General features: G+C 37.9%; 2 protein-coding genes across 8 annotated transcripts; one reads left to right on the plus strand and one right to left on the minus strand.

Annotated features, from left to right (window-relative positions):
- Positions 1-9109: 9109 nt before the first annotated feature.
- On the minus strand, positions 9110-66820 carry FRRS1 (ferric chelate reductase 1). 3 transcript variants are annotated; one of them, XM_055403027.2, is made up of 16 exons: positions 66712-66820; positions 52695-52890; positions 50497-50633; positions 49142-49236; positions 47263-47410; positions 43800-43982; positions 37940-38038; positions 36667-36814; positions 23750-23863; positions 22098-22210; positions 18952-19038; positions 14398-14495; positions 12926-12984; positions 11651-11794; positions 10068-10129; positions 9110-9986 (listed from the first exon to the last, which is right to left on the minus strand). In XM_055403027.2, the coding sequence occupies exons 2-16, from the start codon at positions 52888-52890 to the stop codon at positions 9894-9896; spliced, it is 1776 nt and encodes a 591-aa protein (XP_055259002.2). In that variant the 5' UTR covers positions 66712-66820; the 3' UTR covers positions 9110-9893. The 3 variants fall into 3 exon arrangements, with proteins under 3 accessions (XP_055259002.2, XP_055259000.2, XP_055259003.2); XM_055403025.2 differs by lacking the exon at positions 66712-66820 and adding an exon at positions 66474-66653; XM_055403028.2 differs by lacking the exon at positions 66712-66820 and adding an exon at positions 53128-53203.
- A 14746-nt stretch (positions 66821-81566) lies between these two features.
- Positions 81567-187251, plus strand: AGL (amylo-alpha-1,6-glucosidase and 4-alpha-glucanotransferase). 5 transcript variants are annotated; one of them, XM_055401347.2, is made up of 35 exons: positions 81592-81700; positions 99044-99102; positions 105177-105326; positions 116514-116724; positions 118012-118178; positions 119732-119935; positions 126240-126421; positions 126580-126691; positions 133542-133665; positions 133978-134080; positions 134160-134257; positions 134916-135055; positions 136205-136392; positions 138165-138288; positions 138876-139039; positions 139323-139424; positions 139537-139692; positions 139785-139935; positions 142612-142736; positions 142825-142937; positions 143043-143177; positions 147606-147736; positions 150635-150771; positions 151021-151154; positions 152140-152315; positions 156795-156897; positions 159092-159317; positions 160510-160621; positions 169583-169718; positions 170746-170858; positions 171680-171891; positions 173998-174095; positions 176120-176207; positions 176307-176440; positions 184224-187251. In XM_055401347.2, exons 3-35 carry the CDS (start codon positions 105245-105247, stop codon positions 184339-184341), a joined length of 4599 nt encoding a protein of 1532 aa, XP_055257322.2. In that variant the 5' UTR covers positions 81592-81700; positions 99044-99102; positions 105177-105244; the 3' UTR covers positions 184342-187251. The 5 variants fall into 5 exon arrangements, with proteins under 5 accessions (XP_055257321.2, XP_055257322.2, XP_055257323.2 ...); XM_055401346.2 differs by lacking the exon at positions 99044-99102 and having other exon boundaries at positions 81567-81700; XM_055401348.2 differs by lacking the exons at positions 81592-81700; positions 99044-99102 and adding an exon at positions 81705-81722.
- Positions 187252-226684: the final 39433 nt, after the last annotated feature.

Below are 226684 nucleotides of genomic sequence, written 5' to 3' on the forward strand. Positions count from 1 at the left end.
TAACACCAGTTGGTCTCAGGCAACATGAGCCAGAATCTGACCGGTAGATCATCTAGCCACTTACCATGAGTCATGGACCAGGGTTTGTATGTAGAAGTGGCCCAGCATAGCCAGAAGATGTGGGAGGCAGGAGCTGGCCTTTTGCCTGGGGATGAGGCTGGAGTTGCTGTGAAACTGGCTGCCAGGGGGGCAGGATGGGGCTTCAGTGCAAAGCTAGAGCTGCTCAGTCAGAGCTGCTGAGGTGAGACTGGGCCATCCACACACCAATCCACTGGTCCCTGTACTCAGTGAAAAGGAAGGAAAGCTGGAAAATGGAAGCGAGGTGCTCTCTTGCCCTTGCAGCATCCCTCCAGTACTCTCTATTAACAGTGTAACATTGGGCTGCCCTGGTGGCTCAGATGGCAAAGAATCTGCCTGCAACGCAGGAGACTCAAGTTCAATCCCTGGGTTGGTAAGACCGAAGGGAACGGCAACCCACTCCATTGCTCTTGCCTAGAGAATCCCTTGGACAGGAGAGCCTGGGGGGCTAGAGTCCATAGCGTAGCAACGCGTCAGACACGACTGAGCGACTAACACTTTCACACCTTCTATAATTGCTTCAGCTGGCAAAGGAGAAATGCTTACCTAACAAAACGGGACAAAGAAGGTGGATATGGTGATGAGGCATTAAATGGTGAAGATAAACATGAGGCATTAAACTGGCACCGTCCAGACATTTTTCTACTCAGCTTCCATATTTATCCTTCTACATATATTCGACCATTCAAGCAACTAAAAAGACAACTGTTTCCATCTAATAAGAGGCAGTTATCCTTTATACAAAGAACTCACCTTCTCCCCAAGATGAGGAGACACATGCTCCAGAGCTGTTTTATCTACAGTCAACTATATTCAACATTATTTCAAAGAACAGCTTTAGATTAAGAGAAAATTCAGAGGATAATATAAAGTTCCAATATACTCCTCACCCAGTTTCCCCTATTATTAACATCCTACATTAATATGGTACATTTGTTATAATTAATGAATTAAAAATGATACATTATTATTAGTTAAGTTCTCATAGTTTATTCCGGAGGAGGCAATGGCAACCCACTCCAGTGTTCTTGCCTGGAGAATCCCAGGGATGGGGGAGCCTGGGTGGGCTGCCGTCTATGGGGTCGCACAGAGTTGGGACATGACTGAATCGACTTAGCAGCAGCAGCAGCAGCAGCATAGTTTATTCAGATTTCCATAGTTTTTACCTAATGTACTTTCTCAATTCCAGAATCGTATATGGAAAACCACATTACTTTTAGGTGTCATGTCTCCTTAGGCTCCACTTGGCTGTGACTGTTTTTCAGACTTTCCTTGATGTTTGACAATTCTGAAAATTACCATGCAGGTGTTGTATAAGATGTCTCTCTACTGCAAATTGTCTGATGTTACTTTCCTAATTAAACTGAGGTCATAAGTTTGTGAAAGGAAGACTAAAGAGGTAAAGTGCTATTTTTATCAGATCATATCAATGATACATACTTTCAACATGATTTATCACTGTTAATGTTGACCTTGATAAACCAGCTGATATAATTTAGTCAGATTGATTCACTGTAAAATCATTCTTTTTTGCTGTCTGCATTGGCAGGAAGTCACTACGCACAGCCCACACTTAGGTATAGGAAGTTAGGCTCACTCTCCTTGAGGACAGAGTGTCTGTATCAATTATTTCAAATTCTTCTGTACAGGTTTGTCTATTCTCCTTCATTTGTTGATTTATTAAATCATTAATTTAAATCAGTATGGGCTCATGGATGTTTACAGTACTCTTGAGTTACTTATTGAGTTCTCAATATATTACTGCTGTAATCAATTAAGAAGAGTATCTCAAAAAAAAAAAAAAAAAGTAGAGTCTATCTCTGATGATACTCTTTGGCTGGAAACAGACATTTTTCCTTCTCAAACTTATTATTTCATGCTATGCTTTTTTCCATTTATTTACTTTTAACCTATCCATCCCTTTATATTTTAATAAATTATATCATGGGTTTTACTTTTTTATCCATCTGACCTTCTCTGCTTTTAATTGGAGTTTTTAGTCCATTAACATTTAATGTAATTATTAATGTGGTTGAGTTTTGGCCTACAATATTATTATTTGTTCTCTCTTTATCCCCACTGTGTTTTTTTGTTGTGTTTTGTTTTTGCTTTTTTGCTCCTGCATTTTTCTTTTCTAGCCTTTAAATTATCTAAATAATTTTAAGATTTTATATCATTTTTTCCTCTGGCTTCTTATATATACCTTATTTTTTATTTCTGTAAGAATTACAATATACATCTTGAACTTTTGACTTTGAACTAACATTGTATAACTTCATATAAAATGCAGACACCTTTCAACTGTATGAGTGCATTATCTCTTGCCATCCTTTATGCTAACTTGTTATATGCATTATATCTGCATACATTATAAACCCCACAAAACAATGTAGACTCTGTTTTTTGCTTTAATCAGACATATTTATTATAAAGAACTTAGGTCGTAAAAGTCCAAAAGGAATTTTTTATTTACTAATTGTTTATCATTTTGAGTTTTCTTCATTTCTTTCTCAAGATCCAGCTGTCATTTCTCTTCAGTCTGAAGAACTCCATTTTGCATCTCGTAGTGCATACATGCTAACAAATTCTCTTAAATGTCCTTTCATTTCTGTTTCATTCTTGAAGGATATTTTTTCTGCAACTAGAATTCTTATTGACTTTTTTCTCTTTTGGATGTTATTCCACTCTGTCTGGGCTCCATAAGATCCCTGTGCTGTGCTTGTGCTTAGTTGCTCAGTTGTGTCCAGCTCTTTGTGACCCCACGGACTGTAGTCCAACAGGCACTTCTGTCCATGGATTCTCTAGGCAAGAATACTGGAGTGGGTTGCCATGCTCTCCTCCAGGGGATCTTCCCAACCCAGGGATTGAACCCAGGTCTCCTGCATTGCAGGAAGATTCTTTACCATCTGAACCCCAGGGAAGTCAAATGTTAACCAAATCATTGTTCCCCTGTCTGGAATGCTTAATTTTTCTCTTTCTGCTTTCAAGACTTGCTCTGTAATTTTTGCTGTCAAGAGTTTGACGATGATTTGTATAAGCAAGACTGTCGATATTCTCTTGCTTGAGTTGTTTTCCTGCATCATGAGTCAGTAAAGGCCTTTAGTAAATTTGGGGATTTTCCAGTCATTATTAACTTAGATTCTCCTCTCCTTCTGAGATAATACTAAAGATGCTGTCATTAACAGGCCTTGGGATTTTGATCATTTCTCTTTCAAAAATTTTTCCTTATTCTGTTAATTTCCATTGATCTATCTTCAAGTTCATTGGCTCTTATTTCCTGTCATCTTCATTCTGGACATTCTCTCCTGAACTATTTCAAATACTTATATTTTTAGCTTCTCTATTTTCATATGGTCCTCTTGTATTGTTTCTATTTCTATGCATTTTTATTTATAGCAAACAAGTTTCTTTTTAGATAGTTAAGAGTAATTATAATACATACTTTAAAATTCTTATATCCTGACACTAATCATGTAAGGAATATCAAAAATTGGTCTCTAATGATTGTTCTTTCTTTAGAGCAAGGGTTGACAAACTATGGTCCAAAGGCCAAATTCATCCCACAACTTGTTTTTGTATGGCCCAGGAAAAAAAAAATGATTTCTCACATTTTTTGAAGGACTGTTTAAAAAAAAAAAAGTGCTTATGCTACAGAGACCATAGGTGGCCCACAAAATCCAGAATATTTTCTATCAATCCCCTTAAAGAAAAAGTTAGCAAACCCTTTCTTTGGAGAATGGGCCAGAGTTTCTTGATTCTTCTTATGTCAGGTAATTTTGGATTGTCATCTGTATATCATAAAGTAAAATACCAGATCCTCATTTATTTTTCCCCAATGAAAGTTGCTTCTTTTGTTTTATCAGGCAATAGCTGGGTTGGACTGCACATTCTTGTTACTTACCTTACAGCTTCAATCTCAAGTCAACTTTTTTCATCTGGTCTAGCTGCTTTGCCGGAGAAGGCAATGGCAAGCCACTCCAGTACTCTTGCCTAGAAAATCCCATGGATGGAAGAGCCTGGTAGGCTGCAGTCCATGGGGTCGCTAAGGGTCAGACACGACTGAGCGACTTCGCTTTCACTTTTCACTTTCCACTTTCACACATTGGAGAAGGAAATGGCAACCCACTCCAGTGTTCTTGCCTGGAGAATCCCAGGGACAGGGGAGCCTGGTGGGCTTCCGTCTATGGGGTCACACAGAGTCGGACACGACTGAAGTGACTTAGCAGCAGCAGCAGCAGCAGCTGCTTTGCATCTGCTTTATGCATGTGAACATATTCAAGGATGCATCAGAGCTGTGGGCAAACAGGATTGGGGATTCCCTCTCTAGTGTTTTCCTTTTCAGGAAAGGAACCCTCCTCCTCTCACCCCACTCCCTGACAGCTACAACTGGTCCAGCCATCAGTTCTCTGGATTTCTATGCCAGGGACTCTCTAGTTTCCCCTGCCACTCAACACCACACACACAATTGACTTCAACTGTTCTGAGGCTAAAAACAGTGAAAACAGAGTACTCCAGACAATTATCCTTCTCCGAGTGTGGACACCTCATCCAAGTCTTCCTACCTCTCACCACTCCCTGGGGCTTTTAGATAGCTACTTTTTGGAGTTTACCCTAGTTTTCTGAAGGAGAGTCTATTTTTCAGAATCTTAGCCATTACTGGCAGTAGAAATCACATATTTAGAATGCATGGGTTCAGGAAAATCTTATTCCCAGAACTTGATTACTATTTCTTAGCATCTGACTGGAAATCAAAAAATTTCTTTAGATTCTTATAAGAAATCCAGTTCAGTTCAGTTCAGTTGCTCAGTCATGTCCAATTCTTTGCAACCCCATGGACTGCAGCCCGCCAGGCCTCCCTGTCCATTACCAACTCAGAAACCCAGAGTACAGTACAATTTCTTTTACATGTGAATAAGACATATTAATGTGAATTCTTTTACATGTGAATATAATGTGAATTTCTTTTACATGTGAATAAGAATATCATATGAAGACAATATACTTCTAAAGATATGTTCTAGGAACTACTTCGCCTTTAAACTAAAGCTATATAACCAGGCACAATATAAAATTACATTAACTTATTTGATAATGAAACAAGAAATTAAGCTGATACCAAATTTAAGGCCAGCAAAAGGTATAATCCAAGAGTTGTAATTAGATAAATATTTGTTTTACTGGGGAGTAATTCACAAAACATAGAGTAAGCACTTAGCATTTCTTATATTCACAATGTTGTACAACCACCACCTCTATCTCCAAAACATTTTCCTCACCCCAAAATAAAACCTTATAGCCATTAGGCATTTACTCCCCATTCCCTACTCTATTCCTCCCCTCAAGGCCCTGGCAATCACTACTCTGCTGTCTCCATGTATTTACCTATTTTGGATATTTCATATACTCATAATATGTGACATTTTATGTCTGATTCACTTAGCATAATAGTTTTTTGTTTGTTTGTTTGTTGTTCCTCTTATTCTAGTTCGATGTCTCTGGTAGCCACGGAGAAGCATATGTTTTGAAGGTTCATCCATGTGACATCACATATCAATATTTCATATCTTTTTTATGGCTGAATATTATTTCATTGAATGAATGTATCACAACTTCCTTAATCTGCAGATGGGTTGTTTCTATCATTTGACTATTGTGAATAGTATTCCTATAAACATCATATTTTTATTGTGATAAAATATATATGTAACACAAAATTTTCCATTTTAACTACTTGCATGGATACTATTCACAACGTAATCATCACAAGTAAGCATCACCACCGTAAATCTCCAAAACAATTTCATCATCAACAGAAAATCTGTATCCATTAAACGATAAGTCCCCTTTCCTCCCTCCCCACAACCCAGCCCCTGGCAGTCACCATTCTACTTTATATCTCTATGAATATGATTAGCCTAGACACTCCAAGTAAATAAATTACATAATAGCTGTCTTTTCTTGTCTGGCTATTTCACTTAGCATTATGCTTTCAAGGTAAACATCAAATCTTTTACCAAATAAAAACTACACATTTCATAGCTTAAAAGCTACCAAAGTTTAACACTGCAATCAAAAGCAATGACATCATCAACAATCTGTTCAAAGTATCTTTTGCGGGCACCACTTCATTCCTCCCTCACAACTTCCCTGTGAGATGGGACTTACAGATGAAGGCATGAGGCTCAGAGATGAGAGACTTGCTCAACGACATGAGTCTCATAAACCAAACGTGTATATTCAGGTCTTCCAATTCCACTCCCAAACTCCCAGTCCTTTGTAGTTACAGGATTAGCTGCCTTCCAACGACCCTTTATAAGGATGGTCAGGAGAGACCTATGTAGAAGAAACAGTCAAGAAGCCTCCAAAAACAAGAAAGATTTTGAGCCAGAACTTAATAAATTAGTTTTCTCTAGGAAGAGGGGAACAGAAGGGGCATTCCAGGCAGGTGACCATCTGACCTGGGTGCAGAGATGAGCCTGGTGGGTACTGGGCAAGGAGGAAAGAAACAGGATGTGCAGAATGACAGGATGCAACCTAATCTGATTTGAAAAGAGTTTAGAAGAAATCTTTCTTTCATTCCCATCTACAATGAATTAAACAAGGGCCTTTGTTTTGTTTCGCTTTTTTCTTGCTTCACCAGAATATACAGATGAATAGAACTTTAGTCAAAAATTACACATCCCCCTAGGGCTTCCTAGTTGGCATCTGCTGCATCTATCTTCTCCCACTGCAGCCTGTACTGGGGCAGGATGTGGGTGGGATGAATATCATTTAACACACATTTGAGCCAATATCCTGATAACCAAGTAGGAATTAAAGTGACTTTGAATCATTTATTCAATAACTTATGCCATAGTCTACCTATGCCCTCAAGAATGATTTCCAAAAGATAGGAAAACAATAAAAACAAAAATAGCATCAGTTATGAATGTTACCCCAACCACAACATTCCAGAATTTGTTTCTTAAAAAAAACAAAACTTATTTTTATTTTATAGAAGACTCCATTTTGAAGAACAAAATTCATTGCTTTGCTAATAGGGGCAACCTGGTTTAAGATATAAAGGCATTTAGTTTGATAATCACTCCTATAAAAAGATATCTTTTTTAAAAAAACAGATTGTTTATTACAAAAACATGAAGGAAAATTGAGAAGAGTAAAGATTAGGCATTTTGGAGACTTCCTTGGTGGCTAAGACTTTATGCTCCTGAAGCAGGGGCCCCAGGTTCAATCCCTGGTCAGGGAGCTATATCCCTCATGCCACAACTAAAAAAAAAAAGTCTCTCATTCCACAATGAAGATAGAAAATCCTATGTGCTACAACAAAGACCCTGTGCAGCCAAATAAATAAAAATAACATGCATTAGACTATTAGAGCACAGAGATGCCATACTTACTTAAAAAAAAAAGAATAGGAATTTCCAATTTGTAGATATCAACCATTCATAAGCAGAAGAATCATAAATTTGATATTAATGAAAAAGTGTGTTGGTCTACTAAAATTAAATGGTAAAGACTTCTTTGGACAACTCTGTATATCAATTGATATATCCAGTGTCAACAGATTAAATTAGTGAAAAAGAAAAGTAAAACAGGTTAGCCTCAGCAATCGAAATCACGTAAGATTATGTATTTGAAAACCAAACACACCAAGGTTCATCTTTTCTTTAAACAAATCTGTCCTTGTCAAATGTAATTTATTAACATTTAAGCCCCTCATAACTGAAAATTAGAGGAAAATATTTTAGTATACATTTAACTTTCTATGTGTGTGTGCTCAGTTGCTCAGTTGTGTCCAACTCTGTGATCTATATATATATATTTTTTAATGCTTTAAATGTGTATGCATGCCTGTTCAGTCACGTTAGTCATGTCCAACTCTGAAACCATATGGACAGTGTCCACCAGGCTCTTTTGTCCATGGCATTTCCCAAACAAGAATACTGGAGTGGGTTGCCATACCTCCTCCTGGGGATCTTCCTGACCCAGGAATCAAACCCAAGTCTCCTGCATTGCAGGTGGATTCTTTACCACTGAGCCAATAAAAAGGGATGCTTGCTCAGTCGTGTCCAACTCTTTGCGGTCCCATGGACTGTAGCCCACCAGGCTCCTCTGCCCATGGAAGTCTCTAGGCAAGAATACTGGAGTGGATTGCCGTTTTCTTAACTCCGGGGATCTTCCAACCCAGGGGTCAGATGCAAGTCTCTTGCACCTCCTGCACTGCATGCAGATTCTTTACCACTGAGCCACCTGGGAAGCCCTATGCTTTTATATAAAGACATTCAAAAAGAAAGCTTAGACTGTAAGTAGCCTGGAACTTATAGAATATGAACACACAAACATCACATCTCAAACCCTAAGCTACTTATGATAAACACCTACATAAAGGACAAAACATATCATTTTACCCAGAAAAAGGTATAAGATACACCACTGAGGCTATTACTTATACCAGATAGAATTTAGGTCCTTGGACCAATCGTATTATTTTTAACATAAAAAAGTTTAAACTACGCTTCCCTAAACTTTGTATTTTAAGAATATAGTTTTGCTTGATTTATCTATATAAGATAGTTGGGTTCATTTGTTACCAGGTCACAGAAATGTAAACAGAAGTATCAAACAATAGTTATTAAATAACATGGTTAGAAAACAGAATTAGAACCAGAAAATAACAACATTGGTCCCTAACTTCAGCTCTAACCTATAACTGTGATCATTCCCTCAAAGGCAGAAATTTTTCAAATAAATATTAAGAGTTTGTGAATTTTAAGGGGTATGCCACCCCAAGATATTAAGTACTGAAGATGAGTCAGCACAAGGAAACAGGAACAAAGTAGTAGTGTTACGGCACCACCCACTGGCTAGAAATCCCCATAGCAAATATGAGAGTCAATCATAAAAGAAATTATTGAAATAGGAAGGAAAATAATATTGATGATTCTAATTCATTGTAGTATCAGAAACTTCTAACAAAACAAAATCATCCATATTATTTTATTAGCACAAAGAAAGAGAGTAACTCTTAAAATGCTCACAAGAATGAATTTTATTAATTTTGAAATGCAGTCTACAATCTCCAAAGACTAAGACTTTATCTCATAGTCAAAACAATTAACATATAAAATGTCATTTTAGCTCTGTAGCTAAATGTATGAAGACATTCAATCAAAAGATGCACACGTGCATTTCACTGCTAAGAAAGTAATTATAATATTAATAATATATTCAAATGTTAATGAAATGGTGTTAACCCCACTTTTACCTTTATCAGGGAAGTAACAAAATACATGAAACAAAGGACATGTCTAAAAAACTGGACTGAAAAATATGTTTCTCAAAAATTCTTAAGGGGAAAGGGAAAAAGTCCTAAGAAAGACCATTCATAGAAACTAGTAAAAAATAAATGTTTTCTTTAAAGTACAACAGCACCTTTAAGTCCAAAAGATATTTACCTTAATACAGTCTTCATTTTATCCTAATGACATCCTTTTGTTTTTCTAAAACATTTATTTTCTTAAATGCTAACATTCTTAAAATTTCAGCATAAAAAATATTTGAGTTATTTCTCCTCAAACACAACCTTCCCATTAAGACTCAGAATAATATATAAACCTTGACATCAGTTTATAGTCCATAGGACCTTACTGAATGTTGATCTCTAAAGACCAGATTTCAGAATTTCTCTACAGACATGATCTGATCTTCCCTAATTAGAATTCATGAATACATTCCAGGCAGTCAGGACAGGCACCATGTTTTTTGGTTTGATGGTGATTATCACCTGGTCGGCAAAAGCCAAGGTCTTCACTCGCTCATAGACGGTTGATTGCAGATAAGAACATAGTGAGAAAAGTCAAATTCCCACAAACATAAATTGCTAACACCACCTTTTTAAAAACATAACCCTAAAAGAAAAAAAGAGAGAGAGATGAAAAAAGGAAACTCCAATCACTGTTTGTGCCAATTAATAAGAAGAAAGAACTTACTTCTGCTTCAGCTGCGGTAAACGACTGGAGGATCTGAATTCTATCATCATCCAGTATTTCAACTATCAAGAACAAGAACAAAAGTTTGTAAGGCCAGTGGGTATGCAGGTAAACTCATTCTCAAAGAAAGCCCTGATTTTGTGCATTGGCGGATTTCCAAGATGTACATTCTCGCATTTCAAATGACCAAAGGTTGCAAACTTCTTGCATATTTAAGGCTCTTACAAATCAGGTCAAGCTGGCTACAGCATACATGTGAAAGGACTTTCTTCTAGTAAGAGTTCTAACAATCCAAGTGTCAAATACATATATATTTTTTAAATAGCAAGCCATAATCTCAGTTCAGTTCAGTTCAGTCGCTCAGTCATGTCCAACTCTTTGCGACCCCGTGAATCACAGCACGCCAGGCCTCCCTGTCCATCACCAACTCCCGGAGTTCACTCAGACTCATGTCCATTGAGTTGGTAATGCCATCCAGCCATCTCATTCTCTGTCGTCCCCTTCTCCTCCTGCCCCCAATCCCTCCCAGCATCAGAGTCTTTTCCAGTGAGTCAACTCCTCGCATGAGGTGGCCAAAGTATTGGAGTTTCAGCTTTAGCATCAGTCCTTCCAATGAACACCCAGGACTGATCTCCTTTAGGATGGACTGGTTCGATCTTCTTGCAGTCCAAGGCACTCTCAAGAGTCTCCTCCAACACCACAGTTCAAAAGCATCAATTCTTCTGTGATCAGCTTTCTTCACAGTCCAACTCTCACGTCCATACATGACCACTGTGGTTATCAAAAGTCCCTTTAGGACTCAAACCCCATACAACATTGTAAATCAACTATACCAATCAAAAAAAAAAAAAGACTCAAATCCTATGTATGTTACCCTATAAAGAGCCAGAAAATGGTAGGACAGTTTTTACTACTCAGTTTCAAAAAAGCTGCTGAGCACACACACTAGACAACAAAGAGGTTTTGTTTTTAGAAGGCCACCTTAGGACACAAAGGACAGTTAGCCTAGAAACCAGGCTACATGTCAGTGATTCTCTACTAATCTCTCCACTCCTAATGGCTATAGGCATCTTACCCTACCTGGCACTGGGGCCAAAATGGACCTTGCCACTAGAGAGCACTGGCAAAATATTAAGTCCTTATGTAGCATGCTGGTTAGCTAGTTATATATAATGCAGATGGCAACTTAAGTGATAGCACACAGGAAGTCTGTTTAATAGGTAAAATTCATCTGAAGCTTTTCCCTGTATTGACTATGGATGAGCATCTCTTCTTCCGTCTCAGGGAGCTCTCAGCTCCAGTCATTCAGGGCTCTCAGTTCATTCTAGCCCCACGTCAGATCAGCATGCAAAGTAAAAAATACTTACAAAGAAGCCATCTTCCCTAAAAGCTTCCAACTTTCCCTTGCAATTTACTCACAAATTCTAATACTAATGAATATAAAAAACAAAGGCAGAAAAATTCCACTACTTTTATCATAGACTGAGTGATGGAAACAAATTTTTAGTAAGGTACTATGTAAGAGTCAACTCCAACAGTTTGTATAAAAGTGATTCTACAACACTGTTCTTTGAGCAGGTTACCTTTTCTAGAGAGTCGGTAAGCATGTATCTCCAGAATAATCTCTGTCCCAACGTGCCAAGCTACAAATCCAGTCATTGCATAGGTTTTCCATGGGCCAGGAAGATTCAGTCCTGGCAAATCCATTCCCAGGAACATTGCTGCCACTACATTTATAAGAAAATAAACATATTCAAATACAATTCAAGAGGTAACTATGTATGTGTGTGCATACATGTGTGAATTATATCACGTAAAATATACTAAGAGTTTAAGAGATGAATTAGATTAATAATTAAGACCAAGTAGTTAATTTAGTTTTTATTGTAAGACTAGAAAGACTAAGATGGGAAATTATAATTACAATCTACCAATTGTTAAGAAAGAGGTGCCCAAACTTTTAAAAATGTTTTAAGTCTGCAATATAGGAGGGGAAAAAAGTATGAAAGCCATTTCTGACTATACCTCCTCTTCCACGGTTTCTATAGAACGTAGAAATGTGAGGTCAGAAGATCAGCTTAGGTATTTATCACATAAAGCATGAAAAGAAGACACAGATGTAAAGAACAGACTTTTGGACTCAGTGGGAGAAGGGGAGGGTGGGATGATTTGACAGAATAGCATTAAAACATATATATTACCATATGTAAAATAGATGGCCAGTGCAAGTTTGATGCATGAAGCAGGGCACCCAAAGCCACTGCTCTGCGACAACCCAGAAGAACAGAATGGGGAGGGACCTGGGAGAGGGGTTTCAGGATGGGGGGAGGGGAACACACATATATCAATGGCCAATTCATGTGGATGTATGGTAAAAACCATCATAATATTATAAATTATCCTCCATTAAAATTAATTAATTTAAAAAATACTACAGAATCATACTTGACGTTTGAAAAACACCTTGCCCTGGAAGGTACCATTCCCAAGGAGAAAACCTGGAGACAGAGGGCTGGGTCCCCAAAGCCCATTTCAGCCCAATCCATGACAGACCCTCAAGCTGAGTTGCTTATATGTTTGGTCATCAGCATAGCTTATCCTACTGGCAAAGGCAAATGCTAAAAAGAAGTCTTAAAAGGAGGGTTTTAAAGTCCTTTTTAAAACCTTGAAACTGAAATAATAGCTTAAATAGTTACCTCTAGAAATTACTTTCTGGATTTCAATGCTTAAGACTGATTTCTCCTCAACAACCAATTACTCCAGTTATTAATGCACTAAAAATCATTTAAGCCAAACTACAACTTGCAGTATACACAACTTTCAATTATATATGAATAAGTAGCATCACAATTTCTTACCTGCTATTATTCTAGCAGCTGTTCCCATACTCCAATGAGTCCAGTTAAACATTTTCCTTCTACCAAATAAAGAACCAGTCAGTATTCTTTATTTTTTTTGCTTTTTTTAACCTTTTTTATTTTTTTTTTACCTACTAATTCTTTATTTTTATTTATATATATATATATATATTTTTTTTTTTTGGAAGCTACTTTACAATAATATATTGGTTGGCTTTGCCATACACTGACATGAATCCGCCCCGGGTATACATGTGTTCCCCTTCTTGAACCCCCCTCCCACCTCCCTCCTCCCCATATCCTCCCTCCAGGTCATCCCCGTGCACCAGCCCCGAGCATCCTATATCATGTGTCAAACCTGGACTGGTGATTCATTTCACATATGATAATATACATGCTTCAATGTCATTCTCCCAAATCATCCCCCTTTCACCCTCTCCCACAGAGTCCCAAAGACTGTTCTATACACCTATGTCTCTTTTGCTGTCTCGTATACAGGGTTAAGGTTACCATCTTTCTAAATTCCATATACATGTGTTAGTATACTGTATTGATGCTTTTCTTTCTGGCTTACTTCACTCTGTATAATAGGCTCCAGTTTCATCCACCTCATTAGAACTGATTCAAATGCATTCTTTTTGATGGCTGAAAAATACTCCATTGTGAATATGTACCAAAGCTTTCTTATCCATTCGTCTGCAGATGGACATCTAGGTTGCTTCCATGTCCTGGCTATTATAAACAGTGCTGCGATGAACATTGGAGTACATGTGTTTCTTTCAATTCTGGTTTCCTCGGTGTGTATGCCCAGGAGTGCGATTGCTGGATCATATGTCAGTTCTATTTCCAGTTTTTTGAGAAATCTCCACACTGTTCTCCATAGTGGCTGTACTAGTTTGCATTCCCACCAACAGTGTAAGAGGGTTCCCTTTTCTCCACACCCTCTCCAGCATTTATTGCATGTAGACTTTTGGATAGCAGCCATTCTGACTGTAAAGAACCAGTCAGTATTCTTTAAAGTGATGGAACTACAATAAATTCCCAAGAGAATAAAAAGTATATGTGAAACGAATCGCCAGTCCATGTTAGATGCATGATGCAAGATGCTCGGGGCTGGTGTACTAGGATGAACCAGGGGGATGGGATGGGGACGGAGGTGGGAGGAGGGTTCAAGATGGGGAACATACGTACACCCGGGGCAGATTCATGTCAGTGTATGACAAAACCAATACAATAATGTAAAGCAATCATCCTCCAATTAAAATAAATAACTTTAAAAAAAATAAAAATAAACATTTCAAAAAAAAAAGCATATAATTTCCCTTATTGCTTAGGCATCAGCTATCTGAAGTACATTTTAAAACCTTTATAATTTATCACTGAATTTTATAAAATGCAAAAAAAAAAAAGAATTGGCTTGACAATTAATGATATCTACCTTGAGAACATTTATAAATAAAGACTACAAGTACCTTGGGTCATGTAAAGGTGGTCTGAAAGCTGCCAAAAGAAGCTGAAGAACTGCCAAAACCATCACTATGAAACCAAGGTATGGGTGATAACCTGCACGCTGAACAAAGTTACATAATTTTAATGGTATTAATCCTGTCCATCAAATCCGCAAATTAAAAATAACACACACAGAAGCAGTTTCTTGGGGCTTTTCTCTAGCCGTAAACATTTAATAATAATAATAAACACTGTTCACTGAGTGTGTATGCCAGGCACATACTTTATACACATTGTCACTAATGCTCACTCTGATGCCCAATGGTTAGTTATCAATATCCCACTTCCATGAACGAGGGAACTGAGGCTCAGAGATGGTGAGTAATGCACCCAGGTCCACACAGTGCATAAATGGTTGTGATGGGATCCAATCGCAGAATGCTGCCCCCTTCCACCAGTATGTTAGATGACCACTGACACCAGCACAGCCATCTGAAGCCCACCAAAGACTAATTTTCATTCCAATCCCAAAGAAAGGCAATGCCAAAGAATGCTCAAACTACCGCACAATTGCACTCATCTCACATGCTAGTAAAGTCATGCTCAAAATTCTCCAAGCCAGGCTTCAGCAATATGTGAACCATGAACTTCCAGATGTTCAAGCTGGTTTTAGAAAAGGCAGAGGAACCAGAGATCAAATTGCCAACATCCGCTGGATCATCAAAAAAGTGAGAGAGTTCCAGAAAAATGTCTATTTTTGTTTTATTGACTACACCAAAGCCTTTGACTGTGTGGATCACAACAAACTGTGAAAAATTCTGAAAGAGATGGGAATACCAGACCACCTGACCTGCCTCTTGAGAAACCTGTATGCAGGTGAGGAAGCAACAGATAGAACTGGACATGGAACAGACTGGTCCCAAATAGGAAAAGGAGTATGTCAAGGCTGTATATTGTCACCCTGCTTATTTAACTTATATGCAGAGTACATCATGAGAAACACTGGGCCAGATGAAGCACAAGCTGGAATCAAGATTGCCAGGAGAAGTATCAATAACCTCAGATATGCAGATGACACCACCCTTATGGCAGAAAGTGAAGAGTAACTAAAGAGCCTCTTGATGAAAGTGAAAGAGGAGAGTGAGAAAGTTGACTTGAAGCTCAACATTCAGAAAACTAAAATTATGGCATATGGTCTCATCACTTCATGGCGAATAGATGGGGAAACAGAGGAAACAGTGTCAGACTTTATTTTTGGGGGCTCCAAAATCACTGCAGATGGTGATTGCAGCCATGAAATTAAAAGATGCTTACTCCTTGGAAGGAAAGTTATGACCAACCTAGATAGCATATTAAAAAGCAGAGACATTACTTTGCCAACAAAGGTACACCTAGTCAAGGCTATGGTTTTTCCAGTAGGTCATGTATGGGTGTGACAGTTGAACTATAAAGAAAGCTGAGCAATGAAGAATTGATGCTTTTGCACTGTGGTGTTGGAGAAGACTCTTGAGAGTCCCTTGGACTGCAAGGAGATCCAACCAGTCCATCCTAAAAATCAGTCCTGGGTGTTCGTTGAAAGGACTGACGTTGAAGCTGAATACTTTGTCCACCTGATGCGAAGAGCTGACTCATTTGGAAAGAACCTGATGACGGGAAAAACTAAGGGCAGGAGGAGAAGGGGACGACAGAGGATGAGATAGTTGGATGGCATCACTAACTCAATGGACATGAGTTTGGGTAAACTCTGGGAGTTGGTGATGGACAGGGAGGCCTGGCATGCTGCAGATCATGGGGTCACAAAGAGTCAGACACGACTGAGTGACTGAACTGAAGACTAGTTAGTATCTGCATTTAAGGAACAATCAACTCAGTGTATTGTAATTATTTGTTCAGACCTCTGTTTCCCAGGGCCAAAGGTTCTATGTGATTTCTTGTAACCCATGTCGCTTGGGCTTCCCAGGTGGCACTAGTGGTAAAGAACACACCTGCCAATGCAGACGACATAAGAGATGCAGGTTCTATCCCTGGGTCAGGAATATCCCCCTGGAGGAGGGCATGGTAACCCCCTCCAGTATTCTTGCCTAGAGAATCCCATGAACAGAGGAGCCTGGTGGGCTACAATCTATGAGGTCACAAAGAGTCAGACACAACTGAAGCAACTTAGCAGCAGGAACAACCCATGTGGCTTAACAGAGCCTAGCCACTCACAGGTCTCAGCCAAGAAAAATCATCAACTCGGCATCTTGATAGTTTCAGCTATACTCCTCCCTCAGTGATGTGTGTCGGCTCAAATCAACAGAGAGTGGGATTGGACCACTTTGCACAGTCATGGCATTTAAAAACTTAAGAGAAGGATTACAAAGATGCTCTAATCTATGATACATTTAGATAGAGGGATATCTCAGTCTGTTGTCCCCGACTACCATGCTTGGGTAGGCTCTAAAACCTGTGACCTAGAACAAGGCCATATGGTTTCTAAGCCAAGATATGAAGCTTCTGCAAATTAGGAACTAAAAGTTGACAGACAAGCACTATAAAACTTTCAAACTGTGGACCCAGTTATGCAGATAAGTTACAACCTGGACTCTGGAGACGGAAATTGTCCCTATCTAATAAAATATAGTAATAGCAGCAACAAAATTCTTTTATGTTGAGAATGTGCCAGGAACTATTTTAAGTGCATTCAGTTAATTAACTATCAACCCTTAGAAAGCCCATGAGATAGATCCTCTACTATCTTCATTTGAGTAAACTGAGGGACAGAGAAGCTAAGCAACTTGCCCAAGGTGTCCCAGGTAATCAGTGATGACATGAGGATTCAAATCCAAGGGTCCAGCTATAGAATTATGCTTTTTACCTTTTTACCACCCTTGTCACAACTCCAAAGACTACAAGCTATGAAGTTTATAAAGTAAGCATTACACTTGTTGCAAGTACCTGGAGAAAATAAAGTCCCAATGTCTCAAGTCATATCAGAAAATCTTCATAATTTCCTTTAAAAAATAGGTTGACCAGTCTCAAGATACTTAAAAAGCAGAAATGAGGTTTCCTAGTAATATCTGTGACCCAAGTTTCATCCATATTTGCCTTTATAGCAACAGCCCAAATTGAAATGTTAAATTTTGATATCAAATTCTGACTGGCTGTTGAACTAGAAGAGTATACTGGAAACTCAGACTCTGACCTTAGGTGCACCTCTGATTCTCAGTAAGCCTCACTCATTCATTTGATAAATATTTACTGACATGTCACATACCAGAATCTGATCTGAGTGTTATAGATACACTAGCAAACATACCCATAAATATCCCATCTCTCATAGAGTTCACACACTAGTGTGAGAAGACAAAAGAAAAAATACATTATTTAAGTAAATTATATTAAATGACATAAGGTAAACATTTCTTTAGGAAAAAAAAATAGAGCAGAGCAGGGCTCTTTGAGAAACTATCATTTAAGAAAAGACTTGCAGAAGGTAAGGGAATAGAGGACACATGACCAAGCAAAAAGAAAGAATCTTTGTAAAGACTGTAAATCAGTAACATGCTGAGAATTAGCCAAATGTGAAATTAAATTAGCTATGGGTTAGGAAAGGAAGAGAAGCCCAATCCAGAGAGTAGCTGGGAACCAGTCATAGAGGACTTTGGCTTTAACTTGGGGTATAATTGAGACATTAGAGAAACCAGTTTGGGGCACAGGAATGATATAATCTGATTTACATTTCTTAAAAATCACTCTGCTTCTTGATTGAAAACAGATTGTAGATGGGCAAGGGTTGAAATAGAGAGACCAATTAGGTACCTATTGTAACAGTTCAGGCAAAAAGATGATGTTGGCTCAAATCCACCAAGCAGTACCAGTGATGGTTAAAGTGCTGTTATTTGACATGTATTGACAGTGGGATTCCCTGATGGAATTGACAGGGTGTGCAAGAGAGCAGAGTTGAGAATAATTCCAAGGTTTTGGCCCAAGAAGGGAACTGCTTGAGATGTCTTGGACACACAAGTTGGGTTTCTGAGTAGCCAGCTGAATGTGTGAGTCTCCAAGTCAGGTAAAGGTCTAAACTTGAGATCCACATTTGAGAATAAGCCTCCATTTCTTCTTTAATGACACGGGATTATCATCGGTAATGACTTTATTTGAGGTTTAAATTTGATAGCACATGTAAAGCACTTAGCACAGCTGCTCACATAGTAGGAATACAACTAATGTTAACAGTGATAGTCACAGTGTTAGAGAAAACCACTTAAAGTGTCCATGTTCCTTAGATATCAGGCTTTCAACTTTCACCATTCTATAATGAGAAAACTCATTAGAGCTATATAGTATATAGTTAAAATTTAAGACTATCTAAAAATACATTCCACTACCAAGTAATCTGCACTAATATTCTAACTCCATCCCTGACACCATGAAACATTCATCAGATGATTCAAAAAGGAGAGAAAGAGGGACATGAAGATATATCTTCTTATGCATCAATTGAGAAAAAAAATAGCAATCTCCTTTGGCATCAAAATGAATTTTAAACACATGAATATAATTTTAAAAAACCATTGTGTTTAAGATCGACTTACCCAGTTCCAGCCTCCTCTGTAAATAAAAGGCAGAAGAAAAGCAATAAAGGTGAGGGCAGCAGTAGTGAGCATGAGAGTTCGATGCACCTGTAAGAGTGAAATGACAAATGAGAAGAGAGAGAACCACAAAAGAAAAGAGGCTGGTGTAACCAGGAAGGTCACGGGGTGAGATCCACATAAGGTATCCATTCAATTGACATCTAACCACAATTTGTTGTCAGTTAAAAAAAATCTTACTATACCACTGAACTTTAAAGAAAAGTCTAAGCTGCCAACCTCATCACTCAAAAGCATCTGCCAAGACTTCACCTGCACAGAACAGCGCGAATGGATATTTTCACACAGAGAGAGCACTTACTTGCCAAACTCATTTCCTTCCAAACACATTTATTAAGTTCTACCACCAAGCACACTGGTTACCTACAATGAAACGGCAAGGAAACAGAAAGTACTGTTTCCTGGGGAGCTTTGGATTTAATTGAGCAGATAAGAGAAACATATTTGAAATGTATAATTCATTATTCAAACAAGAAGAATACTCAGAGTGAAAATGGGCACTGACAGTGGATTATTTCAGGGTAACTGGTGCAAACCAAAACTACCCCAGAGAATGTAGGACCTATGGTCACTAAATATAGTATAGATATACACACTTAAAAACCACTTAAAGTGTTTTTTAACACTTTATAGTCACCAGAAAGTCACCAGAAAGTGGGACCTATAGTCAGGCAATATGTGCAGATATTATAGCTTTGAAGACAGTGGAGGACTTGAATTGGTTGAAAGGGAGACTAAGAGTTTTCCAGTTGGGAAAATCCACATGAGAAGAGAAAAAAGAGAGAGACAACAATCAAAGGCAGAGACAGACAGGAGCAAGACATACGACAATCAGTAGTGAGAACAAATAAAACAGATTAACACTGCCGGCCAAAACTGAGAAATGATATTAGACAAGGCAAATCTAAAAAGCTACAAATTTATATGAAGTTTCAAGAATACCTTCTTCTAAAGTCAAAACTGTTACAATAAGCAATATTTTTTTTTCTACAAGCAGACATGCACATTCTATCTCAACATATATTTGCTGATCTTTCACTGTATATGCAAATATCCGTACTCCATGCCAAATGAAAGGTAAGGTTTGTTTTATTTTGTTTTGAGGGGTATTTATTGACCCCTGCCCATGTTTCTATTAAAAGACTGCCTCCTCATCCCCCAGGGAAGGGACAGCATGAAAAAGGACACTTTCAGTTTCTCTTCCCACCTACACAGGACACACATGATCTTGACTGATGAGTCAAGGCTGTATATTGTCACCCTGCTTATTTAACTTCTATGCAGAGTACATCATGAGAAACACTGGGCCAGATGAAGCACAAGCTGGCATCAAGATTGCCAGGAGAAATATCAATAACCTCAGATATGCAGATGACACCACCCTTATGGCAGAAAGTGAAGAAGGACTAAAGAGCCTCTTGATGAAAGTGAAAGAGGAGAGTGAAAAAGTTGGCTTAAAACTCAACATTCAGAAAACTAAGATCATGGCATCTGGTCCCATCACTCCATGGCAAATAGAATGGGGAAACAGCAGAAACAGTGACAGACTTTATTTTGGGGGGTCTCCAAAATCACTGCAGATGGTGACGGCAGCTATGAAATTAAAAGACTCTTGCTCCTTGGAAGAAAAGTTATGACCAACCTAGATAGCATATTAAAAAGCAGAGACATTACTTTGCCAACCAAGGCCCATTTAGTCAAGGCTATGGTTTTTCCAGTAGTCAGGTATGGATGTGAGAGTTGGACTATAAAGAAAGCTGAGCGCCGAAGAATTGATGCTTTTGCACTGTGGTGGTGGAGAAGACTCTTGAGAGTCCCTTGGACTGCAAGGAGCTCCAACAAGTCCATCCTAAAGATCAGTCCTGGGTATTCACTGGAAGGACTGATGTTGAAACTGAAACTTCAATACTTTGCCCACCTGATGCAAAGAGCTGACTCATTTGAAAAGACCCTGATCATGGGAAAGATTGAAGGTGGGAGAAGAGGACAACAGAGAATGAGATGGCTGGATGGCATCACCAACCTGATGGACATGAGATTGAATAAACTCCGGGAGTTGGTGATGGACAGGGAGGCCTGGCATGCTACAGTCCATGGGGTCACACAGAGTCGGACATGACTGAAAGACTGAACTGAACTGACTGATGAGCTGCTGCTGCTGCTGCTGCTACATCACTTCAGTCGTGTCCGACTCTGTGTGACCCCATAGACGGCAGCCAACCAGGCTCCCCCATCCCCTGGATTCTCCAGGCAAGAACACTGGAGTGGGCTGCCATTTCCTTCTCCAATGCATGAAAGTGAAAAGTGAAAGTGAAGTCGCTCAGTCGTGTCCGACTCCTAATGACCCCATGGATTGCAGCCTACCAGGCTCCTCCATCCATGGGATTTTCCAGGCAATAGTACACTAGGGATTGCCTAACCTTCACTAGCCCATCAACCAGAGGACAGACCACTGCTTTGCAGCATAGTGAGCAACCACTGCTTCTTTCTTCTGCTTTGTTGCCTTCCTGGGCTTTCCTGATTGCTCAGCTGATAAAGAACCCACCTGTCAATGCAGGAGACACAAGAGATGCAGGTTTGATCCCTGGGTCAGGAAGATCCCCTGGAGAAGGAAATGATAACCCGTTCCAATTTTCTTGCCTGGAGAATCCCCAAGGACAGAAAAGCTTGGTGGGCTACCAGTCTATGGGGTCGCAGAAAGTCAGACATGACTGAGCATGCATGCACTGCCTTCTTGGACCCATCTGTACTCAGTGCAGTAAGTGAATGCTCTTCTAATCTTCTTTTGCAACTAGACACGTAACTCAAGACCATGTTACATGAACTCAAGGTCTGTGTTCCAAAGAAACACACATGGTGATGACACATTCTTCAACTCAGTCTGATCCTTCATAAAGCTGTCTTTATTTTTATCTCCATCAAATATCTTATGTCTATTCTCAGTTGGTTAGGAAACCAAAGGGCAAAAAGAGATTATAAGGATTCCAAAATTACAACTATAACCACCCAAAAATCCACTTAATTCATATGTTTTTAGGTTGCAACATTCAAGTAATATGGAAATTGCATTAGACTATTTCTCCACCTACCTGAAACCAAGCTGCATCACCAAATAAAGCCTTTGACCAAACAGGTTTGAAGAACCGGGCAATCAGTACACCTACACTAACAGTAGTCATCCATGCCACAAACATTAAGGCACCTACAGGTGAGAAAATGCAATGGTTGACAACACAATCTAATTAATCTGTTTCTTAAATGACCAATCCAAATGCTTAGAAAATGTAAGCAATCAACAAAATACATTCAGCTGACATAATAAATGCAACCTAAATATCAATGCTTTTACCATCACTACTAGTTCTAATAGCTAACACTTTCAAGGCTCTTATTTCATGCCAGGTACTGTCTCCAAGTACTTTATGCATATTAATCTAACTGATCCTAACAACAATTCCTATAAAATATTTACAGTTATTATTCCAGTTTTGCTGTATGGGGAAGGAAAGCACAGAGAAGTTAAGTAATTTGCCCAAGGTTATAAGTCAGTCTTTAATTAATTGTGCTCTTAATCATTATATTAATACAGCCTATCTATAGCTATCTCAGAATCATTTCACATTTTACTCCTAAACATAATGGAAAACAAATAGGCACATTATTTCTGAATCCAATTGCTCCTCAACCAGAGCTACTAGTAGAAGTGAAATAACAACAATAAAGATATTTTCAAGTTTTACTGAAACTTCCACTAGAATGGATAATTCTGGAGTATATAAAGGTAATACACCAATTAAGGAAAGTTCCCTGCCAGTATTAATATTTTATAAAAGTATAGACACTTATACTATTCTCCTATTTTTAAACTCATTTTTCAACAATAACTGGACTATTTTTCAAATGGAATCAATTTTTACTTGTACAACCAGAGTACATCAGAGCCTTATTTCTAGGCTGCTGCTCTTCCAACTTGATTCCCTTCCTTTTAAGTATGATACATAATGATAGCACTGAGTTACTTTGGATACCCTCAAATACTTGTACATTGACCAGTTCTTCAACAACAACAACAAAAATTACATCTTTGAAACAAAGTGAAAATGTTAGCTGCTCAGTTGTGTCTGACTCTTTGCAACCCCATGGACAATAATCTATCAGGCTCCTCTGTCCATGGGATTCTCCAGTCAAGAATACTGGAGTGGGTTTCCATTTCCTTCTCCAGGGGATCTTCCCAACCCAGGAATCAAACTCGGGTCTCCAGTATTGCAGGCAGATTATTTACCATATTAGCCACCAAGGAAGCTTTGAAACCAAACTACTGTTATAATTAAACAATCACAATCACAAACTACTAATTTATTACCATTTATTTTAATAAATGGCATAATTAAAGTCTCATAAAAGTTAATTCACCCAATAATACTCAATCCTGGTTGCAATTAGAAACAACTAGTGTACTTTTTAAAAAATTCTATTGATAAATGTCTTAAAAGCTCCACTGGTGATTTTAATATAAGTCAGGGTTAAAACCACTGAAATACCCCTACTCTCTTTTTGTGAAAAAATAGCAAACATTAAGATAGAAAATGCTACCTGCAAATGTTGTTGCCTAAACTTGGAAGATTTATGGATATTTGCTAAATTGTGCCTGTTATCATTCTCAATCTAGCCAGCATTAAATTTATCCCACAAAGTTAAGTTTATTCCACAAAGTAGTAATAATATTATACATGTAACTTACCATGAACCTTCAGAAGGAGTAAAGAACGGGATCCTCCTATGTTCTTTGGATCGCCTGTCACATTGTATTTTTCATATGTAATCAAAGGTTGCTGCGAATGCTTATGAATGTGACCTGAAATTTTTTTAAAAAATGAAGATGAATTACTTCCTCAGGAGAGAAGGAATGGAGAGACAATGACATGGCTTGAAAACAAAATTTCTTAAGGTAATAAAAATTAAATTTCAGTAGAGATGATATATAATATTATATACTGATGTTATATTAATATGCAATGTGTATTAATATAATATTAACATATATAGTCTTAGAGAGTTCCAGAAAAACATCTATTTCTGCTTCATTGACTATGCCAAAGCCTTTGACTGTGTGGATCACAATAAACTGTGGAAAATTCTGAAAGAGATGGGGATACCAGACCACCTGACCTGCCTCTTGAGAAACCTGTATGCAGGTCAGGAAGCAACAGTTAGAACTGGACATGGAACAACAGACTGGTTCCCAATAGGAAAAGGAGTACATCAAGGTTGTATATTGTCACCCTGCTTATTTAACTTATATGCAGAGTACATTATGAGGAACGCTGGGCTGGAAGAAGCACAAGCTGGAATCAAGATTGCCGGGAGAAATGTCAATAACGTCAGATATGCAGATGACACCACCCTTATGGCAGAAAGTGAAGAGGAACTCAAAAGCCTCTTGATGAAAGTGAAAGAGGAGAGTGAAAAGGTTGGCTTGAAGCTCAACATTCAGAAAACAAAGATCATGGCATCTGGTCCCATCACTTCATGGGAAATAGATGGGGAAACAGTGGAAACAGTGTCAGACTTTATTTTTTTGGGCTCCAAAATCACTGCAGATGCTGATTGCAGCCATGAAATTAAAAGACGCTTACTCCTTGGAAGGAAAGTTATGACCAACCTAGATAGTATATTAAAAAGCAGAGACATTGCTTTGCCAACCAAGGTCTGTCTAGTCAAGGCTATGGTTTTTCCCATGGTCATGTATGGACTGTGAAGAAAGCTGATCGCCAAAGAATTGACGCTTTTGAACTGTGGTGCTGGAGAAGACTCTTGAGAGTCCCTTGGACTGCAAGGAGATCCAACCAGTCCATTCTAAAGGAGAGCAATCCTGGGTGTTCATTGGAAGGACTGATGCTAAAGCTGAAGCTGCAATACTTTGGCCACCTCATGTGACGAGTTGACTCACTGGAAAAGAGTCTGATGCTGGGAGGGATTGGGGGCGGGAGGAGACGGGGATGACAGAGAATGAGATGGCTGGATGGCATCACTGACCCAATGGACATGAGTTTGAGTGAACTCCGGGAGTTGGTGATGGACAGGGAGGCCTGGCATGCTGTGATTCATGGCGTCTCAAAGAGTAGGACACACCTGAGCGACTGAACTGAATATATTATAATAATATTCATTATTTATAAAATAAAATCTATAATGTATAGAATTATTCCAGCTAGTTTATGTCACTATAAATGGATGTGTGTCCATTCTGGGAATCTATCCTACAGAAATATTCCCGTTTTAACCAAAGATATATATACAAGTATGTTCATAGAAATATTTCTTTACACTGGCCAAACAAATTCAATCAAGCTAAATGTCCATCATTAGAAGAATGAGTAAACAAATTATGGAACATACATAATTTTTAGAATACAAGTGTCAAAAATAATTAAAATAATTAAGAAATTTGATGTGGTATGAATCTTTGTCTCAAGTAAGTATTAGACCACTGACTACACTTCAATGACTTCAAAAAAGAAATATGTATACAGGTTATTTATCTAACTAAAATTAAGCAAAATAAAAATTAACAAAAGAGAGCTAGGAAAAAGTGATCCAGCTAGATATTTATAAAACTCTTCTAAATAATCCTAGGATACATAGGAAGTCAAATCTAAAATTACAAACCTTTTTAAACAAATAATAATGAAGGCACTTTATATTAGAACACAGGTGATATAATCAAGGTACTATTCAAAAGTTTTTAACTATTCTAAAGCATTTTCTTAAAAAAAATTTAAGAAGATTTTGAAGTAAATAATTTAATTAAAGATGCATTTAAAACTACAAAACATAACCGAGGAAACCAGAAAAGAAGATGGATTAAAAATAAAGGAATGAAATTAACAAACTAGTAAGTCTAAAAATGAGAAAAATTAATTCTGTATAAGCCAATAAAATTGAGTTTTTGATAAATCTGACCACAAGATAAAAAAAAATCACAAACAATATTAGAAATGAAAACAGTGACATAGCTACTGAAATGAAGATATTCCTTAAAATTATATAAAAATGCTATATACAACTTTAAGTCAGTCAAAAACATTTCAAAATCTAACTGAAGTGGATGAATTTCTGAGAAAATCTAGAATTACAAAAATTGATCAAAGTAATAGCAAATCTGGATAATAACAATAAAATTTTATTTAATTAGTCAAATATTTCCATCCCTAAGTCTCAGGCTGTTATGTGAATGAGTTCTATCATACAATTTAAAAATTTTTTTAACTTCAAAAATTCATATTTATTTAAATTCTTCTTGAGTTCTTTCTATCAGATTAGCATAACACTGAAACCAACATGAGGCAGGCACTCACACACACAAAAACACACACAATCCCACAACCATACACCAAAAACATTTATGAATAAAGATGCAAAAAGCTTAATTAAAATATTAGTGAATTATATTAATCTGCATTAAGGGAATAATAAGACATGACCAAGCATTTTCATCCCAGGAAAGAGAATTGTTCACTGTCCAGAAATATACAAAAGTAACGATAAACTATCATCTCAGCTGCTGTCTAGAAGACAGTAGATGAAATTCAGCACACACCCATGACAAGAACTCTTTGCAAAGGCAGGAACAGAATATTTCCTAAACACAATAAAATATATCCCCAAGAAAAATACAATAAACATGACCCAACACTGAATATTAGAAGCAATCCTATAAAAATCAGGGATAAGACAAGAATATTTGCCATATTACACTATCATTCCACACTTTTCTGGGAAAAGTAAGAAATGCAATGAAACAAGAAAAGAAAGAAAATGAGGGTTACTAATGTCATTATTTGCACAAAATACAATGTTTTATCTAGAAAATCCAAGATATTCATTTGGAAAACTAGCTGGCTACTTCCAAGATAAACATTCAAAAATCATAACTTTCCTAAACATCAACAAATTGAGAAAGTGTAAGAAAAAAAATTCCATTCACAATAGTATGTATTAGAAATTTATAAAACACCTAGGAACAAGGTAACAAAAATAAACAAGCCCTATAGGAATACATCGGAGAAGGCAATGGCAAGCCACTCCAGTACTCTTGCCTAGAAAATCCCATGGATGGAGGAGCCTGGTAGGCTGCAGTCTGTGGGGTCGCTGTGGGTCGGACACGACTGGGCGACTTCACTTTCACTATTCACTTTCACACATTGGAGAAGGAAATGGCAACCCACTCCAGTGTTCTTGCCTGGAGAATCCCAGGGACGGGGGAGCCTGGTGGGCTTCCGTCTATGGGGTCACACAGAGTCGGACACGACTGAAGTGACTTAGCATTTTAGCATAGGAATACATGAAGAAAACCTCAGGATCTGAATCAATGCAATTTCCCAATATATTCCTGGATAGGAAGACTCAAAGATGTTGATTATCCCACAAATTAATCTAAAATTTCAAATCCAATCATAAACCCAATAAGATTTTTAATGAAACTTGACAAATCATTTCTAAACTTTATCTAGAAGAGCAGATACACAAAGAGGAGGCAAGAATTCCTGAAAAATGAAGGCTAGGAGGCGAATCATGCTTTATCAAAACTTACAACCTATTATTCAAACAGTACAGTAATAGACAAATAGATCAATGGAAGAATAAATTAGAAATAATGTGATTTACTGACAGATTTTTAGTGTATGATAAAGAGCCTTTAGAAACAGTAGAGAAAAAATAGACTGTTCAAAAACTAGTGTTTGGACACCTGGTTATTCATTTGGTGAATACAATTATATCATGTCTTGTCATACCAGAGAAGATCAGAGATAAAACAGAAAATGAGAAATTTTTTAGTGAATACCTAGAGACTAGTGTCAAGAAAAAAGGAGACAATAGCTATCAGAAGTTACAAAAATGTCAAATAGAAGATAATGGAAAAAAAACTATTGAAAATGACAAGGAAGGCTTTGAAGAATCTAAAAATATTGTATTAGTACAGTTGTAGTGATAAATTTTTGGGGGTGTTAGAAATGCAGAAGAGCGAAATGGCTGTCTGAGGAGGCCTTACAAATAGCTGTGAAAAGAAGAGAGGAGAAAAGCAAAGGAGAAAAGGAAAGATATAAGCATCTGAATGCAGAGTTCCAAAGAATAGCAAGGAGAGATAAGAAAGTCTTCCTTAGTGATCAATGCAAAGAAATAGAGGAAAACAACAGAATAGGAAAAACAAGAGATCTCTTCAAGAAAATTAGAGATTCCAAGGGAACATTTCATGCAAAGATGGGCTCAATAAAGGACAGAAATGGTATGGACCTAACAGAAGCAGAAGATATTAAGAAGAGGTGGCAGGAATACACAGAAGAACTGTACAAAAAAGATCTTCACGACCAAGATAGTCACGATAACGTGATCACTGACCTAGAGCCAGACATCTTGGAATGTGAAGTCAAGTGGGCCTTAGAAAGCATCACTATGAACAAAGCTAGTGGAGGTGATGGAATTCCAGTTGAGCTATTTCAAGTCTTGAAAGATGATGCTGTGAAAGCGCTGCACTCAATATGCCAGCAGATTTGGAAAACTCAGCGCTGGCCACAGGACTGGAAGAGGTCAGTCTTCATTCCAATCCCAAAGAAAGGCAATGCCAAAGAATGCTCAAACTACCGCACAATTGCACTCATCTCACACGCTAGTAAAGTCATGCTCAAAATTCTCCAAGCCAGGCTTCAGCAGTATGTAAACCGTGAACTCCCAGATGTTCAAGCAGGTTTTAGAAAAGGCAGAGGAACCAGAGATCAAATTGCCAACATCCGCTGGATCATGGAGAAAGCAAGAGAGTTCCAGAAAAACATCTATTTCTGCTTCATTGACTATGCCAAAGCCTTTGACTGTGTGGATCACAATAAACTGTGGAAAATTCTGAAAGAGATGGGAATCCCAGACCACCTGACCTGCCTCTTGAGAAACCTGTATGCAGGTCAGGAAGCAACAGTTAGAACTGGACATGGAACAACAGACTGGTTCCAAGTAGGAAAATGTGTACGTCAAGGTTGTATATTGTCACCTTGCTTGTTTAACTTCTATGCAGAGTACATCATGAGGAACGCTGGGCTGGAAGAAGCACAAGCTGGAATCAAGATTGCTGGGAGAAATATCAATAACCTCAGATATGCAGATGACACCACCCTTATGGCAGAAAGTGAAGAGGAACTCAAAAGCCTCTTGATGAAAGTGAAAGAGGAGAGTGAAAAGGTTGGCTTGAAGCTCAACATTCAGAAAACAAAGATCATGGCATCTGGTCCCATCACTTCATGGGAAATAGATGGAAAAACAGTGGAAACAGTGTCAGACTTTATTTTTTTGGGCTCCAAAATCACTGCAGATGCTGATTGCAGCCATGAAATTAAAAGACGCTTGCTCCTTGGAAGGAAAGTTATGACCAACCTTGATAGTATATTAAAAAGCAGAGACATCACTTTGCCAACCAAGGTCCGTCTAGTCAAGGCAATGGTTTTTCCCGTGGTCATGTATGGATGTGAGAGTTGGACTGTGAAGAAAGCTGATCGCCGAAGAATCGATGCTTTTGAACTGTGGTGTTGGAGAAGACTCTTGAGAGTCCCTTGTACTGCAAGGAGATCCAACCAGTCCATTCTAAAGGAGATCAATCCTGGGTGTTCATTGGAGGGACTGATGCTAAAGCTGAAACTGCAATACTTTGGCCACCTTATGCGACGAGTTGACTTACTGGAAAAGACTCTGATGCTGGGAAAGGTTGGGGGCGGGAGGAGAAGGGGACGACGGAGAATGAGATGGCTGGATGGCATCACCGACTCTGTGGACATGAGTTTGAGTGTACTCTGGGAGTTGGTGATGGACAGGGAGGCCTGGCGTGCTGTGATTCATGGGGTCGCAGAGAGTTGGACACGACTGAGCGACTGAACTGAACTGAACTGAGTGATAAATTAGTGATATATTCTTAACAGCCTGAGAGTCAACTTGGAAGAAATGTATTTTTAAACTGAAGTACCATGGAGCCATGGACTAACATGAACTTAACCTTCATTAAAGCAGAAGTCCATATAATTTTGGTGATCTATTGCATGGCTCCATTATAAATTTGGTGTTTTGCCTTAAGGGACATTGAGTTCACGTTTAGGTTAAGAATCTGCCTGCAATGCAGGAGATGCAAGTTCAATCCTTGGGTCATGAAGATCCCCTGGAGAAGGAAATGGCAACTCACTTCAGAATTCTTGCCCAGATAATCCCATGGACAGAGGAGCCTGGCAGTCTACAGTCCATAGGGTCACAAAGAGACTGACACGTGCATACAACGCTTTCACTTCACTTCCTACAGTAGTATTCCTAAATTGCCAAAATAACAGGTCATGTGATAATGGGGTCTCTGCTTCATTAATTATTTAAGTTGGTAGATTTGCTAATTGTGAATAACTTATTCATGCAGATGAGTTCTGTCTTTCAGTTCAGACTCAGCATTTCACATGATGGCTTATTTCACGATAAGACAAAGTTTTCTGAGGGTAAAATAGCAGTTAGAACAAGGTTTTAAATGGGTTTTACTAAATATGACAATCCTTTCAACTCTCAATTATCTTTTGTTTGTTTCTGACCCCTTTTCCTGGGTGATTTCTCCCATTGTGGGTCATTTCTCAAATTTTTCTTCTTAAAGTAAAATATATATATTGTTTCTTTTCATTGATCCAGTCTGTAAATGTGTGCTGAAAAAAATCAGAATATGTTTATATAAATAGAATAATTTATTTACAGAGGTTTTTTCCTCACTGACATTGTGTTATACATTAATTCCATTTGTTAACACTGTGCAAAACAACCTTGTTTACAAGGGAATTGGGTAAACATTTATACCATTTTGTTCACTGCATTTAGTAGATGAATGTTTAATAGCCATGTAATCTTGTACCGCAAGGAGATCCAACCAGTCTATTCTAAGGGAGATCGATCCTGGGTGTTCATTGGAAGGACTGATGCTAAAGCTGAAACTGCAATACTTTGGCCACCTCATGCGACGAGTTGACTTACTGGAAAAGACTCTGATGCTGGGAAAGGTTGGGGGCGGGAGGAGAAGGGGACGACGGAGAATGAGATGGCTGGATGCCATCACCGACTCTGTGGACATGGGTTTGAGTGAACTCCGTGAGTTGGTGATGGGTAGGGAGGCCTGGCGTGCTGTGATTCATGGGGTCGCGGAGAGTGGGACACGACTGAGCGACTGAACTGAACTGTACTGAACTGAACTGAATCATCATGATTTAGTAACTTGGAAGAATAGCTATAACAAACCCAGACAGGGTATTAAAAAGCAAAGACATCACTTGGCCGACAAAGGTCCACATAGTCAAAGCTATGGTTTGACTTAGCGACTGAACAACATGATGTAAAGAAATGTGACAACATGCAGGTATCTGCTTTCTGAATGTTTCAAATTCTAATCTACAAGCCCTGTTGATACCCAGAGAAGAGAATTAAATTCCCTGCGAAAAGGTAAAAAAATAAAACAACTCAGCAGTTAGAAAAAGAACAGAAAGATAGCTATATACCAGCTTAACACCAAATATAAGGATAACAAGAAAAATTAGTAGAAAATGAAAATTTGAAAAGTTATCTGAAATCTGAAAACATTAAGCAATTTCATCTGTATATTAATATTGATCACTTTTGCTGAATCACTTTTGCATATTTGGATGAAGAAACTGGTTAATTTTCCTGTTTTTACTAATAATGTTGTGTCCTTTGGAACTTGGCATAGTCTGTAAGAATCATCAAAAGCTTCTGATTCAGCATCACATTCTCTCTGACATTCATTCTGCATTACTAAACAATGTCTCCAGAACTTGTCAAATTTGTCCAGGACGACCTTGTTCTATTTATGTTTACATGGGTTACAGAGATAAGATTGCTCTGAAAAATGGTTTCAACCTCACAAAGTCTCACTGTTTTTAAGCAAAGTGCTGCATATAAGTGATCCACATACATATGACCAGACAACAAATGGACTGGAACAATGGACTGGTTCAAAATTGGGAAAGGAGGACATCAAGGCTGTATGTTGTCACCCTGCTTATTATTTAATTTATATGCAGAGTACATTACGTGAAATGCCAGGCTGGATGAATCACAAGCTGGAATCAAGATTGCCATCAGAAATATCAACTACCTCCAATATGCAGATGATACGATTCTAATGGCAGAAAGTAAAGAGGAACTAAAGAGCTTCTTGATAAGGGTGAAAGAGGAGAGTGAAAAAGCTGGGTTAAAACTCTTAACATTCAAAAAACTAAGATCATGGCTTCGGACCCATCACTTCATGGCAAGCAGACAGAGAAAAAGTGGAAACAGTAATAGACTTTATTTTCTTGGGCTCCAGAATCACTGAGGACAGTGACTGCAGCCATGAAATTAAAAGACACTTGCTTGTTGGAAGGAAAGCTATGATAAAGCTAGACAGCATATTTAAAAGCAAAAACATCACTTAGCCAACAAAGGTCCACATAGTCAAAGCTATGGTTTTTTCAGTAGTCATGTATGGAGGTTAGAGATGGACCATAAAGAAAGCTGAGCAACGAAGAACTGATGCTTTCAAATTGTGGTGTTGGAGAAGACTCCTGAGAGTCCCCTGACAGCATGGAGATCAAACCAGTCAGTCCTGAAGAAAATCAACCCTGAATATTCATTGGAAGGACCGATACTGAAGATGAAGCTCCAATACTTTGACCACCTGATGCAAAGAGCTGATTCATTGAAAAAGACCCTGATGCTGGGAAAGACTGAGGGCAGGAGAAGGGGGCAACAGAGGATGAGATGGTTGGATGGCATCACTGACTCAATGGACATGAGTTTGAGCAAACTCCAGGAGATGGTGAAGAACAGGGAAGCCTGGCGTGCTACAGTCCATGGGGTCTCAGAGTCGGACACAACTGAGCTACTAAACAACAAAAACAACGAAAGCAACAATGACCTATGAGGCAACTGTATTTTGTTCCCCAATACAAAGGAACTAAAAAATGAATTCCCTGAACTTATAAAGTCCAGGTTGGTTTGTTTTGTTTTGCAGTTTGGTTTGGTTGCTTTGTACTCTACCAGTTAAAAAGAGAAATGTCTGTGATTTATGTATATGTTTGTTAATAAACATATTCATGTACTATTGTTTTAATACATTGTGAACACTATTAAAATAGAAATTTTTAGTGAGATAAAATAAATTTAAATAGAAAGTTCTAGCATTGTTTTCTGTGTCCCCTGAACTATCTTACAATATGTACACCTTTGTTGGAAGAACACTGTCCTAGAGCACTAAGTTCTCAAACCACAGTATACAGAACAATCCCCTGAAATGCTTGTTAAAATGCAGATTCCAAACAAAAACAACAGAGATTCAGTGAGTCTGGGATGAAGCTCAGGAATGTGCATTTCAGCAGTCATTCCAGGTGGTTCTGAAGCAGGTTATTTGATCCCCACACTTTGGAAAATACCACAAAACATGATACAAACTCTCCCTACCATGCCATGAGCATAGCAACACCAGCAGAAGAGGGAGATAAAACAATGCTCTATTCTGCACATGTATCATCCAGGAACTGTTTTTCCAGGAAAATATTAATGAAAATATTGTTTCTATCAGAAAATGCATTCTAATTTCTACACTGCTGGCCTACGAAGAAACAGTTATCATCACTATACACCCAAACACACATAACTTACAGTACAATGGAATTCACCTATTTAAATGACACTGTAGTACATGTACACAACGGAATATTACTCACCTATAAAAAGGAATGCATTTGAGTCAGTTCTAATGAGGTGAATGAACTTAGAACCTATCATTCAGAGTGAATTAAGTCAGAAAGAGAAAAACATATATCATATATTAATGCATATACATGAAATCTGGAAAGATGGTATTGATGAATCTATTCGAAGGGCAACAATAGAGATGCAGACACAGGGAACAGACTTATGGACACAGGGGATGCAGGAAGGAAAGAGAGGGTGGGGCAAATGGAGAGAGTAGCAGGGAAACATACACTGCCATATATAAAATAGCCTGTGAGAATTAGTTGTATGACTCAGGAAGTTCAAAGTGGTGCTCTGTGACAACCTAAAGGGGTGGGAGGTGGGAGGAAGATTCAAGAGGAAGAGGAAATATGTATACCTACGACTGATTCATGCTGATGTATGGCAGAGACCAACACAATATTGTAAAGCAATTACTCTTCAATTAAAAATAAATTTTTTTAAATAAATGACACTTTTTCTTTCAAAGTATGAACTTTTTAAAAGTATAAATGCAAGCTGTTAAATCTCCTAGCAATTTAAGTCATCCATTCAAGTCGATAATCATTTTAGGCGTACCGATGACATTCTAGGCACCAAAGGAAGCAGCTGGATATGAGGAAAAGGGCACAGCACGTGTAACTGGAATCAACTTGGGTTTAACTCCTGAATCTGCTACTTGTGTGATTTTGAACAAGTTGCTTCACCTTTCTAGGCTCTAGTTCTCTCATCTCTACAAACGGGCAATATAATATCTATTCATAAGATCTCTGTGAGGGCTTCCCTGGTGGCTCAGTGGTAAAGAATTCACCTGTCAATGCAGGCTTCAATCCCAGATTTCACATGCTGCAGGGCAATTAAGCCTGTGCAGCACAACTACTGAACCTGTGCTCTAGAGCCCAGGAACCAGAACTACTGAGCCCTTGCGCTGCAACTGCTGAAGCCTTCACACCCTCGAGCCCACGCTCTGCAACACGAGAAGACACCACAGTGAGGAGCCTGCACACCACAACTGGAGAGTAGCCCCCGCTCATCACAGCTAGAGAAAAGCCCACGCAGCAGGGAAGACCCAGCACAGTCAACAAATCAATAAATAAAAATTTTTAAAAAATAACATAGAAACCTTAAAAGAAAATTTTAATAAATTGTATGTCTTAAACTGTATAGTTTTAAAAAAAAACTTTTGCGAGAAATAATGAGAGACATACAATTTATAGTAGGTGACAGCTGTAGATAACAATAATACAATTACCTGCACTTTAGTAATATGTTTTAAAATGCAAATATTAGAGTTTTTCTCATTAAAAATTCATTTCCTACTTTTCCCATGTTAGAAGGTATTGAACACTGAGGCTGTGAGCTCAAAGAGTTTAGGTTCATACTCCAACTCCACTGTTTACTTGTCTGGGCAAATGACCTAACCTCTCAAAGCCTGTCTCCAGGTAAAATAGGGATAATAACAATGCGTATCTTGTGTAGGTTTCTATGAAGATAAAATGAAAACCTTAATGATAGTGCTGAGCCAACAATTGGCCTCATTAAGTACTAAGTAATTTTACCCATTATTATCATTTAACCAAAGTTATTTTCAAGCTACATTTGCTGTTGTTGGTGCAAGTGAGAATACACGATTTGCCTAAGATAACCAAACATATCACCCACAACTAAACCTGCAAATATTCCTAAATTTTCTCTAACACTGAGTAGATATTTCATCCTGCTTTAAAACCGTTTGAACCTCTACTTTACCTATAGTATAAAATCTAAACAACATGATAGACTATACACTACTATATACAAAACAGATAATTAACAAGGTCCAACTGTATAGCACAGGGAACTATATTTAATATCTTATAATAAACTATAGTGGAAAGAACCTAAAAAAGAATATTTTTTTCAGAAATACATATATAGTTTCAAATATATATCTGAATCACTTTGCTGTACACTAGAAACTAACACAACATTCAATCAACTGTACTTCAATTAAAAATAAATAAGCCACATGATAGACTATGCAAGGCTTTTCACAATTTTGCCCACACCACATTTCTGTTCCTCCTCCTCTTTTACCCCCATTCTTCCATTCTATGTGTCCAGTGTCTCACCACTTTCAGAGCAGGCCACATGCTCCAAGTTTGGGGATATTAAGTTTGGGAGATGAGTCACGAACTACAACATTACCTTGGCATTTCCTGCAATTCTTCAGAATATCATTAGCTAAGACCTTAAACAAAATCTACTTATTCTTTTTAATGTCCTTCAGTACCTACCAGGGCTGTATAAAAATAAACTAAACATTCAAACTCATAAAACTACCTTGAGCTATGAGGCATCCTTTTTCAAAGGGAGGTCCTGTAGAAGCTTACTCAGCTGTTAAGGAGTTACTCCCTTTCCCCTCTCTACCACCCTGGAGAAAGCTCAGGTCCAAGGAGATGAGATTCATATCAGACAGGTCATCCACAAGAGCCAATATCTCCTGCAAAAACCCCATATAGTCCTGCCTTTAGGGTCCCTGCAAGGAAACTGCCAAAGTCACTACATCCAAGGAAGCTCAAAGATACAGCTGTTGATCAGGTATTTACAGTTTTTCCTGGTCCAAATGCAGTTTATCCGCCAGAAATCACTTTTATTGTGTTGCCTTAGAACATAGTTGACACTACCTTTACCTAGTTTCCAGGGAAACAAAGCTAGAAGGTCAACCAAAGTCAAACTGTCAAAGATGGAAAAGAGTTTCATAACTCTTTATTCATAAATGCATATCTTAAAAAAAGAGCAATCACCATAGTCTCTCCAAAAAAAGAGGGAAAGGGAAAAAAATGAGAGACATACCTTAAAAAGATAGTTTTTTATCAATATACTTACCATCAGCAGCTGCACCATCTGCTACAAATATGTAGTAGCTTGCATTTAGATCAAATCTATTCTTAACCCCAGGAAGGGTAATGTTTCTTCTGAAAGAACACTGCATAACACCATCCGCCAACCTCCAAGCCATGTCCTCAAGAGGATCCTGCAAACACACACAATGGGTCTTCTCAGCACATTCCAAATATTTACTAAAAATAAGATGTGATCAAAATCCTGGACCTGTTCAATTTCCTTTCTCTAAGATCCTCTGTGCATATTTTGTCTGCAGTGTCATTGTTTTTCCACTTCCTCTTTGAAGAGTACAAGAAACACATTCTCCCAGTTTATTTGTGTTTATCCCACTTGGCAAAAATAGTATTTTTACTACCTAGGCTAGAAACTTTGGCAGATGCTCTAACTCCATCTGGCCCCTACTCAGCAAGTAATACACTAGTAGACAAAATGCAACTTGTGAGAAGTTCTAACCTCACAAGAAAGTTATGCAGAGAACATGTCACTAGGTGGTAGCTACTGCCCCTTCGGAATTCATTTGCTTGTCAATTGCCATGTGAAAATGACACTTCTCTACCAGAAATAGGCCACGCTTGGCACAGACATCAACATCGGGCACTTAAGACAATTGCCCAAGGCACTGAACCAGCACCTACCATATATCCACCTCTTTCTCATCAGTCAAGAAATTCTGTGTCACTAACATAAACCTCTTAAAAATCTGTCTGCAAGCTTTTGAAAAGATGTGGCTGCTTTGACCCTCTTAACAAATCATAAAGTATTTTTAACAGATGCAATAAAAAAGAATTTAAGTGAAACAAACAAGAATTCATTTTTTGCTAAAAAAAGAAAATTTCCCTGTGCTTTCTAAAGCACAGAGAAGGGGCATGGTAACTGTAGTTTATATTACTGGACTGTATACTGGAAATTTGGTAAGAGAGTAGATTTCAGCTGTTCTCATCACAAAAAGAGAAAAAAGTAACTGAGGCGATGGATATATTTATTAGCCTGATTTTAGCAATCATTTCACTATGGAGAGGGATATAAAAACATCATGCTATGTACCTTAAATACATACAATTTACACATATATATAATAAAATGCAGAAAGGTTTCTCCCAGACTATAAGATAGGAACTCTGCTACCAGGACCCTGTTTGGTCTCTGCTGCTAACTGCAGGTTTGGAAGCTATTTTGCACCATAGCCGTGGCACTGTCAGCCACATAGCCAGAAGATGGACCAGCCAGGGGAAAGTTCCAGAATTTTTACCCCTACCCCAGAATCCATTACAGGGTGACTTCGCCCTGTCAAATGGGAAGGTTGTATGTGGACGATCTGATCTTCAAGAATACACACATAAGCATCATCATCACCCTGAAAAACAATGACAAATGAGAAAAAGGTCAACAAGGGAGCATTCTTTGTCAGTCTAATTCTTATCTCTCCTTTAATCTCCAATATTCCTTAGCTCTAAAAATTAAATCTTATTTAAAGTGATTATCAGACAGCAGACTGCATCCTTAAAGCGCATTTAAGTTATAGTACAAATGAATGACTGGGCTTTCCTGGTGATTCAGCGGTTAAGGAATCCATCTCCCAATGCAGGAGATGTAGGTTCAGTCCCTGGGTAGGGAAGATCCCCTGAAGAATGAAATAGCAACCCACTCCAGTATTCTTTCCTGGAGAATCCCATGGATGAGGAGACTACAGTCCATGGGGTCACAAATAGTTGGACATGACTTAGCGATAAACAACACTACCACCACCAAATAAATAATATGGATTTTAAGTTATTGTGTATAGTTTTGGTTCTTTCATCTATTCTAAATTGTTCTCAATGAACTATCTAACCAGGTGTTTAACCAGCTTTTTCACTAAATTCCTTAAACAAGACCCAAGACTAGCAAGCTATAATTAAAGTCTTGTTAAAAATACCAATACAATATTCTAACATTTGTAAAATTTACAAAAAAATTTAAATTTCTTATAAAAATTTCCAGTTTTAACTCTCAAGTACATAACATTAGCAAAGAAATTCCTTGTTACACATCTTATACTCAAATCAGAATTAGTGCAACTCAAGAAATTTGGAGTTGTCATAATTTAAAACACTACACACTATGGCACACAGACCAACTTTAGCCTGATGCCTGTTCTTGTACAGGCCACAGGCTGAGGATGGTGTTTACATATCTAAATGGTTTTTTAAGAATGATATTTCATGATAAGTGAAAATACATTAAATCCAAATTTCAGTGTCTCTAAATAAAGTTTGACTGGAACAACAGCCACACACACTAATTTACAGCAGTCTGTGGCTGCTTTCACCCCACTCCAGTACTCTTGCCTGGAGAATCCCATGGACGGAGGAGCCTGGTAGGCTACAGTCCATGGGGTCGTTAAGAGTCAGACACGACTAAGCGACTTCACTTTCACTTTTCACTTTCATGCACTGGAGAAGGAAATGGCAACCCACTCCAGTATTCTTGCCTGGAGAATCCCAGGGACAGAGGAGCCTGTTGGGCTGCCATCTATGGGGTCGCACAGAGTCAGACACGACTAATGTGACTTAGCAGCAGCAGCAGTGGCTGCGTTAGCACTATAAAAGAGCTGAATAGCTGCAGAGACCATGCGGCCCACAGATTCTGAAGTGGTTCCTATCTAGCCTTCTGCAGAAAAAGTTGGCTGATCTCTGATTTAAACAAACAATGTGTATTTTATAGAACATTTATCATCAATGAAACAATAGAATTTTCTTGTTATTTCAAACTAAATTTAATATAGCAAAATGGTTGATTTTGAGGCAAACTGATGTTAAGTCAACTAAGTCATTAAAGCAAACCTCTCAAGTACTTGTGAGGCGATGAGGATGAAGGAGAGGTAACTCTCAGTTTTCATGGCTCTACAGTGAGGGGAAGAGAAGGTGCTCTGACAACCTTATGCTCCAGGCATCTGTAGGAACCCCAAATTTAGAGCATGGTAGAACACACATGAGAAGTTCCAACCAAACCCCAGAATTAGACAGAACCTCCTACCCCTGTTTGCTCCTCTCAGTTCCAGCATTTAAAATGCAATCAATAAGAAAATATCAAGTGAGAGAAATAAAGATGACAACATAGTTCTTATGATCAAAGACTATGTTTTAATAGAGGAGACAATTAAAATAGTACATGAAATATGATAAAATAGAGATTTAAACAAAGTGCTATAGAAAGACAAATTAGGTAGGGTCAAAGGATTGAAAAAGGCTTATCAGAAAAGATAGCATTAACTACGCTTCAGAAAATAAAAAATACACGTGGATAAGGTAGAGCTGCAATTAAGGGAAAGGTTTTTCAAAGTGGGAAACTTCTAGGACCAAAGATATAGAAATATAAAAAGTGTATGGAAACTAGGAAACAGGCAGCACAAAGCTAAAAAATATACAGGACAAGGCCAGAAATACCAAAAGGACTTTGAAAAGTTTTGAAAATATGTTAAAGAAAAAAATATTTTCCTGTAAGTACTCTTGCCTGGAAAATTCCATGGGTGGAGGAGCCTGATAGGGTACAGTTCATGGGGTCACAAAGAGTCGGACATGACTGAGTGACTTCACTTTCACTTTAATTTTCACTAAAGGTTCACCAATGCTTTGGGGGCTAAGATTGAGGTTACCTCAAATGTGGTCTAAAATCATAACCTGAATCTACTGTAAAAATTGCAGGGTATTGTACAAAACAACCAGCCAGAAAAAAAATCAAGAAAAAAGGTAGGGTAAACACTCTAAAGAAATGGAAATTAAGAGATATAACAATTAAATGCACTAAGTGATAACTGATTAGTCTGGATCAGAGGTTTTATATATATATATATATACATACACGTGACTTTATTTGGACAATTAGGGAAATTTGAATATACACTATACTGAATAAATTATATATTTGATGGTGATATTATGATAATTGTAGGAGAATATCCTTCTTAGGAGATACATGCTGAAAAGGAAACATAAAAGGTCGTGATAGCTGTAACTTAATTTTCAAATAGTGCAGGGGAAAAAAATGTGTGTTAATATATAGTGAAAAAGTTAATCTACACACACACAGGGAAAGACAGAGTGACAAATGCAGGTGAAGGGTTTACTGGTGTTCATTATACTAGTCTCTTAACTTTCACATAGGTTTAAAACTTTTCAAAAAAAAAGTTAGGGTGGGCAAAGTAAGAACCTGAGAAGCGAATTAAAGAGAGGACTCTAAGTCACAAAGAGAAGTGTGTTTTCTTGAACACCAGAGAAGATGGTGGCAGCAATGAATGAGATACTCAGTCCATAAGTTTCCCAGACAGTATCTGAAAAGAAGCAAGAGATCAATAATAGTAGTTACTTTTTTTACTATTGTTGTTGATCACCAAGAATGGGAAACACAAAAGGATGTTAGAAGGGTAGATAATAAATTCAATTTGTAGATGATGGCTGGTGTTGTCCAGAACACTCATCTGGAAGTAACCACCCAGAAGCTGGAAATTTCAAACTGGACACACAAGAGAGGCCAGCACTAGGAGCATTCTGGAATTTGAGTGTTAAGAAAGTATGTACAGAATAAGACAACACTGGGCAGGGGAAGACAGAGAACAGCAGCTCATACAGTGTGTATACTTGAATACTTTATCTCAGAGAACAAAAAAATATCTAAGATGAGGGAGATGTGTATATTCTGAATTTCAGTTAAAATTCAGATATTATCAAATACTGTTAGAAAAAAATATGGAAAGTTGTACTTTCAATATTAGTAATGAGGTCTAATAGCAAAACAGAGCTGCTATCATTAATGTACAAACCAAACTGAAAAAATGTATAATTTAGCTTATCTAATCAGTATTCATAACGTTCAGTATTCATACTGAATAACATCAGTATTCAGATACCTTTGGTATTTGAACTTATATGACATACTGATAAGAAATTGCAGGTCATAAAAATATCCTAAGAATTTTAAAATAACCAAAATAGAAACAACCACTTTATAAATATTTTTGGTGATGATTTATTTCCCCCAATTTAGGCAAACAGGTGTACAGATGATTTTAATCATCAAATAGGCTTGCTCCATAAATTAACTGCACCTGTATAATTAAGTCTTTTTATAAACATGTTTGATGAGTACTATACTAGAAACATAAGATTTCTAAGTAAGATAAATATATCTTGAATTAGAGGTAAACATTTTTGTGTCATCTATGCCTACAGCTCAGAACAGAATTAATTGTTCTACTTGTAGACTCCTCATCACAACACTCTCTGTAACAACAGTGTCTTTTCCTCTGGCTGACAGATTTTAAGTGACCAGAAAAGGAAATATGTCAGTGTACTACTGCAGGGAGTTTGGCTAGAATTCTTTTATTTAAGTGACTAAAATACATATCTAAATGTGTACTCTACCTTACACATGCACCTTAATAAACCTACACTTATTCCAACAAGAATATCATTGTTAACCCCTGCTGGACTCATCTTCAGAGTTTCCTTCATAGCCAGTTCCATTCACATAACAGGCACTACCACCGTCTTTCCTTATGGCTTTACAGTCACATTTATTTTTAACCCAGCCTCCTCATGCACCATATGAATAAGGTTCATTTTTGCCAAAATTGAGAACAAAAGGATATGCTGTAAGTATAATGGTAATCACAAAAGGAAAAATGGGGAAAATGTTATGAAGAATTGCAACATCATTTGATTAACTATAAAATTTCCCATAAAAGCAACTTTAAAAGGGAAAGAGTCACAATTTCTTTTATGGTATTTTTAGAAGCCTATTAAATATCTTCTATCTCATAGGTTTAAGGTATACCCTGTGTTGAATGAAAAAAGATAATGAGTGCATTGTGAAACTACATTTTAAAATATACAGGTCATATCACATATTGCAATGTCATCCACCCAAAAAAGTTACACCTGGCTCCTTGAAACATTTGCAGCCAGCATAACAAGGATTACTGCGATTAGCATGCACTTTGAAGGAAAATATTTGTTCTTCTATCACAGAATCTCAGAGTTCCTTTTCTTTTTAAAAAAATAATGATTTCCTTAAAAAGTGATAAGTTTAAGACCTAACAGGAAGAAAAGTCTCAAGAAAAGACTCCTTGCAAAAAAAAAAAAAAAAAAGATTCCTTGCATTTGTTAATGTGGAAATCAGAGTTCCTTTTTCTTTTTTAAAAAATAATGATTTCCTTAAAAAGTGATGTTAAGTTTAAAACCTAACAGGAAGAAAACTCTCAAGAAAAGACTCCTTGCATTTGTTAACGTGGAAATGAGAGGCTTTCTCCATTTGTAGCCAACCCCCTCCACAGTCAGCTCTGCTGGAACAGGATAGACACATGTCCTGGCCTTTATAGACTTCTTCCTCTCCTGGGAAATCAGAATGCTAATGCAGGACTCTGTTCTTCCACACCACAGCACAAGGCTGCCACCTACAGAATCTCTTAATCCATTCAGCACTACCCAAGGAGAGTGAGAAATTTTGTAGACCCGGTAAAGAAGCCATTTATGCCTGGAGACACTAGGTTTAATTCCCTGTTGGGGAAATGTGCCATGACCATCAAAATGGGGGCAACAAGAGCAGTGATCCAGGCTGTAGTCACTTGAGAAAACTAGGAGTTGAAAAGCATCACAAACAACATGAGATTTTATGAAGAGCAACTTTTTCTTAACTGCACTTCCTGCTTTATCACAGAGACAGAGGTAGACAGCTGCTGTTGCTGCTGCTAAGTCACTTCAGTCGTGTCCGACTCTGTGTGACCCCATAGACGGAAGCCCACCAGGCTCCCCCGTCCCTGGGATTCTCCAGGCAAGAACACTGGAGTGGGTTGCCGTTTCCTTCTCCAGTGTGTGAAAGATAAAGTGGCAAATCCACTGGAAACAAAATGCTTTTCCTAACTCTCCTCAGGACAGCCTTGTTCTTAGAGATATTAATATGGAATGGCTCAACTCAAAGCTGCTTAACTGAGAATCCAAGTTAGTTTCTCTGCCCTCCCTTCCCATTCCTCCCTAAAGTATGAGAATCTGACTCTGGAACAAATGCTAAACTGCTGTTGATTATCACTCACTCCAGTGACTCTCCTTTCATCACCACTGATGTAAGTGAGAGGTACAAACCATCCATCGGTCATGAGAAAACGCCAAGGATAAATAGCCTTTACTGGGACCGCTCATTTCAACCATCACTGATTGGTCATCTCGTGTGAAGGACAAGAAGACGCAGGCAAGCTCCCTCTCTGGGTCACAGTTCAAAGGACTCCTGATACAGAACTTCTTGTTCCCACAGTCTGAAGCATTGAACTAGAAAAATGACAGGGGGGAAAAGACTCTTAATTATCAAACAGGCAATTCATCTCCAATGACAGAAGAGATGCTTCCTTGAAGTATGGGTTTTAACAAGAATACATTTTCATAATAAGGATTCAAACAAGGGGAAAAAGACCACATCCCAAATTAAAAATTATCAAAGCAGTAGTTAGGTTGTAAACTTTTAAATTTAATTAATATTAATTAAAATTTGGAAGACACAACATTAATTGGACTATAATTACACATGAGTATTAAGATCCCTTTAATACACAGAATACTTCACATTAATTATGTTCTGGAGCAAAGTTTCGAGTAAACTTTGAGAAATTTCTTAGGGAATATTTAAGTCCACATTGACATTCTTGCCTAAAGGATATCCTCCAGCTTTCAGAGATGGAATTTTTAAAAGCAAACAAACAAACCCTTAGCAAGTTTTTATATTTAGATCCTGGACTCTGCCTCTAGAATTCAAGTTTGACATTAAAATAATGTAAGAAAAAAAATGGTTACTCCTATATATACCACCGCTCCAAATAATAGTAATAACAATTTAGTGGAGAAGAGGCAAAAACAATCTATGATGATTTAATTCAGAGCTTCTTGGTATGGCAAATAAGAAAGACTATTGAAAAATGTCAGCTCTATAATTTGACAGAGCAAACAAACAGTCATACTGAGTTAGAATGAGCTGTGACACCACATTTCAGAAGAGAGCTAAACATGAGTTTAAGTAACTAGATTTAATGGGAACTGTACAGAAAAACTCTCATTTCTTCTTCTACTCTACCAATAGTTCTGGCCACCAAACAGGTGTGGGCATTTTCCACAATAAGCAATTCTGCAATTCTCTGCAGACATAACTTAGTGTACTACAATTCAACTCTACTGTGACACTATCTACCTGAAATTGGGGTCAGATCCCACAGGCTAAGGGTTCAGTCCCACAAGACCGCACCCACTTCAGATGCTCATCACAGATGCCAATCACAAGCCCCAGGTTGCCACCTGTACTTCTGAATTGTTAGCCATAAACTGGAGGTTCCCAGCACCTCCTCTTTGAGTTAGGTAATTTACAAAGATGGCTCACAGAACTTGGGAAAATAGTTAACTTACTAGATTACCAGTATATTATAAAAGGATAACAACCCACAAACGGCCAGATGGAAGAGATGCGTAAAGTACGCAGGAACGGGCAGGTGCAGAGCTTCCACGGGCAGGTGCAGAGCTTCCATGACCCCTCTGCGGCACCAGCCTCCCCACACCTCCATGTGGTCAGCAACCCAGGAGCTCTCCGAAACCTACACTTTTGGAACTTTTATGGAGGCTCCATCATGTGGGATAGAGAAGGAAATGGCAACCCACTCCAGTATTCTTGCCTGGAGAATCTCATGGACAGAGGATCCTGACAGGTTTACAGTCCATGGGGTCGCAAGAATCAGACACAACTTAGCGACTAAACCACCACCACTCTCATGTGGGATGAAGGATTACTAGCTCAATTTTCAGCCTCTCTCCCTTCTCTGGAGAATGGGGTCAGTGGACTGAAAGCAGCAAGCTTCTAATCATGGCTCAGTGTTTTGGGGGACCAGCCCCCATATAGGAGTCCACCAAGAGTCACCTCATTAGAACAAGATACCCCATCATTCAGGAAATTCCAAGGGACTTAGCAGCTCTGTATCAGGATCTGGGGTCAAAAGGCTAACTATTAACAGAAACCAAGCAGAGGCCTATATATATATATATAATTTTTGCTTTATTATTTCACAGGAACTTAAAGAGAAACTAACTATAGTAGAGTGGAGAGAATAAGCCACTAGAAGCTAGGAAACTTGGTCTTAGTCTGTCTCTGTTCTCCCCTTTACCCCATCATTCCATCATGTTTGGTGAAGAATTTATCTCTCGGGGTCTCTTTAACTATGCAACAGGGACCTTGAGGCCTCCTCTAGCTTTCTACAAGTACCAACATCCTGCGACTCCGGATGAATCTCTCCATAATTGGAGATTATAAACTTTGTACAGAGATACAATAAAAAATCTCCAACAAGAGCTAATGCCTTTTATATGAATATAAGAAAAGATAACAATCTATTTTTAGATTGTTAATAGATTCCTCCTGGGAAGCTCAGATCCAAACTAACTGGGAATCCCCTAAAGCAACTTTAAAATAAATAAACATTGTGACTAAACAAACTGAGAATTACTGCAAACAACAAATCGAATTGTTTGGTCAAACAAAAGTTCATAATAACCTAATTAAATGGCTCATCACGTATTGTATAATGTGGAAAAGAAGGTAAACAAGACACTATATAGGGGCATAGGAGATTTAGTCTTCCCTATAAAGAGACAAGAAAGTGGAAGGAAGAGAAAAAATGAACTTATATTTACTAAATACCTATTAAGTACAAATCAATCAGAAATCTTATGTTCATTCTATTTGGTTCTCACAGTAATACATATGATTCTATAAGAATTAGATATTATTATTTCTCATTTATAGGTGAAGAAACTGAGACTTTAAGATTTAAGTAATTTGTCCAAACTCAAACAGAAATTAGACAAATCAGAATTCAGGCCCAAATTCGTTCTTCTAACTGTAATAACCTTCTTTAAGACATTTTTTGTTGTAGTCACTTCTGAACTGAGAAGTCTAATTCATCAGAATTGCTTTCAGTAAAACCTTTCCAATGTTTGTAACATGAACAACCCTTTCCAAGATGCGTTTTTTTTAACTGTACTTCTTCTGAATCAGAGGGCCTAAATAGAATTCTAGCTGATGAGCTTACAAGAGTTCAACCTGTAGAATTCTGCAGTACTCATTGACCTTCGTTGAAATAAAAGTGAAGAATTATATCACCATTTCAAGATTCTACCCCCCAACCCTCCCAGTTTAGCTGAAACCTAAATTTAGCTTCAGCTTTAAGCTCCCTCTTCAGGTTTGCTATTTGGCTGTATTTTAAAAAAGAAAATAAACCCTGCTGCTTCAGATTTATTTTCAAATGAAAACATATCCACTGCTAGTATAGACTACATGTGAATATTACAACCACACCTTGAACATGAAGGGTCCTTCACTCCTCTTATTCTAACCTACAAGTCATAATGTTGCAGTGAAGACTCCCTCCTGATTTCCTGACAGGCATTCAAAAAACCTGCTACCATAATTCAGGACAGCTACTCCCTTAGAAACATCCTCAAACACAGAACCACAATTTCTAAGGAAGCTGTTCCTTTAGATTGTATTTGATGAAACTATAAAAATTCTACTTACTGATCTTGTTAAATGGGAGACTGAAGGTACCGTTGGCATTGGTGCTATTGTAGCTTCAGGTGTTGTAAAAGGAAGTACATTCGGTTGTGAAATTACAGGACTAGGAATCTTCACCCAGTAGATTTTGTACTTCTCAACAACTGTGGCTCTGAAATGCAGTACCAGCGAGATTAGAAAGAACCATGATTGTGGTTCATCATAAAGCGAACAAAATAAGGTAACTAACTAGGGACATACAACCTAATACAGGTATTTCCTGGATATATTGAGGGTTCAGTTCCAGACTACCACAATAAAGCACATATTATGATAAAGTGAGTCACAGAACTGTGCGGTTTCCAAATGCATATAAAAGTTGTGTTTACACTACACTGTAATCTATTAAGTGTGCAATAGCACTATATCTAAAAAACAATATCTATACCTTAATTTTAAAATTTGTTTTATTTGCTAAGTTGTGTCTCACTCTTTTGTGACCCAATGGACTGTAACCCACCAGGCTCCTCTGTCCATGGCATTTCCTAGACAAGAATACTAGAGTGGGTTGCCATTTCATTCTCCAGGGGATCTTCCTGACCCAGGGATCAAACTCCTGTCTCCTGCATTGACACGCAGATTCTTTACCACGGAGCCACCATGGAAGCCCAATTTTAAAATACCTTCTTGATAAAAAATACTAACCATCATCGAAGACGTCAGCAAATTATGGTAGTCACATCAATGATCACTGACCACTGATCAATGACCACCATAACAAACAATATTGATGGAAAAGCTTGAAATGTTACGACAATTAACAAAATGTGACACAGAGACACAAATTGAGCAAATGTGTTGGGGAAATGGCTCCCATAGACTCATTTAACGCAGGGCTGCCACAAACCAATTTGTACAAAACTATCTGTGAAGTCAAATAAAGCAAGTGCAATAAAACAACAATGCCTATACTACCTGACAGAATTTTGTAGGAGGCAAATCTCTAATGACTCTCTTCAACCTCACTGCTAAATGAACTTTGTTCTCTTTCTCTCTTGTCTTACCTGTTCTTTGGGCATATTCACAGCAGCTATGAGTGCCAGACCCAGGGACTGAAGTGCACAGACTTCTACTCCTGACATATACATGACATACTACTACTACACTTTTCACAGTGGTCATTCAAATTATTCCAAAAGGCATGTATAACAAGCAGCTACAGAGAGAAGCTACACAGAGGCTGCACAAGCAACCATCAGCTCTTACTGGGGTCAAATCTCCTTTTTCACATTCTGCTCAACACAAAGGTGCATAGCTGCATTACTATGTGCTGGTGATCTGTGTACAAAGTGAAGCAGAAAATACAGACATGGCAGGAGAGCAATTCTCCCCTTAAATTACATTCATGACATCCCCCTTTAGGACATTCCATTTCCTCCTTGCGTGTAAGATTAAGAGAGAAGTACTGTTCTAATTCTACTGAATTTCATAATTCTGAGGAACACACAGGATCTTACTTTTCTGACAATCTAATCTGCAAGTAGTAACAATGAAAAAAAAAGTAATTCAAATTTCAGGACTGCTTTTTTTCAGATTCTCATACTAATACAGGAACAAAACTTTAAAAAGTATTCACCCATACACCATACAGACTCAAGTTATTAACTGATGGCTCTTATTAGTTTGAGGGCACTACCACACTTCATTCACTCAACAAATGTCCATTAAGTGTCTATTAAGTCTGAAAAAAAACATACAAAACAACCACTTACATCAGTAAGCTGGTGTCACTACTATACCAAACCTCTGACATACTGGTGAATGTTCAGTAGTTATAAAAAATGATGCAGACTCTCATTATTTCAATTATACTAGTTATAGATTTGCAAACTCTTCTACTCACAGGAAGTTTATGTGATTTGGGGCACTGCTTGGAGCATCCCAATAGACTTTGATTTCGGTTTTTTTTGATGGACTTCTATGACTTACAGCTGATCCCTGAAAGAAAATGGAAAAGAACTACCATTCAGTTACTCGATAGCTCAATATAGCTGGAACTACAATCATTTATCATTGTACAACCCTGGTATTCTGTTAAACACAAGGATGCGGGTGCTCAATAAATACGTGTTGATTGTTGACAGCAAATTAGCAGCTGGCTCTAGAGTCAGCTGAAATGTAAGAACTGAAGAGAGTTACAAATATTGGGTGTGTTGATGCTGTATAGAGTCTGCTCGTTATGTCATTTATATGGGGCTTTCCTGGTGGCTTAGTGTTAAAGAATCTGCCTGCAATGCAGGAGACCTGGGTTCAACCCCTGGGTAGGGAAGATCCCCTGAAGGAGGACATGGCAACCCACTCCAGTACTCTTGCCTAGAGAATCCCATGGACAGAGGAGCCTGGCGAGCTGCAGCCCATAGGGTTGCACAGAGTAGGACATGACTGAAGTGACTAAGCAGCAGCAGAAGCATTATTTCATTTATACTGTAAGTTTATGGTTTTCTATTAATATATACAAATAGAATGCAGAATATTCACCAAAAGAAAAAATTCCTGCCTCCAAATATGTAGTATTATCTTTTAGTAATTCCTTTCTCTTGAACAACCTTGTTTCCCACTTTCGTTTATCTGGATACTCATCCTTTAAGGTCTAGCTTAGATCAGCTCTTCCAAAAAGCACTCATTCAATTCCCTACAGTCAGTGTGGCATTTCTGCCATGCTTCTCACCCCCGTGTATGGTTTTAATCTGAGTCATCATACTATCCTACTAATGTGTCTGTCCTATATCCATATGTTCTGCTTATGTGTCATATAGCATATGTCCATAGGCTTTACTTATGTGTAAGGCTCTGAACTCAACAAACAACAAATCTTGTTCATCACCATATCCCTTGCAGGAAAGTTCCTGGTATAGTAAATGTTCATTTAATTAATTAATTAATTACAAAAGTCAGACCTCTGTTTCACTCTAGAACTCTATCTTCAATATCAACATCCTTCAAAATTCAGTACAGTAAGAAACAATATTTTGATAAAATATCAAAAGCTATAAACTTTTAAAACCATGTGCCTACCTTTTCTAGGATGTTGATGCATAAAAATATATTGCCAGTAGAAAAATTAGGTGGAAATTTTGCTCATTGTGACTCTATTCAGATGTCTGCAATACATAGGTAATGTCATTGTTATCTTGCAAACACCACTCAAGTGAAAAGACCCATGGAAACATAGAAAACAGTTTCAAACTAAACACAAACCTGTACATCTTCACAGGTCAGAAGCTGTGACACGTGACTGTCAATCAATGTGAAGGAGCCAACAGGAGGGCCACTCAAATTCTCAGCGTCACGTGCTTCTAAGAGAAAGCCTTTAAATGGTGGCCCTGACAAAGTAACTGAGAAACAAATAAAATGGTAAGTTAAGAGTTTAGCAACATCCCCCAAAAAGACTGGTAGAGGAAACATGTCACAAAATCAGGTGTACATATACAAAACTACTCTAGGAGAGAAAACAGTAGAAATCATCTCATAGTCAAAGAAATTCTAAATCATGTTCCATAGGACATTATTACATGAGGTGTAATAGCTATTCCACAGGGAAGAAAAGGTTGGTTATGGTCAAAGTGTGGTTCACAGGGCCAAAGTAGCTTGAAAAATGCTGGTTAAAAGTACACTTGTGTCTTGACTGCAGATCCCTCAGGGTTTTAACAACCGATCACAATAAACTGTGGAACATTCTGAAAGAGATGGGAATCCCAGACCACCTGACCTGCCTCTTGAGAAACCTGTATGCAGGTCAGGAAGCAACAGTCAGAACTGTACATGGAACAACAGACTGGTTCCAAATAGGAAAAGGTGTACGTCAAGGTTGTATATTGTCACCCTGCTTATTTAACTTATATGCAGAGTACATCATGAGGAACGCTGGGCTGGAAGAAGCACAAGCTGGAATCAAGATTGGTGGGAGAAATATCAATAACCTCAGATATGCAGATGGCACTACCCTTATGGCAGAAAGTGAAGAGGAACTCAAAAGCCTCTTGATGAAAGTGAAAGAGGAGAGTGAAAAGGTTGGCTTGAAGCTCAACATTCAGAAAACAAAGATCATGGCATCTGGTCCCATCACTTCATGGGAAATAGATGGAAAAACAGTGGAAACAGTGTCAGACTTTATTTTTTGGGGCTCCAAAATCACTGCGGATTCTGATTGCAGCCATGAAATTAAAAGACGCTTGCTCCTTGGAAGGAAAGTTATGACCAACCTTGATAGTCTATTAAAAAGCAGAGACATTACTTTGCCAACCAAGGTTCGTCTAGTCAAGGCTATGGTTTTTCCAGTGGTCATGTATGGATGTGAAAGCTGGACTGTGAAGAAAGCTGATCGCCGAAGAATCGATTGCTTTTGAACTGTGGTGTTGGAGAAGACTCTTGAGAGTCCCTTATACTGCAAGGAGATCCAACCAGACCATTCTAAAGGAGATCAGTCCTGGGTGTTCATTGGAGGGACTGATGCTAAAGCTGAAACTGCAATACTTTGGCCACCTCATGCGACGAGTTGACTCACTGGAAAAGACTCTGATGCTGGGAAAGGTTGGGGGCGGGAGGAGAAGGGGACGACCGAGAATGAGATGGCTGGATGGCATCACCGACTCTGTGGACATGAGTTTGAGTGTACTCTGGGAGTTGGTGATGGACAGGGAGGCCTGGCGTGCTGTGATTCATGGGATCGCGGAGAGTCGGACACGACTGAGCAACTGAACTGAACTGAACTGATATCCTATAAAGCTCTAAGAAATAGAATACATGTAACACATAGAGTGTTCTAAATTTATTTTTTCCATAAACTCTTTTTGTTAGAAAATATCTATTAATATTTTGCATTCCTAACGTTGCAGAAAATAGAGTTTGTAAAATGCTGTTATAAATACATCCTTAAGTTTCAGCCTACTTTGTGCCAGAAGAATTAGGGAAACATAAGAAATTATACATTATTAAGTAGGATAAGGGTTTAATACCTTAAGCCAGATAAAATAAGCTTTATTTTCCTCTTCTACTGAGTAAATAGTACTGTTAATGAAGATATATTAAATAATGACAAAAATATTTTAAAACCTATTCTGCGAAATTCCCCGGAGGTCCAGCGGTTAGCATTCAACACTTTCACCTCAGGGCTGGGTTCAGTTCTTGGTTGGGGAACTAAGACCCTGCAAGCTTCGTAGTGTGGTCAAAATTTAAAAAAAAGGTTAGTCTAAATGGATAGTAAATATACTGCTTATGTAATATAGTCATCAGTAGTAGTTAAACACAAAAATGAGAAGTGTAAGATCATGGTCTTATGAAAGCAAATGAACAGATTACATGAAACTATATAAATCCAACAGCAATAAAGATTCAATGCACAGTAAAAAAAAAAAAAGCAAAATGAAAAATGCAAACAGTTAATACCAGCACAATACCTTTGATTCGATCTCCTGGCCTGAATGTCATCTGACTCACTGAAATGTGGTGAGTGGGATGAGACTGTGGGGTATGACCATGCTCAGGAATCATTCCATGGCATGACTTCGTTATTTTTCCACTGGGATAATTAACCACAAAGCTAACATGCAACAGAAGGATGAAGGCACTGATGGTAAATCCAGGAACTGTCATCTTAAAAAGAAGGTTAAAAGTACATTATTTTCAAAGGTAATTAAAATATAAGAGCTATCATATCACAGGACAGTAAGTTCTAGACAACTATCTGCTTTCGATAATCATTTAACCACATTCTCAAAAGTATGTAACATAAAGAATGTGATGTATGAAGCTTGACCTGGATTTGAATCTCAGCTTTTCTAATTACTAACTGTGAAACTTTAGGCAAATCACTTAAGCCTCCTTTCTTACCTGAAAAATAAGGAAACGAAAACTCTCCTTTCAAAACTATTTTAATAAAGTCTATAATAGATACAACCAAAAGTCTGAAAAGGAAGATAATAAATGTTAGCTTTCATTAGCATGATCAGGAAATAATAAAATAATCCAATAAAAGCAAAAGGTTTTGCTACGTTTCATACTAGAAAATTTAAACAAATAAGAAATGTTTCTTCTGAATTTAAATATCATAATCTGAATAAATCTTTGATATGAATTCTCCTAACTTCCCATTAAACTACTCATAATGACAATTTTATTTGTAGCACTGAAAACTGAGGATAACAACCAATTGCAAGAGACAGTATTTCTATTACCTATAGCTCAAATGGGCTTCCCTGGTGACTCAGTGGGAAAGAATCCACCTGCCAATGCAGGAGACTCAGGTTCAATCCCTGGATTGGGAAGATCCCCCAGAGAAGGAAATGGCAACCCACTCCAGTATTCTTGCCTGGGAAATTCCATGGATAGAGAAGCCTGGCAGGCTACAGTCCATGGGGTCACAAAAGAGCAGTAAACAACTTAGCAACTAAACAATAGTCCAGATAGTTCTGAATTGTTAGCCAACAAAATTTTCTTCTCTCATCCAATTTATCTGCTTCTTACCACCTGCCTAACAGAAAACCAGTCCCACCCTTGTCTAGTCCACATCAACCACTCACTTTGTGCATACATTCAGAACCTGCAAATCACAGTATTTAATAAGACTAGAGGTAGAAAGGTGGGCTTCTCTGGTAGCCCAGCTGGTAAAGGATCCACCTGCAATGCAGGAGACCCTGTTCGATTCCTGAGTCAGGAAGATCCTCTGGAGAAGAGATAGGCTACCCACTCCAGTATTCTTAGGCTTCCCTGGATGGCTCAGTCAGTAAAAGAATCCGCCTGTAATGTGGGAGACCTGGCTTTGATCCCTGGATTAGGAAAATCCCCTGGAGGAGGGCATGGCAACCCACTCCAGTATTCTTACCTGCAGAATCCCCATGGACAAAGGAGCCTGGCAGACTGCAGTCCATGGGATCCCAATGAGTCAGACATGACTGAGCGACTAAGCACAGCACAGCACAACAGAGGTAGATGTGTAGGAACATGTTATAGGGCAGCAAAGTTCACAGAGTAGATAGGCTACAGATGAAAAGAACGCAAGAGGCAGTGCATTCTCCATAGAAATGGGAGCTTTCTATACTGTAACTTTGGTCATAAAATAAAAACACCATTACAATCACTAGAAAAAATTATCCTTTTGTAATCATGTAGATTACAACCACACATTGGACCAGAGCTAAACTACAGAAATTCCTACTAGACACAAGAAATTGTGTTGGAGCTACACTCTTTAACTGGCCCTACATGTTACACTAGTGGCAACCAACTAGGTAACTTGGCAACCAATTCTATACCCCTATCTTTTATCAAACATTGAAGCTAGATAGAATTATTCTCATTTGAAGATAAGCTAAAGGAACAAATGAACCAATCAAAAGCTTCTGAAAAATTCTATATCATAAGAGAAGCATATAACTAGACAGCATATTAAAAAGCAGAGACATCACTTTGCCCACAAAGGTCCAAATAGTCAAAGCTATGGTTTTTCCCATAGGCATGCACAGATGTGAGAGCTGGACCATAAAGAAGGCTGAGTGCTGAAGAATTTATGCTTTCGAATTGTGGCACTGGAGAAGACGCTTGAGAGTTCCTTGGACAGCAAGGAGATCAAACCAGTCAATCTTAAAGGAAATCATCCCTGAATATTCATTGGAAGGACTGATGCTGAAACTCCAATACTTTGGCCACCTGATGTGACAAGCTGACTCACTGGAAAAGACCCTGATGCTGGGAAAGATTGAAGCCAAAAGGAGAAGGGGACAGCAGAGTATGAGATGGTTAGGTAGCATCACTGACTCAATGGATATGAATTTGAGCAAACTCCAGGAGATGATGAAGGACAGAGAAGCCTGACGTGCTGTAGTCCACGGGGTTGCAAAGAGTCAGACACGACTTAGCACCTAAACAACAGCAGCAAAGATTTCTCTGTAGGCTCAGAGGAAAAGCATAACTTGAAAATCAGTTCAGTTCAGTCGCTCAGTCATGTTCAACTCTTTGTGACCCCATGGACTGCAGCACACCAGGCTTTTCTGTCTATCACCAACTCCCAGAGCTTGTTCAAACTCATGTCCATCAAGTCAGTGATGCCATCCAGACATCTCATCTTCTGTCATCCCCTTCTCCTCCTGTCTTCAATCTTTCCCAGCATCAGGGTCTTTTCTAATGAGTCAGTTTTTCCTATCAGGTAGCCAAAGTATTGGAGTTTCAGCTTTAGCGTCAGGCCTTCCAATGAATATTCAGGATTGATTTCCTTTAGAATTGACTGGTTTGATCTCCTTGCAGTCCAAGGGACCCTCAAGAGTCTTCTCCAACACCACAGTTCAAAAGCATCAATTCTTTGGCGCTCAGATTTCTTTATGGTCCAACTCTCACATCCATACATGACTACTGGGAAAACCATAACTTTGACTAGATGGACCTTTGTTGGCAAAGTAATGTCTCTGCTTTTTAATATGCTCTCTAGGTTGATCATAGCTTTCCTTCCAAGGAGCAAGAGTCTGTTAATTTCATGGCTACAGTCATCCTCTGTAGTAACTCTGAAAATAGTTAATTACTATAGGAAACAATATTTAAGAAAATAACTGCTGGAGCAATAGAAAAATTTTCTGTTCAAACATGGCTTCCAGATCCTTTTGTTAGGGCAGACCAGCTTTTTAAGGCCGTACAAAATTTACTGGAGAGGATCAAGGTCATTATTTTAACCATGTGATCTTGGCCAAGTTATTATGAAAATTAAATGCAGAAATGTGCCTCACCTAAAGTATAGTACAGCGAAAAGTTTGTTTGTGAATATAGTGAATATATTCACTATAGTGAATACTTAGTTTGATTTAACTAATATTTATTTGTCACTGATTTTGTGTCAGGTGAAAGTGGAAACAAGATTTTTAGTCTCTGCTATGAATCCACCTGTCAGTGCAGGAGACCCAAGAGACTCAGGTTTGATCTCTTGGTGAAGATCTCCTGGAAGAGGAAATGGCAACCCACTCCAGTATTCTTGCCTGGAAATTTCCATGGACAGAGGAAAGCAAAGTGGAAAAGCACATTAGGAATTATCAGAGCACGCTGTATGAGATGAGAAAGGGAAGTGACAAAGACACCATTCACTACTGTCATTCATTAGGAAAATATTACAAGGTCAGACAGAGAAATAGAAAGCAGCAATTTCTTTGTCCTTGGTCAGATACTGACCATTTAAGGTAAAGTCTATTTTCATTCTGATCGGTAATGACAATTTTTCAATTAATGATTTAAGGAACCACTTTTTAAAAATAATATGTTAATTCATTAACCAACCTATGCTAACAAGACTGCATAGTTAAGAAAAGGTATAAAGACTTATATGTGAAAACATTTAAGCTAAAACTGTGGAAGGTGGATAATGAGCTATTATATTACAAGACCACCCTTCAAGCACTGGAAAAACTCCCACCAATTTTGTATGATTTTTACAGGCTTTTAATATTCACATTCTACCATGACTATGATATAGAGAACAAAAGAAAAGATACCAGAGCTTGGATTTTGTCATCCCAGGACGACAGACCTCTTGGTTTAAAAGGTTAAAAGAGAGATTACCCTGATTTTCTAACTGAAAAATTACCAAACCTGATGAGATTTATACAGTTTTCTTTCTTGCCTGGAAGACAGGTACTTAGTAAAAAGGTAAAATGACTGCCTTTACATGCTCTGGACTTCCCAGGTGGCTCAGCAGTAAAGAATCTGTCTGGAGTGCAGGAAACCTGGGTCTGATCCCTGGGCCAGGAAGATCCCCTGGAGAAGGGACTGGCAACCCACTCTACCATTTCTGCCTGGAGAATTCCATGAACAGAGGAGCCCAGCAGGCTACAGTTCATGGGGTTGCAAAGAGTTGGACATGACTGAGCAACTAACACTTACCACACTCTATGTATGTCTCACATGAAAATAAACTTTGTTATTTAAATACTAAGCTCTTGTACCTGGATGAATACGTAATTATTATTTTGGTGACTGTGAACTACAGAGATTAATCAGGACAACATATTTATTACAACAAAGTAAAATTCAGATAAAATGAGAAGAATTCAATTGAAAATACATGTAAGAAAAAGTATTATGTGTTCATTAAGGATACTTTTAAATAAAGCAGTCATTAAACATCTTTTAATTGTGTTACTCCAAGAACATGTGAGAAAAAAGAAGTACGGAGGAAAGCACATCTTTGAAAACCATGTGAGATGAGTAAGCTAGCAAATAACTAATCAAGCCTAGTTATAGTTCATTAAAGCTCTAGCTTTTATTACCAGTCACTGATTTTAAATGAAAGCATCAAAGGAGTTCAAAAGTTAACACAGACACAAAAAATTGTGGGAAGTCGCCAGTAACACCTACTCCACATCAAACAGGAAATGAGTGTGGGCACTGAGAGTCTTAATTAAAGCACAGGTATGAAGTAAAAAGGTTTTCTCAATTATGAAAAGTCACAAACAAGTAAAAACTTAACCAGAAGAGTTTACTATAAAAAATATAAAAATTTGGCAAAAGATATTTTTTGCTATATCTTGTGGGTATTTTTAATTTTTTTTTTATCACACCCAGAGTTAAGAAATATCTTTATGACCTTACAAACATTTCAAGAGCCATCATTTACTTTTACCACACATGATAAACTCATATATTTTCTATCCTGTTACATTCTTCTTGTTGTTGTTTAGTCACTAAGTCATGTCCGAGTCTTTTGCAACCCCATGTACTATAGCCCTCCATGCTCCTCTGTCCATGAGATTTCCCAGGCAAGAATACTGGAGTGGGTTGCCATTTCTTTCTCCAGGGGATCTTCCTGACCCAGGGATTGAATCCATGTTTCCTCATTGGCAGGCAGGTTCTTTACCACTGAGTCACCAGGGAAGCCCTGGTTACATCCAACTGAATTGTTATTTCATAATCTACCAATGACTCTAACCTGCAATTTGAAAACATTATTTCACGGCACATACAGACCAGACCATTAAAGTTCAGTCTTGAAAGTTCTAATTTAAGAGGATCAGGGATTTCAGTTTAAAAAAAAAAAAAGGAGAGTTCTCAGAACTATAGAAGAGACAAATAAGCCAAGCCACAAGGAGGATTTTGGAGATAGAGATGGACTTATCCAATGGAAAAAAGTCTGATTCTGTATTATATCATTTATAAACCTGAACAAAAACTATAAATATGGCTAGTAAATTAGCTTTCCTTCGGAGAAGGCAATGGCAAGCCACTCCAGTACTGTTGCCTAGAAAATCCCATGGATGGAGGAGCCTGGTGGGCTGCAGTCCGTGGGGTCGCTAGGAGTCGGACACGACTGAGCGACTTCACTTTCACTTTTCACTTTCACACATTGGAGAAGGAAATGGCAACCCACTCCAGTGTTCTTGCCTGGAGAATCCCAGGGACAGGGGAGCCTGGTGGGCTTCCGTCTATGGGGTCACATAGAGTCGGACACGACTGAAGTGACTTAGCAGCAGCAGTAGCAGCAGCAGAGATCTGAAAACTGTTTCAAAGAGGTAAAGGGAGAGATCAGTATTACATGATTTTTAGAGAGGAGGGTCTGTGCAATCAAGTACACATCTTGGTAAAATTTACTGTTTTTCTCAAGGAGGAGACATCTTAGTGAATGGTTTTAGTGCTCCTCTAAGTACAGGAAGATGCAAGAAACTGGGTTCATAAAATTTCCCCTAAAAATGTCTATCTGCAGGCCTGTCCTGCCATTTTTCCCAGACCACAGAGTGCCTCATGCTGTCTTCACTGTGAACTTCTTTCTGGGTATACCACAGGTCAGCGACTGAAGCAGCTGATGACTTGATTCTGAAGTTGGGCAACATTCTTTACAATCCCTTCCCTTTTGGTCTTAACTTCAACCAAGATTTAGTAAGCATTTTGTGACAAATTTGCCCCCCGGTAGTAGGAAGACTCATTCCCAGATCAGCAAAGATTTCACTGATAGGCTCTCAATGTGCTATTACTGAACTAAGCCCAGTTAACAATAGCCAAAAGTCTCCAGACCACCTGTCTTATGGTACAGGAAATGGTTCCTTTTTGTTGTTTCTTCCCACTACTAGAGTTACACTTTACAATCGTTGAGCTTACAGTACTACGTAGTTGGTCAATCATTTCAGGTTTCCTAATCATCACTAAATTTACCTGAGGTCAGTGACACATTTGGTAGTGCAAGAAACAATAATCATGTAAAATAGGCAGAATACAAATAATATAGCTAGTAACATTAATAAGGACATCAGTAAGTATTTAAGCATCTGGTCCCATCACTTCATGGGAAATAGATGGGGAAACGGTGGAAACAGTGTCAGACTTTATTTTGGGGAGCTCCAAAATCACTGCAGATGGTGATTGCAGCCATGAAATTAAAAGACGCTTACTCCTTGGAAGGAAAGTTATGACCAACCTAGATAGTATATTAAAAAGCAGAGACACTACTTTGCCAACAAAGGTCCATCTAGTCAAGGCTATGGTTTTTCCAGTGTCATGTATGGATGTGAGAGTTGGACTGTAGAGAAAGCTGATCACCAAAGAATTGATGCTTTTGAACTGTGGTGTTGGAGAAGACTCTTGAGAGTCCCTTGGACTGCAAGGAGATCCAACCAGTCCATTCTAAAGGAGATCAGTCCTAGGTGTTCACTGGAGGGACTGATGCTGAAGCTGAAACTCCAATACTTTGGCCACCTCATGCAAAGAGTTGACTCACTGGAAAAGACCCTGATGCTGGGAGGGATTGGGGGCAGGAGGAGAAGGGGACGACAGAGGATGAGATGGCTGGATGGCATCACCGACTTGATGGACATGGGTTTGGGTGTACTCCGGGACTTGGTGATGGACAGGGAGGCCTGGTATGCTGCAATTCATGGAGTCACAAAGAGACAGACATGACTGAGCAACTAAACTGAACTGAATTGAAGTATTTAAGCTAAAGACTTTCATCAGGTGTAACCCAGTATTTCTTCAGGTCATCTGACCAGTTTGTTTTACATCAATCGCTGTCTTTAGGAGAAACAATATACTGGCTTCATACACAAAAGTGAAAGTGTTAGTCACTCAGTTGTGTCTTTTTTCACCCCATGGACCATAGTCCACCAGGCTCCTCTGTCCATGGAATTCTCCAGGCAAGAATACTGGAGTGGGGTAGCCATTCCCTTCTCCAGGAGATCTTCCCAACTAAGGGGTTGAACCTGGGTCTCCTGCATTGCAGGTGAATTCTTCACCATCTGAGTTCACCAAAGATGTCTGCGTGTACAAGGTAATCAACCTTGAGTAATCAACCCCTTACTGGATTGAGAAAGGAATCCATGACTATATGACTGGTGCCGGAAGAAAAATCTATCTTTATTGTTGAGGAGGTATTTGTCTGGTTAACCCATAATACAAATGCATAGTGCACACTAGAGGGGAGACAGATGGCCAAAAGCGGCAGAGAAAAAGTTTATGTTTAAATGTTCCTTGTCTGGCAACCCACTCCAGTATTCTTGCCTGGAGAATTCCATGGACAGAGGAGCCTGGCAGGCTAGAGTCCATGGGGTCACAAAGAGTTAGACATGACTGAGTGACTAACATTTTCACTTTCACTTGTCTGGCATAAAACATGAATATTTGTTTCATCGTAACGGTAATATAAAAACATTGCAACCCCTAAAGCACTTGAATGCTACTTTCAGAATTTCTATCAAGCACATTCCATAATGTTTAAAATTAATAACTACTTTTTATTCAATATTGCTTTTATTTTATTAACTAAAATTACAATGGCATCATTTTCTTTCGCTTTGTTATAAGTATAAAATTTTTCAAAATGCTTATAAGTTAAACATACTTTTGTTTATGTTTTGGCCTAGAAACAGAATCACCATTTCTTAATAATGCTTCCATTAAAAAATGAAATTGAAATTCCAAGCTGAATGATAAAGTAATTTTGGGACACAGTACATGTAATTTCAGGATTTCATCTAGGAGCTAGGGCAAAAGCCTATGACCAAAAGCTAGAGGGACTGGGGTTAAAGATACCCATAGGTGTTCACCTTTCAGTGGCAGAGCTAGGCATGAAGAGTTTTAGAAAAGTAGGTAGAACCAGAGAAGGATAAGGAGACTGACAAAATCAGATAAGACTAAGCACAAGAGATATACAGAAAGCAATGAAATTTCTATAGCAATAAGAAAGGAAATGATTAGCTTTACTATAGTGGGGGGAAGAAGGGGAACATAGTAAGAAAAGGAAGAAAAAGGAACATACATTTGGTGATAAACTAGTAGAGACTACATCTAACATAATCCTTACAACAAGCATCATTATAGAGATAAAGAAACTGAGACCAGGAAATGTACACAAAATCCTGCATACTTTTAGGATTAGAACCCAAATCTAACTCCAACATTTGCATTCTCTTCACTTCAAATCTTTGCTCCCTCCTTGGAGAGAGAGGATCTGGAAGGTGCAGTGAGAATCCAAATTTCACAACAAACAATGTGAGTGGGGGCATAGTATGACAAATGAGAAATCAAAATTAGCCTACTTTATTCAGAATGTTGGCTCTACTATATGAGTCTGAGAAGCAAAGTAGAGATTTCTCTCATAAAACGAAAGCCCCTGAAACAATGGATATAAAAACAACTGGTATAATGCTTAAAAACACTGTCAATCAATGGTAATTGCCATCATTTATTATCACTAGTCACTTTCCATATCGTCGTTATGCGCTAAGTTCTTCGGATGAACACCATTGTGGTTAAACAATTGAGATTTCCATGTGTTTCTTTCACCTGCATTTAATTTGTTCAAGCCTTTTGAAATATTTCAGAAAATGTGTTCCCCTTCTTGCCAGTAATTTAACTTCACCTTCATAGAAAGCTTCCATATCAAGAGTTAAACTGACTTTGATAGCTGAATCTCAAATTTTAGAGAAATTGAAAACCAGGTTAAGTATTCACTTCCCCAGATAAAAATGTTTCAGACTCCATTTTCACAGCAGGAAGTACAGAGAAAAATGAATTTTTAAAATTAACAATTGGAGTTATGACATTTTCGGTAAAGGTTCTAAAAAACAAAGAGCATTTTAAAAATGGCACTGCTGCTAACTGCTAAGTCACTTCAGTCGTGTCCAACTCTGTGTGACCCCATAGACGGCAGCCAACCAGGCTCCCCCGTCCCTGGGATTCTCCAGGCAAGAACACTGGAGTGGGTTGCCATTTCCTTCTCCAATGTGTGAAAGCGAAAAGTGAAAGTGAAGTCGCTCAGTCGTGTCCGACTAGTAGTGACCCCATGGACTGCAGCCCACCAGGCTTCCCTGTCCATGCGATTTTCTAGGCAAGAGTACTGGAGCGGCTTGACAGTCAATCTGAGATCTGTCAGGTGTGACAACCTAAAATGGTCAAAAAGAATTTAGAGTTTAAGTAAAAGAAAAGGTAAAGGAAAACCATTGAAGAAGAAGAACCAGAAGCTCTCCAATCTAATTCTGATTCCCCTAATCACAGCATCATCAGAAAGCTTTTTCTCTTACATGAAGATGTCATTGTCATTGGACACACAGTGTGTGACTGCTCAGTCATGTCCGACTCTTTGCGACCCCATGGACTGTAGCCTACCAGGCTCCTCTTTCCATAAAATTTTTCAGGCAAAAATACTGGACTGGGTTGCCATTTCCTTCTCCAGGGGATCTTCCTGACCTAGGGATTGAACACACGTCCTCTGTAGCTCCTGCATTGGCACGCAGATTCTTTACCACTAAGCCACTTGGGAAGATATCCACCCCCAAGACTTTTTTCCTTGACCCCTGCATTTCTCTACAGGCTATCCCTTCCATAGCCTCAGTTATCACCCCTGAATAATATTTCCCAAATCTTTCAATTGCCCCCATCCCACAACTCAATAATGCTTCAACGCAGATTTCCAAGTATCTATAGACTTCTGTTTGGATGACAATAAGCTCATTTTTTTCTGAAATGAAATTCATTATTTTTTTCCTCCAAACTAGCTCTTGCATATGACTTTCCTATTTTTATGGTGGCCTATCAACATTTCTAGTCAACAGATTTGAAACCCCAAATTCTCAAGATTTGACTCCAAACACTCTTTGGGACCCCAATTTCCAAACAAGCTCAGCGGATTCCACCTCTACTCTTCCATTTGCCTACTTATCCCTTCAGCTTCTCTCTTCTACTTTTCATTCTATTATATCTGTCTGCTGCTTTCCATTCCAACAACACCTTCAAGCATAAAGCTTTCATTACCTGTCACCCAGATTAGTGAAATCCTTTCCATTACCTCCTTGTTTTTGCATCTCCATTCTAATCTGTCCTACAAAACACCACAAGATCATTTCCCTAAAGCACAATTCTCATTACATCACTCCTCTCTCCAAAAACCTTCTAGAGCTTCTCAGGACTTACTCAAGGACAAAAGCATTACGCATTTACTGTGTATTCAATCCAATCCATGCTCCAGCAACAATGTACCATTTGTACTTGTTTCTGGAACAAGTACTTCACTTTTTTTCTACCCATGTTCTGTCTTCTAACTGGGACCTCCATTATGCTACACACCAAATTCCTACCCATATAAAAACAGAAATATGTTAAATGGAAAAAAAAAAATAGATACAAAAATATCTGAACATTGTTTAAAAAAAAAAAGGTAAGTTGCCTATCATTTCATGTAAAATGCAAAAGACTGGTAATACCCAATATCAGCAAGGATGTGGAGAAGTAAGTGCTCTCATACAGTGAAGAGTGTAAATCACTGCAATATTTTTAGAGGAAATGTAACAATCTCCTACTGAACTAAAATATGTTTAACCTTTGACTGAGGAATTTCACTTCTAAGAATTTATCCTACAAAAAAAAACCCACACAACAAACAGCACAGGAAATACAGTCAATATTTTTTTAAAAACTTTGTATGGAGTATATTTTATATAAATTCGAATTACTCTGCTGTATACCTGAAACTAATATAATATTGTAGGCCAACTAGACTTTAATTTTTAAAAAAGAAAAAGAAAAGTCCACAGAGTTATGCAAGGATTATTTATAATAATAAAAATTTAAGACAATTTAGGTGTTTACAAGAATATTCTATGCTATGCATGCTCATGCTCAGTCTCTCAGTCATGTCCAACTATTTGCCACCCCATGGACTGTGGCCCATCCTCTATCTACAGGATTTCCCAGGCAAAAATACTGGAGTGGGTTGCCATTTCCTTCTCCAGGGAATCTTCCCAACCCAGGGATTGAAACTGTGTCTTCTGTGTCTCCTGCATTGGCAGGTGGATTCTTTACCACTGAGTCACCTGGGATGCCCCTTATTCTATGCTATCCCCAAACTCTAAAATAATGTGTATCCACCATTATGTATAACTTAAGCAGTCAACAAGGATATATCTATATGGCATAGAGAACTATACTCAATATTTTGTAATAACCTATAAGGGAAAAGAATAGGTACATATAAACATATATATATGTGTGTATAAATATAACTGAATCACTTTCCTGTACACTTAAACTAACACATCATTGTAAATCAACTATACTTTAACAAAATATAAAATAAAATACTGTGTATCCATTTAAAAGAATGAAATAGAGTAAATAATGACAGGAATAACAGCTAATAATTACTGACTGCTTTCTAGGAGGTAATTTCTAGCATTTCTTTTAAATGCTTTGCAAATATAAACTCTTTTCACGAAATCCTAAGACACGAATCTGCACACACTTAGGTGGAGACATGCTCACACCATAGTGAGGAATGAAAATAACACACTGCAAAAGGATACTTAAGTTACATACAAAAGAAAAGAGAAACGAAAAAACACCATCCTTTAACCATTCTCAAGAGCGGTTACCCCCTAGGAAACTGTTTTCAATATGGGAAGGGGAGTGGACTTCTTTTCAATCTTTTTTAAATTGTGTATATTTTTTAAAGCATGCAGTGCTTTGAAATTTTAAAACAGACTACAAACATGCATATGTGAAGACTGTAAAGAAACATTAAATAAACTGTAAGATGTTTAGAATTTTTTTTCAATTTTCAAATATTCTATATTACTTTTACTGTTTGTTTCTTTTTGTTTTCATTAAACCTCTACGACTCTTTTAAGGTCATTTAAAATGCTATCAACCACTCTGTCCTATGAGACAGTGTGTAGTAAGGACTCTGAAATCACATAGACCTAGGTTTGAATCCAGCAGGCACCACCTTAGTGACTGACCTTGGGCAAATTATTTAACCTCACTAGGCAAAATTTCTTATTTTGTTAGACTATGATACCAATATCATGGGCCTTGGTGAAGATTAAATAAAATAACATCTGTGAAACATTTAGCACAGTGTCTACCACAAACCAGATCTTCCATAAAATCCTTTCTTCCTTGGAATATTGCCTAATTCCACCAACCTTTAATAACTGGTCTCTTCTGGGAGGTTCCATAAGCTGTAGTTTTTTGCTAATAAAAAATGTTAATGCATTTTTCTGCCACAACTGACTGACTTGTCTTAAGGAAGCAAAGGCATCCTACTCCTTGATTTCCTTTCACAATGACTAAGCAGACAGCCTTGAAAACAGCACTCAACGCAATGCAATAGTGTGATTTCCAGAGAATCTGACATTACCCAAGTGGACAGGTGTGAAACAGAAGGTACAGTCAGCAAAAAGAATCAAATATTGGCTTATTAAAAGACTTAGTAGAACGCTTCCCCTTAAAAAAAAAAAAAAAAAGTCCTTCAAAAAGTCTAGCTCATGGTTTTCAGTAAATCAACAGACCAAGTTTTAGCCTCCCACCTCTGCACTATCCAAGTAAACATTCAAAGCTTTCTTCCACCTTTTCTCTAATTCAGAGAAAGAAGAAAATATCTGAACTAAAAGTTTAGCTTTATAAAAAATTATTTCTGATAATATATTTACAAACTGAAAGCTCCCGCTTTACCCCTAGGACAGCAGGACAAGATATTAAAAAAAAAATTAAAGGCAAAGGTAACACCTGGTCACCCCAGAACCTCCCTGAAATTCTAAAGGCACACCAGAGCTGGGGGTGGTGGTGCTAAGATTCCTAAATTAAAAGACACTTTAAAAATCAAATAAAGTATGCCATTAGGTTAAGTAAAAAGGAGTTTCCATTGCTAAAAATTAAGGGCAAAACACTGATGCACGAATAAAGTCAGTGCTTTTCATGATCCCAAAATTGTCTCTACTTACAATCACCCTTTTCATGGAATTAAAGCTCTGTAGTCAAAGTCATGGGACGTATTATTAACCTAACTCATTAGCTCAACACAAGCTCCAGAACACAGTTCGATAATAGGACATCCATCCTGCGTCTCCGACAGCCCAGGTCAGCACAAGCGACTGCTCTCTCAGTACAGTCACTGAGCTGGAATTAATTCTTAAGCGCCTTGCAAAAAGCTCTCGCAGAAAGTAAACAGGAGACACTTACCTTGAGAAGCAAAGGCAGCCTATCCAACTTCCGGTTTTGTTAACAACTCGAATCTCTTTCTCAGCAGCTGGGTGGAGCCAGCTTACCCATACGAAGAGAGTTTCCCAAACTAAGCAGCAAAACAGGATTTGCAAGACCGGCATTAGTCTTTGGACTCTGTTTCTGAGAATTAACCCTTCTGTTCTACACAAAGAAACAATTTTACCATTACCAACTAATCGCTGTTTCACTGAGAAAATTAAATTTTTGTCTTTAACTGTAAAACCATTTGAAATAAAACCTGTATAATGCTAAGACAGAGAACCTGTTTGTACTTAGGTAAGGGTTGCCAAATTTAGCAAAATAAAGCATAGGATGTTAAATTCAAATTTCAGATAAACAACCAATCATTCATTAATATAAGCATTATCCTATGCAATATTGATGACACACTTATATTAAAAAAATGATTCATTGTTTCCCTAAAATTCAAATTTGTCTTCTATTTTATCTGACAGGGCTTCCCTAATTGCTCAGTTGGCAAAGAATCCGCCTGCAATGCAGGAGACCCCGGTTTGATTCCTGGGTTGGGAAGATCCGCTGGTGAAGAGATAGGCTACCCACCCCAGTATTCTTGGGCTTCTCTTGTGGCTCAGCTGGTAAAGAATCCACCTGCGCAGTGCAGGAGATCTGGGTTTCATCCCTGGGCTGGGAAGATTGCCCAACCATCACTGGGTTGGGAAGATCGCCTGGATAAGGCCACTATTCTAGCCTGGAGAATTCCATGGACTGTATAGTCCATGGGGTCACAAACAGTCGGACATGACTGAGCGACTTGCACTTAGCTTAGCTTAATTTAGCTTAGTTTATCTGGCAACCTTATCTAGGGAATGACAATAATTAGCAGACTATTGCAATTAACTACAAAAGGTATAATAGAATCAGACTGCATTAAAATGAAACCTTTGAAAGTGCAAGTGACATAATGCAAAAGAATTCTTTTATTATGCAAAATTTATTTTGGGGCTTCCCATGAGGCTCAGTGGTAAAGAATCCACCTGTCAATGCATGAGACTTAAGAGTTGTAGGTTGGATCCTTGGGTTGGGGGAAAGATCGCCTGGAGGTGGAAATGACAACCCACTCCTGTATTCTTCCAGGATAATCCCATGGACAGAGTTACCTAGTGGGCTACAGTCCATGGGGTCACAAAGAATTGGACAGACTCAGGCTGAGTATGCACACCTTGAAATTTAGGAGTTTTGTGTGTGTTTGTCTTTTTAAAAGCCTTTAATCTTTGTTTTGCCAAGATTTTTTTGTCAAAAAAAAAATAATAATAATATATCAGGGCTAGGAAAAGACAACAGTAAATACCTCAGACCATGACTAGTATGTGCAGACTGAAAACAGACTGTCACACACGCCTTGACTTGTGATCACTAGTTGGCAATCACATTAGTAAATTTTCTAAAACTATTTCAAAAAAGGAAAAGATTAGGGAAAGAACACCATCACTTTAATCTTTAGGAACTTGCCACAAATTAACAAAAGCCCCCTCTACAGGATTTTAGAGAGCAGCTTTAAATAAAGAAGACTGATTTTCTATCCTAAAGCTGCTTGGAACATGGATGAACTTAAACTGAGTCAGTTGAACTTCAGTCCTTCCGTATTAAGGGTCAAGTGGTGACATAAATTTCAGTAGTTATAATTAGACTCTTTCCAAGAATAGTCCCCAGTGAACACTTTACATGCCAAAAGCATGATAAAAAGTTTATAAAACAAATAATTGTGGGAATATGGTATCAATCTTTCATCCTAAAGCATTATGGTATGGCAGAAAAAACTGAATGGAGAGGTTTAGCACTATCTAAAACCCCCCTTTCCAGGCTTATCATTTCCCTTAAAGTCCCCAGTCCTAATTCCCTTTATCATTCTCTCCAGAAGCTCACCTCTTCAGGTACTTGTCAGCTGCCAGAAAAGAAACACTATTTATTAAAGTCTTCAATGGACATTGGACTCTGAGAAGTATATACCAGCCCACTGAATCCCACTCTCAGGTCTCTAAATTAGCAGTTCTCAAATTTTTGGGTTTCAGGACCCCTTTGCAACTCCTAAAAATCATTACAGCCCCTAAGAGATATTTGGTTATGGGGGTGATATCTGTCAATATCTGTTGTATTAAAAAATTTTTAAATGAGATAGATTTAAATACTTATTCACAAATCCCACATATTTATTTATGGACAAATGACAATAACGAACTCATCACATGTACTTTTTTTTACTCTTAATATTTTTTTCCTCTTGCTTTTATAAGTGTTTTCCAAATATAAGAATTCAGTGAGAAGAGTAATATTGTTTAAATTTTTACAAATTTCTTCTGTGCCCGGGTTAATAAAAGACAGCTGGATTCTCATACCTGCTTCTCCATTCAGTCTGTTGCAACATAGTACAACACATCGTGCAGTCACTGGAAAAATCCACAGCATACTCATATGAGAATGAGAATGAATAAGGCAAATAAAGTATAGCATGAACAATGATAGCCATCTATTAGGCTTCCATTTTGAACAAGCACATGAATTATATCTAAGTCTCACAAGGACTCTAGGTAAAAGGTTATCTGTCATGGACATACTGCAGCTGAGAAGGCTAAGGCTGTGCCTGGCTAAGTAAATAGCCCAAAGTTAGGCAGAAAAAAGTGGCCAACAGGGATCTAAGCCAGAGCTACTGACTATCCATATACTGAGTCCCACTGCCAAGTATGAATGAGGGTGGATGGGCCAAACGTATAAATCTTCCTATTGCAGTCAGCATGTCATTAAAAATTACATTCAGGTAAAACATCTCCAGTTGATTAGACCCTGCCTCAATTCCATAAAGGGTTTCCCTGACAGCTCAGTTGGTAAAGAATTCGCCTGCAATGCAGGAGATCTGGGTTCAGTCCCTGGGTTGGGAAGATCCCCTGGAGAAGGGAAAGGCTACCCACTCCAGTATTCTGGCTTGGAGAATTCCATGGACTGTACAACTCCATAAAACCAAATCCACTGTCAAAAATGAACTTATTTTCACTCAGTCTTTAATTATATCTCATCAAATTTCATCCAAATTCATCCCCTCTTCTCTGTCTCCAGTGCCTTCATTCTGGCTTACATCCTCATTACTTCTCAGCAGGACTATGGTCATTATCTACTAAGCACCTCCAGTTTCTCATCAACTTAATAAGCCATCCCACATGCTATCATATTAATCTTCCTAAAGTATAACTCATACCATGTAATTCTCAAAAAACCTTCACTTACTACTTACTACTGAATGAATGAATGTCCAGATTCCATAGACTGATGGTCAAATGAAATAATATCTGTAAATCACAGTGCCTGCCACCAAAGTATTTGTAAATGAAACATCCCATCTTCCCATGCCTCACAATAAGAAACTGTTCCAAAATTACCCATAAACTTCTGACCAAACTCTGTTCATTAAATCCACATTTTACATGTTCTCTGACAAAACAAAGCCATTCTCAGCATTAGATTAGTAGTAGCAATATTCTTCATATTTTTCTTCCCACCAGTTCCAGGTCACTTCACAGTATGCTCCTCTAAACACAGCCTATTCCTTAAATTACTCAACATAATGTGACTTCTCTATGATGAATGATCCTGCCACTTCACCCATCCCCTGGCTAGAATTATCTGTGTCTTCAAAAGGTAACTAACATTGTTACTGAGATCCAGTCTTGACTTATTTATGTAAAATTAATCTCTTGAAAAAAAATCTTTATTTTCACCATAATTTCTTTTAACTATAATAAAACTTGGAGATGATCTGAAGTCAAAAAATTCTAGTCCAGTGTAAATCCATAGAGGATAACTCTTTGTGGCATAGGACGTTGCTTTCTGATAATAATTATTTTCCAGTGAGATATTTCCTTGTTGTTCCACACTGTCCTGCTCTTTGTAGAAAGTCTAAGCCTTCCATTACTCCAGCTATGAATACAGAAGCCCTGTTCTACCTATTACTAATGATAATCCAAAAAATGCCACTGCACATTTCCAAAGTTGCAGCAGGAAGCAGATATAAGGTATGAGAGTGGCTCCACTGTGTAAGGCTGTGATTAGATGAGTCACTCCTGATCCCAATGGAATGAAGCATTTTGCTTTTGAAGAAAATAAATACCAACAGGGGAAAGACTCAGAGTATTACCCCATTTTAGTAATAGTTCTGCTTCTTCCGGCTTTCCAGGTGGCGCTAGTGGTAAAGAACCTGCCTGCCAATGCAGGAGACATAAGAGATGCAGGTGCGAACCCTGGGTCGGGAAGATTCCCCTGGAAGAGGGCATGGCAACTCACTCTAGTATTCTTGCCTGGAGAGTCCCATGGACAGAGGAGCCTGGTGGGCTACAGTCCATAATATAACAAAGAATCGGCCATGAGACTTAGCACGCATGCATGCACTGCTTCTTCAGGTTGACAGGTAAACTAGAGAAGCTTGGCTTAAAATGAGTGTGAAAAGGCAAAGGAGAATGGTGAAAAGAGCACTAGATCATTTTAGACAAATTACTTATCCTCTCTGCTCTTGTTACCTCAAAATTAAAAGTGAGGGGTTACAACCAGAATCATATATTCTCTAAGGTCTCATGTCAAATTCTGAATGCAGTTTCTGGTGGCCAAGAAGAGGCATGTAATGGACCAGAAAAATATTAGATTTTTAGGTGGTCAGTTTAAAAAAAATTATCACAATCATCCAACAAATATTTTGTCAAGTAATCTACTGTATTGCAAAGATTGTACTAGGCACTAACCTATATTTGTACAAAGAGGTTCTAAATCTACTGTAATGTATTGTGTCTTCCTAGGTGGGTGAGAAAGAAAGAAGGAAGGAAGGAAAGAGGGAGGGAGAGGGGGAGAAAGGGAATAAGGAAAGGGCACAATTACCTGGTAAACCCATTTGCCTATAGACATGCAGTCCTATAGTTTTCCAGACATCTGAGCATGTTCTTTGTCTCATAAGACTCTTGAGAGTCCCTTGGACTGCAAGGAGATCCAACCAGTCCATCCTAAAGGAGATCAGTCCTGGGTGTTCATTGGAAGGACTGATGTTGAAGCTGAAACTCCAATACTTTGGCCACCTCATGCGAAGAGTTGACTCATTTGAAAAGACCCTGATGCTGGGAAAGATTGAGGGCAGGAGGAGAAGGGGACAACAGAGGATGAGATGGTTGGATGGCAACACCGACTCAATGCACATGGGTTTGGGTGGACTCAGGGAGTTGGTGATGGACAGGGACGCCTGGCGTGCTGCAGTTCACAGGGTCGCAAAGAGTCGGACACAACTGAGCGACTGAACTGAACGACACTGTATGTTTTATGAAGATAAATTTGGTTCAGGCTTCCATAAACACCTCCACTCTTAGACTTTCAACTTTCCTTGATGTTAATAAACACCCAAAATACAATATAGGCCTCATCTTTTATATAAAAATCAATTCCAGTCTTGTTTTCTTGCTTTCAAGCTAATTGAGCATCTCTCCATTCAAAAACTGAACTCACTCTATTTTTCTCCTAGTCGGCTGAATAATAGTCTCCGAAAAGTCATCTACATGCAAATCTCCAGAACCTATGAATGTTACAAGGCCAAAAAAAGTGTTGGGGGTGGGAGTGTTGCAGATGTCACTGAGTTATTATCTTGGGTTATCCAGGTGTGCTCTTAACTGCAATCACAAATGTCCCGGAAAGAGAGGCAGGAGAGTACACACAAAAGAGAAGAGAGTGTGACCCTGGAAGTAAACACAGAAGCTGGAGAAACAAGGAACAGATTTCCACCTAGAGCCTGTGGAGGGTGTGTGGTTCTGCCAACCTCCTGACTTTGGCCTGCTGATATTGATTTTGGGCTTTTGGTCTCCAGAACCATGAGAGAATAAATTTCTGTTGTTTTAGCTACCACATTTATGGTAATTTGTGTTGAATAGTAATAAATATTGAGGTTGCAAAGAACAAAGAGTTTTATTAGGGGTCTAAGGAATTGCGATTTGGGAGACAGAGATAGGGAGAAAACCGAAAGAGTGTTCTGGAGAAGAGAAAGAGTCAGGGGCCCACAAAGATAAAAGCCACATGGCCTGACAAAGAAGCATGACAATCCCTGATGCAAGGCAGGAAACATCTGTCCTCAAGGAATCATGAGCTGCTCTAGGGCAAAGTCCCAGCAGGCAGATAGGCTGCCAAGAGCCCCCTAGAGTAACAACAGTCCAATAAGGATGCTGAGTAGGACAAGAATCAAAAGGCCAGATTTCATCCAGGCCAAGACCCACACAATTCACACCTCCTCAGTGGCCTCCTGGTTCATTTTAGAGAGTTTTGTTAGCAAAACCAACTCCATTTTTTTTATTTTCCTTTCACACCTGTTACAGTAGCCACAGGAAAATTGATCAACTTCTCTTTCCGATTTCTTCTTTGTTTTTTCAATTAACAGTACCTATTTTCCTCACCACACAAGCTAAACCTGGAGATGACTTTCAACTTTTTGTCTTTTTCATATTTTATAGTTCAGAAGTTTTCATCTCAGAGCCACAACCAAATTGTTAGTGGATTATATAATCTTAGTGCTCACAATCAGAAAAAAGTTAGAGAAATAAAATAGAAAATATCAGAGAAAATACCTTTATATGAAAAGGGTAAGTAATTGCTGTTTCATGAGCTTTTGTGATTATGAGCAGATATGTCCTGGTTTGTGAGATAAGATGTATTTCTCACTGTGTGTAACAGCCCCAAATGTTGAAACCAACTGCTTTTCATCTCCCCAAATCAATTATCAGTTCCTTCTTTCTCAATATTTTGGGGGATGAAAAAACTTTCTTCTGTCCTTCTAAATTCTTCACAATGGTCGAAAAATTAACCTGACATGAGACAGAAAAACAAGAAAAGTTTAATAACGTGTACCCCTGGGAGAGATGCAGGAAAACAGTTACTTGCCAAAATTACCTAAATCCTCACCTTAAATACCGTCTTCAGCTTAAGACAAATGAGGATGTTGGGAGTAGTAGGTTGGAGACTTTAAAGAGGAGGAAGGTAACTGACATAGAGATAGAAACGTAAATGTTTGGTAAACGGGCCACGTAGAAACTATGGGACACAGAGTGGACCCCTGGGCCCAGCTGACTTCCCCCTCAACACCACCCATATCTCTGGTGATAGCTCTATTCTGGGAATAGGCTCTTTAAATTATTTAGACAGCCAACAGGTTGTAGAAGAAAGACTTCCTGAGTCTTCTATTACTTAAAAATGTTCAGCCTAAATTAATCCTCATGCCAAAGAGGATTTTGGGGTGGCAAATTTTGCACTCCTATAATACTTATATGTAGGCCTTCTTCCCACAGACTCTAGACTATCGAGGGCCAAACGCAAAAACAGAACGTGTAAAAGAAAGGGAATATGGAAAGAAGGGAAAAAAAACAACACCAGGCAGTCTAAAAATAATGAATCTTTTTGTCCATTTGTTGCATAAGCTAATTCACTGACAGCTAACTATCAGTGTGCTAGGTTGGACAGTGTGCCATTGAACAACTGGAGGGAGTCAACAAAGATAATAATCTCAGTAGGTTATGGATTCTCCAGGAAATTTGATAATCCCTATGGAGCAAACTGCTGCCATTTCTGTCCATTGGTTTCCAGCTCTGATAGGCACATGTGCACCGATACTCCCCTCCAGTCTCTTACTTCCCATCATCCAGCAACAGAGCTGACTACTGATCACAGTGATCTGAGTGCTTGGGAGAGTTGCTTAGTAACTAAACGCTTCCGGTGTCTTCTCTGGGTCTAAATACTTAACACGCTGTTCTCTGCTGCCCCCAGTAGGCCAAGTTTGTTCTTCTGTAGCCTAACAGTCCATGGGGTCGCTAAGAGTCAGGCACAACTGAGCCACTTCACTTTCACTTTTCACTTTCATGCATTGGAAAGGGAAATGGCAACCCACTCCAGTGTTCTTGCCTGGAGAATCCCAGGGACGGAGGAGCCTAGTGGGCTACCATCTATGGGGTCGCTTAGAGTCGGACAGGACTGAAGCGACTTAGCAGCAGCAGCAGCCTAAAAATGAGATATTTTTTTTAAGATGTTGACAATAAGACTCTAAATTCAGAACACTGAATAAATTCCTAACTTGAATCACTAATAACTTTACTTCTCTGAGAGCAAAGGAAGCAACAACCAGAACTGTATCTCTTGAGTCAAATCTGATCAACAGAGAAAAACTGATGAACACAAGACAGGAAATTTGAAGGGAAGAGGAAGAATTGGAAGTGGTAGCATTTATTAGGATGGGAAGATTAGTGGGAAAAGGAAAGAGCAGAGTTGAAGGGTGGAAAGCAAGAGCTAAGTTTTGGACATTTTAAGTTTTAGATGCCATTAAAATAACCAAGTGAAGCTATCTGTTGATAGACATGTATGAAAATAAATATTTGAGTCATTGGTACTACAAAATGAGAATGGATGGAATAAAGAAGAGATCTGACAAAATGAGCTTTGGAGTTTACTAACGTTTAGAGGTTGGGAAGAATAGGCACATATATACATAAATCTTCCAATTAAATTATCCTCCAATTAAAAACACTTACCATGACAAAGAAAAAACTGTAGCCCCTTCCTTAATTAATAAAACTCTAGGATAACACGGTCTTGGAGATAATAAATTTCTCTCAAGTTTTCTTTCTCACCATAGCTGGAATATCTCCTTCTTCAAGGAAGTCTCTGCTATGAAGGTCTTTTAACATGCTCATCATTGCATCATGCTCACCCAGATATCTAGGATAATCTCTCTCACTGAAAGTCAGCTGATTATGAACTTGAACCACATCTACAAAATACCTTCATAGCAATGTCTAGCTTAGCATTTGATGGAATAACTGGGGATTATAACCTAGCACAGTCAACATCATACTACTGTATCTAAAACACAGCTCCATTTAACTCTCCTTCCTTCCTCTGCTTTATCTTCTTCACAGAACTTATCACTACCTGATATTATGTTTATATATTTGTTTCTCTTTTCGTGTATTGGCGATCTTATTTTCTAGAATGTAAGATCTGTTAGGGAAAGAATTTTATCTTTCGTCTCTGATTTTAACCATTTGTTGAAATAATCTCCTACTTTGGACATTGTGTTTCATTCTGCTCTTTTATTATTATGACCAACATTAATATAAACATCTTTGTATATACATACCTTCTTGGTCACTTCTCCAATATTTAATTTTTTAAAGTACTCTTTTTTAATGTCACTTTTATTAATTTTTTCAAGTTGTATTTATAGAAGTGTAATTCTACAAAGAGTGTAACTTTCCCTTTTTAGTGTAGAGTTCTGTGACTTTTGACATGTGCATGAAACATATGCAGTCATGGAGCCACCACAATCAAGAAATAGGACGTTCTCATCGCCTCTGAAAGTCCCTTTGTGACCCTTCAGTCAACACTTGTCTCACTGCCACCCTAAAACCATTTGTATTAGTTTGCAAGGACTCCTGTAAGAAAGTACCACAAGCTGCATTTCTTAAAGAATAGAAAATCTACATCTCAAAGTCCAAACTCAAGTAGTCAGCCAGTTTGGTTTTTCCCAAGGGCTGAGAGGGAAGAATCAGTTGCAGGCCTCTCTCCTTTGTTTATAAATGACTGATTTCTTCCTCTGTCTCTTCACATCATCTTCCCTCTATATGTCTCTGTGTCCACAGTTTCCTTTTTTATAAGAACAGCAGTGATACTGAATGAGGGCTTCTTTTTAACTTGATTTCCCCGGTACAGACACTATTCCAATAAGGTCACATTCTGAGATCCTAGAGCTGGGACTTCAACATGTGAATTTTGGGGCAACACGTAGTACCATTAATCTGCTTCCTCTCCATATAGATTTGCTTTTTCCAGAATAACATATATATCATACATAAATGAACTCATAGCCTCTATGGCCTTTTGCACCTGGCATCTTTTAGCATAGTTATCTGAGATTCATCCATGTTACATGGATCAGAAGTTCATTTCTTGTTATTGCTGAATAATTTTCCAGTGTATGTATATACTAGTTTGTTTATCCATTCACCAGCTGAAGGACATCTGAGCTGTTTCCAGTTTGCAGCAATCAGAAATAAAGTCATTATAAATATTCACATCTGTATGTTTAACGTAACAAGAAACTACCAAACTGTTTTCCAAAGCTCCCTTTGTGTGAGGAGCTAAGGTATCACCTGAGAGAGAACTTTTCCCAGAAAAATCAAGGACAACAAAGCCGATCAGGTAACAGACCTTTGGTGGAAGGAGGAGGACAATTCTGAGCACAGAGTGGTGACTGTCAGTTATATTTATTTCCAAGAACAATCTCCAAGGACTTACACTGCAGTCCTGTGAAGAGGGGAATGACATAAGCAATACCACAAAACTGCATATTCATTACCTATTGTCGTATAACACAAATTAGCACACATTTAATGGCTGACAACAACACACAAGTATCATCTTGCAGAACCTGGGTATAGCTCACCAGGTCCTCTGCTTCAGGGTCTCTCATGAAGCTTCAGTCAAGGTTTCCAGCATCTCATCTGAAAGCTCAACTGGAGAGGGATCTGCTCCCAGCTTCACACGGTTGTTAGCAGGAGTCAGTGATCTCTGTCCTGCTGAACTGGGGGCTTTTGTTTCTTGCCTGCTGACAGTCAGTAGTTGCCCTAAGTTCATTTTCACTGGGTCTCCCAGACACAGATGCTTGCTTCATGCACTCAAGCCCAGAGGCAGTCAGGGTACTCTGCTAGCAATACGGAAGTTACAGCGTTATGTAATTTAATTATTAAAGTGACACCCAATTGCCTCTGCCGTAGTGTGTCAGTTAGAAGCTAGACACGGGTCCCATCCACAATAAAGGTAAAATGGTGACACAGGGCATGAATAAAAGAAAACATATAAGTGGGGAACATTTTAGAGTTTCTCTGCCTCAAACTGATTTCAGAGCTCAAAGTCATTGAGGTCTCAGCAACAAGGTTTTAGTACTACTTTAACAGAGTGCTATAGAAGAGTACTTAGTGATGGAACCTCCTTGTGAGTCTGAGAGCACAGAGGAGCTTGAGGGGACTTAGGAGCCAATCTGAGGCTGAAGAGCACTAAAACACACTTAGAGTTCTTTGTACTTTGGCTTAGGATCAGCCTTAAGAGGGAAATACTCACATTTGAATTCAATAAATGTAAGTACCCACATGGTGGCAGTAGACACCAGGAAATTCTAGGTATTATCCCACACAGGTACACTAGAACAAGTTTATCTTCCTACATGCCAACTCTTGTTTTCCTTTTTGTCTGATAACGTTTTTCTTAGAAGTCTCAAGAACTTCCAGGTCCTCTTCAAATGGATATGATAAGGGATTGTCTCCTCCTTTATTTATGTATACTCTATCAGTCTCCTCAAGCCCCACAAACATGCGCTAATCCAGAGAGACACCCTGAGAAATCTCTAGACTAGAAATAGGCACCAGTCTCTATATTCATGTTTACCTCCAAGTCCCAGAGGGTACAAGCCAAGTTCTCCTGTAATTTCATCATCATACTTCCATGACAGTTCCAGGGGAGACCTACGTGTTCTGTGGATCAGTCAGCATCCAACTGAGAAATAAAATGCTCCTCTCTGACTTCTTGCAAGCTTAGCAATCTTTTCAGTTAGCTATCTTAATGCTCTCCTGTGTAGATCTGATAGATTCAGCCCCAGGGAAAATGATTGGGGGAAGAAATGAAAAGAACAAATATTCTGGAGTTGGGATCAATTTGAATAGACTCCTTTTCCATAAGAATAGCATGAGGAAAGTGAGGGTTCCTACCCTCATGAATCAGCTACTGCTGGTGCTCCAGGTCCCAGGCAGCCCTAAAGCAAAGTCTGTTATGCAGGAAAAGATTCTGAACTAAAAACAAGCACCTCCATTAGATTCATCAACAAGAGAGCCAAAAAGGTGGTCTGGATCAACTCCAGCCTCACTCTCACCTGCTCATAAGTACTGATAAGAACACAAGGATTTCTGGACAAATAAAAGGAGGGCCCGGAGGGAAATGGGCCAGAACTGCTGCTATTCTAGGCCTGTAGGTTCCCATGTTCTGTTCTATGGCATTAACGGGAGCTATTTCCACCCCAAGCTTTAAAAATGTTTAGCCTCAATTACTTATTTTTAAATATTAGGGTTTTTAAAGGTTTCACAACTGGAGATAAGTGGGCCAACGCAGTGTTCTTCACACCGTCAGGCAGCCTCCATCCATCTGATGCAGCTGTCTGCTGAAATCTGCCAACAGGACAGTTAAAAATAGATGGCAGCTCCCTTAAGACTTGCATGATTGATTTACACAGTCTTCCATAGTTATTTGTCTAGCTCAGTTGTCTCCAAACATTTGCCTGTATACATGTAAAAGAAATTTGAAAAAGAATGTATCATTCATGAATTTTTTGTTGATTAATATTTTTTAATATGTTTAAAAGTTAATTTATCCTTGGGTTAATATTACCTTCATGACTAGAATGAGTCAGGATTTAGCTATTTTGGTTTTTCATTTATATTTATAGCACTGAAAAAATCTTATTTTTAAATATAAGTAGATGAGAATGAGTTTTGTTAGTAAAATTTACGATATATTAAGTAATATATTTTTCATCTGATAATTAGAATAACATTAACATCAGAAGGAGAACTTGATTTAATAAAGCTGGTTTTCTGAAGTTTATGGTACTGTATCATAGATGGTTTTTTTTAAATATTTTATTTTACATTCCTTATATATTAGTTTAGGTCCTACTTTTTTAAGAGCATGAAAAAGAATGATGAGAAAAACAGAAAGACAAATAGGAAGAGAAATAGAAAACGTATCAAGTCTAGGTATGGATTCAGGTTTTGTTGATCTAAAGCTTATATGAGATGCAGACCCCTTTTTGAAAAGAATACATTATAAACTTTTTAAATTATGTGGAAAAGTAAATACTTACATAATATTAGAATAAAATTATGACAAATTATACATTTTAAAAGGATAAATTCCATAAACATCATGTAACTTAGAAAAGTATAAGAATTTAACAACAATATTAATTCATATCTCTTCAACAATTTTTCTACACTTATTGGCTCAATACTTTTAATCATCTCTTCAAATGACAATTCATTTAGATATCATTTTCCATGGAAAAATAGATAAGTGTTTTCCTCAATATAGTTGATATATTTTATTACTGATAGTTTAGAAAAGCTGCTTTTTGTTTCATCATTATTGGCAGTTATTGGTTAAGCCACATCTATCATTTTTTCCCAGTTTCTTTCTCAGGAGGTGCTTCTTGCCAGGGCAAGACTTAAGAGTCTCCAATCCTTTGACTGGCCAAGCTATAGCTATGGCATGAGGGCTCAGCACCAGGGCCAGCTCCACCAGGTTCTCCCTGTCCCCCTTTCTCACCTACCCCAGTGAGTGTGTTGCTCAGCTATGACTCCCTCAGGAGTAACTCCCACAGCCACAGTTCATCACTGCAACAGCCACAGTTCATCACTGCAACGGTCCCATGCTATTGAATTTGGAACATCCCCTAAAGGGCGAAACTACCCCTTTACTAATGCCATGTCTCTCTCTTACTAGACATTCATACAAGACAGGAAAAGACAAAGGCCTACGAAAGGTTTCTAAGAGCCTTCTCCAATACCAACACTCTGACTGTTCCTCTGAAGACTGTTTTTCCCGAGTGATGCATCCTGGAAGATTTGGGATGAATAAGAGGTATTTCTTTCGAAAAGTTGAGAAATAGTGACTATAAAAGAGAATCTGGAAAAACGAAAAGAAGAAACAGCATTTATATAAATTCTCTAATTGCTGAATATATTATTCTCTGAGGCTATATTGTTCTCTGATTTGAGTCAACATCGATATAATTACTTCCATTATTCAAATCTTCTGTATCTTTTCTAATATTTTATCTGCTTAACCTATCATCAATTTTGTGATACAAGTTGAAATATTCCATTGTGATTGTAGATTTGTCAGTTTCTTCCTATAGTTCTATCCACTTTTGCTTTGTAAATATTGAGTATATTTTATAGGCATGTACAAGTTTAATGTTAGTTGTATATTTCTAGTCAGTTGAATCTTATTCCAGCTTTTATCCTATTATATTGTAATCGCTAGTTTGTTAGTATGTTTTCCATTAGAGCATTGACCTATGAGAAAGGTCAGTGTTTGACTCATGAGTAAATACCTGCTACCACTATTATAGCTCAGGCTCTCGTTACCTCTTTCCTGACTATTAATATGACTTCCAACCAGACCAGTACTAAACTGCCAATTTCAGCCCCTTGACATTCTATCAGATTAACCTTCTTTGAGAACAGCTCTGATCTTAACAGTGCTTTTTTTTTTGCTGCTCACTCAATACAGTAAAAACTCCATAACTCATCATTCAAATTTCTCAATGACCTGAAATTCACTCATTTTCTCCTCACACACTATGAAACCAATCAGAATTTGACTATATTCTGAAATCCTCATTAGCCCTACATAGATCCTACATCCCTTCTGCTTTCCACATACACTGTTCAGATCATGGCATAATTTTCCTCCCCATCTCTGCAAGTCCAAATCCTTTTAAAACCAATCTTAAAAGCCTCTTCTGAAAGTTTTTGGTATACTCACCCCAATAAAAATATTTTCCCCTCCTTTTTAATGGTGTTATGAATTGGATGTTGGTGTTCTCCCAAAAATTCATATGTTGAAGGCTCAACACCCAGTGTGACTGTATTTAGAGACAGACCCTGTGAGGAGTGATAAAGGTTAAATGAGGTCATAAGGGTAGAGCTCTAATCTGATAGGGCTGGTGTTCTTATAAGAAGAGGAAGAGACCCCAGAGCTCTCTACCTCCACCATGTGATGACACAGTGAGAAGACAACTGTCTGCAAACAAAGGAAAGAGCCCTCACCAGGAATAAAATCAGTCGGCACCTTGATCTTAGACTTCCTGGCCTCCAGAACTGTGAGAAATACATTTCTGTTGTGTAAGCCACCCAGTCTGTAGTTATTTGTTATGACAGCCTGAGCTAATACAAATGACAATATACTACTTTAGGAATATCCCTTCTTAAGTTTAGATTTGTTTGCTTTGAATTATCGCTTCTCATGTGGCACAGGTATTTCTCAACTATTAATGTCCAATAATTCATAATGAGTCAAAGAATCCAGCAACCTCCAAACCAAAGAAATAATCTCATATGCATGCTTGACAGCCATGTTTGCTTGTCAGATTTATATTTATTTGGTACCTTGTCATCAAAAACTCGAGTCCTTAACAGGTTGTTTACAAGATATGTGTGATATTTTAAAACCTAAAATGATTCTATGTTGTTTAATCCTTAAGCTTCAAGACTAAAATGTTTATTTTCATGGTTTGTTATGAAAATTATGTCTACTTCTTATGTATTTAATACAGAAATTTGAATTTAACTATATTTTTCACTTATGAAATATTTGAGTAGTATTTTAAATGAAAGTCTCTGACTTTACTGATTCTGTTATAATGAACTCATCCAGCATAAATGTATTGTTTGAATTCTCCTAGAATTAAAAATAATTACCTATTTCCCTTCTTACATAGGTTGTACAAATAAAAACAGTGAATAATTTAATAGTAGGATCTAATAATAGTAGAATAATAATAATCTAATAGTAGAATCTAATAATCTAATAGTAGAATCATTTTTAAAAACACAATGCAGACTCTCTACTTTTTCACTTGTACACATGTGCTTTACATGTATATAGCATTTCTTTTTTCCAAACACTTATATTTATACATGACTCTGACAGTTACTGCATGCCTGCAATGTCTCATGAACTGTGTTGACACTGAGGAAAAAATCATGAGCAAAATGTAGGAGAGACAGATGAAAACTAAATTCCAAAAATTATAGGTGATAGTGCTTACTATGCTCCAAGCCATGTTCTAAGTATTATATATACACTAAATCATTTAACGCTCACAACAACTCTTAAAATAAGTTGTATTACTATCCCCATGTTAAGGCAATTGAGGCACCAAGAATTTAAGACCCAAGATTCCAAGCCAGGCAGTCTTGGCTTGAAATCACTTGCTTTTTATTTATTTATTTGTTTTTAAATCCTTGCTTTTAAACACTCAACTCTACTCAATGGCCTCACTAATCACACAAGTAAATGTAAAATTGCTGCTATATTATGCATTAATAGAGAGATATACGGAGGCTATTAAAGTCCTCCGTAATGGGGAGTTGGAGCTGGTCAGGAAAATCAAGGAGGGCTCCCTGAAGAAGTCTGCTTTGTATTATTCTAAGAACTAACTTTCTACTTTAAAAGGTAGAGCCAGAAGCAGATTTTTTTCCCCTAAAAGAGAAGGGTATCATGTACAGATAAAGACTCACAAGCTATGGATAAACTATTATGTCCAGATTTTTGTTATTTCTGGTGGTAGGAGGATTGATCTGTTAACCACACTGAAGCCTGTTCATCACAACTTGAAGCAGAAGTCTAAAGGTGAAAATTAAAGCTCTGGATGGGGATGAGAGCCCCCAGAAAAACAGCAGAGTAAGAAGACAAGGCCAACCTTTAACTGTCAATTGACAGGGGATGAACCTTAAAAAATTTAAAGAGAAAAAGAAGAGCTTTGGAGGAGAAACGAGAGGGAGAGAGAAGGAAAGAATTCTAGAAAGAGTGAAAGAGAGAAAGAAAGGAAATAAGAAAGAAAAAAAAGAACAATCTGAGAGGTAAAAGGAAAATCAAGAGACTTTTGTCAATAGAAAAATATGACAGGAGAGGCTAACAATGACAGATTCTACTGAGCTATCAGTCAGACAAAAAATGAGATTTAATATCATGAAAATCATTGGTAACTCAACAGGAGCCATGGGAATAGAGCAATGATTCTCAATTTTGCTTCACTGGGGTCGTTTGGTAATGTCTGAGGACGTTTTTGGTTGTTACAGCTGCAGAGAGAGGGCTGTTTAATGGCATCTAGTAAATAAAGACCAGAGATGCTGCTAAACATCCTAAAATGTGTAGGACTGTATTGCAAACATAAAATATTGGTCTAACATGCCAATGGTGCCATGGTTAAGAAATCCTGAAGATAGAGCAATGTAGGCAAAAGTTGGGATTGGAAAAGATTTAGAAATGGCCAGGGGTAAAGAAATAGAAACAGTACACAGAAACAATTTTTCAAAAATTTGCACAGAGGAAGTAGGGCAGAATCTAGAAGGGGGTGAAGAAATTAACTGAAGATTTTCTTCTCTCTCCCTCCTTTCCTCTTTTTCTTTCTCTGCATTGGGAGACACTTGATCCTGTTTTCAAAAACTCCAACTGGAGAAAGTGAAAGTCACTCAGTCGTGTCTGACTATTTGGGACCCCATGGAGTGGGGATGGGATTCTACAGGCCAGAATACTGGAGTGGGTAACCACCTTTCCCGTCTCCCGGGGATCTTTCCAACCCAGGGATTGAACCCAGGTCTCCCACATTGCAGAGGGATTCTTTACCAGCTGAGCCACCAGGGAAGCCTTGAATATTAAGATAATATTCATAACTTCAGGAACCTCAGAAGGTGGGAGTGGGTAAAATAAAAGCACCAGAGGATGAGTTAGCCTTAGAAAAAATAATTGGCCCTATACTGTAACAGAAAAACATCTATTTCTGCTTTATTGACTATGCCAAAGCCTTTGACTGTGTGGATCACAATAAACTGTGGAAAATCCTTCAAGAAATGGGAGTACCAGACCACCTGACCTGCCTCTTGAGAAACCTATATGCTGATCAGGAAGCAACAGTTAGAACTGGACATGGAACAACAGACTGGTTCCAAATAGGAAAAGAAGTATGTCAAGGCTGTATATTGTCACCCTGCTTATTTAACTTATATGCAGAGTACATCATGAGAAACGCTGGGCTAGAAGAAGCACAAGCTGGAATTAAGATTGCTAGGAGAAATATCAATCACCTCAGAGATGCAGATGACACCACCCTTATGGCAGAAAGTGAAGAGGAACTCAAGAGCCTCTTGATGAAAGTGAAAGAGGAGAGTGAAAAGTTGGCTTAAAGCTCAACATTCAGAAAACTAAGATCATGGCATCTGGTCCCATCACTACATGGGAAATAGATGGGGAAACAGTGGAAACAGTGGCTGACTTTATTTTGGGGGGCTCCAAAATCACTGCAGATGGTGATTGCAGCCATGAAATTAAAAGACACTTACTCCTTGGAAGGAAAGTTATGATCTACCTAGACAGCATACTAAAAAGCAGAGACATTACTTTGCCAACAAGGGTCAATCTAGTCAAGACTATGGTTTATCCAGTGGTCATGTATGGATGTGAGAGTTGGACTTTGAATAAAGCTGAGTGCCGAAGAATTGATGCTTTTGAACTGTGGTGTTGGAGAAGACTCTTGAGAGTCCCTTTAACTGCAGGGAGATCCAACCAGTCCATCCTAAAGGAGATCAGTCCTGGGTGTTCATTGGAAGGACTGATGTTGAAGCTGAAACTCCAGTACTTTGGCCACCTCATGCGAAGAGTTGACTCATTGGAAAAGACCCAGATGCTGGGAGGGATTGGAGGCAGGAGGAGAAGGGGACGACAGAGGATGAGATGGCTGGATGGCATCACCAACTCTGTGGACATGACTTTGAATGAACTCCGGGAGTTGGTGATGGACAGGGAGGCCTGGCATGCTGCAGTTCATGGGGTCGCAAGGAGTCGGACACGACTGAGTGACTGAACTAAACTGAACTGAACTGATACTGTAACAGAAGGAAACTAGAAATGTATGGACAGATAATGGGACAGGTGATGGAGTTCTTTTAAGGGCTTCTACACTCTCTGTGGTGGTTTAGTTGCTAAGTAGTTTCCAATTTTTGTGACCCCATGGACGGTAGCCCACCAGACTCCTCCATCCATGGGATTTCCCAGGGATCAAACCGAGGTCTCCTGCACTGCAGGTGGTCTCCTGCATTGCAGGCAGATTATTTACTAACTGAGCCGCCAGGGAAGGATGCTTTACTTTAGTTGTGTTATTGTTGCTGTTATCTAGGCTAGACTACTAGAGTGGGTAACCATTTCCTTCTCCAGGGGATCTTCCCAATCCAGGGATGGAACCCAGGTCTCCCACATGACAGGCAGATTCTTTTCCATCTGAGCCACCAGGGAACTCTCCCAAAGCAGGGTATGCAGAACAAACCTTTGATTATCACCAGTAAATGAGCTATGTAAGATAGGTCCCCTGAGGTTCACCAGAACTCTGGGTGAATTTTACATGATCATACTAAGAATAAGCTTTATTGAGGAAACTTAAGGGGTCAGCAGTAAGAAAAGTCACAGGTCGTTTGATTTTCCCATTTTCCCCATGAAGGCGTACATAGGGCCCTTGGCCATCTCATGGACACTCAGTCCAGTACTCCAGAGCAGAGTCCCCACTGCCCTGTTGCTCTCATTTCTTACAGGGCAAGCATGACAGCAACCATAATGGGAAGAGATAAGCACACAACTTAAATGTCATGCAATGTGGATTGCATGTCATCTATTTAGAGGAAGTAACTGTGGAAACAGCTGCCCAGCACCTGAGGACAGTAGAGACCATAAAAAGCTGTAGTTCCTTCAAGAGGCTAAAACAATTTCATCAGTCTTACAGGAAGCTGAGTTCAAGTGTGACTTTTCCCACTGGGTAAAGGGTTATTCCTGGTTCCAGGTAGTCCAGGGGTTCAGTAACCAAGAATGAGTTCTTGGGGTTACTTTCAGAGAATCCTGCCCCTTATGCCATGAAATTCTATACATTATTCAACAAATGACATTTACAATAGCTTGTGCACATATTTCAGCGGACTTCTCTTACTTTATTTCTTCATCATCCTGTGTGGTTTTTAGAGAAAAGGAAGAAACAGAGGATATGGTTTCAAAGTGAAGAGAGGTCTCATGAAACAAATCATAATGTTCCCAGCACTTGCCCGCTAAAAATGTTTAAGGGTAATTTACAAAGAATATTTCTAAATGTGATTTCTGATACATATACAAAAATAACATACACATAAATACCTAAATTTCATAATGGCAACATGTAGCATGAGGGTTTTTTCCTTTTATAACAAAGATGGATAAAAAGAAAACAAAGGTTAAGAAAACAAGAACAGAAAATGTCCAGTAAAGATTTTTCCTTAATTGGTTTAGAGTTCTAGAACAAAATAATAGAATGTTTATTACTAAGACACAGAAAGCATAGCTTTTGTTGAGAAAGATGACATTTCTGAGGCCCAAGATGTCTATAATATGAAAAGTTAAAACAAAAAGTTGAACGCAGCAGAGTAAGTTATCAAGTAGTCTTTTTGGTGGTTTTATTTTATTTTACTCTAAAGTTACATAAAACTATGCAATATTGAAATTAGTGGCAACTCATCTTTCTGATTGAATTCAGCAGTAAACAGAACCTCAGTACCTCGATGTTACTGAGAGATGCCATGAGAAAGTTTTCAAGTTGATCAGAGAGAGAACATGTCCCCTGGAAGCTAGAAGTGATGCTCTTTGTTTTTCTCCAAAAACAAAAATCATCAAGTAAAAAGAGATGAAAAATATGGGGAGTGCAAAGAAAGAAAAGTTTCCCTTCTCTGACAAAATAAAGAAAAGACAGCTTGCTGCTGCTGCTGCTGCTAAGTCACCTCAGTTGTGTCCGACTCTGTGTGCTTAGGGCACACAAAGTCACGGGTTTGGGAATTTTTTAAACATCCAAATGAAATGGTTAGCTGATGGCCTACAGATTCCAGAAGAGCAGAAAACAGGGGGTCCCTAAAAGCAGAAGTTTAGGAAAGGCATGACCTTGAGCCACAAAAGCACAACTAGTACTTCCTAAACTTGAATGTGTTTACAAATCACCTAGAGATCTTGATAAAATGAACTCTAATTAATAGGCCAAGCATTAGGCCTGAGATTCTGCTTTTCTAATAAGCTCCCAAGTGATGCCAATGCAATTGGTCCCTGGATCATACTTTGAAAATAGCAAAGTGTCACATTGATGACACCCAACTTAATCTAACATCCTGGGAACCCAAATAGAAGCTTCCACATAGTCATTCAGCCACAGAAATGTATACACCTTCATAAGACCAGAAAATTAGTCACATGGGAAGACAAGAATCTGTTAACTTTACATGAGTTATTGAATTATTTTTGCTTTATGCTAATCAAACTTATTAACATAAACCTGTCATAAGAATACTATGCTATTTTTCAGATAATCCCAGAATTACTGATAAAGCAGTATATACTCACTGTCAGCATTCCATGAAAATACACATGGGAATTACTATAAAAGGTAGTGGCACCCTTTTTACATGGAAACTTCACGGGTTTAAATGTGAGCACAGCGCTTCACTCAGCTCTCAGGTAAAGCACATGCCTTCTAAGTTGTCACTGCCCACTTGAGCGTTCTCCAGCAAGGAGGACGAAGACATTTGACAGTAGATTGAGCCGTGCTAATGAGAATGCCTGCAACATGTTTCAGTTCAGTCAGTCCAGTCACTCAGTCATGTCCGAATCTGCAACCCCAGGGACTGCAGCACGCCAGGCCTCCCTGTCCATCACCAACTCCCGGAGTTCACTCAAACTCATATCCATTGAGTCGGTGATGCCATCCAGCCATCTCATCCTCTGTTGTCCCCTTCTCCCACCTTCAATCCTTCCTAGTATCAGGGTCTTTTCCAATGAGTCAGTTCTTTGCATCAGGTTGGCCATAGCATTGGAGCTTCAGCATCAGTCCTTCCAATGAATATTCAGGACTGATCTCCTTTAGGATGGACTGGTTGGATCTCCTTGCAGTTAAAGGGACTCTCAAGAGTCTCCTCCAACACCACAGTTCAAAAGCATCAGTACTTCGGTGTTCAGCTTTCTTTATAAGCCAACTCTCACATCCATACATGACTACTGGAAAAACCATAGCTTTGACTAGATGGACCTTTGTTGGCAAAGTAATGTCTTGGCTTTTTTAATATGCCATCTAGGTTGGTCATAGCTTTTCTTCCAAGGAGCAAGTGTCTTTTAATTTCATGGCTACAGTCACCATCTGCAGTGATTTTGGAGCCCAAAAAAATAAAGTCTGTCTGTTTCCATTGTTTCCCCATCTATTTGCCATAAAGTGATGGGACCAGATGCCACGATCTTAGTTTTCTGAATGTTGAGTTTTAAGCCAACTTTTGGCTTTCACTTTCATCAAGAGGCTCTTTAGTTCTTCTTCGATTTCTGCCATAAGGGTGGTGTCATCTGCATGTCTGAGGTTATTGATATTTTTCCCTGCAATCTTGATACCAGCTTGTGCTTCATCCAGCCTGGCATTTCTCATGATGTATCCTGCATATAAGTTAAATAAGCAGGGTGACAATATACAGCTTTGATGGACTCCTTCCCAATTTGGAAACAGCCTGTTGTTCCATGTCCAGTTCTAACTGTTGCTTCCTGACCTGCATACAGATTTCTCAGGAGGCAGGTTAGGTGGTCTGGTATTCTCATCTCTTTCAGAATTTTCCATAGTTTGTTGTGATCCACACAGTCAAAGGCTTTGGCATAGTCAATAAAGCAGAAGTAGATGTTTTTCTGGAACTCTCTTACTTTTTCAATGATCCAACGGATGTTGGCAATTTGATCTCTGGTTCCTCTGCCTTTTCTAAGTCCAGCTTGAACATCTAAAAATATTGTGGTCTTCCCTGTTAGCCAGCTGGTAAATAAACTGCCTGCAATGCAGGAGACCCAGGTTCAATCCCTGAGTCAGGAAGATCCTCTGGAGAAGAGACAGGCTACCCACTCCAGTATTCTTGGGTTTCCCTGTGGCTCAGACAGTAAAGAATCCACATGCAAGGTGGGACACCTGGGTTCAATCCCTGGGTTGGGAAGATCCCCTGGAGGAGGGCATAGCAACCCACTCCAGCATTCCTCCCTGGAGAATCCCCATGGACAGAGGAGCCTGGCAGGCTACAGTTCATGGGGTCACAAAGAGTCAGATATGACTAAGCGACGAAGCACACACACACATACACACACACTTTATATATTTCTTTATTTTCATACCTAAAGCAATTTTATTATCCATTTTTCCTTACAGTTTTATTGAGATATAACATAAAGCACTGTATAAGTTTAAGTTGTGCAACATGATTTGATTTGCATGTATCATGAAATAATAACCCCAATAAGTTTAGTGTGCATCTGTCATTCTCTATACATGCAAAAGAAAAACAATTTTCGCCATGATGAGATCTCTTAGGATTTACTCTCTTAACTTTCTTCCCTCTCCAAACACTCCCTCTACCCCACTCCTCTGGTAACCACAAATCCAATCTTTTCCCCTATGAATTTGCTTGTTTGTTTGTTTGTTTTCAGAGTATAATTGATTTACAATGCTATATTAATTCTCGGTGCACAACAGTGATTCTCATATTTTTTTAACTTTTTATTTTGTATTGGGGTATAGCTGATTAACAACGTTGTAATAGTTTCAGGTGAACAGCGAAAGGACTCAGTCATACACATACATGTTATAAAGTTTACTATGCTTAAATCTTTACCTAAATTCTTTCCAGTAAAACATTAAAAAAAAATAAAGTGAAAGGTTATTAGTATTTTTCCATAATCAAAGAAGCAATCATTTGCCTTGATAGGATATGTTACCGATCTTCATGGAAAGGGCTTCACAAAGTGTTGATTAATTTAATTTAATCTTAAAGTTTTGCTGATTATCCACTATGTTGCATTCATGATGTACAAATCATTTATCACTGTGTAAGCAGGAAAATTACTCCCTCAGTCACTGTAAATTGAGAAGAGGGCTTTTTTTAAACCTTAGGCAATTAAAATAGATTGGCCTTTGTAGTTATACCACTGACCTTTCCTCAGAATTTACTTGATCATCAGTGAAATACTTTGGTTAAGTGTTCTGGTAAATTAGGTTATGGTGGTGGTGGTTTAGGCGCTATGTCATGTCCGACTCTTATGACCCCATCAACTGCAGCCAGCCAGGCTCCTCTGTCCATGGGATTTCCCAGGCAATACTGGAGTGGGTTGCCATTTTTATATTGATGATTGGTCATCAAATTGAGAATCTATAAAGCAGGTATCACTCATAGATTACTCTTCGTCTAATTTTATTTTCACACAATGTACTATGTGATGCTTTCTATAACATAAAACCTACATTGAAAAGTTAGTCAAAGTACCTCTGTTCTCCAGTTCTGGTTTCATATTACACATTGTACATCTAACCTCAGACAGCCTATCAACTTAACTCTTGAGAATTAAATAATGTGTGTGTCTGTCTATAAGCTTCAAATGAGAAAGTAATGAATAGTGAGATGGATTTTTCTCTTACTCCTAAATCTAAATATTTCAATTCAACAATGCTGAGTCAAATCAAAATGAATGATTGCTCAGTTTGCACTATTTGCAGAACTTGGATACTTTCATTTTATATTTCAGAATAAATCAACACTATGAAAGTTACTGAGTTTCATGCAGTCTCTCTTGGGGAAAGGAGAGGGAAGAAAGCAAGGGAAGCACTGTGATTCTTTGATACCCTCCAAGATGTTTTATTAAGGATTTGTTTATTATACAAACATTATATATTAAGGTTGTTTATTATACAACAACCTCCAGTTCTAGGTATCTTTATATTTTCTCCCCTCACGAACTCACTCTCTGTAGGAGAAATGGTCCTATGACTTTTATTGTCAGGATATCTTATGCATTCTTCCATTTTGGAAGCTTTGTTTTGAGAAGTCTGTTTCCTACCATTTGAGTTGGGCAAAAGACCCATGAAATCAGCTGTCCAATCAACTCCAATTCATAGCTGAGAAAGATTTAAAACTTAAAATTAATAATAGTAATAATAATACTTTTCAAAAGATAGTAAATGCAGCATTGTTCGCACCATACTATATATCCTAGCCATAGGCTTATTATACTGCCATGAGATATAGCAAATTCAAGCCCAGCAACCTTTCCTGTGACACTTCAATAGGGAAAAGGAGATGTATATCCTTATAAAGAAATAAAGAATCATTTCAATTGGTGCAGAAAAAAAAATTTGACAAAAATTCAACATTCTTTTATTCAAAAATTCAACAAACTCTAGGAATAGACAAAAACTGCTTCAACAAATAAAAGTCATGTATGAAAAATCTGTAGCAAAATCATACTCAATGATGAAAGACAAGCTTTTCCTCTAAAATGAAGAATAACGCAAAGATGCCCACTTTCATAACTTACATTCAATATAGTACTAGTCCTCACTAGAGCACTTAGGTAGGTTAAATAAATAAATAAACAAATAAGTAAATGGTATCCAAATAGAAAAGGAAGAAATAAAATTATCTCTGTTCACTAATGTTATGATCTTATAGTAGAAAACTCTAGATTCTACAAAAAAAAAATTACAACTAAGCAAATTCAGCAAAGTAGCAGGATAAAAGTCAATACAAAAATAAGTTGCATTTCTATACACTAACAATGAATATCTGAAAAAGTTATAAAAACAATTCCATTTACAATAACATCAAAAAGAATAAATAATCAGAAATTAACTTAAAAAAGGAAATAAAATATTTGTGCAATGAAAACTACAATACATTGCTAAAGAATTAAAGAAGATGTAAGTAAACAGAAAGATAGCCCATGTTCATGGATTGGAAGGTTTAACATTGTATCACTCAAAGTAATACACAGATATAATGCAATCTCTATCAAATCCCAATGACTTTTTTTTGTAGAAATACAAAAATTTATCATAAAACTCATATGGGATGTCAAGAGACCCCAAATAGTCAAATCAATTTGAAAAAAGAACAAAATTGGAAGACTCATACTTCCTGACTTTAAAACTTACTACAAAGCTACAATAATCAAAATAGTATGGTAAAGAAATAAAGACAGATGTATAGACCAATGGACTAGAATATGGAGCACAGAAACATATATTCATACATATGGCTAAAATATTTTTTGACAAGGATGACAAGACCATTCAGTGGGAAAAGGACAGTCTTTTCAACTAACGGTGGGGGAAAAACTAGATATTCCTACCCAAAAGAATGAAGTTAGACTGATAAGTAATTAATAAGCATTAATTCAAAGTGGATCAAAGACTTAAATGTAAAACTATATCACTATAAATGTTTATATAACTATAAGTTATAGAACTACAAAACTCTTAGAAGAAAACAGGGCATAAAGTTCATGATATTGGATTTGGCAACATTTCATGGATAAAACACAAAAGGCACAGATGATAAAATTCAAAAATAGATGAATTGCACCACATGAAAATTTAAAACTCCTGTGCATCAAAAAACACAGTTAATAGAATAAAAAGGCAACCCATGGATGGGAGAAAATATTTGCATATCTATATGTGATAAGGGATTACTATCTAGAAAGTATAGAGATCATGACAACAAGAGAAACAATTCAATTCAAAGATTGACAAAAACTGACAGTTCTCCAAAGACAACACCCAAATAGTCAATAAGCACATGCAGAGATGCTCAACATCACTACTATTAAGGAAATGCAAATCCAAATCAGGATGATGTACTTCAAACCCTTTAGGATCACTGTTATCAATAACAATAAGTGCTGACAATGATGCAAACAAACTAGAACCCTTGTGCACTGTTCATGAGAATGTAAAATGGCAAAGCTGCTATGGGAAACAGTATGATAGTTCCTCAAAAACTAAAAAATGGACTTACCATATGATCCAACAATTCCACTTCTGGTACATCCAGAAGAATCAAAAAGCAGGGTCTTGAAGAGATATTGGTACAGCCATGTTCTCAGCATTATTCACACTAAAATGAGGAAGCAACCCAAGTGTTCATTGACAGATGAATAAATAAGCAAAATGTGGTATATACATACAATAGAATATTATTCAGCCTTAAAAAGGAAGGAGATTCTGACATAAGCTACAACATAGATAAGCCCTGAGGACATTATATTAAATGAAATAAGACCATCACAAAAAGAGAGATATTATATGATTGTACTTATATAAGATATCTAGAGTAATCAAAATCAGAAAGTCAGAATGATGCTTGCCAGGAGTTGTAAGGAGGGGAGAAATGGGGAGTTTATCATTCAATGAATATAGAGTTTCAGCCTTTTCAAGATAAGAAGAGTTCTGGAGAGATAGTGGTGATAATTGTACAATAATATGAATGTTCTTAATACCACTGAACTGTATACTTTAAAATGATTAAGATGGTAAATTGTATGCTATGTGTATTTTACAATGATAAAAATAAATGAGGGAAAAAAGAAATAGATGTATCTCAGGGCAGTAGTTCTGTAAGCCTTGTTCAATGAAATATTCAACTACCTACACAAGAGCAAAAAAAAGAAATAACAAGGAAAGAAGATTTAAGATGAAGTTAGCCTAAATGAATTATTCATTAAACCAGAAATAAAAGTATAGATATTCTAGCACATTTAGTTATTCATTCCTTCTATCTTTCATTCATTTCTGTAGACATTTATTGAATGCCTTTAAGTGCCAGGCACTACACCAGGCAATGGGGAGCACAATGTAATAGGGATAATATTTTTAAAGATATCAATGCAGTTTTCTCATTTGTTTTTGCAACATATAAGATTTTCTCTATTCAGTCTAAGACATCTACCTCAAGAGAGGTCTTGTACCATTACAGAATGAATACAAAGGAAAGTTCAAAATAGGATTTTGCAGTAAGACTATTGGCATTTTTGAGATAGACAATGTTCTAAGTTCTTTTATCTCTCCTTCTACACATATGGGGCTGATACTGATGAATTAGCTTCTGATAGAAAGGAAGGAAAACTCATTCCATCTGAGCTTGAGTGATCATGAAGATGAGACAACCTAAAGAAGAGAGAAGAACGTGAAAGAAACAGTCTGATATGTCCCAGTGAAAGTCAAAGCAGGGAAATCAGTTGTAGACAGAATCTAGTTTTCATCCCCAGCACATATTTCACGGATTCACCATGACAGAGGTGTGATCACTCCAACAAAGACTTATGGAATGGATGCCTTGGACCTTGGATCTAGCTGAGAATATCTCAGATATTCAAAGGAGTCTGTAGTGAAATAAGGTTTCATGGAAGGCTGAGACAGCAGGGAGGGCCTCTAGGCTCTGACCAAGCCAAGAAAGAACGACCAAGAAATTATCAGCTGCAGACATCAGGAGCTTATGCCAACTGGATAACCAAGAATAGGATGAGACAGATGTACTTCAGATGATGAGGGGCCCTGCACAATGTCCAGTTCAGGGCCACAGAGTTTAACTCCTCCAAGGCAACAAGCTCATATGAGACCTTGCTCTGTGGCCAGATGCCATCTTAGCGGAAGGGGAGTTGAAACCATAAAATGATAATTTCAAAGAAACAGGATTAAAGAGATTATTTAAATAACTGGGTCAGAGTTAGTTTTAAAACAGACAAGACTAAAATATTTTTTGTCTTCCATGTCTACCTAGCAGTTGGGGAATGGTAAACAGGTCAGAGTAGTTTTTGAGAATAAACATATATAGAAGCAACCTAAGTGTCCATCAATGGATGAGGAATAAAGAAAATATGCAATATTTTTCCATGTTTGAATATTCTTCCAATGGAATATTCACAGCCATGAGAAAGAAAGAAATTCTGCCATTTGCAACAATGTTGGTGGACTCGCAAGGCATTATGCTAAGAGAAAGACAACCACTGTATGATATCTCTTCTATGTGGAATCTAAAAAAGCTGAACTTGTAAAAATAGAGAGTATAGTGGTGATTACCAGGAGCTGGGATGGGAGGAATTGGAGAAAAACAGTTTACAGGTACAAACTTGCAATCAGGAGATAAATCCTGGAGGTCCAATGCACAACACAGGGATTATAGACCACAATACTGTGTGACAAACTTCAAAGTTGCTAAGAGACTGGATCTTAATCATTCCCATCAGGAAAAAAAAAATGAATAAACTATGGAGTGTAGCTTAATATATTAATAATAATGTATCTACATTGGCTCATTAATTGTAACAAATGCATCATACCACTGCAAGATGTTAACAGTAGGGGAACATATTGAAACCTAGAAACTGGTGTGAAGTATTCAGGAATGCTCTGTACTCTCTCAGGGAGCCCAGTGGGAAAAGCAGGAAAGGGTTAAGTCAGTTGTCATACAACATAAACACAACATGTCATACAACAACAGATCATAGAGGGGAAGCAACGATTCTATACACATAGGAGGAAGCGCAAGGCAAACTGAAGGAACAGTCCTGAGATGACTGAGTCTTAAATTAGCCAGAAAATCCATACAAACAAGAAAACAAACTCACTTCTGACACAGCCATCGATAAAGTAAGCAACATCCAGCTTAAATTTATAAAACTTTTATTGATTACCAGGTTAGAGGATATGTTAATCCCCTCAGATTTAAGGTTTGCTGAACAGAATCACTGAGGATGCAACTGAAAGCACTTTTTTCTGCTATGTGACCTTAGGCAAGTTACTGAAACTTAGGGACTCAGTTTCCTTATCTTTAAATTGTGGATAATGACAGTGTTGTTTTAGGAAAAATTAGTACATATAATAGGCTTAGGACAGTGCCTGACACCTCCTAGATACTTATTAAGTATTCAGTTCAGTTCAGTTCAGTTCAGCTCAGTTCAGTCGCTCAGTCGTGTCTGACTGTTTGCAACCCCATGGACTGCAGCACCCCAGGCCTCCCTGTCCATCACCAACTCCTGGAGCTTACTCAAACCCATGTCCATCGTGTCGGTGATGCCTCCAACCATCTCATCCTCTAGGTCCCCTTCTCCTCCCGCCTTCAATCTTTCCCAGCATCAGGGTCTTTTTCAACGAGTCAGTTCTTCACATCAGGTGGCCAAGGTATTGGAGCTTCAGCTTCAGCATCAATCCTTCCAATGAATATTCAGGACTGATTTCCTTTAGAATGGACTGGTTGGATCTCCTTGAAGTTAAAGGGACTCTCAAGAGTCTTCTCCAACACCACAGTTCAAAAGCATCAATACTTCAGTGCTCAGCTTTCTTTATAGTACAACTCTCACAACCATACATGACTATTGGAAAAACCATAGCTTTGACTAGACAGACCTTTGTTGGAAAAATAATGTCTCTGCTTTTTAATATGCTGTCTAGGTTGGTCATAACTCCTTCCAAGGAGTATGTGTCTTTTAATTTCATGGCTGCAGTCACCATCTTCAGTGATTTTGGAGGCCAAAAAAATAAAGTCTGTCACTGTTTCCACTGTTTCCCGTGATGGGACCAGATGCCATGATCTTCGTTTTCTGAATGTTGAGCTTCAAGCCAACTTTTTCACTCTCCTCTTTCACTTTCATCGAGAGGCTCTTTAGTTCTTCTTCACTTTCTGCCATAAGGGTGGTATCATCTGCATGTCTGAGGTTATTGATATTTCTCCCTGCAATCTTGATTCCAGCTTATGCTTCTTCCAGCCCAATGTTTCTCATGATGTACTCTGCATATAAGTTAAATAAGCAGGGTGACAATATACAGCCTTGACAGACTCTTTTTCCTATTTGGAACCAGTCTGTTGTTCCATGTTCAGTTCTAACTGTTGCTTCCTGACCTGCATACAGATTTCTCAGGAGGCAAGTCAGGTGGTCTGGTACTCCCATTTCTTGAAGAATTTTCCACAGTTTATTGTGATCCACAAAGTCAAAGGCTTTGGCATAGTCAATAAAGCAGAAGCAGATGTTTTTCTGGAACTCTCTTGCTTTTTCAATGATCCAGCAGATGTTGGCAACTTGGTCTCTGGTTCCTCTGCTTTTTCTAAATCCAGCTTGAACATCTAGAAGTTCACAGTTCACGTACTGTTGAAGCCTGGCTTGGAGAATTTTGAGCATTCCTTTCCTAGTGTGTGAGATGAGTGCAATTGTGCAGTAGTTTGAACATTCTTTGGCATTACCTTTCTTTGAGATTGGAATGAAAAACTGACCTTTTCCAGTCCTGTGGCCATTGCTGAGTTTTCCAAATTTGCTGGCATATTGAGTGCAGCACTTTCACAGCATCATCTTTCAGGATTTGAAATAGCTCAACTGGAATTCCATCACCTCCACTAGCTTTGTTCATAGTGATGCTTTTTAAGGCCCTCTTGACTTCATATTCCAGGATGTCTGGCTCTAGGTGAGTGATTACACCATTGTGATTATCTGGGTCATGAAGATCTTTTTTGTATAGTACAAAAGAAGCTAAATGACTTGCATGATGCCTGAAGAAGAATGTCTTTCCCTAATTCTGTTTTCTTTGAAGAAAGAGCTCCCCTAGACAAACCCCTGGCTTCCCTTTGCTCTTTAACTCACTGCATTCCTGGGGAGGCAGAGAGACTTAACTGGTTGGTGAATTTGGGAAGAATAATTTGGTGAGCTTGGCTTACCTCTGCCCTTTTTCATTTTGGGAATAAATATGCAGTGAGCATGATTTGCTCAGTCTTGTGTGAGGTGAGGGGAAAGTTGGCCAGTACTGCAGCTTAGTTTTAGCAAGCTCATTCGACTGACAGATCTAAAACTGCAGTCTGTAAGTGGACTAATTTTTTTTTTTTTTGGCAAGTGAGTTGATCCGCCCCCAAGCTTTCTGACAGAAAACTGTGAGGTATTTGAGAAACATCTCTCAATGTGGTCAAGCATATTACATAACCAATTCTATTTTTTTCCCTTGGAGACATTCCTCCTGAGCCTTTCATCCCCCTACTCCAAACTGTACTGCTGTTACAACAAGCAAAAAATAAAGTATCATGCAAACTGTGGCAGAGACTGTTAGTTACCCACCAAAGTCCATTCTTTATTTCCTTAATAACAAAACCGGGGCTTTGGCTTGTCTACAGCTGACTAGATCAAGGTTTCATTTGCATGTACCTTGTGACTAAGTTTTGGTTTATGAAATACAAGCAGAAGTGTTGTATGGTATTTTTCAGGAATTCTTAAAAGTAGGAGAATCACCCTTGTTTTCCTCTTCCTCCATTCCATTCACTGAATATGGTTATGACAGCTGGAGCTCTGGCAGCCTTATTGCACAATGATGAGTTCCACAGAATAAAGGGAGAGAAGCTGTGAACTAGAGACAGTCTGGCTTCCTGATGATGTTATAGAACTGCCATGCCAGCTTTGTATTGCTCACCTTACCTCTGGATTTTTATGTGAGAGAAAAATAAACTTATCTGTAGTTCAAGTCACTGTTGCTTTGCTTTTTCCTGTCATATGAAGCTGTAGTCACCCTGACAAACACAGAAAATTAACTTCAAGCCCCTCTTCCTTGTCCTTTCTTCCCAACCAGGCTGCCTACTCTTAAACCCACCTATCTGGAAACTCTGGAACCGCTATTTTAACAGAAAGGTAAATTGCCTTGCAAGGGGAAAATGATCTAGCACTTAATTGGAGATCAAAGAACTTAAAATATCTAAGAAAGAAGAAAAGATTACCACTAAAAATCCCGTCTCAAAGTTTCCCCTATCATAGTTTCCAAGAATTTAATGCACTGCTTTTGGCTAACTTATTACATCAATACTTAGGAATTTTTAAGTGACTTTTCTTATATTAACTCTAAGAGCCCAACATTTGTTTTTCGTTTCAATAGAAATACAACTATATTTACCTCTATATGTGTACATCTCAATAAATTTTCCAACAAATATTTATTATACACCAACTGATCCTTGCTTCATTCTTAGGCTCTACTCTCCCTCTGTTTTGTACAATTTAGACTGAAAACTTGACTCTGACTTTGCTCTTTGATTTCACCTTTATACTACACAGAGTAAGAGACCTTCTGATGATGTCATTTGTCTTTTTGATCCAGCAAAGACAACCAGTCATCACCCCTTCTTTTAAAAGGCTATCCTTATTAAAAGCCTCATGCTTACACACGCATGTATGCTCACTCACTCAGTCATGTCTGACTCTGTGACCCTATGGACTGTAGCCCACCAGACTCCTCTGTCCTGGGATTCTCTAGGCAAGAACAATGGAGTTGGTTGCCATTTCCTTCTCCAGGGATCTTCCCGACCCAGAGATTGAACCCACGTCTCCTGCATTGACAGGCGAGTTCTTTACTGCTAAGCCACCAGGGAAAGCCAAATTAAAAGCCTAAGTTCTGCTAAATGCTAAATGCCACTTTAAATGCTTTCATTATTTCATCTATTTTCATACCAACCCCACGAGTAAGGTCTTATTTTCTCCATTCTATGGATGAATCAACTATGATTCAGAGAGACTGAAACTAATCCGAGGTTTGTTTTTCTCCAAAGAAGATGTTGTGCTATTTCCTTTTTGAAAAACCTGTTTTTCCACATCTCTCTACTTCCTTTGCTACCTCCTCTCCTTTTCCTTACTGGCTGTATCTAGATATTTCAAAATATGCAGAATAAATTATTCACCTTAGAAGGGACTTTGAAAACGCAGTTCCAATTTTACAAAATAAAACTATTAAAATATTAATATATTATTGCTACAAAATAAGGTATGCAGAAAATACTGACAAATATAAAAACCAAATAAGGCAGCCCCTCCACTTCAGATTCAGAAGCTCACAGAGTTGGTACCTAACCATAAATAATACCTCAAACAACTCCTTTTCTATCAGCAAATACACACATACATACATAAACCTGAAGAAAGTCCCTTCTGACCACAGCCCTTCTCCCACTCACCAGGTACATTAATATTAATCAGTGTGTTAGAAAACACTAAAGTCTCTGCCAAACAATTGAGTTTATCCATCAGTTGTTCCTCAAGGAGAGTCTTCTCCCAACAACCCCAACATGAGGCTATTGTGTATATATAGATCACAGTTATGCACGGGACAAGCACATGACAAATGTTCACCAAAATGAAGCCTGCACATTGGCACCACTGTCGCTCTAGACTGCAAATTCATTGGCATTCCAAGAACGTCACAAATAGCATGCAGTGTGACCTTTCTTTTTAAAAAGGATAACATGAGGCTTGGAAATTTAATCTTAGAAGCATCATATTCAATCATAATATTTTCATTACTTAACATTCTTCACTATATGAAATCTCTCAAACAAAGATTGTTTGGATTAACAAATCGTTTTAAATTCAAGCCTTTGTGTAAGAAAAATTCACTACTAAAGGAATTCACTTTATCAATCACTTTATTCAACCTTCTTACACCTGGTTGAAATATTGGACACTGAAGTGTTTTGTTGGAGGAAGGACAGCAGGAAAGGCTAATTTTGGAACCCTGGACAAGAAACATCAACAGGTGGGCAGTGTGATGAAACAGTGATAGCAGAATCTGAAAGCAGAACAGCGTGTGGAAAGGAGAGACTAGACACAAACATGAATGTGGACTGTGTTTCACAATACGTCCAGGACCTCCCTTTGCTCTGATATTTGCACTTACACAGTAATCAGTATGTATTAGGCACAGTTCTTGGGTCCCTCTTTAATTAACAGTAGTTACTATGCTTATCCTTGGGCTTCCCAGGTGGCTCAGTGGCAAAGAAAATTTCATGTGTCGATGCATACTAAGTTCAATCCCTGGGCCAGGAAGATTCCCTGGAGAAGGAAATGGCAACTCACTTCAGTATTCTTGCCTTGGAAAATTCATGGACAGAGGAACCTAGCAGGCTACTTCCCATGGGATTGCTCAGATGTAACTTAGCGACTAAACTGCAACTATTTTTATCCTTACTTTACAGTTGGAAAGACCAAAGCCCAAAGAAGTTGAGTATTTTCCAAAGCCTCGCAGCTGGTTAGTGGCAGAGCTGGAATTCAAACTCAGGCACTATTTCAAATCATTAATTATTATTTTCCACAGCATACATTCTAGAGCAGTAGCACTCAAACTTGTTTTTAACTGTGACTCCCAGGAGGGATATATGACCCAGTGTATCAAAAACTATGTAATAGAAACAGAACCTTTGTGAAATAATACTTTTACCAAATGCAATGCATTCAGATCTTTATTTCACTTTTTAAAATTGTTGGTTACAACCAATAAATTGACTTTACAACCCTCAGTGGGTTACACCTCACAACCTGAAAACTACTACTTTGGAGACCAGGGCTACAAATGGTAATTAAATATTTCTACTTGGATGTTTGACAGTCATCCAAGCAAATGGACAATCATCTTCACTTGTTTGTTGACAGTCTACAACTGAACTTCTGAACAATCCTCCTCCCCTTTGTTTCCTCTCTCATTAAATGACAGCTTCTTCTGTACTGTGCACACAGTAGCCACTTGACAAATGAAACAATCAAGCACTTGAAACGTCACTATCAGAACTGAGACATGCTGTAAGTGTAAAATATACCTTAAAAGATTTAGTATGAAAAAATAATCTAAAATATTTTATTAAAAACTTCAATTATTTGTGTGTTGAAATGATGTTTGTTACACTGAGTTAAATAAAATATATTATTAAAGCTGATTTCAGCTGTTTCTTTTTACTTTTTTTGATGTGGCTAGAAAGAGAATTTTCGTTACCTGTGCAGCACATTATATTTCTATTGGACAGTAATGTTCTGGTTGCTCAAGCTAAAAACTTATGAATCATCCCTTATTCCTTTTCTCTCCAATAGCAAATGGTAAGCTTGACCATTAAAAGATTCATAGCTCAAGAACTTCTCACCACCTTCACTACTACTACTACTACCACACACACACACACCCATTTCCTGCTTAGATAATTGAAATAGATTCTTAACAGATCTCCTTGCTTCCTTCTTCACCACATCTTACAGCTTATATGCTCAAACAGTGAAGTATCTGCCTGCAATGAAGACCTGGATTCAATCCCTAGGTTGGTAAGATGCCCTGGAGAAGGGAATGATAACCCATTCCAGAATTCTTGCCTGGAAAATTCCATAGACAGAGGAGCCTGGTGGGCTACAGTCCATGGGGTCGCAAAGAGTTGGACACGATTGTTCAACTAACACTTATAAAGTTGACAGGTGATCCTTTTAAAAGGTCAGTTTATTATGTTCAAAATTTCTCCAATGACTCTTTCTGCCAGAGCAAAAACCTCAGTCCTTACAACAGCCTACAAAGCCTTTTAGGTTCTGACAACCCACCCCACCCTATCTATCTGTCCTAATTCCTTACCACTTCTTAACTCAGCTACAGTTGCCTCCTTGAATTCACCAAGTATGCTGCTACCTCCAGGCTCCTGCACTTCTGGTACCTCTGTATATAACCCTCTTACCCTGGATATCCTCTATCTTCTTTCTCTGTTTTGGATCAAATGTCAACTTATCAGCAAGTCCTTTACTGACAATTGTACTTAAAATTGCAAACCACCCTGTCCTGATTCTTCCATTTTCCCTTTCTTATCTTTATGTCTTACAACCTTTAATTAATTATCTTACGTAATTTACTTTATCAGTCTCCCACCAATCACATGTAGGAGTTCCCTGAGGGCAGTGACTTTGTTTCATTTCCAGGAGTTGGTGATGGACAGGGAGGCCTGGCGTGCTGTGATTCATGGGGACGCAAAGAGTCCAATAGGACTGAGAGACTGAACTGAATGGTGAAAGTGACTCTTAGCCCGCCAGGATCCTCTGTCCATGGGATTCTCCAGACTAGAATACTGGAGTGGGTTGCCATTTCCCTCTCCAGAGTGATCTTCCCAACCCAGGGATCGAACGCAGGTCTCCTGCATTGCAAGCAGACGCTTTATCCTCTGAGCCACCAGGGTAGCTAATGTTAGGTGCTCAAAAAACTATCTGTTAAATGAATAAATGAGTTGTGCGTTTCCAAACTCAGTTTTGGACCGTTTGTAACTAGGCATTCTCAGTAAACTACTGAAACAGTGAACATTTCGGTATCTTTAGTTTTTAACCCATTATTCTTCTTGGACCTACACTAATTCCACAATAAAGAAATCAAGATTCTTCATACTTCAAACCTTTTGTCCATTTTCCCTGGAAGATGGGCTTTCCTATTCCCTCAGCCATGAATATCTCCTTAGGCATCTGCACCATCTCCTGAATGACTGACCTGATACACGTGCAGCTGCAGCCAATATAGATTCTTAATCTTTGACGATCTTCCAGTCTATGCAGTGTATATTAGGTACAACCAGATGTTGTAAACCCAAGTGTATTTGCCCTGTTGATTGTTTGCAGACTGGCCACAGTTTACCTACCTAGTCCTGCCATGTCTGCGGTCAGGAAGATGTGGACACGTGAAGGATGGAATGTCCGAGACTGTAACCAGGCCCCTCATTTTAGAGATGAGGAAATCAAGGCTCAGAGAATTTAAGCCAAGTAAACCGAGGCCACGTAAAAGGGTCAAAACGAAGATACAAACATAACGTGGTAGAAAACCCAAAAGAAGCCAGGTGGCTTGCCTCCCACCATTCAGGGGGTTCACAAAATAATCCTCTACTGCAGCTCTACCTAGCTCTCTACCGCAGCATTTTAATGCTCAACCACTAGCTCCCAAGCTATAAAAAAGGCACGCCCCGGCCGTCGCACCTCCCTCGGAGCGAGAAAAAAAGCGGCTCACAGCCGTCTCCCAGGCCCGGGCCACCAACGACTGCACTCTCGCGAGACTAGCGGTCCCGGAGAGCTGGTGCCGAGCCTCCCGGAAGTGGGCGAGGGGACCTGTCAGCTCCCGCCCGGCTGTGTGCTCCTGAGGCCCCGTGGGGGATCGAGGGTCTCCCCGGGGACCGGCGCGAGGCGGAGTCACAGAGAAGCTCTCTGAGTGCACACGGCGGCGTCGGCCCTGCCCCGGCTGCCGCCGCCCCTCCCTTTGCCCTTCACGGCTCCCGGCCCTCCTTGACTGCAGCTTCCTTCTGCGCCTGGGCAGCCTGCCTTTCCCCTCTAGCTTTCCTTCCAGTCTCCTCCCCCGACTCTTAACACCGGAGTCGCGGGTCCTGCAGTGTCCCAGAAGCCGCACGTATAACTTGCTCGGTGTAAGTGCTAGGAATGCCGCCGGCCTCCCGGGGAAATGCGTTCTTTCTATCTATAGCTGTCTGTACATTCTATGTTCACGGCAGCTATTCCTGGGGCAACAACTGCTTCCCTCTGTTCTCATCTCCCCATTGGTGGCTTCCGACCCGAATTTGGGAATGGGGAGATCTCCCACCTGTTATCTGTGAGCAGGCTAATCTCTTGTAAGCAGAAGTGCCATATGAAGCCTTCAGAGTTGTTTGGCTTGGGGCTGGATATTTTGCCCCCTACCCAACCTGAGGTTTTCCAAAACGTATTGCTTTTCTATGAAAATACTTCATTTTTCATATTGTAATTTTTACCTTGGTCTTGTGCTCGAAGGGAGGAAACAACTTTTCAATTTGCTTCTTCTGTTCTTATTTATAAGATTCATTCTCTGATAGGGTTAAAAACACGTTTTGATCATGTAAGTGTGTGGCTCAGCCCCCTAGAGAATTTAAGATAATAGTTATTTTCTTTATCTTAATTCCTTTTTCGTTTCATAGGGGCAACTCATTCGATTTCGGAGTTCTGTTAATTCTTCTGAAAGATTTCAAATCCTCTAGAAGCCAAAATGGGACACAGTAAACAGATTAGGATTTTACTACTGAACGAAATGGAAAAGCTGGAAAGGACCCTCTTCAGACTTGAACAAGGTCAGTAGCAAGTCATTTGATTAGCTCTGTGTCTTTTACATTTTTAATTCATTGTCACTAACTTTTTTAAACTTTTAGATATAATTTCCAAGGACTTTTCTAAACCTGATTGGTGTGAAGATGTTTCTGTGTTCTGAAAAATATCACTAATGAAAGTGAAGAAGTTTTATTTGTCATGTTAGAATGAGGATAAAAAATTCACTTTACTTAGCTTGCTTACTTCCACATAAGACAGAAGTTGCATTTATAATCAGAAGATTGACAGTATTATTTCCATTAGCATTTACCATTAAAATTTGGCAAACTGTTTCATAAGTAATTTTACTTTGGGTATGTCTGTAGTTTTGCTGTTTTATAGCTCTCACTCTTTTCCTTTACTGGACACTTGCATTAGTAAAATAGATCACAGCAAAAAGTAAACTGTTATTTATGTTTATCAAAAGCCTCCCAGCTGTGGAGAAGGGAAAAGTTGAGAATTTTTTTGCCGAATCAAAAGCGAAATAATTGATCAGGTTGTGCTGAAATATATTCTAGCTGTGATTTAAAAGATCAAATTATATTTCTGTAAGACTAATCAAATAGATGCATTATTTTCTTAAACTTATATTTTGCAACATTGAAAAGAACATTTCACACTCATTTATGTTAATATAACTTGTGAAGTAGAAGTTTATTGTATGAAAAGTAAACTGCCATCCCCTCTCTCATCCTACCAAATGGATGTTGATAATAGTAAACATTTGAAGAAAATTTTCCCCCGAGTTTCTCAAGAGCTAATTTTTTTAAAAAATTTCAGCCATCAAATGTGTTTCCTCCATGGCAAATCTTCATCTTCTTCCAACTCCAGTGCTGAACTTAAGATCATTGAGTACCAAATCCATTTTTGGCTTTCCTGACTCTGCAGTTTTCTGGTTTTGATTTTTTTTTTCTCCATCCTCTTGAGTACTCCTGTCAACTTGGTTGTGTCTTTGCTGAGCTTTCTTCTTCCATATTTTGATTATGTGTATCTTCAAGAAATCCTTCTTTTTTCACTTCTGCCCTCAAAAAGTATACATTCTCATGGCCTCAGCTGTTGCCTCCATACTGATGACTCCTTTTGGAAGAAAGGCGTTAAACTCTGCTTGCTTCTTAGAAGCAAGTGATTTTAATGGCAAGAGTAGAGAGCTAGAATTCTCCTGACTCTGCTGCTAACAAATTTTTGACTCTGGGCAAGTCACATTAATTCTAAACATTATTTGTGATGTGAAGATATTAATTTCCCCTTTTCTACATTGCTGAGTTTTGAGGCTCAAAATTAATAATAAATGGTTTTAAAGCCCCAAATAGATACAAAGGCTAGACCACTGTATCTTTCAATTCGTACCCTGGATTCTTGCCTTCATCCCAGTATCATGATATGGGAAAGCCTGAGGATAGCTCCAGCTGGTTTTGCTTAAATCTAACATGTCCAAAACCATCTCCTCACAATTCTCACATGTTTTTGCTTCTCAGCTTTCCTGTTTACTTTAGTGATGTCTCCATTTTCATAGTTTCCAAGGCTAGAAACTGTGCTCTTCTTTGAAATTTCTTTTAACTACAGCTTCTCTTTAAACCCTGTAATTTCTTTCCAAATGTCTCCTCTTGCCTGCCTGCCTGTCATCCATATGCCTGAGTATGGATGCTGAAATAATCTTCTTATGCCATCTCTTCTCTTTTTATTAATTGATGTTTATAATGTTGTTTAAATACCTCTGCCTGGCTTCCAGTATTCAATAATAGGGTCCACCTTCCCAAGCCAAGACTTTATCTCATTGTTCATCATTATTAGTGTCCTACATCTTTACACTTCCCTTGTTAATTCCCTTCCGAGTGGCTTTTCTTATGCCTGTTCTTACCCCTCCACTCCTGTCAGATTCCTCTGTGTCTGTTAAATTCCTTTACTGTCATTTTATGTGTTGCCTCCCTCTAAACCTTCAGCTAAAATTCCACTTCCTCCATGAAGCTTCTTCTTAATTTGTTGGTATCTCCTTTCCTTGATTTCTAATTACACAATGGAAACAAGACAGTCAAGTGCTTAACGGTACAGCAGTGTCTAAAATCTTAGTGTCCAACTACAGTTTAAGATCTGTGAAGACAGAAACAGTATTACAAATGTAGTGCAATGTACAACAGCTAATAAATCCCTGCTGGGTGATCACTACTAAAGTGCCAGTTAAAGCTAGCCTAGCTGTTTGAAGAAAGAGCTCTGAATAATATGGTTGACCCTGTAACTCTGATTAAAGCCAGTGAATTCATCCAAACGATATAAATGGGAGCATGTTGAATTTTTTGTGCAGTAATGATTCACTGTATTATTTTAGAAGATAATTGTACTGTGAAAGATGGAGAGAAGGGACATTGGAGGCAAGAAATCATGGAGAAAACTATGTTACAAACATATCTAGTTTAACTACATTAGGGTTTTAAGAAAGAGGAGACAGAGTATAAGACATTTTAAAATTCATAGGACTTGGTGAGCAATTAGGTGTAAAGAAAAGCTCTGGCAAATTTTGGTTCTTTCACCAAGCCCTTCTTCATTTTTCTTTCTTTTTCACTTTTCCCTAAGAAGTGATTCCTCCTCATTTTCAAAGCTAACATCTCCATAGACTCTTCTAATTTAACAAGTACAAGACCAAGTAATTAGCCTTTCTCTGTTTTTCCTATCTCATTTAGTGGTAGAATAATGAGTAAAAGTCATTATTTCTCAAGCCTGGGATTCTTCCATTTTTTATGTAGGTTGGGCAAATTTCAAGTTTTACTTGTTTTGAAAGAAAACAATTATAAAGGTTCCATAATTAGGAGTCAAGTTTCCATAAATTGAGTGGAGAGAATAAAGTAAAAAACTTAGTTTACAGTAATAATGTAATTTCTCACCTTGCTAGTTTCATTGCCTGCAAGAGGGAAATGGCTAATCTGAGTAAAGTATTCCTAGTGTGTGAGGAATAAGATAGCCACATCATGTAATGCTGTGCTAAGCTAATTTTAGCAAACGGAGCTATTAATTATGGAAACTGACATACTCTAGGTATTCAGATGTTTCATTTACTGTATATAAAAATTTTAGTTTCAAGAATATGGACTAGAGGTTACAAAGTGGCTATATATACCCTTTCAGGTATGCACTGCCTATCAGGATATAGAAAGAATAGGATTTAATTTTCTTTCTCTTCTCTCTTTCGTCTATGTATCTACCTATTTTGATTAGTTAAAATGAGTTAAGAGAAATTCCCTGGTGGTCCAGTGGTTAGGTCTCTGTGTTATCACTGTTAATTAAAATTTGCTAATATATGAATTGATATTGATGCTCTTGGTTCATATATCAGTTGAGTTATAAACAAAAAAGATATATTCTGAGGGAAAAGTGGAGGTTATCGGTCTACAAGAGGTTGACAGTCACAGTGTCACTGGTTTGTTTACATTATGTTGCCATGAATTATACTTTTATCTAAGCCAGGTTAGGTAGATATGCAAGTTATATTATCTTAAATAGTAGAATCTTTACCACACTTTGTAATGAGAAGCAGTGTAACTGTAAATTTCTGTTTTACCTCAAGGTTGTCAAAGATGAGTTAGAGAGTGTTTGAAATTTGCTGTTTTTGTCGTTTTCAGAAATAACATATAGCTTTCTTAACATATAACATATAGTGTACTTAGAAAATATTCTCAGAAAAATTAAACACAGTCTAACTCCAAGGTAAACATGAATTAAGAAGTAAACTGCTTTTGCTGTAAATTGATGCTGTAGAGTTCAGCACATTTCTTTCCTATAAAGGTTCAAGTGGCAGATATTTTCAGCTTTGCGGCCACATGCTTTCAATTGCAGCAACTCAGCTCGACCATTGTACTGTGAACGCAGCCATAGATAATACATAAATGAATGGTGTGTTCCAATAAAACTGTATTTAAAGATAGGGGATATAGTTTACCAACCCTTGCTACAGGCAGAGCATTTTAAATATGTATTTTTAGTAAGAATTCCATCATATGATTTCACCCATATAAATGAACTCACTTTAAAAACTGATAAAGTTTTCTGATCTGTTTGAAATCTACCCGATAAATGATTTTAGTTGGTTTTCAGATCACCTCTTTCATATATAATGGGACATCTCTTTAGCTTGTAAAAACAATTGATATATGTCAGGGATATACATATATATATAAATATATATATTTACAAGCACATTTCAACAAAAATATTTGCATAATTAATGAGTGGATTTGAAAAGTTAAGATCATGGATTAGTAAACATAGCTACCAAGAACTTTATCCATTAGGATTTGGGTATCTTTGTATTACATTTTTTTTTTCAGATCTGAGACCACTAAATAAACTAAATAAACAGGACTTTAAATTACTTTATCACAAAATATTAAACCAAGACTTTTAAAATTAATGAAATGTATTTAATCACATTACTTTTATGAGAGATATTACTAATTTTTAGTGAGAGTTAAAAGATTTGTTCCATTAACGAATAAATAAAATTATTTAAAATATTGTTATTTTATTTACATCTTGTTCTTATTTTGTGTTTTATAAATTATATAATCTATTAAATTATCATAATGTGTATTATATAAATAAATATTCATATTTCTAGAATACTTGTCATTTTCTTCTGAAGGTGGACCACTGTTCCAAAAACTGTTTTAGAGGTTTTGGATGAGTTTTAGCCTTTGTACTACACATTCTCTGAATCCTTGTGTAATTATAAAAACAATATTTGTATAAGCTGAACAGGGGACAGGTTGTTTACCTGTGCTCAGATAGCTGATCTTTGATATTTGTACTTCAGAATGACACCATTACTTCTGTAATAAACTTAATCATTCTTGGAAATGTAGTTCTCAAAATCACTTAAGTATTAAAACTTCAAATTTTAATCCTTTGGGCAATTTACTTCTCAGTCTATCTCTTCATAATAATAGCTCTAATATAAAAATTATGTTTCCCAATTACAAAATTATAAAAAGGTATAAAAGTGTTTTTTCTATGCTTTTTGTTTCAAAATAAAATTGGGTTTATACTGTCTAAACACTTTTAATACCTGCTTATAGTATCATGATGTGTAAATTCCATCTCCCTGCTTATTGCCATATGTCATCATACTTTTTCCCAGAAAGGATTTCAGAAGATCTATATAGACACATAACATGTAACAAAATATTGAAAGTAACATATTATTAAATATCCCTTGATAATATGATTTATAGTGGCTTTATAATATTCCTGCTTACAGAATACCATTTGTACCATGATTTATTTAATCATTCTTAATCATTACATGTTTAATTTGTTGTGAGTTTAATTATAATAAATGAAACTGTGATGAACATCTTTATGTATGATCTATGTTTATATCACTGATTGCCTAGAACATAAATGTCTTTATGAAATTATTAGCCAGTAATATAAACTTTATTAATATTCTTAGTATATTTGTGCCAAATTGCTTTATACAAAAATTTGTGCATGTAGCTACTTGGAAAAAATTATAAGTTTCACTGTGTAGTGTGAGAAGTAAAAGTGAGTCCCTCAATTTTGGCAAAGTTACTTGATAACTCCTTTTGAATAATTTGTTTCTTGCTTGCCAAATCCATTTACTGTGAGTAAATTTATATTCATATTTTGGTCCAACCCAAGAATATAGTTAGCAGTACTTATCACTTAAATATAAATTATAATTTTTTCTAGGAATTCCTAGAACATCTATTCCCTCATATTATTCATATTGCAGGATTTAAAACAGAACATTCATGTTTCTCTCAGCAAATATAGAAGTATTTAATTGGATTAGAATAAACTGGAAGAGTCCAGCATTCTCTTACATCTTCTACTGATATCTTTTCTTCACAAAGAATGTCTTACCCAGTGTTTAATATTGTGCTGTAGAAGTTACAACTTCTCAAACAGCACTGTGAGAGATTTATTTCTTCCAAAGAGTGATTTTAGACTGACTGAAATATATCAACATGTTCTCTACTTCAGGATTTGCCTTGAACCAAACTGACATTCTTCATATATATAAATAAATAGCAGTTCTTACTCATATTTCTGATTCATATCACCATCAATTCAGTTCAGTTCAGTCGCTCAGTCATTTCTGGCTCTTTGCGACTCCATGGACTGCAGCACACCAGGCTTCCCTGTCCATCACCAACTCCCAGAGCTTGCTCAGACTCATATCCATTGAGTCAGTGATGCCATCCAACCATCTCATCCTCTGTCGTCCCCTTCTCTTCCCGCCTTCAATCTTTCCCAGCATTAGGGTCTTTTCTAGTGAGTCGTTCTTCACATCAGGTGGCCAAAGTATTGGAATTTCAACTTCAGCATCAGTCCATCCAATGAATATTCAGGACTGATTTCCTTTAGGATGGACTGGCTGGATCTACTTGCGGTTCACGGGACTCTCAAGAGTGTTCTCCAACACCACAGTTCAAAAGCATCAATTATTTGGTGCTCAGCTTTCTTTACAGTCCAACTCTCACATCCACACATGATCACTGGAAAAACCATAGCCTTGACCAGATGGACCTTTGTTGACAAAGGAATGTCTCTGCTTTTTAATATGCTGTCTGGGTTGGTCGTAACTTTTCTTCCAAGGAGCAAGTGTCTTTTAATTTCATGGCTGCAGTCACCATCTGCAGTGATTTTGGAGCCCCCCAAAATAAAGTCTGACACTGTTTCCACTGTTTCCCCATCTATTTGCCATGAGGTGATGGGACCAGATGCCATGATCTTAGTTTTCTGAATGTTGAGTTTTAAGCCAATTTTTTCACTCTCCTCTTTCACTTTCATCAAGAGGCTCTTTAGTTCTTTGCTTTCTGCCATAACGGTGGTGTCATCTGCATATCTGAGGTTACTGATATTTCTCCTGACTTGTGCTTCATCCAGCCTGGCATATCATATCATATCATATCACCATGGCATATCATATCACCATACCAGGGTTCATTGTATATGTCTCCCTTGCTTATTTATATCATCTTTCTCTGACAGTGAAAAACCTGACTCTTATCACTGTTGTTTGTGAAATATATTTTCACCAGGTATAGAATTCTAGGCCAACTGTTATAATTTTTCAAAACTTTTAAAGATGTTGCTCCACTATCTTCTTTCTTTCACTGTTGCCCATGAGAAAATCAGCTGTCATTCTTTCCATTGTTCCTCTGTACATACTCTGTCTTTTTTGCTCTCTGGCTGCTTATAAAATATTCTCATTGTCCCTAGTTTTGATACTGATGCTCTTTGGTGTAATATTCTTCATATTTCTTGGATTAAGAATATTAAATTCTTAGATCTATAAGTTTGTTTTTTCATCAAATTGGGGAATTTTTACCTGTTATTTCTTCAAATAATTTGTCTCTTTTCTTCTCTCCTTTGAGTAATCTAATTACATTTCTGTTAAATCACTTGAATTATCTGATGCTTTTTCAATTTTTTAGATTCTTTTCTCTCTTTGTTTCTTTATGTCTTGAAATTAACTAATCTGTTTTTTCTGCCATGTCTCACCATCCCTTAATTCTGTTGCCTGTATTTTTCATTCTCAGCTGTTGTAGTTTTAATCTCTAAAAGCTTAATTTGGATCTTTTTTATTTTTTCTTAGTATTTTCCATGTGTGGACCCAACTTTTTGAACATATGGAATACAGTTCTGATAACCGAAGTCCTTCCTTGTCTACTAGTTCAACATCTGTGTCATTCGTGGATTGTGTTTTCCTCCTTCTTTGTATGTCTTGTAATCTTTGTTTGGATGCCAGACATGATTAATTTTACCTTGTTGAGTGATAGGTATTTTGGGAATCATATAAATATTCTTGGTCTTTGTTCTGGAGTGAAGTTATGTTACTTAGAAATATTACTGGCTTTTTGAGTTTTACTTCTATGCTTTGTGAAGACAGTCTAGACTTGTGCCCTATCTCAGGCTCATTATTCCCCACTACTGAAGCAAGATCCTTCTGAACTTTCTACCGAGTGCCTCGTGTATGTTCTCAGTCAAGCTGGTGAGAACAAATTCTTTTCCTGGTCTCAGGTAATTTTCCTCCCAGACATGCACTTGTTAGTACTCTTCTGAATACTCAAGGAATACCTTTTCCACATCTCTGGAATTCTCTCTGTGTGCAGCTTTCTCCTCTTCATCCACTGCTCTCATCTGAAAACTCTAGCTGCCTTGATCTCCACAAGTTCTTAGTTCCATATCTTCAACACAGGAAGTCAATTGAGGTCTGCCTGGGTTCCTTCTCCCTGTGCCCCAACCTGTAAACTCTTTCAAGATAGGGCAGTTATAAGGCTCATCTTGTTTACTTTCCATCTCTCAGGGATCACTGACTTTTGTTGCATGATGTCAGGGACTTGAAGAATTATCAGATCATATATTTTGTCTGAATTTTTTTTAAACTGTTGGTTTCTTTCAAGTTTGGGGGAAGATGGTAAATCCAATCCCTATTATTCGTCTTTGCCAGAAGCAGAAGTTGCAAGCCATTTAGATCTCTGTTTCCTCTATGTGGAATGCCCTATTCCAGATATCTGTGTGATCAACTCCCTTACCTCCTGTTTCTGTTTAGCAGTTTTTAATTGGATGCTGGACATTGTAAGTGTTCTGTTTTTATCTCTGAATTATTTTCCTGCTTTAAAGGAGTGATGAGTTTTATTTTTGAAGTCATTTACATTATTTCTGGATCAACTTAATCCTTTTGAGGCTTGTTTTTAAGCTTTGATAGGATAGGTTTATATTAGTTTGTACTCTAGGATCACTTTAACCCTGTTACTTAAGACATGACTCCCTTGAATAAAACAGCTGTTCAACAAGGTCTCCTTAATTCTGGCTGCTTAAAAATTGTAATGTATCCCAGACCTGGGTGAGCACTAGGAATTGTTCAATTTACAGCTTCCACTAGTTCTTTTCCCAACCTCGCCTCATGTAGTCAAACCCTGTTTGTGTACAGTTTAGTTTTCAGGCAGATTTAACATGACTCCAGGTAAATTTCTGGAGCTCTTTCTTTGTTTAACTCCCTTTTTGTCATACTCTGCCCTGAAAATTGCATTCTCTTCACCCTTCCCAAGCACTAATCTCTGTCTCCTCAGCTCAGTGAGATTACTGTTTCTGCTCCCTGTGTCACAGCCCAGAAAGATCCTCTAGTCTGAAAGCTAAAAAGTTTATAGAAAATCTCAGGCATCACAGTTCTTCTCTACCTATTTTTGAGAATAGCTGTTTCATATAGTTCTTTTAGTTTATCAACAGAGGGCACGTATAGTACCAATTACTCCATTATGGCCAGAAGCAGATATCTTCAGAATGATATTTTTAATACACAAGTTAGGTCCTGTCACTCCTGCTCTAAACTGTTCACTGACTCATTTGAGTCAGTGAAGAAGCCAAAATACTTCAGTGGCCTTCAAGTCTCTGCATGATCTGACTCCCTTGTTACCTTTCTTTCGTCTTACCATACTATTCCTCCCCCAGCTTGCTTCAGTCTAACCATATAGAGCTTCTTGCTGTTTCTGGAACCACCAGGCATGCTTTGACCCTGGGTCCTTTGTGCTGTGTTTCCTTTGCTTGGTCAGCACTTTCCCTCCACGGTCATGATTAAACATGAGGCTAACCTGCTCACTTCTCCCAAGCCCTTCAATTTCTCAATAATCATCCTTTTTAAAGTTGCTACCAGCTCCTTACCATCACTCCTTTCCTCCCTACTCTGCTCTGATTTTTGTCCCTTGGGTATTACTATACTTCTTTCTTCTCAAAAAGTTTCTTAAACTTGAAGATTGTAACCAGTAAGACTAAATTTTCCTACCGTCATCAGTTATTATTGCCCATTATTAATTAAAGGTTGTTTTTCAGTCACACAGTCATGTCCAACTCTTTGCGGCCCCATGGACTGCAGCACACCAGGCTTCCATGTCCTTCAGTATCTCCCAGAGTTTGCTCAAAATCATGTCCATTGAGTCAGCGATGCCATCCAGCCATTTCATCTTCTGCCACCCCCTTCTCCTCCTACCCTCAATTTTTAAATATTATACACATTTAAAATTTATGTGTCTGATGTTTCTAATAGACTGTACTAGTGTCAGAATATTCACATTCTAATAATTATAATCAAAGTTTGCCCTGAGCCAATAAACATTTTTCTTTTACAGTAGTTTTGACTATAATGTGTTAATTTTTCTCTTCTTATGGCAAAAGACTTGTAATACAGTACAGACATCTCAGGTATATTTTAATAGAGATAGTCAAACTAAGGCAAAAGTGAGAATGTTTTGGCTTTCAGAATTCTAAGAAAGGCTTAAGTAACTAAACCATTAGAGCAGGGAGAGAGGCTGTAGTATGCTGGAGTTGCTTGTGTTGGCTGTCAAGAGCTGATGGTGAGTATCTCCTCCCAGGTCCACGTTCAGTGATGTCATGTTGGTAGCTTGATATTGACCATGGTGAGATTGTTTCCTCTGGAAATCAACAAACACTGCAAATCAGAGTTCCTCACCACCCCACACCACTCAGCTCCACACAGCCACTTGTTACTTCTCTATTATCACATCTCTGAATTTGAGCAGACATTGAGGATAATTGGTATCAGGGGCTCATATGCCTTTAAGACTCTTGTTAGAAATCTGAATTCTGCTCTCTGGAGGTTGACTTCTCTCGGGGAAGATGGGCCTGCTCTATCTGGTAAGATAGTTGTCCTGTGATCTCCCAACTTACATATTATCACAGACTCTGATACCACAGAGAAACTCACTTTCTCTGTTTCAGCTTGAAAAATACCAGTGAGTCTCTGATTAGATGTCCACTTCTGAGCAGTTAGTTCAGTAAGTGGAGGTGGGGGTTTGGAAGAGGGTGAGGGGCTCGTGGGGATGGTGGGGAATGAGATTGTGTAATAACTTGCTTATCCCAAAGCAGCCATGCGACTAGGAGTATAAATTTCCCGGAGAAGAAGAGAAGAGCAGTACAGAGCAGACAGTTCTATGGTGCATACTGTATGTTAAAATGCAAAATTAAGCTAAATTATAATGCAAAGTACTTCCAAAAACAGCATTAAATATTTAGAGTTCTTTTAAACATAGTTGAGAAATCATTATTTTCATAATACTTTCATAATAAAAAGTAAACATCTTTTTAATGCGGTAATTTAAGTCCTACAATGAGTTTATTGAAATGTGCTTTTTGTTTAGGGTTTGAACTACAGTTCCGATTGGGCCCAACTTTACAGGGAAAGGCAGTTACTGTGTATACAAATTACCCACTTCCTGGAGAAGCATTTAATCGAGAAAAATTCCATTCCCTGGAATGGGAAAATCCAACAGAAAGAGAAGATGATTCTGATAAATACTGTAAACTTAATCTTCAACAAGCTGGATCATTTCAGTATTACTTCCTTCAAGGGTGAGTCAGGTGTTCTGTATATGAAAAAAAGTTAATTTATTCTCTAACTTGATGTTGTCTAACTTGTAACAAGTTATCATATGAACTATGGCACTGCAGTTTTTACAGGAGTTTCTTGGTATACAATAGAATATAATTCTTTAATTTCTAGGAGGGAATTGTAAGCCTCATTGCATATTCAAAGTATTGAATAAATACTGTAATGGCATAAATATTCTAGTATTTTCATTCAAACTGATTATAGCATTCTATTTACTTATGTGCCGTGTTATTATTGACAGATTTTAGTACGGTATTTTTCCTTAAAGCAATATTGTTAGATATATATGTATGCATTGTTTATGTCATTATATAGAGACTAGAAAAGGATAAAATGTGACTTCTCCATTGAATTTCACTGCAACTTTTTTTTAATTAATTTATTTATTTTAATTGGAGGCTAATTACTTTACAGTATTATACTGGTTTTTGCCATACATGACATGAATCAGCCATGGGTATACATGTGATCCCCATCCTGAACCCTCCTCCCACCTCCCTCCCCATCCCATCTCTCAGGGTCATCCCAGTGCACCAGCCCTGAGCACCCTGTCTCATGCATTGAACCTGGACTGGTGATCTATTTCACATATGATAATATACACGTTTCAGTGCTATTCTCTCAAATCATCCCACCCTCACCTTCTCCCACAGAGTCCATAAGTCTGTTCTTTACATCTGTGTCTCTTCTGCTGTCTCACATACAGGATCATCGTTACCATATTTCTAAATTCCATATATATATACGTTAATATACTGTATTGGTGTTTTTCTTTCTGACTTACTTCACTCTGTATAATAGGCTCCAGTTTCATCCACCTCATTAGAACTGATTCAAATGCATTCTTTTTAATAGCTGAGTAATATTCCATTGTGTATATGTACCACAGCTTTCTTATCAATTTATCTGCTGATGGACATCTAGGTTGCTTCCATGTCCTAGCTATTGTAAACAGTGCTGCGATGAACATTGGAGTACATGTGTCTCTTTCAATTCTGGTTTCCTTGGTGTGTATGCCCAGCAGTGGGATTGGTGGGTCATATGGCAGTTCTATTTCCAGTTTTTTAAGGAATCTCCATACTGTTCTCCATAGTCACTGTATTAGTTTCACTGCAACTTTTTTAAAAGATTTTATGGGCTTCAAAATTTTTTTTAAAATGGGGTAATTTACTTTCCAGTTAGACTATTAGATGAGACTTTTTTTCCTGTCACTAATTGAAAAGTTTTTGTTTTGTTTTTTTCCTCAGAAATGAGAAAAGTGGTGGAGGTTACATAGTTGTGGACCCTATTTTACGTGTTGGTGCTGATAATCATGTGTTACCCTTGGACTGTGTTACTCTCCAGACATTTTTAGCCAAGTGTATGGGACCTCTTGATGAATGGGAAAGCAGACTTATGGTTGCAAAAGAATCAGGTAATGTCAGCTTTTTTCTTCTCTTTAAAATATATGTAATTATCATCTGTGATACACATTGCAAGGCTTTAATCCTCCTTTTAACTTCATGTCTTAATATATTTAGTAATATAAATAGGTAGAACTCTATATTCAGTTCAGTTCAGTCGCCCAGTCACATCCGACTCTTTGCAACCCCATTAACCACAGCACACCAGGCCTGCCTGTTCATCACCAACTCCCAGAGTCTACCCAAACTCATATCCATTGAGTCAGTGAGGCCATCCAACCATCTCATCCTTTGTTGTCCCCTTCTTCTCCTGCCTTCAGTCTTTCCCAACATCAGGGTCTTTTCAAATGAGTCAGCTCTTCGCATCAGATGGCCAAAATACTGGAGTTTCAGCTTCAGCATCAGTCCTTCTAATGAACACCCAGGAGTGATTTCCTTTAGGATGGACTGGTTGGATCTCCTTGCAGTCCAAGGGACCCTCAGGAGTCTTCTCCAACACCACAGTTCAAGAGCATCAATTCTTCTGCACTCAGCTTTCTTTATAATCCAACTCTCACAACCATACATGACTACTGGAAAAACTATAGCCTTGAACTTGTTGATATTTGACTATTTTAACCTACAAAAAAAAAATGGCAAATTATATGGTTCAATTTAATAATTAAGGAACTCTATGATAAAATGAGATTATTATTGTCTCTTAAGACTTTACTTTGACATACAAAATTAGTAAGCTACTAAAATGTTGGAAAATGTATTATCATTATATATAATTTTAATTCAACAAGCATTTAATGTGAAAGTCATGTGCTGCTATATATACCAAAGTAAAATATAACTTAAATTGTGTTCTACTAAGTAAAGCATAGTGTTAATTTTCTACTTTCAACTTGAGTGTAGAGTGAAGAAAAAATGAGAGGTTCCCTGACTTAACTAAAATAATACAAGTACTATGGAACATTAAAACTAAGAGAAAGATATACTGATGTACTTGCACAGGATATATTTTCTACATATAAATATATCCATTCCAGAAATATAAATTGAACCCCTAATAGTAACTGGGCACTCTCTGTGATTTCTTTTCAAATACATCATCTCATTATCCCTATCTTGTATGTGAGGAAACTGATAATCATGAAAGATTTAAGTAGACTTGCTTAAATCACTTCTGGTACAGCTAGGATTTGAACTCAAGTCTTTAACCCGTTCTCTTGTGGCATGGTTATCTTGCCATTTAGAATTACTTATGGAAATTTAAGGGCTTCCCAGGTGGCTCAGTGGGTAAAGAATCTGCCTGCAATGCAGGAGACACAGGTTCAATCCCTGGGTTGGGAAGATCCACTAGAGGAGGACATAGCAACCCACTCTAGTATTGTTGCCTGGAGAATCCCATGGACAGAGGAGCCTGGTGGGCTACCGTCCATGTGGTCACAAAGAGTCAGACACAACTGAAGCGACTGAGCACACATGCCTGCATGGAAGTTTAACCTTACAATGTATATACTTCGTTTTAGGTATATCTTTTCTCATAGTGGTCTTTGATTATCTTCTTGTGTTGCAGGCTACAACATGATTCATTTTACCCCACTGCAGACTCTTGGACTATCCAGGTCGTGCTATTCCCTTGCTGATCAGTTAGAATTAAATCCTGACTTTTCCAGACCTAATAAAAAGTACACCTGGACTGATGTTGGACAGCTGGTGCAAAAATTGAAAAAGGAATGGAATATTCTTTGCATAACTGATGTTGTCTACAATCATACTGGTATGAAATTCATTAACAACTTCTATTAATTTTAACAGTACTCAGTTCAGTTCAGTTCAGTCGCTCAGTTGTGTCCAATATGCTAATTATTTCATTCCTTGCTGTTTTATATAACAAATTTTGAAAACACAAGTAATGATTAGGTGTCCTTCAATTTAAAAAATGATTTTAGATAGTACCACTTTTTTTTCAAAGAAAGCAGTATTAATTGAAGATATAATTAAAACATGAGTATTTTACATGTAATGATTATAAAAGCAGGAGTATGGTCATAGGAAAAAAGCGACATATTTCAACTCACAACATCAATACTTTCCAGAACAGCAAATGAATCCTGTATAGCGATAGCTCTGGTACCCTACCATATATTTGGAAAAAACTGAATGATGTTATTTGAAGAGAAAATTAATGGTAAATTCTTAAAACTTTATTGTATCTTTTACATGTTAACAGATATGACTAAAGTTAACCTGTTTTGGGTCCCAAGATTTCTTTCCAATATCCAGTTCCATAAAATATATTCTAAGTTTCCAGATGCTGATCCTCAGGAACATCAACTGTCATTGCAGCTGGGCCTGGAGGAGCCTCTAGTTCTGATCAGAGTGCACCTTGCAAATGCTGTCTTCTATTTGCTGTGGTGTAGAGAAGTCAGAAAACCACTGATTTACATATGTAAACAACAGGGATTCCACGTGGTTCAAAACATTTAGCAACAACAAAAAAATCTCTGCCGTGTCGTAAATTAATTTCCCAAATAACAATAGCAACTGTGAAGATATTTAAAAACTAAAAGATTCAGTTCATCAGTATAAATAATAATCTCTAATTATAATAATAAAAATTCAAAGTTAGGCGAAGTAGGTATATTCTAAAGTGTGTTGTTTCTGCCTGCACCTGAAAACTAAGCATCAGGGTTCACAGTGAAGACTTCCTAATATCCAAGAATTCGATATTCTTCACTTGAAAATTTGATATTAATGATAACCACTTTGAGATCTTTTACTATTATTCACATCAAATTTATCAAACCACACAATGGAATTGTACAAATTATGATATGACTTAGGCAGCTGTAACAGAAGGACAGAAAAATATAGTGACGTAAGACTGAAAATTATACTTATTTCTATAAAAAATTAAGTAGGCATTGTAAGATTGGTGTGGTAGCCACCCGTGACAGGGAACTGAGTTCTTTCTCTCATGATGCTCTGCTGTCCAGCGCTTTTCCTTCCATCTCTTCATCAAACTTAGCCACTCCAGTTCCTGGTATCACCTTCTACCCAGTGGAAACGAGGAAAGGGAAGTAATGTCTTTCAAGGGCCTGATCTGGTGTATATTTCACTTCCATTCACATTGCATCAGATGGGATTTTGTCTCTTGTCACACCTAACTATAAAGGAGCTTGCAGTATAGTCTTTTGCTTCTCAGCCATGTCTGTCACTGAACCTTGAGAATTCTGTTACTAAAGGGACAAAGGGAGTTTAAAATTTGGGGTACAGTCACAGACTCTGTCAGAGACTATTTCTAAAGCATTTGAGAGATGCTGTGTAATATAAAAGAAGTGAACATTACTTCCACCTTACTTGGAAAATGTTGCATATCATAATGTCTTTTCATCAAAACAGGGTTTCATTCAAAAGTTACTTTCCAGGGGAAGTCGACTTCCAGAATGGCAGTATGAGTGCTTCACAGACCCTCTACCCTGCAAAACAGCTATAACTGGTGCAAATTATTTTTAAAAAGCTAGTCTCTGAAAATTGTCCTAAGGGTATTCAGCATATAGAGAGACATTTATTCAAGAAAATCTGTTAAATTTCAAAAAGAGTAGTCAGTCTATGACATTTGAACCACAACCCACTCCTCCCTCTGTCCACTGCCTCAGATCAGAGTGATGATATGTCTGTTCCTAGCAGGTACTGCCAAGGACCCTAGGCTCCCTTTCTCCTTGTGGTTGAAAAGGGCAGGTGTCCAGCATTTCTCATTTTCCACTTTCAGCACTATATTACAGAAACTATTCTAGGCAAGAGCGGATGAGCAATCTGGGACTCCCTTCCTCCACCCAGCCCCCATTTATAGAGAGAAGGTTCTACCCCATGCATAGCAGGTCAAGAATACTGAACCCTTGCCCAGCTTGCTGGTGGGGTTGGGGTTCCACACCTGGAGAGCTAAGCCAAGAAAACCAGAGGCTACTGTCTCTGCTACCAGTGGTGGAACAGTGACACAGGTCCTCTTGCCCAGGGGAGGAGACGTGCAGTAGAAACAGAGCCAGAATGGACTAACTTTATTCAGCGCATAGCAGGGGAAGCTCACACCCGTGAGCACTGTTGAAAGCAGTGGTAAACAATCAGGAGGATACTGGTATCTTCATGAGAGTAACACCCTATGCCATAGGCCAGCTAGTAGTCCAACAGAGAGAACCAGGGAAAGAGACAGTAAAGCAGAACCTTCCTACGGTCAGAACAGACTTCAGAGACAAACTTCAAAGACTACCCCTGCCAAAGGACCCAGATTTAACTGGGTCATATTGTGGTGCAATTTATGCTCTGGAATATTATAAAAAATCATAGCACAGTCAGCCTCACTAACAGCTCAGGAGAGTAATAGCTGAGTGTAATAGCTGATACCAATAGAAGCAGACAGCTTAATTCAGTTCAGTTCAGTTTAGTCACTCAGTTGTGTCCGACTCGTTGTGACCCCATGGACTGTAGCACTCCAGGCCTCCCTGTCTATTGCCACATCCCAGAGTTTACTCAAATTCATGTCCATTGAGTCGGTGGTGCCATCCGACCATCTCATCCTCTGTCGTCCACTTCTCCTCCTGCCTTCAATCTTTCCCAGCATCAGGGTCTTTTCAAATGAGTCAGTTTTTTGCATCAGATGGGCAAAGTATTGGAATTTCAGCTTCATCGTCAGTCCTTCCAATGAATATTCAGGACTGATTTCCTTTAGGATGGATTAGTTGGATCTCCTTACAGTTCAAGAGACTCTCAAGAGTCTTCTCAACACCACAGTTCAAAAGCATCGAATCTTCAGCACTCAACTTTCTTTACAGTCCAACTCTAACATCCATACATGACCACTGGAAAAACCAGAGCTTTGACTAGATGGACCTTTGTTGGCAAGGTAATGTCTCTGCTTTTTAATATGCTGTCTAGGTTGGTCATAACTTTTCTTCCAAGGAGCAAGCGTCTTTTAATTTCATGGCTGCAGTCACCATCTACAGTGATTTTGGAGCCCAAAAAAATAAAGTCTGACACTGTTTCCACTGTTTCCTCATCTATTTCCCATGAAGTGATGGGACCAGATGCCATGATCTTAGTTTTCTGAATGTTGCGCTTTAAGCCAACTTTTTCACTCTCCTTTTTCACTTTCATCAAGAGGCTTCTTAGTTCCTCTCCACTTTCTGCCATAAGGGTGGTCTCATCTGCATATCGGAGGTTATTGATATTTCTCCCAGCAGTCTTGATTCCAGTTTGTGCTTCATCCAGCCCAGCGTTTCTCATGATGTACTCTGCATATAAGTTAAATAAGCAGGTTGACAATATACAGCCTTGACGTGTTAATAGACAGATTAATAGACTTGACAGCTTAATAGACTACCTCAGAGGCTACACACTGTGGGGGAAGTAGACTTCCCTAAAATATTCCAGACAAACAACCAAAAAGACCTGGAGGGGATGGGATCAGTATCCAGATTTTCTGCAGTCATATTATCTAATTACCAATACCCAGCAAATAATTGAGACATGTAAAGAAACAGCAAAGTGCAATCCTTATACAAGAAAAAAGCAGGCAATAGAAATCACCTTTGAGATGTCCTAGATGTCCTACTTGAAACAGACTTTAAAGCAAGTATTATATATATATTTAGAGAACTAAAGGAAACCAACTTAAAGCTATTAAGGAGGATTTTATGATTATATCCCATAGAGGATATCATAAATAGATTTAAAAATTTTTAAAGATCCAAATGAGAATTCTGAAATTGAAAAGTAAATAACCAATCTAAAAAATTCAGTTACAGCTGTTCAGCAGTATACTTTAGTTGACAGGAGAAAGGATTAGTGAACAGTGACTATGCAATGTAAAGAACAGAAAGAAAAAAAAGATAAAAATGAACAGAGCTTCAGTGGAATGTGGGACATGGAAATACCAGAAGGAGAGGAAAGAATAGAAAAAAATACCTGAAGAACTAATGACTGAAAACCTCTTAACCTTCAGTATCAGTTTACACATTCTAAGACTCAGGGACCTCCAAGAACCATAAACAGAAGAGAACCACGCTCAAACACATCATAGTAAACATTTTGAAAGCCAAAGACTTAGGGAATCTTGAAAGTAATATATTGAAGGAAGGTATTGTCAGAGTCAAAAAAAGTTCAAATATATGCTGTCTACATAGCACATACTTTAAATTCAAAGATACAAATAGTTTGACCATAAAAGGATGGAAAAAGATAAACCTGAACTGTTAGCTTGGAAGTCCCTCTCTGACCTGCTAAGATGACTTAGCCTTGTGTATGCACAATGTCTTCCAGACTGCCAGAGGTGAATGTGACTTGTTTTTAATACCGGCTTCCTAGAACTCACCCTGGGTCAGGGTGTACGTCATTGTTCACCCAGTGTTTGGTTAGAGGTTGTATTTCAGTCCCTTTGCCAGTGACTTTCTGTCCTGTGTTGATGGGTGTGTATGTGGTTTGAGGAATGCTTTCAAGGATGCCCCTGAGTGGGTGCAGCCTAGCACACGTATCCAGCCTGCCCAAACCCCATAGTTGCCAGTGATCCCAGTAGGGTACTTCTCAGCAATCTCTTTCCCTGGTTCTCTCTATGAAATTTCTGGTCGTTCTAATGTTTTTCTTGTATCATGGAGCTATTAGCATTCTCTTAACTGCTCCTCATCAAGGTCTCTGTTATTTTCAATAGCACTGTTAGGCACAGAGTTCTCCCCTCCTCTGCCAAATAAATTCAGTCCTTTCAGGCAGAGCTTTTCAACCTTATGGCCTGTCATGGCTCTTGAGCAGAACACCTGTGCCACTGCCCACTTTTCCTAGGGCAGCCATTCTGATTGTATTCAGGTAGGAGGCGTCAGTCTCTGATCTTCTTGGTTGTCCCTCCCATGTGGAACCTCCTCCCTGTGAGCAAACACCAGGTCTGGGGGGCAAGTATAGCCCCAGTATTCTGGGCCCCCCACAGCTCAATTAGGACAGTTACCCTACACGTTGGAATTTGGTGAAGGAAAAGAGTCTAGGTTTTCTCTGCCTGCAACCTGGAATAGAACTTTTACAGCTTGGAGCTAGAGGGAGTAAGAAACAGGCAGCCTCTGTCTCCCAGAATGAAACTAACCCTATGCAAGGAGTTGGGAGGAGAGGGCATAGCCACATTGGCCACATCTGCCTGGAGTAGAGCAACTAGGGTAGAACTTCCATAACACATAGATGGTTGAGTGAATAAGGGAGCAGACTGCGGTGGGAAAAAGAATGAGAGTGTGGGGAGAAAGTAGAAGCAGTAGATGCAGGTTGGTTTTCAAGGTGTTTGGTCTTGATACTAATAGACACTGCAGAACTTAGGAAAATAACTGTATTTAGATAAGATGTGTGTTTGTATTCGTAGCTTTGGGGAGATACAAGCATATTTAAAGATCCAAAAGAAAGAATCTCACCTCCCTCCCTCCTCAGACAACAAAAGAAGACATGATATGTAGGGGCAAAAATATAAATGACATTTTGCATCCAAAAGATGGTTAAGAGGCAGAATCTAGAGCTAGATGGGGCCAAAGAAGGGTCTCTCACTTAGGAGACCAGAAGTAAGAAGGAGGAGCTTCGAGGGAGGGTAAATTTCAGGAGCTCTTTTCCTGCCCTACAGCTGAACAGCCAGACACTGAGAAGCCAAAACCAGAGTTGAAGATGCAGGTAACTTTCTGCCTTAAAGGGAACGAGGTCCTTTGGATTTAGAAGGAGCATTCCAAAATATTGTTCTCCTAAGGACCATCAAGACAGGCAGAGGACAAGACCCTTCTTAACTCCCACCATAATAGTAAATATGTTATATGATGATTAATGAATCAGTGTTGATCCTATTTACTGTCAGTTAAAAACTCCTACAACAGAAAAGAAAAATAGATGGTAAAATAGATGGTAGGATACCACAACCAAAACGTTGTTTTCCTACTACTACAGTATCATTATAAAATATTGATATCTAACATATAAGAAAATGAGTGATAGATGTTGATATTTTATTTCAGCTTTAATCTTAACCTCAGTCTAATTACATGATAATCTTTTGTGTTTCCTTTTTCTTTAAGCTGCTAATAGTAGATGGCTCCAGGAACATCCAGAAAGTGCATATAACCTTGTGAATTCCCCACACTTAAAACCTGCCTGGGTCTTAGACAGAGCACTTTGGCATTTATCCTGTGACGTTGCAGAAGGGAAATACAAAGACAGAGGAGTACCTGCTTTGATCGAAAATGATCATCAAATGAATGTCAGTATGTATAGAGGAATACCACACTTTAGTACACAATTTCTAAAGTATAAATTAAATGTCTTTTTGAAGATCATTTAGAACCTGTCTTTTAAGGTGCTAAATAATACTTAGTAAAATGACTTTAAATATGTGTTGTAACTATTAATATTTTTCAGTGCATTCGAAAAATAATCTGGGAGGATGTTTTTCCAAAGATTCAACTCTGGGAATTTTTCCAAGTAGACGTTCACAAAGCAGTCGAGCAATTTAGAGGACTTCTTACACAAGGTAAAGGTTATACACTAGCATGTTACTATCAGTTTTAAGAAATTTAGTATTACTATTCTCTTAGTTAGCATGGTATTAAATCTGTTATTATTATATGATATTTGTGTTGTTTTTGATGCCCTAACACTATGATTCTGGAGGCTATCTGTGAGTTAGCAGAGATCTTTAAAGGTCATGTCATTCAGTTCAGTTTAGTTCAGTTGCTCAGTTGTGTCCAACTTTTTGTGACCCCATGGACTGCAGCACCCCAGGCCTCCCTGTGTGTCACCAATCCCCGGAGCATACTCAAATTCATGTCCATCACGTCAGTGATGCTATCCAACCATCTCGTCCTCTGTTGTCCCCTTCTCCTCCCACCTTCAATCTTTCCCAGCATCAGGGTCTTTTCCAGTGAGTCGGTTCTTCGCATCAAGAGGCCAAAGTATTGGAGTTTCAGCTTCAGCATCAGTCCTTCCAATGAATATTCAGGACTGGTTTCCTTTAGGATGGACTGGTTGGATCTCCTTGCAGTCCAAGGGGCTCTCAAGAGTCTTCTCCACCACCACAGTTCAAAAGCATCAGTTCTTTCATAATACACAATTATTTCCCTTGGGGACTGCTTCTTATATTGATTACTTAGCACAATGCTCAGAATACCATACAGCTCAGTATACATTTGTTAAGTGAATGTTTAACATGGGAGGTATATAGAGCAGTTTATTTCAGCTGCCAAAAACTCAAAACAGGCTTCAAAACTGAGAGATGTGATAGTCTTCTGTTGGCTAATGTAGGAATCTTAACTGAGGTAGTTGATGGTACCTCAGTTAACTTAGCTGAGTTCTAATTGATGGTACCTACCATTAACACTGGGCTTCCCAGGTGGCATTAGTGGTGAAGATCCTGCCTGCCAATGCAGGAGATGTAAGAGACGTGGGTACCATCCCTGGGTCGGGAAGCTCTCCCAGAGCAAGGCATGGCAACCCACTCCAGTATTGTTGCCAGGAAAATCCCATGGACAGAGGAGCCTCACGGGCTGCAGTCCACAGGGTCGCAAAAAGTCAGACACGACTGAAACAACTTAGCATTCACATGCTCACCATTAAGACCACCTAATTCCTAGTGACACTGACTCAGATACTAGCCAGTAGCAAAGGTAAAGAAACAAATCTCCAGTTAAGGACATAATTAACCTTAAGAAGTTAATCACTGTGCCGCTAGCAAAGTAGGATAGGAAAAACCATGCCAAAAGAGAAATTAGGATTTTTTAGGAAGCTAATTAGAGAAATGATAAAGAATATATCTACAATTAGTATAGGATAACCTAAGAGCAAGGATCTTTGAAGGCTCTTAAAATAGGAAATTCTCTTCCTTTTCCAGAAAGTTGAGCTTGAGTAAGGCACAGAAATACTGCCTTCAAAGCCAAAGCCATTATGGTTTGAGGCCCAGGAAGCTTCGGGTCAGATTCACTCTTCCAGCTTTCACATTTGTGTAACATCTTAATACATGATTTTTTATATTATCTTTCCTTCATGTTTTATCTTACTGAAGTGCCTCAATTTTCCCTTTCCTCTGATATTTATAAACTGTATTATTTATTTACAATTATGTATGCTCACAGTAAAGAAAAAAAGCCAAACAGTACAAATATATAATAAATGGAATGTGTAACTTCCTCTCCTCCAAAATCTACTTACTAGAAGGAACTATTATTTAATAGTCTCTTGTGTTCCTTTTCAGACTCTTTTTGAAAGAAATTCCAGTTTTATATAGTTCAGTTCAGTTCAGTCACTCAGTAGTGTCCGACTCTTTGCGACCCCATGAATCACAGCACGCCAGGCCTACCTGTCCATCACCAACTCCCGGCGTTCACTCAAACCCACCTCCATCGAGTCGGTGATGCCATCCAGCCATCTCATTCTCTGTCGTCCCCTTCTCCTCCTGCCCCCAATCCCTCCCAGCATCAGAGTCTTTTCCAGTGATTCAGCTCTTCACATGAGGTGGCCAAAGTATTGGAGCTTTAGCATCAGTCCTTCCAATGAACACCCAGCGTTGATCTCCTTTAGAATGGACTGGTTGGATCTCCTTGCAGTCCAAGGGACTCTCAAGAGTTTTCTCCAACACCACAGTTCAAAAACATCAACTCTTCAACGATCAGCTTTCTTCACAGTCCAACTCTCACATCCATACATGACCACTGGAAAAACCATAGCCTTGACTAGACAGACCTTGGTTGGCAAAGTAGTGTCTCTGCTTTTTAATATGCTATCTAGGTTGGTCATAACTTTCCTTCCAAGGAGTAAGCGTCTTTTAATTTCATGGCTGCAGTCAGCATCCGCAGTGATTTTGGAGCCCAAAAACATAAAGTCTGACACTGTTTCCCCATCTATTTCCCATGAAGTGATGGGACCAGATGCCATGATCTTCGTTTTCTGAATGTTGAGCTTCAAGCCAACTTTTTCACTCTCCTCTTTCACTTTCATCAAAACGCTTTTTAGTTCCTCTTCACTTTCTGCCATAAGGGTGGAGTACATATAAATTACATTCATAAGTTTTATATTTATATCTATAATATACACATAAATAAGACTGCAGTATACGGACTGTTTAACAAGTTGTTCTTTTAGTTGACAACTTGATCTTATTACAGCTAATTATTTCTTTTTGCTTCTAAATAGCAATACACTGCTTTAAAGTACTTGAATTCCTTTTAACCATTTTGGTAGATTATTTATAGTTCATTTCTCATTCATTCATTTAATACAGTTTTATTGAATCACCTATTATGTGCGAGGCACTGTTCCAGGTAGGGGGATTCAGTGGTGAACGTAGCAAACCCTGGATCTAGAAGAATTTATATTCTTACAAGTGATACTATAGAAAATAAATCCTTGTGCATGTTAACTTTACTTGCTTTGTGACTAAATCAATAGGACAAATTATTAGACAGAATTCATGGGTCAAAGAGTATATAAATTTAATGATAAATTTGTAACAGATGTTGTCAAATTACTTTTCAATACAAATTGTACCAATTTATGTTATTACTAACTGTAACATCGCCAACGTTAGATACCATTTAATCTTTGTCAATAGGTAAAATATTCATTATTTTTATTTATATTTCTTTGGTTATGAATGAAATATCTTTTCATGTGTTAATTAGCCATTTATAATTCTTCCATTCAGTTCAGTTCAGTTCAGTTCAGTCGCTCAGTAGTGTCCGACTCCTTGCGACCCCATGAATCACAGCACACCAGGCCTCCCTGTCCATCACCAACTCCCGGAGTTCACTCAAACTCATGTCCATCGAGTCAGTGATGCCATCCAGCTATCTCATTCTCTGTCATCCCCTTCTCCTCCTGCCCCCAATCCCCCCCAGCATCAGAGTCTTTTCCAGTAAGTCAACTCTTCCCATGAGGTGGCCAAAGTATTGCAGTTTCAGCTTCAGCATCAGTCCTTCCAATGAACACCCAGGATTGATCTCCTTTAGAATGGAGTGGTTGGATCTATTAATGTTCTTCCCCTATTTTTCTGTTGGGTTGCTCATCTTTTTCATATTGACTTATTATTACTGATGGTTCTTTATTATAGTGGCCTCAGCTATATCCTCCTATTATGCTGTTGATCTTTTAATCCTTGTTTACGGTGGTTTTCTCCCCTCACTGTAACCAAATTTATTGATCTTTTCTTTTATGGCTTCTAATTTCTAGGCACATTGTACCTAGACCTTCAAACAACATTCTGTTTTCTACTGATAATCTTATTTACAATTTACTTTTAAATATTTAATAGGCCTGGAATTTATATAAAGAAGATATTAACTTTATTTTTATTTTAAAAAGTGACACTGGGTTGATATTCCATCCTTTTAAACTGGTTTGGGATACCACCATAATACTTCATAATGTATAATCATATACTGAATACTCATGGGCCTGTTATCTGTGCTATTCCAGTGATCTGTCTTTTACTCTAGCACTATGAAAGATTATTGTAATATACACTGATTGTATAGTTTTACCTCTTTTTTAAACACTTCTTGGCATTTTTCATGTATGTTACTCTTCCAAATTAACCTCAGAAACTGCATCTTTAAATCTATTTAATCTTTATCTTACTTTGTGCTTTTATAAGCCATTTCATTTATAATAAGCCAGATATTAATTAATTAAAGTAAAATCAAATGCAGTGGAGGCAATCCTCCACTGATTTACTAGAAACAAGTTCAGAATAAGAATGAAAACTCTCCCTCCAAAGCATTTATTTACTTTTTTCATTTTTTATTATTGTGTAAGAGGAGAATGCTAATTGGTGAAAAGGAAAAAATGTAAAAACAAACTTGTCTGCTTCTTTCAAGAAAGTCAAGTTGTTAATAAGACTTACTTTTTAGAATAGAAAGCAATCTTTGAGGGAAAAGAACTCCTGAAGTTAGTGTCTGGTAGTACTTGGGAAGAAAATGTGTACCATCAACACTAGACCGTTCAGGTCTGACCTAAACCAAAGCCCTTACGATCACACAGTGGAAGCGACAAACAGATTCAAGGGACTAGATCTGATAGAGTGCCTGAAGAACTATGGACAGAGGCTCATGACATTGTACAGGAGACAGGGAGCAAGACCATCCCCAAGAAAAAGAAATGCAAAAAGGCAAAATGGTTGCCTGAGGAGGCCTTACAAATAGCTGAGAAAAGAGAAGTGAAAAGCAAAGGAGAAAAGGAAAGATATACCCATTTGAATGCAGAGTTCCAAAGAATAGCAAGGGGAGATAAGAAAGCCTTCCTCAGCGATCAATGCAAAGAAATAGAGGAAAACAGTAGAATGGAAAAGACAAGAGATCTCTTGAAGAAAATCATAGATACCAAGGGAACATTTCATGCAAAGATGGGCTCAATAAAGGACAGAAATGGTGTGGACCTAACAGAAGCAGAAGATATTAAAAAGAAGTGGCAAGAATACACAGAAGAACTATACAGAAATGACCCAGATAACCCCGATGGTATGATGACTCACCTAGAGCCAGACATCCTGGAATGTGAAGTCAAGTGGGCCTTAGGAAGCATCACTACAAACAAAGCTAGTGGAGGTGATGGAATTCCAGTCGAGCATTTTCAAACCCTAAAAGATGCTGTGAAAGTGCTGCACTCAATATGCCGGAAAATTTGGAAAAAACAGAGGCCACAAGACTGGAAAAGGCCAGTTTTCATTCCAATCCCAAAGAAAGGCAATGCCGAAGAATGCTCAAACTACCACACAATTGCGCTAATCTCACACGCTAGCAAAGTAATGCTCAAAATTCCCCAAGCTAGGCTTCGACAGTATGTGAACCATGATTTTCCAGATGTTCAAGCTGGATTTAGAGAAGGCAGAGGAACCAGAGATCAAATGGCCAACATCCGCTGGATCATCGAAAAAGCAAGAGAGTTCCAGGAAAACATCTATTTCTGCTTTACGCCAAAGCCTTTGACTGATCAAACTTGTGAAAAAGTATGAAAGAGATGGGAATACCAGACCACCTGAGATGCCTCTTGAGAAATCTGTATGCAGGTCAGGAAGCAACAGTTAGAACTGGACATGGAACAACAGACTGGTTCCAAATCGGAAACGGAGTACATCAAGGCTGTATATGGTCTCCCTGCTTATATAACTTATATGCAGAGTACATCATGAGAAACGCTGGATTGGATGAAGCACAAGCTGGAATCAAGATTGTTGGGAGAAATATCAGTAACCTCAGATATGCAGATGACACCACCCTTATGGCAGAAAGCAAGGAAGAACTAAAGAGCCTCTTGATGAAAGTGAAAGAGGAGAGTGAAAAAGTTGGCTTAAAGCTCAACATTCAGAACTAAGATCATGGCATCTGGTCCCATCACTTCATGGCAAATAGATGCAGAAACAGTGACAGACTTTATTTTTGGGGGCTCACAAATCACTGCAGATGGTGACTGCAGCCATGAAATTAAAAGACGCTTGCTCCTTGGAAGAAAAGTTATGACCAACCCAGACAGCATATTAAAAAGCAGAGACATTCCTTTGTCAACAAAGGTCTGTCTGGTCAAGGCTATGGTTTTTCCAGTGATCATGTGTGGACGTGAGAGTTGGACTGTAAAGAAAGCTGAGCACCAAATAATTGATGCTTTTGAACTGTGGTGTTGGAGAAGACTCTTGAGAGTCCCTTGGACAGCAAGGAGATCCAACCAGTCCATCCTAAAGGAAATCAGTCCTGAATATTCATTGGAAGGACTGATGCTGAAGCTGAAACTCCCAATACTTTGCCCACCTGATGCGAAGAACTGACTCATTTGAAAAGACCCTGATGCTGGGAAAGATTGAAGGCAGGAGGAGAATGGGACAACAGAGGATGAGATGGTTGAATGGCATCACCGACTCAATGGACAGGAGTTTGAATAAGCTCCGGGAGTTGGTGATGGACAGGGAAGACTAGCATGCTACAGTCCATGGGGTCACAAAGAGTTGGACACAACTGAGTGACTGAACTGAACATCTTTAGTGCCCTAAAAAATGTATAGAATACCCAAATACTAATTGAAGCAGAAAGGTGGAACTGGGGTTGAATTGGTAAGAATTGCTGCGTTTTTCTTCTAATGTTTGGGGTTTTTTCCCAGTCAGCGTCTCTCTCTCCTCTTTACCCAGCCCCACCTCTCTCTCTCTTTCCTTCCGTGTGTGTGTATGTGTGTGTGTGTGTGTGTTAGGTTTTTGCAGAAGGACACATAGGGAGGTAGGAAGGAATGCTTATGCAATAAATAGTTCTTTTATTTTCTAAGGAAAAAACAACTAAAAATATGAAATAAGTAACAGTTATAATCTTATACATATCTGCGTTTAAGATAAAATATTTTCTTTCTTTCAGAAAATAGGAAAACAACAAGGCCTGATCCAAATCACCACCTTAAGATAATTCAGGATCCTGAATACAGACGGCTTGGCTGTACTGTAGATATGAATGTTGCTCTAGCAACTTTCATACCACATGAGTATGTCTTATATTTTACTACATACTAAAGAATAATATTACTTGTAAACCTTTATGACTATTCTGATTACATTTATGGTATTATTTTTATGCTATTTGTTAACAGCCTGAATAGAAAATGAAATAAAGTAATTCACTATAATATGACATTTCTCCTTTTGTGGTAAAAATGTATACAACTGGAAAATTTCTTAAGTCTTAATTAAGGTCTGATGAATATATTTAAAGTTTCTATGACCCGTATTAGAAAAATTTTCAATGTAGAGTTTGTAGAACCATTAAATAACGTTCGTATCGCTTTATCTACTTCAAGCAATGGGCCAGCCGCAATTAATGAATGCTGCAATTGGTTCAGGAAGAGAATTGAGGAATTAAATTCAGAGAAGCATCAACTCATGAACTATCATCAGGAACAGGTTTTACCTGTTTTACCTGTTCTTTGAGTTTTAATACTGTTTTTTGTTGTTGTTATTGACATAAGTTTATGTTTTCTAGGCAGTCAATTGTCTTTTGGGAAATGTGTTTTATGAACGACTGGCTGGCCATGGTCCTAAACTAGGACCTGTTACTAGAAAACATCCTTTGGTTACCAGGTATTCCATTTTTGTTTTCTTCTCATGAAAGGTTAAAAATTGAAAATTATATTAAACTCTTCAAATTAACCTAAATTTGAATTTCCTTGAATGTGTGACCCAGTATGTTTCTTAAATTGAAATAGCAGTTTTGATCTGGTAACTAGGCTTAATATTAATTAATTTTGTTAGGCAAATCTTTAGTTAGAGAAACTGTCATCAGTATGAACCAATTTATAATCATTTACATTAATGTTTCTGGAGGACTGCATGCTTACTAATAATTTCAGTGTTAAGCAAATTAAGCAAGTGTTTAGCTCCTTATAAGTAATGTACAGCAGAGATTAGGCAATTGAAGCATAGTAAAAACTTTTGCAAAATAATGTCAATACTTTAGTGATTTTCTTAGTCATTTTATGAGATTTTTAAAGTTATTACTTAGAATGTTAATCAAATATACTATAATACTAACTCAATTTCTCAAATCCTACTAGATTTACTCAAAATTTCTGATGATTTTTTCACCTGTATTGAAATTTATTTATTTCTTATAAATGGTGTCAAAGTAATCTTATCTATTCTGTTCATTAGGGACAAAATTTAATTTTAATGGTATTAATTCAGATTTTCTCCAAGGAGTTTCTCTGTATGGATTTCATACTTCATTGTATCTCCCTAGATATTTTACTTTCCCTTTTGAAGATATATCCCTCTCTGCAGAAGAATCAATGATTCATGTCCCAAATAAAGCATGTTTTCTGATGGCACATAATGGATGGGTAATGGGAGATGATCCCCTTCGAAATTTTGCTGAACCAGGTATGTCATTTTTGTTAACTTCTCTATGGACAGGGAAATAAAAGTTCATGGCAAGCACAGAATATAAATTGTTTGTTGATTTTGTTCCCCGAGTAGGCTAATGATTTTTAAATTGTTTCATTGGCGATACCAGAGGTGCATACAGATTGAGAGAAGAGAAAGGACTGACAGAATGAGATTCAGCTTCTTTCCCCTTCTTTTCTTTTCTACCCCTTATCTCCTCAAACAGAAGAGTTCTTATATATCTATTTGATATAATGGTTCTACAGAAGATTTTTTTTTTTATTTATTTATTTTAATTGGAGGCTAATTACTTTACAATATTGTATTAGTTTTGCCATACATTGATGTAAATCTGCCCCGGGTGTACATGTGTTATTTGGGCAACTTATTTGTACACAAATGTACTCATTTGCATCTTTGAGAAGCCATTTGAACCTGTGTGATTACAACTGTTTACTGTAAGAGATATTTTCACTCATTAGCTAGAGGAGTATTTAAGGTATTTGAATGACAGTTAAACTAGAAAACAATTGTTTTTAGATTCCCTCTTACTTAACGCTTCTTATTTTTTATAGCTGTTTCATTGCCAAGAATAATTTTGCAGGGGACATATCAATATACTTATTTTTTAATATTTCAGAATCAGAAGCCTGTTTTTATGACATTAAATTTAATTCAAAAGTCTCATTTAAAAGAAAAAATGTAGCTTTGCGTTTAAGTATCTCTGCCCTCTCCTTTCTAACCATTCAAAGTGAAAAATGCCACTCTGCTCTACACCATGGATTTAATGTAACATATTGCCAAAAATTGGTAGCAAGGTGGAGATGGAGCTTTAAATGTTTTTGGTATAGCTTTAAAGGCCCATGATATTACTATTACTGTTTTCCTTTAAGAAACAACTTGAATTTTTACTATAAGCGCACATTTTTAGAAGAGATTATAAGATACAGTTTTAGCAAAATAGATAGATCTAAATTACTATCAAGTTTTTAAAACTTTATCCCATACCATTTTAGATACAATTTTAACCTATATATGGCTTGTGTTAGAAATAATGAATATTATTTAAAAACAACAGTTTTTCCTTGAAATAAATATTTTCATTCTATTCTTTGAGCCATTGAAAGTAAGCTCCTTTTTTAACAGGTTCAGATGTTTATCTAAGGAGAGAACTTATTTGCTGGGGAGACAGTGTTAAATTACGCTATGGGAAAAAACCAGAGGATTGTCCTTATCTCTGGGCACACATGAAAAAATACACAGAAATCACTGCAACTTATTTCCAGGGAGTCCGTCTTGATAACTGTCACTCAACACCTCTTCATGTAGCAGAGGTACAGATAAATAATTCATCTATGTTAAACAAATCAGTATTCTTTCCTAGCTTTCCTTAATGAGAGTATACAAATACATGTTTCCTTTTGCTTGTTGAATGCTAACAGTAATATGGTGGTATAATTTGCATAATTCTGAGAATTTTTTGATGCAGATATTATGGAGTACTGGGCTATAAAATGTTTGAGTTAATATTTTTATTTAAGTTAGGGACATTATATTGTCTCTGATAATATACATACAACAATATTGCCATATATATTATCAAAATATTATTAATATTTTAATGTTAATATTTTAAAATAATTAACCTTGTTAATAATTTAGCAATATATAAATGTTAATTTGTCATATTATTGGGTTAGTTTCAATAAATTAGTAGTCACTGTGAAGTCGTGTAGCTTATTTCATATTATAATAATTATTTAAACACTAGCCTTACAGCATATTGAAGATAGTTTGTCTCATTGATTCAGTTTTCATTATCATATGGAAATGTAATTATATGTAAATGTAAACATAAAAATTTTCTGTTCCTCTTCAGGTTTTTTATAGTAACTTAAGCAATGCCAACATTTATAGCATTATCTTTTATGAAACATAAAAAATAATGTTATAAGTTTTATGTAATACTATAAATGCTATAAATTTTATATAATTTATAGCATTATCTTTTATGTTTACAGCTTTATAAACACTTTAGATTTGCATTCTATTTGTAAGATCTTTGAAAGTTTCCTAGTGACAAGTTAGTGTTCTATGGAAATGTGTGCTTATCTGAAAAACATCTATTTCTATCATTTTAAAGCAGTATCATAATGCATATGTTTCAAGTCGTGTGATGAAAAATTGCTTTGATTTGGAAGAATTTAATGAACATTAGTTAAGGTAGTAGAACACTTTTAGCTTCAAAAAAAGGCACAGTTTTTTTTTTAACGTATGCCTTTAACAATACACTTGTAAGATGGTTTTAACATTATAGCAAAACTTAGAATACTAAAATTTAATTTGCTTAATTTTAAGTTTAAAAAACCTCTAGGGTCTTATGTGTTAGAATTTCAAGTACTTTATTAGCCTTCGTGCAAATATCCAAAATTTTTTTTTAACTGATCTGATTTCTGGTTAGAAGTTTTGGGGAATTCGTTGGCAGTCCAATGGTTAGAACTCAGTGCTTTCACTGCCGTGGTCTGTGTTCAGTCCCTGGTCAGTGAACAAAGATTCAGCAAGCCACATAGCATGGCCAGGTAGAAAAAAAAGGAGTTTATTATCATCTGCAGGAAAAACTGGCTTCAGTCTAGTCAGACCTAATCTTTACAATAGCTAAATGACACACCAGCAGGGAATTTATCATTTATAGTTTAGTCAAGGGCCTGGAAATTAATAGACTAATTAGAGATATTAAAAACAAAACATAAAATAGGGTTTGGAAAGCCTAGCAGAATTTGTAGTATTATGGTTTACATTTTTTGAGTGACACTAACATTTTTCTTCTTCTTTTCCCCCTTTTGTGTCCCATCTGCAAAATCTAATCTTCCTTTTTAACTGTTATATTCGCTTTATACATTCTTTTGTTTCCTGTATGTATTGGTCCATTTTATGTTTTCTTACTTATGCACAACTAAATTTATTTGGAAATTCTCTTGGATTTCCATTTTGTCTTGCTACATGGTGTTTTCCTGTGTCAAATCCGTGCCTAGTCTTGCCTCCTCTCCTTCCCCCACACCGTCTTGCTTTTCTCTTTCTGTTATATTTGCAACTGTGCTTTTTGCAGTACATGTTGGATGCTGCTAGGAAATTGCAACCCAATTTATATGTAGTAGCTGAACTGTTCACAGGAAGTGAAGACCTGGACAATGTCTTTGTTACTAGACTGGGCATTAGTTCCTTAATAAGAGGTAGGCTCATTGAAAGTGTTTTTCCCATCTAAAGCTTCAGTTTTTGTTTAAGTAGATTAAAAGGCATTTAATACCTTTATGTACAGTGTTTAATAATGTCAACATAGTTCTTGTTCTTTTAAATATTCTACTCAAAGTTTCTTAATATAACTGAGTCTGTTTTCATCAGTGAAAATCTCTACTTTGGGGTAAGATATCTCATTTAACTTGAAAGACCAATGAAACGAATTGATGACTCTTGAACAGAATCACTTTTTTGTTGTTGAAAATATATTAATCTGTTTTTCATCTCTTATCTGCCTAAATGATGTAATCTTGAGATTTTTCTCCATAGATTTTATGTAACCAACATCCTAATAAGCAGCATATATTCCCTTTTTTACTGCATGAGCCATTTCTCTGGTTAAGTTGCAGAAAAGACTTTTTTGTCATTTAAACTGAGGGACATTTGTTTAAATGTTTAAATCAGTTTTATTTTTGATAATATTTTTGTGGTCTGTTTTTGAAAGTCAGTCACAATACAAAATCTAATCTCTTTTTGGACATTGCTAATGAAAATTGTTAAAATATTTTGTAATGCTCTGCAGAGGCAATGAGTGCATATGATAGCCATGAAGAAGGCAGATTAGTTTACCGATATGGAGGAGAACCTGTTGGATCCTTTGTTCAGCCCTGTTTGAGGCCTTTAATGCCAGCTATTGCACATGCCCTGTTTATGGATATCACCCATGATAACGAGTGTCCTATTGTGGTAAGCATCTATCCTGTTTCTTGTATTTACTTATTTTGCCAAATGTTTTGATATTTAGTTCTCTGCTGTTTAATGGCAGTAATATCCACAGTACCTCAAAATAGTGCCTTAGATTTATAAGTGATTGTGATTTAAAGGTTTTTGAGTGGTTTGTTATTTGTTTTAAAGCAAATGAATATATCTTCAGAATGTATTTATGTACTTATCCTTTTGCTTCCGTGGGCTATAGGATGGCACTTTGCATTTGAAAGAAATAAACTTTTGTTGTTTTACTCTCTTGTAGCATAGGTCAGCGTATGATGCTCTCCCAAGCACCACGATTGTTTCCATGGCATGTTGTGCTAGTGGTAGTACTAAAGGCTATGACGAATTAGTGCCTCACCAGGTTTGTTTATGTGTTGTTTTTTAAAATCCACAAGGCCAAAAATTGATCATTTTTACCAACATTTCTCATTGTAATTAAAACATGCACATGGCTAAGCTGTTATCTTGTTCAGATTTCAGTAGTCTCTGAAGAGCGGTTTTACACTAAATGGAATCCTGCAGCATCGCCATCCAACGCTGGTGAAGTTAACTCCCAAAGTGGCATTATTGCGGCCAGGTGTGCTATCAATAAACTTCACCAAGAACTTGGAGCCAAGGGTTTTATTCAGGCAAGAATCTACATTTTCTAGGTTTCTTTCTTCAGGTTCCATTTTTAGAGTCTTTCCAGTTTGAGCACTAATGTGTTTTCTCTGTTTCTCAGGTGTATGTGGATCAAGTTGACGCAGACATAGTGGCTGTAACAAGACATTCACCCAGTATCCATCAATCAGTCGTATCTGTTTCTAGAACTGCTTTCAGGAATCCCAAGACTTCATTTTACAGCAAGGAAGTGCCTCAAATGTGCATCCCTGGTAATGTGATCTAAAAACTGTTGTTTTGATTGTATTATATTGTTAAATAGTTAATAATAGTAAGTATTATTAAATTGTTGTTACCTGTCATATATATTGCAACACAGTGCAAGTGTAGATGTAGCTAAGGAAAAGAATTACAAATATTTGATAACTTGTATTTTTACTACATGGAGCAAAACCTGGAAATACTGTTAAATGTTAACATTTTTTCAGTTGTGATTTTATTTTCATCCTAATACATTTTCTTATCTCCTAATTTCTATAAATGAACATGTGTTTCTTCTGTACCCAGCTAGATTTATATGTATGTTCACGTACATATGTATGTGTGTCCCAGTGTTTTGTGTTTCAGTTCAGTTCATTTCAGTCACTCAGTCATATCCAACTCTTTGTGACCCCATGAATCACAGCACGCCAGGCCTCCCTGTCCATCACCAACTCCCGGAGTTCACTCAAACTCATGTCCACCGAGTCGGTGATGCCATCCAGCCATCTCATCCTCTGTCGTCCCCTTCTCCTCCCGCCCCCAACCTTTCCCAGCATCAGAGTCTTTTCCAGTGAGTCAGCTCGCCGCATGAGGTGGCCAAAGTATTGGAGTTTCAGCTTTAGCATCAGTCCTTCCAATGAACACCCAGGACTGATCTCCTTGCAGTCCAAGGGACTCTGAAGAGTCTTCTCCAACACCACAGTTCAAAAGCCAATTCTTCGGCGATCAGCTTTCTTCATAGTCCAACTCTCACATCCATACATGACCACAGGAAAAACCATAGCCTTGACTAGACGGACCTTAGTTGGCAAAGGAATGTCTCTGCTTTTTAATAAGCTATCTAGTCTGCTCTTACCTTTCCTTCCAAGGAGTAAGAGTCTTTTAATTTCATGGCTGCAATATGTATACATATATTTATATATATAAACCAAAATGGAAAATAGTTTAATATTTAAGGCACTTTATAATCCATCCTCATCTGTTTCAACCAAATAGATATTTTCACTGCTCCCTAAGTAGCCTTACTCCTACTTATTTATGAATTCTTTACATCTTTCAAGGACTAAAGTTTCCCTTCCTTTGAGAAGCCTTCTCTAAGTACTCAGTTAACTCTCTGTCCTCTGAGCATATAGCAATTATAGTCTCTGTATCACTCAGACATTATAAAATGCATCCTTGAGGTATATACTTATTATTACTTGATTGTTCTCTAGACATGTGTATTTAGTTTCTTTATTTATTATTATATATAATATATTATGGCATAACATGCTCCTGTGCATCTAGCAGCTGTCCAGGTCCATTGACTAATTGAGTGAATGAAGCGTCTCACAAAAATAATCATATTCTATATTTGTTGCTAATTGCAAAATATTCATAACTCCCATTTTTAGAAGTTATCAACTTGAATAGTTTTAGGGTTAAATGTCTATTGCTTTTTTTTTAACTGTTCACAAGTTTATATTCAGTAATCTCATCTGGTTGTTGCTGATATACATATATAGTTTTACATGGTTGCACTCAGTGTATACAGTAATATCTCAGGGTTTTATTTTGTTTTGTTTTGTTTTTGATCAGTGATCATTCTTAAAACATTTTCCATTTTGTCAGTCCACATAATTGTGATTTTCATTATGATGAATGTTTTATATTTTATTATATTAGCATTCCATTTTTAACATTTATGTGTGTGTTTAGCAGTGTTCTTTAAGATTTGATTATACACTAGGAATAATGTTTTTGTTTTGAATAATTTTCTTAGTATATATTTTCAGAAGTAGATTTCTGGATCAGAAGGTCTCTCATTGTCAGATTAACAGCTTAAAGTTCAAATTATTTAAATAATAAAGTTTCAGTTTTATATATCCTTTGATCTAGCAGTTCTATTCCCAGGTATGTATCTGAGAAACTCTCCTGCACTTCCACTAGGAAATATGCACAAAAATATTTATTGTAACATTATTTATAATAGAGGAAAAACAATGACAATGGTGGTTAAATGAATACATTTTGGTTTACTCATACAATGGAATACTGTTTGGCATTTGAAATAAATGAGGTAGAGCTAACATAGCAGTGTAAACAAATCTGAAAAACTACAGTGTTATCCAATAGAAAGGAAGTTGCAGAAGTGTATATATAACTTGAATCCACTTACATAAACTTGGAAATATGGAGAATAGTATACAGTACTTAGGGAAACACGTATATGTAGTAAAAATGCACAGGATCAATGCAGACCAACCTTCAGGTAGTAGTTACCTCTGAAGGGAAAGAAAGGGAACACAGGGACATCAGTTGGCTTTGGAATATTTTCTTAAGCAAGGTAGTGGGATCTGGGTGTTTTAACTTTTCCCTACTTTTTCTGTCTTTGAAATATTCCATTTTTAAAACGTAAGCCTTTCAAGTGATCTACTTCCTCTCCTGTCGATATTAGGAAGGTTTCACATTGTTTCCCAGAGCTAAACTATTATTACTTGATGAGATCTCTTTTAAATAGTTTTGCTAATTTTTTAAAAGCATGTGTAAAAACTGCATGTTACATAGAATTATCTATTCTCAGATTGCTTTTTTTTAAGTTAGCTAATATATTCAACTTTAAGTTAAATGATTTAGAACTCCTTTAGCAGTTCTTAATTTCAGATGGTTTAATGTGAAATTTTGTTAAAGTTTTTATGTATTCCTAGGCAAAATTGAAGAAGTAGTTCTTGAAGCTAGAACTGTTGAGAGAAATACAGCACCTTATAAGAAGGATGCTAATTCAATCAATGGAATACCAAACATCACAGTAGAAATTAGAGAACATATTCAGGTACTTCGGACTCTCATCTCACTACTGTATTTAACCTTTTAAGGATATTAGACTTATTTATTGAATGGTTTTATGTATTTTTTTCAAGCTCAATGAAAGTAAAATTGTTAAACACGCTGGAGTTACTACAAAAGGACCCAATGAATATATTCAAGAAATAGAATTTGAAAATTTGTCTCCAGGAAGTGTCATTGTATTCAGGTAGAGTTCAAGCTATTGACTTAATATTTAAAATATTTTACGTATTCTGTTAATTTTGAATAAATTACTCCTAAAAATCAACCACATTTTAATTAATGTTTTCAGAGTTAGTCTTGATCCACATGCTCAAGCTGCTGTTGGAATTCTTCGAAATCATCTAACACAGTTCAGTCCTCACTTTAAATCTGGGAGTCTTGCTGTTGACAACGCAGATCCTATATTAAAAATTCCTTTTGCTTCGTAAGTATGCCCTGTTTTATGGAGATTTGCCATTTTAATAATTGATAAGCTGTCACAAGCCTGATTTAAACAGTTTTAAAGCTTCTCTGTGTTCTTGTTATTCGAAGGGTAGTCCAAGGACCAGCAGTCACTTACTGTTAACCTTTTACCCTGTTACTTTCTCATTTGTGTGCACACATGCTCTCTCACTCACACATGCTCTCTGGATAAATAGATGTACATGTGTACATATGGACACACATAGATATATCTATATGTATATACACATCTTTATACATACACACATACAGTTTTTCTGAGCTATTTGAGACTAAGTTACATGCATCATACTCTTTACCATTTCATTTTTTTAATGCCAATACATTGTTCTAATATCTGGCTATACCATAGTTTGTTTCATCAGTCTCCATTTTTTGGACACTTACTTGGACCAGTTATTTACACTTTATTCATATCAGTGTCCTCATTTGGAAAATGAGGCTTAAAATAATTCCTACCTCTTAGATTTTATAAGTATTAAATTGGATAATGCACATGAAACAACACAATTCATGGCACATAACAAATGCTCAATATATGTTACATATCTGAGTACTAGGATAATTTCCAGGAATGGAATTTCTGAGTTAGACTATCATATATTTGGAACTTTTAATACTGCCAGATCCCTTCCAGAAAGATTATATTAATATTTTCAGCTCTATGTAAAAGTCTAGTATCCCACATCCTTACTGAGTATATGTTAGTATAATGTAATGTTTAAGAACATAAAGGATGGGACCAGACTGCCTGGATTTAGATCCAATTTCAGACTTATTAACTGTAAGAAGTAAGACTTTGGGCAAGTTACTTAGGAGATATACTAACTCTCAGAACAGTGTTTGACAGAGTACCAGTGATCAATAAGTGTTAGCTGTTACTAGTCAAATTGGTAAATATAAAGTACTTTAAAATTACATCTCAATTTATTTTAAATATTAAGCTAACTTCTGTGTTGTTCATAAGTCATTTGTATTTATCTAGCGATGTCACTTTCACTTTTCACTTGCATGCATTGGAGAAGGAAATGGCAACCCACTCCAGTATTCTTGCCTGGAGAATCCCAGGGACAGAGGAGTCTGGTGGGCTGCCATCTATGGGGTCGCACAAAGTTGGACACGACTGACGCAACTTAGCAGCAGCAGCAGTGAAATGTCATTTTTAAATATTAGTTCATTTTTATGTTCTGTTCAGTTGGTTTTGTTTTTCTATAAGAGCTTTTATTAGTAAGGATATTAACTCTTAATTCAAGCCATTTATTTTAAAAATCTGAGATGAAGCAGTTTTATGCTTCTACAACATGTTTATAAAATGGCATATTCTTCATCAGAGCTACTAAGATTATCTCAGGACAAGAATCTGCATTTGAATATGCTCTCCAGATAATTCTTTTTTTTTTAATCTCAGTTTGCCATACATTGACATGAATCCGTCCTGGGTATACATGTGTTCCCCATCCTGAACCCCCCTCCCACCTCCCTCCCCATCCCATCCCTCTGGGTCACAGTGCACCACCAGCCCCGAGCACCCTGTATCATGCATCAAACCTGGACTGGCGATTTGTTTCACATGTGATAATTTACATGTTTCAATGCCATTTTCACATATCATCCCACCCTCGCCCTCTCCCACAGAGTCCAAAAGACTGTTCTATACATCTGTCTCTTTTGCTGTCTCACATACAGGGTTATCGTTACCATCTTTCTAAATTCCACATATATGTGTTAGTATACTGTATTGGTATTTTTCTTCCTGGCTTACTTCACTCTGTATAATAAGCTTCAGTTTCATCCACCTCATTAGAACTGATTCAAGTGTCTTCTTTTTAATGGCTGAGTAATATTCCATTGTGTATATGTACCACAGCTTTGTTATCCTTTCATCTGCCAATGGAGAAGGAAATGGCAACCCACTCCAGTGTTCTTGCCTGGAGAATCCCAAGGATGGGGGAGCCTGGTGGGCTTCCGTCTATGGGGTCACACAGAGTCGGACACAACTGAAGTGACTTAGCAGTAGCAGTAGCAGCATCTGCCAATGGACATCTAGGTTCCATGTCCTCGCTGTTATAAACAGTGCTGCGATGAACATTGGGGTACACGTGTCTCTTTCAATTCTGGTTTCCTCGGTGTGTATGCCCAGCAGTGGGATTGCTGGGTCTTGTGGCAGTTCTATTTCCAGTTTTTTAAGGAATCGCCACACTGTTCTCCATAGTGGCTGTACTAGTTTGCATTCCCACCAACAGTGTAAGAGGGTTCCCTTTTCTCCACACCCTCTCCAGCATTGTTTGTAGACTTTTGGATAGCAGCCATTCTGACTGGCGTGAAATGGTACCTCATTGTGGTTTTGATTTGCATTTCTCTGATAATGAGTGATGTTGAGCATCTTTTCATGTGTTTGTTAGCCATCTGTATGTCTTCTTTGGAAAAATGTCTGTTTAGTTCTTTGGCCCACATTTTGATTGGGTCGTTTATTTTTCTGGAACTGAGCTACAGGAGTTGCTTGTATATTTTTGAGATTAATTCTTTGTCCATTGCTTCATTTGCTATTATTTTCTCCCATTCTAAGGCTGTCTTTTCACCTTGCTTATGGTTTCCTTTGCTGTACAGAAGCTTTTAATTTTAATTAGGTCCCATTTGTTTATTTTTGCTTTTATTTCCAATATTCTGGGAGGTGGGTCATAGAGGATCCTGCTGTGATTTATGTCAGAGTGTTTTGCCTATGTTTTCCTCTAGGAGTTTTATAGTTTCTGGTCTTATGTTTAGATCTTTAATCCATTTTGAGTTTATTTTTGTGTATGGTGTTAGAAAGTGTTCTAGTTTCATTCTTTTACAAGTGGCTGACCAGTTTTCCCAGCACCACTTCTTAAAGAGATTGTCTTTTCTCCATTGTATATTCTTGCCTCCTTTGTCAAAGATAAGATGTCCATAGGTACATGGATATATCTCTGGGCTTTCTGCAAGGAGTTCACTGGCTGCTGCTGCTACTGCTAAGTCAACTTTAGTCATGTCCGACTCTGTGCGACCCCAGAGACAGCAGCCCACCAGGCTGCCCCGTCCCTGGGATTCTCCAGGCAAGAACACTGGAGTGGGTTGCCATTTCCTTCTCCAATGCATGAAAGTGAAAAGTGAAATTGAAGTCGCTCAGTCGTGTCCGACTCTTAGCGACCCCATGGACTGCAGCCTACCAGGCTCCTCTGCCCATGGGATTTTCCAGGCAAGAGTACTGGAGTGGGTTGCCATTGCCTTCTCCATTGGCTGCTGCTGCTGCTGCTAAGTCACTTCAGTCGTGTCCGACTCTGTGAGACCCCATAGACGGAAGCCCACCAGGCTCCCCCGTCCCTGGGATTCTCCAGGCAAGAACACTGGAGTGGGCTCTCCACTGGCTACATGTTGGTAAATGCTGCAGTAGAATGGAGTTGTTACTGAGGCTGCTGATTTGACTCACTCTTGACTCACAAAGAGTCAGTCCCAGGAGAGAGGAGGGAAGCTAGCAGAGACAGAGGGAACAAAGCACAGCTGACAGTTTTCTAAGTTGATGGTGGTGGTTTAATCACTAAGTCATGTTCTAAGTTGATACAGAAGTAAATGAGAAAGAAGAGAATATTTTCAAGAAAATATGTGTTCACATAATATTCATGAGGATATGTATTCAGTTATATAAGGTGAATTTACCTGAGTAATTAGAAGTACAAGAAAGTAGGGTTTCAGTTGCACTCAGGTAGGTGTGGTCCCTTACACAATCTCACTGCTAACTGAACCTTTGTTGAAACTAAGGCCATGAGAGTTAGTTTCTGCATTCTGATCATTATCAAGAAACAACTTTAAGAAAATCTTAGTTCTTTGAGCAACGAATCTGAAAGGTAGTGCAACTTTAGGAAAGGACAGAAAGGAAAAGGAGAGATAGGCAACAGTAGAATAACACATGATTTCTAAGGTAGTCAACTGTGACTTTTGATTATCCTTTTACTGGTCCTTTGATAATTATTTTGAGTTTAAGATAATTAGTATAAAAGTGCTTGTCACACATAGGAGAATATAAAGGAGAAAAAAGACTAAGTCTGAAATAGAAGGATTAAAAACACAAATTTAAAAGATAAAGGGTATAACAGCCAAAAGATTTTTTTCAGTGTACTTCTAATTAATAAAGTTGAGCACTTGATTAATTCCTTGTCTTGGAAGAAGTGTTACTTCTAATTGAGTTTTTAGCATCTTTTTTCTTTAATTATTGTTTATAATGTGTACTACTTACAATGTATAGTATAATGCTGAGTTCCTAAAACATACATTTGTAAGACATTTTACGGTTATGGTTCAGATTTTCTTGATTTTTATTGAGAGCAAGTGGAATTTCATTATATTTAACCAGTTTTCTTTATTTTCCAATTTTTAGTATAGCCTCTAGATTAACTTTGGCTGAGCTAAATCAGGTACTTTACCGATGTGAATCAGAAGAACAAGAAGATGGTGGAGGATGTTATAACATACCAAACTGGTTACCTCTTAAATATGCAGGTCTTCAAGGTAAGCAAGTATAAAGATGGTGAAGCTTTTCAGGGGTATTTTTTTAGGGTCATGTGGTGTCTTCCTTATAGAAATAAGAGTATGGGCTCAGAATTCAACTGCTTGGGTTCAAATCATGGCTCTGCCACCTACTCATTGATTGACCTCTGACAAGTAACTTAAATTCTCTGTGCCCCAACGTCTGCCTCCATAAAATGTGAATAGTATTGTCTAATTCATAGACTTTTGTAAGTATTAAATGAGATTATTCATTTGAGCCCCAAATGGAACTAGGTTGTAAGTATAGTCATCTTTTTTCATATAATTGGAAGTATTTTTTATTGCCTATATGCTTTATCCTACAAAGAGAACTTTTAGTTAAATATTTTGTAGTTAGAGTAGTTGTAAACTGAGATAAAGGAACTAAATTTTGTCAGTTTAATTCATTTGGTTAACCATATTTTCTTAGATTTTTATTTAGGAAATTTGGTTTACTGCACATATATTCCTGGTTCATGAAGTTTACAACTTAACAAGCCTCCTTTTCAACTCCTAATTTCTTTGTACATCTCCCATCTTTAAGGGCCAATTCAATTCTTACATCTTCCACAAATCCTTCCTTAATTATTGATTTCACAGTAATTTCTTTATCTTCTAGACACCCATTGTGTTTATCTATTATATCTCTTATTAGCCCTTGGAATTTATTGCTTTATTTTAATAATTAATATACTATTTTTTGCGAATGTTTGATCGTGGTCAAGAGATAGGCTTTAGAACCAAACTTTATGGGCTGCACTGACTAGCTTTAATTATATGGTAAATTGTGGCTCAGTTTTTTCATCTGTAAAATGGAAATAAAAATAGTGTTTACCACAAGGGCTTACTATTGGGATTAAATAAGTTAATATGTATAAAGTACTTAGACAGTGAGTAGTTAGTTCATAGTAAGTATTCAGTGATAACTAGCTGTCAAACTCCACTAAGTGGAGTGTACCCTTAGAAGAATAATGTTTGCCTTTTGAAGGATTCTTGTTTTTAGCTTTCATACCTTTTGCAAAATCAAGCATGTAAGAAGCTTTCAATAAAAAATTTTAAGACTTTTTATGCTTATGACATTTTTTCTGAAATATTCTGATTTTTTATTTTGTGCTGTAGTGAAGAAATGTACGTGTTACCAGCCATAAGCAGATATCTACTCCATTTTCATTTTGAGATATTAAACTCCTTTTTCTACTTGCCTGAAAAGACTGTACTTGTGTGAACTTCTTTTCTCACCTTTATGTTCCTTATAATTATATAAAAATATATATAGTTATGTCTATAACTATACTTTCTGCTTTCCTACTACTTTCTCATGAAATGATTTTTCTCATTCGTTCTAAATATAATTGCCCTTATTTGATTTATCTTTTTACTCTATACCAATCTGTATTCCCTCTGGCTGTTTATTTCTGACAATCATCTTGTATTTCCAGTAGGCTTTTAATAACAACCTCAGATTACTCAAATCATACTTAACCATTTCACTGACCTTTCTCTTCTCTAACCTGAATTCCCCTTCCCTACTTCTTGTAACAATATCTTAAATTTATATATTTAACTTAAAAATTTCAAAACATGCTTATTATACACAATAAAATTAATTAAATTCTATCTAACTAAATAAATTTATTTGGAATGAAGTCAGTGAAGCCAATATAATTTTAAATTACTACCCTATTAAGTGATGGAAAGAAGTATAATTGTTCTAGCTATCTGTCATTGAAATAACAATATGTTTTATATACATAGAAATTCTTTGCAACCCTATCAATCATAGCCTGCCAGGCTCCTCTGTCCATGGGATTCTCCAGGCAAGAATACTGGAGTGAGTTGCCATTTCTTCCAGGGGATCTTCCTGACCCAGGGATTGAACATACTACATCTCCTGCATTGGCAAGTTGATCCTCTTACCACTGAGCCACCTGGGAAGCCCAAAAATTTCTATGGCACAGTGGTAAAGAATCTGCCTGCCAATGCAGATGACTCAAGAGATGCAAGTTCGATCCCTAGGTTGGGAAGATGCCCTGGAGTAAGAAATGACAACCCACTCCAGTATTCCTGCCTGGAAAATTCCATGAACAGAGGAGCCTGATGGGCTATAATACATGTCACTTCATTTAGTTCCAAGTACCTCCTGTTATGGGCTTCCCTGATGGCTCAGCAATAAAGAACCCACCTGCCAATGCAGGAGACAGGGTTCAATTTCTGGGTCGGGAAGATCCCCTGGAGAAGGAAATGGTGACCCACTCCAGTATTCTTGCCTGGAAAATTCCACGGACAGAAGAATCTGGTGGCAGGATCCAATCCATTAGGTTCCAAAAGAGTCAGACAACTTAGCAACTCAACAACACAAACTCCTGTTATATTTCAAAGATTCTCTCCAGAACAGACTTTATTCTTAGTATCACCCTAGGTGATCTTGATGTCTCTGAGGCCAGTTGTATGATTTTTCTTAAATCTTGCTTGAATATTCATGAATCTACCAGTTTTCAACAGTGAAAAGACAAACTTATCAGTTTTCTCCCCCTAGATGCCTTAGGATAGGGAAGCTGTGCCAATTGCCTTTGAATATTGTAATATTAAAATTCAAAAGAGCAGGACCAACCCCAGAAAACAGGAATCTTGGAAAACTCTGTATAGCTCATGTGACTGACCACAGTCCCCGTCAGCCTGCCTTTATATCTTGGTTCAAGGCAGCGTTGCCACACTTACCTCCAGTCATGGGAAGTGCCACTGAGGATTATGCTGCTCTTCTATCCAACTGTATGTGTATTCACCCTCAATCACTGGAGACTAGCAGCAGGTCACCAGGCTGTGAGAGCAAACTGCCTCTGCCAGTGATGAAGTTGGTATGATATTTCTCTGAATTTTCAGGATTAATGTCCGTATTGGCAGAAATAAGACCAAAGAATGACTTGGGGCACCCCTTCTGTGATAATTTGAGATCTGGAGACTGGATGATTGACTATGTCAGTAACCGACTTATTTCACGGTCAGGAACTATTGCTGAGGTAAGTAAAGCTATATTCTCGTCCAAAAAAAGTAAAAGGAGGGGGGCACAGTAAGAAATATATATTAACATATACGTTTATGTTGTTTTCTAACCTGAAACATTTTCTTCTCCATCATCTTTCAGTTCTTACAAGTGAAAAGATGGTACAAAAAGCTAGATAGTACAATAGCATGTTTGGATTTAGCTTTTGAAATACACCTAGCCTATAAGCACACCAAGTTAACTTTTAAAATTATTTTTATAACAGGTTGGTAAATGGTTGCAGGCTATGTTCTTCTACCTGAAGCAGATCCCACGTTACCTTATCCCGTGTTACTTTGACGCTACATTAATCGGTGCATACACCACTCTTCTGGATATAGCATGGAAGCAGATGTCAAGGTATACCCAGCAAAGCTTGAGTAGATAGGCATGTTGATGTAGAAGCCACAGTCAGTGTGAAGTGAAATGAAGTCGCTCAGTCGTGTCCGACTCTTTGCGACCCCAAGGACTGTAGCCTACCAGGATCCTCAGTCCATGGGATTTTCCAGGCAAGAATACTGTATACACTCTTAAAAAGACCAAAACATCAGGAATTGTCATGCATGCATAGAGCTGAAAAAGTTAATAAGTGGGAATAAAATGTATTAACATCCTTTAATCTGAAACATACAGAAACAAACTTAGATATTAAAATCTATTCTATAAAGCTAAAAAACATGTTGATGGAAAATTTTAATTGCTTGGTGTTATCTCTATTCCTCGAGTTGTTAAGTTAATGGATAAAATTTTTTAAATCTACACATACTATTTTTTTCTAATTTTTATTAATTAAGAGAAAAAATATTCTGCTATTGTTATAAATGAAATATGCCTTTATTAGTGAATTTCCCTGAGATAAAACCACAGTTTGGAATGTACCAGTGAAGAGCAGCCAAGGCAATTTGGGCATAACTTCAGAAAGAATAAAACTTCAATTCTACCATTTGTTTTACAATAAATATTTTAAACCAACTAGATAGAATACTGGGTGAAATGAAAGCAGTTCTGAAATCCTAACCAAATTTAAAATTCAGTTTAACTGATTTTAGCATTGCTACACATTTGAATAGAGAAACTTTTTGAAGAGTAAAAAAGAACTAAAATAATACTGCTAAAATTTTTTGAATCAATAAGGCATAAAATTTCAGGTATGCAAGATGAGTAAGTTTTGAGATCTAATGTACAGCATTGTGGCTGTAAATAATTTGTATTGTGCCCTTAAAAATCTGTTTAAAAAAGTAGATTCTCAAATTAGGTGTTCTTACCCTAATAAATTTTTTTGAATAAGTAATAAAAATTTTTTGTTTCTACCCATAACACTTTGAACTCTATAACTTTGTTGCAGCTTTGTTCAGAATGGTTCTACCTTTGTGAAACACCTTTCCTTGGGTTCAGTCCAAATGTGTGGAGTAGGAAGATTCCCTTCTCTGCCACTTCTTTCACCTTCCCTTACGGATGTTCCATGCAGGCTGAATGAGATCACAAGAGAGAAGGAGCAGTGTTGCGTGTCTCTAGCTGCAGGTAAGAAATTATGGGACAAGGTTAAAATGTGTAAGTCAGTATAAGGAAAATTATAAAGAAGTGATTATTTTTCAAAACTCATGATGATTTCCAAGATTTTATGTTACTGGTTAGTAAAATTTCACAAGCATACATTTATACAAATAATAACGGTGCTATTTAAGTATCACTGTACACCAGACATTTATTTGTGTGCATTTTTTTATTGTGGCAAGTTAATCCCTTTCCTCTGCATGTGTATTTTTTCCAGCTCATAACGTTTTGCATTTTTCAATCAAATCTGTTTTGCTACCTTTCCCATTACATTATACATTTTTCCCCAATATAAAAAATTAACCCAACCTTGTAGTTACCAAGAGATCATGTGGAGATCCTCTACAAGTTACAAAAAACAAAACAAATGCTAAGTAATTTTTATTATGTGTCTCAGTTCAGTTCAGTTCAGTCACTCAGTCGTGTCCGACTCTTTGGTCCAACACCAACTCCCGGAGTTCACTCAAACTCATGTCCATCAAGTCGGTGATACCATCCAGCCATCTCATCCTCTGTCGTCCCCTTCTCCTCCCGCCCCCAATCCCTCCCAGCATCAGAGTCTTTTCCAATGAGTCAACTCTTCGCACGAGGTGGCCAAAGTATTGGAGTTTCAGTTTCAGCATCAGTCCTTCCAATGAACACCCAGGACTGGTCTCCTTTAGGATGGACTGGTTGGATCTCCTTGCAGTCCAAGGGACTCTCAAGAGTCTTCTCCAACACCACAGTTCAAAAGCGTCAGTTCTTCGGCACTCAACTTTCTTCACAGTCCAACTCTCACATCCATACATGACCACGGGAAAAACCATAGCCTTGACTAGATGGACCTTTGCTGGCAAAGTAATGTCTCTGCTTTTTAATATGCTATCTAGGTTGGTCATAACTTTCCTTCCAAGAAGTAAGCGTCTTTTAATTTCATGGCTGCAATCACCATCTGCAGTGATTTTGGAACCCAAAAAAAATAAAATCTGCCACTGTTTCCACTGTTTCTCCATCTATTTCCCATGAAGTGATGGGACCAGATGCCATGATCTTCGTTTTCTGAATGTTGAGCTTTAAGCCAACTTTTTCACTCTCCTCTTTCACTTTCATCAAGAGGCTTTTTATTTCCTCTTCACTTTCTGCCATAAGGGTGGTCTCATCTGCATATCTGTGGTTATTGATATTTCTCCCGGCAATCTTGATTCCAGCTTATGCTTCTTCCCGCCCAGCATTTCTCTGCATATAAGTTAAATAAACAGGGTAACAGTATACAGCCTTGATATACTCCTTTCTCGATTTGGAACCAGTCTGTTGTTCCATGTCCAGTTCTAACTGTTGCTTCCTGACCTGCATATAGGTTCCTCAAGAGGCAGGTCAAGTGGTCTGGTATTCCCATCTCTTTCAGAATTTTCTACAGTTTATTGTGAGCCACACAATTAAATGCTTCCAACTCCATTAGCAGCTTTCCTGAAAGCATATTTAAAACTGAAATCAAGTAACAGGTATAATTCTCAGCAAAATAGGCTTTTGGTTTCTTTTTAATAAATTTCACCCTATTTCTAAAAAGCATTTAATATTTGAGTCCACTGAAGTTTAGAACTTCCATACTAAACTGAGAAATACCAATTGCAGGATGAAAGTAACAGTATTGTCTATGTGATTGCTTCTGTTTACCCTTAAATTTGCATTCACTTATGCAATAAATGAATGACCTACTAGGACCCAACAACTACAAAAGAAATTAACATTTCACTTAGAAGGATTATATGAACCTTCTGAATGTTTTAATTATATAATTATGTTTTAGATTTTCAGTCAACTATTTGATGTCCTTCTGGTACTTTCCCCTGTGAATCCATTGCAGATGGTCATAAAACTGAACAAGAATGTTGTGGGAAAAAATGCCGAAGTTGATTTTAAAGCCTATTGTTTAGAAGCCTATTATATAAAATAGTGATCTCAACATATCTGATTATCCACTGCTGTGGTTAAACACTCCCAAAATAAATATGTTGAATATTGAGATCATAAATGATCTACTCATATGTTATTATACTTGGTATGTTTACATATCATGTACAATATAAAACAAAAAGAAAAACTAAAAATATAGTTTATAAATACGGATAGAAGTTCTGGTATTTCTTTCTAGCATCCTAAAGGAAAGTTTTGTGTATTTCATATTAATATATAGGACTGTATACGAATTTGCAGATAGATTTCTTGGTTTCATTTTTAAATGATACTAAGGCCAGGAATACCTTCCTTTTCTGACAATGATGCAAAATATGTGTATAATTATAAACTTTTAGATTAATTGACAAGGTAGAAATTATTCAGAAGATGTGTGATCTGTAAATCATATATTCTGAAAGGTCAAAAAGTTAATATAGGGCTTTCCTGAGAATCTGCCTGCCAATGCAGGAGACACAGGTTCAATCCCTGGTCCAGGAAGATCCCACATGCCACAAAGCAGCTAAACCCATATGCCCCAACTACTGATCCTGTGCTCTAAAGCCCATGATCCACAACTACTGGAGCCCACATGCCCTGTAGCCCATGATCTACACGAGAAGCCACTGCAATGAGAAGCCCATACACCTCAACTAGAGAATAGTCCCCGCTCATTGCAACTAGAGAAAAGCCTATGCAGCAACTGAAGACTTGGCACAGCCAAAAATAAAATTAATTAATTAATTTTAAAAGTGTTTTAGTGAATACAAATATTTTCACACATCCATGGTAGAGGTTTTAATTTTGACTTTTTAACAAGAGTGCCTGTATTCAGGGCATGCCAACTCAAACCTACCCTTGGATCTGTCTATACTTAAGATTTTATGCCAGGTGTTATGTGGGTTAAATTACCAGGAAATCTGTGCAACACAGAGTACTATATATGTATATATTCGCTGCTGTCATCACTACCATCATCACGATATATTTGTATGTCAACTGTATGTCAACCATGTATGTTGGTGCTCAGTTGCTCAGTAGTGTCTGACTCCTTGCCACCACATGGACTGTAGCCCACTAGGGTTCTGTCCATGGAATTTTCCGGGAAGAATACTGGAATGGGTTGCCATTTCCTTCTCCAGGGCATCTTCCTGACCCAGGGATCAAACCTGCATCTCCTGCTTGGCAGGCAGATTTTTACCACTACACCACCTGGGAAGTCTAACTGGGTGTAAACAATATAAAAGCGTTTAGGGAAATTTTATACCACTATTTGGGAGAAAATATAGAAAGAAATGTCTGATGTTATCTTTAGTTCTGATCTTTTCCTAACGGAAGAAAATAACAGCTTTGTCCAAGGTGAAAACCTAGCAAACAGAAACTTTAATTGTGAAGTGTTGCCAATATTTTTTCTTAGTCAAATTCTCTCACTTCTCAATTTACCTTTTATAATTAATCTTTTATTTCATTCATCCAATACACTTTTGTAGTGATATATACCAGTTACAGTTTTCAGTGATATAACTTGGCAAATAAGGTTAATGAGGTTTCTGTTATTATGGTTCGTATTTTCTGCTGGGGAGGGACATTCATTCAACAAACCAGAAGACAAACAAGATAATGTCAGATAGTGTTAAGTGTTTAGAAAATAGTCATGAATGAATGCTGTGAAAGTTTTATTTATGACCTGAGTTTTTCTTCCTGAAATTTTTGTTACATTTATACTTTAGCACAGTTTTTTTGTGTGTGTGAAATGCTGATTAACTTTGCTTTACTTTCCTGCTGATTGTTACATATAACAATTGTATTTCTTTTCACATATCATAAGAAACCAAACTCAATATAAAAGTAAACCATTTATCTATGGTCATTCTGTTTTACTTCCTGCATAAAGGCTGCAGTTACCCAAAGTTTTCAAGTGATTTAACATCTGAAATCCTTGTTTTCACCTGTAAAAATTGTTTCTAACAAACTGTGACACTTTTAAGTGGTTTTAAGTTAATGGGAAATTTGGTGATGAAGTAATAACCCTAGAGCAATAGACCAATAAACATGTAATTATTTGTCATTAAGGTAATCATCCCATTTTAGATTAATTTTTTTCCTTCAAACTGCAGGTAGAACCTTTTAAAATATATCATTATTACTATATTGAGTGTTTCTTCATGTGTTAAATATCTGACCTGATTTTAATCTTTAATTTGCTAAAAGAAAGTCTGTGTTTAAAAACTCACACATTCTAATCAGTTCAAATAAGCATCACTCTATAGCACTGATTCTTAGTCTATTTTGAGTGACAGATTCCTTTAAGAATCAGATATGATTATGGAACCTCGTCACACAAAAGTAGACATAGGAATAACCATACATTCTGCAGATAATTTTAAGAGAGTTTGAAGACTCTTTTCACCTCCTCCTTAACCCCAAAGTTTAGAGCAGCTCATCTACAGTCTTGGAGTTCATAGACTTGTGTATACTGAGGTTAAGAGATTACTCTGCTGTGTTTTCTGTTAGGCTTACCTCACTTCTCTGCTGGTATTTTCCGCTGCTGGGGAAGGGATACTTTTATTGCCCTTAGAGGTCTACTGCTGATTACTGGACGCTATTTGGAGGCCAGGTAGGAAATCTTTAAAAAGTTGCAATGCAAGTTTATGTCTGAGTGTTTTTCAGTGCTCTTCAGGCCTTTCTTATTCATCTATTCTCAACATTTCGTAGGTAGGCATGTTTTCCTGGGGTGTGATTTTTTATTTTATTTGTTGTGTGTTCATTTAATAGGATCATAGAATTTCAAAGGTGTGAAAATCTTTGAAGTTACCAAATTCTAATACTTCACATTACAGATCAGGTTATCTTCAGCATTTGCTACTTTATTTCATGAAAAGCTAAGAAATGTGTAACCATGTTACAAACATCGTTCACTAAAGAGTAAAATGTCTGTGCCCGAATTAAGAATGCAGATAACTTTTAGGTAAAACTGGAAAGTCTTCCATTTTTTGTTCTTCCATAATGACAGAGTCCTATAAAGAGAATTCTAATACCAGGTTTCCTTCTTTTTAGTGCAGACCTCATAACCTCCAGTTTTATTTTCTAGTCTTAAAATGGTGTTTCTATGTCACAATACTATAAATGAATTTATCAAAGGTAGAAAAGAAAGGCTCTACAGCAGTGTTGTATAGTGTTCCATAAATCAGTGTTACCATCATCTGACAACTTGTTAGAAATGCAAATTCTTGGTCCCTGTGCTGAACTCCCTGAGTCCAAACCTGGAGGTGGAAAGGCAGAGTTGACAGATGGAAATCTGTTTTTGCAGGGGCTTCAGGTGATTTTCAGTGGCCTAAGACTGAAATTTGAAATCACTGCTCTACAAGTTAAAACCTGTAGCAAAAAAGCATTTTTTTACATATTTTTGTTTTGATGTCACCTGTTTTGTATGACCTGTGAGCTAAGAATGGTTTTTACCTTTTTAAAGAATTATTGAAAGAAGAATGCATGATCACACTATGTAAGGTCAACAAAGCCTAAAATCTGTATGTCTGGCCTTTTACAGAAAAATAGTTTGCCTAGAACTGAACTGAACCCCTGATCTAGAAGATTTCCCAGAAGATAATACGTTTGTTAGAGTAGTGCTAACTACTATGAATTATAAGCCATTAAATTTCAAGGGCTTTTCATAAACAAAATTTATGATCTTCTGATCCTATATGGGTGTTCAAGAGGCAGTTTTCCACATGGTGGTTAAGGGATATAGCCTCCTTTATGTGCATGATATACAATCTTCCAGGACCTCTGGGTTCTCTCCGGTCAGCTGGCAGAGAGGGAAAGAGAACCTGGGCAAAACACTCCTGTTCCATGCAGTTAAATTTTTTTTTTCTTTTTTTTTTCTGGAGAATGCCGTCATCTGACTGGGACATTTAGGAAAACCATTTTGGTGGACATATGGCTGTCTCTACCACAGATAGTTCTGCTTCCACCCTCTGCAGAGATGTTCATGGACAGAGGACTTTTTACTCAACTTCCATGTGTATGACATGTTCTGGATAATTAAGATTGCTAGTATTCTGACCTTTTATTAATTGGAAGTGTCGCTCTCCACACTAACACTTTTGTACTGCAGAAAATAAAAAAGCTCCTTTTATACAATTATTTAAGAGAGAGGTATTACCTGATACACAGAATTAATTAAATTTCTAAATGGTTTCAGCAAAAAAAAAAAAAAAATTTAAATGACTTTTCCAAGGTTATACAGATGGCAACACTAGGATTTAAATCTCAGTCTTCTTAATTCTCAGTTTCATGCTCTTTTTAGAATGCCATGCCATCTTACAAAGTTGTCATTTGGTATATGATGGTATAATAATATGTTGAAAGATAAAATATTCTCTACAAGTTTTTGAAAACAAATTATTTTTTTCAAGGTCAGTTTTTACCTTTAATTTTCTTATATGTTTATTTTTGGTATCTGCCATTTAAGATAATAAAATTCCTGTTCTTTTGAAATACTAAGGATTTCAAAAGTAAAACCTAGAGTTATGAGGGACCTTAAAAATCACCTGGCCCCAAACTCCACAGATGAAAAAAATCTCTCTCAGGGGATAAGTCATACAGATTGTTAGAGAAAAAGGCAAGGCGAGGATCAAGGTTCCTGACTTTTAATTCAGTGCTTATTCTATATTACGACCGCTTTCTGCATGAACATACAAAGAAATAAGAGAAAATAATAAAAAAATAATGATCACCCAAAGTGACTTTTTTGCCTTTAGTTTTTTAAGTGATTTTTGTGCCAAATGATTCGCCTAATTCTTTTGTTTTAGGAATATCATTTTAGCGTTTGCTAGTACCCTGAGACACGGCCTCATCCCTAATCTCCTGGGGGAAGGGACTCACGCCAGATACAACTGCCGGGATGCTGTGTGGTGGTGGCTGCAGTGTATTCAGGATTATTGTAAAATGGTTCCAAATGGTCTGGACATTCTCAACTGCCCAGTTTCCAGAATGTATCCTACGGACGACTCTGTTCCTTTGTCTGCCGGCACAGTGGTAAAGATCATTTCTTAAAATAATTTTTTTCTGAATAATTTTACTTTCTAATATAAACGTACCTATAATTAAGAATCTGAGTCTTACAAATTTTTCAGATATTGGTATTTATTTAGCACCTGCTGCTACTGTGAGAGACTGCAGAGATGACTTATTCTTTACCTAATGAGCTTGCAGCAGGGTAGAAGCGGTGATATGTGTATATTAATAATATGATCACTGCAAAAAGAAATACATGGGAAGTGCCTCTTTTAGTCTCATAAAAGAAAGAGAGATGATCTCGTAGTGGGTCTCAGGGAGGACTACAGAAAATCATTAAAATTTCACCTAAACTAACCTTCAAAGGTGAGTAGGATTTCATCAGAGATGAGGGAAATTATGAGAAGACATTAAGGATGAAAAGAATAACAAAAGCACAGGGTGGATTGAAGCACAGCTTAGGACATACTGCTCCATCTAGTGTTTGGCTTTTCGTGTAGGGCACCTGCCAAGTAGTAAGGGATTGTGGAAAGTGGGGGCCAGATTGTGGAGAGCCTTGGCTACCAATCCGGGGAGTTCAGGGTTTATCTAATGTGCAGCGCAGAATGAATAAATGTTTGTGTATGGTTTCTCCCCAGTCAAGAATGTACAGGATGCTGTACTTTTCCCACATCTGATCTGCATTTATGTTACAGTTTACTTGGTGTGCAGGGCTTCTAGGCTACCTCAGGGCTAGCCCTACTATGTTTATATCATGAAGTGTTTGAAGAATATTTGCCCCAAAATTTTTTAGTGTAAACATAGTACCATTTTAGTATATAACTTGTCTCCATTGCTATGTATGTGGATGAGTTGGAGCAATGCCAGTTTAAAACTCGGATTTCTGTATAATAAGCTGGATTTATTATCTGAACTGTTTACTCTAACAGATTACACAACTCACAAGATTCTTTTTCATGTATCAGCAGACCTACAGATTATTTCATGTCACAGAAATTTATAGTTAAAACTACAATATGTTAAATGTTCACATGCGAAAAGTCTGCTGTATTATATGATATATAAAGGCTGCTTCTTTCCCCAGTCCCACCCCTGATCCCTATTTCTTTTTTTAAGGGAAAATACATGTTTTCACAAAACTTCAGTTGTAGAATTTGGAAGAAGATAAGAAAAATGTAATTTCTAACAGAGGTAACATCCATGTCTCAAACAGGATCAACCATTGTTTGAAGTAATACAGGAAGCTATGCAAAGACACATGCAGGGCATACAGTTCCGAGAAAGGAATGCTGGTCCACAGATAGATCGGAACATGAAGGATGAAGGTACATAACTTTTTTTTTTTTTGGCCGCACTGTACGGCATGTGGGATCCTAGTTCCTTGACCAGGGATTGAACCCTCACCCGCTGAAATGGGAGTGCAGAGTCTTAACTGCTGGACCACCAGGGAAGTCCCATGAAGGTACATAACTTTAGGTTCATAATAAAGATTTACTGATGAGATGAAATTAAACCTTGTAATTGTTAATTTATTCAACAAGTATTTTATTTGTGTATAAAACTTCAGAATATAATAATGAAAAAGTTTAAGAGTTTCTGATCTTGCTAACTTAGTTTTAGTTTCTGGAGGAAAGATAAAATTTTATATCCTTTGTCAGCCAACTTTGAAAGTACCAAAAACCAATTTGGTGCTTACATTTATAATCATAATAATAATTGCTAATAATTGAGTGCTTACTATGTGCTACGCATTGTGCGAACTACTTTACCTATGTTATTCCCATTTAACACTCCTAAGAATGTTGGGGATGAGTTTCATTGTTCCCATTTTTATTGATAAGATGGCTGAAGCAGAGTAGCTTACCCAGAGTCTACAGAACTGCTAAGTGGCAGAGCTAGGATTTCATTCACAGTTTGTCTGCCCTTGTAATTTGGGCTCTTATAAAGAGGTTTATTGTATTCAGAGTTAAAATCAATACACATTTTAACATCTTTGAAGTTCATCATGTTCTGATTTTTATGGCACGTACTTATCATCATTAGCCAATGCAAGGCTAACAATTTATTTCATTTTATTACCCATTCCCCTTAGAGATATTCCAGTGGGGTTTGTTGTATACTAATGTACTCTTATGAAATACACATTTCTTTAAGCACATATAGTCTTTTTTTAACTTATCAATTTTGAAAGAATTGGGGACTGATATAAAATTACAAAAATGATACATGAGTATCCTGAACCCTTCATCCATCTTCCCCCAATGAGGACATCTTATGTAACTGTAGTGCAATGTCATGATCAGGAGATAGATATCAGTATAATACTGTTATTTCACCTATAGAACATATTCCATTTTTACCAATTTTACATTAACTCATTTGTGTGTGTGTGTACTTCTGTGCAGTTTTATCCCATGTATAACTTCATGTACCCACTGCCACTGTCAAGATATAGGACTATTTCACCACCACAAAGATTTTTCCTGTGCTCTCCTTTATAGTCACATCAACCATCCTTGCTCTCTGGCAGCTGCCAGTCTGTTCTACATCTCTTTAGTTTTGGCATTTTGAGAATGTAGGTAATACAGTCATATAGTCTGTAACCTATAATATGTATATATGTACATAAGTTATATGTAGTATGTAACCTGTACTGTACATATATATACATATATATATATATATATGGTTACATATAATTCCCCTTGAAAACCATCCAAGTTGCTGCATATATCAGTATTTTATTACTTTTTACTGCTAAGTAGTATTCCCTTTTATGGATATATCGTTCATCTTTTGAAGGACACTTGGAACGTTTTCATTCTTTTGACTAATACAAATAGAGTTGCTGTGAACATATGCAGGTCTTTGTGTAAACATAAGTTTTCATTTCTCTGGGAGAAATTGCCAATCAGTTCAGTTCAGTTCATTTCAGTCGCTCAGTCGAGTCCGACTCTTTGCGACCCCATGGACTGCAGCACGCCAGGCCTCCCTGTCCATCTCCAACTCCTGGAGTTCACTCAAGCTCATGTCCATCGAGTCGGTGATGCCATCCAGCCACCTCATCCTCTGTCCTCCCTTCTCCTCACACACTGAATCTTTGCCAGCATCAGGGTCTTTTCAGATGAGTCATTTCTTCCCATCAGGTGGCCAAAGTATTGGAGTTTCACTTTCAGCATCAGTCCTTCCAATGAATATTCAGGACTGATTTACTTTAGGATAGACTGGTTGGATCTCCTTGCAGTTAAAGGGACTCTCAAGAGTCTCCTCCAACACCACAGTTCAAAAGCATCAGTACTTCGGTGTTCAGCTTTCTTTATAAGCCAACTCTCACATCCATACATGACTACTGGAAAAACCATAGCTTTGACTAGATGGACCTTTGTTGGCAAAGTAATGTCTTGGCTTTTTTAATATGCCATCTAGGTTGGTCATAGCTTTTCTTCCAAGGAGCAAGTGTCTTTTAATTTCATGGCTACAGTCGCCATCTGCAGTGATTTTGGAGCCCAAAAAAATAAAGTCTGTCTGTTTCCATTGTTTCCCCATCTATTTGCCATAAAGTGATGGGACCAGATGCCACGATCTTAGTTTTCTGAATGTTGAGTTTTAAGCCAACTTTTGGCTTTCACTTTCATCAAGAGGCTCTTTAGTTCTTCTTCACTTTTTGCCATGAGGGTGGTATCATCTGCATATCTGAGGTTATTGATGTTTCTCCCAGGAATCTAGACTCCAGATTGTGCTTCATCCAGTCCAATGTTTCTCATGATGTATTCTGCATATAGGTTAAATAAGCAGGGTGACAATATATAGCCTTGATGGACTCTTTTCCCTGTTTGGAACCACTCTGTTGTTCCATATCCAGTTCTAAAGTTGCTTCCTGGCCTGCATACAGATTTCTCAAGAGGCAGGTCCGGTGGTCTGGTATTCCCATCTCTTTCAGAATTTTCCACAGTTTGTTGTGATCCACACAGTCAAAGGCTGTGGCATAGTCAATAAAGTAGAAGTACATGTTTTTCTGGAACTCTCTTGCTTTTTTGATGATCCAACGGATGTTGGCAAATTGATCTCTGGTTCCTCTGCCTTTTCTAAATCCAGCTTGAACATCAGGAAGTTCACGATTCATGTACTGTTCCCAATTATGTGGGTCATATGGTATAAACATGTTTTGTTTTATAAGAAGTTGCCAGACTGTTTTCTGAATTGCAGAAAGTAGGGAAAACCACTAGACTATTCAGGTATGACCTAAATCAGATCTCTTACGATTATACAGTGGAAGTGACAAATAGATTCAAGGGATTAGATCTGATAGACAGAGTGCCTGAAGAACTATGGACAGAGATTTGTAACATGGTACAGGTGGCAGGGATCAAGACCATCATCCCAAAAAAAATGCAGAAAGGCAAAATGGTTGTCTGAGGAGGCCTTACAACTAGATGAGAAAAGAAGAGAAGTGAAAAGCAAAGGACAAAAGGAAAGATATACCCATTTGAATGCAGAGTTCCAGAGAACAGTAAGGAGAGATAAAGCCTTCCTCAGGGATCAGTGCGAAGAAATAGAGGAAAACAATAGAATGGGAAAGACTAGAGATTTCTTGAAGAAAATTAGAGATACCAAAGGAAGATTTCATGCAAAGATGGGCACAATAAAGGACAGAAATGGTATGTACCTAACAGAAGCAGGAGATATTAAAAAGAGGTGGCAAGAATACACAGAAGAACTATACAAAAAAGATCTTCACAATCAAGATAATCAGGATGGTGTTATCACTGACCTAGAGCCAGACATCCTGGAATGCGAAGTCAAGTGGGCTTTAGGAAGCATCACTACGAACAAAGCTAGTGGAGGTGATGGAATTCCAGTTGAGCTATTTCAAATCCTAAAAGATGATGCTGTGAAAGTGCTGCACTCAATATGCCAGTAAATTTGGAAAACTCAGCAGTGGCCACGGGACTGGGAAAGGTCAGTTTTCATTCCAATCCCAAAGAAAGGCAATGCCAAAGAATGTACAGACTACCACACAGTTGCACTCATGTCACACGCTAGTAAAGTAATACTCAAAATTCTCCAAGACAGGCTTCCACAGTACGTGAACCGTGAACTTCCAGATGTTCAAGCTGGATTTAGATCAAATTCCAAGGTCAAATCAATAAGAGATCAAATTGCTAACATCCGTTGGATCACTGAAAAAGCAAGAGAGTTCAAGAAAAGCATCTATTTCTGCTTTATTGACCATACGAAAGCCTTTGACTGTGTGAATCACAACAAACTGTGGAAAATTCTTAACGAGATGGGAATACCAGACCACTTGACTTGCCTCCTGAGAAATCTGTATGCGGGTAAAGAAGCAACAATTAGAACTGGACATGGAACAACAGAGTGGTTCCAAACAGGGAAAGGAGTCCATCAAGGCTGTGTATTGTCACCCTGCTTATTTAACTTATATGCAGAGTACATCAAGAGAAACACTGGACTGGATGAAGCACAAGCTGGAATCAAGATTCCTGGGAGAAATATCAGTAACCTCAGATGACACCACCCTTATGGCAGAAAGTGAAGAAGACCTAAAGAGCCTCTTGATGAAAGTGAAAGAGGAGAGTGAAAAAGTTGGCTTGAAAGTCAACATTCAGAAAAGTAAGATCATGGCATCTGGTCCCATCACTTCATGGCAAATAGATGTGGATATGGTGACAGACTTTATTTTGGGGGGCTCCAAAATCACTGCAGATGGTTATTGCAGCCATGAAATTAAAAGACACTTGCTCCTTGGAAGAAAAGTTATGACCAACCTAGACAGCATATTAAAAAGCAGAGACATTACTTTGCCAACAAAGGTCCATGTAGTCAAAACTGTGGTTTTTCAAGTAGTCATGTATGGATGTGAAAGTTAGACCATAAAGTTGTGTGCTGAAGAACTGATGTTTTTAAACCGTGGTGTTGGAGAAGACTCTTGAGAGTCCCTTGGACAGCAAGGAGATCCAACCAGTGCATCCTAAAGGAGATCAGTCCTGAATATTCATTGGAAGGACTGATGCTGAAGGTGAAACTCCAGTACTTCGGCCACATGATGCAAAGACCTGACTCATTGGAGAAGACCCTGATGCTGGGAAAGATTGAAGGCGGGAGGAGAAGGGGACGACAGAGGATGAGATGGTTGGATGGCATCACCGACTCGATGGACATGAGCTTGAGTAAACTCCAGGATTTGGTGATGGACAGGGAGACCTGGCGTGCTGCCGTCCATGGGGTCGCAAAGATTCAGACATAACTGAGTGACTGAACCGAACTAAACTGAGACTCTTTTCTAAAGTGGTTGTAACATTTGCACTCCTACCAGCAAACTGGACAGATCATTTCTCCACATCCTTGCCAGAATTTGGTGGGGTTTTTTGTTGTTATTTTTTTTTTAGCTATTCTGATAGACATGTAGACCACTATATATTGTGTTTTTTATTTCCTTTTTCCTGTTAATAGCATTGAACATCTGTTCATGTGCTTATTTACCATCCCTACCCCTTCTTTGATGATAAAACTGTGTTTTATCCCTTTTCTAATTGGATTGCTTGGATTTTTTTACTATTGAGCGTTTTATTGGTAAAATACATGTTTACCGTTTTATCATAAAATACATCATTTTAGCCTTCTTTAAGTGTACAGTGCAGTGACTTTAAGTACATTCACACTGTTTTTCAACCATTACTGCCCTCCACCTCCAGAACTTTTTCGTCGTCCCAAACTTAAACTCCTACCCAGTTAACAGTAATTCCTCATTCTTTCCTCCCCTCAGTTCCTGGTAATTACTAATCTGTTTTCTGTCTCTGTGAATTTGATTATTCTTGGTATCTCAAATAAGTGGAATTGCATCATTTTTGTCCTTTTATGTCTGGCTTATTTTAGTTAACATTGGTATATCAGAGCTATATATACTATACTTTTATGCCCTTTGTTTAAACACTACCACAATCTTTTCCAGAATTACTGCAGCAGTCTCTATTCCCATTACCAACCAAAGTGGCTTCTTATGTACCCCCAAGTCCACCAACATCATTTGGCATTATCCTCTAATGCTGAATATGGTTATAAAACCATATGTAGTTGTTTTTACTTGTAATTCTCCTGTTATTAAATTTGAATATTTTCTCATATATTTATTGAATCTTTGGAAAGTTTCCTTTTCTATAAACTGTTTTTTCCTATTCTATACCTTTATTCATCTTTCTTTTGGCATGCCGATATTTTTCATGTCGTTTACCAGGAGTTTTTGGTTTACTCAAGGTACTTGTCCATCTTTAATTTTAGAATTATACAGACCTTTTCCCAACTTATCTATCATGTCCATCACCATATTTTATTTCAGAAATCCTGCCCTACCTTCACATCACAAAGATAATCTCTCACATTGACTTTTATTAGCTGTGTGGTTTTGCGTTTTACAAATATGTTTTAAAGAAACTATTTATTCCACTTTAATCCATTCTATTTTTGTTCCTGTGATTCTTGTTTTTATGACCTATGTCTGTATTAATTTTTCATCTCTGTACTCATTTCATTGTTAAAATCTATACTGACCCCTAACAGATTAAGTTGGAGAAGGCAATGGCACCCCACTCCAGTACTCTTGCCTGGAGAATCCCATGGACGGAGGAGCCTGGTGGGCTACAGTCCGTGGGGTTGCTAAGAGTCGGACACGACTGAGCGACTTCACTTTCACTTTTCACTTTCACACATTGGAGAAGGAAATGGCAACCCACTCCAATGTTCTTGCCTGGAGAATCCCAGGGACAGGGGAGCCTGGCAGGCCATGGCCCATGGGGTCACAGAGAGTTGGACACGACTGAAAGATAACTGCTGCTGCTAAGTCACTTCAGTCGTGTCCGACTCTGTGCAACCCCATAGACGGCAGCCCACCAGGCTCCCCCGTCCCTGGGATTCTCCAGGCAAGAACACTGGAGTGGGTTGCCATTTCCTTCTCCAAGCAGCAGCAGCAGCAACAGATTAAATAACTTAGTGTATGCATCTCTCCCCCAATCCCTGTTTGATATTATCTAGATGAAATTTCAGTTTGAATTGTTGTGACTATTCTTCTTTTTCTTTTCCTTGGTTATTGCTATTTTTAGGCAACAATAAACTTTGATGTATAATTTGATCACCTTTTCATCCCCTGTCTGTTACTATATCCTCCAAGATTTATTTCTTTCCTTATTAGAATTAATCAAATGAGCTTATTTATTTATGTTAATATATGAAAACCTCTCAGAACAATTCCTACTACTATAGCGTGTTGCTGTATTTTTATTGTTGCTATATTAGTATTATTATTGTTGCTATATGAGTATTTTTAAAGTTGTAATTTACATGTCAGACACAACTTACCAACCAAACAGCAATAACGGTTTACATGCCAAACCCACCAAGGCCTTGAATGACTGGCAGTATTTTTATTATGCCCTCATATTTAAATGACAGATTAGACATAAATGCTTTTTTCCTTCAGTGCTTCAGGAAATATTATTCTGTTGATGTCTTACTTCCAGTATAGCTATTGAAAGTTTTATGGACCTATACCTCATTCTATTAGAAGTGATTACTCTTTCTTTTTTGAAGTTTTAGAACCATCTGTTTGTCTTAATTTGGGATTTTACTCTAACTTTTCTTATCTGTTTCATGTGGTCCTCTGTGAATCCTTTTGATCTGAGATTTACTATTTCTTTGCACTTTCTGGGGTTACTTTTGTCTGGGTATCTTCCTGTTTGTTTCTATCCCTGTAGCTTTTCTTCTGTTGTCTGCCTTTAACCACTCCTGCTACATCTGGAGAATTTTTCCATCTTGTCTTGCATCTCAATTTCACTCTTAGCTGTATCCATCAACTATTTAGTCCCTTTATCATCACTTTACTGTTTTCCTTATTTCAACTATTAGAAATTCCAGGCCTAACATCTCCACTTAGTCATTTTTAATGTCTTTTGTTCCTAGGTCATGTTAATAATATCATGCTTGTTTTTGAGGATATTTGTTTGGCTTATTGTGTGCTATTGATACAGTAATTTTGCTTCATGTGAAATATGTTACTCAACTCCTCTCTCTCATCTAGTCATTAGACTCCTCTGCTCTCAAAGGTTTGTCTTTTCCAAATAAGCTCATATTCCCTTGATTATTAGTTCTCTATAGCAGTCTTCTTAAGTTGTAAAACAACAGCTTTAAGAGCCAAGGTAAAATAAAAGTCCAAAGAGGCTGGTCATGTCTCACCTGTTTTCATTAGTTTCTCCCAAACATTATGTGAGTTCTTCACATCATTACCTCACACATACTTCTCTGCAGTTTCTCCAGGGTTGATTCTGGAAAGGGCACCAATAGCCTGGAATACTTTGGCAGCTCATCAGAAAGTGCAAAGATAGATTTTCTATTCAATTTATGCATTTGAAACAACCTGTTCATTCATAGTCATTTTGACCTGTGCACCTTTTTGTGTGCATTCTTATGACTTTGTGGCCAAATCTCTGAGATTGAGTCACTAAACATTGACTGTCTAGTTACTTAGTATCAAGTAAATTGAAAAACTCTTTGCCTTTGTGTATCACTTGACAAACATTCTCCAAAAACTAGTACCTCTATTCCTAGCTCCTAATAGAGGAAATAGGAACAGGAGGTAAAAGTAGCTTGCCCAAGGAGGTGCATCAACCATCCATTAGTAAATATAAGGGAAGCATTCAATCTCACCAGTACTCAAACAAATTTATATTAAAGTAGATCATTGTATATATATACACCATATCTTTTTTATTCAATGTTGGTGGACATTTAGGTTGTTTTCATGTCTTGTCTATTGTAAATAGTGCTGCTATGAATATTAGGGTATCTTCTTGAATTTAATGTATGTATCTTCTTGAATTACAGTTTTCATCTTTTCTGGATATATGTCCAGGAGTGGAATTACTGGATCATATGGTAGTTCTGTTTTTAAAGGAATTTTCATACTGAAATGAGCCAGTGAACAGTTTTGAACATGAATGACATGACCTATCTTATGTATTAAAAATATAGTGGATGCACCAATTTACTTTCCCACTGTTATTGTACATGGGTACCCTTTTATCCACATCCTTTCCAGCATTTGGTATTTGTAGACTTTTTGATGATAGCCATTCTGACTGGTATAACATGATACTTCATTGTAGTTTTGATTTGCACATCTTCAACTTTTAAGGTTTTACCAAATTGATCTCCAGAGTAGCTTTCCTAATTCGTTATATCCCTTTTAAATTTTATAAATGATTTATTTTTATTTTTAGGTTTTAATATTAGTGCAGGGGTTGATGAAGAAACAGGATTTGTTTATGGAGGAAATCGCTTCAATTGCGGTACATGGATGGATAAAATGGGAGAAAGTGACAGAGCTAGAAACAAAGGAATCCCAGCCACTCCAAGGTAGTGTTTATTTACAGTGTTTATGTAATTATATCATTTGTAAAGTGATGTACTTGTGGAATCTTTTATTCTGTTGATCATGAAGTGTTCTTGTTAAATCAGTCAAAATTTTCCTTCCTTCCTCCCACTTCCACTTCCACATACTCCTTTCTCTCCCCCAGTGTACACATATACAATCCTCTTGATATGTCGTCAAGTAAAGCTATCTGTTCTCTTCTGGATGTTCTCATGGATTGATTCCCTAAAAGCATCTCAAAGGAAAGTTTTATGATTCATTATCCCCATGGTTAATACATTTCTTTATAACCTGAAGTGTTTTCACTGTTATAAATATTTCATTATTTATTATCTCTTGTAAATACAGAAAACAACCAATTGTCCTGTCTTTATGAAATCCTTTCACTTTCTAAATATTTTCCCCTTAATTTTTTAATCTTTTATCTCATCATTTCTTTTTATTATTTTAAGTTCTTACTACAGTATCAAGTCTAAGAAACTATTTTCTTATCCAAATTTTATCTTCAATCAGAAATGTCAAAAGAAATTGTTGAATTGAAGTTGTCATCATGTATTTTGCATGTTCTTTTTAAAAAACTACTTATTTTGATGAATTATTAGATCTTGAACTTCCCCTTTCATTTTCCTTAAAAATGAGCTTTCAAATTATAATGCTCACCTTCCCTGGCTTTCTTTAGTCCTATATCCTATATTTTCTATCTTTTCTCTGGAATTCTGTCTCAATATTCTTTGATTCCTACTTCTGCCTTTTTCCAGAAGCGATCTCCTTTTACTCCATAATCTGTATTCTGCTTCATAGAATTTTTTAAAAATAAGATGCTAAGCAATCCAAAAGTAATAAAAGGAGAAATTTCTTATATATGCCACACACTTCCTATAAAATAAGGATTTTTATAGTCATTTTTATAATATATTAGTTATATAATTCTTCAAAATTATTTTTTGAATGGCCTTTAAATAGTGCTTAAATTACTCATTGTCACAAAATAAAATTTATTTTTAATTTTAGAGATGGATCTGCTGTGGAAATTGTGGGCCTGAGTAAATCTGCTGTTCGTTGGTTGCTGGAATTATCCCAAAAAAATATTTTTCCTTATCATTATGTTACAGTGAAAAGACATGGTAAGCTATTTCTGTTGTTTGCAAAGAAAGTCCAATGACTGTCTATATGCTTAATCTACATAATCATCATGTGACTCAATGAACTAGTATTAGAATACCCTTAAGATTAAAAGGAAAGACAAACCATTAATTTACTAGTATGAAAACTGTAACAAACCTGATTACTAACTATATTTTTATAGCAACTTTGAAGTGACATATGAATAGCGTCTTACTTATTTTTTTTCCTTGATAGGACTATGATCAGGTCAAGTTTCGGTGAACAACTATGAAATCTTTACATCTCTTTTTTTCTGAAACAGTGCTGTCCAATAGAAATATAATTTAAGCCACATACATAATTTAAAATTTTCTAGTACCTAAGTTTCAAAAGTTAAAAGAAACAGGTGAAATTAATTAATGATTATATTTTCATTAACTCAGTATATACCAAATATTATTTCAACATGTAATCACTATGAAATTATTCATGACTGTTTTACATTCTTTTGAGGGGTACTGTGTCTTAGAAACACAGTTTATATTTTATACTTCTAGCACCTCTCAATTCAGACTAGCCGCCTTTCAAGTGCTCAATAAAGATAATTTTATCAATTGAGTGACCCAAAGACAAATGATCTGGGATCATTTGTTGGAGTCTAATCCTTTTTCAGTAATACAGTGAAAGATAATTTTTAATTTCTGGCTAGTGTCCTTCAAAAGACCCTGACACTTTCCAAAAAAGTGTATAATTTATTGACTAAATATTACTCTTCAGCTTTAACTAAATGTATGAGTTTCTCTGAATGCTTAAAACTACCAGGTCTTTTATAATGTTTCAGGAAAGTTTGTAAGAGTCTCATATGATGAATGGAACAGAAAAATACAAGAGAACTTTGAAAAGTTATTTTATGTGTCAGAAGACCCTTCAGATGTCAATGAAAAGCATCCTAATCTGGTGCACAAGCGGGGCATATACAAAGATAGTTATGGAGCATCAAGCCCTTGGTGTGACTACCAGCTCAGGCCTAATTTTACCATAGCAATGGTTGTGGTGAGTGATTTGCTTTGTTCTTTTCAAATTTCAAAAATGTTATGATAGGGTTTATTTAGTTCTTTATTCTCATTTGTTCTCAAATTCATTGACTTGTTAAAAAGTGAGTTATTTACTAGCTAGTTGTATATGGTCTTTTCTCACATCCAAGTACTAACCAGGCCCAACCCTACTTAGCTTCCGAGATCAGAGGAGATCGGGCGCATTCAGAGTGGTATGGTAATAGACCATATGGTCTTTTCTAATGAATAAAGCAGTACACCCTTAACTATAACATCTGATGTCAAAAAATAGACATCATTGTACCACTTATTAAATAAAAATTTTTTTAAAAAGACATTAAAAAAAACATTATATTATCATTTAAAAAAATTAGAAAATAATGGGTGATGACTAATGAAGTTCTTCTCAATGTTTTTATGTCATAGCACATAGAAAATGATGATTTTAAAAAAGGAAAATGATGATATTTATACAGCACACCGGGTGAAATGGATAAGGTTGCTGCCAGATCCACCTGCCTCATTGAGCCCCAGGCCCCACCCAGCTGTGGGGAAAGCTGAGGGCGTCTGTTTCTCAGCACACCCGTGCCATGCCTCAGCTCACTAGTTAGAAACATCTGGACTAATGGACTAATATGAGTAGCTTCAATTCACATTCTGCTTTTTGCTATTGTTGTATTGCTCTAATTAGTTCTGTCTATTCAAGAATGCTTGACTATCCGGAGAAGGCAATAGCAAGCCACTCCAGTACTCTTGCCTAGAAAATCGCATGGACAGAGGAGCCTGGTGGGCTGCAGTCCATGGGGTCGCTACTAGTCGGACACAACTGAGCAACTTCACTTTCACTTTTAACTTTCACACATTGGAGAAGGAAATGGCAACCTGCTCCAGTGTTCTTGCTGGAGAATCCCAGGGACGGCGGAGCCTGGTCGGCTGCCGTCTATGGGGTCACACAGAGTCGGACATGACTGAAGTGACTTAGCAGCAGCAGCAGCATGTATATCAAATCTTCATATTGTACACTTTAAATATAGAGAAAATAAATGATTTACAAAGAGCATGTAGTGTCCACAGCTGAATTTAGAGACAATAGAAAACCAATGGATAAAAGTTTTAAAGTGGTAAACATGTATCTGTAAAATGGACCAGTTTTTAGGGAATTTAAAAACCAAATCTTCATTAAAAAGCCATTGTTGTTGTTATTCAAAAAAAAAAAAAAGAATGCTTGACTATCCTTTTTTATCTATACTTTAGTCTAAAAATAAAGTACAGTAAAACAGGGAAGTTATGTGTTCAACATCTGTGTCCAGGTGTTGCCACCTTGTCAAGTGAAGGTGAAAGTCGCTCAGTCGTGTCTGACTCTTTGCGACCCCATAGACTATACAGTTCATGGAATTCTCTAGGCCAGAATACTGGAGTGGGTAGCCTTTCCCTTCTCCAGGGGATCTTCCCAATCCAGGGATCGAACCCAGGTCTCCCGCATTGCAGGCAGATTCTTTACCAGCTGAGCCACAAGGAAAACCCCCTTGTCAAAGAGAATATTAAATATTGTATTATTAATTATAGTAGAATAAAAAATACAAAAGTACATAAAGGTAGCTTTGGTTCAGTGTGCATTGATTTTATTTAACATTTAAATTCAATGTGGGTTTTTAGTCACTTAGTCATCTTTCTCTCCTTCTCTATATCACAAATAAATGTACTCATGCTATTCCAATGCATACCCTTCTGTGTTTCATTATGATTCTAAAAGCAAAAAATGAGTTCCAGGTGAACTTAAAGGAAGATAATGTAAATCTTATGTTCTGCCTTCATTGGCGCTATGGCAACTTCCTTTTGGAACTAGTAAACTTTCTTAAAATGACACAAGGAAACAATCACCCCAAACAGCTTTCCTAACCTCTAAAGCCAAGGTCAGTGCTTCCAAGTCAGCCTGATAGAGTTAGGTCTGATTAGACATCTACGCTTGATCTTCTGGACCTGCACTGTATTTTTAAAGTTTTCATTATTTTCCAACTTTATAGTTTTTTTTTTTCTAATGTGGGTAAACACTAATTCTTCTGTGATCTCAAAAAGTTTGTATATTTGTTTTTATACTCATTAGGCCCCTGAGCTCTTTACTACCCAAAAAGCGTGGAAGGCTTTGGAGATTGCAGAAAAAAAATTGCTTGGTCCTCTTGGCATGAAAACTTTGGATCCAGAGTAAGTTATAAGTATTAAGAATGTAGTTCATATTATATTTAATATATAATTATATTTAATTACATTAATATGGGCATGAAAACTGTGAATTCAGAGTAAGTCGAAATATGGGTATTAAGAATGGTGTTGATATTTCATCAAGTCATAATTTTTTTATCAATTAAATCTCTAAAGTTGCATTCAAACTGAATTTTTAAAAATACCTTCTATATCTTCATTAAGGGGCTCCCCTACTGGCTCAGTGGTAAACAACCCACCTGCCAGTACAGGAGATGTGAGCCCCAGTCCCTGGGTTAGGAAGATCCCCTGGAGAAGGACACCAACCCAGTATTCTTGGCTGGAGAATCCCATAGACAGAGGAGCCTAGAGGGCTACAGTCCATGGGGTCACAAAGACACGACTTAGCAACTAAACAGCAACAACATCTTCAATAATTGTCAGTGTTCAAAATGGGTTTGTCCTAAATTCAATAATCAATAAAAGAATTTTAACTTTATAAAACTAAGATGTCATATGAATATTTTCTAATGCCTATTTTTTCTGATCATAAAAGTCATATATGATTATTATGAACATTGGAAGCATAGATGTATTGTTTCCTCCGAGATAATATTTATTTTAGAAGTTGTTACTCCTAGTAGTTCCTCCTGTAATTCTAAATTGTATGTGTTTGTAGCTGTTTCTTTTTTTTTTTAGCTATTTCTTGATTCCTTTAAATATTAGATGTTATTTGCTTACTTCTTGTGATGACAGATCACATCACATCTTTTGATGACAGATTTAACTGTGTTGTTACCTCACCCTGAACCCTTTCCATTTTATCTAAATAATTACATCAGTTTTTATTTAAGCCAATAAATAATTTTGTTTTTATGATTAAATGTTTATCTCATTTTGCATTTCTTTTCTTTTCCAATTTTTATTTTTTCTTGAGTTTATAATGATGTTTTTATTTTTCTTCTGTTTTGCTTTAAAATTTGATGCCTATCATCATTTGCTTTCTGTTTCATATGTGAGAGATCCCCATTTTGTTGTAGCCTTACTTTGGAGATTTTTCCTAACATATTGTTTACTCATTTCACTCTAGAGATGCAAAATTTTATATTGTGAACTTATCTGCATTCTAAAGTATTCTCAATGTTTTCAGAGGTGGTAAGAACCACTGGTCAGAACTAAAACCCACAGAAAAAACATACTTATGTGATAAGGTCTATCTATCTCACTAAAAGAAAAAAAAATAATTTAATTAAAGAGAGTATAGATAACTATCTTGTATTAAATATTGCAGTGTTTGTAACTTTGTTTAGTTTGTAAATATGTGTAAATTGTATTCAGTTGCTATTTATAATCTGGTAATCTACCAATTTTACTTAATTTTAAAATAACGGAAAAGTTTAAAAAACAGCCTTTCCAATATATAATAATTAGTAAAACTTTATCATTAATGTTTACTAATTCAAATTATTATGTGTATTATATTATATACATAATATTTTATACATAATATATTTTAATTGTTATAAGTATATTAGGGGCTTCCCTTGTGACTCAGACAGTAAGGAATCCTCCTGCAATGCAGGAAACCCAGGTTTGATCCCTGGGTCGAGAAGATAATGCTGAAGAAGGGAATGGTTACCCATTCCAGTATTCTTGCCTGGAGAATTCCATAGACAGAGGAGCCTGGTGGGCTACAATCCATGGAGTCGCAAAGAGTCGACTACAACTAAGCGACTAAGCACAAGTGAAATAATTAACTTTAACCAATATTTAGTGTCTCTTTGGAAGCAGGATATCTGAATATTTAATATTTTTTGTATTAGGTATTAAGCATTTGTTAATCATCCCCTAACACATTCTGAACTCAGTATATACTAATTTAGGGTTAGGTGGATGATGAGCTTTAGTCTATAGATTGGAAGATAAAATAATTTTATTATCTCTTACCTTATCCATTAGGAAATTTTTCTAATGCTTTTTATATAATGTCTAATCTTTTTTTAACCTAAATTTCAATCATTTTGCAGTGATATGGTTTACTGTGGAACTTATGACAATGCCTTAGACAATGACAACTATAATCTTGCTAAAGGTTTCAATTATCACCAAGGACCTGTAAGAATTTCTTTTTATTTCTTTGAGTTTTCAATTTGTTATTTTTCAAAGAATTCTAGATATTCATAACTCTTTTCTCTTCCCTTTTAAATTTTTCAGGAGTGGCTGTGGCCTGTTGGGTATTTTCTTCGTGCAAAATTGTACTTTTCCAGATTGATGGGTCCGGAGACTACTGCAAAAACTGTATTTTTAGTTAAAAATGTCCTTTCTCGACATTATGTTCATCTTGAGAGGTAAGTCATCAGAGCATGTAATTTCTGAAACAAGTGTTTAGTTTTTAGACTTAAATTGAATTAAGTAAGGAAAACCACTAGACCATTCAGGTATGATCTAAGTCAAATCCCTTACGATTATACAGTGGAAGTGACAAATAGATTCAAGGGATTAGCTCTGATAGACAGAGTGCCTAAAGAACTATGGACAGAGGCTCATGATGTTGTACAGGAGACAGGGATCAAGACCATCCCCAAGAAAAAGAAATGCAAAAGCAAAATGGCTGCTTGAGGAGGGAGGCCTTACAATAGCTGTGAAAAGAAGAGAAATGAAACGCAAAGGAGAAAAGGAAAGACATACCCATTTGAATGCAAAGTTCCAAAGAATAGCAAAGAGAGATAAGAAAGCCTTCCTCAGTGATGAGTACAAAGAAATAGAGGAGATCTCTTCAAGAAAATCAGAGATACCAAAGGAACGTTTCATGCAAAGATGGGCACAATAAAGGACAGAAATGGTATGGACCTAACAGAAGCAGAAGATATTGAGAAGAGGTGGCAAGAATACACAGAAGAACTATACAAAAAAGGTCTTCACAACCCAGATAATCACGATGGTATGATCACTTACCTAGAGCCAGACATCCTGGAATACGAAGTCAAGTGGGCCTTAGGAAGTGAAAGTTTGTTGCTGAACGACACAAAGACACCAGGATTCTTAGCCACTGGAGGAGAAGAATTCAGTCCGGGCCAGAGATGAGGCTTGATCACTCAGAGCTTTTGTGTAATAAAGTTTTATTAAAGTATAAAGGAGATAGAGAAAGCTCCTGACATAGGCAGTAGAAGGGGGCAGAAAGAGTACCCCCTTGCTAGTGTTAGCCATGGAGTTATATACCCTCTAATTAGTTATTACAGTGAATCAAAAGAATCTCTGGAGGTTGTAAAGACCTCACTAGAACTACTCTCATAATTTACACCCTAGGTTAAAGCGTCTGCCTCCAATGTGGGAGACCCAGGTTCAATCCCTGGGTTGGGAAGATCCCTGGAGAAGGAAATGGCAGCCCACTCCAGTACTCTTGCCTGGAGAATCCCACGGACGGAGGAGCCTGGTAGGCTACAGTCCACTGGGTCACAAAGAGTTGGACACGACTGAGTGCCTTCACTCACTCAAGATAACAGAATTAGCCAGAAGGTTTTTTCCGTCTTCAAGCAGGATACATGATTGTTAAATAATCCTAAGGAATGTAGAGAGACAAAAAAGTTTGTCCTTTCCTCCTCTTTGGGGACCCTTGGACTTCTTATCAATCTGCCTAGGAATTGACTCTCTCAGAAGCATCACTAAGAACAAAGCTATTGGAGGTGATGGAATTCCAGTTGAGCTCTTTCAAATCCTAAAAGATGATGCTGTGAAAGTGCTGCACTCAATATGTCAGCAAATTTGGAAAACTCAGCAGTGGCCTCAGGACTGGGAAAGGTCAGTTTTCATTCCAGTCCCAAAGAAAGGCAATGCCAAAGAATTCTCAAACTACCACACAATTGCGCTCATCCCACACACTGGTAAAGTAATGCTCAAAATTCTCCAAGACAGGCTTCAACAGTACGTGAACCATGAGCTTCCAGATGTTCAAGCTGGATTTAGAAAAGGCAGAGGAACCAGAGATCAAATTGCCAACATCCATTGGATCATAAAAAAGCAAGAGAGTTCCAAAAAACATCTACTTCTGCTTTAATGACTGTGCCAAAGCCTTTGACTGTGTGGATCACAACAAACTGTGGAAAATTCTGAAAGAGATGGGAATACCAGGCCACCTGACCTGCCTCCTGAGAAATCTGTATGCATGTCAAGAAGCAACAGTTAGAACTGGACATGGAACAACAGACTGGTTCCAAATCATGAAAGGAGTCCATCAAGGTTGTATATAGTCACCCTGCTTATTTAACTTATATGCAGAGTACATCATGAGAAATGCTGGGCTGGAGGAAACAAGCTGAAATCAAGATTGCAGGGAGAAATATCAATAACCTCAGATATGCAGATGACACCACCCTTATCTCAGAAAGTGAAGAAGACTTAAAGAGCCTCTTGTTGAAAGTAAAAGAGGAGAGTGAAAAAGTTGGCTTAAAGCTCAATATTTAGAAAAGTAAGATCATGGCATCTGGTCCCATCACTTCCTGATAAATAGATGGGGAAACAGTGGAAACAGTGACAGACTTTATTTTGGGGGGCTCCAAAATCACTGCAGATGCTGATTGCAGCCATGAAATTAAAAGATGCTTGTTCCTTGGAAGGAAAGTTTTGACCAACCTAGATAGCATATTAAAAAGCAGAGACATTACTTTGCCAACAAAGATCCGTCTAGTCAAAATTACAGTTTTTCCAGTAGTCATGTATGGATGTGAGAGTTGGACTATAAAGAAAGCTGAGCGCTGAAGAATTGATGCTTTTGAACTGTGGTGTTAGAGAAGACCTGAGAGTCCCTTGCACTGCAAGGAGATCCTACCAGTCCATCCTAAAGGAAATCAGTCTTGAATATTCATTGGAAGGACTGATGCCGAAGCTGAAACTCCAATACTTTGGCCACCTGCTGCGAAGAACTGACTCATTTAAAAAGTCCCTGATGCTGGGAAAGATTGAAGGTGGGAGGAGAAGGAGACAACAGATGAGATGGTTGGATGGCATCACTGACTCAATGGACATGCATTTGAGTAAACTCCAGGAGTTGGTAATGGACAGGGAGGCCTGGCGAGCTGCAGTCCATGGGGTCGCAAAGAGTCGGACACAACTGAGTGACTGAACTGAACTGTTTAGTCAATTTATTAGCTATTAAGTAAGTGGCATTTCCATAGAATTCATTTCTGTATGTTCTATGTATCACAATGAAATTTGAAAGCTTTACTCTTTAACTCATTTCTATGTAATTTTCACGTTATTTTAATTATTCTAAGTTGTTATTTAAACACTTGATATTGCATGATTTGTATGAGGGGGAAAAGCCTTTGGTTTTTAAAATTTATCTAATTTTTTTTTATATGGTTAGCACAGGATATATACAAAAACTAAAGGTCTCAGGCTTTGCCTTTTGAGCTCACCTATTGAAACATATATTGATAAATATTTTCATAAATGGTTTTATAATATTATAATTAAAATATCAGTGTTGGTGTTTTGAGTGTTTCAAACCCATTTGTCATGTCTTTTGTCTGAACTATTAGCAGATAAATAGAATTGGAGTTATGTGCCTTTTTAAGATGACATAACTTGGTCAAAAACTATCTTAATTTTACCAATTCTAGATTAAACCTAGATATATGTACATCTTATATGATGTACATATATCATATTTATAATATGCATGAGCAACATAGATTTTATCTCCTCTACTACAGGAGCACATGGGGCTTCCATCTATCCCCATGAATGTTGTCAATTTTTTTTTCAAAGTTATTTTCAATAGCTTAAATACAGTCAACGGAAACAGAGAAGGCAATGTCAACCCACTCCAGTACTCTTGCCTGAAAAATCCCATGGACCGAGGAGCCTGGTAGACTACAGTCCGTGGGGTCGCGAAGAGTCAGACACGACTGAGCGGCTTCACTTTCACTTTTCACTTTCATGCATTGGAGAAGGAAATGGCAACCCACTCCAGTGTTCTTGCCTGGAGAATCCCGGGGACAGAGGGGCCTGGTGGGCTGCCGTCTACGGGGTCGCACAGAGTTGGACACGACTGAAGCGACTTAGCAGCAGCAGCAGTCACAGAAACCTTAGTCCTGTCATGCTTTACCTCATCTAGAGATTAAGTCTGAAGTCTTTGTAATGTAAACATTCTTACGTTCTGACCTTTATTACACCACAGTATTTCCCAATGTTTGCATTACTTTTCTTTCTTCCCTTTTTTCCATAAGGAGTAAGAATATGTGGTACAGAAGAGATGATTTTTCTGCTTTTGCCTATAATCCCATCCCTCCTACCTGTTCCACATCCTTGTCAAATGATTATCCTTACTTGGTATTCCACTTGATCCTTCCTTCCTAAGCTATGAAGATACCTGTCAGCCTACCCTAAAACAAAGTCCCTTCATACTGTTCCTACCTCAAGCTTTGTTTTATCATTCTGTTTTCTTTTCAGGATCCACATTTTCTATACAATTAGTTTTTTTGTTTGTTTGCTTTCTGACACCGACTCAGTCGACACCACATGCAAGCTGGCTTTTGTTTTGCTCTCACCACTGTGGTGAAGCCACTTAAGATCCTTTCTGGTTCCCAGATCCTATGACTTCCTCTCAGTTCTCTTCTTTGACTGGCTGTATCGTTGCTTTTCTCTTTTCATGAAAAACCCATGCTAGTCATAGCATTAAATTTCCCTTGTTAACCTAGTAACAGTAACAATTATAATAATAGCAAGTAATGTTTATTGAGTACTTAGTATCTTCAGACATTGTTCTAAATGCATTCATATAACATTACTCATTTCATCCAAAAAACTATGTAAGATAGCTACTAGTATCGTTTTCCAAGCATCACATCTCCCCTTATTAGCTGCATGGCTGTGGGCAAGTTATTTAACTTCTCTAAGCCTCTGTTTCCTCATCTGTTTAAGGTATGTGCTGGTGTTGTTTTGAGGATTAATTTATTAGTACGTGTAACATGGACAAGATACTAACTCAGATATGAGCTACTATCTCCATTTTATAATATAAGCTTAGAAAAATAAGTAATTTATACACAGTCAAATGGCAAGTAATTTGGTAGAGCTCTTACTAAACTCCAGGCAATGTGGTTTCACGGATTGTGCCCTTAACCACTGCATGATTGGCTCTATTTGCTGTTTTTCTGGCTTTGCTTTCTGGAACCTAAAAACACATTCATTCTCCAAAAAAAAATCTATCCTTGATCTTCTTTTTTTTTCTGTCTACCTTGTCTTCAAGATAGAAGAAGTCTCACATCTTCACTCTTGAAGTAATTTTGAACTTTCATAAACTCCTCTTCTACTTTTCAACTACTTAATAAACTTACCTTGGATGTCCTTCTGCCATCACTCATTTTCTCTCTCAGTTTTTTTTTTCCCCTATGCTTCCCATCTTTGTTACACTATTACCATTACTCATGGTCTGCAAGCTCAGACACCCCAGGGACTTTTTAACTTTACTTCATTACCTCTCCAGAACATCCAGATAGCTGTCAAGACTTGATTCTAGCTCTCTTCCTTTTAATAATCCACCATCTTCCTTTCTTTTGCCAGTGCCTAGTCTGTAACTCTGGAGAAGGAAATGGCAACCCACTCCAGTGTTCTTGCCTGTAGAATCCCAGGGACGGGGGAGCCTGGTGGGCTGCCGTCTATGGGGTCAACAGAGTCGGACACGACTGAAGTGACTTAGCAGCAGTCTGTAACTCATAATCTTTTCTCTGGACTAGGCAATTAGCCTCCATACTTCCACTCTTCTCTCTCCATTTTGTCATATCACCCCAAACAAGCTCAATCTTGTTGACAAGTAATTCTCACAATACTAATCTTATGTTTAAAAATCTTTAGCAGTCTCCCACTGATTACAGAATGAAATCCAAATTCCTTAGTTTCCGCAATTTTTTCTCCAACTACCTTTCCATTTTTGTTTCTTACTGTTTCCTATAGCTACCTTTATTACCATTGTCTTTAACTATGAGCTTTGGATTCAAATTCTGTCCTTGCTGCTAATTTTCATGTGTGACTTTCAGCAAGCTACTTAACGTCTCTGAAATAAATTTCTTTATCTATAAAATAGGAATAATAATATCTCATTACTTGTTGTCAAGATTAAATGAAAAGATAGATCAAAAATATTTGTCACAAATCAATAAATGGTTTCACCTAAAGTACATTATTAATTTTAAAATTTTCTATAGAATCTGTAATAATGTCAGTATTCTCATTCTTGATGTTGATAAGTTGTATTTTCCTTTTTTTCCTGATCTGCCTGACTAGAAGCTTATCAATTTTATTGGTCTTCTTAAAGAACCAGCTTTTGAGTTCATCAATTTTTTTTTCATATTATTCAGTTTTTATCATTGATTTCTGTGCTAATTTTTATTATTCTCTTCTACTTACTTTAGGTTTATTTGTCTTTTTCTGTTTTTTTCAAGGTGTAAGTTGAGGTCATTGATTTAAAGGCTTCTCTTCTAGTATAGGTACTTGGTGCTAAATTTCCTTCTATTCCTTCTATTTATTTACAACTAAATTAACAATACCCCAAAATTCTGATGTGTTATGTTTTTTTAATTCAGTTGAAATTCTTTCTGTTTTTCCCTTTAGCTTCTTCTTTGACTCATAGGTTATTTATAAAGGTGTTATTTAGTTTTCAAATATTTAGGAATTTTCCAGAGATGTTTCTATAACTGATTTCAAAGTTAATTCTGTTGTGGTCAAAAAGTGTATTTTATATGACTAATCTGTCTAAACTTATTGATACTTATTTTATAACTCAAAATATGTTCTAACTACGTCACTAAACTGCAAGTAAAAAAGTGTGCCTTCTGTTATCATTGGATGGTGGTGTGGTTTAGTCGCTAAGTCATGTCCGACTCTTGCAACCCCATGGACTGTAGCCCCTCCAGGCTCCTCTGTCCATGGGATTCTCCAGGCGAGAATACTGGAGTGGATTGCCATTTCCTTCTCCAGGGGATCTTCCAAACCCACGGATCGAACCTGGGTCTTCTGTGTTGCAGGCAGTCTTTACCAACTGAGCTACAAGGGAAGTCACGACATTGGATGGGGTGTTCTTAAAATGTCAACTAGGTTGATGAGCATTAGTCACTCAGCTGTGTCTGACTCTGTGATCCCATGGACTATAGTCTTCGGGGCGCTCTGTCCATGGAATTTTCCCAGGCAGGAATACTGGAGTGGGTTGCCATTTCCTTTTCCAGGGGATCTTCCTGACCCAACGATCGAGCCTGAATTGCAGGCTAGGGTTGTACAAAATACTTACAGATTTTCTGTCTACTTATTCTGTGAGTTACCTAGAAAGGTAATATTTACTTTACAATTATGGATTTGCCTATTTCTCCTTGAAGTTCTATGTGTTTCTATTCTAGAAGAATGGTTATGATACCTCCCTCATAGGGTTGCTGTGAGTATTAACTGAGATTATGTACATAAAGCACTAGTATTAGAACATAGTAAATGTACAGTACAGAGAAGGCAATGGCACCCCACTCGAGTACCCTTGCCTGGAAAATCCCATGGGCGGAGGAGCCTGGTGGGCTGCCGTCTATGCAGTTGCACAGAGTCGGACACAACTGAAGCGACTTAGCAGCAAATGTACAATAAATATCAACTGTACTATTATTCAGGAAAATGAGAAATTTGTATCGAAATTTGGATTGTTTTTAATTGGCATTTTTTTCCTAATCATTGTTTTTTCCTCCATCATTTCATGTTCGTTTTACAATTTTGTCAAGATCAAACATAATACATTCATATAATTACAATTTGAGTCTCATAAACTTACTCTAAAAGAAATGAAATTAGGCCTGAGAGGATGTTTATCTCTGTACTTACATTACTTGTACTGGTAGTTTCCTGTTTTCAGTACTTAAAGGGACTCCTTTGTAATTAAAAGTCTTAAATCCTAAAGATTGAATGTCAAAGAATAATTTCAGTCTAAATTCTTTATACATAATCTTTAGTATAGCCTGTTTTATTTTGTAGTAAATGGGTACATATGATTGTTTTCTAAAAGAAAAGGCAAAATCACCAGCTGTATTGCCTATTTTATTAATCCAACAAGATATATGTTTGATTATAATCTCATAAAATGGCTCTTCTTTCTTTAAGATCCCCTTGGAAAGGACTTCCAGAGCTGACCAACGAGAATGGCCAATACTGTCCTTTCAGCTGTGAAACACAAGCCTGGTCAATTGCTGCTGTTCTTGAAACACTCTATGACTTATAGTTGACTCATGCATATTTCTTAAGTATGCAATCAGTTGTATTGTTGAATGCAGTCATAATGTAATGTAAATGCTTTATACACACATGCTAAAGTCATTTTTTAAATCTCATTCATATAATATTGATGCCCTAATAGGTAAGACTATAAAGCATTGGTTTTGCTAATTAGTTTTTGATTTGAATAAGAAAAGAAATTATCACTACCAATGGAATGTTTATCTTTTGAATTCAAGAAGTATTCTTCAAATGTCTATTTGAAAGCCAGAGTTTGAAAAAGAAAAATCATGTAATATTCTTTGTGTACATAAGTGAAATGAAATATGAGAATGTAATAATGAAAGAAAAGTATCTTTAAATGGTGGTATATATTTTCTTCAGTAACAGTATATACTGAATAAGCTGTGGTTAATTAGCCTTCTCAACCTTTTACTAATAGTATTTCTAGCACCTTCCAAATTGCATTCAGAAGATACTAAATGAATATGGAATCATGGAAATGTCCATCTACAATATATGTTTGTAAGTGAAGCACAGATGTTTATAATGTGCTTTTATTTTTTTCACGGATAGTGTGATATGTTTTTAATACAATGAATTTCAACAGTATATTTAACATATATTTAATTGTGTTAATGATGCATAGGCTATATGAAAAATCACAAAGTGTTATAAATTTATTTTCTAAGAAAAATTTTATAAAATTAGTCTTGAGTTCCACTTTCCTACTTTGAGATGGTTTACATTTTCGTAATGCAAACCTTCAGACATATTTATGAGAATTTTAAAGAAAAAGGTACTATATTAATTTTCTAAAAATAACTATTTTTAGTTTGTGTATAAAAGTGTATTATATTGGCTTCCTGTTAGCTAAAAACTGTTGACAAGTTTAGCATGGAGAACAAGCTTAAAATAGAAATATGAATTCAGCAGTTATCTTGAATCCAGTAAAGTCACTTGAATATTTTTTCATGTTATTTTAAGATAGCTTAAATCTGGAAAAGTCATAAAAGGAAAAAAGACTTTTAACATTTGTATGATTTGAAATTTTTAATAGTACTTATTTTCTAGATGATTTATTTTTAAACTATCTCTTTTTGTCTCAAGAAGGCACAATTAGATCATTATACTTTCAGCTGAAAGAAAATAGTTGCAAAAATCCATTTCATTATTCAGTTGTAACATTTATAGTTAAAATAGTGGTACAATAACACTCTTCTCACCTAGAAGTCATATGCCCAACTCTCTTAACTATGAAGGAGGAGTGAAAATAGGGAAAAACAAGTAAGCTAAAACTTCTAGGTAGTAAAAATATCAAAATGTTTCAGATGCCAAATACCCATGCTCAACCCTACTTTAGTGTTAACTAGCTTGGTTTTCTGGTTTCCCAACCTAAAGCAGATTGACTTCTACATAATGATGCATTGATTTCCAAGTTTTCCTTCCTTCTTCATTGTTTAATGTCTGACCTTCTCTAACCTGTGCAGTTAGAAAAATGACCTTCCTTGAGAGGGAGAACCATTAGTTATCAAAGATTCACATAGTTCTGTTGTAATTAAACTTCTATATTAAAAGTGGTAAGAAAAGTAACTGAAGACCAACATTAAATCTGTTTTTTAAAAAAGCAAGAAGCAATGGCTGGCTGATGGTTAAATGGGATAAATAAATAAGTAAATGAGTAAATTAATAATCATAAATAATAGCAAGCTGACAATTTTAAAAACATAGCCATATTGGGTTATCTGCTGCTGCTGCTGCTGCTGCTAAGTCGCTTCAGTCGTGTCCGACTCTCTGCGACCCCATGGACTGCAGCCTACCAGGCTCCTCCACCCATGGGATTTTCCAGGCAAGAGTACTGGAGTGGGTTGCCATTGCCTTCTCCGATTGGGTGATCTATGGTAGGGCATATATCCACCTCACCAGTACATTTTTAGGATATCATATTACACGAGAAAATTAAACAATTCATGGTTTTATTAGGAATATTAATGAAAACATTATTATAATCTGCATGGCCTATTTTAAAGCTTAAGAAGCATGTTACACATTATTTTATAAAAGATTGTTAAAATAATATTAATAGCTTTAGACTTTAGAGGGATAAATATTGTTTGACTGAAAAACATTTAAATAGACTACTTCATTCCTGTGTGGTGTTGAATGAGGTACCATTATATCACATATTGAGAATGGTTCTGTGCCCTGATTCTTAATTAATTCAGATCAGTCTTACTCTTGAGAAGTTTGCCAGTTTAACCAGTATGCTGTAATAATTTAATATGTTTCACAGATAACTGAGGAAACATGAGACCTGTCATCCTGTCTATGAACGTTATGTAATGCATTTCTGATATGTCTTCACCTGCTCTGTCTAGTAGGCAAATGTCACTTTTATGTCTGTGCCAAGAAAATAAAAATCTTTTCTAAATGACTGTATTTTGCATTTATTCCATTATTTAGCAGTTAACTAATTTGTTGATGCTTCAGTTCAGTGCAGTTCAGTTCAGTCACTCAGTCGTGTCCGACTCTTTGCGACCCCATGAATCACAGCACGCCAGGCCTCCCTATCCATCACCAACTCCCGGACTTCACTCAAACTCATGTTGATGCTTACTACTACCATTTATTCAGGACTTGATTATTTTGGGTGCTTTATCTTTTTGCAGTATGTATGGAAACAAAGACAGGAGGAAGAATTTTAGGCTGTTTGGTAATTTACTTAATTAGCCATGTTGAAATTAGGAGCAAAGTTAACTCTTAATGTATAAATTGACCTATGTTGAGTATGTTAGCAGCTATACATACTCCAGGTATTTCCTGGAATCTTTTGCACTACTGTGAATTTTCTACCTTTAATGAGTATAAGTGAATTGGTCAAACTTGCCAATCTTATTTATAGAAATTGTCAATGCACCAAAATAATAAACTCATGTTTAAGTTGCTCACTTCAGGGGTTGTTTTTCCATTTGTATAAGACTTGTACTATTAAATAATATGGATACTTTGTCATTTGGGCAGTTTTTTCCAAATATGTATTTCTTAGCATATCTGGTATTGGGTTTGTCAGGTACAAATTGGCATTTACGAAGAGCATTGCCAATGACAAGGCATTTGCCATCTGCCTCTACTGAGATTGAACCCCATGCTGCTATAGCTGGTGACCTTCAACAACGCCTGAGGGATCAGGGTGGAGTGAGGCACTCTGTGCTCCAGGGAATCTGGTGGAACAGGTCTTTAGATAGTTGGATGTTTTTAGGAACAGATTTTATGAATCCTTCAGTTCAGTTCAGTTCACTTCAGTCACTCAATCATGTCCGACTCTTTGCAACCCCATGAATCACAGGACGCCAGGCCTCCCTGTCCATCACCAACTCCTGGAGTTCACTCAAACTCATGTCCATCGACTCTGTGTTGCCATCCAGCCATCTCATTCTCTGTCGTCCCCATCTCCTCCCACCCCCAATCCCTCCCAGCATCAGACTCTTTTCCAGTGAGTCAACTCTTCATATGAGGTGGCCAAAGTATTGGAGTTTCAGCTTTAGCATCAGTCCTTCCAATGAACACCCAGGGTTGATCTCCTTTAGAATGGACTGGTTGGATCTCCTTGCAGTCCAAGGGACTCTCAAGAGTCTTCTCCAGCACCACAGTTCAAAAGCATCAATTCTTCGGCAATCAGCTTTCTTCACAGTCCAACTCTCACATCCATACATGACCACAGGATAAACCATAGCCTTGACTAGACGGACCTTGGTTGGCAAAGTAATGTCTCTGCTTTTTAATATGCTATCTAGGCTGGTCATAACTTTCCTTCCAAGGAGTAAGCATCTTTTAATTTCCTGGCTGCAATCAGCATGCGCAGTGATTTTGGAGCCCAAAAAAATAAAGTCTGACACTGTTTCCACTATTTCCCCATCTATTTCCCATGAAGTGATGGGACCAGATGCCATGATCTTCATTTTCTGAATGTTGAGCTTCAAGCCAAACTCTCCTCTTTCACTTTCATCAAGAGGCCTTTGAGTTCCTCTTCACTTTCTGCCATAAGGGTGGTGTCATCTGCATATCTGAGGTTATTGATATTTCTCCCACCAATCTTGATTCCAGCTTGTGCTTCTTCCAGCCCAGCGTTCCTCATGATGTACTCTGCATATAAGTTAAATAAGCAGGGAGACAATATACAACCTTGATGTACTCCTTTTCCTATTTGGAACCAGTCTGTTGTTCCATGTCCAGTTCTAACTGTTGCTTCCTGACCTGCATACAGGTTTCTCAAGAGGCGTCTCTCGCATATGCCCTATGAATCCTTGCATCTCCTCATATCTAGAGAAGCACTAAATCCCTTCATGGTGACATCAGACCCTCATGACTAACAAAGAACCTTTTGTAAATTGAGTGCCTCATGGCACTGAACTCCCCCTTCACCAAAACCTTATACGTTGACTCTCTCACTGCTGCTTTGGAGCAGTCTCTCAGAGCTATCTGAGATGCTGCCTCCCGGGCTGCAGTCCTCATTTTGCCCCAAATAAAACTTAACTCACAACTCTCAAGTTGTACATCTTTTTTAGTCAACAGGTTAGAGGTTTTTTGTTTAACTTACAGAAACTTTCATTTTTATTTAATTAGATATTTTAGTGTTTTTATCTTTGTGAACTCTTCTGTCTCTTCAAAATTTAACTGAACTTTTAATCAACTCAATAATAAACCTTTATTTCTGTGTTATATTCTGGTTTTATATTTATATATTTACAGCAGCATACAGTATGAGGTGAAACTATAGGGGTTTTTTCTCTAAATTTTTATATCCAAGCTCATGAATTGGATTTCATTTGTAGTGATTCTTTTTTAAATTATTGAATTTTTTACTTTGTAATAGGATGTACTTTCTGGGATATCTGATTGAAGTTTTCTATGTTCACTCATTTAACTAATATAATTTTTGTTTTAATATTTATTAGCACTTTTTCTCATCATCTTTGTCACTAATCACCTGATCTTTTTTTAGAATCTTGTTTTATATACTTACCTGTTTGTTTTTTTTCCATATCCAAAAAGTTTTTTCCATTTCTAAAAAGTTTTCTCTTACCATTTTTACTAAACTTATAACCATACTGTAAGTTAATTTGATAGGAATTGACATTTACAGTATTTAATCTTCTAAGAAATAGTGTCTGCATTTATTCAACTTTTTTAGATTGCTGAAATTCCTCCTAATTTTTGTTGTTGCTAATTAGAATGAAAAAACTCAGATTAAACATTCATGAGCTTCTACTATGTAATAGCAATTTTATATTAGAAGTATTTTACCCATCTTATATATAAGAATGTTCCTAAAGCATCTTGCCCTAAGTGACACAACTCATAAGTTACTGGATCAGAATTCACTCTTGATCTTCCTACTGTAAATCTTTTTTCAAAGATCCTCAAAACTGAAGTTTTGTGTGCTTACTTTCATGCTTGCCACCATCTAGCCATAGGTCAAGATATAGCTATTATCAGTTGTCCACATGATTATGGAAATCATTAGATCTTGTTCTGCTTGGATCTAGGTATATTCTTTCATTATCCTAGGCAGGGGGCTTCCCTCATAGCTCAGTTGGTAAAGAATCTGCCTGCAGTGAGGAGACCCAGGTTCAATTCCTGGGTCGGGAAGATACCCTGGAGAAGGAAATGGCAACCCACTCCAGTATTCTTGCCTGGAGAATCTCATAGACAGAGAAGCCTGACAGGCTATAGTCCATGGTGTCGCAAGAGTCGGATATGACTTAGGGACTAAACCACATAGTCAGGATAATTTCAGGTCTTCCCTTGTGGCTGCTGATAAACCGCCTGCAATGTGGGAGACCTGGGTTCACTCCCTGGGTTGGGAAGATCCCCTGGAGAAGGAAAAGGCTACCCACTCCAGTATTCTGACCTGGAGAATTCCATGGACTGTATAGTCCATGGGGTCACAACAAGTCAGATACAACTTAGCAACTTTCACTTTCAGATATACTCCCTTATTATCCTAGTCAGGTAATACATTTGATGCCCTGGTCAAAATGTGTCTGCAACAGTTTGCATTGATAGGATAACTAATATATTAGTGTCGGGACCAACCCAACAATGAACCGACCCGAGGGAGCAGTGCCACAGAAAAATAAAGAAAAAGAAGACTCAGAAATAAAGTGGGGATCAGGGGGCTGATGGCATTTTCAGGCAAAAACCCAGATCCTATTCCTTGCATGCCTTTTATTGTTAACTTCTACTTCCTTATTCGTGCTCTAGAGATATCTGTTCTTTACCATCTCAGATTGGGGATGAAGATATACAATGCACAGTCCTCAATGTCAAACTTTCAGGCCTTTCATGACTTTGTTTAGCCCTTCCATTAGTGAACCCATTTTCAGCAACTCCTTCAAGGCTCTGGTTACGGGAACAGTCACTAATGGTTTTCCATCAGTCATATCAGTACTTCAACATCTTGTTTTCAAGATGTCTTTCCACGATGTACTTTTTACTGTTCCCAGCCCTTTGCCTGGGGGTGATAAGAAAGTCATTCTTATTTTTCAAAGATGCCCTGTTAATTATAGTACAAGCCTGTGCATAGCATATTCCCTACATATTCAGTTCAGTTCAGTTCAGTTCAGTCGCTCAGTCGTGTCCGACTCTTTGCAACCCCATGAATCACAGCACGCCAGGCCTCCCTGTCCATCAACAACTCCCGGAATTCACTCAAACTCATGTCCATCGAGTCGGTGATGCCATCCAGCCATCTCATTCTCTGTCATCCCTGTCTCTTCCCACCCACAATCTCTCCCAACATCAGACTCTTCCAGTGAGTCAACTCGTCGCATGAGGTGGCCAAAGTTTGGAGTTTCAGCTTTAGCATCAGTCCTTCCAATGAACACCCAGGGTTGATCTCCTTTAGAATGGACTGGGTGGATCTCCTTGCAGTCCAAGGGACTCTCAAGAATCTTCTCCAGCACCACAGTTCAAAAGCATCAGTTCTTCGGCGATCAGCTTTCTTCACAGTCCAACTCTCACATCCATACATGACCACTGGAAAAACCATGAATAGCAAGGAGAGCTAAAACCTTCCTCAGCAATCAATGCAAAGAAATAGAGGAAAACAACAGAATAGGAAAAACAAGAGATCTCTTCAAGAAAATTAGAGATTCCAAGGGAACATTTCACGCAAAGATGGGCTTGATAAAGGACAGAAATGGTATGGACCTAACAGAAGCAGAAGATATTAAGAAGAGGTGGCAAGAATACACAGAAGAACTGTACAAAAAAGATCTTCACGACGAAGATAATCACAATAACGTGATCACTGACCTAGAGCCAGACATCTTGGAATGTCAAGATGGGCCTTAGAAAGCATCACTATGAACAAAGCTAGTGGAGGTGATGGAATTCCAGTTGAGCTATTTCAAGTCTTGAAAGATGATGCTGTGAAAGTGCTGCACTCAATATGCCAGCAGATTTGGAAAACTCAGCAGTGGCCACAGGACTGGAAGAGGTCAGTCTTCATTCCAATCCCAAAGAAAGGCAATGCCAAAGAATGCTCAAACTACCGCACAATTGCACTCATCTCACACGCTAGTAAAGTCATGCTCAAAATTCTCCAAGGCAGGCTTCAGCAATATGTGAACCGTGAACTCCCAGGTGTTCAAGCAGGTTTTAGAAAAGGCAGAGGCACCAGAGATCAAAAAGCCAACATCCGCTGGATCATGGAGAAAGCAAGAGAGTTCCAGAAAAAACATCTATTTCCCTACATATTAAGTTCAGTTCAGTTAAGTTCTGTTCAGTCGCTCAGTCGTGTCCGACTCTTTGTGACCCCATGAATCACAGCACACCAGGCCTCCCTGTCCATCACCAACTCCCGGAGTTCACTCAAACTCATATCCACAGAATCGGTGATACCATCCAGCCATCTCATTCTCCGTTGTCCCCTTCTCCTCCCACCCCCAACCCTTCCCAGCATCAGAGTCTTTTCCAGTGGGTCAACTCGTTGCATGAGGTGGCCAAAGTATTGCAGTTTCAGCTTTAGCATCAGTCCTTCCAATGAACACCCAGGGTTGATCTCCCTTAGAATGGACTGGTTGGATCTCCTTGCGGTACAAGGGACTCTCAAGAGTCTTCTCCAACACCACAGTTCAAAAGCATCAATTCTTCTGCGATCAGCTTTCTTCACAGTCCAACTCTCACATCCATACATGACCACGGGAAAAACCATAGCCTTGACTAGACGGACCTTTGTTGGCAAAGTAATGTCTCTGCTTTTTAATATATTATCAAGGTTGATCATAACTTTCCTTCCAAGGAGTAAACGTCTTTTAATTTCATGGCTGCAATCAGCATCTGCAGTGATTTTGGAGCCCAAAAAAATAAAGTCTGACACTGTTTCCACTGTTTTTCCATCTATTTCCCATGAAGTGATGGGACCAGATGCCATGATCTTTGTTTTCTGAACGTTGAGCTTCAAGCCAAACTTTTCACTCTCTTTTACTTTCATCAAGAGGCTTTTGAGTTCCTCTTCACTTTCTGCCATAAGGGTAGTGTCATCTGCATATCTGAGGTTATTGATATTTCTCCCAGCTTCTTGATTCCAGCTTGTGCTTCTTCCAGCCCAGCATTCCTCATGATGTACTCTGCATATAAGTTAAATAAGCAGGGTGACAATATACAGCCTTGACGCACTCCTTTTCCTATTTGGAACCAGTCTGTTGTTCCATGTCCAGTTCTGACTGTTGCTTCCTGACCTGCATACAGGTTTCTCAAGAGGCAGGTCAGGTGGTCTGGTATTCCCATCCCTTTCAGAATTTTCCACAGTTTATTGTGATCCACACAGTCAAAGGCTTTGGCATAGTCAATGAAGCAGAAATAGATGTTTTTCTGGAACTCTCTTGCTTTCTCCATGATCCAGCGGATGTTGGCTTTTTGATCTCTGGTGCTTCTGCCTTTTCTAAAACCTGCTTGAACATCTGGGAGTTCACAGTTCACATATTGCTGAAGCCTGCCTTGGAGAATTTTGAGCATGACTTTACTAGCATGTGAGATGAGTGCAATTGTGCGGTAGTTTGAGCATTCTTTGGCATTGCCTTTCTTTGGGATTGGAATGAAGACTGACCTTTTCCAGTCCTGTGACCACTGCTGAGTTTTCCAAATTTGCTGGCATATTGAGTGCAGCACTTTCATAGCATCATCTTTCAAGACTTGAAATAGCTCAACTGGAATTCCATCACCTCCACTAGCTTTGTTCATAGTGATGCTTTCTAAGGCCCACTTGACTTCACATTCCAAGATGTCTGGCTCTAGGTCAGTGATCACGTCATTGTGACTATCTTGGTCGTGAAGATCTTTTTTGTACAGTTCTTCTGTGTATTCTTGCCACCTCTTCTTAATATCTTCTGCTTCTGTTAGGTCCATACCATTTCTGTCCTTTATCGAGCCCATCTTTGCATGAAATGTTCCCTTGGAATCTCTAATTTTCTTGAAGAGATCTCTTGTTTTTCCTATTCTGTTGTTTTCCTCCATTTCTTTGCATTGATCACTGAGGAAGGCTTTCTTATCTCTCCTTGCTATTCTTTGGAACTCTGCATTCAGATGCTTATATCTTTCCTTTTCTCCTTTGCTTTTCGCTTCTCTTCTTTTCACAGCTATTTGTAATCCCTACATATTAGTGGCTCAATATTCAGACTCAGAGTGCCTGAGTTAGGTTACAAAACTTGGATTAAGTTGTAAATGTGAGTGTCTCATTAAAGTGAGACAGAGAAAATGCAAAGGCAACAAGAAACTTTGAGACGGCCAGCTGTCAAAGTTGGTACATGAGAATTTTGGTGAAAGGAAGCAAGTTATATCTATCAAAGTCCACTAACAAATGGGGTTCTTAATGATGCAAATGTTAGTGTTAATGTATTTATTGTAATTGATATGTTTTGGAAGTACAAAACTAAGCACTAGATATCTTTTCTTAGAACATAAAGGAGAAGTGCTCCAAAAATAATTCATCTTTGCCACATCACACTCAATAAATTGCAATCTTCACTTACCTGCCTAGGCTCTCATGTATTTCCCACTTTGTATTTGCATTTTTGTCTTGTCCTGAGACCAACATAATAATTTCTTTATTGATCACACCATACTTTATCCCTCAGCGAACTGAGAAAAACCTTTCTTGAACACTGAGTATATCCCACCACTGCTCAGAGGATGTTTGAGATACTCCAGTAATTGGCTCCAATCTCATCCCAGTTTTGTTAAAATGTTTCTTTGCTCTTTCCAAAGCTCATTACTTGCTTCTCTGAGTCTTTGCATTTTCAGCTGTAAAAACAAGGGTGATGGTAATACCTACCTTACAGGATAGAAAGGATTCATGAAGGCAACTCATAACACATTAGAATTAAGTTTAATGGCCCATAACAGAGCCCGTAACAGTGGTCTCTATGAGACAGAGACCCAGAAGTGTGCAATCCATGGCTGATATACTGGTTCTGTGGTCATCAGAAACCAAGGCTAGCATCTAATGACAAAAAATATTCTATAACTTTTCAGATATAATTTTCTTAATGTGAACCCACTCTCTCTTAGATGTTGTGGACAGATGTATAGTAACCTATTCACTTAACTTTAATCAGTGATTTCTCCAAATTCTTTTTCCTTACTTTGGGGGAGAAAGAACTCAACATTTATATCTTTCAAATTGACTGTAAATTTTATGGCTTGGTTAAAATAAGAACAAATTTCATAATTGATCATATTACATTTACATTTTTAATTCAGAATTCAATACATTAAATTTTAAAGAAACAAAGCTATTACTGAAGTCTCTACTAATAAGCAAGATGGAATTTTGTACAAATTTTTGTTTTTTTGGATGTGGTCGTTTCTCATCATTGGGTAAAAGGAAAAAATGTATTGCAGCAGAAAAATAAATGGTTTGGAATAATTACCTAGAATGCAGTTGTTTATTAGCTTTAGAATTCCCTTGTTTCTCAGTGTTCTCAGAAAATCTGAGCTTCTTTAAAGCAACTTCAGAGCACTAACTCCCAAGACCCAATGTAGACCCTCTATTAGAGGTTCACTTAAATTTATTGTATTCAGCTCTGCTTATTCAGAAATAAGCAAATATGTTGCTTTGAATGAAAGCAATCTTAATTTCTTTGTGTTTCCAATAATGTGATTGTTTCATTGGATCAAATGTGATTCTAGATGCCATTTTCCACAAAACACAGTTTCATAAACCAGCAATTCCTGGTCTTTTACATACTGCGGAATATGTAGAAAAAGATATTTAAACAACATTTTGTGGTAAATGAGAGGAGGATGCTTCTGGTTGCTGACAAATAGTCTGAGATGTTTGGTCTAAAGGGCTTTAAAAAACAGTCACTCTTAAAACCTTTTCATCATGGGGTTCCACTTTGGTTGGGAAATAACTCCCAATACAGAGGCTACTTAACCTTGTGCCCAACCTAAGAAAGGTTGGGCACATATATAATTATGTATATATGTGTGCCCAACATATATAATTAATGAGTAATGATTTTTTGGAATTGCTAAAACATGGCTTATCAGTTTTCAGTCTAGTAACTTCTTAAAGAATGTTCAAGTACAATTGCTTTCTAAGAGAAAAATTATTTTAAAATATGTTGTCCACCTGAAAGAGTATATAACATATGTGCACCTTTAAAGAAGAATAAGTAAATGAACAACCATGAACCCAACATAAAATTAAAAACTGAAACAAATTTTCTGTCCCCAGTTTAAACAATGCTGAGACCAAGCAAAGGCAATAGCAGTGTATTCCAGGAGCTCTGCTCTAGGAAGGTAAGATGGTAAAACCACTAAAACAGCTTTGCTCATCAGGATTTCTCTGATGACAACTGCAGCAAAATTTGCTCCTGTGAGAGCCACAGCATCAAACTCAAGATGACTACTCAAGCTACTGTCTTAACAGAAATAAGCAGGATGGTGGAAAGTCTACATGTTGTGTGTTAGAGAATGCTCCCCAGTTTAACATGATCTTTGAAATTACAAAAATTGTTCTTAGGTGCTACATTTTAGTGAAATTTAACTTGGAAATGCATTTACCACATGGTTGTCATAACTCCCTTTCTATACAATCAAGTAGTTCAAGAATATTTTGTATAATCTACTGTTTTAAAGGGCTTCCCAGGTGGCTCAGTGGTAAAGAATCTGATTACAACGCAGGAGATGTGGGTTCAGCCCCTGGGTGAGGAAGATCCCCTGGAGAAGGTCAGGCCACCCACTCCAGTATCCTTAGCTGGAGAATCCCATGGATATAGGAGCATGGTGGGCTACAGGCCATGAGGTTGCAAAGAGGTGGACATGACTGAGCACAGCACAGTTTTAAAACTTGAATGACAAGCTTTTCTCTCTTCCCTTTTTTTCTTCCAGTTTTATTTTTATCATTGACTCCTTTTGTCTTGTATAATCCTGTTGAAATGTTTATATGTGTGTGTGTATAAATATATTGGAGAAGGAAATGGCAACCCACTCCAGTACTCTTGCCTGGAAATTTATATTAGAAATTTGAAGTTGCCCTTTTTAAGAATAACTGAGCAGATTTTATAAAAACCCTATTGTCTTTTTACATCACTCTCCTTTTTTTAATTTCCCTTACTCCCTTTCCCCCTTTTCTTCTGCCTCTCCTATCTTATTTTATTCCTTGAAATTACCTTATTCTTACCATAAGAACTATAAACACTGCATGGCCACATAGCAGTGTTCACAAAAAAAAAAAAAAGAAAAGAAAAAAACTGAACAGCTTTGAGTTCAATGCCTACAAAATCTAAAACTCCTTGGACTCAACTTTGAAAATAATTGTTCCAGTGGCAAACAACCAAATTATTTGGTTCAATATCTTTGCTTTTGCAAGAAGAATTCTGAATGGTTACTTTATTCTCAGATTTTATATTAGAAATGTTATTTGTGTAAAGCAACTCCTTTTGCTAATAATCTTGTATTATTCCCATTGCTCCTGTAAGGAAACAACCCTTCAGCCAAAACATTGTAAAACAACATAAGTGGTCACAATTCTGTCAGGTAAATATTTCAACAGTTTATTTAAATCATTAAAGTCTGTTTATTCTGATCCTGGGTTGTTGAACCAAAATGATTTTTGGTATTCCAGTTAAATATATTTCAAGGTTTATTACAATTGTGGGCTTTTAACAGTTTTCTCTAAACTTTCATAGAATAGATATAGGAAAGTTATCTCATGGTACTATATACAATCTTCTTTCTATTAGGTAAAGTCAGGCTATACCAGTAAAGATATTTGGAATAATAAATGTTTTACCCTTGGTAGTTTATTGTACTCCACATTTTCTCTTCAGATTGTAATAAATCCCACAGTGGGGAGGGGTTGGTGTGGGTAAAATAGATGAAGGGGGTCGAAAGGTACAAACTTCCAGTTATAAAATAATAAAGTCATGGGGATGTAATGTTCAACATGACAACTACAGTTAGTAATATTGTACTACATACTTGAAAGTTGCTGAGCATAGATCTTAAAATTTCTCATCACAAGAAAAAAAATGTGTTAACTATAGTAACAAATGTTGACTAGACTTGTTGTAGTGATCATTTTACAATATATACAAATATCAGATCATTATGATGTACATCTGAAACTAATGTCATACCAATTCTCTCTCTAAATTCTCAATAATAAAAATTATTATTAATATATGGTAGGGAGAGTGAGACAGGTAAGGACACTTCTCAGAAGAACTAATGTTGACCTTCAAAAATGGGCAAAGTCAGTCATGACCCAGATTGGATTATAGAAAAATTTTATTACTCATGGAAAATTTTAAATGTTGAAGGCAATAACCAAAGCATTCAAATATAATCAATAGAGTCAGAAATTTCAAACTTAAATTCCCAAGTTGATTTTTGAGCTATATTTGGCCTATTTAACTATGTGATGTTTAAGTTAAAAGATATATGAAGTTTTATTTAGTTAAAAGTAGGACCTGAGGATTTTTTAATTATCTTTCTTTAGTAATTTTTAGTAAAATAGTAGTAGTGTTAGTCACTCAGTCGTGTCTGACTCTTTGCAACCCACAGACTGTAGCCTGCCAGGCTCCTCTGTCCATGGGATTCTGCAGGCGAGAATACTAGGTTGCCATTTCCTTCTCCAGGAGATCTTCCCAACCCAGGGATGGAACCCAGGCCTCCTGCATTACAAGCAGAGTCTTTGCCATCTGAGCTACAGGAAAGATCCTAAATCTAGCTCCTAAATGTATACATGATGTTTAAAAGTTAAAAAAAAAAGACAAAAGTTAAAAGCTTTATTTAGTTAAAAGTAGGACCTAAGGATATTATTATATTAAATCTCATTCTATCTAGAATGAAATATGCAGTTAAAGGGGAAAATGAACAAAACAGAATTATTCACAAATGTAATACACAGAGTTATGTATGTTAAGAAATTATAAAAATAAGCTCTTAGCATTCCTGATTTTGCTTGTGAAGTTGCTCAGTCGTCTCTGACTCTTTGCAACCTGATAGAATGTAGACGGCCAGACTCCTCTCTCCATGAGATTCTCCAGGCAAGAAGAATACTGGAGAGTGTTGCCATTTCCTTCTCCAGGGGATCTTCCCAACCCAGGGATTGAATCCAGGTCTCCAGCACTGCAGGCAGACTCTACCATATGAGCCACCAGGGAAGCCCAATGGCTGACTTTGCTTCAGTTCAGTTCAGTCGCCCAGTCGTGTCCAACTCTTTGCAACCCCATGAACCACAGCACGCCAGACCTCCCTGTCCATCACCAACTCCAGGAGTTCACTCAAACTCATGTCCATTGAGTCAGTGATAGAAAATGATTTAATCAGCTGAATTTTCTACCCTTGCTTTCTTTTAGCAGTTAGTATAGTTTTTCAAAAAAATTTTTTTTCCAAATAGGAAAAGGAGTATGTCAAGGCTGTATATTGTCACCTTGCTTATTTAACTTATATGCAGAGTACATCATGAGGAACGCTGGGCTGGAAGAAGCACAAGCTGGAATCAAGATTGCTGGGAGAAATATCAATAACCTCAGATATGCAGATAACACCACCCTATGGCAGAAAGTGAAGAGGAACTCAAAGGCCTCTTCATGAAAGTGAAAGAGGAGAGTGAAAAGGTTGGCTTGAAGCTCAACATTCAGAAAACAAAGATCATGGCATCTGGTCCCATCACTTCATGGGAAATAGATGGAAAAACAGTGGAAACAGTGTCAGACTTTATTTTTTTGGGCTCCAAAATGACTGTGGATGCTGATTGCAGCCAGGAAATTAAAAGACGCTTACTCCTTGGAAGGAAAGTTATGACCAACCTAGATAGCTTATTAAAAAGCAGAGACATTACTTTGCCAACCAAGGTCCGTCTAGTCAAGGCTATGGTTTTTCCCGTGGTCATGTATGGATGTGAGAGTTGGACTGTGAAGAAAGCTGATCGCCAAAGAATTGATGCTTTTGAACTGTGGTGTTGGAGAAGACTCTTGAGAGTCCCTTGGACTGCAAGGAGATCCACCCAGTCCATTCTAAAGGAGATCAATCCTGGGTGTTCATTGGAAGGACTGATGCTAAAACTGAAACTGCAATACTTCGGCCACCTCACGCGACGAGTTGACTCACTGAAAAAGACTCTGATGCTGGGAAAGGTTGGGGGTGGGAGGAGAAGGGGACGACCAAGAATGAGATGGCTGGATGGCATCACCGACTCTGTGGATATGAGTTTGAGTGAACTCCAGGAGTTGGTGATGGACAGGGAGGCCTGGCGTGCTGTGATTCATGGGGTCGCGGAGAGTCGGACACGACTGAGCGACTGAACTGAACTGAACTGATAGTTCTTCAACTATTGTTGATTCATCTTCCAGTAAATGGTTGCCACTAGTGATGATTATAAGTTAAATAAGCAGGGTGACAATATACAACCTTGACGTACTCCTTTTCCTATTTGGAACCAGTCTGTTGTTCCATGTACAGTTCTGACTGTTGCTTCCTGATCTGCATACAGCTTTCTCAAGAGGCAGGTCAGGTGGTCTGGGATTCCCATCTCTTTCAGAATGTTCCACAGTTTATTGTGATCCACACAGTCAAAGGTTTGGCATAGTCAATGAAGCAGAAATAGATGTTTTTCTGGAACTCTCTTGCTTTCTCCATGATCCAGCGGATGTTGGCAATTTGATCTCTGGTGCCTCTGCCTTTTCTAAAACCTGCTTGAACATCTGGGAGTTCACGGTTCACATATTGCTGAAGCCTGCCTTGGAGAATTTTGAGCATGACTTTACTAGCATGTGAGATGAGTGCAATTGTGCGGTAGTTTGAGCATTCTTTGGCATTCCCTTTCTTTGGGATTGGAATGAAGACTGACCTTTTCCAGTCCTGTGGCCACTGTTGAGTTTTCCAAATTTGCTGGCATATTGAGTGCAGCACTTTCACAGCATCATCTTTCAGGATTTGAAAGAGCTCAACTGGAATTCCATCACCTCCACTAGCTTTGTTCTTAGTGATACTCTCTAAGACCCACTTGACTTCACATTCCAAGATGTCTGGTTCCAGTGAGTGATCACACCATCGTGATTATCTTGGTCGTAAAGATGTTTTTTGTACAGTTCTTCTGTGTATTCTTGCCACCTCTTCTTAATATCTTCTGCTTCTCTTACGTCCATACCATTTCTGTCTTTTATTGAGCCCATCTTTGCATGAAATGTTCCCTTGGAATCTCTAATTTTCTTGATGAGATCTCTTGTTTTTCCTATTCTGTTGTTTTCCTCCATTTCTTTGCATTGATCACGGAGGAAGGCTTTCTTATCTCTCCTTGCTATTCTTTGGAACTCTGCATTCAAATGCTTATATCTTTTCTTTTCTCCTTTGCTTTTTGCTTCTCTTCTTTTCACAGCTATTTGTAAGGCCTCCTCAGACAGCCATTTTGCTTTTCTGCATTTCTTTTCCATGGGGATGGTCTTGGTCCCTGTCTCCTGTACAATGTCACAAACCTCCATCCAGAGTTCATCAGGCACTCTATCTATCAGATCTAGTCCCTTAAATATATTTCTTACTTCCACTGTATAATCATAAGGGATTTGATTTAGGTCATATCTGAATGGTCTAGTGGTTTGCCCTACTTTCTTCAATTTCAGTCTGAATTTGGCAATAAGGAGTTCATGATCTGAGCCACAGTCAGCTCCTGGTCTTGTTTTTGCTAACTGTATAGAGCTTCTCCATCTTTGGCTGCAACGAATATAATCAATCTGATTTCGGTGTTGACCATCTAGTGATGTCCATGTGTAGGGTCTTCTCTTGTGTTGTTGGAAGAGGGTGTTTGCTATGATCAGTGCGTTCTCTTGGCAAAACTCTATTAGCCTTTGCCCTGCTTCATTTCATGCTCCAAGGCCAAATTCGCCTGTTACTCCAGGTGTTTCTTCACTTCCTACTTTTGCATTCCAGTCCCCTATAATGAAAAGGACATCTTTTTTGGGTGTTAGTTCTAAAAGGTCTCGTAGGTCTTCATAGAACCGTTCAACTTCAGCTTCTTCAGCATTACTGGTTGGGGCATAGACTTGGATTACTGTGATATTGAATGGTTTGCCTTGGAAATAAACAGAAATCATAGTTGTATACTGTCACCCTGCTTACTTAACTTATATGCAGAGTACATCATGAGGAACGCTGGGCTGGAAGAAGCACAAGCTGGAATCAAGATTGCTGGGAGAAATATCAATAACCTCAGATATGCAGATGACACCACCCTTATGGCAGAAAGTGAAGAGGAACTCAAAGGCCTCTTCATGAAAGTGAAAGAGGAGAGTGAAAAGGTCGGCTTGAAGCTCAACATTCAGAAAACAAAGATCATGGCATCTGGTCCCATAACTTCATGGGAAATAGATGGGGAAACAGTGGAAACAGTGTCAGACTTTATTTTTTTGGGCTCCAAAATCACTGCGCATGCTGATTGCAGCCAGGAAATTAAAAGACGCTTACTCCTTGGAAGGAAAGTTATGACCAACCTAGATACCTTAATAAAAAGCAGAGACATTACTTTGCCAACCAAGGTCCGTCTAGTCAAGGCTATGGTTTTTCCCGTGGTCATGCATGGATGTGAGAGTTGGACTGTGAAGAAAGCTGATCGCCGAAGAATTGATGCTTTTGAACTGTGGTGCTGGAGAAGACTCTTGAGAGTCCCTTGGACTGCAAGGAGATCCAACCAGTCCATTCTAAAGGAGATCAACCCTGGGTGTTCATTGGAAGGACTGATGCTAAAGCTGAAACTCCAATACTTTGGCCACCTCATATGAAGAGTTGACTCACTGGAAAAGAGTCTGATGCTGGGAGGGATTGGGGGTGGGAGGAGATGGGGACGACAGAGAATGAGATGGCTGGATGGCAACACCGACTCGATGGACATGAGTTTGAGTGAACTCCAGCAGTTGGTGATGGACAGGGAGGCCTGGCGTTCTGTGATTCATGGAGTCGCAAAGAGTCAGACACGACTGAGCGACTGAATTGAACTGAACTGAACTGAACTGAGTGATGATTATCTGGGAAATAATATAAGAGATATTCTCTTGTATGCAAAGGCTTTTAAGAAAGAAGGTAATGATGAGTTTTAACAATTGAGTGAGAGGGTAGGTGGGTAAGAGACGTTTGGTTTACTTAAGTGAAGCAAATTGATGTAAGCTCTTCTACATGGTTCTATTTTTCAGGTCCTAATGAGTACCCAACAAACAGGTAAAACGTTTCTCTCACCAGTATTTATCATGCAGTTGTCAAAGACCATGTCATCTATTTCTGTAAAAATTGAAAATTTCCAAGTCAATGTCAAATATTAGCATATTTTAACTGGTCGTTTGAAAATTTTAACTGCTATAAAGGAGCAGAAACCAAGTTCTGTGCTATTTATAAAAAGAAAGGTACTTTGAAAACCACTAATTCATTTTATATGCTGGTTCCAAGTTCAGACTCTGCTTCGAAAACTCATAACCTCATTTAATACAATAAGTATGTACTTTAGGTTTTTTATTAATTATTCTGTATTCTTTTTCAGTATTAAATGGGCCTTCCTTAATCCTATAGACAAGATTTCCTTATTATACTCTCTTATGGGACTCTGTCGGAGAAGGCAATGGCAAGCCACTCCAGTACTCTTGCCTAGAAAATCCCATGGATGGAGAAGCCTGGTAGGCTGTAGTCCATGGGGTCGCTAAGGGTCAGACACGACTGAGCGACTTCACTTTCACTTTTCACTTTCACACATTGGAGAAGGAAATGGCAACCCACTCCAGTGTTCTTGACTGGAGAATCCCAGGGACGGGGGAGCCTGGTGGGCTTCCGTCTATGGGGTCGCACAGAGTTGGACACGACTGAAGTGACTTAGCAGCATGGGACTCTGTGAAATTTCTTTGCACTATTTAAATAGTTATGATTCTTCATTAGTCATTGTTTAATTAAAATAGGTCCTCTGCTAGATTGACATTTATACCTGAAAATAGGATGGAGCATGGAGTCCAGTGCCTAGAACATTGTAATGGGGTTCAAGATAAGCTACCCCAAAATATGGCACCTTAGCATATTGGATATTTTTAATTTTTTGTTTCTAAATGTATAGCCTTTATTTCATAAAGCCTTTCAAGAATTATTGTGGGGATTTTGAAGTTTCCCCTACAAGAAGAAAGTTCCATGAGCCTTGTTCACCCTTGTATATTCCAGCCTTAAACACACCGTGTGCTCAGTAAATTAATGACTATATTTCATCTTCTCTGGACTAACAGATGAGGAGCACAGTAAGAGAAATATCCGCAACTGAACCGAAATGTGACTTCACAACTAAACAATTTTTTTTCTCTCTCCTCGGACGTATACCTCGCAATCTGATATACATACGTATGAAGCAGGTAAGCTTTTTTAGCTCACATTGACCTTGTAGGAGTTCTTTATTGAAAAGGTGCACTAAAAATTGAGATTTGGAAAATCATGGGGCCTGGACAGGCTTAGAAAGGTTTCTATACCAAGCAGAGGGAAAGAGGCAAGAGTGAATGTGGGGTGCCTGTGGAATGTGAGCAACATGATTTGTATTGAATTAAATTATAAGACACAGGATAAAGCCTTGAAAAGCAAACTAGAATAAATACAAATTAGCTACACCCATAAAAATGGCTAAAACAAAAAAGAGAAAACAGTACTGGCATGAAGACGGAGTGATTTGAACTCTCATACACTGCCTGTAGGAGTGTAAATTGGCACAACTACTTTGGAAAACTATTTGGCATCCATTCTAAAGGAGATTGATCCTGGGTGTTCATTGGAAGGTCTGATGCTAAAGCTGAAACTGCAATACTTTGGCCACCTCATGCGAAGAGTAGACTCACTGGAAAAGACTCTGATGCCGGGAAGGATTGGGGGCAGGAGGAGAAGGGGAAGATAGAGAATGAGATGGCTGGATGGCATCACCGACTCTGTGGACATGAGTTTGAGTGAACTCCGGGAGTTGGTGATGGACAGGGAGGCCTGGCGTGCTGATTCATGGGGTCGCAAAGAGTCGGACACGACTGAGCGACTGAACTGAACTGAATAAGCTTAAGGGGCTTCCTAGGTAACGCTAGAGGTAAAGAACCTACCTGCCATTGCAGGAGGCATATGAGACTCGAGTTCAATCCTTGGGTCAGGAAGATTCCCTGGAGGAGGGCATGGCCACCCACTCCAGTATTCTTTCCTGGAGAATCCCATGGACAGAGGAGCCTGGCAGGCTACAGTCCATAGGGTCGCACAGAGTCAGAAACAATGGAAGCCACTTATCATGCACATCGCAATATGCCTAAACATACCCAAGTTCCATTTGAGGTATATATATCTAAGAGAAACATGTTCATATGTCCAACAGAATACATACACAAGAATGTTCAAAGAAACATAATTTATGATAGACCAAACTTAAAACTTCTCAAATGCTCATCAACAGAAAAATAGATAAATTCTGGTATGTTTGCACAGTGGGGTACACAGCAATGAGAAGTATCAAATACATCCAGAGCAACTATGAAGATAAATCTCACAAGTTCACAAGTAGTGTTGAGTCAGGTGCAGTAGGGTGATACTAGATGATTATATTTACATTAAAAATACAAATGAATAAAAACAATCTTTGCTATGGAAAGTCAGGATAGTGGATATGTGCAGAGCTTAAAGAAAGGCATGAGAAAGGCTTCTGGGCACTGTGTCCTGGTGGCTTCCATTTTATTTATTTATTATTTTGGCTGCGTGGCATGCCTTGTGGGACCTCTGCTCCCCAACCAGGTATCAAATCCGGGCCTGTGGAAGCATGGAGTCCTAACCACTGGACCATGAATTCCTGCTAATCAGTTGCTATTTATATGTAGAAGGCAAGTTTATAGAAAATCCTTAAGCTACACACTTAAATTTGTGCACTATTCTGTCTGTAGGTTTGAGTACAATAAAATGGCCCCCTAGTCCTGCCATTCAGAGAAGGCAATGGCACCCCACTCCAGTACTCTTGCCTGGAAAATCCCATGGACAGTGGAGTCTGGTAGGCTGCAGTCCGTGGGGTTGTGAAGAGTTGGACACGACTGAGCACTTTCACTTTTCACTTTCATGCACTGGAGAAGGAAATGGCAACCCACTCCAGTGTTCTTGCCTGGAGAATCCCATGGACGGGGGAGCCTGGTGGGCTGCCGTCTCTGGGGTCGCACAGAGTCGGACACGACTAAAGCGACTTAGCAGCAGCAGCAGTTCTGCTATTAAAACCTGTTATAGAGCCCTTGCACTATTTTAATAGTAATTAAACTAGGTTTTGTGATTTATCACTTCAGATTTTAAAAGGTCACTGTCTGCTAGTGAAGTAGTCCATTTTTTAAAAAGTTAGCTCAATATGAAAGTGAAGTGTTAGTCACTCAATCGTGTCCAACTCTTTGCAACCCCATGGGATTCTCCAGGCAAGATTACTGGAGTGGGTTGCCATTTCCTTCTCCAGGGGATCTTCTTGACCCAGGGATCAAGCCCACGTCTCCTATGTTGCAGGCGGATTCTTTATTGTCTGAGCCATCAGGGATCCTTTCAGAATTTTTACTCAGCTTGTTCAGTAAACTTGTGTTTATCCTAATTAGATACCTATAATGTGCTTGATTATTTTACAGGCTGCTGCTGCTGCTGCTCATTCGCTTCAGTCGTGTCCAACTCTGTGCAACCCCATAGATGGCAGCCCACCAGGCTCCGCCGTCCCTGGGATTCTCCAGACAAGAACACTGGAGTGGGTTGCCATTTCCTTCTCCAATGCATGAAAGTGAAAAGTGAAAGTGAAGTTTCTCAGTCATGTCCAGCTCTTCGAGACCCCATGGACTGCAGCCTACCAGGCTCCTCTGTCCATGGGATTTTCCAACAAGAGTACTGGAGTGGGTTACCATTGCCTTCTCATAGGCTTCTAGCATATCTCAAATCTTTTCATCTATAATCAGTTCTCTATTTTCTCTCTCTCACATCATTTTACATAAAAATTTAAAGCTTAAGTGTTACATAAATTTTTTGCAGGTATCCTGATGCTCAGCTCAGCAATCTTCTTCCTGTGTCTTCATGGTGTAAGACAAGACCTGGGGGCCTCTGGGGGACATCCCTGATCTAAGTGCCACTATTGCTGGCTTGTGACATCACAGGCTTCCCAGCCACTTGAACCCAGGTATAAAATTGACCCTATTTCGGAGAGGTCAGGGAATTCAAGAAAATTAGAATTCACATCAAAATGATATATCAACATTTTGTTAAAGTATTTGACTTCTAGGGAACGTGGTCATTCTTTTTGTATTCTAACGAGAATTCTTCAATTAAAAAAGCATCTAATTAATCATTATTTCTAGAATGGGACAAAAAGCCATATTTGAAAGCTTAGATACAATTAAGCTTTTTTTTAATTCTTAAAAGAAGGCCCTCCGAGAGCCATTCTGCAGGCTCTCTGAAATCAGCGGTAGAACTGGTTCAGGAGTACTCCCTGTCAAGAGCCTGCTTAGCTGCGGGCCCAGGCGCCTCTCAGAAGCTGACCGAGTTCGAGCAAGCGCCACCAGAGGGCAGTGTGTACTCAGCGCACCTCTGTAACTCACCCTTTTGAACAGTTGACTCCAGATGGGGGAACCAACAGTTTTAGCTAATTATAGGGACTTTGCCAGTTGAAATCAGGGAATGTATGTTTGCTTTAAATTTCATAATAAATTTAACTTGAGAGTAAGTTTAACCCTGATACAAATTATACTGTAAGAAAAGGGCTTTTTTTTAAACTCTCATAAATGAAACTTTGTCTTCCTTTTGGATCAATATTGACCATAATTATATATGCTTTGCCTTGTTACCCTTTACGTGGCCTTGTCAAATATTCCCAAACTACCCAATAACCTGATGGGATTGGTTACTTCCCATCGAGTAGAATTAACCAATTCTAAACGAAATAAGTTGACTTTTCTTTTTTTTGGAAGAGAAGCAGACTTATGTATTTACTTATTTATTTTTATTGCAATAGAGTTGATTTACAATGCTGTGTGTTTCAGGTGTACAGCAAAGTGAATCAGTTATATGTTGTTGCTATTTAGTCACTAAGTCATATCCGACTCTTTCTTGACCCCATGGATTGTAGCCCTCCAGGCTCCTCTGTAGAAAAGAAATCCCATATTATGGTATGTATAGCATATCATCATATTGTTCACCTTAAACTTAAATATATCAATTACATCTGAATATAAGGAAAAAAGAAAAGGAATTAAGACCAAAATTCTAAATTAAATACATATTATTTCAACAATAGATAAGGTTGAAGTTTTAAACCGCGAGAAAATTAAAATCTTTTTTTTCCAACCAGTAAAGAGTTTTTCATTTCAGTTTAGTGATAGTATGAGAGGATAAAAAACACTTTTGCATAAAGCCTCTTTGGATAACAATGCCTACTATTCAAAGATGTGGTGTTTCTATTATTAAACATCACACCTGAAATGAAGTCATTTGTGTTAAGTCAGTGTCACCAAAGCAAATTTATTCCCAAAATTTGGTCTCATCTTCCCAGAAATGAAACCCCCCCAGTCAGCATTAGGGAAGATAATCTCTGTAGGCCCTCCCCTTACCTTTAGGAGGTTGCATGCTCAGTCGTTCCGTTATATCCAACTCTTTGTGACCCCATGCACTGTAGCCTGTCAGGCTCCTCTGTCCATAGAGTTTTCCAGGCAAGAACCCTGGAGTGGGTTTCTATTTCATTCCCAGGGGATCATTTTGACCCAGGGATCAAACCCACGTCTCCTGCATCAGTAGGTGGATTCTTTTCCACTGCACCACTTGGGAAGCCCTTTCTACTCCTGGAAAATGCGAAAGAGGAAAAAATAGGCCAAATGCTTTATGTTATATCCCATGAATCCAAACAGACCAGTTAGGTAAACATTAACCACTCTGTTACAAAAAATTTAGGAAAAGTGAAGTAACTTACCCAAGATTATATGAATAATACATGGCAAGGATCTGGAACAACAGACTGGTTCCAAATAGGAAAAGGTGTACGTCAAGGTTGTATATTGTCACCTTGCTTATTTAACTTATATGCAGAGTACATCATGAGGAACGCTGGGCTGGAAGAAGCAGAAGCTGGAGTCAAGATTGCTGGGAGAAATATCAATAACCTCAGATATGCAGATGACACTACCCTTATGGCAGAAAGTGAAGAGGAACTCAAAAGCCTCTTGATGAAAGTGAAAGAGGAGAGTGAAAAGGTTGGTTTGAAGCTCAACATTCAGAAAACAAAGATCATGGCATCTGGTCCCATCACTTCATGGGAAATAGATGGAAAAACAGTGGAAACAGTGTCAGACTTTGTTTTTTTGGGCTCCAAAATCACTGCAGATGCTGATTGCAGCCATGAAATTAAAAGACGCTTGCTCCTTGGAAGGAAAGTTATGACCAACCTTGATAGTATATTAAAAAGCAGAGACATTACTTTGCCAACCAAGGTCCGTCTAGTCAAGGCAATGGTTTTTCCCGTGGTCATCTATGGTTGTGAGAGTTGGACTGTGAAGAAGGCTGATCGCCGAAGAATCGATGCTTTTGAACTGTGGTGTTGGAGAAGACTCTTGAGAGTCCCTTATACTGCAAGGAGATCCAACCAGTCCATTCTAAAGGAGATCAATCCTGGATGTTCATTGGAGGGACTGATGCTAAAGCTGAAACTGCAATACTTTGGCCACCTCATGCGACGAGTTGACTCACTGGAAAAGACTCTGATGCTGGGAAAGGTTGGGGGCGGGAGGAGAAGGGGACGACGGAGAATGAGATGGCTGGATGGCATCACCGACTCTGTGGACATGAGTTTGAGTGTACTCCGGGAGTTGGTGATGGACAGGGAGGCCTGGCGTGCTGTGATTCATGGGGTCGCGGAGAGTCGGACACGACTGAGCGACTGAACTGAACTGAACTGAACTGACTGAACTGAAGGATCTGAAAACCTGTATCTACCCGATTCTAAGACTATATACCAGAGCTGCATTAACTGTACCAAGTCTGCTACTAGAAACCCGACAGCAATAAGCCTTAAAATAAATCTGCCCTTCTCTGGTCATTCTAAATAACACAGTTATCAATATCAAATGGAGGGAAATGAGGAAACAGATGAACAGCAAATTCATTTGGGACACTAATACACATGGTAATAAAAATCCCTATTTGCTCCCTAACAGAGCCTAAACAAATAGACTGAATCAATAATAAAGACCTCTTTAAGGGAGACATGTAACAAAAAGGAAAAGGTAAGTGTGAACCATAAAAATAGAAAAAGATAATGAAAGGAAGAGACCTCAAGTAAAAGGTCAAAACTATTGATACTTAAAGTACTACTGATAACCCAATGTCCTAGCTGAATGAAAGTGAAAGTGTAGTCGCTGAGTCATGTCTGACTCTGCGAGTCCACGGACTCTAGCTCGCCAGGCTCCTCTGTCTGTGGAACTCTCTAGGAAAGAGTACTGGAGTGGATTGCTATGCCTTTCTCCAGGGATTCTTCCCGAGCCAGGGACTGGACCTGGGTCTCCTGCATTGCAGGCAGATTCTTTACCATCTGAGACACAAAGGAAGACAAAACTGAATACACATGTGAACCCTAAAATCAATCCTCATAAATGCTAGGCAATTCATAAGTGCAGAAAGGGCCCCATTTTGACATGTCCAAAGCAATATCAAATTTTATTTTGCTTTCAACAAACCAAATTATAAAAATAGTCTAGTGTTAGGACTGGGAAAGGTCAGTTTTCATTCCAATCCCAAAGAAAGGCAATGCCAAAGAATGCTCAAACTACCGCACAATTGCACTCATCTCACACGCTAGTAATGTAATGCTCAAAATTTTTCAAGCCAGACTCCAACGGTACATGAAATGTGAACTTCCAGATGTTCAAGCTGGATTTAGAAAAGGCAGAGGAACCAGGGATCAACTTGCCAACATCCACTGGATCATCGTAAAACCAAGAGAGTTCCAGAAAAACATCTATTTCTGCTTTATTGACTATGCCAAAGCCTTTGACTGTGTGGATCACAATAAACGGTGGAAAATTCTGAAAGAGATGGGAATACCAGACCACCTGACCTGCCTCCTGAGAAATCTGTATGCAGGTCAGGAAGCAACAGTTAGAACTGGACATGGAACAACAGACTGGTTCCAAATAGGAAAAGGAGTATGTCAAGGCTATATATTGTCACCCTGCTTATTTAACTTATATGCAGAGTACATCATGAGGAATGTTGGGCTGGAAGAAGCACAAGCTGGAATCAAGATTGGTGGGAGAAATATCAATAACCTCAGATATGCAGATGACACCACCCTTATGGCAGAAAGTGAAGAAGACCTAAAGAGCCTCTTGATGAAAGTGAAAGAGGAAAGTGAAAAAGTGGCTTAAAACTCAACATTCAGAAAACTAAGATCATGGCATCCAGTGCCATCACTTCATGGCAAATAGATGGGGAAACAGGACACACTTTATTTTGGGGGGCTCCAAAATCACTGCAAATGGTGACTGCAGCCATGAAGTTAAAAGACCCTTGCTTCTTGGAAGGAAAGTTATGACCAACCTAGACAGCATATTAAAAAGCAGACACATTACTTTGCCAACAAAGGTCCTTCTGGTCAAGGCTATGGTTTTTCAAGTGGTCATGTTTGGATGTGACAGTTGGACTATAAGGAAAGTTGAGTGCCAAAGAATTGATGCTTTTGAACTGTGCTATTGGAGAAGACTCTTGAGAATCCCTTGGACTGCAAGGAGATCCAACCAGTCCTTCCTAAAGGAAATCAGTCCTGAATATTCATTGGAAGGACTGATGCTGAAGCTGAAACTCCAATACTTTGCCCACCTGATGCAAAGAACTGACTTATTTGAAAAGACCCTGATGCTGGAAAAGATTGAAGGTGGGAGGAGAAGGGGACGACAGAGGATGAGATGGTTGGATGGCATCACTGACTCAATGGAAATGAGTTTAAGTAAACTACGGCAGTTGGTGATGGACAGGGAGGCCTGGTGTGATGCAGTCCATGGGGTCGCAAAGAGTCAGACACTACTGAGCTACCGAACTGAACTGACTGTTAAGATATGTGAAAGTGAAAAGTGAAAGCAAAAGTCACTCAGTCATGTCCTACTCTTTGCAGCCCCATTGAAGTCCACGGAATTCTCCCAGCCAGGATACTGAAGTGGGTAGCCTTTCCCTTCTCCAGGGTATCTTCCCAACCCAGGGATCAAACCCAGGTCTCCCACATTTCAGGCAGATTCTTTACAGCTGAGCCACAACGGAAGCCCAGAAAGAACTATGTTATATGCATATATGTATTTACCTGTCTACATAAAACAAATGTTCCAGGAAAACTTTTGCTTTTTCAGCAAACATTTGTTATTACTTAGTCTGTATCTGGAAATAAAATGTAAGTACACCTCAGGATCCAAATCCATCTTGTATAAACTCAGTAACCAAATAGATTCTGCTAAATTTTTAAGATTCTATTGTCTGACAGAAACTGTATCCATCATTATCTGAATTGTCACTCTTGCTATTCAAAACTCAGGAACTAAATAGATGTAGATGACCCAGTATTCACTTTCCAGACTCCTACTAAGGAGTAGATTCAGACTGCAAGGAATACCTGTGAATCTTTTATAATGTGTAATATCACAGAATTTATAAAATTAGCATTTTATAGCAACATGCAAGTACCATACTAAAACTCACATAAACACTAGCTGCAAAACAAATCTGAGAAAACATTTTTTAACACCATATTTCCTAGTAGTTTGCTGGAACAAGTTATTAAGTTGTTGGCCCTCAGTTCCAAACCCACATTGCTTCTTCCCAACCTGCCTTAATGATGCTGGAATTGGGACTCTGCAAACCACATTTCTGCTTTGCCAACTGACTTCCTATAAGACTCTGCCAAGACGGAACACTAAAGATGGACTGCAAGCCTTAATGAAGCTACCAATGGACAAGCTTGTCCTTACAAACTCATCTGGTCACAAGGAGAATCTCAGGCTGCACAGGCTGGGTGAGTCTCCTCCATCTGCCCCCTGCCCCCTCAAACTAGTCAACAGCTCCTGGTGCAAGCAGCCGAGGTCCCAAGCATTTCCGAAGGAGGGTGAGCTTAGCTAATAACTTCCTTTTCTCACTCCCTTTCCATCTTTAAAACGTCTTTCCTTTTCTACAGCTTAGGGGATGTCTTTTGTATTTTTTAAATGGGATGCTGCCTGATTCATGAATTGTTTAGTAAAGCCAATTTGAAATTAGTTGAATTTTTATTGTTTAATACTATGCATCCAACTGGGTCAGGAACATAATATTCCTACTGCCTCAAATACTTTCCCATAGTTAAGGGTGGGTAGGTAATTAAGTAAGATGGGAGATACTTCCTTATTGCAAAATATCAGAAACTGAAGAGATTTAAAGTTCTGCATACTCAGGATTCTTTAAAATGTCTCAGTATTTTGATGACCCTTACCAGTTTCATCTTTCCCTTTAATTAACAAAGTAACTTGATCATTTCATATTTTGTTCATAGCCAATTTTGGAAGAGACTCCTACTCAGAGTCTTTTAGGGCACTTGTGTCTGGAGAGTTTTTTAGAAACGTGAGACATGATTGTTCTTAAAATATGATAACTTACTGTTAAGAGGATAGAATCATAATCCTGGTGCTTTTTCTTCCTGGATAAAGTCTTAAGACTGGCATTTTGAACCTTATCAGACAAGGTGTAAATGGTGAATTAAGTTACCATAAATTTCTACTTGGTATTGGGAGAAAAGAAAAAGATCCTGGATGTTTGAAGGGATTTTTGGTTGTTTGTTTTCAGCTCAAAATGATCAAAAATTGGTCTCGCAAGTCATATCTAGCCAATGTTAGTGTTTTTAATAATAAATGTGAAGAGACTTGAGGTCTAGCATGAGTTTCCCATGTATGACACAGAGATTTATATGTAAAAGAAAACAGTGGTAAATATAACTTACCATGAAGATGGGAGGCAGAGGTTTCCCTCTACTCCTCTTGAGTTCTTGTGGCTAACCTAATAATGTTGACACAAGACCAATTAACAGGAGAAAAAGAAAAATCATAATTCATGAGCATGGAGGCCTCATAAAAATGGGAACTAAGAAGTGGTCAGAGCAGACAGCTTTTATACTTTTTAGACAAAAAACAGCAACAACAAATTTATGAAGAATTGATAGGACAAAAAAAACTTACTTAGGTTTTGGGTGCCCAGTGAGTGAAGAATCTAGATAGAGTTTGGGGTGAGGTAGTGAATTAAAGAAATAGCAAGGTTTTTATACAAGCTTCTTGACCTCAAAATTTTGTATCTGGCAATAAGGGTGTTCATGCAGGGAGTGCACCTTTGCATGAGAGCTTATTTCCTTTTTTTAGGAAGGCACAAAGGCTTCCCAGGTGGAGCAGTGGTAAACAATCCACTTACCAATGCAGGAGACACAGGAGATGCGAGTTTGATCCCTGGGTCAGGAAGATCCCTTGGAGGAGGAAATGGCAACCCACTCCAGTATTATTGTCTGGAAAATTCCATAGCCAGAGGAGCCTAGTGGGTTACAGTCCATGGGGTCACAAAGAGTTGGACACAACTGAGTACACACGCACCCCGGACTCCAATCATTCCCTTGACTGAAATGTCCCTGGAAGTCTCACATATTAAAGCTGAGCTGCTGACTGCAGAGAGGGAGAAAGTGTTAGTAGAGTCCTCCATTTCACTGATTAAGTTTCTAAGTTCTGAGAATAGTCCGCTCAGTTAAAAAATCACCTCATTTTGAGAGGCAGTGATCCAGACGGGAGTCCCAAAGCTGTCCTGTGGTATAAACAATCAGCTTTTAAGAAGAGGCATCTCTATGGAAACAAAAGGAGAAACAACGGTTAATGATGAAGCAGATTAGAGGCCAGTTTCTGAGCCCGGGGCAGTCAGTCAAAAAGATTTCAAGATGTCGGGGTCAAAGCATCTTTGCAGTTTGAAATGTCCCTGATGATGTCATTGGTTGTTCAGATAAACTTTCTTAGTTATTCACACAGAAACAGGCACAGGGACTGTTTAAATGTGAGCTGTTGTGATAATTTCTCTGAAGTTTATATAAAACTGTCTAGCTTCAACTTGCAAGATTTCAGGAAAAGGGCAGTTTTGCTTCCCAATGATTCCAAATCAAAAGGCTGGAAGAAAATTGGAAATGTTTGGGAGTTACAGACAGTTTTTGGAGGAAACCTGAAAAATTCAGGACCCAGTCCAGTTTTCAGGAATTAACAAAACCTTGAGGAATATTAATAGCACAAGAATGCTAATATCCACAAGTATGTATTCTAGTTTCTATTGAACCATAACTTTTCTCTCTAAAATCACCCTCATTTCTATCAAAGATAAACAAATTAATACTTCCTTGTTTGCAAAGTAAGTTTAGATTCAATAAGCTTGGCCTTATTATCTACATAAGTCCAGCAAGAATAGTGGTTGGCCATAGAGGTGCTTTTAAACCTACTCTGCTGGAATTTTTCATAGTGAATCTCCAGACTGAACTTCTCTCAAGGCTTGGAAACCACACAGAAGACTTATCACCATCCTCACCTGTAATACCTATGGATTTGGTGAATTTCTCTCTTCTTGAGGTCCTCAAAATATCCTGAGGTTCCTGTACCTGCCAGAAAGTGACCTTCCTTACTCACCTTGTAAGGCTGCTGCGAACTCCGTAAGTAAGGTACCAGGCTGATTTTCCAAGGGGCTTCATTGGCTCTAAAAGTCAAAAGTTACTTCCAACTGTCTGGTCATATCTGAGTCTACATGTCTATCTGAGTTTCATTTATGACATTCTAGTCAAAGCACTGATAATGTGACCAGGGTTTCCAGTTGTGTCCTATTACAAGGAGAGCAGATTCTTATTGAACTTTTGAAATAACTATAGTGCTAAGAAATAAGAATACTCACTGAGAGTTTCTGAATTCCAGAGGGATCAGGTAAAAATAAAAAAGCTAAATGATTCAATTTGGATAATAAAGGTATAATTTATCAAGTTGCTCTAAATATTTTTTAAAAAGTCTTTGTATCTGGAAAACAAAAGATGTAAATTAGCAGTAATATTTGAGACAAAAAGTCATAAAATTATAAAATATATTCATCAGTTCATTCAATCCCAGGTAATTAATCCTTGTTCTGCTTGAATCCAGTTTTTCCATTAGTTCTGTCAACCTTGCCTGAAGACTAAAGATGAGGGGGACAGTGATAATTCCAGGAAGTTTGCAAGGGTTTTGTTAAGGCTCATATGACTTGCCCAGTGAAGTACATGTCTTCATCACTGTAGACTGTGGCTGGTATACCCCGAGTGGGAAATATGTTTTTTCCATTTTCTTTGCCATTGTGAGGGTATTGGACTTGTAGAAAGGGAAGATTTTAACACGTCTGGAAAATGTATACACCATAACAGGAATATTTTTGATAACCAACACTGTCAGTTGAATGAAGTCTAGTTGCAGGTGACCAAAGGGTCCAGAGGGAAGAGGACAAAAATAGTGTTTTTTTTTTCCTCCAGGGTTATGGACCTGACAGGTCAGACATTGCTGGTAGACTTTTTGCAATTTTTATAGAAATCTTCCCACCAATATCTGTTTACAGTCTGAGTCATCTTAAATGCACTATGTTGGGTGAAGGAATGCAAAACAAAATCAAAAAATGAGGTTTGTCAGGACGACAGAAGAATCAAGCAGCCATCTTGGGTTTCCTATAGTCCTGACTGTTGTTTAATTTACAGCTATTATTTACCCATCTTAATTTGTCTGATTGAGGAGCAGACTACTGCCGTGTTATAAGGACATTGGGATGGCAAAAGTCTGGCAATAAGGAGTCAATTTTTTATTTTTTTTGTAGAAGCAGAATAGACTTCATTTACATGTGCCTTAATCTTCACAGACTCTTGTTGCTGCCTTTGTGTGTGTGAAAGTCAAAGCATTTCTATCATACTTAGTTCAGTCTTTTTAATGGGAGCCTTGATTTTGATGACAGACAACATTTTATGCCAAGACGTAGAAGACATCCAGAAATTTCACAGAGTTTCCAGAATACCCATATTACATACCTATACAGTTCAGTTCAGTTCAGTCGCTCAGTCGTGTCTGACTCTCCACGACCCCATGAATCACAGCACGCCAGGCCTCCCTGTCCATCACCAACTCCCGGAGTTCACTCAAACTCATGTCCACAGAGTCGGCGATGCCATCCAGCCATCTCATGCTCGGTCGTCCTCTTCTCCTCCCACCCCCAACCTTTCCCAGCATCACAGTCTTTTCCAGTGAGTCAACTCGTCGCATGAGGTGGCCAAAGTATTGGAGTTTCAGCTTCAGCATCAGTCCCTCCAATGAACACCCAGGATCGATCTCCCTTAGAATGGACTAGTTGGATCTCCTTGCGGTACAAGGGACTCTCAAGAGTCTTCTCCAACACCACAGTTCAAAAGCATCAGTTCTTCGGTGATCAGCTTTCTTCACAGTCCAATTCTCACATCCATACATGACCACGGGAAAAACCATAGCCTTGACTAGACGGACCTTTGTTGGCAAAGTAATGTCTTTGCTTTTTAATAAGCTATCTAGATTGGTCATAACTTTCCTTCCAAGGAGTAAGCCTCTTAATTTCCTGGCTGCAATCAGCATCCGCAGTGATTTTGGAGCCCAAAAAATTAAAGTCTGACCCTGTCTCCACTGTTCTTCCATCTATTTCCCATGAAGTGATGGGACCAGATACCATGATCTTTGTTTTCTGAATGTTGAGCTTCAAGCCAACCTTTTCACTCTCCTCTTTCACTTTCATCAAGAGGCTTTTGAGTTCCTCTTCACTTTCTGCCATAAGGGTAGTGTCATCTGCATATCTGAGGTTATTGACATTTCTCCCACCAATCTTGATTCCAGCTTGTGCTTCTTCCAGCCCAGCGTTCCTCATGATGTACTCTGCATATAAGTTAAATAAGCAGGGTGACAATATACAGCCTGGACTTACTCCTTTTCCTATTTGGAACCAGTCTGTTGTTCCATGTACAGTTCTGACCGTTGCTTCCTGACCTGCATACAGGTTTCTCAAGAGGCAGGTCAGGTGGTCTGGTATTCCCATCTCTTTCAGAATTTTCTGCGGTTTATTGTGATCCACACAGTCAAAGGCTTTGGCATAGTCAATGAAGCAGAAATAGATGTTTTTCTGAAACTCTCTTGCTTTCTCCATGATCCAGCGGATGTTGGCAATTTGATCTCTGGTGCCTCTGCCTTTTCTAAAACCTGCTTGCACATCTGGAAGTTCACGGTTCACATATTGCTGAAGCCTGCCTTGGAGAATTTTGAGCATGACTTTACTAGCATGTGAGATGAGTGCAATTGTGCGGTAGTTTGAGCATTCTTTGGCATTCCCTTTCTTTGGGATTGGAATGAAGACTGACCTTTTCCAGTCCTGTGACCACTGCTGAGTTTTCCAAATTTGCTGGCATATTGAGTGCAGCACTTTCACAGCATCATCTTTCAAGACTTGAAATAGCTCAACTGGAATTCCATCACCTCCACTAGCTTTGTTCGTAGTGATGCTTTCTAAGGCCCACTTGACTTCACATTCCGAGATGTCTGGCTCTAGGTCAGTGATCACGTCATCGTGACTATCTTGGTCGTGAAGATCTTTTTTGTACAGTTCTTCTGTGTATTCTTGCCACCTCTTCTTAATATCTTCTGCTTCTGTTAGGTCCATACCATTTCTGTCCTTTATCGAGCCCATCTTTGCATGAAATGTTCCCTTGGAATCTCTGATTTTCTTGAAGAGATCGCTTGTTTTTCCTATTCTGTTGTTTTCCTCTATTTCTTTGCATTGATCACTGAGGAAGGCTTTCTTATCTCTCCTTGCTATTCTTTGGAACTCTGCATTCAGATGCTTATATCTTTCCTTTTCTCCTTTGCTTTTCACTTCTCTTCTTTCCACAGCTATTTGTAAGGCCTCCTCAGACAGCCATTTTGCTTTTCTGCATTTCTTTTCCATGGGGATGGTCTTGATCCCTGTCTCCTGTACAATGTCACGAACCTCCGTCCAAAGTTCATCAGGCGCTCTATAAGATCTAGTCCCTTAAATCTATTCCTCACTTCCACTGTATAATCATAAGGGATTTGATTTAGGTCATATCTGAATGGTCTAGTGGTTTTCCCTACTTTCTTCAATTTAAGTCTGAATTTGGCAATAAGGAGTTCATGATCTGAGCGACAGTCAGCTCCTGGTCTTGTTTTTGCTAACTGTATAGAGCTTCTCCATCTTTGGCTGCAAAGAATATAATCAATCTGATTTCGGTGTTGACCATCTGGTGATGTCCATGAGTAGAGTCTTCTCTTGTGTTGTTGGAAGAGGGTGTTTGCTATGACCAGTGCGTTCTCTTGACAAAACTCTATTAGCCTTTGCCCTGCTTCATTCCGTGCTCCAAGGCCAAATTTGCCTGTTACTCCAGGTGTTTCTTGACTTCCTACTTTTGCATTCCAGTCCCCTATAATGAAAAGGACATCTTTTTTGGGTGTTAGTTCTAAAAGGTCTTGTAGTTCTTCATAGAACTGTTCAACTTCGGCTTCTTCAGCGTTACTGGTTGGGGCATAGGCCTGGATTACTGTAATATTGAATGGTTTGCCTTGGAAACGAACAGAAATCATTGTGTAGTTTTTAAGATTGCATCCAAGTACTGCATTTCGGACTCTTTTGTTGACCATGATGGCTACTCCATTTCTTCTAAGGGATTCCTGCCCACAGTAGTAGATATAATGGTCATCTGAGTTAAATTCACCCATTCCAGTCCATTTTAATTCACTGATTCCTAGAATGTCTATGTTCACTCTTGCCATCTCCTGTTTGACCACTTCCAATTTGCCTTGATTCATGGACCTAACATTCCAGGTTCCTATGAAATATTGCTCTTTACAGCACCGGACCTTGCTTCTATCATCGGTCACATCCACAACTGGGTATTGGTTTTGCTTTTGCTCCATCCCTTTATTCCTTCTAGAGTTACTTCTCCACTGATCTCCAGTAGCATACTGGGCACCTACCGACCTGGGGAATTCCTCATTTAGTATCCTATCATTTTGCCCTTTGATACTGTTCATGGGGTTGTCAAGGCAAGTATACTGAAGTGGTTTGCCATTCCCTTCTCCAGTGGACCACATTTGGCTGTGGTCCATGTGATCAGATCAACTAGTTTCCTGTGATTATGATTTCAGTGTGTCTGCCCTCTGATGCCCCCTCGCAATACCTACCGTCTTATTTGGGTTTCTCTTACCTTGGGCGTGGGATATCTCTTCACAGCTGCTCCAAGAAAGCGCAGCCGCTGCACCTTACCTTGGACGAGGGGTATCTCCTCAAGGCCGCCCCTCCTGACCTTGAACGTGGAGTAGCTCCTCTCGGCCCTCCTGCGCCCGCGCAGCCATCGCCTATTGGACGTAGGGCAGCTCCTCTCGGCCGCGGCTCTTTGCGTGGTCGGTTGCGCCGGGGTGGAGTCTGGAACTCTAAAATATATTATATCTCAAAGTTAGCTCTAAGTTTAAAGTCTCATTTAGAATTTGATTTTGGGGAATTTTGTCAAAAGAATTAAAAAGATCTTAAAACAGTCAAATAGATCACTGTGATACAATGCTTAGTCATACATACATTTAACCAAAATAAGAAAGACTCATAGGTAAATATAGAAAGTTAGATAGTTTGGAGCAAAGCTTCTCTCTTTTAATATTGAGAGGACTTGGTTTATTTAAGTAATTAAAGAACTGTAAAGACAAAATAGAATATAAGTGATTATTTTGACAAGGCATAAGATCTTTTTTTTCCTCTCCCTAGGCAGACTACTTAAAGGTAAAGAAAATTTTTGTAATCTTTTGTTATCAAGAGCAGACCAACAGAGAACAATAACAACAATAAACCAACTCTGACTAGGAAACCCAAGTAGAGCAAAAGTTATTTGTATGCATTATATTTTATGCTAACTCTGAAGACATGCTTATATTAATTCAGCAAACAAGTTTAAAATTAGCTTTTATTTAACTAAAGATCATCCTAGACTACATAAACTTGAAAAATATTTGTTAGTTTTTAATATACTTAAAATATTTTTTATGTGTTTTTTGTCTAAGCCAATAAAATAGAACCCTTATAAATTAATTTTGGCAATACCATACAGAGGTGGGATACCATATTTATAACATACACATAGACACATAGACTCAAGTGATCTTATAGTTTTCATTTTAAAACTTTAGGCACCACTGAAACATGTATATTGTCATATGTGAAACGAATCACCAGTCCAGGTTCGATGCATGATACAGGATGCTCGGGGCTGGTACGCTGGGATGACCCAGAGGGATGGGATGGGGAGGGAGGTGGGAGGGGTGTTCAAGATGGGGAACACATGTACATCCGGGGCAGATTCATGTCAATGTATGGCAAAACAAATACAATAATGTAATTAGCCTCCAATTAAAATAAATAAATTTTTAAAAAATAAATTTCTAAAAACATTTTAAAAATAAAAAACTTTAGGCTCAAAAATCAGGTACATTACAAAACTCACTAGTTTATAAATAACAATTGGAATAACTAAGATTATTCCTTTAGATAGCTAAAGTCTTTTATTATTTGTGGAGAAGACTTTTAAGATCTGTTTTTGCTGTTAACAAGCAATTTGAAGAAGGCAGGGGAGTTCTTTTAACAGTTTGTGTTTTAAAAGGCCTCTTTCCTTTTTCTTTCCTTTAGCTTCAGGTTCTACCAATTTAGCTAATCTGTGCTTAGCCTCAGAGGATGTGGGCTGTTTACGTTGCCAAGACAGTATAAGATTTATAACTTTAAGAAACAGAGAAAGAAAGTATAAGTTTTCTCTTACTAGTTTTGTGGTATATTTATTTGTCTCTTATCATAAGTCTTAAATAATTTTTTTTTTCTTAACAGGACAATTTTGCTCCAGTGTCTTGATCTTTTTATAATATCTACAAGTGTTTCGACAGAAATAGGCAAGGTCTTAGGACTGTAAGTTAGATGTGCCATGACTTGTTTCTCGTATTATACTTCTGGTTGTGTAGAGATTTGCAGGAAAAAGACAGTTGTTTCTATTTGCCCTTGAATGTTGGACTCCAGCTGATTTATTTCCTGATTACTTGTAGAAGGGTCTGGGAACTGCTAAAGAGACAGTGCAGTTTTTAAGAAGGGAAACTTATTTTGCACTTTTAAGTCTGATTTTCATTCTTTCATCTTAATAAGGGATTCCTTACAGCCAGTCATTATCCTTTCCTGTTTCTCCTTTCCATGTGATCCTCCAGTGAGTACCAGTATGATAGCTGTTCATGATGGGAGCTCTCACAAAAAAAAGTTTCCTTTTGAATATAGCCAATTTGAAGGATCCATTGTGTGGCTATTGACAAGGAGGATCTTATATTAATTTCAAATAGCAACTCAAACCAGTTAGCCCTTTTTCTTTTACAGTTTAGCCAAATTTGCAAGAGGCATCTCACAAGAAAATATGTAGCCCTCACAAGATCCAGAAAGTTCATTCTCAGTCTAAGAAAGTAAAAACCCTTCGTTGCTCTAAGCAGTTAAGAATGGTGTAGTGCCCTGGAGAAGGAAATGGCAACCCACTCCAGTATTCTTGCCTGGAGAATCCCATGGGCAGAGGAGCCTGGCAGGATATAGTCCACAGGGTCGCAAGAGTTGGACACGACTTAGCGACTAAACCACCACCACTATCCCTGTGGTGCCATACTCCCTTGATTCTCCTAATCAAAATTCCCCAAACCTTCTCCCTGTTCTTCATAGCCCTGCTTCACATTTGGTTGAAGCTGAAAAAGAAATTCACGCTAAGGCAGCAATGAGATGCAAGAGCTTAAGTTGAATTAGTGTAGCCAGTTGGGTCAGCTGTTATGCCAAGTCAAGGATTCAGTCTGTTTATTGCAAAGTCATTAAGGAAAGCAATATATTAAAAAAAAAAAAAAAAAAGAATGATGTAGTGAAAACAGAGCCCCACAAAAATGTGGGGTTCCTCATAGCCGTAGACCCATTAATTTATGTCACCAGGCAGGTGCCTTTGGAATGGGACTTTTCCTGCATTAACAAGCAGTAAAAGTTGAGATGACAAAAGCCCCTTATGAACAAACTTCCTGAGACCCGGCACGGCTGAACAAAGAGAATGCTGGTGGTGACTTCGTGTCTGAGAACCCCAGTCTATTCAATGGGACATCAGTAAGTACCCCTTCCAGGTGGTGGAAACTAGAGAGAATGTTGTCACTAGACACAAAGCCAACTCTCCAGACATAGAACAGACAGAGGGAAAACCCTCATCTGTGTTTTATATAGAGGACCCACAGCAAAGTCTATCTAAATAGACAGCAGTCTGGTGAGAACCATGAACTCACCAGTCTGTATGGGTGGCTTGAAAGCGGATTTATAGGGCTCATTCCTGCCGTCTGCCCTGAGATTCTTCCTCATTATGAAAAGGAGCGCAGTAGACAGAGACAAAGAAAAAGTGACCATCTCAGGGAGGAAAAGAACCCCCAAGAGTCACTAAGTCCAAGGAACTAGTCCAAAGAACAGGAGAAAAATATTAGAGAAAAGGAACTCTCACCACTTTCCCTTCCAGCACACCTTGCAGGCAGAGATCTGGGAGGCTGACATGGTAAGAAATCTTACCTTCTACCGGCCTTTGTTAAATGTCCTAGGATTTTTCAGCTGCAGCAGTTTCAGGGTAAAAAGTAAGGTCCAGCCAGCCTCCTGCCTGCCACATCAACTGTCAGAGAGAGGGAACTTGCCGCCTCTACTCATCTTGTGTTCTTTGAGCTGAGCTAATAATAACACTGAAACAAGACAGATTAACAGGAGAAAAAAGTAAATTTAATTCACGAGCACAGAGGTCTCATAGAAATGGGAGCTAAGAAGTGGCCGAAGTTGGCAGCTTTTATACTTTTAGACGAAGAAACAATACATTTGTAAGGAATTGATAGGACAAAAAAACTTAGGTTTTTAAGTGCCCCGTGAGTGAGTATTCCAAACAGAGTTTGGGATTGGGATAGTAAGTTAAAGTACAGGTGCAATCAGTCAAAGAAAAGGAGGGAATAAAGAGGTTTTCAGACATGCAAAGGTTTTGCTTTCATAGTTTCTCAAGAGGTTATTGAAGGATGTGCTATATCAAAAGGAGAAAACATATCAAGAGAAGAATAATTTCAATATGGGAAACAAAAGCACACAATACAGAGGCAAGGCAAAAGGATACTGATGAATAGGTGTCCCAAGCAGAAGGCACCTAGCCTAGACTGGAGTTCCAAATTTTTGTGGCCAAAGACAGCATAGGTCTCCATATTCAGAGCACCATTCCCAGGTAGACATAATGAAAGTCAGTGGGTTGATAAGATCTACAATATTAGACAATAAAGTGTATTTCTAATATAAAAGTTTTTTTTTTTCCAAAGAAGTACAAGTATGGGCTTCTTGGCCCTGAATTCTCTGGTTCTAAGGGTGCCCTTCTACCTCCAGATGCAGGAAGTGTACCTTTCACATAAAAGATTTGTTTCCTGTCTTCAGGGAGATAGAGAGGAGGGCCAGAGCATCCCTCTTGTATTGGTTACCTCTTAAGTAACTTTAATTCAAAATAATCAATATGGCACCAAGGCACACTTTAGGATGTGCTGCTGCTGCTGCTGTTGCTGCTAAGTCGCTTCAGTCGTGTCCAACTCTGTGCGACCCCATAGACAGCAGCCCACCAGGCTCCCCCGTCCCTGGGATTCTCCAGGCAAGAACACTGGACTGGGTTGCCATTTCTTTCTCCAATGCATGAAAGTGAAAAGTGAAAGTTAAGTCGCTCAGTCGTGTACGACTCTTCACGACCCCATGGACTGCAGCCTCCCAGGCTCCTCCATCCATGGGAGTTTCCAGGCAAGAGTACTGGAGTGGGTTGCCATTTCCTTCTCCATTAGGATGTACTACCCTGGTCCAATACTTTGGCCACCTGAAAAGAGCTAACTCATTGGAAAAGACCCTGGATGCTGGGAAAGTTGAGGGCAAAAGGAGAAGGGGGCCACAGAGGATAAGATTGTTGGATGGCGTCACCAACTCAGTGGACATGAGTTAGAGCAAATACCAGGAGATGGACAGGGAAGCCTGGCAAGCTGCAGATCATGAGATCACAAAGAGCTGGACACAACTTAGCATCTGAATAACAACAACCCTGGTCCCCAACTTTCTGATTCAGGTCATTATGATTCTAAATCCAGTGCCTGGAAATAAAAAGCTTTAGAGGTTAAGTTGATCTACACAATAAAGAGCTAGAAAAAAACTGGGAAAGGAAAGAGAACTGTTGGAGAGTTAGATGAAAACAGTGATGTAACAGTTCAATCCCTTCCCTGCATCCAGCACCTGAGCAGATGAATATTTCTGTGTTTTCTCAACCCTGAATCTCGCTGAGAAGGAAGATCCTTCAGATCAAGTGCAGAGGAGTACTTTTCTGAAGTAAAATGAAATTCACAGATATCATTCAAACATCTGTTTAACTCTAAGCTTTAGCAAGAGATGCTACCCAAAAACTTCCCTGGTGGTCCAGTGATAAAGAATCTGCCTACCAATGCAGGGGACACAGGTTCAATCCCCAGGAAGATTCCACATGCCTCAGATCAACTAAGCCAGTGCACTAGAGCTACAGAGCCCATGCTCTTCTCCCAACAAGAAAATCCACTGCAATGGGAAGCCTGCTCCCCACAATGAAGAGTAGCCCCTTCTCGAGGCAACTAGAGAGAGCCCATGCACAGCAACGAAGACCCATTTACAGCGTTGTGCCAATCTCTGCTGTACAGCAGAGTAACTCCATTATGCACATATAGATATTCTTTTTATATTATTTTCCATTATGGTTTATCACAGGATATTGAATATAGTTTCCTGTGCTATATAGAAGGACCTTGTTGTTTATCCATTTTATATGTAATAGTTTACATCTGCTGATCCCACTTGAGTCTGGTGCCTTAGACCATTTGGTCATCCTGATACGCTTCCCTGGTGGCTCAGACAGTAAAGAATCCACCTGGAATGCGAGAGTTGTGGCTCCAATCCCTGGGTTGGGAAGATTCCCTGGAGGAGGGCATGGAAACCCACTCCTGTATTCTTGCCTAGAGAATCCCCATGGACAGAGGAGCCTGGAGGGTTTCACCCCAAGGGGTCGCAAAGAGTCAGACACAACTGAGCAACTAAGCACTGCACACACAGCACCCAATCCCACACTTCCAGTACTTCCCTCTACCACCCTCCCCCAATCCCCACCCTCTTGGCATCCAGAAGTCTGTTCTCTATTTAATTCAGTTTGATTCCCTGCAAAATACCTCTCATACTCTGGTGGAGATGTTAATATTATCAAAGAGCAATAAACTAAAGAGAGAGGAGATATAGGGAAATGTTTATGATTAAAAATATTCAGAAAGTAGAAAATTTGGCACCAACAAATTAAGAACTGAGAATTCAAATGAAGGAAAAATGGTCATCATCTATGCAGTTCTCCAGAAGCTGGAAGAAAAAAATAAATCCTGAAAAATAGTAACTAGGACACAGTTTAAGATGACAGGCAGAACATTCAGGACTTGGCTTGCCTTCACAGGATAGACCAGTTCTACTCAGAATGGTCTGCAGGCCAGCGCAGGGCAATGAACTGTGTGTTATTGGTCTGCAAATAAAGACAGACATTGAGAGTAAGCATTTGGAAAATGTATGGCAGTCTGACATTGTCTTATCAATTTGGTTTTTATTTCATTTTCCCAGTAGTTCCTTGCATTGAATTTTACAGAGATATCAATCCAAAATGAATT

This window comes from Moschus berezovskii, chromosome 4 (genome assembly GCF_049115385.1).
Source record: "Moschus berezovskii isolate FMDL1 chromosome 4, NW_MosBer_1.0, whole genome shotgun sequence".
Classification (NCBI taxonomy): domain Eukaryota; kingdom Metazoa; phylum Chordata; class Mammalia; order Artiodactyla; family Moschidae; genus Moschus; species Moschus berezovskii.

Coding starts and splice junctions, on each gene's coding strand:
- FRRS1 (XM_055403025.2), bottom strand. Junction 36,815..37,939: donor ACCCTGTAATGGATTCTGGG/GTAGGGGTAAAA, acceptor GTGTGTTTGCAG/GATCCTCTTGAGGACATGGC. Junction 11,795..12,925: donor AGCTGCTAGAATAATAGCAG/GTAAGAAATTGT, acceptor TTATAAATGTAG/TGGCAGCAATGTTCCTGGGA.
- AGL (XM_055401346.2), top strand. CDS start 105,245: ATGGGACACAGTAAACAGATTAGGATTTTACTACTGAACGAAATGGAA. Junction 136,393..138,164: donor CACCTCTTCATGTAGCAGAG/GTACAGATAAAT, acceptor TGCTTTTTGCAG/TACATGTTGGATGCTGCTAG. Junction 147,737..150,634: donor TAAATATGCAGGTCTTCAAG/GTAAGCAAGTAT, acceptor CTGAATTTTCAG/GATTAATGTCCGTATTGGCA.